This window comes from Lipophrys pholis (genome assembly GCF_963383615.2).
Source record: "Lipophrys pholis genome assembly, chromosome: 2".
NCBI classification, from domain to species: Eukaryota; Metazoa; Chordata; class Actinopteri; order Blenniiformes; family Blenniidae; genus Lipophrys; species Lipophrys pholis.
Window position 1 is genome coordinate 7,889,673 of NC_137636.1, and position 286,202 is coordinate 8,175,874.

General features: G+C 40.3%; 20 protein-coding genes across 26 annotated transcripts in view; 13 read left to right on the top strand and 7 right to left on the bottom strand.

Moving 5' to 3' along the window:
* nhsb (Nance-Horan syndrome b (congenital cataracts and dental anomalies)) overlaps positions 1–16,356 on the bottom strand; it is a gene marked incomplete at its 5' end in the record, with an annotated part of 48,032 nt that extends 31,676 nt beyond the window's left edge. Inside the window, one exon of the mRNA XM_080491101.1 lies at positions 16,077–16,356. Coding sequence (XP_080347227.1) covers positions 16,077–16,356 — 280 coding nt within the window. The remainder of the gene's footprint in view (positions 1–16,076) is intronic.
* Positions 16,357–22,068: 5,712 nt separating this feature from the next.
* Positions 22,069–32,462, top strand: ace2 (angiotensin I converting enzyme 2). Its single transcript, XM_080458839.1, has 18 exons — positions 22,069–22,384; positions 22,470–22,628; positions 22,787–22,880; positions 24,368–24,511; positions 24,817–24,932; positions 25,048–25,150; positions 25,443–25,540; positions 26,180–26,352; positions 26,737–26,963; positions 27,977–28,121; positions 28,440–28,538; positions 29,110–29,232; positions 29,429–29,607; positions 30,711–30,769; positions 30,918–31,015; positions 31,114–31,230; positions 31,353–31,547; positions 31,758–32,462. Exons 1-18 carry the CDS (start codon positions 22,175–22,177, stop codon positions 31,861–31,863), a joined length of 2,445 nt encoding a protein of 814 aa, XP_080314965.1. The 5' UTR covers positions 22,069–22,174; the 3' UTR covers positions 31,864–32,462.
* A 226-nt stretch (positions 32,463–32,688) lies between these two features.
* Positions 32,689–37,223, bottom strand: LOC308126102 (uncharacterized protein). 2 transcript variants are annotated; one of them, XM_080490228.1, is made up of 7 exons: positions 37,103–37,223; positions 36,895–37,013; positions 35,534–35,630; positions 35,011–35,359; positions 34,301–34,426; positions 34,002–34,141; positions 32,689–33,434 (listed from the first exon to the last, which is right to left on the bottom strand). In XM_080490228.1, exons 1-7 carry the CDS (start codon positions 37,112–37,114, stop codon positions 33,207–33,209), a joined length of 1,071 nt encoding a protein of 356 aa, XP_080346354.1. In that variant the 5' UTR covers positions 37,115–37,223; the 3' UTR covers positions 32,689–33,206. The 2 variants fall into 2 exon arrangements, with proteins under 2 accessions (XP_080346354.1, XP_080346355.1); XM_080490229.1 differs by having other exon boundaries at positions 32,735–33,434; positions 34,107–34,141; positions 37,103–37,174.
* A 2,549-nt stretch (positions 37,224–39,772) lies between these two features.
* Positions 39,773–45,500, top strand: LOC308106770 (uncharacterized protein). Of its 2 annotated transcripts, none has more exons than XM_080458684.1 (10): positions 39,773–39,861; positions 40,288–40,486; positions 40,757–40,950; positions 41,060–41,275; positions 42,265–42,685; positions 42,830–42,963; positions 43,050–43,289; positions 44,387–44,548; positions 44,647–44,736; positions 44,831–45,500. In XM_080458684.1, exons 2-10 carry the CDS (start codon positions 40,288–40,290, stop codon positions 44,999–45,001), a joined length of 1,827 nt encoding a protein of 608 aa, XP_080314810.1. In that variant the 5' UTR covers positions 39,773–39,861; the 3' UTR covers positions 45,002–45,500. The 2 variants fall into 2 exon arrangements, with proteins under 2 accessions (XP_080314810.1, XP_080314811.1); XM_080458685.1 differs by having other exon boundaries at positions 40,766–40,950.
* Positions 45,501–45,612: 112 nt separating this feature from the next.
* pir (pirin) lies at positions 45,613–64,543 on the top strand. Its single transcript, XM_080458273.1, has 10 exons — positions 45,613–45,719; positions 47,764–47,863; positions 47,958–48,050; positions 50,871–50,951; positions 54,289–54,495; positions 57,656–57,740; positions 58,697–58,741; positions 61,158–61,240; positions 61,943–62,009; positions 62,126–64,543. The coding sequence occupies exons 2-10, from the start codon at positions 47,771–47,773 to the stop codon at positions 62,242–62,244; spliced, it is 873 nt and encodes a 290-aa protein (XP_080314399.1). The 5' UTR covers positions 45,613–45,719; positions 47,764–47,770; the 3' UTR covers positions 62,245–64,543.
* Positions 64,544–64,858: 315 nt separating this feature from the next.
* Positions 64,859–71,539, top strand: vegfd (vascular endothelial growth factor D). 2 transcript variants are annotated; one of them, XM_080458282.1, is made up of 8 exons: positions 64,859–65,586; positions 66,958–67,171; positions 67,281–67,401; positions 68,886–68,955; positions 69,046–69,173; positions 69,280–69,395; positions 70,176–70,341; positions 71,112–71,539. In XM_080458282.1, exons 1-8 carry the CDS (start codon positions 65,479–65,481, stop codon positions 71,128–71,130), a joined length of 942 nt encoding a protein of 313 aa, XP_080314408.1. In that variant the 5' UTR covers positions 64,859–65,478; the 3' UTR covers positions 71,131–71,539. The 2 variants fall into 2 exon arrangements, with proteins under 2 accessions (XP_080314408.1, XP_080314407.1); XM_080458281.1 differs by having other exon boundaries at positions 65,353–65,586; positions 66,955–67,171; positions 71,112–71,399.
* Positions 71,540–77,203: 5,664 nt separating this feature from the next.
* LOC308125357 (gastrin-releasing peptide receptor-like) lies at positions 77,204–86,054 on the bottom strand. The gene is made up of 4 exons (XM_080489038.1): positions 85,732–86,054; positions 80,288–80,639; positions 79,260–79,373; positions 77,204–78,482 (listed from the first exon to the last, which is right to left on the bottom strand). Exons 1-4 carry the CDS (start codon positions 86,037–86,039, stop codon positions 78,219–78,221), a joined length of 1,038 nt encoding a protein of 345 aa, XP_080345164.1. The 5' UTR covers positions 86,040–86,054; the 3' UTR covers positions 77,204–78,218.
* A 5,100-nt stretch (positions 86,055–91,154) lies between these two features.
* gpa33a (glycoprotein A33 (transmembrane), paralog a) lies at positions 91,155–97,588 on the top strand. The gene is made up of 7 exons (XM_080490747.1): positions 91,155–91,340; positions 92,767–92,933; positions 93,017–93,233; positions 94,253–94,417; positions 95,035–95,151; positions 95,275–95,401; positions 96,111–97,588. The coding sequence occupies exons 1-7, from the start codon at positions 91,298–91,300 to the stop codon at positions 96,490–96,492; spliced, it is 1,218 nt and encodes a 405-aa protein (XP_080346873.1). The 5' UTR covers positions 91,155–91,297; the 3' UTR covers positions 96,493–97,588.
* Positions 97,589–101,252: 3,664 nt separating this feature from the next.
* On the top strand, positions 101,253–115,503 carry LOC308106683 (immunoglobulin-like domain-containing receptor 2). The gene is made up of 10 exons (XM_080458566.1): positions 101,253–101,353; positions 104,448–104,828; positions 107,124–107,243; positions 110,162–110,218; positions 112,079–112,225; positions 112,326–112,493; positions 112,840–112,968; positions 113,310–113,655; positions 113,739–114,453; positions 115,283–115,503. The coding sequence occupies exons 1-10, from the start codon at positions 101,299–101,301 to the stop codon at positions 115,316–115,318; spliced, it is 2,154 nt and encodes a 717-aa protein (XP_080314692.1). The 5' UTR covers positions 101,253–101,298; the 3' UTR covers positions 115,319–115,503.
* A 4,026-nt stretch (positions 115,504–119,529) lies between these two features.
* Positions 119,530–127,600, top strand: ildr1a (immunoglobulin-like domain containing receptor 1a). The gene is made up of 9 exons (XM_080458172.1): positions 119,530–119,783; positions 120,460–120,630; positions 121,492–121,641; positions 123,013–123,132; positions 123,257–123,403; positions 123,968–124,084; positions 124,197–124,378; positions 125,770–126,360; positions 126,506–127,600. The coding sequence occupies exons 1-9, from the start codon at positions 119,738–119,740 to the stop codon at positions 126,542–126,544; spliced, it is 1,563 nt and encodes a 520-aa protein (XP_080314298.1). The 5' UTR covers positions 119,530–119,737; the 3' UTR covers positions 126,545–127,600.
* A 2,519-nt stretch (positions 127,601–130,119) lies between these two features.
* Positions 130,120–141,205, top strand: tmem39a (transmembrane protein 39A). The gene is made up of 9 exons (XM_080493465.1): positions 130,120–130,396; positions 133,841–134,057; positions 134,994–135,216; positions 135,939–136,022; positions 136,126–136,280; positions 136,985–137,342; positions 137,463–137,650; positions 137,745–137,865; positions 139,735–141,205. Exons 2-9 carry the CDS (start codon positions 133,945–133,947, stop codon positions 139,972–139,974), a joined length of 1,482 nt encoding a protein of 493 aa, XP_080349591.1. The 5' UTR covers positions 130,120–130,396; positions 133,841–133,944; the 3' UTR covers positions 139,975–141,205.
* Positions 141,206–142,846: 1,641 nt separating this feature from the next.
* Positions 142,847–146,804, bottom strand: LOC308128493 (serine protease 23-like). The gene is made up of 2 exons (XM_080493466.1): positions 146,460–146,804; positions 142,847–145,596 (listed from the first exon to the last, which is right to left on the bottom strand). The coding sequence occupies exons 1-2, from the start codon at positions 146,483–146,485 to the stop codon at positions 144,417–144,419; spliced, it is 1,206 nt and encodes a 401-aa protein (XP_080349592.1). The 5' UTR covers positions 146,486–146,804; the 3' UTR covers positions 142,847–144,416.
* A 19,968-nt stretch (positions 146,805–166,772) lies between these two features.
* On the bottom strand, positions 166,773–180,082 carry LOC308106352 (coiled-coil domain-containing protein 81-like; the record flags this gene model as incomplete). Its single annotated transcript, XM_080458050.1, has 15 exons — positions 166,773–168,302; positions 170,569–170,694; positions 170,779–170,888; positions 171,616–171,726; positions 173,118–173,196; positions 173,279–173,448; positions 174,578–174,676; positions 175,972–176,118; positions 176,402–176,492; positions 177,416–177,530; positions 178,325–178,490; positions 178,571–178,923; positions 179,596–179,749; positions 179,845–179,906; positions 180,007–180,082. The coding sequence occupies 15 exons, from the start codon at positions 180,080–180,082 to the stop codon at positions 168,164–168,166; spliced, it is 1,998 nt and encodes a 665-aa protein (XP_080314176.1). The 3' UTR covers positions 166,773–168,163.
* A 756-nt stretch (positions 180,083–180,838) lies between these two features.
* On the top strand, positions 180,839–195,390 carry LOC308106353 (interleukin-1 receptor-like 1; the record flags this gene model as incomplete). Its single annotated transcript, XM_080458051.1, has 18 exons — positions 180,839–180,893; positions 182,931–183,174; positions 183,349–183,535; positions 183,630–183,774; positions 183,862–183,924; positions 184,065–184,188; positions 184,315–184,460; positions 185,300–185,443; positions 185,624–185,773; positions 186,283–186,633; positions 192,260–192,312; positions 192,481–192,631; positions 192,709–192,771; positions 192,869–192,983; positions 193,108–193,247; positions 193,447–193,590; positions 193,691–193,843; positions 193,929–195,390. 18 exons carry the CDS (start codon positions 180,839–180,841, stop codon positions 194,297–194,299), a joined length of 2,799 nt encoding a protein of 932 aa, XP_080314177.1. The 3' UTR covers positions 194,300–195,390.
* A 1,484-nt stretch (positions 195,391–196,874) lies between these two features.
* Positions 196,875–203,366, top strand: LOC308106640 (interleukin-18 receptor accessory protein-like). Its single transcript, XM_080458497.1, has 12 exons — positions 196,875–197,171; positions 197,278–197,488; positions 197,692–197,845; positions 197,933–198,101; positions 198,865–198,930; positions 199,641–199,776; positions 199,895–200,037; positions 200,662–200,799; positions 200,935–201,045; positions 201,138–201,263; positions 201,339–201,454; positions 202,805–203,366. Exons 1-12 carry the CDS (start codon positions 196,940–196,942, stop codon positions 203,066–203,068), a joined length of 1,866 nt encoding a protein of 621 aa, XP_080314623.1. The 5' UTR covers positions 196,875–196,939; the 3' UTR covers positions 203,069–203,366.
* pcnp (PEST proteolytic signal containing nuclear protein) lies at positions 203,209–207,330 on the bottom strand. 2 transcript variants are annotated; one of them, XM_080458501.1, is made up of 5 exons: positions 207,219–207,330; positions 205,551–205,777; positions 204,594–204,668; positions 204,445–204,500; positions 203,209–204,349 (listed from the first exon to the last, which is right to left on the bottom strand). In XM_080458501.1, exons 1-5 carry the CDS (start codon positions 207,265–207,267, stop codon positions 204,238–204,240), a joined length of 519 nt encoding a protein of 172 aa, XP_080314627.1. In that variant the 5' UTR covers positions 207,268–207,330; the 3' UTR covers positions 203,209–204,237. The 2 variants fall into 2 exon arrangements, with proteins under 2 accessions (XP_080314627.1, XP_080314626.1); XM_080458500.1 differs by having other exon boundaries at positions 203,358–204,349; positions 205,551–205,780; positions 207,219–207,277.
* A 21-nt stretch (positions 207,331–207,351) lies between these two features.
* Positions 207,352–214,456, top strand: stk16 (serine/threonine kinase 16). 2 transcript variants are annotated; one of them, XM_080458455.1, is made up of 8 exons: positions 207,352–207,430; positions 209,312–209,436; positions 209,517–209,736; positions 209,817–209,950; positions 211,010–211,097; positions 211,700–211,828; positions 211,950–212,071; positions 212,576–214,454. In XM_080458455.1, the coding sequence occupies exons 2-8, from the start codon at positions 209,351–209,353 to the stop codon at positions 212,712–212,714; spliced, it is 918 nt and encodes a 305-aa protein (XP_080314581.1). In that variant the 5' UTR covers positions 207,352–207,430; positions 209,312–209,350; the 3' UTR covers positions 212,715–214,454. The 2 variants fall into 2 exon arrangements, with proteins under 2 accessions (XP_080314581.1, XP_080314582.1); XM_080458456.1 differs by having other exon boundaries at positions 207,371–207,414; positions 212,576–214,456.
* A 21,552-nt stretch (positions 214,457–236,008) lies between these two features.
* Positions 236,009–239,607, top strand: mnx2b (motor neuron and pancreas homeobox 2b; the record flags this gene model as incomplete). Its single annotated transcript, XM_080458485.1, has 3 exons — positions 236,009–236,444; positions 237,590–237,750; positions 238,423–239,607. 3 exons carry the CDS (start codon positions 236,009–236,011, stop codon positions 238,843–238,845), a joined length of 1,020 nt encoding a protein of 339 aa, XP_080314611.1. The 3' UTR covers positions 238,846–239,607.
* Positions 239,608–243,680: 4,073 nt separating this feature from the next.
* Positions 243,681–251,964, top strand: atic (5-aminoimidazole-4-carboxamide ribonucleotide formyltransferase/IMP cyclohydrolase). The gene is made up of 15 exons (XM_080490443.1): positions 243,681–243,877; positions 244,056–244,182; positions 244,279–244,422; positions 245,948–246,036; positions 246,158–246,309; positions 247,354–247,510; positions 248,462–248,587; positions 248,673–248,780; positions 248,864–248,949; positions 249,026–249,115; positions 249,730–249,855; positions 249,935–250,027; positions 250,108–250,290; positions 251,212–251,367; positions 251,512–251,964. Exons 1-15 carry the CDS (start codon positions 243,859–243,861, stop codon positions 251,629–251,631), a joined length of 1,776 nt encoding a protein of 591 aa, XP_080346569.1. The 5' UTR covers positions 243,681–243,858; the 3' UTR covers positions 251,632–251,964.
* A 416-nt stretch (positions 251,965–252,380) lies between these two features.
* Positions 252,381–273,863, bottom strand: fn1b (fibronectin 1b). 2 transcript variants are annotated; one of them, XM_080458522.1, is made up of 45 exons: positions 273,565–273,863; positions 273,161–273,286; positions 272,742–272,879; positions 272,327–272,458; positions 271,789–271,926; positions 271,552–271,698; positions 271,271–271,453; positions 270,337–270,519; positions 270,015–270,191; positions 268,989–269,144; positions 268,753–268,881; positions 268,508–268,651; positions 267,048–267,169; positions 266,163–266,331; positions 265,894–266,070; positions 265,529–265,657; positions 265,335–265,424; positions 265,059–265,253; positions 263,661–263,939; positions 263,309–263,572; positions 263,127–263,221; positions 262,283–262,451; positions 261,994–262,080; positions 261,599–261,790; positions 259,911–260,102; positions 259,702–259,791; positions 259,165–259,431; positions 258,926–259,042; positions 258,675–258,836; positions 258,433–258,588; positions 258,219–258,335; positions 257,613–257,882; positions 257,342–257,529; positions 257,167–257,254; positions 256,904–257,083; positions 256,722–256,811; positions 256,144–256,332; positions 255,942–256,031; positions 255,078–255,532; positions 254,849–254,987; positions 254,212–254,373; positions 254,003–254,128; positions 253,804–253,910; positions 253,615–253,707; positions 252,381–253,119 (listed from the first exon to the last, which is right to left on the bottom strand). In XM_080458522.1, the coding sequence occupies exons 1-45, from the start codon at positions 273,698–273,700 to the stop codon at positions 253,042–253,044; spliced, it is 7,113 nt and encodes a 2,370-aa protein (XP_080314648.1). In that variant the 5' UTR covers positions 273,701–273,863; the 3' UTR covers positions 252,381–253,041. The 2 variants fall into 2 exon arrangements, with proteins under 2 accessions (XP_080314648.1, XP_080314649.1); XM_080458523.1 differs by lacking the exon at positions 273,161–273,286.
* Positions 273,864–286,202: the final 12,339 nt, after the last annotated feature.

Here is a 286,202-nt window from a genome sequence, read left to right on the forward strand (position 1 = left end):
GTGGCTATGGCTGGAATTTACTTTTCGAGCTACTTTGCCAGCTCTGTGAATGAAATATTTATTTCCTGCACCACCATCTTTGAATTGATATGTTCTGCACTTATGTTTTAGGTCTTTATGTGGAGTTTTTTTTACAGAGACATTTCTTCCCCTTTTCTCTGAAGCGTTTACAAAATGCATCGTGCGCTAAACTGTTCTTATGAGTTGTTGTACGTTGTGGAATCTGTTGGCAAAATATCAATGAGGCATTGAGTATTGGTTCAGTTCCTGTTCAGCTTAGGTTGCTGGCATTTTCTTTCGCCATGTCTGACAATATTTAACATGTTCATGCTCAGACTCTGTGTCTGTGTAGTCGGGGGAAACACAACTTTTCTGAAACACTGCAACTGCGCATGCACACCACGACCATAGTAAATACTTCTTCTGTACATGCGTGAGTAGATCAACAATAGGAACAACAATGGCGGCCTTAATATTCTCCTGTGCATTTTATTACTGGAGGCCCCCGCAACAGCAATCCAACTTTGTCGTCTGTCCATACGAATGTCTGTGTACTCGCCATTGTTAACGTTTATAGGGTATTGTATGTATTGTAAACTGACAATTATTTTTTCAAAATGTTTCTGCGTAAACACGAAACCTTTCTGAAACAAAAGTGCAAAAACGATGTCTTCACTTGAAATGTTGTTGTGTAAACAGGGCCTAAGCCAAGTTGGTGTGAAAACATTTTTATTCTTGTAGTTAAAGCATCTAGATTGAATTCAGTCATATATATATATATATAAATATAAACACATATAAATAACTCCCTACAGCAACCTGTCATGCAACATTAACAGGTTCTGAACTCAATCCTGTTCTCATCCTGCTTCTTCAACAAAAGGACACTACATAACAAGATCAGTGTCAGTCGTATCCAATCTATCTGTTTACTGTGGAGTTAAGCAAGGTATTTAATGTCTAAATCTGTTTAAAGGCTTGGAAACCTCGGCCATGCTTACACATCACTGTAGCTTTGAGAACAGATAGTCATGAACTTCAAAGTGGCCTTGTCTCTTTGAAAATGTATTTATGTACAGCTTAACTGTTTCCCCAGCTCCATCATGAGGCAGCATGATTGCTGGCAGAACCGTATGCAGGGAAAACTTATAGTTTTTGTTTTTGAATGGATGAAGTGAAATTGAGCTGCAGATACTGGGAGGAGGTCGGGGTGGATGACAAGTGCATGAAATGTAGGAAGGTTGACAGTGGTTAGGAAACCATTGCTTTGCATCCATACAGTCAAAGTCAAAATCCACATTGATTTCCTAACTTTCACTCAGTGCTTTCAGGGGATAAACACTTTATAACCCTCCATTGATTACACGTGTGTATTCTACAATATTTGGACATTTTTGCTGGAACAATTTACACTTTACGTGTGTTTAGTTGCTACTTTACAAGTATGCAAAATGCAATCCAGTGATGATTGCTATTCTTCAAAAATATTTAATCGGTGGCAGTTTAGTCATGGGAGGCATTCATTCTGCTGGAGTACTGCAAAAAAAGGGCCGCATAGCGGATCACACACATTTACGTGCATGAATATGAAATATGAGACACATGTACCTGGCCATGCAAAACACTGGGAGGAGTTTGTGCTGATAGATTTATTTACAAATGGCATTATGATTTACATTGTGTCTATAGTCAATGTCTTTGAAAAGGAAGTGCAAATACGAATCAGGCTTTTGTCGAGAAGCCGCTATGGTGCTGTTATGGTGTTTTCCTCCGCTGGCTCCCACAACTTTTATTCGTGTCAAAGTATCCCAAGATACTTTCTATGTTGTACTCCTTCTTGGGTCTTTTATGTAAGATCTCCATTGTTGCACTGACTTTTCTCACAGCCTTGAGTTTGTTACAGATCATTTCCCCCTCCCCAGTGTATATAAGCTTACTTCCTTCATGTTTCTGTTGCCAGATCATCTTAATTCCGTCGTGTCTTGACATCAGTCCTTCTCCTTACGTTATGTTTTTTTTATATTGTGTTTGTGGACTCTCTGTTGGACTTGCCTCTCGGATTACCCTTTTTGGATACCTTAATTTGGTTTATTTGAAACCTGACTTTTGAAAATAAACTTTGACTCCTTGTGTATGAGCCTTCCAGTGATTTGTGACACATACTTCATGGTGTCGTGTTTTATTTCATTTCGTGCATGTAGTGTCTCATCGATCCATCCAATCACTCCTTAGTGCAAGCAATACAAGCAGCGATCCATTCCACACCATTATTTAAATACGGCTGTTTACATGCGATGCCCCTCATGGTCTTATCCTTGATTGATTACCAGTAAAAATGCATGCAAATGGAAAGGGCAATATAGTTGCATGATCATACAGTTTAGCAAACTCAGAAGTACTCAGAAGAACTCACAAGAAATCTGTACTGAGGACGTCAACAAGTTCAGAATTTCAACAGAGGTTTATACCTCCATTTAAGTTCAAGATATAGTAGTGTCGTTTTCATATACTTCATTCTTTGAATGTGAATCCATTTGAATGCATGTACTGAAAAACATGTACTTTGTACTTTCACTTGTAACTCCACTTTTTCTATCTCTGGTTAAAAAATGATGAATACATTAATCAAGGCATCATTCGATAGAGTGAGAAGGTTTTATAAGGACACCCTCTTTGATGGCACAAATTTACACTAAAGGGGATTTTCTGAGTTACTTTTTGGTACACTTGATTCGACTTCTGATGGTCCCTTCAGGTCTTAATGTGCAGATGGTGCACATAGACTTGACTTACTTTTCAGAAAGACGCACATAAAATTCACTCAGAACTTTTAAAACTGTAAAACATGAGTAAGTTGCAGGGGGAACTAAATAATATATCCCTCATGCTGAACAGGAGCTTTTTTTTTTTTTTTTTTTTACATCATCTACAAAATTAATAATCCTTCTCTAATTCATCAACTCCTCTTTATTTTGCATCTGTAATGGATAAAGCCTGATTGTAATAAATCAGGGAGAATTAATTCCTCTTACCTAGACTCACCTCATCAGTGCATATCATGGAATGAGAAGGCAATACTGACAGCCTATAGACTGAACTGTAATGTGGTATAAATAATGAGCAGACTGTTCGGCTGCAGTTATGAATATTAATCTGGAGTTACAGAGGAAAAATGAAGCTAAAGAAAAAAAGATGCTCTGAAACAAATGAAATAAACCTTTTGGTCATTGTGAGTGAACATCAGCGGGATGGGACAAGCCCTGCACATGAGTGAAAAACACTGGGGTTATGTAGCAAGCGCCATCTCATTAGGAGCGACCTGTTTTAAGACATAGGCTGACTGTACTATAATGAGCAGTTAAAGAGTGGAGAATATGTATAATATATTATCCCCTTTTATCCTGAGGATGAGAGGAGGGCCAGTTTCTGTGGGACTTCCAAGTGTTGGTCATGGGTTTGTGCATCTGTGTTTGTCTGATGTTCTGATGTGCTTTATGAGTATGCGTGTGTGCGCGTGTGTGTGTGTGTGTGTGTGTGTGTGTGGGTGTGTATGTGTGCGTACTTGCATTAAATCTTTTATACATCTGTATACAGAGAAGCAACTATCAGGCCTGTTCTTGTAATCTCACCTCGTGAAGCAGGAGACTCCAGCCAGCAGAAAGGAACACAGCCGAACTATACAGTGAAACTAGTAAATAAATAAGCAGACAATCCCCCCGCCTAGACATTGCGGCTATTTTTTTTATGAAATTTTCTCAAATGTCTTCTCCGTAGTGTTGCACAGTACAGGCACCAAAATGCCAGCGCTGCATTAACATGCATAAGCTGTTTATCATATGTGATAATGACTGATGTGATTGTGTGAGATCAGTGCTATCAGGGCTGCGACCGCGCTGCAACGATAAACATCAGATGGTGTAAATGCGCTGCACAAAGGTTCAGCTGGGGCGGTTTCATCCTCAGGATCACTGCTTCTGATCCACTGCAAACCATATGGCTCTGCTTCACTTTAACAGGCGTGGATTAAATGTCTGTTTTGGATGTCCACTGACACTTAGTTGAAATTTGTCAGTTATATCCTATGTGCAGCTCAGTAAATTTCTTTCTTTTCTTTTTTTTCTTTTTTTTTTTTACAAATAAACACACACTTTTGTGCTTTTCTATATCGAAACAAAACACATATCAGTCAGTAAAAGTCATTATTGCCTTTGGTGTTTAAAAAGGAATTTCACTTAAGAGCTCATAGAAATGATTGATTGGTTTCATATTAGTTTAGACAAACCCTAAACCCAACTTTATATATAAAGGTAGATGAGAGCCGTTTCAGGGTATTGTAACTGTAAAAATGATTTGCATCTGTAATCCCCTGAAGTTATATTTATGTTTCACCAGTATGTTTTTTTAACAGTCTCATCTATCGGATGTTGGTGAAGTTGAGGGGTTTGCTCACTCGATTAAAAGGTAAAAATAAAACAATTTCCCATCATGCTGAAGTTGTCACAGAAAAGCTCTGACTGGTGAGGCAATATCCATCTGTTAGATATTAAGTGATTCACCGACGATAAAAGAGGAACTAATAAGGATTGTTCCTGTAATATGTTCAACTATTAATCTGCTATCACATTTCATCTGTGGAGACTTGGCCTCAGTGGAGTAATCTGCTGGGTAGGGCTCTCTCTCACACACACACACACACACACACACACACACACACACACACACACACACACACACACACACACACACACACACACACACTCACACACACACTAGTCTGCAGTAAGTCACACGATTGGTTAATTGTAATTTCTTCCTCCTGTAATTATTCGACTGTGTGGTGATAATTACTAGATCATAGAACAGGAGCAGAATCTGTCAGGATACTCTAATTATTTTTCACACGTTGTATCTGGAGTGTTATTACTCTATCGCGTAGAATAAACAACTAAAAATTTTCAACTCTTCTCCATTCTTCCTATTTTTTGTCTTTTTTTTTTTTTTGCTTTATTTAATTCAGCATTAGGATTGATATATCTAAAAAAGCTTCTTTTTTTTTTTTATCTTTTTTGTTAGTGAATTCTCGTCTATTCATTAAATCGCATCAAATAATTGCAAATAAAACATTTCAATTGTGTGTTTTCTGCTAATTTGCCATGTTGCTAATGCATGCTAACTATATAGCCGTACAGTAGTTTGTAAAATGATTATTTTTCTTCTCTCTTCTCCTCTCCTTTGTAACAGCTGTGGTTGCCTGCAGCGTTTTGCTAACGCATCTCTGGCCTGTCATGCAGAGGTACATTAGCACACTCATGGAGCAGGACACACCACATACAACATGCATGCAAAGTGTACAAATAGTGCACACTCACACCATCATGCCTATAGTGTCGCTTCACACCGTCATCTTTATGTGCCCGGTGAGGTAAATTGGGCATCCTCATATCGTGGTCGCGTAAAACAAAGTAACAGTGAAAATAGGTTGCAGCCATACGAAGTGCATGTGTGCTTATGTGGATATGTACAAGTGTATGTGTTTGTGGCGGCTGCAGAAGAAAATGGTAGGCTTTGGTAAGCTCTCTGATACAATCAATAGTGACAGATATATGGCTAATTAGTGCAGCTCTGGCTCGGCTGTCCTCACCTCTCACCAACCCGCTGTGAAATTGGATTAATTTACCTCACCTTAATGCACCACATCGACTGTGGGATTCAACCAACATCAAGTTTCCATCACAAGCACAGAAGTGCTGCAAGTTTTGCAAAGAAAAACTAAAACCAAACGTTGAATCTTTAATGCCTGTTTGCTTGTTGTTTTTGCCGCTCAGACGCCTGCACGGGACAGCCAGCGCGCCGGCTTCTTCAAGGCAGGGGTTGCTTGTAGTCCAATTAGGCTGGCTGGTCTTTAAGGCGTGCTAAGGTTCTTACAAAGACAATCTGTTTCTGAGGAACTCCTTAAGAGCAGCTCAGTCCTTAAAACAAGCAGCAGACAACCTCGCCTAAGCTTTTTTCTGGCTCCATCTGTTTCCATCTTCTAGCTGATAGTTTACCAAGTTCATCCAGAAGCTCTTACGTTGAAAATGATCTCGGTCATTTGTACTTTGCCCCCCTAAATCCCCAGCTGATACTCATAATCTCTGGTGTTCATATTCTAAACCCAGCTCAGGCACCTGTTACAGCATTATTGATATAATTGACTTCCGACTTCCGATTATATTTTTGTCATCTGCTAATCCTAAACTCGAATATCTGATGGCTACATGGTAGTCCTAACACACCTAACATGTTAACAAAAACCCATTCATCTTCCAAAAAAAAAAAAAAGGAAATCATGATATAGTTTGAGGAGTGGTTAAAAATAGCGTTCTTAATAACTAGCAGCTTTGTTGTGTTTTTCTTTTTAGTCTTCACTTATTGATAACAAGCTTCTCCGCGTATTCCAGTATTCTTCAAGTCTCGTCTCAGTTTCTCTTTTTATCTCTATGTTGTAACATGACTTCTCTGCCAACAGCACCCCCACGAAGTACAACAACAGCCGTCTGCGAGAGCCTCGGCATGGGATTTTCTTGTGAGGCTGTGAGGAAACCACTGAGGGAGTGAGAGGCAGAGAGACACGGAAAGAAAACAAAACAATGAAAATTTAACCCTGTGTATCAATCTGCCTCTCCAAAATCTGACTTCAGGAATGAGGTACTTTATTACTACTATTCAACATCCATAAATCCTGTAGATGCCTTTCTATCAGAGTGACAGTAACATAAGTGAGTATAGTTGTTTATTAAAAGAACTAATAAAAGAAAACAGACACCAGTTGGGATGAAAAAAGTTAGAATTAACAAATCTGAGAAGCTAAAAACAGATAATAGGTGTGGATTTTCCTTGCTTTAACAACTCTTTTCAAATAGTCACCAATGCACTAATCAGGTAACTGTTTCAGCTCGACGAACAACAATAACTAACAAATTACTTTTTCAAGTGTGGGGTTGGTGTATAACTTGCCAAGCAAATGTTAGTAACTTTAGAACTCGAGTCTTCGTTTTACTTGTTTTGTTCACAGTGAAGTAAAACTAAATAATTTACAAGACAACCAAGTTAGAACGGCTACAACTAATGATGGTCTGTCCCTCTTTCAAAAAAACAATCCACTGAAATTATCAACTGTAGAAAAATACATTTAATACTGCTTATGACACCCAGCTCACTGTGATGCTCACTCCACACACACACACACACACACACACACACACACACACACACACACACACACACACACACACACACACACACTGTCACAGTGATTGCTGACTATGTGAAAAAAAAATTTTTTTGGGGGGGGGTCCCTTGCCACCTGTCAAACATTTTGTGTGAATAGTGATGATGATGGCGTCTCCAGGCAGCAATGACAGCAGCTCGGTTCACTTGAGCAGGTCACACGACACATGCACACATCGGGGAGACGTTTATGCATGAGCAAAACTACTGGACACACACAAGCATAGTACCGAGGAGTTCCCAGCCAGTTGTATTCAATTGTAATTTCTCACTACTGTGGTTATTTGATAGTGTAACGATAATTACTATAAACACCACATAGTTCAAATGAGAGCAGAATTTGTGAGTATGCTGTCAGTAACGCTTTGAATACCACAGACTGTTATCTGGCGATGTTTCAATGTTTTAAAGTGTAAGAAAAGATCCATGACTTACTAAAAGCATATGGCATGTTTACACTCACTTGATGTTGACAATGCTTTGTCAAAGCACATTTTTCTATTAGTAGAGCCGAAATTAATGAAATTCTTCAGTAATTTTAACAAAGGAAACTCTTGCAGAGGAGTGTTAGGTCTGCCTTCGTAGTAAATCATGTGCTCGCCCGGTGCATCTCCGTATATCTTTGTGAGCAACGATAAAGCTGATACTTGACACTTTGGGCAAAGTACTTATTCAAGAATTAGATAAGAAGAAATCGATACCACTCTCGTATCTGCCTGTTAAATATAAAGCCGCAGCCAGGAGATGATTAGCTTAGCCAAGAAACAGCAGCAGACACGGTCGGCCATTACACTGAGGTGGTGCAAATCGCAATGGTAAATTTCTCAAAATGCCTTCATAATTATCACTGAATTTTAACAAAGTGTGTAGAAATCACAAAATATTTGAAAAACACAACTTCTTGGCAGAAGTTTGGGGGGAAAATGGAAATTCTATTAATTTCCCCTATATTATATTTTTAGATTTACTGTAGATCTTGATTATTATGAACCTATGTTAAAAAAAAATTCCAATACTGATAAAATATTGTCAAAAAACATGCAAGCAAAAGAATTTATAAGCAAGTCACTACACGCAATCGCTCTTTTGGTGGTTGGAAATGAAGCTGTCTTAACAGAACTTCCTCTGATTTAGATCAAATATAATCATGTAGAATCATTAGTCGAGTCTCATTCAGCAGCATTCTGCTAGAAATATTGGCATGTCGTCAGTAAATTTGTGAAACATATTGTTTGTTGTCAGCTGGATCTAGAAAGCAGTTTCACCTGCCCGTTTACTCCCGAGAGTTAAAATTCTTCATATATTTTTATGCAGGTGTCAGGAGTTTAAAAAGTGTTCTCCTTTGTCTGAGACCAACAATAGCATGAAGAGGCAGAAATCAGTGTGCTCAGACGAGGAAAATCACCTCGAGAGAGCCAGCCTCCAGTCGGAGATCCAGGTGGCTGGCTGTTGTGCTGCACAGACCAAGCAGCTCTGCATACATGTTTTATTGCTCGCTGCAACAGCAACAGAGACACGGGCACTTAAAGCAGAATTTCAAATGATAACTTGAGAGAAAGCGAAAGATGAGGCTTGCAGAGTTCAGCGGGTTGCCGTGCCTCTGTGTGTGTGTGTGTGTGTGTGTGTGTGTGTGTGTGTGTGTGTGTGTGTGTGTGTGTGTGTGTGTGTGTGTGTGTGTGTGTGTGTGTGTGTGTGTGTGTGTGTGTGTGTGTGTGTGTGTGTGTGTGTGTGTGTGTGTGTGTGCATGTGTTGGTGTTACTGTATATGAGACAGTGGGATCACTTTAGCCAGAATTAGCATCGAGGTAATTGGTCCATGAGAACAGGAAATGTGCAGTGATGAGTTTACACTACATGACATAAGAGACTGAGGAGCTGAATAAAATGCATTGTGTGTGTGTTTGTGTGTGTGTGCGTGTGTGCGTGCATGTGCGTGCGTAGCAGTGACAACACACAATGTCGTCACATCCGTTCCTCGTATCTTCCACATGTCATGCCCACATGTTTCCGTGCCAAATTAAGTGGACATATGCCAGCCATATGCTTTAATTACGCTTGTATTACCCCATATATCATATATATTTCAGGAGAGGCTCTTGCTAATCTTGTATTCTTGATCAAAATGTAATTAAAAACATTTCTAAGTAGCATCTCATCAAACCCTTTGTTTATGTTGACCTATCTTCAGTGATACTTAAATATTTTAGACTACAAATTGTCTCCTGCACACGACATGGTCTAAACTTAAGTATTGTGTTGATGCAGTTCCCATTAAATGAGCAGCACCCATTTTCCCGCTGTATGCTCAAGAGCATTTATTTCCTGTGAATGAGGAAGCCTGCTTGTTTCTGTGGAAGCTGTGTTTTTCCCTCAGTGCACACAGGGATCTCTGTCTTTTAGAAACACTGGCTGACTGCCCAGAGCGGCTTCTTTTTAAATGAATATTTGGCCTATTGGTTGTCATAACTTCTGGGTTTTTGAATGTGTACATCAGTGGATCCTTCAGTGTAATGAAACATTAAAGTACTACAAGACACAAGCTGTTATTTTCTGGTCAAATAGTCTTGGTTTGTAAATCTGCATTTCTGCCCCTTGTTTGCAACTTATACAAAGTGCATTGGTAAATAAATACATATTCATATATCTATCAATCTAAGACAGCTTAATATGATGACATTAATGAGAGAAAACACATTTTAACAATAAGGTTTAGATGTGAGAAAGTACTCAAATAAAGTCCTAAAAACAAATACATTCAATATTAAAGATTACTTTCTTCTTTTAATTTGACAGTTTTAATTGAGAACAAGAAATTAGACAGCGAATGCCCCAACCTGGTTGTTTAAGTTGCCAACAGGTAGATCTGATGACATTATCACATCGAACAAAATCTCATCACAGTTAAACTCAGACACTCCAACTTGTTGTCCGGTCAAGTTTTTAATATAAAAATGAGAAGCTTGTGTGGAAAAGTTTTTTTTTTCTTTTTTTTTAATGAATTGGATGCGACTGAATATATAGTCGTGTGACTGAAGTTTATCTCAGTCTTAGCTATACACTTCTGATGAAAAGGTATGTTGTATTTATCTTAAAAAAAACAAAACTACTGTTATTGAAGTTTAATAACAAATCAGGTTGATAAAACCTGTTCTTTCCATCTCGGTTCTTGTTGCCTCTCAAATGGAACCAGAGTAATGAGGGGTTAGCCTCCTAAGATATTTGCTGAGTTATACTATCTTGGATGCAAACAGAGAATTAAAATGTAATATGGGTAAGCAAATAATTATTTCAGCATTACGATTTCATAGTATGTTCCTGCCTCCGCCCCTTGTAGAGAAACACTTTGTCTCTTCATTTCACGCTCCTCTCATTCTCCCAATTCTGAATCCAGAATCTCGAAGGTTTCACTGTATTTTAGCTTGTGTGTCTAGTAATGATCTCAAAGCGCAGCGCGGCCCCGCTGAGCTGCTAAACAGAGATGTGGATGTTTGTGCTGTTGCAACGTGTGCAGTGAACATGTGGGGAGCTGATTTGGAGTCCAAATTTCAGATACGGCTCTTATTGACGTTAGTGAGCATTTTTCGTGATTTCTTTTCTTCCCTGCCAGTTCACATCAAAAGCCCGGCCCCATAATACCATAGCCTTCCCTTATCTTTATTTCTCCATTTCACTCAGTTATCAAACTCTCCTCTCCCCTTCTCCTCTCTTCTCCTCTCCCTTCTCCCAGGCTTGTAAGTGTCTGGGTGGAAATCAAAGTGCATTAAACATTAAATATGCTGTCAAGAAGCAGAAGTCTCTCCATGCTGCTGCTGATGGGGAAAGTAGGGCAGTGAGGGAAGAGGTATAGACGGAGAGGAGAAAGACGAGGAGAATGGACACAGATATGCAAAGATGGAGGACGAGAGAGAGAGAGCGAGAGACAGATGGAGACAGAGACAGGGAGACGATGCAAAAGCTGCACTGAGACGCAAGAGCGCATTAATCATTGCACATATTGTGTTCTGAAAACATCTGGATTGACGCACTCGGTGTTTCTTGTGTGTGTGGTTGGGTGTGAGACAGACAAGATGTGCTTGGACACAACACACAACCTGCCTGATGTGGTTAAAGCCAGAGCCCTGCGCCACTAACACAACCTCATACTGGACAGATTAAGTCTGCCGGCCAGTATCACAGCAAGGGCTTGGGAGAAATATTTGTGTTTTATTTCTGAATTCTTGTGTTTATTTGCAGATCACAGACAGTCACACACGCTGTACTGCTGCCTCAATTCCCTTCTTCTCATTTCTGCCTTTAAGAAAGTGTTTCATTGAGACTGTGTTGTGGCGCTCCTGAGGTGGAGCGAGTTGTACAGTGGGAAGTAGTGAGTAAAAATGTATGAGAGAGAGATAGAGGGGGATTGACTCAGCTGAAAGGTTAAAGCAGGCCTCCCTCGCTGTCCTGTTACTATGCAGACTAGAGCGATAGAGCAGTCCCCCGCTGCCACAGGCCATACTCTCGCAAATTCAAATTCAAAGTCAAATTTGCTTTAATGGCACACTGGGAAGAAACCAGTGTTGCCAGAGCAGTACAATATATTTGCTACAGACCAATATGTTCACACTGAAATCCCCTCCAATGTGTGTGTGTGTGTGTGTGTGTGTGTGTGTGTGTGTGTGTGTGTGTGTGTGTGTGTGTGTGTGTGTGTGTGTGTGTGTGTGTGTGTGTGTGTGTGTGTGTGTGTGTGCTCTCGCAGCAGACATAAGGGAAATTACGAAATTATGTAAAAAAGAACAACAACTTCATTTGGCAGAACTTAATGTATGAGTGTGATTGTCAGAATTTGTTTGAATATATTTACTTACACTTTTTTGACCTGGTTACTTCTACTTCTATACCATTATCAGAATAACTAATATAGCTTTGAAGAGTGAGGAACCGACAATTTGGCCTCTGTTAGTTGACCACTTCCTCCATGTGTAACCTGAAGCTATGTTGGTTATGACTGTGTGATGGAGAGAGGTCATATCACATTTTGAATCAAAGCCTTTAAAATCATCACTGATGCTTTGATATTATAATATGCATACAACATTTCATTCACAAGGTAAACGCACATATAGGGACTCTGGGTACTTTTGATGCCTCTTACATAGGTTCTGTTATCTTTCTGTGTTTCTTTTGTAAAATGAATGCCATATATGTTTGAGGTACAGTTGTATGTAATCCAAGCAGTGACCAAATATCAGCTTCATGCGCCTCACCTTTGGGAAATAAGCTTCTAACTCTAAAGACCTTTAAATAGTCACTTTGCATTGCACCAGTGTAGGTAGTACATTGTGATAGCAGTTATCATGCAGGTTCCCAACCCATATTTCCTGGATTTTTCCCAACTCTCTTTAGAAAAGGCTGTGGAACGCCAAAGTCTGGAAACACACCAACTCTCAAGAACATGCAGCAGCAGGAGCCCGCCACCTGAAAGCAACAGTTTTCCTGGTGTGTAGATTCTTTGACATGTGAAAACCTCATTTTGGCCACCTCAGTGCATGTCAAACCTTAGGGCCTCGCTGTGAACCCAGACCTAATGTTTGTTGGAAACCACTGCGGTGGACTACAAAAGGAAGCGCGAGCTAAACAATCCAACAAGTCAAACCACTTACAATGAATGGCGAACGCTTTGTATCTTAAGCCACCAGCTATAAATAGCGAATCTCTTATCTCTGGGCCGTTGATGGCTGGTCAGACGTGACACTCGCAGACAAAAAAAAATAAAAAATTTACAACAAGTAAATCTCACTGACCTCTGACATCTAGACACTCAGAGAAAATAACCACATGGTCACATGTTTCATTTGATTTAGTTTTGCGATGCAGATTCCCCAGCTTCATTGGGCTACCGCTCACACCATATCTACAGTTTCAGTCCTCTGTCTGTTCGGGAATGCCACTCAGTCGTGTGTCACCTGCTTTTTTGTTTTGTTTTTGGCAGTGCTGAAGGTCTAACACACTCAAGTTAAAGAAGTGAAAAAGCGGAAAATGTGAGTTGGGTGTGTCGTTCAAGAGGCTGTGTATAAAATGACAAGTTGGAAGTGCATCTTTAAACAAATCGCCAAACAATATGATTTTAGATCTTTCTCTTAAACAGAAAATATCCTATAAATCGCCACTGTTACTAACAGATGACTATTACAGGCTACTGTGGCATGTTTTGCCCACACAAGCTTATTGTTTTCCACCGCCTGCTGCCACGCTCAGGATCAATCCAAGTTACCACTATAATATTGACTGCCTTGAATCTTGATACACTCCACAATTAGATGGGGAAACCCTGTTGCCGCTGAAAGCGAATCTCCGTCTGTGCGCAAACACAATTATTCACATTCCCAGGGTTATCAGTGTCATCTGAGAGCAAGAGTGAAGAGACTCGCCCCTTCAGAGAGTTGAATGAAAATAGCAAAAACTTTTTAGTGGACATCCGTCCGTTTGTTCAGCTGAAAACACAGACTCTGCAACTGAGTTGACGTCAGACACACACACCATCAACGAGTGATCACAGTAGTCAGTTTTCCCTTAGAATATGTTGAACAACTAATGAGCAGAATAAAGATAAAATGAATGGAGATCCAAGAGCGGGATTATGCTGGCCACTGGACTGACCACGATTGTTAACATTGAAAACAGCACATTCAGGATGGAAACAGTGATAACAAGCCTATTAAAAAACAAAGAAGAAGAGAAAAACCTAAGGACCATTAACGTCACAAAATGTATTGGACTGATCGTTTTTCAGAGGACATAAGGTTGCGTGACGCTTTGTTGACTCATTCTGTCCGAGTATTGCATCATTCAGACGCCTTGCCAATGTCTAGGTCTAATGGCTACAAAGGGAACAACATAGAATCAAAGCAGAAGGAAAAGGAGATGATGAAGCTGCTCCCAGCAAGAGAAGAGGCAGCAGGTCGACGTAGGATCTGTATTTTGTCACATATGTGGTCAATAGCCGCTTTCGTCATGTGTCACTGTGTGTTTGGAGCTGCCTGACTTTTGTCTGCACATGAAAGGTAAAATAACATATTTGAAAAATAAAAAGGGTGTCGTCAAAGTTTGAAAGGTATTCTTTCACCCAAATGTTACTAAACAGTGACAAAGCAGCAACATTTCTGCCTGATAGGTATTTTGAATATCTTGACCGGCTGAAGTGATGCAGAAGCAAAACAAAATCCATTTAACAAATCAATATTATAAGGTTTTTGGGTCAACAAGTGCACGAGACATTCATGTTTCTGGGTGTAGTGTTGCTGTCAGTTTCACAGACTTTGCATTGGCGCGAGGTGAGGCTGCTGTCATCTGTTTGGGTGCAGATGACTTCTGGACTGTTGAATTGTTAAAGAAGTCGAGCAGAAAATTCAGAGCTCTGTCACACAATGTTAGTGTATGGGTTCAGAGATCCGTTCAGCCAGATCTAAAGCAAACTGGAGTAAATAGAGCAATACAGTATGACTGTTTTATGTAATAGAAACATGGCTCCCACACTGACACATATGCTCAGACTTGTGTGTGTGTATGGGGGGGGGGGGGGGGGGGGGGGGGGGGGGCTTGCATCTAAATAGATGAATGTTTTTGAGCTTATAGCTTCAAGGCCCCCCTAAAATACTCTTTGAATGTGCCAGATTTTAATAACCCACAGCAGTGTTGAATCCCATTTCTCAGATGTGGACTAAAATTAGAGAACTGATCGTCTCAAATCTGAAGACTTACACTGAGGGGACTGCAGAGAACATAAATAATATGTAGCTGCTGTACAGAACGCTCTGTTACAATGAATTGCAGAGTCTCTCATTGGTGCCAATCAGGCTTTTTCTTTTTCTTTTTTCCTCATGTGATCCGTCCACAGACGCGTACACTTGCCGCTTACTGCGACGGCTGAATATGTAGTCATGATCAGTTCATATTTACTCTGCAACATTGGATATCTGGATTCATTATTGATGCTGTGTTGGTGCCGCTGCATGTGGAAAGGGTGGGTTTGGCGCACGGGGAGTCGCCTGTGAAAACCCCATCGCACAAACACACGCGCGCGCGCACACACACAGACACACACACACACACACACACACACACACACACAGACACACACATCAAACCCGTTTTAACAAATCGGAGCCTGAACTTGATGCGCTTCCACCTTGTATGAAGGAGGCGGACTGGAGAGCAACGCCTGAACATGCTTCAGGTGTGCGCTACCCGCAGTAACGAGGCTGCGATGCTGAGCCAATGCAGCGGCACACACACACACACACACACACACACACACACACACACACACACACACACACACACACACACACACACACACACACACACGTCGAAAGACGCACACTCTCATCCGAGTCTGGAGCTACAAAGGAATGAGCAGTCCGCACGCTTTGACGCTCTGCACCGTGGAAAACGCATCTCGATGTTACTGAATGGCCAAATGTGCAAACGCACTCGTGTGACACATTTCAATGGGTGGGTGGGTGGGTGGGTGGTGGTGGGAGGGGGGGGTGACAGCGCGCGCGGATGCGTCTACGACGGGGCGTGCGTGCTGCTGGGTAAAAATCATTTTGAGGGAGCATGAAGGCACACACACACACACACACACACACACACACACACACACACACACACACACACACACACACACACACACACACACACACACACACACACACACAAGATGTGAATGAATAAAATCTCACTCAGGCGTCAATCATGAGGTGGATTACTGTTATTATTGTTATTTGTATATGTATATATGGGTGCACACACTTGTGGTGGTCTACTTACGCACTGCCTCCTTTTTGGGGTCTAGGGCACTGGCAGTCTGCTGTATCTGGCCTATTTTGTTCTGGAGGACCCAGACTCGCTGGTTGGTATTAATGATGTCGTTTTCCAGCTCCTGAAATAAGGAGCAGGCGTGCCGGGCCAGGTCGGAGAGCTGTCGCAAGGTCCGGGAAAGAACCACATTGCTGATGGCACACAGGTCCTCGAAAAGCAGACCCTCATCGTTGGGGATCGGGTGCCTGCAAAGAAGCTGCGGCTCCACAATCCTTTTGGCGAATGGCATTTTGCACGCCAAAAAGAACCGGGACTGTAAGCCAAATGTAAATTCCCACCGCCTAGAAGAAAAGGGTAAAAAGGGAAAACAGACAACATCCAAATGTATAAATCCACCCGATGATGTTCAGGCCGACCGCGCGTTATCCCCGGGCGTCAATCCAAAGTTCCCAGATTCTCCTTGAGATCCTCCATCCCGCGGCTGGTTTCTGGGGATCACTCACACTCCCGCTCACACACGCACACACATGCACACACATGCAGGACACGGCTAAGCCCAGGTCAGTGGTGTGAGGATGCGTGTTGCCTCCGTGCGGCGTCAAACCAGCCCGAGCGAAGAGGAGACGCCGCGCGTGCGTTTCACAATAAGAATCTGGGTCAGGTGGAATTTAAAGATATTGCGTAACGCTTGTGCGCAACAGTGAGGATAAATGCACGCGATACACGCGTGCATAAATGATAAGACAGCAACATAAATGATATGTGGAAATGTTTTGCTGTTAAATGTTTTTTGCATAATCTCCTCGCGCGCCTCGAGCTTTTATCTTTTAGATCTGTGCGCTCTTTTCCGGCTTTGCTGTAGTTATTCTGTTTATGATTGATGCAGACTGGCTCTGTGGCCTGAAGAATGTGCAGCACAGAGGATGAGAGAGATGGCCGAAGTAAAACCCGGAGATATGGATGCGTTTCGACAGGGAATGGTCATCATATGCTCCGTTTGTACACACGTCCGGAGCAGCGCTTTAGAACGTTTCATTTTGCAAATTGAGTGTGATGTGAAAGAGTATATAGCATAGAGAGAGAAACGCAATAGTTGTTGTTTATTTACAGTTTAAATTTATGACAACATCTCCTATAGATCAGTTTATTACTGCGTCTGAATCATTTCCTAACATAACAGGTGTCCACTATTTAAAGGAAATCTTCCTTAATGGGTCTTGCTTTGATATGTCCATCCAAGTTGCAGTCTGCTGTCGGTAATCGCAGAGGTGAAGAGAGGTTTCCAGTGCAGACAACTATGCTCATTTAGTTCACACCTTTGGGAAACTTTGGAGTCACCAACTAATCTCAAACACGTTTTTCGACTGTGACATTTTTTTATTGAATAAATTGAGGATGTTCTTTCTGCAAAAAAAACCATTTACCACTAAACTGTCCTACACCCCTTCATGCATCAGACTTAATGTTAAGAAATCACTGCATATGCCTGCTCAATGTACTTTCACTCAGTAGTAGATAGTTGGCTCTCAGGGGAAGAAATGTATTTAGACATATGAAGATGTCTGAATGAAACTGCACAGTGGAGTGGTGGGTTGTTTTGTGCAAGGTACGGTCCTCCTTTCTGAGGTTGTTCTCAAATGTGAAAGTGTGTGACTGCCTGTCTTTCTGTGTTTGTTCCATGTGATGGACTGGCAGCCCAACACACATTGTTGTGTTGGACAAGGAGATGGGTGCATTTGGCAGAACTTGACACATTTCAGAGGGATGAAGTTGCATCTTAAGATTTTCTGATTCTGTTTCAAAGATTAGATCGGAATAAAAGTTTCTAATGGTATTTCTAGTGTATTACATGAAGTCAGTCAGGCTACCAGTTTTCTTTTTTTGAGAAAACAACTTACTTTTCTGCAGAAAACAATGGAAGAAGGTGAATTATGATCCTTGCAGGTGTCTCCATATATAGTAACAACAGTTATAAAATGTGTATGTGCATATGACACTCACCCTCACCACCAACCAAAATAAGGTCAGGATACCTTAAAAAAGCCATGGTGTCTCAATATTTCTTTTTCTATCTGAAAAAGTACTGTTATCTCAGTCTTTTTTACACAAGTATCTGCAGTTCTAAGTATATATGATTGTTTTAAAACTAAAGCACTTGTTTCTCCCATTACTTTATTGTAATTTCTGTATTTTATCACCTTCATAAAATGTTCCAGAGAGTTTTGTGCATTGCCTATTGAACGGTGCTACCAAATTGCCTCATTTGCATAAGTGGTGAAACAGGTGATTACATAAAAAGTCCACAGAGTCATGCTGTTGTAGGTATATTTTAGAATATAGATTATTTTTTTCATTTAAATGGCATAGTTGCTATTTTGCCATAATTCATTGAACAGATGTAATATACGTTTACAGTTGTTTATCTATGTATGTGCAGCATGTACACAATTTTATCATTAATATTTTTTTTTATAAAAGCAAAAAGAAGACAAGTATTTTTGTGTCAAGTGAAACCTAATGTGAAACATGTTTTGAACCAGTAGGATAATTTATCGTATAATTCACTAGATCGATATGTATTGACATGTTCACCCACGGCTGGACCCTCTACTGTAGATAAACAACGTCCAGTGACCACATTTTTTTTTCTTTTGCTGAACGTGAGTTTCCAGGATACTAAGCCCGGCTGTTGTCTCTTTCATTCACAGTGATTAGCCTATAGCCTCTAGGCTCAGTCTGCATATAGACATGTCTGCAGTAAACTTGCTGTTGCAGCAAATCTGAGGCAGAGCAGATTGACAGCGACCTGTCATGGGCCTCACTCTGAGCTGCCAAGAAGACAAGCATGCAAAAAATGTCCCATACATACAGCCCAGCAAACAACTGACCGTGCGGTCATCATTTATAGTGAGCCACGCCTTTTATCTAAGATACTTCCTCTTTGAGTGCAAGGCGTGGCCACCAGGTTGACAAGTGAGGTTGAGTGTAGATTAAGTATTAAGCGCCTCAGAGCTGTATTGAATTTAAGCCATTTAGTGCAGCGGTTTGTGCTCTCACCTCATAGTGAGAACGCCGCGGGCAGTTTTTCCTCCTTGTGCCGATGTGTCTTTGAGCAAAGAGTTCAACTCTAAGTAGCTCCTGGTGGAGAGTGGGTGCTTTGCATGGTGGCACCCACTCTCCACCAGGAGCTACTTAGAGTTGCTCCTGGTGGAGAGTGGGTGCTTTGCACTGGTGGCACTGTTGCCAGTGTTGTGTTCAATGTGGGGAAAGAGAGGCTGACAATGTAAAATGAGACTGTTCTTGAAAAAGCAGTGGTTCCAAATGTTGGGTCTGAGACCCCCTTAAAGGACAATCAGACATTATAAGAGGTCTCAAAGCTGCCAAATTAGACTAACACACCTAAAAAAAACAAATTTTCGAGCTCTAATTTTCTAGAGAAGGCCCCTCCCTTCTGAAGACACGAGGTCAAGTGACTTTGCTCTTCACTTTGCTCTTCACTTTCCATAGAGTTTCTTGCAGATATTGGCAGACGTTCTGCTGTTCGGGGAAAATTCAAGGATATAGGATTTTTTTTTTCTTTTTATTGAGAAATGCCACAACCAAAGTGGACAAAAAAATTCTATTAAAAGAAAAAAGAAATCTCACCAATTCAGATTACTTTGGATCGTTCATGTTGTTTGTTTTTTTTTTTATCTCGCATGTGGAGAAATTTGTAGTGGTACAGCAGGATAGTACAGAGAAAGAAGCACACATAGCAGGAACTAAAAAAAGCAGATAAAGATACAATATAATAGAAAAATATGCACACGGTGCCTATAAGTGTGGACATGTACAGAATATGGGGGTGGATGTATTTTACACAGTAAATACATTCTTACAGATTATTATTGTTATTGCACCACTTCTTGTCCAGCTGGAGTGGAGTGATATTGTCCGGTTGTGGTGTGCAGTGGTCTACTGGGAGCAGGCTTGGTTGAAGAGTCTGACTGCTGTTTATTTGGTATATAAGGTACTTGTTACAGGCATCTTAACTTGGTTTTGTAAATATTACATCTGTTTTATGTTCAATAAATATTCAATCTTGGTTTTACAAAGTCTCTTTTGTGGTTATTGGGGTTTGTTATAATTTTTAAAAAAAATTATTCAATTTTAAAAATTATTTTAATCTAATTATCTGTATTTTGTATTCATTTTATCCAGAATTTGGTTGTTTTCAGAGGCCAAAACAAGATCTGGGAGGTACACTAACCAAATTACAGCGCTCCACTCTTATAGCCTGCAGAATCCAATTATTACAACATTATTACACCTTTATATTTATTAAATCCCCATGTTTAATGGAAAATGAATAAGGCTTTACTTTATAAATAAATCTAAACAGGTGGATTCCTAATTAAGTAATGAAATATACAATGGCTTACTATTGCTACTAAAGGATTAGCTTCCAACAATGCTTTTACTGAACAAATCTGTATTAAGAAGACAGACTTTGGAAGGTGTGACTCCCCTGTAATGAGAACTGTGATGCCAACTTTATCCACATGAAGGTGCTATTGTTTTAACTTTCTTTCGGGGATGTGGAAACAGGTGCATGGCTGCTGCACTGATAGAAACATCATCTTTTATGACCTAAGATGATATCAGAGGATCCAGTTGGGTGATTTCATCCAGTCAAAGTCTGACAAAGTCCAAAGAGCTGTGAATTTATTAATATTCATTTTGTTTTGTGTTCTGTGTGCATTGACACCTGGTTCGAATCCGTCCCGCTCGCTTTTCCCTGTGAGGTATCCGTGGGGCGAACAAGCCAAGTTCACACCAACTAATGTGAAATGAAAACTTTTACTGAAGCAAAATTCATGTTTCATTAGATAAGCTGAAACAGAGTGAGGAGTTAATCATATCTTGTTTTTATTACAGTGTGTGAAATTAATACACTTTGCCCCCATTGCTGATTTCTTATCAGCTTTTAAGGTCTAACAGTGCATGACTTACAATATCTTGTACTGGAAGCTCTAACAACAACTGATAAGGAGGTTGGAGACTCATCTAGAGACGTTTCCTATTAACTGACTTATTCTCCCTGAATTAGTCACATTGACCAGAGAAATGCCAGAGAAACGTCGAGAATTTAACTAAAAGTACAGATGAACTGTTTTTATCGTCCGTATTGAGATTAAATTTGCCCGCCAAACACCTCCTTTTCTAAAACCTCAAATTAAATTAAGCAGTTCGTGCTCAATTTAATTTTGTTTTCTTGTTTTATTTTCCTTCTTTTTTTTAAGATTTGTATAATGTTTTATATTTTCTAACTAAACTGCTAAAAATCTTCAACTAAAAAAGTGTGTGACTATGGTTTTTATTTGGCCTCGTACAGCACAGTTGAGGATTCATGCATTGTTTGATTATTGACATGTCCAATAGTATTTAATAATACATATGAAACTTGTATGACGTGTTGCGAGCGATCCGTTGTTGGTTGTGCTATCAAAATAATTTACTCATGTTCATTCTATCCTGTGTATGATTGCTGAAAACTATTCATGAGGATATCTGATGAATTGATCCCATCAAATATGAAAATAACTTTATTTCAACAGAGAATTAAACCAAGATTAAAGAGTGGATCCATTGTTATTGAGGAAAAACTCCAAAAAGAGACAGTGAAAACATTTTCTTCCGAGTTCTTTTCATTATTTATTGTCTTGTGTGTAATGAGTTTTCACTACCTTTTTTTTTTTTTTTTTTTGCTCATATAAACAGACTTTTCACTAATATAAAGAGGCTTTTCTACACGCAAATAACCTTTGTGTCAATGTTCTAAAAACAGATGACTTGTTATTTTGCGAGTGATGATAACTCAAAGTGTAACGCCCCGCCCCAGCCACCCTTCATGTGAAGACAGCCCAGTGACGTTTGCTGTTTGTATGAGGAATCCTATCTGTAAATGAAAACTCAGCAACACCCTCAGTTATGACACTTTCCGTCCAAAGGCCAAGGCGGCACAGAAGGTTATTGAAACGCTATAACAGCGTACAGTGTGTTTCTTGCTCACACTGAGGTTGTGTGTTTGTAGGTGTGTGTGTGTGTGTGTGTATGCGTGCGCGTAAATGGAGCTGAAGCAGCCAAAGATGTCTGCTAGAACTCTTGTAACTCTGCTGGCCATGTGCTGTGCCGTGTCTGCCCAGTCAGACCTGGAGAACAGAACGGGAGAGTTCCTGAAGAGGTTCGACATTAATGCCAGTGATCTCATGTACCAGTACTCACTGGCGTCATGGGCCTACAACACCGACATCAGCCAGGAGAACTCAGACAAAGTGGTGAGTACTTTGCTAAACAGTAACTCCAATGAGCCGTTTGGTGCTGATTCATGTAACCTGAGTGGTTTGTTGTGGCGCTTCGCAGACAGAACAGGGGAACATCTGGGGGGCTTTCTACGCCGAGAGATCAAAAGAGGCCCAGAGTTTCCCCATCGACCAGATCGATGACCCAGAAATGAAGTTACAGCTCATCTCCCTACAAGACAAAGGCTCTGGTGCTTTAACTCCAGACAAGGCTTCTCATGTGAGACTCTATTCATTTCACTCTGTTGCAGTGTTTTAGAAACGTGTTTCTTTTATAATTGCTACAACTGCAAAGCCGCTTGTCTCCTTTTCTGGATTCCTGGTGCTATTCAGGACCCCACTTTAAGTAAATGTGCCACCCTTGTGTTTCCTTCGTAGCTGAGTAAGGTCATGAGTCAGATGAGTACGATCTACAGCACAGCCACCGTGTGTCTGATTGACGACCCCCTGAACTGCCAGACTTTGGAGCCAGGTACGCTCTGTTAGTAATAACAACTGCTTAGGGTAACCTGCTGCTGTCAGCTGAAGTCAGATAAAGTAGTTTATTATTAACACCTTCTCAGAGGAGAAGTTTTTAAACAATTTTTCTATTCCACTTTTGTGGAAAAGTGACAGTCAAAATGACAGTTCTGTCATTTTGATTTTGATTATCTTAATAGGTTCAGAGGCATTGATTGTTCCATTTTACTACTTCTTATACCTCTACTTTTCTACATTTGAGAGCTAAATATTAACACACACCCCCCCCCCCCCCCCCACACACACACACACACACAAAAATGTGGCAGGATTTTACTTCAGGGATCTGCAAACTTTACAAAAGACCTATTTTGGCCCCAACACACCAAATAAAGTTTTGTGAAGCTTTAAAATGCTACTCAACCTTTATTGATCACTCGTGGAACTACTTGGAAAATTTAACATTTGAATCCTGGAATACCAAGATTGTATAAATATGTAAACAGACCATTTTATAATTTTAATTTAAATTTAAATTTAAATTTAAATTTAAATTTAAATTTAAATTTAAATTTAAATTTTAATTTTAATTTTAATTTTAATTTTAATTGTTGTTGTTTACATTTTTTTTTATTTTAGCCATATGAATTCAAATCAAAAGCATCAAACAATTGATGAGATGGGATAGATGCAAGCAAAGTGCAAAACATACCAGTTGCCCCGCTGTAAGTTTTTAGCGCGATTACACAGTCATGTATTTCTCATTATCAATGAACCAGGAAGCTTATCGAGTGACTCCAGTAAAAAAAGAGACCGGACGCAACTCATATTTTAGTTAATGGAATATTGAAACAATCTTTTATAATACCTTCATTAAAAAGTCTGCCGCGCAACAACATTACTTCTTTTTTTTTAAAGCACAAATAAAAACAGAAAAAACTGTTAAATTCTTCAAACGCTTGATGTCTTATGATCTTGCCACGGAGCTTTTCCTCAATTAAACTGTTCCTTTTCTTTATTTTAATGCATTTCTGAGATCAAATGAAGCAAAACGGAAAAGATGCAGGCATTGTTTTTTGTTGGAATCATCACTGGACACTGCCCACATTTGTATTTAGAAACCAATCAGGAATTCCTTTTTTTTTTTTTCCAAGTTTTCTTCTTGCACATTGACTTTTGAAGGACTTTAGTTGACATTCACATGTAAAGTGTGAAACAAGTTTGTGATGAAACGCATGTTTAAGCCAAAACTTTCTCTGCTTCGTGAAATGAAAAACAACTACTAATAGAGTATAAGACTGAGATAAATGTACCTTCACTACTGAAAACATACTATCTTCAGCGCTCAGATCCAAAAGCACGACATGTGTCCATCTTCTGGGTGTTGTTGGGACGTCTCAAGTCCATGAGCCTCAGGAAATTTACCAGGTTGATAAGTGACAAATAAAGTCATCCGTATGATTTAGCTGGCTGCTGATTTGTGTCTTTCTCTGCTCGCAGGCTTGGAGCACGTCATGTCCACCAGCCGAGACTACTCAGAGCGTCTGCATGTGTGGGAGGGCTGGAGGAGAGAGGTGGGTAAGAGGATGAGGCCTCTGTACGAAGACTACGTGGATCTGAAGAACGAAGCTGCCAAACTAAACGGTAATGAACAAGAAAATATCACACCATCACATGTGTGCTATTTTACCTGTAGTCTTGTTGTAAAAGTTTAGCAAGTCACTGTACAAATATAAAATGAACGTTCCAGACTGTAATGAAGTAGATAAAACCCTGATAAGAGCGCACAGAGCTGATACGTAAACGCTCTCTGATCACGTGCGACGACGGTGTCTGCAGAGAATCACTGATAGTTAGGTGGTCGGCACTGAGACCTGACGTGATAATAAACAACAGAAAATAACAGCTTTGTCTCTTGATCAGTTCTCTCATCTGCATTCGTAATTCAGGATTCGAAGACTATGGTGCTTACTGGAGATACAATTATGAGACCATTGAGGAAGAACCTTTGTATAAATACACCAGAGATCAGCTGATGGGCGACGTACGCACAGTATACAAACAGGTACGGCCGTGATGGCAGGATTCTGGTCAGTGTGCCGGCATAATAACAGTGAGAAAGTGTACCGTTTCCTGATTGTGTGAAGTGATGAGTAAAGATTTTGTTCCTCTGTTTTCAGATCCTCCCCTTATACAAAGAGCTGCATGCATACGTGAGAACCCGGCTCATGGCTGTGTACCCACACATTGATTCAGAGGGACCCCTGCCTGCCCACCTGCTGGGTATGTTGTAGATATTGCTTCAGGAAGTTCACACAGCAAAAACTACATAAACTACTAGAGCTTGATCTACTACCAGATCTGAGCTGAACTATGTCTCCCTCTGTCGGTCATCCTTTATCACTGTCACTTTGTCAACTGAAAACAAAATGCTGTCGACACAATACATGCTGAATTTTTAAAACTCTCAGTGTGCACTTACATTCTTGTGCTGTTTACTCTCCTAGGATAACCTCAGTGTTTCCTTTGATAGAAATATGATGGGGTTTTTTTTTTTGTTTGTTTGTTTCTTCAGGTGATATGTGGGGCAGATTCTGGACCAACTTGTACCCGTTGACAGTCCCTTTCCCAGACAAACCAGACATTGATGTCAGCCAAACTATGGTGAAGCAGGTACAGTAAAATAAAGCAAATCAGTTCTAAATGGAATCTGACGCTAAGAGAAAAGGTAGTTGATATCATAACATCTCCAGTGAGTTATTTCCTGGCAAGTAGCTGCAATGTTTTATATGTATTATATAAGGTTCTTGTTCATTGTTCAAATTATTATGACCTCAAATAACAAGAGGAATGAAACACAGCAATGGTCCCGATGACATCTCATATTGTATTGATCCAAAATAAAACAATTGTATTTTTTGGGTCGGGGGTCGGGTCTGAAAAAACGAGGTTGCCTTCTATTTTCTAATATTCGGACTGATACAATATTTATTTATTTATTTATTTATTTATCTATTAAATCACATTGTGCAAGTTGAAAGTAAATTATTTTCTTGTAAATCTTTTTGTATCTTATTCATGTTTTGTTGTATGTCCTCATGCTTTCTCATGTTTGAGAAGAGATTCTCTTTAACCTTCTTTGATTTGTGTTCACTCAACATGTGCTTATGGTCCCTTTTATTATATGTATGTTTCGATCACTTTACTGCTCTGTTACAGTAAAATGTCAAATTTGCTGGTGCATTAAGTTTTCTTATCTTACTTTTATCTTATCCTAAATCCAACAATCATGTCTTGTCACTTGAATTTCAGGGTTGGACCGAGAAGCGACTGTTCAAAGAAGCAGAGAAGTTCTTTGAGTCCGTGGGCCTGTTCAAGATGTTTGACAACTTTTGGACTAACTCCATGTTGACGAAGCCCACCGACGGACGCAAGGTGGTGTGCCACCCCACAGCCTGGGACATGGGAAACAGAAAGGACTTCAGGTAGGACAAATGAATGTGGCTTTCACAGACTGATTGACGGGAGGTGTGTCAAGAAGAGCAAATTAACTTTGTAGATCATTCCTTAGTTATGACGGCAGTAAATATGAACCTCCTGTATCAGTGACATTGACTAATCTCTGACTCATTCTTTCCCGCTGGTAGAGATAATGAAAAGGTTTAGCTGGTAAATATTTCTCAACAATCATGGTCAGTTTTGCCTTGAGTGAAAAAGGGAGAAAGAAAAAATCTCAATAAAGTGGTAGAACGTCTGATGTTGTTGATGTTTGTTTACTACATGAGATGCACCGTTGATAGGGTCTCCTTTAATGTCTGAGTTACACAATATAGCTGCTGACATGAAGACTCCTCTTCTGATATTCGCAGGATTAAAATGTGCACCAAGGTCAACATGGATGATTTCCTCACAGTGCACCATGAAATGGGTCACAACCAGTACCAGATGGCTTATCGTAATCTGTCCTACCTTCTGAGGGACGGAGCCAACGAGGGTTTCCACGAGGCAGTCGGAGAAATCATGTCCCTCTCTGCCGCAACGCCCAAACATCTGCAGGGCCTCGGGCTCCTGCCCGCTGACTTCGATTATGATAACGGTACTTCTGATGCAGACACGCACTCTCATATTGGTGCTCCAAAACATTACATTCACCATAAACAAGACTTTTTACTTTACTAATAGATGCGTAAGACCCCATGCGAGGAATAACTAAGTTTCTTTTTTGGACAGACTTTTTGAAATTCAGTCTTCTTCTATTGTCATTCATATGGAAAACATGAAATATGTACACTTGACAAGCTGTCTACCATGTTGACATTACTTCACTAAAATCAGTTTAATAGAATGCCTTGATAATTAATAACAATACATTCCAGGCCTAATAAATGAAGCTCAGTCGAAGCTGTGATTTATCCTTGTTGTTCAGGGCTTAGTGCTCTGTAGTGAAACCAATGGCCTAACACCAAATGAAAACACTCACCTGGTAAAGTTTGATATCCTGTATTTCCTTTAATTGTTAGTGGAGATCAACATTAAGTTAAGATTGTACTGATAAATCAGCGCCCCTCAGAGAGAGTAATGTAGAAGATGGAATTGTTTGACACTCTGTTTGAGATGGTCCCTTGTACTTTTCTCATGTCAGAATCTCCAAGTAAGTTTAATTTAATCGCAACTACGTTTATCTGAGATACGATTTTACGATGCTACAGTATTGCTGGGTTTATATAGAATGCCTTTAAGTGTCCACAAAATCTCAATCCAAAATGTCTTCAGTATCACAAGGACATCAGTTAATGTGACCTCGGTTCCACTTCCAACTGTTTTGTTATCCCTCATTTAAATATACGGCCACACACACACACACACACACACACACACACACACACACACACACACACACACACACACACACACACACACACACACACACACACACACACACACACACACGTGTCATCGATAGCCCATAACATACAAAGTCGTGAATCTTTTTGATTTCTGCTGCAACCTTGCTGGAAACAAAAGGAGTTTTGATGACCCTGCATGTGTCCAGAGCCTAAATTTTTAAAGAACGTATTCATTCAATCTATCGTCTTGTTTTTCTCACAGAGACGGAGATCAACTTCCTGATGAAGCAGGCGCTCACCATTGTGGCCACAATGCCGTTCACATACATGCTGGAAGAGTGGAGGTGGCAGGTGTTTGCGGGCAACATCCACAAAGACGAATGGATGCAACGCTGGTGGGAGATGAAGTAAGCAGTAACATGCAGTCGTAATAAAAATTAGTTGACTTCTTGGAGCAAAACTGGACAAATCAAGAAAAACCTCATCGAACATAACATGTGCTAATAATGGCAATTTAATTGCACGCACACAACAACAGACAGTCACATGCTGGTGACGGTTCAGACATCTTGAATAAGAGACAATTATCAGCAGTCAGAAATTACATTTCCACATAACTTGTGATTTATTAAGTAATTAAAATTTTTATTGAGGTACTGATTTCGAGTGAAATTTAGTCAGTACCATCAGCTTGTATAAAGATTAATCTTTTCTTGTCTTGTTAGGAGGGAGCTGGTTGGGGTGGTGGAACCAGTGCCGAGAGATGAGACTTACTGTGACCCCCCCGCTCTCTTCCACGTGTCTGGAGACTATTCTTTCATCAGGTAACGGTCTGCACCTCGAATCAACCAAAGCCTAACCTGAGAATCTTTTTCACAATCAGTTCTGGCTATTTAGTTTCAGTTAAGTTTCTGTGAGGATTAGATGGAAGCTCGGCCTCAGGCTCTGAACATTGCCATATTAGTTTCTTTGTTGACTTGGTGACAAAAAACCTACGAGGTGTTGATAAAGGTAATGAAAGGGAAATCGCGCGGCTATATGGTGCAGTGCTTAGAAGTCGAGGCCCACAGGAACAATACCCATTATCACTTTGGTGCTCTGTGTGGTTTGCATGTAGTGACTGTGGCTTTATGACACAACATAATATTAGCTGGGAGACGTTCATTCCCAGAACCTAACATGGCTAAAAATGGATAAAAACATTTGATGGTTAAACAAACTAATTTCATCCATCCACTTCGTCTGATTTGATTATGATTGTTGACTTGCATTGCTGAGGTTTTTGCACAGGTAACCAGTGTAACACACCGGTGAGCTCGCACCAGAAGGAAGATGAAAAGCAGCTGCCCAAGCTCAGCATATTTGTGTGTTCTCTGTTCCCGGTTTCAATCGCAGGTACTTCACAAGAACTGTCTACCAGTTTCAGTTCCAGAAAGCTCTGTGTGATGCCGCAGGGCACACTGGCGCCCTGTCCACCTGTGATATCACTAATTCAACTGTAGCTGGAGACAAACTGAGGTAGGAATCACACCATGTTCCTGGTTAAGAGCTGGGCTTTGGGCTTTGGCATCACTGACATCCATAGATATTTATTATTAGAAAATGTTCTTCATATTGTTGTATCTTCAAGGCATTCCCATATCTTGCTTGAGTTTCACGTGTAACATCAGATTGTGACACGAAGTAGTTTAACAATACGATTGCTTTCGTTCAGGAACATGCTGGAGCTGGGAAGATCCCAATCCTGGACTCGAGCTTTAAAGGAAATTTCTGGTGACGTTAAGATGGACGCGCGTCCCATGCTGGACTATTTCCAAAAACTATATGACTGGTTGTTGGCGGAGAATAAAAAACACAACAGGCATGTGGGCTGGAGGACAACAGTAGATCCATGTGAGTATAAAAACGATGTCCACAGTGAAAATCCTGTAAAGAGCTGAAACCTCTCAGCAGACCTCTTCATGAGATCAGCGCATCGTTTTACCTAAACCCCTGATGATTAGAGTTTCTGTAGAAAATACACAAAGGAGATATAACAATACAACACAATATTTAGTGAGACAATTCCTGTCCCACTCCTGCCTGTCACTGTCATGCTTATCATCTCCTGATACTCTGTTAGAGGCCGTGTTCACACGCTCCAGTTTAGTTTGTTTTACACTCACACTGTGAGTGTTGAAGAGTGAATCAAAAGAGGTAAAAACTCCACAGGGGGCAGCCCTTGATACTCGTCTTTTAAAACCTGATGTAACTTTTATTACGATGCTTTGTGCTGTGGCTTACAAGAGTCTTAACAGAGTGAAAACAGCTGGTGGATCATTTGGTTGTTTTCTGTATGTGCAGTCTCATTTTCATTTACACAAACAGTTTGCATTCACCAATTAGCCTCAAACGTACCCACAGAAAGCTCCACATTGACCCTAAGCCAAGCATGCACAAGGAAAACATTGCAAATTCCACACAGAAAGACCACCAAGCCAGAAACCTGACTGGATGTGACCGGGCTCGTCCATGTCAGTCAGGTTCTGTTTACATGTACAGTATCTATTATAAAAGGTTTCAATTTATAAATGGGACGAACAGCTGTGAATCCTCTGCATAGCAATGACGAGTGATGTTATGTTTGTTCAGGGGCAGCACGTATCTAGACAGAGGATAATTATGGGCCCCAAATTTGACTGGCTATCTGTTATCTGTCCTTTACTCACCTGTACATCTGTCTCGTTTCTGAATCCTGTCGGGATGACTCGCATCCATTTAGCCTATTTCTCGTTTCAGGATTTCCTCACAGTGTAAATCTATGGTGTGTTTCTGTAATCTGTTTCCCTATAATTCCATTTTAGGTCCCTACAAAGATTTCTAACTACGGTCATTGTGGGCGTAAACTTGACTTTCTTTCGGCTTTACTAAAATGCTGAAGAAATAAAGCTTTGGGATCAGATCGAACATATTTGCAGCTGATTAGACTAAATGTGTTTTTTCTTTCTTTTGCACAGATTCAAAAGATGCTATTAAAGTGAGACTGAGTTTGAAGACCGCCTTGGGTAGTAATGCTGTGAGTATTATCAATCAAATTCGCAAAGATTTTTTTTACTGTGAAATTGTAGGACTTTTGTTGCTGCTTTTGAAATCCATCCATCAATCTAACATATTACATGATCTTTGGATGATGTGTTCTAAATGTGATATAATGTGTGCTTCAGTATCCCTGGAATGCCAATGAGCTGTACCTGTTCCGAGCCAGCGTGGCTTACGCTTTGAGGCAGTACTACAGCCAAAAGAATGAGATACTCGAATTCACGTCAGTAAATTGCATCTCCCTTGGACTCGGACTATGAACTTGAGCTTCTTAAAGTTGTCTGACTGTTTTGTTCACTGTTTTTCTGTTTGTATCTTCAGTGCAGACGACGTCAAAGCCTATGACCAGACTCCCAGAATCTCTTTCTTCATTGTTGCCACCAGACCAGGAAATTCATCTCAATACGTCCCAAAGGGTGATCTGGAGGCAGCCATTAGGTGATTCACACTGCAGAGTGTCATTTTGTGCAAATTACGGATATAAATCTGCTCATCTGATTCTAATCTGCAGCAATTTTGTCTGAACGAACAATAACAGACATTTCACTCTTCCTCCTAAGGTTATCTCGAGGTCGGATCAACGATGCCTTCCAGCTGGATGACTCCACCCTGGAGTTCGCGGGTATCATACCCACACTAGCAGCTCCCTACGAGCAGCCGGTGGAGGTTTGGCTGGTGGTGTTTGGTGTGGTGATGGGAATCGTGGTGCTGGCAGGCGTCTACCTCATCGTCTCAGGTGTTCGAGAGCGAAAGAAGTAAGTTTGTCCTCGTGCCAGCCATCATGTTAGACCATACACATCATTGGAGATGAGAAGCCTTTAAATGTGTCTTTTAAATATGTTATTAAAACACACACATGATGTACACCCAATGGAGTGTTGCGGTTACACGTTAGCAGGGCCGTCAGCCTGCCTAATACTTCCTATTTTGTTTTACGATGACACATGTTTTCATTGTGTTTGTAGGAAATTGCCTGATGTCAGCACTGTGGGGAATCCTTACGACATGAACATTGAAGGACAAAGTAACAAAGGTTATGATGACAGTGACAATGAACAAACGGGATTGTGAGTCCGTGGCTGTCGCGCTGAAAGACAGAAGGAAATGAAGTGATCGGTTGGCTACAGCTCTATCAAATTCACTGCCCACTAGTGGGAACCTGAAGATTCAGCATATAAAAGATGTATGTTTGCTTTTCACCAAACCTTTACATTTTATCATCATGATTATTCAAACTGTCCCGTGTGAACATGTGAAAACGTTTTCTGAGAATCACAGCTATTGTATAGCAGATATTGACATTAAAATAAAAGACATTTAATAGCCTCATACACACGGCATTGTCATTGAAATATAGTAAAAATAAAAAAAAAGGGCTATTTTAATATTATAACTTGTACTACAGCAGCAGCTACTGCAGGAACTTGTACTTTGTTGTATATTTCTGAGACATTTAGTGCAATCAAATGTGTTTGTGATAATAACTGATGCTTTAAATACGTGTTTTATTTTACTTTTATTTTCAAAAATAGGACAGAGATGAAAAATATTGTGTCCAATTGAAGTGTATTTTACTTAACTGTGGAATATTTTAGTAACAGGAAATGACCATGTGATTTAATTTATATAGTTTTGTGCTTTAATAAATAAAAAAGCTTTTTCAATCTGGATATCTAGGAATGGAATTGATTAAACTATCCATTCTTTTGTCGCATTAAAATGAAAAGTGGATTACGAAGAGGCTTTTATTTTTTAAGATTTGTTTGATACTTAAAAATTTTCATGTCATCCATCCATCCATCCAGCCATCCATCCATCCATCCATCCATCCATCCATCCATCGCTTTGTATATATAAAGTGATTATATAGTGATTAAGTTGGATTAGTTTATGTTTGTGTCATTTAATATTTATGCTTTATTGAAGGAGGAACACTCAGTTTACCAAAGCCAACAGTTTTTATTTTTACATTGTAACATTTTGCATTTATGCACAAAACATTTTTTCTGTATCTACAGACGATATGACTGAAAACCTGAAAATTAATTTTTAGCCTGTGAGACGAATGCAAGTAAAAATCATTTCATACTACGTATGGGATGAATCATCCAAAACGTTTGGTTGAAGTAATACATCTACATTTATAGAACTTGTCATTTTGCTTATGTTTATTATGTACATCATATATTTATTTTATTGAACTCTCAACACATCCAATGTCGTATGATTTTTAAAAAAAATGACAGTCAACCCGAAAAGTAAAAAAGAAAAAACATTGTCGTAAGATGCACGTCCATACACATCTGCAATAGCAGAATCTTTTTTGAAACATGCACGTTGGTTTTCCTTCTCTTTGTCCGAAGATTAAAACAAAAACGACTTTAAACCTGACTTGACCGAGAACGTAAGATTGACTACAGTTTTTCACTTCTGAAGATGAAGAGGAACGTTTGCTCCTCAGTCGGTGGGTCCATCGCTTTCATTTCCACCTGGTCTGTGTTGACAATGTGGATGAACCAGCCTTTGTGCAGTGCGGACTGAAAGGTTCTCTGACCCGACCGGTCGCCCTTCATGTAGAAGACATAGGCGAGGGTGCTCTCGTCGCTCTCGGAAATCTGTTTCAGGTTCTGCTTCTCACATATCTACAGAGACAAAAAATATGACACGTGATTTGCCTCACAAGAAGAAGTAATTGTGTGTTGCCAGACATCCTAATGTATTTCATATTACAACACAATATTTGATAAGAGTTGTTGGGATGGATTTTTCATTTAACGTCATCTCATGGAATTCTTTAAATGGGAAATATAACTGAAGTCTGCAATTGTCGGAGCTCTTCTAGTTTAAATTACTTTAGGTACAACACATCAACACTACATAGGGTTTTAACAAGGTACGTAACAGTTTTGACCCTCACTTATTTGTTTCTACCATGGTTTTGTCTTAAAAGGTAAAAAGCCAGGCACATATGTACAGCACAATAAAAACAATACAGTAACAAGGGAGAAAGGTGATTGACAATCAGGAAAACAAAAACATAAAGGCTATACTACAGGTTACTTGTATAAAGGATAGAAGACAGGATATACCTGCTTCTCGATCAGGCAATTAAAGGTTATTTAATTTTTAAACGGATGTCATTTTTTAAATGCAAAAAGACGTCTGGTTCTACATTTTGGTAACTGTCCTTGGATCTGTGTTGTTATTACCTCCACTTGTAGGAGCACCCTGCAGTCCACCTTGCAGCACATGAGGAAGCAGCTGGACCCGGTGAGGTTCAGCACCACCGGCACGCCAACATAACTGTCACTCACCTTATCTGACCGGTAGGAATAGATGGTGATCTTCTCTGAACATAAAGTTGGAGGAATAAACAGGGAGAAAAAAAAAAAAAAAGATGATTACTCAGGTGATAGAAAGTAGATATTCACATCTGTTAATGGTGACGGATTGATTGAAGGGATCAGATTTGTGTCACGCCGACGTGGATCGATCAGGAGTCACAAACCTGGATTTGGTGAAGCGTAGACTGCTTTCTGTGAGCAGACGCCTCGGAGGTAGCGTCGAGAGGGAACATGCTCCAGTAAACCGTTTAAGAGCTTATGCTGTTTGAACCAGGTATCTCCTCGAGGGACTGAACGCGACACACAAAAGAGAGGAAACAGACGAACAGAGGACAAATGTGTAGCACATCGTCTGTCACTCAGGAAACAAAGGAAGTGCAGAACAACGGGCGATATTGAGTTAACTCATTGTCAGTACCTGAATACCGTTACAACAAAAGCAGTTTGCAGTTTCTTAAGGTGAATTTCATCTTTCATCCACCCACGCTGTCGCTCAGGTGGATAGGTGGTTTTCCACGTGTGAATGAATGGATGAATGTAAGGGATCATGTAGACACTACTCGACCAGTAAAATGTGTTAAATGAGTAAAACCTTATTACTGCCTTATCCAGTCCACACCTGACAATTACAGAACAACAATCCCAAAGAACGTATCCTAAAGTGTTCAGGAGCTTTATGAAATGACGCACGTAAGATAGGAAATGGTCATTTTTCTTTTTTAAAAAAACAGCTCAAGTTTGTTGTGTTGCAGATGGGAATGTAGAACAGACAATGAAGTGAACCTCAAACACTTCAAGTGTAACAGACTAACTCCATATCTATCGTTTGGAGCATTTGTTCTGGTCAAAAGAAGGATGATCGTTAATCACTCACCCAGCGTCACCTTGCTGCTTTCAGAAACCACCACAATGTCATTGTAAGCGCAGCCAATCCCATTACAGCCACGACAAGGACTCTCAGGATGGCAGCTCCTGCCACTCACTAGAGAGATGCTGGTTTTTGTCATCTCGATGATGAGCAGATCTTTTCCTTCCTCGCACTCCTCCGTCACATCCTCCCCCTGGTTGTCTTCTGCCTCCAGTCGGGCTTCGTCGTCCTCCGAGGCCTCCTCTCGGGTCATCTCCCAGCTAAAACCCATGATGGTGGTCTCCTTGGCGACGGGGCGTAAGACGTCTTCACCCTGGGGGGGCTGCTCCTCTTTCTTTCCTGGCTTATGAACTGTCTTCAAGGTAAAAGCACAGAGAGAAAAAAAAGAAGGAGAGAGAGAGTTTTACAATCTACAAAAACATATATTTTTTTAAATTCATGTGTTTTGAACAAGGGTTACAAGTAGAAAGACAGGGATGCTCAAATGTAGTTATTTATATTATTGGACTGTGGCTGCTGGTAAACTGACCAGCATTGGATTTCCTTCAGTTAACATGTGAGCCAGCTCCTTAGGCGTGAGATCCTCCAAGTCCCTGCCGTTAATCTGCATTAGCTTGTCTCCTTTTCTGAAAATGAAAAACAGCAGAATTCATATTAAGCAAAATCTTTTTTCTATGGAATCCATTTGAAGCTTTGATATGCAGACCAGATATTTAGGAAATACAGCATGATCAGGGGCCTGAGGTTAGATAAAAGCATCAATTGCTTCGGGCCCTGAGCTGTAATTGGGCCCCCAGAGTGCTGACAGAGCGTATTTTGAAACACGAAGCGCACCAATTCAAATAAAAATATCAAGCTCACTTATTATGTTCACACTGTTTTGATGTTTTGCTTTAACATGCATTGCACTTGTTACATGTGTGCATCTGAATATAAAGTCTAATTAATGAATTATTTTTGTCTGCTTAAACTCAATAGAAAATTTTCAACAGAATAAAATTACGATGTTTTATAATTCTGAAAAGTAAAACAAAAACGACAGTAAATGAATGAGAAAGACCTTCTGATTCCAGCATCATATTGTTATGAATAACCACTGTCCGTTCTCTGCACCCAGACTCACACACTCACATTCACATCTGCAGATTTTTTTTTTTTCAACCCCAAACTCAGACCTGGAGAAAACCCAGGCAAGTAAAGGAAACCATGCAAACTCCACCCAGAACCCCAAGCACTGCTCAGTCCAGTTAAAAAACCTTTGACTAACGCCAAATGTGTGCCTTTCTTACAGCAAGTACGTTCTTAAAAAGTCAACATTCATTCAAATGTCAACAATAAAAAAACATATTGGAAGAAATATGAGCAGTTTTAACTGGATTGATAATTACAAACTGACAATGTCTTTTAAAGACGGTCGGCGGGGAGCAGATTAGATTTCCATCTGATATCAACTTCTTTGTTTTTTGACAATCTTTTATTAATGTAATAACATTTTGTCAATAATCTCGTAAGTTATTACATTAGAGTGCCGTTTAAAAAATCTTTTTAAAATGAGATAATGCGGCCGACATTATAATAATACATAAGACTGCATTTCTTGGAAATAAAAGCTTTTTTTCAGGTTTTTATAAATAGGCTCAGTTAGCTCAGATACATATGACGCAAAACTCTTTAACTGGCTCTATTTCATAGGAAAAAAGCCACAATTATTCCATTACTCACAGTTATTGCGTCATTGGGTTTAGTACACTATGCATACTGTTTTAGAAAACGCTGAATGACTGAACATAATTTTTCTCCCTGAAACTTCCTGAAACAATAAATCTGTAGACTATCTATTTCTTTACTGTTACAATTGATTAAAACAACATTTCGTGACAGTGGGTGTACCTGACAAACATCTTTTTCCAGGTCCCTTTTTGTCTCTTTACCACATTTTCCACTTTATACTGATGCTTTCCTTCATTCATGTGATGTTCAATCAGAATTCCTCCGTTTACCAGACAGTCCTGAAAGTCAAGAACAAACAAATTGTAACTTGTACAGCGCGAGTCAGGTTCTTTTAAAATGTTTATCCCACAATGTTTTTGTCACTCACATTCAGGTCCATGGTGCTGGTGGGCTCTGCTGTGGTGATTGGTCAAAGGCTGAAGTCGATGCCGGTAGTCACGTATGGACTTTTAAAGCCTTCAGCGTGTTCGTGCTTCTGCTTTGCAGGAGCAGAAAAAAGGAAGTCAAAACAAGGAATCAGAGCCAGGGTGAGTGATGGGGAACTGCAGCAGAAAGAGGAAGCAAGTGAAGGTAAGTTAATCTGATGAAAATGGGACAGGGAGTGTAATTCTTAGAAAACAGAACTTGTGAAACAAATGAATGATAAATAAAAACAACAAAAAAACATTGAACTGACCGTTATGAGTGGTTAAAGTTGGCAGAGTCCCACGGCTCCCTGTACAACAGTAATACTAAACATTTCATACTGAACACGTGTTTTTTATTGTACTCGATGTTCCCCCAACACATTCAAGACCAATAATATAACGGCGGTGTCACAGTCGAAAATGAGACAAATGAACTGAAAAGAGAGGGGGAAATGACAATAAGCAGATTTACAGTATGACACAGAGTATATGGGAACTGCTGAAATAATATTACTTCCTTTGTGACAGTAAAACAGCTCTGTTGAGGAATAAACTTTTTGTTTTTAATGTTTCATGATTATTTTTATCCATCCAGAAACAGAAGTGATAAACGGTTTTACAAAACCTTTTAAGCTCTTTTTTTTTATTAAACTTAGTCTTTACATTTTGTACAGCTTGTGTGTCTTTTATGAGTGACTTTGGTCTTTTAGTATTTAGGTTCAAAAGTGAGTTAAAAATAAACTAAGTTAAGTCGAATAGGTTCTGCGTTACTTTCTTAAATCCATGAGAAATTATACTGCTGATGTTATTTTAAACACGTTCATGAGGGCCTCATGTATGAAAACCGCAGGACACACAGAGGAAGTGACACTGAAGAAAAAGAACCGAGTGCAGCAACTGATTCAAAATATATTGCAGGTATTGCAGTTCGCCTCTGTACCTCATAACTGTGACGTGTTTGAAGGTAACAACATCTACATACAAGCACAGTTTAAGATCACTAACTAACTAACTAACATCCATCCATCCATCCATCAATCCGTCCATCCATCCATCCATCCATCCATCCATCCATCCATCCGTCCGTCCAAACAACTAGAGGATGAGAAGCAAATGAGAGATGTTAACAATGCGTGTAACTGTACTTTTAGTATCATAATAAAATATTAGATTTTGTACTTTCCCTTTTAATCCTAATCCTTCATCAAAGTAACATTGCTGAAAGAAAATGTTGTTCTCGCTCCTCCACTTTATATAGTTTACTTCACATGCTGAGATTTTCTAATGAAAAACACTACCCATGGCTTGCAAAACAAGATCTTCGGGGTAAACTACACAATTACAAAATATTAACAGTTTTGCAATACTCTTCATTCAAATCTGCCTGAAACATGTTATGCCCTTGTTTTACTTGCACAATAGGTAGTCCTCAGATTAATAACAAAGATATGCTGAAAGCTCCAAATTAAAATAAACACTGTGAAATACAAACTTTTACTCCACACATCACACTTGAACATAGTGTTGTTGTTGTTATTGTTGTTTACACCATGGGAAGCCCACTGACTAACATGTTGAATTAAACACTGTAAGCAATTGCAGTAAATTTACGGCCAATTTCCAGCAGTAATATACTGTATTAATTTAATACAGTTTTGTACTGTAGTTTGCAAGGCATTGTGGGCTGTTCATTACGAAACAGCGCACAGGCCTTCAACAGAATGTTAATGTGATACATTACAGTAAACTACAGTATTTCCTAAATATGGTGCATGAGTTCAAGTTCTTCTCTGTAGCCCACATGACACTGTTAATTTTGAATGTTGGGATTTTAAATATAGGTGAGTCACTGTAGTATGCCAGTCTACAGCAAAATCACTGTATATTGGTGGCGTCTCTGCTGCCAGCACTTTACTGTAAATAGAAAAAAATACAGAAATATACTGGATTACACTAATACAGTAACAAGCCGTGAAGTCACTTTACAGAGAAATTCTTCACAGTGAAGAACTAAAAATACAATGATGCATGTGCGGCAGTCATGTGATGAATGCATTATGACTCAAACGTAAAAATAAATTAATAAATCCTCCCCTCCATACAGATATATCGTCTGTTATTGTCTTTGTTGTTGTTTTTGTGCAACTTTCAGGTCTTTTGAAACCTTTGGGCCTTGACTGTATGTCTGTTGCCACGGATGAATCTTGGTGGTTGATACTCTGCTCCTGATTAATATTTAGTAGAACCTAACATTTCTTGGATTAAACCAGATAGTTTATAGATGAAGTTACTAAAATAACCTCTCTTGACTGCTTTAAATTTAGCTTTCAGGATTTGTTGTTTGAGAGTTAGTTTTTGTAGCAATCCTATCCATCTGTCTATTCATTAAAAAAAAAGGTACATTCAAGCCAATTTCTTTTCGGGTATTCACTCCATCGACTGTAAATGTATGTACTTTATCCTCCACCCTTGATATTTAAAAACTGAGATGAGTTGTGTTACTAAACCTATACAAGCCCTCACATGAATAAACAGACACGTGCTCCCTGAAGCTATTTCAAGCTTTCCTCTTGCAGCCTGTAAAGTCCAGCTAAATCTGTAGAGCGATGTATTGAGTTACATGAGAGGCCACTGTCGCAAAATCACAGGTCAGGAGAGTTGAGGCACGGACCACGCTTCCACAAGCTCACAAACGGGCACAAACGGACTCTTCAGCCAGGTAACGCTCAAACACTCCACATGAATATACAGTGAGTGTCCAGGCTATTAACTCTGCAGCCATTTAAACTCTGTTGCCAGTCTGGAAGAGGTTTTACATTATGTGAAATGTTAACCTGTGAAAATTACGAGGAGCACATGATAAAACTACATTTGACGTTTTGGGGTATAAATAGAAATTCAGTCATGTTAATGAGTGTTTGCATGTTTTTTTAATTGACTATTGCACAAAACTCCTAAAGTTCCCCTTCATTCATGTTGTGAGCGTCATCTGATCGATCACAATAAACCACCACAGAGCGAGGGGCATGTTTCAGTTTAATAAACTGACTCTGAAATATCTCCTACACTTGCTCATAAAAAACATGGGAAGCTGTAAATCAGGGGCCTGTTATTGTGTTAAATCCCACCGTTTGTTGTGTTTCAGATGGTGATTCTCGATGTGGTGATAATCGGAGGTGGCCCTCATGCCTTGACCCTTGCAAGTTTGCTCTCCAGCCATGACTCTGACCCTGGACGTGACCCGCCCACCTCCCCCTCCCCCTCACACCCTCTGCAGTCTCACCCCAAACCTGAAACTTCCAACAAGAAGCGCTGCAATGGCAAGAAGAAGAGAGCGACCACAGGCACAGTTTTACTTTATTAAATTCAAAACACAGCATACTGACATTTTATTGTCGTCAGTGAATTCACAGCTGTTTTAGGTTAGGAATGTTGGCAGATTATCAGCTCCTAGAGAAAACTCACGCAGGCAGAGGTGGAATATGTGTCTTAAAAAGCTTCAGTGCAGATCTGAACCAGCCGCTAGACTGTGAGGCTTCAGCACTAACCCCTACAGCAGATATACTGTATCTTCAAATTTGACATCTACGTTTTAACATGTGCTTTGTGATAAGTCTCTGCAGGTCACAAGCCAGAGGGGCAACTCGTAGAGTCGACCATATCAGAGCGGGCTGTCCCCCCCCCGCTGAGTCTCTGTGTGGTGGATACCTACGGGGAATGGGCCGCTCTGTGGGAGAGTCAGTTCACCGCTTTGAACATCCCTCACCTTCGCTCACACACGCTGGTGCACACAGACCCTTTCAACAAGGTACAGGCATAAACAACCTCCCCTGAAGCAGATGGGTTGTTTTTTTCTTCTTCTTCTTCTTCTTATTTTTACTGTGAATGTAAATAAATGTGAATATTTCACCCGACAGAAAGCACTTCAGGAGTTTGTTCTGAAGCAGCAACGCTCAGCAGAGCTTCACAGTCTTCCAGACCAGGTTCACATTCTGGATGAAAACGCTTTCTTCAATGACATGCGGCTCGGCAAGAAGGAGAAGAGACGTCTGAACGTCACCTCAACACTCAAGAAGAGTCCATCCTTCAGTCTGCCAGGAACCCAACTCAGCGTGGACTTTTTCAGAGACCAGGTATGTGTGTGTGTGTGTGTGTGTGGTGTGTGTGTGTGTGTGTGTGTGTGTGTGTGTGTGTGTGTGTGTGTGTGTGTGTGTGTGTGTGTGTGTGTGTGTGTGTGTGTGTGTGTGTGTGTGTGTGTGTGTGTGTGTTTGTTTTGTGACTCCGACGTCACTGAAAACCAATAAATAATTTAACAAGTGTGTGTTGGCTTGTTTGTTTGAAAGCAGTTTGGATTTGGCACTACTACTACCTTGGACTGTGAGGTTTTTTGTTTTTTTTAGTCCGTTCATATCTAACGCATGACTGCTATCTGATATTAAAAATGTAATTAATAGTACTAATGATTCATGCATGACAATATCATTTTAGTTACTCTTATTTAGATAATTAACATCTTTGAGCCAAATATCACTAAAATGCCACTGCAAAGTCAAATGACCAGTCCAGGACTCTCTTGGAGTAATGTTAGTAATCACAGGAGGGGCCTCTGGCTTTGCCCGTTCAGAAGTTGTTGAAATTACATTTTACTTCTAGGGAATACCAGCAGACACTCTCCAGAATCTGGACATGATCTGGAAAACTGCTCATTGCTTTTACTTCAGAGGCTCCTGCTTCTGTATGATGGATATTAGGTGGGTGTGTCCACCAGTGTATGGCTTCACTGTTATGTTTTAGCAACACAGATATCAAAAGGGAGTTTTTTTTTTTTTTTTCCTGGAGGATGTCTGCAGGGACAAAGGTTGGGAATCACAATCGACATATAAACTGACCAACAGAAGTGTCAGACCTTCTCATCATCAGTGACCCACTGCATGAAAGAATTGTGCTGGTGTCTTGTGAGAATCCTGAGAACGCAGTGCTGCAGCACACACAGACACATTTGATGGTTCCTACACAAAGAAAGACATGGACTAACGTCGGTGTTGTCCTTCATGGAGTATGAGCATGAAAGTCTGAGCGCTGCTATCCTGAGTTGTTTGACTCGACCAATCCGAACACGCAGGTGGAGAGATACAAGTTGGATAAGGTGCTTGTGAAGGGAACAGTGGAGCGCATCACCCCTGTGATGGAAGATACTGACGAGATGGAGGTGGAAGAGAAAGGCTGGTTAAAAGGACACGGTTCAAATGGAGACAACAAAGTGATGAATGGAGGAATGGAAGCTGGGGCAAGAAAGAGAGTAAGTTACTTTCAAGTCCGACTTCAAGAAGGCAACATCCTAAAAGCCCACCAAGTGGTTGTCGCAACCGGTCCAACTCGTGCCCAGATGGCCAACATCCCCATGTGGGTGAAAAATATTGGCGAGAACTTTCCAGAGGGGCGTTTGCAACACACAGTTCATCTCATGCACCATCTACCAAACTCTAAGCAAAGATGGAGAGAAACCAACCGTGAGAGACAAAGAGAAACATCTCCCACAGCAGGTAAGTTACATTTCTCCTGATTATGCACCAGACAAACAGAAACGTTCAGAATCGTTGAGCCACCGTAACACCCAATGTCTTAAATATTCACATGCATATGCTCACACCTGCTCGTCCCTTTACAGTCTGCTTATGTGTGTCCAGGACTGTGTGTAGTGTGTGAGGCAGGGCAGAGAGTAATGGTAGTTGGTGGAGGTCTGACCAGTGCTCATGTCGTCTCAATTGCCCTGCAGCAAGGTGCCAGCCATGTGACATGGGTCATGAGGAAGCACCTCCAGGTCTCGTGACAGTCTACAACATGAAGACTGGAATCATACCGATGTGTCTCCGCCACACATGCTAGTCATTGTTGTCTCTTTTACAGCTGAAACAGTTTGATGTGGGAGACGTGGAGAGCTTGGTGGGTCGCTACTCCCACGTGGAGCATGGCATCAAGATGGACGGTCGAGCTTACCTGCGGCAGTTCTATAATGAGCGGAGCCTCCATAAACGACTGGCCATGATCCGCCAGGCAAGGAAAGGTGGTGCCGTCACCCCTGAGGCGTACATGCACCTGCAGCCATTCATAGTGAACGGACAGGTGGAGGTGAAGACGTACTGTCAGGTAAAGGTGCACGAGATGCTTTATCCAACCTGTCGTCATGGCACGCAGAAACCAGTCCCAGCTGACGATGGGCGACGGCAGGTTATTCCCTGGATGCTTCACCAGTGCATTACACGGCAAACACAAAGAGACAGACATAGTAATTTAAGATCCTAATTTAACTATCAATGCGTGTTTTTGAACTGTGGAACACGACTGGCTGGAGTACACAGAGAGAACTTGTGCAGCAGAACACGCAAACTCCACACAAAAGGCAAGAACAGGGAATATGAATCAATATATCAATATGAATAAACACTTTTCTCGCTCTTCACATTCATGGTTAACAATGACAACGGGTGATGATTAGAGTAACTCTGACGTCCAGTTAGACCTTACCAGTGGGGAAGAAGCAATATCCGAAACAAAAACAGACAGAACTCACTGCTCTCACCTAAAACTCAAAGAGCAAGACTGACTTCCCAAACTGCAGAAGTGCCATTACTCAATTAATTTTTTTTAAACATCTGAAATAAAAATATAAAAAGCAATGAACTGATTTGTCATTCTGCCAGTTCCTCCCCTTGCACATTTCTCACGTGACGTCAGTCTACTTTCAACAACACTAACCAGGTTTTCTCTAAATTAAATTTGAGCTCAACCAAGTCCCAGGTCCTGTGGTTTGGTGAGAAGGGTTCCGTGCCCATTTCGTTCTCTACAACTAATGGGACGGCACTAAAGCCAGTTTTATAATTGCATTCTCTCCTTCTTTTAAGTAGGATGCAGATTAATGTCAAATCTAAAAGTGGCTTTCTGTACAGAATGTGCTCCTCCTGAATTCACTTTAGTCAACAGTCCGTCCCATGTTTGATTACAGTGACACTAATTAGGAATCAGCCTCTAAGACAACTCTTCACCAGCTCGATGCTCTTCATCACTCTGTTCTCCATTTTGCCACAAATGCCCCTCTGAGTACACATCACAGTACACATTGTGAAGCTCCCGGTTCATGCTCATCTAAACCCTGACTCTGTTTTGTACTGTATATGTGTCGTCTGCCATGAGCCTGCATGTAATGTAATGCAAAAAGGTAACCTGAACGTTGTTCACCTGTCCAGGTGAGCGAAGCCAGCTGGTGCTACAGGAGCCAGGGGTGGAGCCTTTGTCTCAGCACTGGGGACTGCTGGAGTGGAGACATGATCTGGCTCGCCACTGGCTGCAAACTCGATGTCAAACAGGATCCGTTGCTTTCTGAGGTGATGGAAGAGTTTCCCATTCAGGTGGGTGAGGCAGGAAAAAAAAAAATGCTTAAAACCATGCTGCAACCATGTGGAATGCTGCACCGACTATAATGACAGGATGAAATGTGATCCTTAAGGTAATAGATGGATGGCCGTGCATATCAGAAAGCTTACAGTGGACAGAAGGCTGCCCGCTGTACCTGATGGGACAGTACACTGCTCTTCAGGTATGTCTCACATTCAGTGTGTACAGGTCCAAGCAAGACTTTTCAAAATTACATTGTACATGTATTATGTGTTTTCTTCCACTTTACTGCCCAGGTTGGACCTCATGCGGTAAACCTCGCTGGCGGACAGGCTGCCAGCATGCGAATTGCCAAAGACGTCATGCAGCATCACAAGCATGACAGCGGTCAGATGTTTAAAAAGAGCGGAGAGAAATCAAAAACTGAGGAATTTGTTCAACTGATGCACGGCCTGATGTGGCTTTGATGCAGTTCATTTATTGAAGGACTGAATGGATCTGTTTATGAACAGTCACCAGCTCTTGATCACATCAATCCATCCATCCATCCATCCATCCATCCATCCATCCATCCATCCATCCATCCATCCATCCATGCATCCATGCATCCAGCCCTAAACAGGATAAAGCAGTATAGAAAATGTACGAATAATGGGATGATATCAGTTTGTTTCAGCCTCTGTTTAGCTATTTGATGCACTGCGGTCCCTGTTTCCTCTATCTCGATGTAAAATTCATTGAGTGACTAAAACACATTTTACAATAGAATCCATGGTTATGAATAAGAGGGAAATTACCTTCAAAATATGCTCATATCTGTGGGCTTTTATGTATGAACCTGAATAGTCATGGCACACTGATGGTCTTTCTGGGTTGTGTCTCTTTTGGACAGTCTGTCTCTTTTGTGGGGTTTTTTTTTTTGTACATTTTGTGAATTGAGCATTAAAAAAAACCTTTCATATAGTCTCTCTTTGCTCTTTTTTTCTCAATTAATTTGACATTTTGTACCTTATATTGGTCTGTGAACGGTTGTTATGTATCTTTAGGCGCTGTGACGTAACTTTAGCCCCGCCCCCTCGATGACTTCCGGTTTGTAATGCACCTGCGAAAGGAGTTGAACTTGTGTACTACAGTCAGTTTTTAGTCCCATTATCGGTGTCGGAGTTGGTTTTCTTGTACTCTCAGGTAGGTGGGAGGCGCTTCTAAAACAACGTGCGGGTTTTGGTTCGACAGAGCGGTCAGCTTCGTAAGCTTCGGTGCACTTTAGTGGAATTAAACCTCGGGAATGTCAACATTACTTTGCACATAGAGGGAGATTTGGACGCAGCTCTGCAAATGAGTCTAACTTCAATTGAAGTGATATTTGTGCGAAACGGCCGAGAATAAAGAGTCCATGCAGTAACATGTTGAGGGGGTCGCTGTAACGATCAGCTGATGATCAGCTGGTGATCAGCTGCAGTGAAGTTTAAGGGGCTGAAACTCTGCAGTGTAACTTGTCATTGCTTACCTTATTTTATGTTTCCCTTATCCGCTTTAAAGCCTGTGTGATTAGCATTGCTTAGATTACAGACATATTTCGTGAATTCGCTTTTATTAGATTGCTCTCTTTGAATGAAATACACCTATAGCAATAGACTGACTGTGTTCTAATGTGCTTCCGTGCCATATGCAATCACACACATATTTTGAATACAAAAGAAATGTTTAACTGAACGTGGCTGAAGAATCGTGCAAATAACAATGTTCCCCCATGGTTTGACAAGCCTAATTATTTCATACCTGGAAAAATGACCTCACGTAACAGAATCAAAAAACTGCTGGTGGGAACTACAGATGTGCACGTGATGGAAAAAGACAAAACAATTGGTGTAAATTAGGAGCACGAGAAGGAGCACTGGTATTAAGAACAGATTCTCAAGCACAAAAGCATTGACATCTACTTCACAGTTTGTATTTACAGCATATCATATTGCATGATACAGGTTCAGTGAAGACCATGCAGTCTTAAGTTGCACTGTCAGCATTAATGTGAGGTAGGACACGTCATCATGGTTGTTGTAGTGTTCTCCTCAACATCTGGTCCTGCAGTGCAGTTCCAAAAGATTTGCACAAGCAAGGCCTTGTATTTCGCCTTCATTGTTGCTCTCGTGTTGTACAGTGAGCCAAGTTCACCGATCACCGTTCGTACAGTCAACCTGAGGGTGAATAAAACCACGGCTGCAATCAAAACAGAAAATAAAAAATGAGAAGACAATCAAGAAACGCCAGCACACTGCACACACAGCGGTTTTCTAAAAAGGAAAAATCTTCAACCACATCCACATTTTCCATCTACGTTATTCATTCCCCGGCGGAGTATTTCAATGACACACAGGATGTTGTTGTCATTTGTACTTTATTGAGGTTTGTCACAGCTTTGTAACATTGTGTGTCAAACTTGTTGCACCAAACTTTCTAAAACCCACCTCGTATGAGCATGAGACAGCGAAAATCCAAGTTTATATGAGCCACACTACTTTAACATGCTCAATCATCACACGAATACCGAACATTTAAATCTTTCATGTAAAATTGTGTTTCCTCATCGTGAAGAGTTGACAGGGGTTTTCTTAAAGTGAAATCAAGGACATAGAATCAAGTCCTTCACTTCTTTAGATTAATAAAACCTTCTCGCGTGGAACACACATGCAGTTCCAATTAACCGCCCCTCAGAAATAACAGAGGCATCTTAAAAGCCAAAGCCCAACAACAATACACACTCCATAGCAGAGCTGAAGTGAAACTTCTCGTTGTGTTTTTTCTTTCCTGTTCAGGGAGTTTCCCTGTCATTCATTGTAGGCTGGGAAATTCTTTCATCACATGAAAGAGTATGAGTAACAGAGTACTCGTGTGAGTAACAAAGTCGGGTGTATAAACAGAAGTTTGTAAGATTAAAAACAGCTGAAACAGAAATATGTTTAAAGTGATTTGAAGCCCACCGAAGATCACACAAAGTCACCTCAAGGTGGATGTGAGAAAATGTATGTGGAAGCAATATTAAAAGGTGCGACACAACTTTTTAAGTCACCGATTTCAATATTTACTCGACAAATGATTTGCATTTAATAAAGCGATCTTGTAGATAAAATTGCACGGATTTCATAGCAACAATGTGCGGTTTATAAAGGTTAACTCCGTCTCATCCTCTATTGAGTAATGCTGGGTTGTCTTATTTGTGTTCAATTGGCAGAAGAACAATGAACGTGAGAAAAGTGGAGACGACCGTTTTGAGTGTGGAGCAGGCAGAGGGAGTCGGTGCGAAGGTGCGCCGGAGCATCGGGAGAAAAGAGGTGAATTTCTCAAGGTTTTCGATGTCGACGTGTTTCTCCATCCGCCTCACAGTGATATCACCCTCCACCATCAATCCACATATTCTATTTTCAGCTGAGGAATTTGGATCCTTTTCTGATGTTGGACGAGTTCAGAGTCAGGAAACCTGCAGGTTTTCCAGACCATCCGCACCGAGGATTTGAGACGGTGAGTTATAATGCATGAGAGCCACGCTGTTATCGCGAGACAGTGAAAACCAAAAACACTTTTACCCTTTATTGGGTATGTAAATACTTAAGAGATTAAAAAGTTTAGCTTTTATAAAAATTAATGTCATTATGCACTTGGTGTACGCAATGAAAACTGGTATTTGACACATTTCATATTTTCTAGCTTTAATAATAATTGAATTAACTTCTCAGTGAATATCTGTAAAGTCTTAGTTAATTGGGCTTAATAAACACATTGAACATATACTTCAAATTAGACTTACTATATAGATACTAGATGTAGGTTTACAGTTTTTATCAACAAGTACATATTAAGTGTATTGACTGGGATCAGTAGACGGTTAAGCATATAAACACAACCTGAAACATTGTAAAGTAAATTAGTTTGGAGTGAAAAAGTAACGTGGTAATACACTTTTTTAAATATAAAAAAATAGCCCGATAAACATTTAAATGGGAAACATAATACTGAACAGCAAGTGAAAAAGAGAAGTATAAATTACCACCACTGAAACTGAAACTTTCACTAAACCTTTTAAAGCGATGTTTTAAAGTGTAATTTCTATTGTTGCCACCAGAGGGCGACAAAGGTCTAGTGTCAACGCAGTAACAGCGACACTTTGACTTTTCATGTAAAAAATACCAATAAAGATACAGATGAGATTTATTACATTTCCTAAAATGGAATATTTCAAGGCATATTTTTTTTTTTTGTGTTTTTTTTTTTTTTTGTAATTTTATCTTGTATGTCATTAAAATCCAAAATATAGTATCTTAAAATATTACTTTTATATTTAATGAGTTTGATTTTTTTTTCAACTGAGGGGCATAATGATCTCGGTGAAAATAAATATTTTTTGATATATTTTAAAGAATTTTGATCTTTACATTTAGTAAATTAAAAACACTAAATTGTTTACTTGTAGTTCCTATAAATACAGCAATTGGCTGCATTTTCACAGTGGCTCATTTGGATTGGTTGGGTTTCTCTCTGAATTGAGCCTTTCGTTCAGTGTTTTCAGAATTAGCACTCACGTTATAATCCGAACAACTATCAGAGAAGGTGACGACCACTAAACATTAGAAATTGACATAATTAACCACTAAAACCACCAGTGGAATTACAGTGTCAGGTTGTACCTTGAAAAAACCAAAACAATCCCCAGACGTTGTCCTTAGATTGCCAGACATCCTCCCACGTGTATTTGATTTGGCAGAGGCAACTCAAATCTCCCGGTGTGGGAGGACAGCATCGAGCTGCACTCCCAGCATGCCTTTCAGCAGGTGTGTTTGCTCACACTCGCATGACTTTTGAAATGGGACAGCTGTGGAGACAGATCACACGCAGCTCACTGCAGGGGCCTGAGCTTTCCTCCTTTACACAGATGTTCACCTTTGAACCGGTGACCCGCCTTCAGCACTTCTCTTCCCGTCCAGTCTGACCACTGCAGCGGCCAGATCACTGCACAAGTGTCTGCCGGCGTTAACAAAGCACTTTATTTGGAAGTTTGAATTTATGAAAACAAAGAATGTTTTAAAAATGCAAATGTTGTTGTTTATCACTGTCATATTTCTGTTATTCAGAAGGCTGTACAGTGTTATAGCGGTTTGCACTTTTGCCCCATAGAATAAATCTCTAGGTTGGACTAAGGGAGCATCTGTGACCACAGAGATGAATGGATGGATATGTTAGTTAGCCCAATACAATATGCATATAATTGCAAAAAAAAAAAAAAATCATATCACAAAATGAATGTTTAAAATAGTTTAGAAATCTTTGTAGACATCCATCCATGTTTCATGTGTCATTTATCCAGGTGAGGGTCACAGTGAGTTTTAGCCAATATCATCTGACAATAGGTGAAATGCAGTGGGACTCACAGGTAATTTATTCACTAAGGCTTCGTTCACACTGCAGGCCTTGATGCTCAATTTCATGTGATCATTCACATTACATTTTAAACGCGACCTCTATCAGACTGCCGTGTGAACGTGATCGAACCCGACCGGTTTGGGCTCAAGAGTGCATGAGCAGAAGACGCTGCTGAGACGCAGGTCAGCACCAGGGTTGCCAGATGTGACTCACTGCTTTCAGCCCAAACAACGTAAAACCCGCTGGCCTCAATTAAAAAACTGTCCAAATTTCAGCCTGTGTAGAAATCATGTTACAACCATAAAACTCTTCTATGCATAATAACGAACATGGCATAAACACACAAATGCACAAAATAAACAAAGTTAAAAGGTAAGAGAATTCGGCTCTCCATCTGGGGGATACCCACCATATCTGGCAACGCTGGTCAGCGTGTGCAGATCCATTTTCAAGTGGTTGTTAAATACAAGCCGACGAAATCTTGACAACATGAGGAGGAAAAGAAGAAGGAGGATTACAAAAAAAGAGAGCACAGCTTTTAGCATTTTGCCGCTTCCTCCGGCGCTTCTCAGTGACGTCAGTCTCACGTCAACGACGAAAAAGTCGCATGTAGAAAAATATCCGAATCGGTTCCACAGTATGCTTTTCACACCGTCACAGAACAGGTCGGACATGGGTCACTTGTGAGCAAAAAAAAAATCTGTATTGTGTCGCATTTCCCTGCAGTGTGAACAAGGCCTCATTAACCCAACATATGTGATTGAATTGTGGAAGCTGAAGTAAAACCCTTGCAGGCAGCAGGAAGAACATGCAAACCCCTCGACAGGAAGAAGAATCATACCAGGGTCGTCCTGCTGTGAGACAAGCGTGCTTACCACTATGAAGCCATGTCACCCAGCTGTTTTCTGTGTGTGTGTCTTCCAGGTGTCGTACCTTCTTGAGGGAATCCTAGCCCATGAGGACTTCTGTGGACATGCAGGACGCCTGAAACCTGGAGATCTGCAAGTACTGCCTTGACTGAGAAGCAGAGTTTGACATTTGAGCAGTGGCGTTTGTTAAAGTGTTTACAAGTGAGATGAAACGATTAGCAAGTTCTCAGTAACGAGCAACAAAACCTGCCTTACAGCACCTTTGGAGCTCCATAATTAAATAATTACCGGTAAATCTCTTTTTTATATGGGACACTTAATGAGCTGAACAATTTACCTGTTGGCCGAAGCTTCACGTGCCTGAAAACACTGCAGATTTCCCTGCAACAGCAGGATGCTGACAAAGGTTACTGTGCCCAGCCAAGAAGAAGTCTGCCTCGTAAAACCCAGTGAAACAAAAAACAGATTGTCTTTACGATTTGGTGTCAAGTACAGAAAGAAATGAGGTAATAAGTTTGACAAGAGGGGCTGATATGTGATCGCTATTGTTACATCTGAATATAAGAAAGGAGAATCATGTGAACTTATGATGAGTGGTCCTGTTCAAAAAAAAAAAAAAAAGAATAAAGAAAGGTTATGAACATATTTGTTCAATCTGTTGCTAAATAATAGGCTATAATCCCTTAACTGTTAAACCGTAATGCTGAAACACTTTTAATATTGCAATATGTTAATCTAATAGAGAAGCTGTAAACCTCTGCGGAATAAATGTGAATGAAGCCGTAACGCCACAGCAAGACTGCCATAAAGATTCCTTTAAACTCATTACATATATGTACATTATAATGTTGTGGACTCGTTCTAATTGGATATTACGCCCCGTGGTTTGTTTCCTGTTTTTTAAAGTTGTAAAATCACACACACACACACACACACACACACACACACACACACACACACACACACACACACACACACACACACACACACACACACACACACACACACACACACACACACACACACACACACACACACACACGCTGCTGACTCAGCTTCAATCTGCAGCAGTGGTTCAGTCGGTTCAGCTGGATTTGCTCTCACCCACCACTCGCAGCCTCTGTGGGCTCAGACATCCTGTGGGAGCTGCAGATGCTCAAACAGACACACACTTGTCCTTTAGCGAAGAGTCAAATCAGTCTTCGGCTTCATGAAAGGGACGAGTGGAAGCATCACCCCGGTCATGAAAAATGTTGAAAGAGCTTTTTGATTAACGTATGAATCAGTTGCACGCCCATCTAATGAAGAATCTGTAATTTCAAAACAGCGTAGAAGAGCTGATATAATCCTTTTAATCAAGTTGTGAGACTTAGTTCAGTTCAATGCGTGAATCAGCAGGTGTGTGTTGGGCCCACGCTTTGCCCTGGAAGCGGCATCAGTTAATCCTAGCACACTGGTTTTTTTTCATTTTTTTCTGATCCTTCTGTTTCCACGTGAAAAGACAGACTGTATGATGTCGAGATCAGGTCTCCGCGAGGCCCACGTCATCACACCAGGGACCTCTTGTTCTTCTTTACACTGAAAGTAGTCCTTGATAAACAGTGGCTGTACGTTATGCGGCTGTTCCCCTCAGACGCCTTCCTGGTTACATAATATACTGTATATATATATATATATATATATATAGCATTATATTACATCATACTAGAACTTTTGCACAGTACTGTGTGTATGAAAGTTGTGAATAAAAAAAACAAACTAACAGTTTTCATACATTCATACACAAATTGCATCTTTATCAGGACATCATGTTCCTTTATCGTCGTGTAATTTCAAACCCAGATCTGGGCGTCTCGTGTTCTCTGGGTTTCTACTTATTTTCTGCTGCGTTATTCATGTTTTATTATCCACCCGAAGCCTGAGAGGAAACAACTAACTCACAGCAATAAAAAAGAAAACCAAACAGCATGATGAACAGTCCCAGTTATCCGTGGAAGTTTCCAGCTGGCCCTAAAGTTCACCCCGTTGAATCACCACCGATTCATCTGAAACACTACCTGAAAGCAGCTCCACATGCTTCTCTTGGGTCTGGGTGGAGATACGCTGTGTAGAATAATGTTTTTGCTCAGTAGTAGCTTTGCAAACCTTATATTTCAGTAAATCACTGCTACAACTAAATGTGATTGATTGTGTGTGCGTGCATGTGCGTGCGTGTGCGTGTGCGTGTGCGTGTGTGTGTGGCACAATTTATTGTGACTTATTTTATACAGCGTCCCGGGTGTTGTTTGGTCATCCCCTTAATAATGAAGGGTTAATACACACACAGTTGTATGTCATGAAACAGTGTCAGTTTCTGTAAATTCCAAACTAATGTTGAGTTATTGGCAATCAGAGAATTCAGGAATAAGTATTTGTGCTTAACAACAGAATTTGTTCAACACTTAAGCACTTTTTGTCTTTCCAGTTCGACACTGTATTTCATCATATGCAGCGTAATCATTCTTAAAACATGCACCCAAGTCACATCATACACCACTTCTTTTGCAAATAACACCTTAATTAATTATATAATTTTACAGAAAGCCAGTGGGACATTTATCCCATTTAAACATATTTTAAGCTTCATATTTTAGAAATGTGCATATTTCTACTTACTTTGTTCCAGCCATTGAAAATATTCATCCTCCCACACTTTGAAAACCACTTTAAAGGAATTTTGAATAAATGTTTAAGATGAGTTTTCTTTTTTCATTTCATATATTTGTCACAGTGTGTCGCTTGCGATGCATCTGTGTGATACTGAGCTTAAAAAATTACACTGTTTTATGATGCGTTGCCATTGAAGCAACTCTTAGTGAAGCAGCTTGGCAAAGTCAAAGAGCTGAAAGTTACACAGAATGAGACGAGTTACATCTTGAATAATTTGCAGTTTTTAACATAAAGGCACGCAGACGCATTGTGATATTTTACAGCTGCCAACTAACAAGCATGTCTTTGGACTGCTGAGGAAAGGTGATGCGCACAGAGATCCATTTGAAATGTACCTATATGAAAAGGCCCTAGGCTGGAATTGACTCTGCAGTGCTTTTATGACAAAGTAATGGGTTTATGCATTTGAAATGTATTCTCCATGAGTGTGCAGCTTAGAAATTGTGTGCAACATGACATCATCCTTTCCTTTGTATTTTTTGCAGAGCGCAATTCATTTTATTAGCCTAAAGTTTGTTCACGAACATCCACAACTGTCAAAATGATATGCTTCATGAAGCTGTAGGGTTATGTTCTGTGAATGACGGCGCATCAGCCACTGTACAACATCATCACTAACAAGCATGAGTCCTGCGTGCTTTGTGTTACACTAATATCAACAGAAACGTCAGTGACAAAGCATCGGTGTCTCTTCAAATGTATACATGGAACTCAGTATTCTACCTGTAGTGTCTGCTTGACAAGCCCGTCTCCTCGTTCACCAGTGGATGACTGCCGGTCGGGGAGTGGTGCATGCTGAGATGCCCGTTTCCGAGGAGCCGGTGGCCGGCTTACAGCTGTGGGTGAACCTGCCAAGCCGAGACAAGATGGTGGAGCCAGTGTACCAGGAGCTGAGAGGCTCGGAGATCCCCAAACCCAGCCAGGGAGGAGTTACAGTCGCTGTCATATCTGGAGAAGCTCTAGGTGCAAAGGTGTGTGGGTGCAAAGGTGTGTGTGTGCCTGCGTGCGTGTGTTTGGGATTATGGGCGGGTTTGCATGAAACCTCAATCTGAGGAGAGCTGAAACTAATGATTATGTTGAGTCTCCTGCTCGCTGTAGATCTCATGATGACTGCGGGCTGCTTCAGGCAAACTGGGAAAAAAACAGCAACTATGACGCAAAAGTGCTGTGAGAGAGAGTCGTGTGTGTGTGTGTGTGTGTGTGTGTGTGTGTGTGTGTGTGTGTGTGTGTGTGTGTGTGTGTGTGTGTGTGTGTGTGTGTGTGTGTGTGTGTGTGTGTGTGTGTGTGTGTGTGTGTGTGTGTGTGTGTGTGTGTGTGTGTGTGTGTGTGTGTGTGTGTGTGTGTGTGTGTGTGTGTGTGTGTGTGTGTGTGTGTGTGTGTGTGTGTGTGTGTGTAAGAGAAAGGGATCGCCTGTTAACTGCTCCATCTGAGTCACGTCTGTCTAAAAAGAGGAAGCAGTGAAAATCAGGAGCAGATTTTTATTTTTTTTTTGTCGACAAAGAACGACTTGGTTTTTTTTTTTGTGGTGTGAGATTGTGAACATTAGCGGAACTCACTGGGGAACATTGTGAAAATCGAGGACAGATTTAAAAAACCATAGATGAAACTTTAAGCCGAGAGGTGATGTATATTATGGAGGGGAAATATTTGGATGTTAGATCAGAGCTGAGAAGAAGTTTAGATCATGTTTGGTTAGTTTGACTTTCAGCATTCCTTCATGTCAACAGACAGGAACAGTGCTAAACAGAGAATAATACAGGCAACGTGAAATTAAAATTAAAACACAAAAATAGATTGAAACTTGAAGGCCTTATTAAATACATTAAAACATAAAAAAATGAAGTATTAAAGTTACAGTGCAGCATAGAATGATTCATTGGTTCAATGAAAGGCCGCAGCAGCAGCAACTTTTACTTTTTTTCCCACTTTTGCTTGTACTGTAATGTCGTCTCCTGGTTAAAGAAGAATGTTTGTCATCGGCATAGTTCTAACGCATAAAGGAAAATGATTTTATGCAGCTCAGAATTGAAGTTACCTGCTGACACAAGGAGGCCTCTTATATTCAAAATACTTGAGTTCAGTCTCAGGTTTAGGTGAAATTTAACGCTAATGATGGGAAAAGTGTGGGTGAGGCAGAAGACAATAGATTCATTTTGAAGCCCAGTAATAAAGCCTGAAGCTTGAATGTCCATTTTTATGGTAGTTCCCTGTCCTAAGCTCATCATTTGTGGGTTTTACTAAAAGAAAGTCTTCGGTTTGTGAAACTTAAAAGCCTATTTTAACCTTAAATGTGCAGTTTCAACACATTTTCTTTTCAAAATAGTAAAAGACACAATGTGAAACTTCACTGTATTTCTACCAAAATGAGAAATTACTTCTCCCAAGCTGCCACATAAGCTCTCAGTCTTTTGCTGGTGCTTTGGCAGCAACATAAAACTGTGAGTTTGTGCTTGTAACTGGAGACCTCAGCGTGGCGTTGTTCACATTGTCCGTGCAATGATGCCGTTTGGCAGGCGCAATGTTTACCTCAGTGAGACCCGAGTGTTTGCAGCATCTGCCTGAGACATGATTTCACCCCTTTCTCGGCTGAATGTCTGCAGATAAGAAGGGATTTAATTGGTCATAGTTCCCCCCCCCCCCCCCCCCCCCAAAAAAAATAATGGCTTCATACAAAATCATTTTGAGGAATGACCTGGAAGTTTAAGACTCATTTTTGGTTTGAACACTTCTTCAAAGAGATCTTGTCAGACTCGGGTTTGGATTTCGGTTAATGCGAAGTTCAAATTTGACATTTATTTCTGAAGAGTGAGGATCGAGTACGGGGCATTATGTGAGCAAGAACTTTTCTAAAGTTAAAAGTGCAATCATGTGCTTATATGTGCCGTGAACAAGGTTACTGCAGGGCAAGACACGGGCCAACTCTGGATTGAAACATCTGTTTCCCTTTATTGATTGTGTTACTGCACATAAGACACGGCACTTGCTGTTTTTGTAGATGGGAAACTGTTTTCTCCGTGAAAACAAGTTGTTGGAATTCAATTTACTCCCATTTATATGCTCTTTTGGTTTGAAATGTTTCGGGTTTCTGTGGTAGGAGTTGACACAGGAAATGGGTTTGAGACAAGAACATTTTGCAACATGAAAAGATGAACAAAATGGAAGAAAGGAGAGAAAATTGCAGTTACAGGATTGAAAATATAAAGTCAATGTTTTGCAGGTTGCAATTTCCTTAGTAGTGGGGGTGGGGGGGGATATGTTCCCTTCTAGTCGATGCTTCTCATATTCTGATGAGTTATTTAACTACAATGAAGGATAAAACCAATTTCCTCTGCATAGTAAGTAATTATATACTTCACCAGCAGGAACAGAAAATGGTTTAAAGAGAGTATTTAAAATCAGAGTTAAACAGAACTGTCACTTTCACTGATTGGGAGTGAAACTCGATACAGTTAACTGTAAACTCACACCAAATTCTTTGTTGTGTTTCTGGCTCACCGACCAATATTTATCACTTTTCACTCTTTACATCAGTCTGTCCTGCTCGGCACTGTAGATTCTATTGTTAATCCTGAAATAAATTCACATGAAAATCCCCAAAAGTGCAAATAAAAAAAAATAAAATAAAAAATTGCTCTGGTGTGACAAAAGCTGTTTTGATTAGTTTTATTTCCGTTCATTCACTTTGCATTTTCCTATTGAAACAAAGTGTCAACACTTCCTTGCTGAGAGCAGCATATTTTCACACAGCCCTCAAAGTTTGCACAGCAGAGTTCGTATTTATTGCCTTGTTAAAAACCACTAAGTTGTTAAATGAAACGGCTCCACGAGGATGAAGGTGTCATTACTATTTCAGTAAGTCATATTTAATAACTAACTGACTTTTTTAAGTAACTCCCCACATCCCGTATGTTTTTAGTAATGATCCCACCTCTGTAAATAAAATAAAAAAAAGGGATTTTATGTTATTGATTCCACTCTACAGCCATATAAGAGGATTATATAACATTGATAGTCACAACCTCACCCACTGTAGTATTTCCAAAGATGCACCAAATATGCAGATATCACTAAACAGTGCGGGCAAGCGAGTGTTTTCTGAACATGCATTATTTTTATGTTGTTGTTGTCTAGTCTAAGGTTTTCACAAGGACACCAACCTTATACCTGGATTTCAAACTGCAGGAAGGAGCCCTTCATGTGCAGCCCGTCCCTCCAGGTAGGAAAATAACTGTGAGGAAATACGCCATTGACGAGCAACAATTTGTGGCTGTATGTTCGATGAAAGCAAGCACACGCAAACATTTGATCGTTACTGGCTGTGTCTCTCCCTTGTTTTTCTCCCATGTAGGAACCTTGTTTAGTACTGGCTTAGTTGTTGCTGGCCTTGTTGCTCTAAATGAAACGCACAGCGATACTGGGGGAACATAACACGACAATAAAGAAGTTGTTGTGCTCCGTTTAGATACAAAAAGATGCAGTTTCATATTAAAAAATGATGAAGAACAATGACCTTTTCATTCATTCATCAAACACGTTCTTGCTCGCTGCAGCACAAACTGTATAGCGTCTCTGAGAATATCTACAAAAACCTTCTACTGACGTTTCATCCACATGCCAACAGGCCATGTTGGAGCCGACAGTCTCCATCTTTAACCATTGTTGAGGGGACATCATGATAAAAAAGCAATGAATACTGAATAAAGACCTGATTCAATTAGAAATCAACACACTGAACAGTTTGTACATCCGTTGCTCCATTTTGAACATTGAATGCGTGGCAGATATTGGTACATGACAGATGAGATAATAAAAAAAAAAGACGCGAGCTTGAAGGGAAGTAGTCTTTTCTATGTGATTTAGCTGAATGTGACCCAGATAACGCTGACACTCGCCACACTCCAGGCAGCAGCATCCATTCATGTGCATTAGCTGATTATTATCTGTCCGTGAACATTTTTTATTATTATTTTTCACACAGGCAGAAAAATTGGAAGGCTGTCCGTCATTTTGACAGGTTAGATTACGGAAGGCAGCTGCTTCGCTGTGAGTCTGTCAGTCCAAATGACGGACGAAAAGAAAGTCGAGCTCGATCCAACTTGCTCAGAGAACTGTTAGTCAATCAAGCCCCCTTTATGGTTTTAAACATCTACATGACATTTCTGTGCTCAACAGGTTGGACGACGTTCATCTATACACTCTCTGGATCAGTTCACGTTGGTGAGTTTTCTTATTAGTACAAGACCTTTTCGGTTACAGAGTTGTTGTTTTTATGCAGCTGAAGGTTTCTGTGTGTTTTTTTTTTTTGTTTTGTTTTGTTTCCTCAATGCTTGCAATTAAGGAGAGTAAAACTGGACTAGATGTGCGTGCACTCCCTGCCTCGTTGCCTTGCCCACATTTCTCCCTTATCTGCGTTACAACAATGTGTGTGTTCTCAGTCCAACAGGCCCATGTGTTGTCCATCTTCATGCGTTTCCACTCATCCATCATATATTTAGCTTTTTCTCCTGTCTGGCTTTAGCTGAAATTTACACAAAATCACGGGAATTTATACAGAAAGATTGTCCCCCGTTGTGTCAGTGTTGCTGTATTTTCCATGAAAACAGTGTTTCAGGCTCAATGGACAACGTGCTGTGATCAGGGAATTCCCTGTTCATGAGAACAAACTGTTTTAGAGAGGAAACTCATTTTCAGAGGCTCTGTTGGTCTGCTCAGACCTCTTGTTTTCAGCCAGAATTCCCCCTTTTTAATACTCCTTCATAAAGTGTCATTATGCTTCGATTGCTTTCCATTGTAACGCTGCACGATCTGTCAGACGGTTTGGATTTGCCAGCAGATGTTTTGATGACACAAGAGGATCAAATTGGCTGCTGAGATTAAAGCAGTGATGTGAATTCACATGTTGTCTGGCCTAATAAGGACCAGCTGGATTAGATAAATGGTGCCAACACAAGCAGAACTGTTTTTGTTTTCTCACATTTGACGTTAACAACATGCAAACTTTTGACTGGTAATAACAGTAGAGCCACCAAGACCAGTCAAAAGTATGGATATACTGTACCTTCTCATGCAATGTTTTTTCTTTATTTTCTCTCTGAACTGAAGCCATCAAAACTATGAATACATACATATGGAATTATGTAGTGTGTACTAGCACCGCTGTGTACAAATTTGATGATCCCAAGCTAATTAAGAAGGCAAAGAAATCCAACATATGAACATATGAACCCTGCTGTTATCGTTTCCTCTGACACACACACACATTTTCCACTATATTGTTTTAAGGAGGCTTTATAGGAATTGAAAAAACACAATATGTTCAAGACAGAAGAAATAGTACAGGGTCCATGAACAGTACGCAAGAGAACACCATAGGAATAATTGAGTAGAGATGTTTGTTTGCTACCAATGAAGGAGAAGTACAAGGCACACAGACCATAAAATAAACTGGTCCTTGGATTTCAATGGTCCTTATGATAGAAAGTCGTCCAGTAGATGAAAGTGATTGTTGTGTAAAGGCTGTTTGCTTCAGCCAAGTAAGAGAAAAAATAAATGTGGTTTTTTGTTTGTTTTTTTAAAATACTGAAGTCCCGTCCAACAGAATTAAGTTAAAAGCTGAAAGATTGGAGGGAATTTTGATCAACGTCATGCCAACTGCTAAAAGGTTGGGGTTTTATCCCATTCACATTGATTTTATTATATCCACAAGTTTGCATGTTTTTATGTTCTGAGTTGTGAGTGCTGATACTATAAACTAAAAAACAAAGTACTGACAACAAGATTTCTTCCTGCTGAGATTGCACAACAACAGGAATGTAATCTAATTTTCCCTCAATGTGTCTTTTCGGAATATGTCCAAAAGTTATGCAGCTTTCACGAGTCACTTTAAATGACACCTTTACTCGGTTTGACTTTGATGTTTTTATTAGAACTTAAGGTGACGGATTGTTTTCACACTGTTATTGAAATCAAAATGGATAATGGGTTTAAAAGGGAAAATAATAAAGAAACGTATTCAGTTAAGGTTCTGTTGCACGTCTGTGTCATATTGGTAAGGAACGTTGTTTCTAAACTAAATACATAGTTTTACAATGATACGTTGTTGCATACTAAGAGTTTAACCCAGTGTAGAGTCTCTGGAGGATCATTGTGAGGCGCGGTAGAAATGTAATACAGTACTCACTACAAAAGATCCAAATGATGGAATTACTGCTAATGAAATAACAAAAAGAACAAATTATATGTCTTCATTTTAGTTTTGTTGAATCCACATGGATGCATTTGATATGTTTCTCTTTTCAGGATTCATACAATGGCTACAAAGTATGACCTTTAAAATCATTAAAACAGGGTTAAAATGACCTTTCTCCCCGTAGCTGTGACACCAAGTTTTTGTTATTTGGGATTTGAATTAGGCCACAAACAATGGGGAAGAGGACCACCAGTCGGTTTTACACTGTTAGATTTCATTGTTTTATCCCCCAAGTCAAATCTTTATGCGTTTATAAATTATAAACTAGAAGAGGAGTATTGTTTCCATTGAGAAACAGAAGGTCACCTCGGTCAAGTAAAATCATAATGAAGTTTGTGCAGACATCAAGTTAGGCTAAATAACTGTTTATATGTTGTTTTTAAGGCCCGGATGAGGAGAAGCGGCACATAAAGCCACATCACACTGTGGTGTTTGGAGACGGAGACTGTGTCAAGGTAGAAAATAAGGTGAGACTCTTAAATTGTGTCCTTTATATGTAACATACATTGATTTGGAGGACGAAATATATTATATAATGGAATCGTATATCCCAATAAATTCATTTAATTATGTACTTCCTGATTTGGTTCTCTTTGTATACTGTGAGAGTTGATTTCATTTAGAAATAAAGAAAAGAATATACTGGATACCAGTATACCAGAAAAAAAGATGTGCAACAAAGTAAACAGTAAGAGGGGATGAGCTTGATTCGCTGCTTTGACAGTTGATTTTTTTTTAATGATAAATTAAGTTAGATTATTTAAGATATCACTTGATCCTCTCTCAGTTTGACCTGTTTTACTTTCATACGAGGTAATTTGATGATTGTAATTGATATAATCAGGTTGAAATTTCATCTGGAAATTGAAAGTTCTATCTTCCTCTGGTCTACATGTCCTCCACTCTGATGAATTATTTCCAAAAAATTCATCTCCCAGGCATAGTGATTTATTACGTTTTCATTATATATTTTTTTTCTACCAAAAAAATCTACACTGTGGCAAAATGTTAACAATTTATATGTGTATGTTATATAGATGTGAGAGTGTTTTGATCTATATTTACTGACCTGTGCTGCACGCACTGATATAAATCATAGATTAAAGATGGTAGTTTGAGCCCTTGCCCGAGGGCACAGATGACAGTCCTGCTTGTGGCTTCCTCCGCAGGGCCCTGAGCTTTCCCATTTTGTGCTCATTGCTGGACAGCCGATCAGAGAGCCTGTGGTACAACACGGTAAACCATTTATGATTTGTCTTTCCATGTGGACAACATGTCAGTAAGCAGATGGAATGGCTGATGTGTTTAACCAGCTCTTAATCAATACCTTTAATGCTGTGTTTGCTTTTCAGGTCCGTTTGTAATGAACACACAGGAAGAGATCAACGAGGCCATCATGGACTACCAGAATGGCAGAAATGGCTTTGAAAGGGCTAAAACCTGGAGATCAACAATCAGAGATTCTGTTTGAACGTGGTACAAGGTTTTATTACAACAAAATGACAATGACGGAGATTATTTTTTGTCTATGTTGCTTGAAAACATGGGCATTTATTGGTTGGGGTATGTGCAGTATGTTGGCAGAGGTTATTTATGATTCTTCTTTTTTTTTTTTTTACTTGTCATGTGACGGTTTAATGAGTAAGTAAGTAAATTTTATTTGTATAGCGCTTTTCACAGACATGGAGTCACAAAGTGCTTCTCAGTAAAAACAGAGTAAGTGGAGGACATGCCTGCTTGAAATGTTTCCCTCTTTTAGACCCTCAAGCTTTTGTCTCCTGTGATCTGACAACCAAGCGTGAGCTTTAAAACCATGTCAGATTTATTTTAAAAAATCCTTTGTTTTTTTATGGCCTCTAACGAAATGATCAGGTTTGCAATAAGGAGAAACTCCAATTCTGGTTTTTAACAGCAAAAAGAAAAGCAGTTTTCTGTGGATCCGTTGTCAGGGCGTTGGTATGTGTCTTCACATGTCAGTCCATGTTTTGAAGGGCTTGTTGCTTAACCCCTGGTTGTTGCTCGCTAAGGTGTGTGGGAGCCTTATACATGGTAGCTGTTTCCAGTCATGTGTGTCTGTGTGTGTCAGTGCATGAAGGATTATGTAAATTGAGTTAAGACTCTTCAAGTGGTAAATTGCACAATTAAAGTCAGGGATTCTCAGGGTTGCTTCTTAGAGGTTTTTGAATATTTCGTAATATATAGTCTGTTACTGTTACACTCATGTTTTTTTAATGCTTATTTCATGCTTTTCATTCATCTTCATTCATTAATGTTAATTACAACTGAAAACAAATCATGACATTAAAGCGTGTTTTAATAAAATTTGTTATAAAAATACAAATAATATTTTTAGTTCACCTCCTCACTTTAACAACCAGCACTAAGTAAAGTATATTTACCATCACTTCACCAAATAGAAAAAAGAAAAAAATCATATTTAATTGATCCCTTAGATAATTTACTTCAATCCATCCTATTTATTATTAACCTTAACTAACCAGTCAACATAAACTTCCGATATCGAATCCACTTCCCTTACTTCTAGACAACCATTGCTATCAATGCTTTGGTGTGTTATTTTAATGGGAGGATGGTTCCTATATCGCGCAAGAAACATTTGAATGCAATTTGCACTGCAACACAAAGGTTTTCTTAATTTGGCTCTGGTGTCGCGTTGACGTGGTTGAAGGAATCAAATGAGATTCCTGCTTTGCTCATTTGTTCCAAATATGTATTTTTCTTGCTGAAATCACAAGTGGAAGCAGAGTGACAACATTGAACTGTACTGCCCTGTTTACACGACAACGTTTCACGTGACAACACCTAATCCGCTAAATAAAAGGAGTGTGTTCACACTGCAGCAGCGGACACAGAGACAACGATGTAGTTAGTATGCCGGGCCACTGGAGGGCGCTGTTGCTTGATTTGGTAAAGAAACTACACAGACGTGTGTGCAGAGAACAATACACTATAGACGTGAAGAAAATGGAGAGCACCCGACATCCGCATAGACTGAGGACACATCGGATGCTATCGGGGTGAGTCTCAACTATTAAACTATTGATATGGATAATAAAACTAGAATATGGACGCGAGTCGTACCACTACGCGGCCGCCATGTTTGTTTACAACTAAATGAGCAGGAGGGAGGGGGAGAGATGTGCATGCGCAGTAACAGGCTCTGTAGCCTCCGGGCAGTCTCTGCAGGAGGGATTTGCGCCGTGAAAGAATCTTTCCACTTTGGGAGCGGGATTAAAAACTTTGCGGATACAGTGCTTCCGCTAACTGGTGCCGTGTAAACGGACCCCCCAAAAGTGAAGAAAGTTTTGCGGATACACTCGAATTTGTTGTCATGTAAACGGGGCCTGCTGCCTTTTTCTCAAAACTCTTAAGACAGCAGCCTCATACTCATTTCAGTTCAGGGGCTAAACACAAACCAAGTCAATCTCAATCGGGCTGTTTAAGTAAAATGACTTAGAAATAACAACTCCAAACTTGTCTCTCATTTTCTGTGCAAACATGAACATCCTATAAATCTCTTGTTTCCTCCTTGTGTTAAGCACAGTATCCCTCTTGATTCTCTGTTGCATACAAATAATCAGCTGGAAAAGTAATTTACACAAAAGTTTCTCCATAATGTTTTTGCCAGAAATAATGTCCAAGCTTCCTATTCTTGCCTCCCCTCTGTGGGAATGATTTATCAGGTTTTTTACTAAATATGAAGGTTTTCAAAGTGTCATGTTATGTAATAATAAATGGAGTCAATGATCAAAAATACCACAGAGACCACGTGGAATGTTTGCTGGAAGTGTTTTTATAATGCTTTCTATGCAGTGAACAGAATAAAGTCTCTTTAGAATGATGGATGATATTCACATTTCCTACGCTACTTTTACATGAAATGCGTTTGAAGGAGAAAGTGGGTGGGGTATCCCCGGGACAGGGGTGGTGCTGGCATCTCAGTTCGCCTCACACGTTAGAGAGGTCTGGATCACATTTAAAACACATGTTACAGCTCTTTGGCTTTGTGCTCCAGGAGGAAGGACACCGGTTGGGGATTTAACAGGCAGGGGACTTGACCACTTGACAGATCAACATTTAAAAGACAAAAAACAAAAATGGGAACATAAGCTCGAGGTTCTGTTAAACTGAAACAGGAGAAGGGAAGACCGGCTTTGGGAAATTAGCCTTACAAATATTGTAACAACTGAAATTAGAAATCCATAGAGGAGTTTCTTCAGATCATCCGGCTACAGTCCAATAAACATCTCATGGGGCTTTAATCCATCTGGACAAAAGAAATCACACAGATATTTTCAGAAAAAAAACTTGAGCTCTTTATTTTCCGTGGTAATTTCAAGCTTCTGACTTTTAGTTGCCTCATTATTCAACTGGACACCTCTACTGGTTCTGCATCAAAGCTTGAGGGGGAAGAGGTGTGTGTGTTTTAAAGACGCCTCTCCATTTGGTTCGCGGGTGTCTGGGTTGCCGTGACAGGTTACGTCTGGCTCAGACACACACACTTTTCTGTGCAGCTGAAAGAGCAAGAGTTTGTGTTGCACATACCTGCTCTGGGAGGACTGAACTGAGTGTGTGTGGTCTGGAGGACTCAGCTGTTCTGACTGCTCTCGAGCTGCAGTGAAGAAAGAAGAAGAAGAAAGACAAGTTTATCCCACTTCCCAGAGCGAGTGAGCCGAGCGAGAGGATGAAGATGAAAGGGACCCTGTGCAGACTTTCTTGCTTGATGACTCTGGTGGTGGAGCTCAGCTGGATAAATGTGGGCCACGGCGTGCACAGGGAGGAAGGAAGTAAGGTAAGGTTGGCATGCAGCCTCACATGTGTAAATGTGGCTCCTGGTTATTGCATTAAAATATACAACGAATCTACTGACTAAACTTTTCACTGCCATCTATGACATCTATACTGCACATTTTATGTAATTTAATACTAAAGCTGGAGGGTATTTAAGAGCTTCTGGAGCTTCTTCTTTTCTTCATCACCTCTTAAAACTCACACTTGACCAGATGCTTCTCTCGCAGCACACACGTGTTGGCTGGATCTTGCTCTCCAAACCAACTCTGACAGTACTCATATGTGCACTTACATGTGAGTCGAGGGGGGAATTATGTCAGCCGGCTATCGTCATGAGAGTGGCAATTAAACCATTTCACCCCCTTCTGTCCCATTACTCCAATTATATTGGTTATATTTTCACCTATTTCAGCTCCAGATTTAATTTTTTATTTTTATTGATTGAACCTTCCTTTGAGCTCCTGGCAACCTTTGCTTGGGCATGTCTGCACTCTGTTTCTCATTAGACGGTCTATCTAGTGGAAACCTCCCTATTTTCTGTTGTTTGTACTCAGATTTAAGTGGAAGCAGTAGTCAGAAAAGCTGCCCCACCCACCCTTTAATAAAGTTGTCTAGAAGAAATGAAGCAAACCCTGTGCAGTCCATGAGCTCATATAGCTCATATCCTCAGGTAACTAATGCCAATTTTCTTCAATGAAGGAGAAAGGTGGCTGCATTTCCCTAACAAAGTCCGATCCAATTCATACAGCTTTAATTTATCCTGCTTGCGTTTTGCTCTCGTTTCATGTCACTCTGAGAACTACGCCCTTCTTAGTTAGCGTGATATTTAGTTTTATGGCTTAATACAACCCTTGAGTCACATCTCTTCCGTGTGGAGAGAAGCCAAGGACAATCTGGTATTATAGCTCACTCTGAGAGTTAATAGGAATCAGCATGTGTACAATCAGCATGTGTTTTCACACGAATAAAGCTGTTGCCGCTCTCCATAGAGTTGGCACTTAGGTGACCAAAACCCCCTACGGCCTGTCAATGTCATTGTTTAGGTGCACTGACACCCCATCGTACTCCAGAAGGACTCCTGTGCTGCATGTGTTTTGATGTGTACCTGCTCAAACACGCCAGATTAAAATAAATAGCAGGTTATCGGCTTTCTGAAACATTTAGGTAATGTAATTCATTTCAATAAAGTTGGGGTGGCAGATATCTTAAATGTTACAAGAAGCAGTTCCCTTCTTATCCAATATACTTTCAATAAATGGGTCTAGTATATTAGATGAACATGTAATTTGAAGTTGATGCTGAATTTGGAACCCACAAATACCAAGACCTCTTTAGTGAGACCGTATGATTTGAGCGACTGTAATCCCAGCAGGTGATGAAGCAGTGGGAGAGGAAGGTGCGGTCCTCGTCCAGCCTTGATGAGCTGCTGAGACTGGCAGACTTTCCTGACTGGAAGCTGTGGAAGTGTCGCTTGAGATTTCAGCAGCCGGAGACCCAAACGGAAACCTTCTCATCAGCACCGTTGATGGGGTCTCACCGCTCTACACGCTACGCTGCTGAATCCTACAGCCTGGAGATACTCAAAGGTTGGATGACTCACATACACTCTGGATGCTTTGTGTGAACGTGTAATTTTATGAATTGCCTTTTGAATACTGTTTTTTTGTTCCTCTCTCTCTCTCGCTCTCTGTGCAGCCATAGATGAAGAGTGGCAGCGGACTCAGTGCATGCCCAGGGAAACGTGTGTGGATGTGGCCAAAGAGCTGGGAACCGAGCCCTCCATGTTCTTCAAACCGCCCTGCGTGTCTGTGCACAGGTTCGTTCTTGATTAAAAACCCTCATTCAGAACGGATGCAAAGCTGCGTTTCTTCATTACTTCATGATGTTTTCAGATTTGGTACTCTTAAAGTCAGAAAACACTACTATATACCATTCTCAGAAAATTGTAGTGTGAGTGGATGTTACAGAGTTTGTCCTTCCTAATCTTGCTTCAACGGCGTCTCCCTCTGGTGCATTTCGTGATGGAAGTTGTTCTCTCTCTCTGGACCTGCGGGTCAGTGGTGCTTCTGGTTGCTGGTTTGTTTCACGGCACATAGCACCTTGAGTGGGCCTGTGGATGGGTTAGTCTGTTCGGTGTCGCCCTGGGCCTCAGTTTATGGTTCCCGTGCATGTCTAATGATTGTTCACATGCTTGAGGCACTTTGTCTCATGGACTGACCTCAAAGCGCTGACTGTTCACATTGCTGATGCCGACGGATTACATAATTTTGATAACTTTCTTCTATCAGACCACCTTGTATCTGCAGGTTCCCAACAGCTCATATATTACGTAAATAACCATGGAGGGTTAGGGTGAACAAAGCAACCTCCTCCATCGGTTAATGATCATCACTTGTTGCGCCGAAACCCAATATTGCTAAGATGTGGAACTCAGATTAGGAGTGAATTAAATAGTAGTTTTCACTACTTTTGTGCATTTGATCAAATGTATATTTATATAGTTTGATGCAATAAGAAGCACACTGGTACCATCGAGTGAAAGTAAGACAATCTTAGCTAAAGTAAGAAGGGTGAAAAGTGTAAAACAGTGTTTATGCGATTCGAAGAGGTGTATATTGTCATGAGTTATCGTATCCACGAATATTACAAACCCCACGTAAGCAACATTAACTCAATACATAGCACAACTATTTAGTCCTGCACTCTGTAAATGTCATTAATTTTCTATTGTTTGAAAGAAATGTCAGAAAATGTTGACGTCATCACATCACTTCCCTGATTTAGGCTGTGCTTCTCTTGCGTCATCACTAAAGACCTAAAGTATGACTCTAAGACCAATACAAAAGGAAAGAAAAATTAATTAGATTGATCTGATAGTCAAGCCTCAGATTCAACAGTGACCACGGGTCCACAATGTATCAGCTCTGTGATAAACTGTTCAATCTAACACTTCAACTGGATAAAAAAAAAAAAAAAAAGGCTTTCTTGCTGCACTTGTTGATTTATGCCAGTAAAATCATTCACTATGATAGCAAACACCTTATTCTTCTGCCGAATCTTTCACACATGCCACAAAGAGGCCTCATACTTTAGGATGTAGTTGTTTTTTGCACATACATTTAACTTTTCCAGTGTGATCACTCTGACATCATGATCTGACATAAAGCATGAAAACCATCACTTTCTCAAATGAAACTGCATTAGCTTCACGAATGTTTTATTAATAATATAATTTAAACAGCCTCGTTTAGGTGATGTACGACACTTTGCCCTGATGTGACGATGTTTTCCTCATGACAGGTGCAGTGGCTGCTGCAACCAAGAAAGCGTCACCTGCCGAAACACAACTACTGTATTTGTTAATAAAACTGTGAGCGAACACACCTCAGATGACAAACTCTCCATCTCTTTCTTTTCTATCGAACACTAAAATGCTGGCATGTGTGTGTGTGTGATGTAGGTCCTCAGTGTGATCCCATTCAAGTTTGTGCCAGAACCTGTGCTGGTAAAAGTAGCAAACCACACGGAGTGCAAGTGCATGGAGCCAGCAATAATCCGGCGTAATGCTCAGCCGCACAGGAGCAGCGGGTGAGTTCAAATTCAAAATTCTTGTTTCTCTAAAATTGGTAGAATTGTATTTATTTTTTGTCACTGCTTTAATCCTACTGCTTTAATCCTACTGCTTTCATGGCAGCTGCTCTCTGATGGATATGCTGTCTGAGGCGAAGGACTCCAGGAGACTTTGTGCAAGAGGGTTGATTTGGGATTGCTCAACAGACAGATGCATACCTTACCCCTCCAGTTCACCAGGTGTGTCTGTCTGTCTGTCTGTCTGTCTGTCTGTCTGTCTGTCTGTCTGTCTGTCTGTCTGTCTGTCTGTCTGTCTGTCTGTCTGTCTGTCTGTCTGTCTGTCTGTCTGTCTGCCTGCCTGCCTGCCTGTCTGTCTGTCTGTCTGTCTGTCTGTCTGTCTGTGTGCAAGCAACACTGTGACAGACCATCAGATGCAGAAGGGCTATAAGCAGGGTGCAATATGGGCCAAACATACTGAGTGTATCACGTGGGGATCACAACAACAAAGGACTAAGTGGAGGTTGAAACAAATATTTTATAAAAACACACTTTCAGAAATTATTGTATTATAAATGTTTTGATAATATATGACTAACAGTTACAACGGTTCCAGGCTTACTTTTCAAAGTGAAAACCTCATACGCATATCAACAATTGCAAGTGCTTGGTTTTCACATTTTATTAAAATAAATTTGTAATACAAGTTTCTATCTTATTCCAACTTTAAATTTTACAACTCCATTATGTTTTCTTATTGGTGCTTCAACAGTTTTGTACTCTATCGACACATTTCACGTAAAATAAAAGCAAATTTCATTTGCATCCTTTATGTTTGACACGTCTATCAATCATCTTACTGCTTTATACAACGTAAGGTAGCGGAGGGATTGACCGTGCCACTGCTTAGAACTATATAAACGTGTGTTGATGGTTTAAAATGTTTAAATTGTTCATACTGTGAGGTGATTGCTGAAGTTCGTCTCTTTAATGTCAAAATCTGGCATTACCTTGTCCTCTCAGAGCTTCCCCTCAGCACATGGATGCCGGACTGTGAGATAGATGCGGAGCGCTGTGACTGTCTTCCCAGACCTGAGCCCACTCTCCAGCAAAGAGCGATCCATCGCTGTCACCTCAACTCGTCCATCTGTGGCCACCGGCATCAACATTTCGACCAAACCTCGTGCAGGTAGACCACAAGGGAACATTTCTGTTTAGGTGTTAGCCAAAGATCAATGTTTGACTTGTGAAAGCTTCTCCCGTCTCTAAACCTGCACCTGGAAATCTACAAGTTCAGTAGCCTTGAATGACTCTTCTCACCCACCTCACTCTCAAACAACCTTTAAAATTTCTGTCCTTTTCACAAAAGACCAAAAAGCACTGAGACTCTCTTGTATTAGGCCTGTGAATGTAGCACAGTGGGCCGCTCAGCTGCTTTAAATAGTTGTGTTGTAGGGCCAATCTTTTTAGTTCATTTAATGCTCTTTATCTGGAAGTTTCTTGATGATTCTGTTTTCTCTCCTACATGAATTCATTTTTTTTCTTTTCTTCATTCCGTTTGTTAAATTATACTTCATTTTGATAGTTTGCTTTGTCCTTTTCTCATACTACCTCTTTCTTTCCTTTCTTTCCCTCTATAAGTGAGTGGTTTATACACTGGAAACCTTCCAGCCAATCACGGCGATTCCCGATCTTCACTTCATATGCCTTCAAACTCCTAAAAGAAAAGAAAAAAAATTAAATGTCAACAGGAATATGTTATGGAGAATTTATACTCTGTGAAACTCCCCTGGAACTTCTTTGGATAACCTAAATAGAGTGAGCTTGTTCTCAGACTCCTGCAGAGTTCAGTTCCATCCAGGGTGAAGGCTGGATGAGGACAAGAATCTGTCTGCAGAAGTATATCTAAATTCACACGTAACTTGTTTTTTTTGTCAATAATCCCACTTTAATTCACAGATGCAGATGGCTCAAGTAGAAGAAATTAACTACGACAACCTGCACGCCAAGGATGTTTGGAGGCAGAAAAAAGAAAGGCTCATAATTTATTTACCGTTCTATTTATGCTGATCACTTTAACTAATGGTGCGACTATGATGGTATTAACTCACATGACCATGGTAATTTCTTTTTTTTTCTTACATGCCTAGCTATTTTTCAATCAATGTTAAAAGTGTATAATTTGTACATTTCTGTTCTTTGTGCACTGAATATGTAGTTTATAATAAAAGATTATTTTTATAATTGAAATTTCTACAGAATTGTTTTATATTTTTGGTTTTGCTCAATTTTTTTGTGAACATTTTGTCAGTTATCCAAAGTTATAGCTTTACAGATTTATTTTCTCTGAATAGAAATAAAGCAAAATAGCTGATAACAGACCCCATATACATGCAAGTATTTATTCATTCACTCATTCATTTTCTTCCGCTTATCCGTTTCCGGGTCGCGGGGGTGACAGTCTGAGCACTGTCACCCAGATCACATCGCACCATTTAAGAACCTTCCTGCAGGTGGTGAGCCCACAGGAAGTGCCGGCGTGGGACACGAACCCACTACCCTGAGATTGTGAGTCTCATGCTCTACCAACTGAGCTAGCCAGGGGACCCTACATGCAAGTAATTGAGCCTAAATGCAAGTATTGAAATAAAGCAGATTCTCTCAACAATGAATACTTAATTCTGCAATATAAATCACTTTATGAACTGAAGGCATGTTATTCCCACAAGTAAAAGCATTCCCGATCTTTAACAGCAACTTAAATAAAAAATATTCACATGTCTCAAACTGTAGTCAACACCCACTAATAGGGAACACCAACTGGGATGAGGCGGTCTTGAGACAGGTTAGTTTTACCCTACTGATGATATGTTCATGCAATAGTAATCCTTCTCTGCTACGTACTACGTACTGCTACAATATATAAGAATCTTGATGCAATCTGCCAAAAAGTCTTTAACCTGGACAAAAGAGGAATTTTACAACAAGACGAAGAACCTCAGCGAGAAGTGACTGCTACACAGAGTCATGATTTCGAAGCTGTGGCCATAATAAACGCCAAGCTCGACACAGAGTCGTCAAAAGTGATTTGAATTCTTGAGCCGGTGTTATTAGAGAGTAAAATAATATAAGCTTTTTCCAATTGTAATAAATGGGCTGCACTGCTGTGTTTTCAGTGTCAGAGTACAGTCATATATTTAAATGCAGCCGAGAAAATGTAAAGCAGCTTCCTCAGAGTCAAGAAGCAGGCTTTAATGGCTGTGCGTGTGCGCTATTTTTCTGTTAGCCCAAAAGGTGTTCGCTCTGGACAGGATGTATACTGCCATTTACCTGATGTTGGCTTGAACATTTTATGTCGCTTGGCAACCATAAACCAGGTGTATTATAATCAAGGATCAACTCTATTGATCCATCCATCTTCCAGTCTGCTTCATCCCTCTGAGGCTTGCGGTGAGCTACTGAAGCCAGAACAAAAGGAAAGGCACAGGTCACCAGTCCATCACAGGGTAAACACAAATAGAGAAGAAGTCAAAGTGTAAAGACAATAATGCTGAAATAAATCCACCAAACACAACATCTGGGAAAGGGATTTTGTTCACAAATGTGTGTTGTTACTATGTTCTTGAATTAATGTATTGATTTTTTTTTTTGTGTCCATCTGAATTCCCTTCCTCAGAAGAGCTTATCTATGAAGGGCAAACTAGAAAGCGTATTATATATGACCTTTTTCCTTTTGTTAACACAAGAATTGATTTGAAACTTGTAACATATGAGTCAGAGTTCTTGGGTGAATAAATGAAGGGTGCCGTGACTGAGCCCTGCTGTGGGAGGCTTGTTTCCTTCAGCTGAAACATTGGATGTGAAAAAGCGCTACTGTAACTAAGTCATTAAAAAACTAAACAAAAATTGGTTTTGCTTAGCGCACATTAAAAGCTCAAAATGATGTGGCTGACCGTGTTGAAGTTCCAAAGTGTTTTGTCTCCCTCTTGCTGCAGTTTGTGTAGCCAGTGCTTCACACAGCAGAGATCATCCGTCTTCTGTACCGACCGCTTTATACTTACTTAGATATAATCTGGTGAGGGCGCAGAGCCCATCCCAGCTGACTGTTGATGAATAGTCTCATCACATCATCGTTAGACCCTGGAGCCGAGGTGCCATGAAAAAAATATGTTTTGCCAACAATCGTTGGGAAAAGGTCAAATTCATGTGTTCTTTGTTTTCTAAATGTCGCATTGAATCCTTTAAAGTGTCACTCATTGGGCCTGTACGTATTCATTTTTGCAAAAGCATAATAAGCTCCAGTAATGTAATCATTTGACCATTCTACATGAAATAACATACTAACTTGCGAGAGATGCAATACAAAAGTAAAAGATTTTTACAATCACAATGAATGTGCGGCATTGTATGTACCCTCGATGAATGAGTATGACGACGTACCATCCACTATATCTACTTTTATGAGTAAACTGCACAAAAAAAAAGGTTTCATTTCCAAGAAATGCAGTCCTATTTATGTATTATTGAGACTGTCCTCCTCTGGAAAACGACCAGAAAGGTCGTTTTTACATGCCTCAAATTACGACGAGGAGTTAGGTTTTAAACGCGACCCCCTAGCAGGAGCCTGCCCACCACAGGGTCAGGTGGGATCGGAGCTGGTGCACACCTGCCACCCTCAAGGGAATAAAGTGCTTTAAAAGATGAATGGATGACTTTTTCACACCAGGACTCCCTTGAAGCCACATCATCAGTGCAGAGAAAAGCATGTGGATAATATGGAGCAGACACTGAATGCATCCACCTCTGTCACAAACTGTGGTCAGGTTCTCTGTACGTCTCCAAGGTAATCGGGGGGGGGGGGGGGGGGGAGCAACGACATTCTTTTGTATATGTGGTAACATCACATTGGATGAAATGCTTGTGCCATTTTACTCCAATGCAGCACAACGGTTGAAGGGGGACTGATTGATCCTTTTTCAACCTGACATAAAAAACAAGAGGTTTTACATCCATTACTTTTCAACAGGATCCCGCCGCCCCACAAAAAAACCCTTACTATTGCTGTGTGCTTCAAAGAAAAATGTATCTTTCAGATGTTCCTAATCCATAGTCCAGAGCTGATTCAATTAACATTTTCATGAAATGAAACAATTTCTTGCATATACTTTACATTTCAGTCACTGACTGGGAAAAGACCCTCATGCCCTGGAAAAAAAACAACATAATATTGAAGATGGATAAAACACGAGATAAAAGCAGGGTTGCAAAAAAATGCCCACAGTGGATCTCCTCTATTCCAACAACACCTGCAAAACACCCCCATCATCACCATTAACAATGTCTATCTGAAATGACACATGTCCTATGAAGCAAAAGCAAAAGCCATCATGACATTTTGAGACCATTGATGTCATTGAGCGGTTTTCACTTGTGGTTCCAACCAAACAGAGATCTATACTTCCTTATTGAACTGTCACGACACCTTCACAGACCCTGACCTTCAGAGTGTGAGTACAGGACGACCGGAGGTGTTTTCACTTTAGTTTGAAGAGAAGGCCGACAAGATACAAGATGAACTTGGAACAAATGTCTCAGCGAGAGTGACAGTTGACTGACGAAGCACAGGGAAGACACAAAGGATGAGGCCACATGAGACCTGGAACAAGAGGAGCGTTAGTGACAAGGTTGAGTCACTATATGGGAGAAGCAGACGAAACCAGAGCATTAACACTCCGCTCCATGAATATAAACATGAATATGAACACTAAAGCTCGATGTGACAATATAAAAAAAACAGACCTAACTTGACTGGAGCATAAAAATACAAGAATATATTGAGTGTCACTTGTTTGTCCTGATCTAAACCGTCGTAGATGGTGGATGGTGTAATATCCATTTAGGTAGTTTGTATTTGGGACACGTGAAATTGAGGGTCAAAAGAAGAAAATAAATAAAGAAGAAAGAAAATAGAAAATCATTAACAAAACATCTGTAGAAATGGAAAAATGTAATCAATAGAATAATAGGGTCACAAATAAACTGTTCTAACAAATATTTTGTGGGCAAATTAATGGCAATGCTGCTCTATCATCTGCACCTTGTGAGGGTGTGTGCGTAAACAACGTCATTTCACTGCACGTCTCATATGTTTCCTTGGTGCATACAGTTGTATCTAGTATTCAATCTCCAGGACCCTCAGTCTATTCCTCGAAATTGCTTTCTGCTCCAGCCACCCTTGTGTTCCTGCTCTGGTTTCACCTGCTCCTCCAATATAGTGAATCAACCTTGTTAGTCATTAAAGCAGATATTGAAGAATTTTAAGCCCTGTGACTTGACAACAACGTCCAGCACCTATAGTTCACTTGTAATCCCAATGGTATGATCACCAAGTGACCATTCGTCTCCTGCATCTTTGAGTGCGGCTCAGTTCTGAGCCTGTGGATTAAATTCAGTGTGTACTTGTTGTTTCTGAGGCAGCTGGATGATAAACCCAACTTGCCTCTCGACAGTGTTGGTTTTTAAACATTGTTTTGAAGGAACAATCTGCCAGTATCAGAAAGCAGCAAGTTTGAAACTTTAATATTAAATTTAATCCAAACCATCTGAAATAGACTCTATAAAGCCCTCATGGTGTTGTCCCTTTTGCAATGAAAGTAGTATTGCATATTTTTTGCGACAACAGTCTTAAATCATTTACAAAAGGCCACCTGGCCTGTCTGGCAGCACGCGTCGCTGATAAGTCATCAATGATTATTAACATAAACGTCTCAATGAGAACAAAAAGAAAAAGGAGTAAAAACCAAAATGTAAGTAAACTGCAAACCTTTTGCTTATACACACATGAATCCATGGGCTCACTATTTAGACACTTACAAAGAAGCAAATGGTGAATTCAGAGAGAGAGAAGACTTTTCCTAACAACAAAAATCTACTTTGGGACTCATAAACACTGTGTTCACATGTTTTACAGAAACAATGAATGAGCTTTTAAGAAAAAAGGCGTGCTATATTTCTGAATATCTGAATAAGTAGTTTGGCCTTGTCAACATCAGATTTGTGTTTTGTTCCACTTGCCAAAAACCAGATTGAAGACTAAAAGCAGAGGTACCGTACAGCAACTGCAGTAAAGCATTGGCTGATGATAAAGTGAATATGTGTTCATGTCGAGATACTAACATCTCCTCAATGTGTTAAAGCGTTTAAAATATAGAAACGATATGAAATGGGTGAGTTCAATATTTTATTTCTGGGAAGCCATGAATGTCTGTATTTGTGAATCACTTTTCAAATGGATCACGATATTACAGGATAATATAATAACGATGCACTTTAATCACACACTAACGTGCTTAAAGGAATTAACACGTCACTGCACCATGGGGCTTCTCACTCCTTGCCTCATGCCTGAAACCGTCTGAGCCTCTTGCAATAAAAGGCAAGTAGACATCTATTTATAACCTTCCTTTCCGCGTCACCTTCACATTGTTCACACTACTACAGGATTTCAGTTCCTTTTTTTTTTTTTCTTGAAGACCTTAAAAAAAAAAAAAACATTTTTTTCCTGTGAACTACCACCTTACTTCTCATCTGAATGTACAATTTTCAGTTGTGATTTGTGTTTGTTTTATCCCTCGAGATACGATAACTAATCCTTGTTTATGCTGCAGTCTTTTCCCCACAAATGGACTGTGACATTTTAAGTGAGCAGACGAGACTATGCAAGACACAAATTTGGCCGGGCGCTCCACACAATAATCAAACAAACTCTACCGAGACTGACTTATTACGCACACACAAAACAACCTTCTGGAATATTCTCAACATGTGTCCCACTCCAAATTAGGACATCGCTTCATGCTATGTAAAGTGGTGCTCGTAAATAAGGTGTTTGAAGTGCAGGATAATAATGACCAGACACGGTGTAGCAGAAACACAGTCAATAAGACTTGGACTTGTGAAATAACTTTAAATCTGAAGATGTGCTCATCAATTCAGCCACCATTTTTATGCATCTTTAATTATACTTGTTGAACGGAGACACGAAACTGAGTAGGTTTTAAAACGGCTTGACACGGGTAATTTAATTAGGCAATGCAAATAAATTATCACAAACAATGAAAAAAGTATAAACATACATGACATAATTAAGTGCTAATTTTACAAAAAGGATTTAAAATACACTCATTATTCCCAACTGAGATAAATAAAACATCTTTGAAGGTACACGTCCAGTTTCACACTTCACACAGTAGCTTTTTAGATATATTGCTCACATATAGTGACAAAGTGCAGACAGATAAAAAACACAACCCAACAACAAATACAACAGTTTTTCGGTGGATATCCAACAACATAGAAACACCACAATTTAAAGGTCATTCGGCAAAACATCAGCAAAGTGTATAGGGGTTTACCACCAAAATGTTTTGTAAGTGTTATGGAAATAAATTCAACAGTGAAATAGGTTTCGGTAAACAAGTGTGAAGGTTGCAGCCATTTTAAACTATAAGGATCAGATATTTCAAATTACAAGCAATACACTAGTAGAACAGTTGTGCTCGTTAGGATTTCATTTGTTGGATTTCTCTCTGTTAAAAGCACCTAGAAATGTTGTGTTTGGTGCTGTATAGGAGTTGAATTGAATAGTGCCAGGCAGCAGAAATGCCTTTAGGGTCAGGGGTGAGGCAGGTTGGAGATGCAATGTGGTTCACTGAGGAAGAATCACCCTCTCACACTTTAAAACCCCCGATTTATAACCTTAGAGGCATTTAAACAACAAATATCCTGCGAGGCAATCGTACAATATGAGACATTATGCAAGAATCTTGTGATCAAATAGATTAGCAAATACACCGATTTGAAATGCATGCGCAATAAAGCCTTGACAAAAACTCGTTTTTCACTAGAGACTTTAACACCGTTTCAAAACTACAAATCAATTCAGTCATCAGGGGATCAATGCAATGAAAGGCTATGGTTTCTCCAGACATTGAGCTGTTTTCTTGTGTAAAAACCTGAATAACATGTACAGAGTGCTGCTCTCCTCTCTCACACTGAGCGCTCCTGTTAGATCTGTCTGCCATTGATCATGGAATGACTTGCCACGGAGTGATGAGTGCTGCGCACAGACGTCACCCGTGTGTTGTAATGAATCGGACTTGACAGGGAGCGCTCGGTGATCATATACCTGCAGCAACACAGCTGCTGGTTGAACTGCTTCTTGAAGCTGTTGCTGAGGAGGTAAAGGGCAAAAGGGTTGAGGCAGGAGTTGGTGAAGGCCAGGATACGAGCCGCGACGCTGCACACCAAGTGAGGAAGTGAGGTGTCCACCTGCAGGGAGAGACAGAGGAAGGAAAACTGTTTCAATAGAAAAATAAATAAATTCCTGCCTGGTGAAGGCAATGGGGAAAAATAATTATTGTGGTATTTCTCATCCAGACACTTTGCTTCATAACTTTTTGCTTTAGTCATTAAGGGCTTTATTGTGTCCCAGTGCAACTTTAAATGTATGAAGACCTCCATGTTTTAAAGGGACATCATCAACTAATACTTAAATAATTGATTTTCTAGGTTGTATATCAGTGATCTAAGAAATAATGAGGCTAAAAACTGCTTCTTCTCTGAAGCTATGAATTCCCGGATGTCCTCTGCAGGTTGTACTACTGCGACTGCATGCAGCGACTTCATTTAAAGTATGTGTTAAGTTTGGGATTGTTTTTCAGGTTCTTATCATTAATATTATTGTTAATAAAATTATCAGATATTAGGACAAATTTATTTAAATTAACAAACTTAATTAACAGCGTTAACGTTAGAAAGAAGTCAGACTGAGAGCGAGTTAGAATAGAATAGAATAGAATAGAATAGAATAGAATAGTTTATTGTCATTGTAGAAGTACAACAATATAAAAAGACAAAAACAATGACTTCTCAAATATGAAGACTGAAACCACTCAAAAATCACCGGTTGTGTGTTTTTGAAGATATTGTCTTATCAAATTGAACACATCCATTCCTGTATCATGTTTTCCCCTCTGGTAAGCCGCACAAAATCAACACAGAAATCAATAAATGAAGAGCCATACTGTTAGGAAGATGAACAAGTACCTGGGAGTAGTGATAGGAGCGGTATAAGTAGATGACGTGATTGGGTAACCAACACATTGCAAAGAGAGCAACAAACACCAGCACAGTCTTGGCCAGTCGCTTTCTGGACTCGACCTGTTGGTGAAAGAAAAGAAAATTTACAAATAAAAAGCAATGTTTTGAAAATGTACAAGCTGAGGCTGAAGTCAAGCCTTTCGTTCTGGGAATAAGAGGTTTATGATGGAGGGAAATTACAGCTCACATGCCATTCATGTTTTTCAGTGTGACTGTCAAAGTTTCCATGAGTTGTAAGTTACTTCTCGCCTTGTATATGTTATTTTTGGTTTCATGGTTTGTCCTGCTTTATTCTTGCATGTTTCGAATGTGCTTGTGTTTCGTGTTGTTCTGGTTTATGTTTCTAGTTATACTGCCCATCGGGTTTCAAGTTTCCTGCCTGTGGTCATGTAACCCCTCCCTCCTCTTCCACGTCTAGTGTCTCATTACTCTGCCCTCATATCCTCCTCTGTCCTCCATCGTTTCTCCCGATTCACCTTTGTTGTAGTTTTGACATTGGGTTTTTTTTCCACCTCTGCAAAGTTAATTTATTCTGGAGTTTTACAATGAAGATGGACAATAAGTTAATCTTTCACTTAATAGATGATTAATTTGAACAACTTTTTGTCCTAATGAGACAATAATTTAATTCATCAGTTTAAAAAAATGGATGGAAAAATGTCCTTGGATGTGTTTTGGGGGTTTTGCCTTTTTTTGTTCTCTAAGCATAATCATGGGAACATATTCCAGTTGGTTGGCGCTATAACTTTCACCTATATAAGATTGGTTGGAAATGTGATATATATATATATATAACACGATTTAATATGGAGCCACTTGTTTTTCTCTCACGGCGAGAAATCTCCAGTTCGAATTGATGGTTTCGTGACGTCTCCGTGTCATGTTTGGTCTGTGGATGTACTTATCGATTAGTCTTCCAGGTGTTTTCTCCATCATGTCGTGACCTCAGTATTCCACACAAGTTCACCACTCGCCTGTCGTTGGGCGTGCACGTTTCCCTCCACAGGCAGGTCAGAGGCGCTCTTCAGGAGACTGCGAGCAATGAACGTGTAATACATGGATATGACCAGCAGGGGAATGATGTAAAATATGAGGAAAAAAGCCATGGAGTGAATCTGAGGGTGCAGCTCTCCTGCATGGGGGTAAGGAGCGCAGGTGACGAAGCTCTCATTGGTGGAGGTGATGTTGAAGGTGTGAAGGTCTGAGAAGATAGCCTCGGGAATCGCCAGGATCAGAGACACGAGCCAAATCAGTGCTGCACGCAGGATGATGCTGGTAGTGGTCATCGAAGTTTGAATGTCCAGGGGTTTCACGATGGCTCTGTACCTGATAGATAGATAGATAGATAGATAGATAGATAGATAGATAGATAGATAGATAGATAGATAGATAGATAGATAGATAGATAGATAGATAGAGACAATTGTTTGTTTTGAGCTTGTTTCCTGTTTCATTTGTACGCAGATATTATGCTCATTGTCCTGTGCTTCACTTCCTGTTTTCTCACTCACTCACTCACTCACTCACTCACTCACTCACTCACTCACTCACTCACTCACTCACTCACTCACTCACATCAATATTTATGAAACCTGATGGTACCCTGAATATCAATTCACGAAAACAATAATGATTAAGACTCTTAACAAGTTGAACTGTAGAAACACAAACAAAACCGTCTTCATTACAGTCTAGCTGCACTTTTTCTCTTTCCATGCCATAGACCGTCGTGGCTTCTGCCTCTACCCAGAGCACTAATATGACTAGTTTCTTTTATTTTAAGCCTTTATAGGATATCAATTGAAATATCTTAAACTGAGACAAAATGTTGATTTTTTTTTTTGTTGTTTTTTGGTAATTAAAATCAGGTTGAATAAATGCAGATGAATGCTTTCATATAATTAAATAAATCTTTAGAAAAATGCAAAATTTACAAAAATTATGTAATATTTCACAATTTAGAATTAAAACACTTTATTTGCATGTATAGAAAAAGGTCTCACGAGCTGTAGTCCTATTCTATTTCCTACATGGTGCTAATGCTTTGCAGTTTACTGAAATGTTTGCTCTCTATTTGTTTTTTGTTGTCTTGTGATGTTGCCATTAAGAGTTCAAGAATGCACACATTTTATTGAAGTGAAACATTTTCTCTACTGTTATGTTATTCTTTCATGTTTTGTGGCAGCTTGATGGCGTTACTAGTTTTCGATATTTAACGAAGAAAGCAGATTTTGTAAAAAAAAAAAGAACTAAAGTAAAGAAAAATATTGTAGATTATCGTTATAAATCATTCATTGTAGGTCAAAAGCAGTGTAAGTAGTATGCTAACATACACAAAAACAATACATCACAGACCTCTGACATTAAAAAAAATATCTTCAAACACCTAACGCAGAGGAAAAACACATTTAATGAATACAGAAGCAAATGAAAAGTTGATATTAGAAACCAAATATAGTCCAATCATTCTGTCCTTTTCAGCCTTAGAAGGGTTTTACAGGAGTATTCAATCAAAGCGGCACCAGGAGCCTCTTTTCTTCTCATTCTGCTGTCCTGCATTATGAGTAGATGGGTCTGGATCAATTTCTTGTCCAATAGATGCAGGAAGCATACATTTATAATTAGTAGAATATATTATGTGACATACAATGCATTTTAGAAAAAAAATAAAAATCAACAATCACCAGCCTCCAGATGGCCATCTTTCCATCGTCCCACCATGACTGCGACAGCACAGATGGAGATCAAATTCTCAAAAGAAATGTTAGAATGCTCAAAAACTAAGTTTCAATTTAACAATTACACAAAATCTCTGCATTAGACCGGTACTACTGTTCAAGCCATGGACAACACTGAGTGATTTTGTTTTGTCTCCTCAGGCCGAAATAAAGAACAAACCCATCGAAAAGTGTGCACACGCATTTTTTCTCCCCATTACTAGGAAAATGAATTCCCCCATGTGTCATTTCTAACTGTACTAAACTATGACACATTTCCATATCCGGAGCCTAAACTTGAAAATACTACAAATAATGTGTGAATCCATTCAATTGTGGTTCTGCTTCATCCAACTTAGAGTTGAGAAGAGTTGGAGCTGATCCCAGCTGACGACGGGGAGAGACAAGGTACACATGGTACAATGCGATCTCTCTAGCACAGAGCAAACATTGAGAAACAGTCATTCACACACAATTTAGAGTTACTAACTATCTTTGGACTGGGCAACACGAAAACATGCAAACTCTACACAGAAAGGCCCAACCCAGGCTCAATCCAGGGACAATCTTGAATCAAACAAACTGCTAAAATTATGTCATGATGCCAAATAAATGGATGCAAAATTGATTTTTTTTTTCTTCACATTCATATAGCATTCTACAGCTTGAGCAGTCTCAAATTTACATGATCCTTCCCAGCAAAGGCTGCCATACAAGGTACATGCACACCAGAGCAGCATGAGGCTCAGTGTCTTGAAAAAGAACTGCTAGTCTTTGTGAATGCAAGTTGACTCACTCGACTAACTGCTAAATGGCTGACCCAGTTGGCATGAATATATTTATATTCAAGGTTGAAAAGATATCGCATCACACTCTTTGCTCATTTTCTCTGAATACAACTTGAGATGAAAACAATTTAATACCTGTTGGATGGATTCTTTTCATTCGTTTTTCTCGTCTTGGGTATCAGTTAGTCGATCACCACCACTCCCTATATGCAGAACACAAGCTGTATGTGGATCGTCACGATATGTGCAGGCCTAATTTTATTAACAAATGCAATGCAATTCCACGCTCCTGCTGACCATCCTGCACGTCGCACAGCCCTGAGTGTGAGAAAGGACGTTGTCTTTTACAGACTCTGTTGCGATAATGTCTGTCAGTCAACACGTGACCAATCAGCGTCCAGATTGGACATCCAAGCAGGTAAGGACATGTCAACAACAAAGAGGATTTGCGTGTCTGAAGAAGACAGTAACAGATGGCTAATGAAAACCGAAGAAGTAATGTTAATCACCCAAGCAACAAAATGTCTAGATCACATTTTATTTAGGAAATGGCACACAAAATCAATGTCTGCGATGGCAGTGAAGATGAGGCTTATAAATGATTGTCTCTGCTCACTGACATAATCCTCTTCAAAGACTCTCGTAAGGACATTGGGCACTGTTACAATCAGTGACTCTAGATGATAAAACACCAATGATTGTGATAAAGCTCATCAAGGACATTGTCAAATTTGTGTCTGAGGACTTGCTCAATAACAGTGAGAAAGATACTTGGTAGCCTGTGTGAGGAGGTTGTACAGTACAGCCTGGGCGACCTTTTCTGAGGTGCTGTAAACTAACGAGACCGCAGAACCCTGAGCGCTGAACTAATTTAATTGGAGCAGATGCCATAGAAATTATGAATGCTGCACTCTCAAGTGCAGTAGTGTAAAGAAACATGTCATTCCATTTCATTTCATCAATGGAAAAAGGTCCAGCAGATCATCCAAGGGAAGGTGGAAGAGGAAGCCCCTTTAGAAGGCCTGCCAGAGAGAGACTTGGTCTTGGTCTAACGGCTACCAAAACAGCCAAACTCACCTCCGTCAGAGAAGTAAGGTAAAAGAGTCTTTTGTGCAGAGAGTGCAGTGAAGTCTTGTTCTCAACCGTGTCTCGGGGAGAGAACAAATTCTACCTACAAGCCTCCAATGAAAGCAAGGAATCAGTTCAGTCGCCCTTCACCAGTAATGACTCTAAGCTTCACGATAACAAAACAAAAAGGTTGAAAAGCAGATTTGTGATAGTAAGATTTTCAAGGACAATTCCATTGATTAAGTTTTTGTGTTTACCAATACAACATGATCTGCTACACAACTACGTCACAGAAATGACGAGGCCACCGGTGACTAGTGTTGGCAGGGGAACAGGTATCAGGGTCAGTTTTTCTCTGAAAAACCGTACAAGTACGGCAGCACACAGGCTTGGTGTGACATTTCATCGAACTCATGAACTCGTGGCTGAATTGCCAAGCGGAATGCAGGATGCGGTCCATGATGAACATTATTTTAACTCACCCATGATGATTACATGAGGTCAGTGACGATAAGACTGTTCTGTTGAAGCACAAAGGAGAGACTGAAGAAAAATGCCCAGCCATACACAAGGACTTGGAGAAGGAATGAAGTATGCAGACAGGTTGCAGGTTGGGGGGGAATCCCAGCAGTTTATTAATACATTCCAGGCAACAAAACAATCTGATTCTGCTGGTTCTTCGGTTGTGTGGATAAAACTCTGCATTACCATTACAGTTAGAAGCTAAAGAGGGATGAGCTTGCCTCTTCTTTCATCTGTATCTGTATCTCAACAACAGGGGCCAGTGGAGGAAGGAGCAACAACCTCGTTTAAAGAACGTTTCCGCTTTTTGCACCAATATGATCTTTTATAAACAAAATTATTATTAACTTATTGATTTTATATTTTTTAATCAGGGAAAAGACATCAGAGACACATATTCAAATGTAAAGAAAATACTTTGAAAGGATGAGATCCTATAGGGGCAGCATGTGGGTGTAGTGGTTAAATGCTCACTTCATAGCAGGTAGCAAGAAGGTACTCAGTTTTGCATCCAAGGTATGTTTGGGGGGCTTTTTGAGGGCGGTTTGGTTGTGTGTGTGTGTGTGTGTGTGTGTGTGTGTGTGTGTGTGTGTGTGTGTGTGTGTGTGTGTGTGTGTGTGTCAGTTCAGAAGATGAATGGATTGATGGCTGGATGCACATATTGACACAATGTTGAGTCAGTTCCTCCCACCAATGCAGCCAGCAGCATCAACCCTGAATTCTGTGCTTATGCCCATTTATGCTTGTTCCTTTAATGCAGATTTAATGCACTGAAACAATACACTTATTGCAAATACTACTCGTCCTATTCCAAATAAAGAAAATAAATTTTTGTTTTTTAATGTTTCATATATTAAACGTATTTATTATTATCATAAACTCAATGCAACACAAGTTAAAAACGCACAAATATTATAGGATTATCCTAATTTTATAAACAAATGAGGCTTTAAGATGTTTGTATTTAATGCATTGTATATTCTGACGACTGCAAACATTATTTGAACCTAGTTAAGCAAACCAACGTTTTATTGTATTATGACAGATAATTTCTGATAATTTTTATGGCTCAGGAGTTCATTTATTGTTTCACACCAGCTGACAGCCCTGCACAGAATTGGCTCTGCCGCGCGTAAAATTCCACTGATCAATACGCAAGTTAATATATTTGCTCACACATCGCATTCGTGCATAAGACCAAACTTAATGAAAACCCAATCTTCAAATGCAGGAAGAGATTAATGCAGGAGCCAATAAACAAAGCATCCCTGACTTTATTACGTTCAAGTTTTTTTTTTAAACGAAAATTAAGTAGTATCCTACCTGTCAGCAGAGAGGGCTGTGAGCGTGAATACAGACACACCAACAGATGTGAGCTGGATGAACGGGATGATTTTACAGCCGATCCTCCCAAACAGCCACTCCTCTGTCAGGTAGCGGCTGGCATCCACCGGAGCGCAGGTCACCAGCAGTAAAACATCTCCGAGCGCAAGGCTGGACATGAACAGATTTGGCACATTGCGGATGGATTTGGCAGAACAAAACGTCCTGATGAGCGTGATGTTGCCAATAAGCCCCAAAACTATGATGATACAGTAAACAGAAGCGATGGCCAGCCCGGTGTACCACATGGTCCGCGCGCACTCAGAAGTGAGGCGCCCCTGCGCGACGCGCTTGGTTACATATACGCCACTTCTCTCCCACCGTCTACTCGAGGGATATTTTGAAAGCTCCTCGGAGAAGCATTACACGAAATGTGCGGATAAAGGGCTGAGTGAGGAGTCCCAGCGGTGGACGCTGCTCTGAATGACACTATGAGTCCCAATAAAAAAAACGATCAATTGTCCAATGTGTGTTTATTATGTTGGCTTAAGGATTATAGGTGATGAGGGGCGCAGAGCAAACTCTGCTGGAAAGTATGGACGATTGTTTTTTAGTGAAACGCCTGAAAAGAAAATAAGCTAAAATATAAATGCATGGCTTTGTTTTTTCCTGACTTACATTTGATGAATGCTGCAAGGTGGAGTACTGGAGTGCAGGTTGTGTGTCCAAGTTCACTGGGTCTTTCTGTTTAAATGCATGTTCTCCCAATGTGTGTGTGACTGTTTGATGGAAATGGCTCCAACATGGGTAGACTGGTAAATCATAAACACCATCTACACGTGTTCTAATTATAGACCTAAAACACAACAATTGTTTCTTTAAGAAAAAAAAATCTATAAAATAAAGATGTTTCAATGTATGCCATTGCCTTTGTAACCAGACTACATTTCCCCCTCTATTACATCACAGTCTTTGTGAAGACTGTGACATGTGAAGACCAGAGCAATCTAAAAAAGCCGAGCCATTGGCTTTTAGATCAGTGTCATTATCAAGTAGTTTGGTTGAGAAAAAAATAGAAGGCTATTATACTTTTTTAGGCAGGGATGGCTGTCTTTTTGCCAAATGAATGCAATGTATACTCAGTGAACTTACAGCTTTGAATAGTACCAGCAGTCTCTACATTGTGATATAATGGTCGTTATTTGTTGGAGTAGCAGGCATTAACTTCACTCGCTTCTTCTGTGTCTTTTTTTTAATTTAAAATTGTTTTACATCTCACCTTGCCCCTTTTAGTGAACTAAAAATCAACTGTCTTTGTGAATGTGCGTTTAATCTCTGTGTTTTTGTATTGGTATCGGACATTTCAAATGTATTGGAAGAAGGTATGCTGATTTTGATGTTGATATCCTGGACCCCCTGGAGGATTTATTGAACCTTCTGGATAATCCGAGAACGCATTCATTGTCTTTAGTCCTCAGGCAGCAACAATGCTTCCCAGGTTTGTTTCGAGTTTTTATTGCCTGGTAGAAAGAAGTGGATTGTGGTTTTCAGTATTTAAGGTATAGCCTCAATGATGTGCAATGGGACTGAAGGAATAATATTGAGAGTAAGATCAATGAAAAAGTGTCTGACAATAAATAATTTAGATATGAAAAGGGAAAAGTACTGTGTTCTATTATGTATTCTAGTATTTCTGCTGTGCCAGAGCAGCTGCCTCAAATTTTCACTTTGATGGAATAACAAATAAAGTCATGCAAAACATGCAAACTTCACATACAAAGACATGAACCAGACAGTGAACCAGGGTCTTTTGGTTGTGAGGCACGATAGCAGTATTTTACTGTGTGACCCTATAATTACAGATATTATTTCATGAACTATGGGTAATATTATCAGTAATCAGCAACTGCAGGTTTCATTATGTATCATGGCCGCTGGCAGGTACAAATTGTGTGCTCAGGCCTTTTTCAATCTGATGAAAACCTGTTTACTTCACAGCTAGATGCATGTGGTGCAAAAGCGGTTTAGATTATTTCATCGGGGACTGCATCATGTTCACCTCCTGTGAGGTGCATGAGATACTGTGTTGGTTGGATGAATATACCTGATCTCCTCTTGGCTCCACATCTGGCACACCGCAGGTTTCTGTACAAATGAGTATCTGTAAGGACTCTTGATTTCCTCAAGATAATGGGACTTTTCATGATGACAGCGAAATACCAGGCTGGCCGCAGACACTGAACTGCTGAAAACGGTTTGCGAAAGACCCCTCACAGTGATGCACTGAATCGTATGTTCTTCACAGCTATCTCAGGCACAAACACAAAGAAACAGATAATCCAATAGGGTCTACTATGCCAGAGAAAAAGAAGTCCTCTAATCACTGTCAGTCTCTGTGGTTAGTCCTAAACTGTCACTCAGCGTTACATGAAACAGCAAATGGGGTCCTTTGTGAGTTCTGAAGCATCACATGGAGGTAAGGATGAAAACGGAAACACAGAAGATTGAAGTGGTCACAGCAAAGGTAAGTGGGAATACTCTGCCATTGTACACATACATACACAACATTACATTGATGGAAATAACAAGAGCAAAAACTCAGATGATTTCGACCAAAATCAGTCAAGAAGGGTGATTATTTTGCAGAGAAAAACATCACACATGACGTCCAAAATGTCACGTAAATATCAAGCAGCAGCTTTGTGATTCTTCCACTACAATCAGCCACTAAGGGCCTGATTGCACAACGAATATACATAGCACAATTATCTTTCGTTGTAATCTCCTGTCTCCTGCCTGTTAAGTGGAGGGTCACGTAATGCCATATTGGACTTCTTGCACACCCGCGGACGGTTGCACAGAATTCTGTGACGTATGCAATGATTGCACTGAGGGTTGTAATTTCATTGGAGAAACTGGGGAAATAGATAGTCAACTAAAATGTTGGCTGATGAGATTAATCATTCACAGGCAGCAGCTCTGACTGAGTAATGCATGATGAGTGTTTCATCCAAGCCACCAGTGAGTGAAGACACATAAAGCTGCTACTTTCAGTGCCAGATTAAGATTCTCATTGCTTGTTTGAGTCTTTAAAGAATAGGTATTTACAATCAGCATACCCAAAGGATCATTGAAGGTGGTGAAAGTGCACATCACTTTATGATGATAATTGTGTCAATAACATCACTTTTTGCCCACATCAAAGTTAAATATATTTTGTATTGCAGTACATTATGAATGGGACTGAGCCAAGAACAGTGGAAATATTAAATATACGCCCATTACTTGTCATCAGACTAAACTTCTGTAGCTTGAACATATTTCATTGAACAATTTGTGATCACAATCTGTATTTTGATTGGTATTTGTAGTTTTGGGAGTGCTCATTCAGGTATGGCGTTGAAGTGACAGTGGATACTCAGAACACACATCATCTGCATTGGTAGAACCCATAAGTTTCTCCCTCTTGTTAACACTGCAGACTAATTTTCAGTTCGGATGGATATGAAGAAAAAAATATTCTCTTTGTTTATTCTGTTTGTAACTCCCTGGGTAGCAGTTAAATAGAATTACCACAAAATTTATCAGAATATGATAGGAGAATGGATAATGTTACATGTGGCCTATTTTCCCATTACCCGCCATGACACAAAACACAAAGTGCAGAATATAACATTCTGACCAGTAGATCAAACAAAATTAACAGAAAACAGCCTTGAATAAAATGAATTACTCTTCTAATAACAGCACCAACGGTATTTAGAAAATGAACTTCAGCGGATGTCGTGTTTTATTGCTGTTCATGTTAAAGCGTGAAAGCGTGAAAGCGTGCCCACACAACAGCAAGAACAACAGCCTGGCCAGTATTCCAAAGAATATTCAAAAGACACGCCTCAACGTGTTGCTGCGCAATCAAAAAGGTTAGCTGATGCTGGGGGACATTCAAGGAGCTGACGTCACTCAGGCACAATGAACTACACCAAATATATACAGTCCGGGGATATTCATTGCCGTTAAATGCTTGGAAGTGGTTTCGACCCCTCACATCCCGCAAAGAACAATTTTCAATACACTCCACACAAAGACACTCTACACAAGCGACAGGCATAAGAATACTGCATTACGCTTGCTTGTCATATTTAATTAACTGGGTCATGCACCTTTCAGAACCGATGTTGTGTTTCGGTTTGTTGTTTCACAAATTGCAGTCACTTGTCTTGCTGCATTATATATTTAATGAAAAGACTCGCAGGTGCAAAATCAGATTTGATTCATTGAAAGGAAAAGTAATACTCAGGAGTAAAAATAAAAGCCTTTCACTAGAACAAGTGATCGCAAACAAAACAGTTTCAGGGAGGAACTTGTTCCATCGCACAAATTTAAACAAAATTTCTGTCTTTTGACAAACAGCTGAGTTTACAGTAAGTAGACTGAGCCCAGCAGTAAATACACATATATATAGTGAAAATTGTTGAGCTGGACGAGAGGTCACCATCACATTTCACAAAACATCAACAATCACAGCAGGGATTGATTCCACCTCTGACTCCCAGTCTGGCCACATCACGCAGGTAAGTGTCCACAAGAAAGGCCAAACAAAGCGTGGAGGTGTGGCCTCATCCTTGTGGTTACATGAGCTCGGGTGCAGAGAGGAAATCCACCTCTGACTCCTCAAGTGTCAGAAACCCACTGTTTATTAAGATTTAAAACATCTCATGTTGCAGATGATTCTCATAATACTCGATTTTAAAGCACTGCAGTCATTTTCACATTGGTTTGGAAACCATCATCAGGCAGAAGAATACAGATCCTCTGAAGTTAAGGGGGGGCTCAAACATGTATTAGGTTAATTTGTGGTTTATCTGTAAAAAAAAAAAAAAAGAAAAAGAAAGAGTAGTTGATATTTGAAAAGGATGTGTGTGTGTGTGTGTGTGTGTGTGTGTGTGTGTGTGTGTGTGTGTGTGTGTGTGTGTGTGTGTGTGTGTGTGTGTGTGTGTGTGTGTGTGTGTGTGGGCGCGCGCCTCGAGGCCACATCCGCAGTCAAACCAGTCTGACTGGAATCTACTTGCTTTTCTTTTAACTGTGTTTCCTCCGCTCCTACCTTAAGCCTGTCAAATGTTTGTTTCTCTCTTACAAATAAACATGAAGAAATTATGCCAAATTAATATTGCGTCTGCTGTGTGTTTTAGACAATCACAAAAGACAAAGCTCAAGCCAAAATGTCTGTTTTAAAGGAATAGATTTACATTGCGCCTAAAGTCCACAAGAATAGATCCAATGAGTTGTTCTTCCTGGAAAAAAAAAAAAAAGCAGGTGAGACCGCAGGTTGAGACAAGTCCGTTGGGCGGGACAAAAACGTTACCTCCCAGCAGGAGCTGCGGGGATTGGCGGAGAGAGCTGTCAATCACCGCGTGGCGGCGGACACACCCGGCAGGCTCATCACCGGGTTTCGACGCAAATGTTCACCGGGCGGCTCGACCTCACCTTCTCTTAATACTCGGACAGTAAACAGCCGGAGCCAAAAGAGTTTCTGAGTTTCTTAAAAGAAAAGAAAAGAATCTTTGCGATGGAGAGGTGGAAGCCAGTTACCCTGACTGTACTGTGTGCGGGTGAGTAGTTGAATTCTCTTTGAATTCCCTTCTTGTGTTTGGGTCTCCGCGCCCCGCAGAGCTGCCACACCTGTTTACGCAGCTTCAGGTTCACCTTCTCATAAAGAGCAGGCCGAAAGAAAAGCCTCCTCTGGCTGCTGATCCGACTTGTCAGCTCACCTTCGAGTTGCTAATCGTCCAAATTCACACTGAAATAATGTATTTCAAAGTCAAACATTGTTTTATATCTGGACTGTGCTTCGTCACTGACGCAGTTTAACATGAAAAGCGGCTGTGGTTTATTTTAAAATGTGCGTTTCTCTTGGTTGTTACCCACCCAATTCATTTTAGCAAGAAACTACTTAAATGTTTTTGTGATCAGACTGTGTGATTGTGGGGGTGGGCTGTTACTCCTGATGTCTCACTTTTTACTATTTAGATCAACTTGTATATCTTTTTTTTGTTTCATTAATTGCTTAAGTTCTACTCTGGCTAAAGAGGCTGCAGGACTAGTATATTTTTACAAACCTCGTCAATAATTGCAACGTGCATTCATTTAATTTCTTTTACAGTGAAAAACGCACAAAAATATCGTCCTGTTTAAATGAATTTCATTACACCCTTTCCTTTTTCCAATACAGTGACTTGCACCTTGACACAATGGTTTACACTTTTGCAAAGTGAATTATCTCGTGTGTAGTTTGCATGTTCTCCCTGTTTGTGCTTGGGTTTCCTCCCACAGTCCAAAAACATACATGTGAGCATAATTGCTGACCCCAAATTCACACCCCCGGGTGTGAGTGTGTGTGGTTGTCTGTCAGCAGTGTAGAGATGGGGCACACATTGTGTGGCCAAACAGATTATCCATGTGTGCACATGAATGGATCATGAATCACATTCTCACGACCAAGATCTACAAGGGTGGTCACAGTGGTGATGAAAGAAACACCGTAGTCACAATGTCAAGTCATTTATTTGTCACAATCATACATAGTATAATGTGCAGTGAAATGTTTTAAGCACTTGTTACACACCCAAAGATACCCCCCCCCAAACAAAACAAAACTGCTTTTATTGGGTGGAAAAATTTAAATAAAAATCTAGAACGCACATAAAGAAAATAACACATAAATAGCACACTATATGACATTAATAATAATTAATACAAAAATAAGAAAATTAAGGCACACGACAGATAAAAGCTTAGTCGATTATTAAATATGGGTAGACCAGTGTTGAATAGTGCAAAGAAGCTGTAGATACAAGGCAACTGGCATTTCAGCAGGTGGACAGCCTGAGGGAAGAAGCTCTTCCTCGTCCTCTCTGTGTTTGTCTTCAGGCAGCGGTACGGACGCCCCGATAGCAGCAGAGAGAACAGTCTTATGTATCTACAGTATCTCCTGAATGAATGATGGTCATGATTGTTTTATTCTTCTTAAATGTCCAGTGTTGACAGGGGTTGGTGCCCTCGTGGTGGATATCCCTCAACCAGAATATGAGTTTGCCAGGGGCGACAACATCACACTGCCCTGTACCTTCAGACCCAGAGTCAACCCAGCATCCTTTGTCATTATCACATGGTCTGTAGAGGGGACACAAGCTGGTGCTAAAGAGGTTAGTTTCTCTTCACTTTCTAATAAGATACGGAGCATATTTTCATCGTTCAGTATTCCTCTAATGCTGCCATTTTCCAACAGACCTTGATCCTCACCCACTACTATCCTCAAAAAAAAACTGATATCAAAGCGGTGTATGAAGGTCGCGTTTCATTGGACGTCGACGTCCCAAAGGGAAGAGCCAACCTGAACCTGCAATCCATCACACTGGCAGATAACAAGAGGTTTGAGTGCCGAGTCCTGATCCCAGGGGATGATGAAGGAACGCTGTACGACACTGCACGTTTGGTCGTTCTTGGTAATAAGTGGTTCAACCTTTTTAAAGAAATCTGCTGCTTTCCGATGTTTAGAAAGACCCGGATGACGTTTAAGTCTTCACATGAACTCGGCATCAAGTTTCACAGTAAAAGTTCGAGAGAAATTAGTGATCATTTTAGTACACAAGTGTTCTTCAGTTACTGATTTATCTTTAAAGCTCTCTCAAAATATATGTATTTAAAATTTTTACTTTCACGTTCTCAGTATTATTGCATTTTTTTTTAACCTAAAGTCTTGCAAGCAAATGTAAGCACAAACATTACAACTCACTATTAAGTTGTATTTGTATGATCTCAATTTCAACACTGTCATCTCTCCGCACTTCACATTAAAATATCTCGAAGAACAAGCGCAGGTAAAGGGTGAACATTTGTACATTATTTTAGCTAATGAGTTGTATTTCCTCTCGCAGCCCAAATATTCAAGTAAAAACTTTACTTGGAAGTTAACCATGCCAAGGATGGTTTTATCCGTGGTATGAACAGCCGCACGCCTCACAATACGTCTTCTTGTTAACGTGTAGAGACAGTGCTCAGTATTGAACGGTATAGTCTAAGGTCCCGCTTACACAAAGTGAAAAAGACAAACTTTCATTGTGTTTGGAGTCCTCACTCAGAGTCTCTGAAAATGGAACTTTTTGAAAAACCGCTTCCAAAGTGCAACTTTTTTTTTTTTTAATGCATTGTAAGCAGGGAAAACCACTTTTTCTAAATGCTGAGTACTGCACATGCACACCACCGTCATATTGTCGTTTTTTTTTAAGCACGTGCTTATAGATGGACAATAACGATTGACAAATTCATAGTGCTGCTCACTCTTTTCAGTTTAACAGTACACCTCGGACAATTTGTACATTTATTCCATGGTCATCTGAATCACAGGGAAAGGTGTTTACATCGTACAGTTCTCTTCAGCATTTTCCATGTGTCTGTGGCGATTGCATTTAAAATGTTGCCCACCGAGAAATCCATCATGAGTTGTCTTATTTACTCTTCGTAGTGGCGCCATCAAAACCCATCTGTAAGATTCAGGGAAAAGCGGAGTACGGCCAGAACATCAACTTGACCTGTCACTCGGAGGAAGGTTCCCCGGCTCCGGAATATTCCTGGCAAACGTTTGACGTGCGAAACCAGCCCCTTCGTCAAACCCCCGGTGTCTCGCCCAGTAAGTACCAGTGACATTTTATTTAATCGTTAAAATAAAAAATAAAAAAACCGTATTCACCAAGCGTGGTTCTTATCTGGGTCAGAAATTGATCATTTCTTTACTCATGTTCTCAAAAGTGCTTGATATGGGAATTCTTTTTTCACCAGCTCTATTCTTTTCACTATTGCAACGTTCACCAGAGTGAAAATGATGATTTTGAGACTTAACTTTAAATACTGGTGATATTTTGAAAAAGTCGAGTTTCTGAGTTTAGAGGAAAATTGAAAAGTTGAGGACACGGTTGGGTTCGGGCATAAGACAAGATTTAGTCTTCGACTTTTGATCTAGATTTTTATGTTATTTTTTTAATTCTCTTTTACATTTATTGGGGTTTAACCATTTACATTTGGATTTTACAAAATTATAGCCACTAAGTGCACCAAGTAGGACCTTTTTACTGAAATAAAATGGCTTTGTGTGTAAACTATCTTTATATATTTATATTTCTGCAAGAGGCCTGTTTAAATTCCTACTTGATTATTTTCAGTGTACTTTAGGACTTGCAGAAAATGAAATGACTAATCCCTGCAATAATACATGTGGACAATTCATGTGGATTCCTGACTGTCTTTCAGAGGGATCCATTAAGCCTCTATTAAATATCTCCAGAGAAACATCCGGATTCTACGTATGCACCTCAAAGAACAAGATCCGGGCTGCCGCCTGCAACATCACCCTCTCAGTTATGCCACGTAAATAAAAACACAGAAACCATTTTTCGACTTAAAAAAAACCCCCCCAAAAAAAAGCATTGCAGAAACTTATATGGATCCTTCTTTAGTTCTCTCTCTCCTCGTGTTTCTCCAATCCTGCAGCGTCCATCAACGTTGGCCCCACTGCAGGAATCATAGCTGGAGTTGTCGCCTTTCTAATCATACTCGTCGTCGTCATTTACTGTTGCTGCTGTCGAAAGAAGAAGGAAGACAAGGAATATGCCATGGGGTGATTATCTCGCAACCACACGCATACTGTAAGGTTGACTGAGCAGGTCTTGTCATCGCATGCACATTGTAGGAAGAAGAACTGTGTGCGGTCCACTACTACCCTGACAGAAGCGGTTTCTTTTTTTCATACAGTTCATTGTATTTAAAATGTGAAAAAGCAGAATTAATTAGGGATGCTAAAATTGGGTGAATGGAACCTTTCATAGCCACAAGTGTTGTGTGTAATTTTTAACAGGAGTTCACATTAGAACTTCTTGAAAGACAAAAAACTCTTAGAGTTTGATTAAAGTATATTATATAAGGACACCCAGTTCCACCTAATATTATGACTCATCAAAGATCCTGGAGGTGATGATACTTCATTTTAATCAAAAGGATTTTTTTAATAATAATAAATAAATAATAATGACAGCCAAGTACAAAGCTCAAAATTGAAGTTGAAAATGAAAGAAAGTTCATTTTTTTCCACACACTTGACATTCAAATGTGTATTCAGCATTTTGATGCAACTGAAATACACTCAAACACATTAGTTGACGAGGTTTTCTCATTTGACGGCGTGCGGGGCCCGGAACTGCGTCCAAAAGTTTCTCGGTCCACCACATCTACCTATAAATCATGTCTGCGGTCGCCTATTTGGCAGAATGAATGCAGAGTGATTCTCAAAGTCCTTTGCTTCATCTGTCTGTCGTGTGTTGGCTTTTCAGAGTTCGCCAGGGTGACTACCACGACAAAGAAGCGGATGTCAGCGGCGAGAACCGCCACCCTGAGAGGGAGGAGAGCGTACAGAACAACGAGCAACCCGAGGCGAGGAGCGCCAGTGATCGACGTGACCAGTACGAGGACAAGAGTGAGCGCGACTACGACCGCGCCCGTGACTACGACGACCGCCGCAGCGACTACGACGACCGCCGCAGCGACTACACCGACCGCCGCGGCGAGAACTCCGACCGCCGCAGCGATTACGACGATCGTGCCAGTGACTACGACAACCGCCGCGACCAGTACAGCGACCGCCGTGAGCGCTACGATGATGACCGCCGCTATGAAGATGAGCGACGCTACAATGACCGCAGAGATCAGGATTAGGCGCGACTGATAACTGAAGCCTGAAAACTTGATCACACGTCCATTTTGTCGATGTTGACTCAAACACCAACCTTCGGCTTCACACTCCAGACTTGAGCGAATTGCCTACATTTTACCAAAGTCTGTGTTGTTGCAATATATTTTCCATAAACTAAAATGTCTCTTCGATTAGGATTTTAAAAAGATGCTTAATGGACTTTGTTTCTTTTACAGGTAAATAGTTTAATACGGCAGGAAACCCAGAGAGTAGCCGTTAAAATGAAAGTGAAAAGTAACGTACCAGTATCCAAGCAATTTGCTATAAGTCTTCTCGGTGGTACCGATTAAGAACAATGTCGAGAATCCGTTTTTTATACTTTTTAATCAATTGGCGATTGCTATCAAATGTTAAATGTAAAAAAAAATATATATATATATATATTTACTGTCTGGCCAATTCTCCTTTCTACATAAAAACAGGAAGTTGTGTGACCACATTTGTGTCTGTGAATATAATTTGACTGTAATCTGGTTCTGTCACATTCTCCTGTGACTCACTTTCAAACACAAACTCGGTCAAAACAATGCAGCTGTTTTGATCTCTGACGTTTGGAAATGAGCTGAATAGCTCACAGGTTGTTTCAGCTTCAAACTCGTCTCAATTTATACTTTGTTGGTTTCTGATACAAAGTTTTCTCCACTTTTTTTCACTTAGAGATAATTTTGCATACAGAGTTACATCGTGTCTACTATTGTATATAGATGAAACTGGACCAGCCTCGATGTTTTTAATTGCAACATGCCATATTGAAATTAAAACTTCAAATTTTTTAATCTTCACGATGTTGACACTGATGTCCAGCTTGTGGTTTTTGTGTTTCTGTTGTAATTTTAAAAGAATGTATAATCTTTGTCTTAACGTTTGATATTTTAAATGTCATTTTACCTTTTGACTTTCAAAAATACTTTCTTGTTTTCCATTATTACAGAAGTGGGATGTATGTGGACTGTTATTTTGACACTTTTGTGGGCTTGGTTTGGGATTCATCAGAACTGTTTGTGCTTGTGAAACATGCTGAAATCTGCTCTAAAACAAAAATAAAAACTTTGAGGAACACGGGTTTGATTCCTTTGAGTCGTCACACGAACGGACATAAAGGGAACACAGATCTGTAGCTCGTGAACACTAGATGGCGATAGAGGGATGGAAACCAGTTGGCTGAATCCCCTACTACTGCACTGAACTTGGTGCCAGTCTGCCTCCCCGGTAAAATTCTGAATTAAAGATGCATTTTCATATAATTTTAAGCACTTCAAGTGTGTATTCTTTATATTTGGAATAGTTACATGTTCTTATTATTTTACATTCACATTCTGCATAATGATTCTCCACTAACAACCAGAGAAGGATTCAGTTGAGGAAGCTTGAAGTCTATATAAGTTACTCAATTACATTTACACATATACGGAGATCTGGGGAAACAAATGAAAGGACCGAAAAAAATATGATTGCTCTGACATTATTTATTTTCGTGTTTGAGTAATATGTATTTTTATTATTATTTTTAGCTTTGGTGGATATTGACCTCTACATAATTCACCCTCCCCGCTAGATCAGCCAATTATTCAGAAAAATCAAGGAGTAAAAACCTCCACTATCTTTTTATTCTTTAACACAATATTTGAAATGATCTTTGAGCTGAAATAAGCCCGAATATACAGGAAACCAACGAGAAAACTCAATTGAAGGCAGGAACAAGAATAGAATAGAATAGCCATGCCAGTTTCCATTAAATGAAGGTATTCCAAATTGGCCTTTGACACCCTGTGAGCTGTTGACTTTTCTGTTTTATACAGTTTTTACTCATCTTTTAATATCTTTTATCTTACCTATGTTTGTATCCCTCTTGATTGAATATCTCGCCAAGGCGGTTAAAAAAATTACCGGTGTTAGTTTGTCTGTGTGCCTGTCTGTTAACAAGATATGTCAAAAAACTAACGAGCTGACCTTCATGGAAATTGGTGCAAAGTTGCATTTTGATCAAGGGAAGAACCCATTAAATGTTGGTGGTGATCCAGATCAAAAATAACTGTCACAAATTTTCATTTTGCTATATATTGTTAGGTTGCCTGTCACTAAATGACAAGTGAATTGTGGTAAATGAAGTTGTAGCATGTTTTGGTTTTGAGAAGTGTAGTTTGTTGTCCTGTTGCACTCCAGGTGTGACAGTAAAGAAAATCGGTTTAACACATTCAAACAAAACAATACAAAAGAAAACAGTCTTTGCCTCGTCCAAAACACTGAAAACTAATATTAGATTTACATCTAGTCCAGTCTAAAACGGGTATAAACTACACAATGTCAATCGAAATTTAGTCCAAATGACAGGAAACCAGGGTTATGGTGGTTTAAACTGCAGAAAACCAATGGAAAAGGAAAAAACAACCGTTTAAACCAATTTAAAATACCATAACGCACATGTCAACTCCACCTAAACTACATATATCCAGTGTAAACCCAGATTAATTTGCAGAAGATCAAATTCAATCCCGTATCATCCACAGAGAACGTGTGTGTGACGTCATGACGCAGCGTTCCGTTCCACTGAGGCGCTGTCTTCATTTTCCTGCCTTTTTCCTGCACATGGCGTACTACAGGTCATAGACGTATGTATATGTCTATGTGTATATGTCTATGCTACAGGTGACGTTTACGCATATTTTTGAATACAAACAAATTCAAGGCTATTCACGTGGTTTTATTTTTATAAACGCACGTGTCCAGCCCGTGTACACACGCGCGTGTCGCTATTGCTTAAACAATTCAAAATGTCAGTATCAGTAACTGATCTCCAGCAGATAGCAGCAGAGCTCTCTTTCAGAGGAAGCAAACGCGGTGATTTTACCTCTGGGGTTTTATTATTACTATTATTGTGGAGAGGTCAGGGTCACAACTCAGAACCACTCGCTGTGTACGTGCTGCCACCTAGTGGACGTGGCTGGTCATGGCGCTCCCTCATGTGGACTGAGGAAAAAATGTCACCAACTTTAAAGTGATGATTGATATATGAGTAATTTCGTTGTGACGTGAAAGCAACAAAAGTTTGCTTTTAAGCTTTGGCTTTTCAAGCTTTGAGATTAATATTATTAATGTTGCACTTGCTGATGTTAGTGGAGATTAAAACAGGACACCAGAGTATTGGGTGTTAAATGTTTAAATGTTGAGTTTTTAGTTCAATTAAGTTTATCATTGTGCTTTTTTGTGTTAGAAAAGTTTTTTTTTTTCTTTTTTTTTGGGGGGGGGGGGGGGGTATTGAAACGGCTGCTTCACAGCGAGAAGTTTGCTAGTTCAAATACCAGCTTGGGGCCTTTCTGTGTGGAGCTTGCATGTTCTCCCCGTCCAGTGTGGCTGCCGACCGATGGGTCAATTCGGAAAAGAAATGTCCTCCTCTGGGGACTAATAGGGGACGAATAATTAAATCTCAGGTGCTCAGTTCAATCTATCTCAAGTGCAAACTTTTTTTAATTTAGAAATTACATTTATAGCACATGTCGTCATACACATATTATCATTTTAGTTCATAATTTGTTTCTTATGATTCTCGGGCTGGCAGAGGCTCGCCTGCTTCCTTTGCCCTGGTCTCAGACTTTATTTGGCCTCTGGCCTCCCTTCCCTACATCTCCACCACCGCTCCATTGTCTGTGGATGCAGAGCACTGCGCGTCAGTCTGCAGCATCAAGTCACCTCACCAGTACCGGATACGAGGCCTTCAGCGTGTCAAAATAAGACCATTCACAAAAATCTGCAGGCAATCTCCTATTTGCAGTGGACGCAACGGGACAATGTCTGGCTGTATTATGTTTTGTAGTCACCAGACAGCCACTGATTTGTTGACCAAAAGGTGAAAGACTGATGATGAACGATTTTATTTGTTCAAGATTGAAACACACAAACCAGATTTCATTGAAATTTTCTCTACTGTTTGGTCTGTTTTCAATCAGCAAAGATACTTAAAGAATGTCCGGAAAAACAACGACGTTTAGTATTAATGCTCCATAAAAAGGAAAGACAAGTATCAGAAAAGTGAATATCTGGGTGTAAGTTTCAATTCAAAAGTCACAATTTTCTAAAAATATATTCTTACAGGGAGTAGTTGTTAAAATCCCTTGATGAATGAGATTTTAACAACTAGTCCTAGTAGGAATACATAAAAGGGGGCAAACTTTACTGAAAAGCTGAATCCTTCCAAATTGTGTCCCACAAAATTACCCTTGAAAATGCTGTTCAAACCATTTATTTGAGTAAATTTTGCTTTTGTCGTTTCTATTATACAGTTTGAAAGATTTATGTTCTTTGGTTAAAATAATTCATGCTTATATATGTATGTACATAGAAAGATTAAAAAAAATAGATTACAATTGTGGATTAGTTTATATTTAGTTTGTTTATTCAGACTCTTTGTTTTTTGAGAATCAAAATTAGAACATGTTGTAAATAAATAAAACCATGTGATTGTGTTTTTCCCCTCATTATTCAACTTTGTTTTAAAAAAAACATCATGACTATTAATCAATTACATTAATTAGTGATTATTGATTAACCTTTCCAACGTAATCCACAAGGCGCTGCAGCTACGCTTGAGCTGTTATTTTTGAAAGGTCGTGTCCGGATGCAGTTGGTTTTTTACTCCGTTGAACTTGACGCGGGTTCAGGCGTCCCGGCGCCTCCGTCCCGTTATGTGTCCGTTAAACCGTCCGACGGAGATGAAGCGAAAGAGAAAAGCAGACGACGTTCATCAGAAAACACCTTTAAAACTCGCCCGCAGCATGTGGACGGTGTTTTGGAGCCAGAAATGGTGGATTTTCACGGTTTGCGTAGCAGGTAGGTGGAACAGGTTGTTGACTTCAGGTTCGAGTTTGGAATAACGGAAATGTTCCTGCTGATCTGCTCCACCTCATTTATAAAGTTCTAACTTGTTCCTTCACACATGGTGGTTAATCTCTTTTTATGGTTTTTTTTAATGTGCGAGCTGATGTTTAACTTGTGTTTTTTCTGCTTTGTTGCCCCTTTGGGCTGACTGGATCTAGTCATGTGTGAATAATCCCACCAGAGGCTTTGGGGGAGTTTGGGATTAGGAAGTGTAATTTCGGACAAATTTAACTGGATCTCAGAGTAAAAGGAGAGTTTACCTCCTGATTTAGTTTTTCAGAGACAAAATACACACGACTAGTTTGAGTAACTTATTCTTTTTAATCAAATTTGAGTCCAAATGAAGGTGTGTGTAGGCTATAGTATAATTTAGTATAATTCTACAATATTCCACATTAGTTTATACAATATGATCAACTAAATATTAACAATTATCTTTATGATTTATTAATCACATCAATTTTCATATCACAGAATGATTTACTGTCTCATACCTCTATAAAAGTTTGGACACTGCAAACAAGTACAAATAATATAGGATTACAATGATTTGTAAACCTGCCATTAAAGACAGGAGAGAAAAGTCACTGTTTACGATATTAAAACTACTAAATCCACCCTCCACAGGTTGTTTTTTTTCATTTATTTGAAACTTTCCTGCAGTGACAACATTCGATGTGTTGTTCTTGTATAATTCTCAACGAAATATGTTGCCAATCTAAATTAGAATTGAGAATTAATACATTTCTCCAACATTTCAAGCACTTTTGTGAGCATTTATATCTGAAAGCAATACGCATGCTTGTGGGTCGGCTTAGTTACATCCAATATATTCTAATAGACTCTGCAGGTGTGCTGAGAAATCAGTTAAACTGCAATCAAACTAATTTGCTTTTGTCTGATGTATGATTTCCTCACACGCTTCCTTCCCATCCCTCCACAACCTAAACAATCCAAAACAAGGATCTGTCCTTCGCTCCCTCCTCCACTTTAATTTTCTCCTGCAAAAACTAATAAACCCAGAATCACTGCACACAGCCTGTGATCCCAGAAAGACCAACCCTGAGGGTTTTTTTTTTTTTTTAGCTCCACTTCTTGGAAGTCTTGAGTAATGTTAACCATGAGGGATTTCTGTTTTAGTGGGCTTGGTTTGAAACAATACTGCGAAAATCAAAGACTTTCATAGTGAACTGATGGACTAAGATAATAACAATGCAATAAAAACATTCAAGTAAAGTAAAAGCATAAAACGGATTTTCAACCATGCGTATGGTCAAACATATATAAAATGCAGGTGCATTAACATTTAAACACACCTGAATCAGCAAACACCTCCTAAAATGAGTTTACTAAAACTGCTATGAGAATGTGAGGATTACACCATGAATCATAGACGTTAGTTCATAAAATGCTTAATCTCTCTAATCCAACTACTTGTTAGACAGTTCAAATGGAAAATGATGGAAAATGATCACAAAAAACATACAAATATTTCGAAGCAAATAGTATTCCTCAAGGTTGCTTTTCTCTAATAAAAAAAATAAAGATATTTAATTCATACTAAAATAATATCAGGTAATGTAGCGAGAAGCTCAAACATTTCTAAATAGTTCTTGACTTCACTGAGAAGTCTGCTGTCGGTTCATTTATTGTCAATTAGATACTAAGATGATTAAAAAAAACAAAAAAACGATTTAATTGTGTGTCTATAAATAGAGCAAATGTAAACACGACTCTCCTCACCTCACCCCGGAGGCCAGGAGAGACAGTTCAGTCACGCCTTGCATTGCTTGGCCGGACCGCAGCGGCACACAGATGTTGGTGGGTGTGTTCACACTTTTTTTTCAACACAGTCATTCCTTTCGAGTGTGTTGCTCCTGAGCTCCCGGTCGTCATGTGACCCCAGAGTCCCGCAGCCTCAGGAGCTCCAAAACAAGTTGAGGTCAAACGAGCTTCGCAGTCAGACTTCAGCATGCGGCTCAAAGAGTCTGAGCTTATTGGTCTTCTCAAATGGAATAATGTTCATTTTCATAGCTGCTCGGAGAAAAATGAATAAATATGTTCTGGGAGTCTTGACTTGTTGGACGTTCTATGAATTTTTGAGACCTTTGAGTAAACCTGATTTGTGCCGAACAAAATTACAGAAACAGTTTCGATGCGACATGGTGGGAACATGTTGGTTATTCACAACATGAATTAATCCAGACGACACATGTGGGTCTTTACAGCCCAGAATTCATTTTTCTTTTTTTCTTTTTTTTCCCCCTTGAGCATTCTTTTCGCAGTACAATGGCTTAAGACCAAGTAAGTTCACTTCTGGCCATGGAGGTACTCATTAGAGGGTTTCAGATCAGTCGGGCAGTTTTCCAAATGTTCTCAACCCAAATACCCACTGATACATGTACAATTACTCAAAGTGTTGAGTTTTTTCATAGTATGTTCACTTTAATGTCACCAGACGTGGATCTACATGTATTGGACGGTTATGTTTGTGAGGCTTTCAGTGGTATTTGTTTCTTCCTCAGTCAGATCTCCTGCCTCGCTGGTGTAGCTGTAGTTATTGTAACTCACTGCCATTAAAAAAGTATTTCAGATGCAGTATTTTAAAGCCTATAAACGGCTTGATGGCAATGACCTATAGCTGGTTGGTTATCAGCCCAGTGTTATCAATAGTCGCTGTTCCTTGTGTGCTCCTGATCTTTGAAACACTCAGTCAGACGTCCGTGAATCACATCCAACATCTCCTTTATTGTTTCTGGCGCCTTGGTGTTGTTATGCAGCGTCCAGCAAGACGCTGGGAGCTTGAGACAAGACTCTGGCTCAAATATCCAAAGAACCCACTTTTCCAGTCTGTTCCAGGAAAAAAGCCCAGCTCATATTCAGACCCATGGAGACATGAATATCTTTAAAGTTACCCTCAGTCTGACATATTGCCTCGGTATTATTGTCTCAAGTCATCGAGTGTGTTCTTGACACCAAATCGCCACACTTCAATCACTTTAACGTCTAAAAATGCTCGTCCTTCTTCTTTGTGTCCCCCACGCAGGCGTCTTCCCTCAGTCTTGCTCTGCTGTCCACGTGTTTGTGAGAGACGAGAAGAGGTTTGCCGTGCTGTTTCAGTCGGTGGTCCTGCCGTGTCAGTACAACAGCGTGTCCACACAGACCGCCGTGGTGCAGTGGGTGTACAAGTCCTACTGCCGGGACCGCACGCGGGACTCGTTCAGCTTCACCGACAGCGGAGGGCTGGGCGGAGGTGGGATGACCAGCACAGGCGGGGGACCCGGCGGAAGCTACGAGACGGGAATGACTGCGAGTTACCTCGACTGCTCCGACAGCAGCAGGACGGTCCGAACTGTGGCCGCCATCTCCGGTTCCTCAGTCACGCTGTCGGAGTACTACAAGACCAGAGACATCTCCATCATCAACAGTAAGACCCCCCCCCCCCCCCCCCCCCTCCCCGATTCTTTATCAGATCAGGCCAACGCATACTTTCAGGGTTACAGGTTGACTCGGAGCTCCCTGGCTTCAAGCAGAACTCAGGTTCACCTGCTTCCAGTTAGTAGCTGGACAAACATAAAAGCACAGTGTTGGAGGTATGTGAGGTCTGAAGCAGTTTATTTTTCTGTATCAAACCGAGTCCAACCAGTTCGCAATGGTCAATGTGAAAATACATTTTCATATCTCCATAACTCACTGATCCACATTTTCATTTCTGCTTCCAATGCTTCCAGATTCTTTATTGAACGTTGAAATAGTCAGGTGTGGATACACAGAATGAAGACCGACTAGTAGCTTATGACTGTAATTTAACTAACTTTTATATCAGTTAGAGTTTACAAAACAAGTATACAGTCGAGTATCCACACCAAAAGCTTATTTTTGCTCTAAAACTCCATCTCCGTGCGTGCGTGCGTGCGTGCGTGCGTGCGTGTGTGTGCGTGTGTGCGTGCATGTTTAAATAGAAAGAGGTAGTCTTGTTTGCTGGCTTCAGATTTATGGAGCTCTAACTCTTTGCCAAAGAATCAACGTTCTCTTCACACGCCAGCACCACAGACAAAAGCCACGGTTTTCATGCTGTCCTCTCATTCATCCTGACCTCTCACTCCTTCCCTCTGATGTTCCTCAGTGTCCCACTTTTGGTTTCCCCCTCTCCATCTCTGCACATCCCACCATCCAACCACTCATTCTTCCACCATAAGACTGTCTTTGAATTGTGTTTTTTTTTTTTTCTTCTTCTTCTTCTTTTTACTTCATCTGGACTTCAAACAGGTCAATGTGGTGTTGCAAGTGTACACAAAGATGAAAGTTTTGACCGTGTTGCCTTTGGAGACGCCCAGTCATCCAGACTCATGTAATCCCATTCAGGATCATGTGGAGTTTTGAGTCGGTCCCAGCATGCACTGGTCAGAGGTTGTTCTGCTCGTCACGTGGCTGAACAACAATTAAACCAAACACGGTACAAAACGCAATCTGCGGAAACAGACGCAAATGAAAAAACGAGCAGATGAAAGTTTAATCTAGAAAACAGAAAACTAGTGTGCGCTGCATGAATGGAGGTGTCACGTCGGTGAACGTGAGCCGTTTAGCCTGGATCTCCTCCTCCTTGAGCGAACAGGAAAAGGAAGAGAATTATACAAACCCACTTCCTGTCTGCTGTAGTTCTATGTATGACCCTCCTGCATTGTCGTGTGTGTTTTACTCTGACTCTCCAAGCTACTTTTAAACTATAGTACTTCAGTCACATGAAATACAACCCGTCAGGAACTTTCTAGCTTATAGCCCAGAAACAAGAAAATAAGTAATGAAATGTATTTTTTTTTTTGGAAAAGACTGACAAAGTAGAATCAACTGGTTATAGTGAGCGGCTTTCACTTTATCTGACTGCACAATTACCAAAAGTCATTGTGGAGAAAACTGTTTGAAACCAGTGGATTAAGTTCAGAAATGTCTTTATCAGTGTGCTCTTATAAAAAGTCATGTTTAAGAACGTGGGTACTCTACACTGATGATTTATCTTCGCTCTGTCGTACAACTTTGGGAGGTAGTTTGACTTTCTGGGAGGCAGGATTTAAATTGAGGGTTACTTTACTCCCAGAATGAAAGCAGATCTATACAGCGGGGCTCTGGGTTTTCTCATTAACCACCTTAGCAGAAGTCTATTTTCTAAACCTGCCTCTGAAAAATATTCAAATACTTCTAAATTGTGTTTTTCACAGCTGTAAAAATAAATAAATCACTCCCTTCTCACCACGAGACGGTTCCCGGTTGGATTCGCAGTTGGACTAAGTCGTTCTCTGCAGAGTTTGCACAATTAGCGATTCACTGTAACTTTCTCAATTATTCTACCAATAGTGTCACCAGGAGGCCTTTTCAATGGGCATGCCATTCTTGGCAAACTTACAAAAAACTGTCACTTGTTTTGTTTTGTCCCTGGTCCATAGATCTTCAGGATGGAGTCCCTGTGCTTGTAGAATAGGACATTTTGAGATCCTTCAACCCGTAAATGCCTTTGTTTGCAACATAAAGTGTGTAAAAGTATTTAAAATCTATACAGCCTGGATATAGATATAAACATAATAATGTGTAAATGCGCCATTTATATGTTTTGAAAGATGTTCCACAGATATTAATCAAACATTTGTCGTCTTCTTTCTTTAACAGCATCGTGAAGCATGTAAGCTTTTGCCTCTCATATGAAAGTTCTTCTGTTTGTGTCACACAGAGGCAGACCTGCGTATAGGAGAGGTGCAGTGGGGAGACAGCGGCGTGTACATCTGCAAAGTGGTTATATCTGATGATCTGGAGGGACAGAGTGAAGCCTCGGTGGAGCTCCTGGTTCTTGGTAAGCCGTCACAATTTCCCCAATGTTCGATTGTAAAGATACTCAGCAATGAGGGCTCAGCCAGCCTTGCACCATTCATTTATTTGGGTGTTTTTCTGTAATTTGTTCGATTAACCTGATACAAACAGCAGTGCGGCTGTCACGGATATCCCACCAAACACAGAGTTAAAGACTGAAAGCAGGTCTGACTAATGCTTTGTGTTTACTTAATCTAAAACACAAAGACACACATCATTGACTGTAAGTAACATTTCCTTACAAGCTGTCATTATGTAAGCAGGTCATTAATCATGGCCAACATCACAATACAGTCTCATTAAGAGCTGATTTATAATGAGCAGTGGTACATTGTGGACACTTTTGCCTAATCGGTGTCCATGGCGACTTCCAGAAGCCCAGGCTGTATGTTACGCTACCCGAACAAGGTTTTGACACACCGTCACTGCTGGATAACTTGTCTGAGGTTTGTTTGTATGTGTTTCATTTAAATGCATCAGTAAAGCCTCGGAGGGACGGTCTGCTTACCTTCGGCTCCAAATGTTATTGCAGAAACTGCTGAGAGGCTATGTGGCGCTTTGTGGCTGAACTTTTGTCTGGCTGGCAGTTGGAGACCTATGTGTGCGCGCACACACACACACACACACACACACACACACACACACACACACACACACACACACACACACACACACACACACACTGAGGTACTCAGCAATTAGCTTTTACAGTGTGAGTAGAGTGGATTCCATTGCTCTGTTGGATGGTATTATGCTCCAGACAGTTCTGCTGCATTGTTTTTTGTTTTTCTTTCTTTACTGTATTGAACTTTAAACGAGAAACCCTAACGCTCCATGTATTTCCTGGTCTGAGTGTAGCTAATATGGCATGTGAGGCACTTGTCGTGTTTCCATAACAACAGTTGGGGCCATGGCAAATGGCTCTGGGGGTCTTTTGTCTTTTTAGCAAACGGTTTCGCAAGCAAAGAGGACAGGGAAGATTTAATGGTGTGGAGGGGGGACGACCAGGCACAGTGATACAATAGATGGAGGGTGATGCTGTGTGAGGCACTCGACTCGAGGAACTTTGGGAAAGAATCCTGCATTTTTACAGTGTCATACATTACTCAGGAGCTCTGCGTTGAATTGCAAAAAACCTGAAGAATGACTAAAATGTACACAAGAAGAGCAATCTGTCAAGCAGCGTACTTTTAATTCTGAGTGTTCATATACAATCTATTGCCATCCACGGTTAGATTCTCTGGGAATTTTCTTGAAACACTTCTGGAAAAGTTTGGGTTTTGCATGTTTCTGCAAACAGTTTCTGGTTTACCATGACCGGAACATTGTCGATGTTTCGAGATGATCCAAATGATAACGTTAGAAACTGATGTTAAAAGAACCTTTTATGGAGAATAGTCTTTGTTGCCATATTAAAACCAGAGACAGCCAAGACCGTGTGAGAACGTAACATTTCTGGACTGGAGATTTTGCTTTCGTGTGTGTGTGTGTGTGTGTGTGTGTGTGTGTGTGTGTGTGTGTGTGTGTGTGTGTGTGTGTGTGTGTGTGTGTGTGTGTGTGTGTGTGTGTGTGTGTGTGTGTGTGTGTGGGAGTAGTTCACATGGTGTATGTGGCAGAGTGCAAACATCCGTCACACGTATCCCCATGCTGTGTCAGCATATTTGACAGTAAATCTCTGTGAATCACCAGGTAGATAAAATCTCACAAGTGAGCTCCCGACAGCTGCTTGAGCTGCAGATAGACAAAGCCACAGACAAGCAAAAAAATTAAAGCTGCTGTCTGAAATGACCATAAAACATCTACTGGAGCATCCAGTGGAGTTAATAGAGGGATAGAGCCACAAAAGGTTAAACAGGTTTCTTTCTGTTCCCAAATGCAGCAAAGTTTAGCCTCCCAGACAGACACTGAGGTATGTGCTTTGTCAGCCACAGTCAGGGCAACACCGTCTAGCTTGTGCACTGTTTGTCCAGCCCTCTTTTCTCCAGCACCGTCTTTCTCTTTTCAGCAATCACAGAATTGGTAAAACAGCCATATCTGATCTGTCACATCTTCTTCTGGCCCTTTTCAACTTTTCACCGCGCTTCACAAAGCTTGTTCATATGGACAAATGCACCCAAATCAAACACAGCCCTTATCTATCCACTCTGTTTATCTTTCTTTCAGTGTGTTCACCTCCCTACAGCTGGGTTAAAAGACAAATTCAAGAGACAAAGACAAAACAAAAAAACATCTGTTCTTCATTCATTCTATTTCTGATGATTGTGAGAGTTTATTTGTTATGCTCGTGGCTGTGTTTCCCGTCATTTATTTTTCTGTAGATATATTTGATGTAGTCCTAAAATAAATTTAAATTTTAAAAAAATGCATGAACTCAGATTTAAAAAGTAGATCAAGTATCTGGTAGTTGACATATAAAGCAGCTTTAACAAAAGTAAATTGTAATTATTCAGCAAAACAATGCAAATAACATTTTAAAAACACTTATACTCGTCACTTTTGTCATCAATAAAATTTGCTCAAAGAAATGTAGCTGATGGATTCATGCAGGATCACTGAACAGGAATCAGAGGAAGAGGTTGAAGCAGGTTTTGTTGGACCTGAAAGATCTTCTCGCCTGTAATATTTGCTGGTGAGATGGTGAATCTGCTGCTCTGATATGGAGACTCTCTGGAAGGAGACCAGAATGTCCCATTGTGCATGCTTCTCTTGACCTCCTTATCTTTTTATCTGTCTTTCTCTGTTATTTGCTCTGCGAGTGTCTTAATTCTCTCTCAATGCATGCCGCAGCAACAATAACGCCCTTTCAATCAGTCATTTCATCTTATATCGACTCCATTCCCTCTCCTCTCCTCTCCTCTCCTCTCCTCTCCTCTCCTCTCCTCTCTTCTCTTCTCTCTGCAGGTTTCTCAGGTGTGCCAGAAGATCTCCTACCAGACTTTGATTTGAAGATTATGCCAGGTAGGGGCATAGTGTACTTTCACTTTCACCTGCTTGCCTGTTTTCTTCCATTCATACTAACCTTACTTACTCACTTCTCCTGTCCTGGCTGTATAAAGCAGTTTGGATGCTGCTAGAGTCGTACAGTCTTACAGTAGATTCTTACAGTAGGTGAGGCTTTGTAGCACTTATATTAGCAGGTGATTGAGCTTAGGAGACGCTTTAACAGAGCTGGGTTCTTTTCTTTTTTTTACCCGACATACTGGCACACACCCATCAAATAAGGAGCTGGTCGTTTCTCCCACTAGAAACAGTCATTATGGTCATTATAGTTATTTATGGTTGTGGTCAACGTGTCATATCACACCATTTCAACACTACCCATGAAAAAGACAGCTTCAACAGGGAGGGAGCTTTATTTATGTCACATCAAATTCCTTTTAAGTGATTTTTGCAACGTGTGGATTTGTGGAAGTAACTTGCATGACTCGGGATGATTCACTCCTAAATGATTGAGTTTATCTCTGGTGTTCCTGCTGCAATAGTAATAGTTGTTATTCACAACGCCCATAATAATCTGTGTGTGTGTGTGTGTGTGTGTGTGTGTGTGTGTGTGTGTGTGTGTGTGTGTGTGTGTGTGTGTGTGTGTGTGTGTGTGTGTGTGTGTGTGTGTGTGTGTGTGTGTGTGTGTGTGTGTGTGTGTGTGTGTGTGTGAATGTGTGTGTCGAAGTTCTTGGTTGCAAACAGGATCACATTACAGGCTATTTTGTTGTCACAGCCAGATCTACAGTGTCTCCTACGCTGTGTAATCTGTCCTTTTCCTTCCTGTACAAGAACAGATATCCTGCATGTGTGTGTCTCTGTATGTGTGTGTTTTATCTGTGTGTATTTGAGGGTAAGTTTTGCCCTTGCTTTTTCATTGTTAAAGATTTCCTTATCTGCCCTCTCCTTCCCTTTCCTTTGTTTTGTCCCCATAGACAGATGCATTATCTCTTTCACTACGTTGTTGGAGGCAATGTGTGTTACAAATCTTATCTCATTATTTGTCATATTCTATTCAAGGTTTCTTTTTTATTCTGATATGAAGAAAATGACATTGAGACTATATGTGAAGGCGTGGTTCACTTAACCAGCTTTTTTCAACACATCCAGTGTTGGATGTTTGCAATTTGTCTTTGTGTTTAGTTCATCCCAAAATCCCGTTTCTGTAGAATATATGTCCCATTAGAATTTAAATCTCTTTATAACTCGCATTTATTCATAAAAAGTTACCTCTTATTTCCTGTGACGGTATAATGGCAGTTTATAGAGGCAAATCACACAGTCATGGAGAGACTGCTTGTATTTGCTCTGCTAAGCAGTGAAACAGAATAGTCATGAAAACTGATTAAATTGCAAGAAAAAACTAATTTAGTTTTTCTTGCTTATTTTTTCATATTTTCTTGTTGACACAATTTTATATATTAAATAACTATCATTGTATAACATAAGACTTAACATTATGTGGGATTTAAGCTATAATGAACCTTTAAAACACTAAGTGTTCTGATCTTTTTGGTTCACACCTTACATTGTATATTTAAACTTTTTTCTTTCAATTTTGTGTATATTGTAATCAGCTGTGTTACTTAAGGGTAATTTAAAGTCACCAATTAACTTGAACTGCATGGGAGGACACCGGCAGAAAAGCCATGCCGATACGTGGAAACATGCAGACTCTACAAAGAAAGGTTCCCTGTGAAGTGAGAATGCAAACTGCTACCCCACTAAATGAGTGAAATTCCAGTTTAACTACATGGAGATCAAATCAAACTGTAATTGTGATGAAAGGTGTGAGTTTCAGTTTACATGTCGGACTTTTTTTGCTGTGTGTTTTTGCAGAGTGGGTGTTTGTCGTGGCGGTGGTGCTCGGCAGTGCTTTATTCCTGCTGCTGGTCGGAGTTTGTTGGTGTCAGTGTTGTCCTCACTCCTGCTGCTGCTATGTTAGCTGCTGGTGCTGCCCCGACACATGCTGCTGCCCCCGACACTGTAAGTTTACACATGATGTCAGAGGCACAAAAGGTTGAGCTCCAACAGAGTGTTACAGTTTTTTTCTAAAGTAGAAATGAAACTGTTCCTTTTTTTGAAGTGTATGAAGCTGGAAAGGGAATAAAGACGGGAACCTCCACCCCTCAAACGCCTGCCTACCCGCCCTACTTTGTCACTGGTGTCCCCAGCATGGTCCCTATTGCCCCTCCCTCTCTGGTGGATAAGCTGTCCTCTGTCCCGCCCTCCGATGGCAGCCTTCTAACTGCAGGTGGGTTTTTTTTGCTGTCAATTGTTTTACCATTATTTACAGATCAGATCTGTTGATTATCCTTTGGAAATGTCAATGAATATCTCATCTAAATGAGATTGAGCATGAGCATTCTGATTTGCAAATGTTATCATACGTCCTTAATTTTATATATTGACTTGATAAGACCTCTTTATTGTGTTTACAGTTTTGTCTCCAAAAAGCAGAATAGTACAATGGGCCTGTTGGAGATCAATGAATGTATTTAATGTTTAAGTACTATTGTTATATTCGCAAAAACGCCTGTACGACAAAGCCAATAAACACAGAAGTTGTCTTTGGTGATGAGTCAAGTGTGTATCTCCAGTGCCAATGCAAGCTGTAGGGCTTCCGTACCGCGTGCCCTCACCTCAGGATCAGGACTCTCTCAGGGTGCTACAGTATGTAGAGAAACAACTGGCTCACTTCAACCCCACCAGGTCCACCAGCCACCAGTGTAAGATTCCTCACCTCACTCTGTGGCTTTCCTCTACTGCCTGAAGCATGCTGGTGATCTCCACTTTGGTAGTGGTTTCTTGGCTTTTTATCTTCTTGTCTTGGCATGTCACTCTCAAACTATCTGCCTTCTGAATCTGAATATTTCTATAGTTTGGACATTATAATGTAGTAGCAGGTAATTATATCTAAACAAAAGACAGATCATGTTTTAGTCCGACGCTTTGTGTGGTTTCTTCTTTTCTTTTTTTCTTCAGGATTTTGATTGGAAAGGATTCATTTCTTGTCATCTAGTTTTAAGCACTGAATCACGTTACTGATCACTTCTTTGGACTTTTTCAGCTTGTAGCCTGTCTGAGCTGAGTTCCCTCCACGAGGGAGAAACTGGCTTCCGTCAGATATATCGAAACGTCCAGAAGAAAGCTCTGCCGGCCATCCCTGACCAGCCCAGTCAGCCTGAACCACAGCAACACCGTGAAAACCGCAGTCCCGAGCCGCAGCGTTACCACGGCAGTCCGCCATCACCACGCCATCATCGTGAGGAGCCTGACTCGGATCCTCGCCGCTGCCAGGACGAACCTCTTCCTCCACGCCGATACAGTGACGACCCTCCACCTTCTTCACAGCCGCGCAGGCCCGGCCGGAATCAGAGGCAGCAGAACCACAGTGACGAGGAAACCCACAGCAGGTACCTACATTTCTAGATATGCAAACACGTCACATTTACCGACACAAAGTCAACACTCTCTATACTCATGTGTTGTGTTGCAGGTGGAACCCTCGATCAGAACATCTGCACAGGAAGACGTATCGCAACGCAGAACGAACGGGCTCCCTGGACGAGCTGGAGGAGTTTGCTGCATATTACAAGCAGAGGAAGGGAAGAGGAGCAGAGAGGAGAGAGGAAGATAGGGGAGACTATGAGATGGAGCTTCAGGATTTCAGCCGATATCCTTCCTACCGCAACGGTCCTCCGCAGCATTACCACAGTCATGAAAATGACAGCAGTGACCATGAAGATCAATCCAGACGGAGCAAGAACAAAGCACATAACATAAGCCCAATTCCCTCTCCCACAAAGAGGAGGGGCACCTGGGACAATGATCGTAATCCCCCTCCTCCTCCTACCGTTGGTCCACCATCAACCTCTTCACAAGAAAAAGACTATGATGCCACGTTCCTGAACAGTCTGCTGGATCGTAAGGCTAAGTTGCGAGGGGTCAGCCAAGGAAAGAGCGGAGGCCGAGGTGAGGAAGACTCGGACACGCCCTCCAAAGGCAGCTCCAAAAAGAGCAGCGGGGAGTCCAGTCGACATTGCAGCCGCTCTCCGAGTAACAGACCGGAGGTAGACTCATTGCCTCATCACTCAGATACAGAGCGAAACAGAACTGACAGGCCTTCTCCTCGGCCGCTCACAGCCAACACCCGACCTGCTCATTCCCTCAGCAGTCGCACGGACGAACCCAGAGACAAGTCCCGGAAAGTGGTGAGTATCACTAGAACCTGAACCTTATGAGAGGCGTTTCTGATTTTCAGATAAAGCACAGTGAATAAATCCGTTTCTGAATATCTTTGTGTCCCTCAAAACTTGTTGGTTTTTACATTAAATGCAAACGTGTGTTCAAAAAGGTAAACATTAGGCTAACTACAGAACAGTGAACACTTCATAGACTATTTAGAGTGCCTATTGATTTGTTATAACTAAATCAATTTTCCTTTATACCTTTCGAGGAGGCATTAATATTCACAAATTGAGCCTAAATGGTCTCGTTTCTATAGCAACTTTTCGTGGAACATTTTGAACAAAGAACTTGTGCTCACTGGAAAACAGTTGAACCATAAATGTAAAAACTTATTTTGGATAAAAAAAATGATTTTGTATAAACTACAAACTTTAATGTGGTCTTTATGATGTGTGATGGTTTGGAAAAAAGGCTTTTATAGGTCAACAGTAAGTCTTGTTGTTGTACTTTTAACAGGTCAGGTTCAGAAGCTACCACAATGAAAACTAGGTAGAATACACTGTTTTGTATCCTACTACCTCCTATAACAATCATAATGTATTGTCTCCCCACTGACAACCCTGGGCCAAAATGAGCTTCAACGTTAAAAACCTTCTGTAAAAAGTAAATAATTAACTGAATCTGCATTTCATTTAAACATTAAAAGGTTGAAATATAGTTTTGTCCCAGGTTCCACTTCACCATGATAACCCTGTTTGGCTAATGTCTGCTGTCTCCCGACAGTCTCACTCTGCTGAGCAAGTTAAGTTCTGTTTTTTTTTTTTTTAACATTCTCTCCTTTTTCCTTCGCAGGGAACTCTTCTCAGCCGAGATTCACTCATCGTCTGATGGACTTGGAGTAACAGAGACTAAAATCTTTGAGTGGCCTGCTCTGACACAGAAACTGTAAAAAAGATGCTTTTCGATCAAATGTACAGAAGGAGCCGGACAACTGTGAGAAACACGAGAGCGAAACGAGTTCAGAAGACGGCAACAGACAAGCCTGTCCTGTCATTCCTCCTTTCTGCTGTGACTTTACCCCCTGTGGTGTCACTGACAGATGAAGTCACCGGCTGTGTCACACAGTCCGTATCTCAGCTGGACTGACACTCCACTAATGTGGGCAGGCTGTGGGACCTGGACTGTCCCTCCCAGCAGGATGCTCTTAGTGTCCCCCTTGTCCCTTTAGAAAAGGCTCTGGAGCGTTACTCTCCTGCCTCCCGCCTCCAGAACAATGATCCCATTCTTTTCTATTTAGACGAGATATGCGACTTAAAGACGCACGGTTGTAGAATAGACGGTAGACGACAGTACCGGCACAGTAAGAGTCATACTGTGGCCACGGTTCTGAAACGACACACACACACACTGCGTCAGTGACTAACGTACGAGCTCTGAATGGTTTTAGAAGCAGGAACCAAAATGATCAAATGTTAATTTCTGTATTTTAAAGGGACAATTCTGGATCACATTGTGAAGTTTGACTTCTATATGGGTTTTTTTTAAGCGACATAAGATGGAGACAGAGCTCTAAAATAATCTGCGCTTATTGGTCGAAAAATAGAAATTTGCTTATTTAGCGTAAAGTGTTTTCAAGTCATTTCTGCGGACACTTAAAAATATAGCCACAAAGTGGTGTGTGTGTGTGTGTGTGTGTGGGGGGGGGGGGGGGGGGTTCTCAAGGTACTCTGGTACTCCAACATGTTCAAATTCCTTCAGGTTTGACTGAGTGCTTGCTCTGTGATGAACTGGTGTCCTGGCCAGCGTGCATAGAAAATGCAAGCAAGGATTAACTTTAAATAAAGTTTGAACTTTAAACAACTAAACTTTTATTTTATGAACTAACTCTACCATTTCACCTCTGACCGTTGCGTTAGCATTATTTTCTCACTCTGTATTGACGTATAGCTTTTTATCTTTCCACAAAATAACTGCGTTCTCAAAGAGATGAAACATGAGATTATATATATTTTCTGGTGTCTAATAAGATTTTGACGTGCCACTTGCCTTTAAAAGATTTTTTTTTGTACGACGGTGTGAATACATTTGTTTTTTACCTGTAAACTCATATTTATGTGTCGCGTGTAATGTGATTGCGATTTGTAAATGATGTTGTTTGTCTAAGCTTTTCAAGTGCAACTGTGCACACAAGATAAAGTGTCTTTGATTCAGTGAAGTGGAGTCAGCATGTGTGTGTTGCTGCTGCCGCTGCTGCTGAGTCAACAGCTGAACAGCTACTGAGTGTGTTAACAACAGCAACATAAACACACACCACCAACCTGCTACTTATCACATCAGTCCTCTGTTATTTACTTTGTCCTAACGACACACTGTATGAAATAATTCCCGATTCAATGTTAAATCCATTTTAATTATAATCTCTGCTTTGTTCTCTTCTGTTTTTTGATGTTTGTCACTGAAAAGTGTGTGTGAGAGAGAGAGAGAGAGAGAGAGAGAGAGAGAGGACTCTCAACTTTTCAGTCAAGGAGACAATGTGTGATTGAGAATGACTCACGTCTCTGTTCATTGTTGTAATCACAGACTGCCTGTCTTGACTCCACAGCTGCGTCACAACTCATATATCAGTTCTCGTCCACGTAGAGAATCTGTAACAATAACTTGGCGTCCAGAAGGTTTTGAAAATATGGATTCAGTGTGTGGGTGAGGAGGCGCCAAGGTGGCAAATATAATACAAACACCACCATCAGTGGTGTTTTTCTTTCTCGCAGCCAGTAAAGCCAACAGAAGGACACGAAGGGTTTCGTTTTCATGCTACTTTTAAATACATTTTGAAGGGATTTGTTTGTTTGTCAGCCACAGAGGTATAGTGGTTAGCCCTGTTCCCTCACAGTGATTAACCCCTGGTTTAATTCTGGGCTCGGGACCTTTCTGAGTTTGCATGTGTGAGTTTTCTCTAGCTACTTCAGCTTAGTCCCATACAAAACAGATAGGATATGTAAATTGGTAACCCTTAAATGCCTATAGTGTGTGTGTAAGCTGTGTGATGATACTCTCTATCTATCCTTAACGATTTGAAACTTCTTACATTTTAATTTACAATCAATGGTTATTCAATAATACATTACAAGATACTGTATTTTGCAGGGGGGGAGTATTTTTATAATTCTTTTTCCATTGAGAAACATCTTGAATGCAAGACTTGTTAGTTTTAACTGAGATTTGAACGCCTCCTCCGCCAATGAACATGACAGGGAGGAAATCGCTCCCCCTGTGGGTCTCGTTTTATTGGTTGCATGTTTTTGTTGGGAGCGTTCTGTTAAAAGAGTGGCTGCTTGCAGTTTGAAAGTAAGTGAGGAATGTTGTTGAGCAGCTCTCATCTTTACGGGAGCATCAGCAGCGGGGGAAATGACATCAGCATACAACAGAGAATAACACGTTCAATGCTTGCCTGTTTGTTTTGATCAACTTTGATTAATGAGATGGATGGGACAAACATTTTGGTGTTCCACTCAAATTCAACTTATTTAATAAAATGTTTTTTAACTAGATATGAAATTTGATAAAACGGCAAATCAATTTATCATCTTAGCAATACATTCTTAAAAATAACACCAAGCTTTAGTGATCAATATTTCAAATTTACAGAAATAGTGATGCATTGGGAATTCACAAAAAATATTCTTTATGAATCAGAAATATGTTGTCATAATTAGAAATGTGCTTTCACAAGTTACAGTGTATGAATGAATGAATGAATGAATGAATGAATGAATGAATGGACTTTATTCATTCTGAATTTAAAATAAACTATACAACAAAACAATTGTATATAAAGGAGTGGAAGGAAGTACAAATCTATTAAATAACTTTATCTCTCCATCAGTTGTTGAAACATAATTTCCTTTGCTTCCATGTTATACTAAAAGAAAAATAAAGATGTTTAATACAATGTATAGGGACCCTCTGTGAAATATTCTAGCACCCCAATCCCATAATGTCTGCTTCGCCATGTCATTAGAAAATTGTTTCATTGAGTTTTGCTTGAACTTTTTTCTATTTATTCTATTATTTAACATAAACAACTGAAAGACAACAGTTTTCTATTGTTATGCAGACACTGAACTTTAAAGTTACAATATTCCCCCAGATTAAAGCCCCTATCTAGATCACTTTGAACATTTGAATAGGATTTGGGATGATTTGATTGTGGCCTTACTCATTGTGCTGAGTCGTTCCTCAATGTCAATAAACTTCAATAACTTTGACTTTATTTGTGCTCGGTCTCTTCAATGTCACAAAGTCTCTACACTGTACTCTTTTCTTTTTGCAAATGTTTTGTCATTCTTGTGAGAAGTAAGGTAGTTCAGAATTGTACATTTTTCTTCTGTGCGGCATTATAGGACAATGTCATTAAAACGATTTGTCTCCTACAAATTAAAACTAATACTTTTCTTTCACTTTTGTTCTGTTCGTTTCTTCTATTCTTAACATGTGTTGTGCTTTAAGGACTCAGCAGAATAAGAAGCTCGGAGTGGATTGCAGCAGATGTTTCCAGTGAAGCCCTGTGAGTGGCCGCAGGTGCGGGGTGGCGTTCATGAGAACAAAACATCTTTCAGGAGTTGACGGACTTGGAAAGATACTCTGAACTATAAAGTAGCTTAGGCTGACATCTAGTGGCCGTAGGTCAGACTTGCATACGCAAGTTATCCGTCTATCTATCTATCTATCTATCTATCTATCTATCTATCTATCTATCTATCTATCTATCCATCCATCCATCTATCTATCTATTTAATTGTTTGTTTGTTCTTTTTTGCTAAGAGCTGAGGCAATTTGTCCTGATAGGGGTAAATACAATCTAAGCTTGAGTCTACACCTGTAGTGAAAGTTATTCAGTGACATAAATAAAATATGTACATGTTGTATAGACGAGGCAGATGATTTGCTATAGACCGTCATGGTATAATGGGGGAAAACCAACCAGGAGACCAGAACCTCGTCCATCTGCATAATTTGTCGGCCTGACGTCTGTACACCTGCTGACGTCGCACGTCCGGATCCTCGCCTGTTTACGCGGTGCGCGAGGACGAGCGCACCTGTTTCGGGGCGTGGCCGCTGATGAGCTCTCGGGAAGCTCAGGAGGTCCCAGGCGTCAACCGCAGAGATGAGACGCTCCTCCTGAAGCAACAGAGCGAAACCATGAGTAGTCCAGTCTAGTTTCCCATTACAACACAGCTTCCTCGCACTGTGTGTCTTTCTGTCGTGTGACTTGGGGTTTCTGTGTCGTTCTGGGAGCGTCCGGTCATCATGTGGAGACTCCATGGGCCACTGCTCCTGCTGTCGTTTCTGGAAGGTAATTTGTTTTTCTTTTACATACCGGCCTCGTGATGTCTTAAAACTTCTGGATGTTGTTATTCTTTCAGAAAAGTTGGGTTTGTTATTTAATATTGTCAGAGAAATCAGCTGAAGTGAAAGTATCGATCACGTGATTTTTTTTTTTTTTTTTTTTTTTTTTTTTACAGAAATAAACATTAAAAACATTTTATATCACTTACACCTATTAGATATAAGGGATTTTATTTAGATTTTTCAAATGTAATAAATTCATATTTCTTTTAAACAATGTTAAACTTTCCTGATGTCTTTGGTAAATTGTTTATATAGTTAGAATTTCTTTATCCAGGGAATTGAAGAACATTTTCCAATTGTTTTACATGAACTGAGCGAGTTTCATTCCACCTTTTCAAACTGTGGTTGGTAGTTTCACAGTAGGCCATCTCATGTGTCTTTGTCTGTATCTCCTGTTTTTCTTGTTCAACCACTTTGCTGTGAGTTAAAGGAAGTCCTTACAAACAAACACACACGCACACACTCGCACACATTGTGTCAATCATACCACTCTTTTTTTTCTGGGTCATTGATAATAAATGTTTCCTATAAATTCCTGACATATTTCTTGAATCTGTAAGAATTTAATAACCTCCTACATACACATACCTCACCTTATCGCTGTTGTTATTTCTCCACAGTGTCGGTGTGTATTCAGGTGAATGTTCCTCAGCAGGAGCGCAGTACAGCGCTGTTCGCCTCAGTGATCCTCCGCTGTGATTTCTCCACCTCTGCAAACCTCCAGGATGTCATTGTCACCTGGAGGTTCAAGTCCTTCTGCAGGGATCCGGTGCTGGAGTACTACTCCACAGGTCTGGAGTCTTATTGATGCCACTTCTCATTGATGCTTTACAAGCTGTAATGTTGACATGATAACTTGCAGGTTAAGACTGTCTTCTGATAAGTGAGAAATATGTGAATGCTGACGATAAACAAGTCATTTTGAATTTGAAGATTAAAACCAAATGTGAGCTAAACTGGAGCGTTTGCACCCAGTCATCTCTATGGTGATTTTCTTACCGCTGTATGTACTCAGCTTTGCTTAGATTAGTGTATATTCAGCATAGATTGGTGAATATGTGCATATTTCTCTTTTATGGTTTTTCCAGAATTCTAATAATTATAATTTTTGTTCAGTGATTTTCATTGGATGCAAAATGCATTACAGAGGGAGTACATATTTCTCACTTTTGTTTATTTGTAGATTTGTATTTGTAAATAATGTTTCATTACTGGACTTACTGGAACAGCACTGGATGGACTTACTCACACATTGAAGGTGTTTTCCTTTGAGGTCTTATTACATAATCACAGTTATACGATTAGTTTCACCATTTGTTACGATCATTGTCATGCACCTCATAAAAGCCATAAGAAATATAGATACAACAGAAATGCCACATGTCAGTATTTTCCAATAATACTTCAATACTTGACAATTTTTTCAAGAGATTTGATGTGATACTTGGATGACAAGGCTTTTTTTTTTTTATACAGGTATTGATAATGATCTGTTGATATTGTTATTATGGGTAGTTACAAAGCCAAACAACACAGATGCAGTGTGAGCAGTTTTTGCACAGGCAGGTCTTGATGTTTTGACAACTGTAAACAACCACACTGGAACCTCCTACAATAATACATAATAATAATATTATAATAATGTTTTGCAGCATACCAGTCTGCCCTGCAGTTGGGACAAGACCCAGCAAACGACTGTCCAGATCGTCAGCGGACACTTCGCACCGTGATTCAAAAAAGGGGGAGCAATGAGCCCACACTGGGACCGGAGTACCGGGAACGCAAGATCACCATCCAAAACAGTGAGGTTTTTTTTTGTTTGTTTTTTTTTTAAATCACACTTTTATGTTTCTAACTTTTCTGCTGCACTGGTTTGAGTTAGGGGATGGTCAGTTTGAAAAGGATACGACCGAGACAGAGAAGAACAAACAAGTTGACATCAGACAGAAAACTAATCCACCTGACGTCGACTTGATGAGGGTTGGAGGCTCAGATTGGGACCTCATAGTTCTACTACCAGAGATCCTGCTGGAAAGTACAGAAAGCAAAGGAACAAAGTGAAAAGAGGGTGCAGACTACAGGAGAAAGACATAATATTATTGACATACAATGGTGACATATGAATGTCACCAAATGGCAAGAAGATAAACATAGTACTGTTGAGGTCTCCCGGCAGTCTAAACCTATGGCAGCTGAACTAGAAAATGGTTCAGAGACACCTTTCAGAGCTTTATGGAAAACAAAGAAAAGTCTTAAGCCTGTGCTTAAAAGCTGAGACTGTGTCGGCCTCCCTAACTGAAACTGGGTGCTGGTTCCACATGAGAGGAGCCTGATATCTGAACGCTCTGCCTCCCATTCTACTTGAAGTAAACCTCGAAACCTCCACAATGTCAGCACCAGGATGGTATGAGACGAACAACTCTTTAAGGTGAGGTCTGGTTGTTAGGAGCTAAAAATTAAAAGAAGAGTTTAAAATCTTTTCAAAATTTCACAGGAAACCGATGAAGACAAACCGATATGGTAAAGATGTGAACGTCCTATTTTAATGACGGAAGGTTAAAGAACGCAGTCCTGGAGACTTGCTTAATCTGATAGTCAAAGAATAGGTGGGGAAAAAAACAAAACAAACTGGAGGTCACAATATTATAATCCCATTTGACGTTATATTCAGATAATTTGTCTGGCGGAACTCCATGATTAACTTCATTCTGAGTTGAAGAGTCATTATTATCATGAGCAATGATGAATATGATTGAAACCAGTGTAGGGCTGTACTTTCAATCCCTATGATATACTCCATTCTCTGCAGTAGGATGTTATGTTCTGCTGTATCAAATAATGCAGCACTGAGTTCTATGAGAGCCTGAACAGAGATGAGTGCTGTGTCTGACGCCATGAAAAGATTGTTAGTAACTTTGACTAGTAAGTCAGAGCTGTTTCTGTGCTTTGAGCTCCAAATCTGGGCTGAAAACCCCCAAATCAATCATTTGCATGCAATTGGTCACTTTTATTATTGTATTTGAAAATGACAAATGTAAAGAACACGGTCAGGCCCTTGATACATTCCTGTTTACATTATGGGATGTGCACCAGAGCATCAGTCCGGTTGGATTGTTTGAAATAAAGGCAATCTGAGCAGTGTCGGCGCGGGCTGTTTTTGTGTGTTTGTACAGGTGCGGACCTGGTGCTCAATGAGGTGATGTGGTGGGACAACGGGGTGTATTTTTGCGACGTTGACGCTGCAGGAGACACCAGCGGAGACTCCGACAAAGAAATTAAGCTCATCGTCTATCGTAAGAAACACAAGCAAAACGCGGGATTGACCCTATGCAGCCTCCGCTGTGAATCTTATTCACTGATGTGTTATACTGTAGGTTTTTCCATTACCAAGCTCTGTCACTCTCTCTCTCTTTACAGACTGGTTAACAGTGTTGGGCATCATCCTGGGCGCGCTGCTTCTCATTCTCCTGTTGTGTGTCTGCTGCTGCCAGTGCTGCCCTCAGATATGCTGCTGCTATGTTCGCTGTCCCTGCTGTCCGCAGACGTGCTGCTGCCCTGAAAAACGTATGTGTCACAGACGGCGCTTTCAGGTCCTGCTCAGATCCTCCGACAACCAAATCAGTATCATTTGGAGGACTGGCGTTCCTATTTAATCACTTCCCTGCATGTACAGTTTGAGGTGTTTCACACCCTCCAAACAAGAAGAAGAAAAAAATCCTGCACAAAGCTCCCGTGCTACTCATGTTGGTTCCTTTTGTTAATTTGTTCATTAGATTTCGCCACAGTGGTTGGTAGCTTTGCACGATATAAAGTTAAGTAAAATACAGTAAACCAAATGATAAAAAGAAAGAAATTAGGAGACACTTCATCAAACAAATCCTGATAGTTTAAAAACATCTGTTCATTTAGTCATATATTACAAGGATAATACAACTGATATTGACTAATTCTTCAAATGCTCACGGTTGTTTATTCCAGTCGAATGATCGCTATTAGTTTGTTAGTAGTGTACGTGTTTCACTGTCGCTAATTTAGGGCCCTAACCATCAGTTTTTAACAACCTACATATAAAGAGCCTGTATGCCGTTAGAAGGCTGTTTTATATTAAGAAGTGTTGTCATTTTTCAGTGGTGATGCAGCATCGTATGATGAAGGATGCTCAGAGGGCCATGAACCCCTGGGCAGGAGGACAACCACTATATGCACCAATGACGGCCTCCTCCCAGAACCCGCTGCTCTATGCAGGTACTCAAACACAAAAGCGGCACACACACATTACAGACCTGAAAGATTGAGCTCATGCAGACTTATCAGCTTTATACTTGTTATCAAAATTAAATCTTTTTCCTGTGTTTAGGGTCTGTTTCAGGGAAAAGCTTGCCTTTAAAGGCAATGCCCCTCCCACCACCTCATTCTTCAGCTTACAGCATGCCCGCTCCCAGTGTCAACGGCTACCACCCTCCATCACACAATGCTCAGATGCTTGACTACCTGGAGAATCAAATGAAAGGGATGGACATGGCCAGCCCTGTGCTGCAGGTAGGTTTTCAGATCTTTCTATTATTTGAAATGGTGGCTGGATTACTGAAGCAGTTCATAAATTCCAAAGCACTTTATATTCATAATTTAGTTCACCCATTCAAACACACTTGCACATTCTCACCGATGGCGGCAGCTGCCATTCAAGGCACTCCATTGGGAGTATTTTTAGTGTTTTGCTCCAGGGAATCAACCTGGAACCTTGCGGTTGAAAGCTGCTGTACCAACTGAATAACAACCGGCTCTATGTAGACAGAGGATGACGCATAATACACATATAAACCCTTGCTGCAGGCATTTCTGTTTAGTTCAGTATCCTAGCATTTGCTTGGAGGCATGATATGTGTCTTTCCCAGTGCTGTTGCTTTGGTTCAGGGATGGGTCCCATTATTACCAGCTTAGCCTGAAAATCCACTTGAAGTGTGCTTGGAGTTATTTATTTATTTTTGGCCATAGGTGGAAAGTAACAAAGTACTTTAGTGGAGTGCAAATAAGTATTTTGTGACATTTTGAGTTTTTAATTGGAATACATAATGTAGTTTTGTCTGGTTTTTTTTGTTTATTTTTGGTAAAGGCCAGTCAATTTGTTATATTACATGTCTTTTTTTATATTTAGAAACTGAGTTTCTGAATGAAAAAGTTGATTCAGTTTAAATCATGACTTGTGACATTGCTGGTGTGTATCCATGCTGAAAGACGGTATTTTAATAACAGTAGTCATAATGTGTGTGTAGCTGTGTGCATACATTTGCATATGCATAAAAGGCATAGTGTGTCAGTAAAGATAAAATGGGTATTCAGAAGGTGTATTTTATTACTTTTACATGGGTGCAGACGATTAAGTTTACCAAAGACTTTTTTTGGGGGGGGGCATCTGTAATTGTTCTTAGGTACAGGATGTGAGTACTTTTGCCAACTATGGTTTATGCCCAATCAGAACTGCTTTGTAAAAATATAGTAACTTTCGTTTGTTATGGATTTTAAAATGCTGACCTTTTTCACAAATTTTTAACAATCATTTACACACCATGATATAATGGTATCACTGTTGAAAAATACCTGGAAATGAAAATCTGACAAATTGATGTTGAAGGTAAATGCGAGTCATCTTGATCCCAAAGTTTTATGCCATAAGCATAAATTATGTTATAAAATGTAAGGAGGAAAACAGGTTATTTATTGGTTAGTTTTTATTATATTCCTGAGCCTGGCATTTATAGTTATTTTTGAATAGTGAACTGCAGCATCTCTTAGGCCACAAGTGCGACAACTATTAGTTTTTCTTCACTGAACTGAAGTACTTTAAGATATTTGTCCCTCTCTGAAGTATTTTAGAAGCGGTTTTCAATTGTTTATGAATGCATCTCCTGTTTTCTTCCGATCAATCCCAGCCACCTCCACCTCCACACATGCAGCAATTCCCCCCTCCTGCCCAGCACATGCCAGTCAATGTGGCATTTTCTCCTGGCCCTCCCAGCATGATCTCTGCCCTTGATGATGGCCCAATGGAGCGCCGCATCATTACACTTCCACCGATACGGGAGCAACAGGGAAGCAGATTTCAACCTCCTCCCCCCAAGACACGCCCCCCAAGCTCCAGTGAGAGCGGCCGTAGTGGGTACAGCCGAACTGACCCGCGACGATCTAAGGGGAGACGTCGTCCCTCTCCAACCAGATCTCAAGGTTTTCCCCGCAGCCACAGCCAAGACTCGTTGGACGGGCGGAGTTACAACGGGCCAAGAGGAGGCATGGACCACTCTCGCTCCCATTCCAGGGATGACTTGTTTGACAGTAGATCGAGAGGAAACTACTCTCCACCGGCATCACGACATTCAAGGAGAGGTTCGTGGAGTTCAGATGAGGATGTCAGCAGTAGGAGAGGAGGAGGAAGGAGAGGAGGTGGAGGAGGTGAAAAGCCTCCCAGCTACACCGAATATGAGCCTGGACAGAAACCAGGACCACGGAGGAATGAACGCTACTCTGTAAGACAATCCCTGCTTTAGCTTATCAACATACACAACTACACCTTTACACATGTACATCACACCCAATCCAAAACCTCACTCATTTAAGTAAAAACTCTTGATTTCCACTGAAGTGAATCTAAAGTTAGTGTGTCTCTCTCAGGACAAGAGTTCTCGCGGTGGCACCAGCGTCGTCATCTGAACCCTCCAGTTGTGAAACTTCCGGTGACATCTGTTACAGAAAACATGCACACCTCACTGGCCTTGTTATTGGGCTACTGGTAAACCTATTCTAAAAAGCCACAATTTCTACCTGATGACATGATTATTGCACAACACCTTTGGTATCTTTTAAAAGCTAAGAGAAAGATTCAACAAATGTGAGAGTGGAGGATCGAGACATGTGGAAGAATCCTCTGTTGCAAAGTGTGCAGGTGGTTGTGGAAATACTTAATGTCAATAAGGGAACTAATGAGGTACCTTTACAGCAATACAATTCAAGAGTGCCTATGACTGCGGAACAGATTTTAGGGTAATAGTCCCCTCTGGTGGTGTGTCGGTGTCAAGAAAATATCCCAAATGTATTTATACTTAAAGTGACTTGCATCTGTTAACAGGCCTGAAGTGTTTTTCCACTTGAAACTTCATTAAGTTGGGATGCAGTGAAGCTTTTTTACCATAAAATCATAATAATGAAGTGCATATGAAATGACTCTCGGGGCCTTTAAATGAAATTAAGTTCTTATTAATAGCCTCAAGCTTATGAACGTACAGAGATATCTGAAATTGGACTAATTCTATGTGAATGTATTTGTAGATTTTTTTTAATCTCTTATGAAAATATTTTGGTTGTTGTTTTTTTTAATAATATAACCTGAATGCTTTGAAGGGGCTATAATGGATTTGTTGTGCCTATGTTTTAAAGTAGAAGTTACTAGTACACACTTTTTATCAGATACCCTTTATCATATTTTAACAGCAATGTTTTAACAAGTGCTTATTAATAACTGTAAATACATTTTCCATAACCTTGATGAAATAAATTAAGTAATTTCAAAGTTGTTACAGACCGCATGTTTGTACAGTTGGCAAAATAGACTATACGTTCTGTGTCGCTTTTTTTTGGGGTACTTTTCATGAAACTACAATCATGTGTTTTTAAAAGAAGACTTTTATCACAAAGATGTTGGATTGTTTATAAGCTGTACGGTCAGTTTGTGTTTATTGAAATTATTGTGAATAAACTTGATCTTTTGGGTATCATGTCAGTGTTGTACTTATCCCTGTTTGAGTCACTGAATGAAGCTGTTTGACACAGTCTCGTGTGGTCTGATTGAGCACGAGGATCATCCATCCATCCACAATATCGCTGAAAACAAAATCATACAAATTGACCATGGATGACAAAAGGGTTACAGAATGTTTGTAAAAGGAAGAATACACCCTACAGATAATTCATCAAACAACGAACTGAAGAAGCAGAACATAAATATAAAAACTATAACAATAAGTTAACTAGAATTATAAGGGTAGGCAGAAAGGAATATTACAGTAAAATATCTAAGAATAAAAATAATATGAAAGGAATATGAGACATATCAATTAGTCCTATTAAAAAGTATTCTTGATGACAAAGTCATCCTCAATACTTCATTGAAAATTAAACAAGAAAAAAGGGCAAGATGGAAGAAGTTGCTAAAAGTTTTAACATCTCCTTCATAAATGTTGGCCGAAATCCATGAGGACTGGAGCGATGATATGACAGGAATCCCAGCTCCACGTTTCTCACAGCAGTGGAGGAAAAATAAATTGTTGATATTGTAAATACATTTAAATGCAAAACATCTACTGATTATAATGAAATAAACATGACAATTGTTAAAATGATCAAGAGTATTTCAGAGCCACTAACATACATCTGTAATTTATCTGTTAAAAGTAAAATGAAAATAGCCAAAGTTGTGCCACTGTATAGACACCGCTTCTCCAATTACAGGCCTGTTTCTTTGCTTCCAAATTTCTAAAAATATTAATGAACAGATTAGATATATTGTTAGACAAACATAAAATACGTTGACAGTCAATATGGATTTAGGCCAAACAGTTCAATGGAATTGCACAAGGTGAAAAGTTACTTAATGGGCAGGAAACAATTTTCTGAAGCTGAGACAGTATTCATCATCGTGCTTGGACATTGCTCGTGGTGTCCCCCAGGGGCCAGTATTGGATCCAAAACTGTTTTTGCTATACTGTATATAAATGACGTTAACAATATATTAAAGGTATTAAAAAAATATATATATAATTTTGCAGATGACACGAATATTTAATTTTTTAGTGGGGATTTAGTGAAATGGATGGAGTGCATGAGAGAGTTCATGAAAGTAAGTTTCTTGGTGTTATAACTGATGATAAAATAAACTGGAAATCTCACATAAAACACACAATTAAGTAAAACACATTCTGGACCACAAATCCTTACACACTTTTAGACTGTTTACTGGTGTTACCATATCTAAATTACTGTGCAGAGGTTTGGGGCAATACATATAAATGTTCACTATAGCCACTATCAATTTGACAAAAAAGAGCAATAAGGATGATTAATAAAACTGCTTGTAGAGATGAGACAAATTCACTCTTCTTAAAATAGAAAAACTCACAAAAAGTCACTGAGTAATAAATAAACAACTTCCTAGAAATACTCAGAACTTGTTTTTAAACAGAGATGGGGGGTTATAACCGGAGAGTGGATATAAAGTTAAAACATGGAAGATTTTGCGCAACAGTGAAGTAAGTTTGTCTTTCAATATGTGGAGTGAGATTGTAGAATAGATTGGAAGGGCAGCTCATACAGTGTCCAAGCATTACCCCGTTCAAAAAGCTGTACAAAAATAAATGTTTTTTACAAAATACAGGGAGAAAGATGGACTTTGACACAAGGATTAGAATGATTTATTTACAGTTTTTCTTTTTAATTTTAACGGGTTTTTTTTTTTTTAAATATATACAAAAATAACTACATGGATGTTGAGTGACTGATGTTTAAGAAAGAGAAGGGATAGGAGTAAACAAGCTTAGGTTTCATCCTTCTCCTTTCCGGATATGTTAGGTCACTCTGGACTGGTGACCTGTCCAGAGTGCACCCTGCCCTCTCCCAGATAGCTGGAATCCAGCACCCTGCAATCCGGCACAGGATAAAGTGGTATAGAAGATGGATTGATGTATTGATGGATGGATGGATGGGTGGAACACATGTACACACAAACTATGCACAGACATGCACCCAACACCATCTTTAAACCTTATTTCAGTGAGGTAAGAGTGCTACCCACTAAACCACCGCTAAAATGATGGAGTGAAAATTATGTAATGAAAATTCACATAATATGCTCATAAGATTGGGATACCACAAGTTTATTAACACTAATGTCTGAGATGATTTTGGTTGTGGTATTATAATGAGCTTATTTTATTAATCCGTTTATTTAGTTTAGTTGAGTTTAGTTTTATTCATTGACAAAAAAACAAACAAACCAAAAATCAAAAAATAAATAAAACAATTCAATACAATACAAAACTTTCCAAGTTATGAATGAAAACGAGCAGAAGGAAGATAAACATCAAGTTTGTACTGAACTTCGAAACAAACTGTGTAACGAGCTGCAGTGGTCCAGCAGATGATTTATTAAGTTTATCTTCAATAAATATAAAGTTTGTTGAACCTCAGACCAAACTGCGACTGTGCGATACGCTCTGTTCAGGTCGCGCACCGATGACGTCACGGAGAGGAGGTGCGGATCTGCCACGTCGGTCTCTGTGCAGCGAATTTACACTGTTGCTCCTCCAGCCCCGGGGCTAAGTTTTGGGGTTGTTTTATGGTCTCAGTCGGAAGGAAAGCGACCCCGCAGGATCGTAGCTCGTCGCCACATCGGTGCGGTCCGGGATATCGAAGCTGAAAGGCGGAGAAAATGCTGGCTGCTGTTGGGACTCGTCACACAACTGACTGATGCATCCTCGTCCAGTTCAGCCCCCCGCATGTTGTCGATGTTGTGTGAGTAACGACGGCTTTAAATAGCTTTTTAAACTCTCTGGGATTTGTTCTAACATCGTCGTGGGTGCCCAAGCCCTTCTCCTTCCACCCGCTTGAAGTGAGCTTCTAAGTTTCCGCAGTGTAGAAATGACAGCGCTGCCAGATGTCATGATTCAGACATGCAGCTTTCGGTGCATGTCTTAGCAAGTCTCTGCCCCTTAAAAAAAAAAAAAAAAAACACCTCGGAACTAAAAGATCCTCAGGGATGGCAACAGCAGAGCTCAAAAAACACACAAAACATCAACTCTGCTCGTTTAAAACGGAGAAACGTGTTGCACCTTCATAAATTGACACCATCCCGCAGTCCCACCAATTGCAGAGCGTTGCTCCATCCCGCAGTTCCTGTTTTCACTTTCTGCTGTAGTCTGGTGTGTTTGTGTTGCATGTGGCTTAATAACCTCTCTTCCCTTTTCTCTCTCTCTCTCTTTTTTTTTTTTTTTTTTTTTTTTAAAAAGACACTGCTGAAAATGGTTAGAAACTGCTGTTACACACTATCTGAGAATGCTGCAATATCAATGTTTTTATCTTTACAAGGCTGAATGTTATCTGACTGTGACTTTGAATAAACTGACTTTCTGAGAAAGGTTAATTTTAAAGCTACTGAGCAGATAAGGGAGAGGACCATAATGATGGTAATTTAATATCGGGTGCTGTTTACATTCATTGATGTACTTAGAAGACATCAGTTTTACCCAAGTCATGTTCTGCATGTATAATGATCATAAACTTTTATTTTGTAGCATTTTCTGATATGAAGTGCTTAACAAATTGAAATATTTAAAGAAAATTGGCTAATTAAATAAATGTGTATGTTTTAAGAAGACAAAATGTCAATAGGTGCATAAATGCCAATAGAAATAAGTGGAGTATGTGTTCTAATAAAGTTAATCTCATAATTTATTAAAAACAACTGTTTTTTTTTTTTTTTTACCTGCTTCACCAGGTGCAGGACCAGGAGAGAGAATAGGTCTTTGATGCACTGTAATGCTCATCCGAGAAAAGTTACATGCATGAGCAACTTTGTGAACATGTTTATTATAACGGAAGCAGGTAACAACATAAACATGCACATTCTCCCAGTTTGGTTTATGTCTTCCTTGTTCTTCACACCTGATGGCAATGAATGGCTCTTTATTGGGATTCTGTGGAGCGGACACATCCATGAGATGCAGTTGTGTTGTCGCAGGTACACATCTAAGCAATGAGGCTCGTCAACCAGGATACATTTTACCATTGTTTTGCTGCAAGACTGATATTGTCTTCAGCTCATAGACACCTCTAAGTTGAATGTAAGATGGTATAATAGATGGATGGATGAGTGGGTTTTTCAGTAAAGTCTTTGCTCGTCACGCTGGTTCAGACAGAGTCCTGAAGCTTATTGTTGTAATGTGTCATATAACAGCAACAAAAAAATCAAACTACAATGTCTTTAACTTGAACCTAAACATGTGACAACTTAAATTTTGATTAAATCATTTCCCTAATCTCCTGCATCTGTTCAAGAACACAAGGATGAATTCTGTTTGAAACTGAGAGTTAAGACCATAAAGAGCTTTGGATGTTTGATATAAATTTAGTATAAGCTCTGTGTTCTTATTCAAATCATTAGTTTATCAATTTATTTAAATCATGTGGGCCTGAGTACTTTGATATCTGTAACATTCAGAGTAGGGGTTTTCCATGTAGGAAAGTTTTTTGTTTTTTTTCCCTTGGTGGAGTGAAAGTGTCCTCACTTGAAACTGCAAAACAAAACACTTCTTTGGTGTGATAAACTGGGTTTTTGTTCCCTTTTAACCAAAACTAACCATTGATAAGCTGAATATATTTTGACTGTCATTGTAATTGCGGTAAATTGGAGTTTTGAAACTTTTCAGGTCCCTGTATAACTAGAGTTTTTTTTTTTTTTACCAATTCACACATTTTTCGTTGAATGTTTTTGATATTATTAAACAGAAGACAGGAGGAAAAAAACAAGTTTTGCCACGTTCAGAAAGTGTTCTACTCACTAAAATGATCTTCATTTTGTGCAAACACTAAACTTTTAGTCAAATGCTGCAAAACAGCCTGTTTTGTAAGACTACACAATGGTTTGACCTAAAATGCATCACAAGCAGAAAGAAAGAGCAACTCTCCCAGGTTTGAAAACAAAGATCCTACCCATTACCAAGCATGTCATCATCTTTGCGTTAGCTGCTACCGTTCAGATGTCTTTGTTAAGCGGGAGTTTCGTGTTAATGCCATTGTCAGAACGTTTTTTTCTGCTGATTCACGAACATGAAAGGGAGGAGACATTGTTAATACAGCTGTTTACACGTGCCTTTTTTTGCTTTGACAATGTAATGAGTGCTAAAACTAAAAAAAAACAACATTTATCAACATTGTAAAAATGACACCAGTACACAAACAATATGCTTGTTGATGATGAGGATGTTTTTTTTCCAATGATTGCTGCTCTATTTTGACTCTCTTTGAATATGTTTGTGTTTAATATGAGGCTTACGCTTCATTTATTTGCTCTTTATGACACTTCTGAATTGTGTTACAAACTCCTTCAGGCCATTGGTTTTCTACAGGAAGTGCAAGCAAACAGCCTGTTGAGTTGGTGCACAATGACTGATATTCACATCATGTCGTTTGACAGTAGCCAGGAGTTTTGCCAGCAGGAAGGTTTAGGTATGATTCTCTGATGTGAAATCAAGTCAGTCGGTCTGCACTTCTTGTTATTTTTCTTTTTTTTTTTTTTTTTACTCTGGAGTTGAACTCTTCATAATTTAACTTCCCCCCCCCAAAAAAAGTTCTAGTGTCAATGAGGTGTTATAATTTGAGAGGCTGTATGCAGTTCCAAGTATTTGAGAACTTCTTTCCTGAGAAGCAAAGACTGCCTCTACTTCTCTATTCTGGTTTGCTTCATGTAAAACTAGTTCATGCCTGCCTGCACTTGTGTCTGTTCATCTTCATCTTCTTTTATCCAACTTAAAGTCACGGGGGGCCTGAGGTGATCCAACTGACTGGGCCAAGGCGGGGTGCACCCAGCGTATCACTGAGAAAACACCCTGTCGCACACTCACTTTCACATCTACAGGAAATCTGAAGTGAACTAAGTTTTTCAGGTCTTAAAGTTAGTTCAGGAATATAAAACTGAGGACTCATTAAAACATGATGCATCTGTGGAGTGTTGGAATAATCCTCTCCTAATTACCTCCTCCACTGTTTACTTAATTCATGCACGGTTTAAATACCACAGGACAGAATTATGCTAATTGCACATCACTTTGTGGCACGGTGCCGCTGATTAGTCCTCAGGTTTGTCGATTCTCTGCTCCACTTGAATATTTTCCTCACGTGTCTGTTATCTGTTTAAATTGCCATATGAACACTTCTCTCCCGTGTTGGTTTGTTCCACAGTGGTCCGGCTGTACATGGTGGCTTATTGAGAAGAAGGGGAGGAATCCCAGTGGCTTTTGCTCGGTGGGCGCCGTCCGTGGTAACCACCACGGTAACCGGCGACCATGCCAGGGGGTCGCAGGGGTCCCAGCAGACAGCAGATAAGTCGTTCCGCTCTGCCGTCCCTGCAGACTCTGGTTGGAGGGAACCTTGGTAATGGTACAGGCCTCAGAAGCAGGTACACAAACAAACAAACAAACAAAAAAGTCCTACAATGAAATCTTCCTACCCCTTTTCAAACATGTAAAGCTTGTGCCATATATGATAAAATGGAGTGTGCTATTGCTAAAAAAAAATGATTTGTGCTTGTTTTCATGTTTTTATTTCTTACTTGTTTGTTTCTTCTTTTTTTTACATGTTCAAACTAATTATCCATTCATTCATGCAATATTACATGTGTACATATTTGTATTTATTATCCTCCATGTGTCTGCACCATCCAGTGGTTCATTCGATGTTGCTTCACTTTAAAATTCAACCTAATTGTTCACCATAAAGTTGTAATGTTGATCGCACAAAAACCTTGTTAAGAGCGACTATGAGCATGCTAGAGCTGTAGCGGCAGTGTAACGAGAAGCATGAAGCCACGCGAGCCAATCAGAATCCTTGACAAAACACAACAATGGCACATATGACTTTCTGTTCCTTCAGTGATGATGGGGCTAGAGTCGTTTGTTTGGACCGATAGAGAGGCGTAGTTCCTCCTAAATGTGTGGTTAGAGTACAAAACATGTATAAAAGAGTTCACACGCTTGTTAAAAACAAGTCCGCCCCTAACAGTATCCATTGTCATCGCAGTAGCCAAACTAAACACAGGTTGCACACAACACTTCTGTTGCGTACTGTGACATTAAACCCTGCATCCCCCTGAGTGTCTACATGCAAATGCAATGACGGATACAATCGTTTTCGGTGACTTGTAGCTTTATTTACATGTCAGTTTTTGCTACATGTAAAGACCCTAAATCTTTCATAAACACGATGGCTTGATAAAGACTTTTGATATTGAACCTTATGGGCGCTACTGTGTCTCCACAACTTTCTTGTTGATTAAGATTTGTTAGTATTTTACACGAAACTAAAATACTGTCTGTCTTTGTGTGTTTTCTTCCAGGAGCAGTAACTCGGTGGGTCTGTCCGCCCCGCCCATCTCCGCCCTCATAACTCCAGAGCCGGTCCGTCACTCCCGGATCCCCGAGCTGCCGTTGGACAGCAGCCTGCTGTTTGAGTTCCTGCTCTTTCTCTACCTGCTGGTGGCCTTGTTTGTCCAGTACATCAACATCTACAGGACAGTGTGGTGGTACCCATACAGCCACCCTGCGGCCTCTACCTCGCTTGTAAGAGCATATAAGGACACAAGCCATTTTGACTGGTTTTCAGCGGTATCCTTGTTGCGGGGGCAGTGTGAATGTGTTTCATGGGCATGGGGAGCACAGTCAGCAGACTTTATGACTTTCCGGGATTGATTTTAGTTTTTTCTTCGACCAGTTGGTTCTGGCTCAGTCAGATTGTCAAAAAAAAACTTTCCTGAACAACTGTTAGTAGTATATTGCGATAAATACTATTGTAGTACTCGGCCACAACCAAGAAGTGAGTCGATTTTATGGAACTTTCAGCAAAAACAGCACTGGGAAGAGATTTATCAGCATGTAGGAGGACATCAGGAGTTTTATTTCTCCTTCCTAATTTCAAAAGGCTTTTGTTTTGTTTTGTTGGGCTTGTATTTTGAATATCAGAGAAGCAGTAACAAATAAGCCTTCTTTTTTAATAGTTAATTAGTTTTGCTTTGTTTGTATATAATTATTTTTCTCTCAAATGTTGTTACTACCGCTTTATTTTTATTTTTCTCATTTTGTTCTTTCCCTCCTGAGTAGTTTCAGACTGAAGCCTTGTCAAAATATATCAAGTTTTTGTTGATGAATCAATTGGAACTTTAACCATTTGTTTTGCCGCTGCAGACTCAAATAACAATTTATGTTTCAAGCTTCTAATGCCACTCATTTCTGATGAATATGTAAAGCTATAAAAGGTCCCCCCCCCCCACTTCTTTTCACTGCAGAACTTCCATCTAATGGACTACCACGTTGCTACATTCATCACAGTTATGTTGGCCAGAAGGCTTGTTTGGACAATTGTATCAGAGGTAAATGCTCTCATCTGTATATAAAGAACAGACCGTTCATGGTGGTGGTGGTGGTGATCAGTCTGCGGTAACTGTGAGTGATTCTTCTGTCCGTCTCCTGCAGGTGTCTCAGAGCAGCGGTGGATCATTGTTCCGCTACGTGGTTTTAATTGCAGCTCGGCTCAGCCTGCTGACCCTGTGTGGCTGGGTGCTCTGCTGGACGCTCGTCAACCTCTGCAAGAACCACTCTGTGCTCAACCTCCTCTTTCTGGGATACCCGTGAGTATTTGCTGTCGCTCGCCTTCTGAAGGCTCGGTTAAAGCAAAAGTATTGAGAACAATTGTGACTGGCTACTCGCAGGGTAGAACTGGCCTTCAAAACTGCTCTTTTGTCCCTGCATGGTGAAGAAAGTGTCTTGGTCACATAAAAACAACAACAAAAATATTTTTTAACTTTTTTGAGTTTTCTACCTCATCAAACCTAAAGTGTAAACAGCCCTGTAACTCAGTGTTGTAAAGCTGTGGCTGCTTGGTCATCCAGTCTGATGTGCAGCAATGCTTTAATTTACACATATATCAGGGGTGTGACCAGACATGTGACTTGCTCAAATGTTTTATTTCCTCCAAATGTGTTACAGAATTTAGTTTTTACTAACAAACAGGTGTTACTATGACAGATGTGCGAGGCCTCGTCTTGTGGTTGTTTCTTTTTAAGTTACACGTGCATATTTTTACTTGGGGTCTGTGGCATCAGACTGATGGAGATAACTCCAGTTCATTTCAGTTTGTTTTGTCATAAATGAGCTGGAGCATGCAGCAGTATTGTTTGTGACATTATTATTATTATAGACCCACCCTCCATGAATAGCTCACAACTTGAAACATGCATGATATTTATTTATTATTTTCCCACATCTTTTAAACCTAGAACACTTTGCTGTTATTTATTTGCTCTTCTTGTTCACTCACCGTCCTCCACGCCAGGTTTGGTGTGTATGTCCCGCTCTGCTGCTTCCATCAGGAAGGCGGGAAAGGCCAAACGGCAGCAGCCGAATGCGATTACCCAGCTGACCACCAGCAGACTGACCTAGCAGAGAGTCCCTTCTTCCGGCCGCGTGATTTCCTTTACCTGTTGCGAGAGAACCTCAGAGAACAGTTTTCCAGCCCTCCGCACATGCCCACACACACCTGCCCGCCACACACACACTCGCACACACCAGAGCTGATTCGAGCGGAGGTGGAGGAGCTGAAGAGTGACTTCAACCGGCGAATCAAGGAGGTGCTCTTCAACTCGCTTTTTAGCGCCTACTACGTTGCCTTCCTGCCTCTCTGCTTTGTTAAGGTTGGTATCTGCAGCCCTCCGTGCCTCATTTTGTGCCTTAATGTTGAGTTATTCCATTTTCAAGGTGCCCAGCCTCTCCAGCCTCTTCTTGCTAATTTTCTACTTTCTTTATGTCACCAGAGCACCCAGTACTATGACATGCGCTGGTCCTGCGAGCACCTGATCATGGTGTGGATCAATGCGTTTGTGATGCTGATGAGCCAGATCCTTCCCCCGAGCTACTGCGACCTGCTTCACCGCTCGGCGGCTCACCTGGGCCGCTGGCAGAAACTGGAGCACGGCTCGTACAGTAACGCTCCTCAGCATGTGTGAGTGGCCTTCAGCACTCTCGTCACCTCAGATTCAGACATTTAGATTGGTTTTAATTGGTTTCTGTATAACTTGCGTGTTTACACTTTGCAGGTGGTCAGAAAGCACCATTTGGCCTCAAGGGGTGTTGGTACGACACAGTCGAAGCCTGTATAAAGCAGTCGGACCCTATAACGTTGCTCTTCCCTCTGATGTTTCCCATGCCAGATTTTATGTGAGTATTTTTATTTTTTTTTTACTTAAGTGGACAAAACTCATACAAGATTTACACTGAAATTGGGAAGAAAAAAAACACACCTTCGCAATGTAATACTATAAATTAGTGAATTTTTTCACTACAGTTCCTTTAATGTGGAAATTCCACTTCCTCACCTAAAATAGAAATGACTGCTACTGAGCTTTCCATTGGTTTAATTGGTTTTCATAAGAATGCTAATGATCAGAGGGACGGCTAAGGTTGAGATGGTTTTGGACATGTGCAGAGGATAATTACTACATGATGTTGGACATGGCCATGCCAGGCAGGAGGAAAAGAGGAAGATCTCTGAAAAGGTTGATGGATTTAGTGAAGCAGGACAGAGAAATGTTTTGTTCTAACAGTAGAGGGAGCAGCAGAATACAGTGAGAGAGGCACTCCCTGAAGGAAACAACTCTTGCTTACAGACAAATATTAAGTTTTCACCCCAGAGCTGCACTTTTATTAAGTCGCAGTGCATTTGTATTTTTGTTTTGAGGGCTTATGCTGAACCTGGTGTTACCACACCGGCTACTTTTCCGATTTACAGATATAACCACACATTGGTGCTGTCGAGATTATCACATGTAAAGTGCAGTAGGTTGTGGTAGGTCATCTTGGCTTTTACATAATTATGATGCTGAAAAGACTGGCTGCAATCAAACTGAAGTAATTCATTGACCACATCTTGACCTTGTTGTAAATTTCACGAGGTCAAAGACACTTCTCGAGAAATCATGAAGACGGGGCTTGTGGTGGAAATTGTTGATTTGATTAAGCCATGATGACATTGACTGTTTAGAAGAAGTTATTGCACTCTGCATTCTTGACTTTCATGAGGGCGGCAAAATTGTATTAGGCCTCTTTAGGTTTTACAATTGTTGAAATTAAAGTTTATATACTTTGAAGAGAAACTAATAGGTTAAAGTGAAATGATACTTCCTGCACTGTTCACTTATTATGAACACTTTAAAAAAAAAAAAAGAACAAGTTATGAATTAGATTGAACGTACACAACACACATGGTGATGCATTTCTTCTAGTGCTTCGTTGATTTACAGTACAATTTCTGTATTCTGTACTTCTGTATTTGACACAGCTTTCTTGCCAGTTCCAATATTCTTTCCAATGTATGATCATTGTTTTCCTTTTATTTTGTTTATGGGGGTTGATTGGTGAAAACTCCATCAGAATACATTTCTATAAATGTTAGGAAGGTAGCATATTCTGTTGTTGGGAAGGATGGTCTGTTTTTATTCGAATGTAAAAGGAAACGGGAGACAAAGATTGAAGCTCCTTTGCATTTGGAGTATTTTCTCTAATTAGTTAATCACGATTAGGTTCCTTCAATATTAAAAAAACTAAATATGTATGAATATACAGATGAAATCAGCACTTTTCCTCTGTATATGAAAAGGACACCAATATCTCCATGTTATGGAATGAAGCTTAAAGAAGCTGTAATCAGAGTAGGCTAAAGCCTCAACACTCTTTTCAGATGCTGAGCTGAATGGGTGGGAACATCAGCATTACCTAACGTTTAATTGGCACTGCATCATCTTAAAAGTGAGGTCCATCCATCGGTTATCCGGGCCGCCTGCAGCGATCTCGGCTGATTATGGCTGAAATCATGATCCTCCTGTACAGGGAGAACATGTAAATGCTTCAGAGTTCCCTACTCTTTGAACACATTTTTGACTGCACCCACAGTGTGTTAGGTTGCTTCAGGGCTTGTATCATGTTGTGCAGGTGTGATTTTCCTTCCACCTTTTTTGCGCTCTCACCTATGACCCAATTGGTGCCGCTTAACTTCAACTTCTTTTTTTTTTTTTTGTGTGTGTGTTCCAGTTCCTGTTCCACAAACCATTGCGGATCCTCAACCTGCTAATCTGGATCGAGTCCAGTGTTGTTTTGTACCAGTTATACTCTCTGTTGCGCTCTGAGCGCTGGAACCACACGTTGTCCCTGGGCCTTATTCTTTTCTGCAACTATTATGTTCTCTTTAAACTACTCCGAGACCGCATCGTGCTGGGAAAAGCCTATTCCTATCCTTTGCCCTCCAACAGTTTGGGGCTGAAGCCGCAGTGAAGGCTCTGCTCAGCGAGACCTCGCCTACGGACTCTGGATGTGGAAGGCAGATTGTGGGAGTAAAGTGGAAGACGCTCGGAGGTTAAGGGACAGACTGTGAACTCATAATTGTTTTGATACGGTTCTATTTTTAATGCAATGTTTATATATACCTATTTAAAAGAAATTTTTTTATTTTGTATACTATTTCAAGTTACACCGGGCATTACCACGTTGACGACATTCGCATGATGTTGTGTTATGTTGTTGCTTGGCAACAGGGAGGACGAGGAGTGCCAGGGAGTGACTTTCACCAAAGATAGTTTAGGTGCAGGTGGCCAATCACAGCGTGGACCTGCCCTCTTGGCGGCAGTAAAACCAGACGAGCAGTTCAGAGGAAGCAAAGGAGGAGTGCCTGAGACCCTGATTGTCCCAATTTTCTGTTTAAACCTTGAGTCTTGAACTAGTTGCTGTTGGGCTGGCAGGATTATATCATTGCTTCAGCAGTAATTTAGTACATAACACCAACCTTTTGTCACTTAAAATGGTTTGTCAGAATAAGTTTGTTCTTGTTTGAGCGGCTCATCCTTTCATAGGAACACAGGTGGAAGCGGTTTGTCTGCCAAGTTGTGTTTCATTGAAACAAAAACAAAAAGGGTATTAAAAAAAAAAAAAAAACTGTTATAATGAGCTATTGTAGCTTCATTTGGTTGCCTTTTGATTTAATAAATTTGATCGTGCCACACCAGAAAACAAAAAGTTGAAGGATTTTCTTCAAATGAATTTGGGGAAACACTTGATGCATTTCAATCCACTGACTTTACAGAGAATGTTGCATGATGCTTATTCGCCGCATTAATGTCTCCAAGAACATAATCTGCTTGTTTCACATCCTTCTGTGTTTAATCTGCTATTCACTGCATTGGTCTGTACAAAAACCCATTTCAAGAAGCAGAAGGGTTAACACACCATTGACACCTCGATGTGCAAATTCAGAATTACAGCCGTGTCTGGCCTGTTTGTCATCAACTTCAAGATGGTTTCATATCAGTTTTTTTTACTATGGAACCAAAGCAAGTTACTGATATGGAGAAAGTCCTCGATGAGACAAATTATAGCCATCTAAAAGCTTGAAATCTAAATATAAAAAAGCCCAATTAGTAATAATTTAAAAAAATAAAATAGTTTGAGCTTTTCACTGGGAACCTGTGAAATTCTCTTATTCGTTTCACAGCCCTGAGACTCCCATGACAAGAAAAAAATAAAACAACATTCCATAATCAGAAGCTGCAAGAGACCACTTGTGTTTTGTCAAGTAAAATTCGCTGCTGCTGAAAGAGTCTGGCTTTTAAAGATGAGTGGTTTGAAAGCTCGAATTCTTGTTGGTATGTCCTTTCAAAAAGCACAATATCATGGTGGGAATACTAAACGATCTGTGTAATTGCTGTTTAAAAAATTTACATTCTCCCTCCTCTGTTATTAGTGTATTTTGTCATCGACAGTGTCCACAGCTTTATAGTAACTGTTTTTGTCAATCAAACTAGATTCCTGTCGACAGGCTTGTATTTCAACAGGGTGAAGTACTGAGAATGAGCAAACTCTCATAGTAAGTTGTGACATTAATAGACACATCAGAGTCTTCTTGATATTGGACAGAAAGTGTTGTTTTTCCAGGGCCACCCTCCAGTCTCCACTTGCAAAAAACATGAATGTACTTGTCAATGGAGTTTCAGGCAGGCCCACCACAGATTTGAAATGAGTTGTGTCACAAGTCATGCATATCTAATCAAAATGACCCGTCAAGGCTGCTCTAGAGTCTCATTCACTCTGTGTGGTGAAATAGAGGGTTTTCTGGTGGCTTCAGACAGCAACGTAATGCTGCAATCCCCTAATCATAAGCCATATTAGATACTGAAATGATTCTAGCTGATGGTGTAATTATATTTACACCTTCGGTGGTTAGATGACTAAATCCGCAGTATTGCATCGCAAACATTTTTAGTAAACTACCTGCTGCTGCAGCGTCATCACCGTCTACTGACCAGGATGCATTCGTGATTAAGTATCTCGTACAAGCTCGCTTCAAATATTTGATCTGTGTGTTTAAAGTCAAACAATTACAGGTCAAGTTGATCGCTTGATTTTTTTGTTTTTGCAGGATTGTTGTTAAGCTTTGCTGCAAAAGGTCATCCAGGCCCTTTAAACTGTAATGGCACAACGGGTTATATCAAGTCGTGCAATTTTCTCTGAATTGAAAGCATATCACAAAAACAATGTCACAAATATACTTTTCTTTTGATATCCTCCTTTAGCAATCACATCATCACATTTTCATCAGGATTTAATATAAAAGAGGATGTTTCATCTTGACATTTCCACAGGTCGGGAATGGAAAGACCATTGAGTGACGAAAGCTTGGGGAATGTGTGTCAACTCATCGCCAGTTCATGTATTCTCAGTTACCAAAAAAATGTGTTGCAAACAAGCTCCGTTGCATGTTGTTGCCTTTTTGTTTGCGTTGCTCTTCAAAAGCATATCTTTGGTCTCAGGTGCTCCAGTTCCACCAGAGGCTCAAGTCTGCAGTCGGTGCATAACTTCGGGCAGTATTAAGGATAAATGTCATGACTGTCAAGTATTCACAGATTTACAACATGAACACAAGCAATTGTTTGAGAATATTTCCTGAGCATTTGTGGTTTTCATTGACTACTTCTGTTTTCAAATGGAGTATTACCGGATTAAACAACTTTGAATTAAACCAGTGTGTGCATCTGGATCACACAAGTGGAGGAATTCAACTTAAAAATGCCACAAATGTGCCGGTTTGTACTTGGACCGAGAGTGAGCAGTTTGTTGCTTATGTTCCGTTTGGGGTTTTTTTTTTTTTCCCATTGAATGTAGCAGATACTGCAACAGAACTGTTTTGTTCACTTGAATTGTTGTAGTTGTCAAAACATGTCTCTGATTGATTTCTATGCATGTTCTCATGTGCTCAGGTTGGAGGCGTCTCAAAGCAGTTGACTCGGTTAACCTGAAGGTGGTTATATGTCTCCTGAAAGATGTTCATTCACTTATCCAAGTGGCTTCAGACTAGGTTCACCTGGTTCAATTGCTTTGACAAGCCTTTGATTGGAGCTCATCCTTGAAATATCCGTTTGGAAAGGTTGAACTTATCTCATCGCAAAAATAAGACATTTCAAGGTTTCCATAAGTCTTTCTCTTAATGAGCTCTCACTCGTCTTTGCTTGAAATAAACTTACCCTCTGCTTTCTTTGGTTTGGTTGAACCAGTTGAATAAAACATGAAGGCGAAAGAAAGAAAAAAGAAAACAATTTTGTAATATTTTTAAATTGATCACTTGACGCCAATGCTAAGAAGTGTACCTTAATGCCCTCTAAGCCAAGACAAATTGATAATAGAGGGGGCAAAACTAGTTATTTTGGCCTCGTTGTGGGCTTGAAACCTGTTGCCCCGTGTGTTGTTGCTGGAGAAGTCATAGGAGCTGGTCCTCATATATCGGCTTTATACAGTGTTCATCCGCCCCCGACCACCCAGCATTTCTTACTATTCTTTTAGACATCTGAAATAAATGTTTAAACCAATATTGTGTATGTTTTATGCATGAGCGGACTGAGAAGAAATATTGGACACAGTTGCTTATTTCAAAGAATATATTTCATTGAGTTCGCCACAATATTCAATCCCAGGAATGTCACAAATAAGAGAAAGTAAAAGTGCTTACGTAAGCCTAAACTAAATTGGCTTAACGCGCCATGTGGACACCTGCAGTGTTTCCTGTGGCCCGCCAGGTGGCGCCAAGCAATAAAGAACAACGTTGAAGAATGAGTTCACGAACAAGCTGCAACTTTTCGATCGTCAATCTGTATTGCAAGTTGATTAATCCTCCAAAACTAACTTTCAATGTTACTTTTAGTCATGATACTTGTTGATAACTTGCGGTGTCCACTGAGCAGAGATACATGGAAGTTTGCATAGAAACATTTGGCATCTTTGGTAGCTGGTGTGTACATTCATCTACAAACATAATTCTCAGTAGAAACTCTTTTGACAGTGCAATCTTTAGTATGAGCTCAGAAAAAGGGTATGATGTTTAGAGAAAGTCTTCTCACAGTCCTTCACATTTCTGTTCCAAACTGCTCAAAGACAACTTGTTTATTGGGATAGATGCTTCCAGAAGACAAACTTTCCAGATTTTCAGAACTGGACTGTAAATGTATAATGGGAACTAAAGTGTCATTGCTGGATTGGCATCTGCTTCACTTCATTGAACTGATAGTGGTGTATGTGAACAGGGACAACAAAAACAATGTTGATATTTATATAAATGTCAGTGCTGGGGTGAAAAGTGTGGGTTTGTTTGGACCCAGTACTCCGGGGGGGTGGGGGTTGATTTTTGTATTTTTTTGTTGCCCCACCCCATTTGGTCCTTGTCTCATTTTCCTTCAGCCCTCCCTGCAGTCCACAAAGTTTCCTTTAATCCAATAGCAGATCTGAGCATATTTAAGAGGCGTGATTCTCACCGCGACGTTGAATTCATGAGACGCCCCTTGTCGCTCTACCCACTGGTGCCCAGAAAACACGCCTATCACCTTGCGCTCCCAGCGCCGCCGCCGTCCATCCCACATCCGGGCGTAGACTCCTGAGCCGCTGGCCCCGGGCTGAGCGTCGCAGTGCTGGTACAACAGGTCTGAAGTTTCCTCGCCAGCCAGACAAAATCGATACACCAACTGCCCTGGACGATCATTATCATATCCCGAGAAGTGGACCCGTCGACCAGGCAGTCTCTGAGCAGGAGGGCTGACTCCCAACTTCATATGGCGGCGTTTGTGGGGTTTCTTGAGTTCCAGCAAAGCATAGTCATAGTCCATTCCAATCTCATTGGCATTACCTTTAATCCACCCTTTAGGAACATGGGTGCGTTTGGCTCTGATCCACTGGAACTTCATTTTGTCGTTGGTTGGTGGTGCGTAGAGGCCGGGGCCTCCTTCAACGTGGTTAGTGAAGTTGGACCGAAGGAACTGGGAAGACTGGGCATCTCGTTGCTTTGGCTTCAAAAAGCCAACCCGGAGCCTCTGCGCTCCTTTCACATAGTTTTTACCGTCATGAACACAATGAGCTGCTGTGAGAACATGGCGGTCTCCCACCAGCGTACCAGAACACCCTGTGGACAGTTTGACTGCCACCGAAAACGGATATTTGAGCAGGAAATTCTGCCCAGCAATGCTGAAACGCCCGTCATGGCCAAAGATCTGTCGCTTTCTTCTGACATGAGATTGCTGAGGTTTACCAGTAGACCCAGCAGGGGAATAGGCTAAACTGGTGTCAGAGCCGGGGTTGTAGCCATAGATCCCAATCGCGGTCTCAGTGAGTTGACCATCAGAGTGAAGAGTCTCGTAGGCCAGATGCTGGCGGAGGTCCCAGTAGCTCGGACGAGGAGCTTTCTTGTGGCATTCTGGGTCACAGGGAGAGCTGACGTCCAGACGGGCCGGAGACGAGAAGTGAGGGGCTGGCCGGGCCTCCGTCTGCTGGGGGAGCACCACTGGGACCCGCTGGGGCATCCATTGAGGTCGGGAAGAGCAGAAAACAGGTGGAAGGAAAAGAAGAAAGACGAGGGAGGTAAACCTGGAGAAGGGAGGACAGCAAGTAAATGAATTTGCTAACACACAGTGATTACCTGTATCGGATTCAATACATCTTCAAAACATGTGATTACATGTGACCGGATGTCTGCAGCCCTTGTCAAATATCCTCATTCCTAACGGGAGCATCATGCACTTATAATTACATGCATGGGAGCGGAGGGAGAGTTTTTCAATGGGAGAGTTTTTTATTTATCTGAGCTGGAATTTGGCAGCGACACAATTTTACAGTTTTCAATGTGCAGATATGACAAACAGGGCAAAGATCAGGCTTTACTAGACGATGGAAAATTCCTCAAGTGACCCTTAGGGATTTGGTTCAAGCCTGCAAGAATGGCTGAATAACAACGTTGCTGCAGTGTGAGGATAGACTTTCCTGGCAAATAGAGTGAAACAAGACACTACCTTGTATCTTTAAAAACACACCCTCCTCACACTGTTTTCTTCTTGATCTATAAATACAATACAATACAATACTGTCAAGGAGAGGCAGTGTTAAAGTGCCCAAACATTTCTAATTCTGAGGAAATTATAATTATCACTTCCATAAAGTTCATCATGAGCAATGAGGTTGGTCTTGGTACTTCTGTGTGGAGTTTGCACGTTCTTCCTGTGTGTGCTTGCGTTTCCTTCAGTCCACAAACTGGGATTTAAGACAGGTGACCCTGAACTGGATTAAGAGGTAGAAAAGATGGACGGGTGGATGGATTCCACATTCAGTCACAACTGTTTCACTAGAGCTTTTTCAGCACAGTCCATGTTTTTTTTTTTTTTTTAAAGTTTGGCTGCTCAATGCGCAACTGTGGCGCTTTTACGCACAGACAATGTGACACTGAGGAGACTTACCAGGGAAGCGCAGCCCGGGAGCGCATGATCCGAAGTCTGCAGGTGACCCGTCCGCTGATGGAAATTGAGGGAAACCCCCCCAAAAGAGGACGTGAGTCCCGATCAAAGTCAAACTTGTGTGGAAAAACTCCTGCTGCTAAATCACAGCGGTCGTCTTTTCGGATCTCCCCTCACGAACTGTCTACTTTATTTGATCCGTGACTGTTTGGAGTCGTCCAACAAAAGCAGCGGAGCAGGGAGACTCGGGGCATTGTGCGCTGCTGGAGGAAGAGGAGGAGGCGCTCCTGTCTGCCGGAGCTCACACACTCACATCCGCAGAGGAGGACACTGTACACACACAACGCTGCTGCTGCTGTGTCCCACCGCCAGCCTGGTCATGTGATCGATCACTTCATTGCTTCAGGTCACCAAGGTCTGGCGATTCAGTATCACATTGAACTTCACCCAGCTGCAACAAAACCTGGATGACTTTTTTTTTTTTTTTTAATAGGTATTTCTTTTAAAAGGATCCCTTTTGCTTCATCTATGAATGTGTAAGAAACGATATTCACAAACATGCTTTTTGTTTTGTCAGAAAAATATGCAATTTCACATAAATAAAGCTCAAGATGAGGTGTTGTTTATTCCCTTAAAAAAGTGTGCAAATGTTTTTTTTTAAACACTTTCATATTGCACGTTTAGAAATAAGCTTAACTTCATTACTGTATATTGTTGTGCCCATATAATGTTGATCCTATTCTGGATTTCCAGGTGGAGTCCCAAACAATTCTACTTGAGGGTTTGTGTGCTGCAGGATAAAACTCCAGTGATTTATTTTATTCTTGTTTTTCCACAACCTGGCAACCCAAACTTTGTCCTATAAAATATAAACACGTGGTTATAAGAACTACAACATAGTTTTCTGTAATTACAACATCAAGACTTCCCACCTCCTCCAGTTCGCCACAGCTGCTCCACCACGCTTACAGCCACTTGGTGTTTTCTTATCAACAGGACAGATTGAACAGCTGGAAGAATCTGTGTGCTGCTGGTCCTAAACTGATGTTGTGAGGAGAGGAAATGCAGAAAGTGCAGAGACTGAAAAGGGGACCAATGGAAGTGTAGTTGTATTTACGTTTGTTGGCGTTTGAGAGAAAGCACGTACTGTGTGACCTCAACACAATTACTGGCCCACATTAATTCTTCGGATGGCTCAACACAATTAGATTCCTTTCCTCTTCTCTCTGTCCATGCACAGATCCTTGAAGCTACTCATTAAATAACTATGCAGTGCTCATAAATCTGTGTTTTGGCCAAACAAACATTTGCACTGTTAATGACCTGCGCTCACGACTCTGCATGATTCACTTGGGGGGGGGGGGGGAATAAATAAATAAATAAATAAATCTTTGCTACAAAATGATTTGCAACTAAAGTGTCACTCCTATCACGTCCTTCAGTTGTGGTTTTTCTCTCTCAAACTTGACATTTACTGTCAAAGGCCGCCTCGTTTCAACTGTGAACTGCTGGCTCTCAGGAATTGGTTCAGTGGGCAGAGAATGGCGCTTGATGCCAAAGTTGGAAGTTTTCTTTCCACATGAGCCACCCATGCAGAAAATGTGCAAGCTGTGAGCAGATATTGGGGCTAGGCTATGACTTCATTAAGAACCACTGCAACTAGAAAGACACGGAAAAAGAAAAAGAAATAAAAAAGGAACAGTGTGGGTGGTATGTCGAGGAGCAGGCAGTCAATCTCCACCCATCCCAGCTATGCTCAAGAAATGTGTTTATACAAGGGTTTTGTAATCAAATAATTATCAGCACATTCCTGCAAAGTACATGCAACACAGAGAATTTATATGCAGAACATGCAGCCTGTACCATTAACTGCATAACAGAAACACTAGTTTGTTTTGCAACATAAGGTTACCTATTGAGGAGAGTTGTAAGGAATGGTTGACTTAAAGTTCATTTGTTGCAGAAGATGGGGGAGAAAAGCTGGCTGCAATCTGAGCAAAGGTTATAACCCATCACTTTTCAAATGCCGTGTTTCTATTTACTTCAAATGTTTGAACTCGTTTCAGTCAAATACAGGTCACACAACCGTTGGGTGGTGTTTTGAATGACCTTAGAAATGAGTGCATGTCTGACCACACAGAAGGTGAAAACAGGGTGAGGCGGTTAAATACATATTTTGTTCTTCGGCTAAATGGTGAATGATCCACTTATATTGCACGTTTTTACTGCTTCTGCAGTCTCAAGGTGCTTTACACTGTTAGTCACATTCACACTAATGATCTCTGCTGTAATCTTAGTGGCTCAACCTGCATGGAATTCAGAGCAGAACATTGGGAAGACGACCTGCTCTGCCAATACAGCCACAAACAGTGTAAGGATGTGTTTAACCATCATGCATCAATGTGGATCTCTGTATCCATTTGGGTTCATTTCTGCAGTTCAACTGTTCAGCATTTTGGCTGTGTGAGTGCACATGGTACTTTTGTTGAGGGGTAAGAAATTAGGTCTAGACAAACTTTGGATATGTATGTAATGGATCAATAAGACACTATGAACAAATGTACAATCCCCTTAAGTCATGAAGGACCAATGTGTCCTCTTCCCATAAAATCATTTTGAAAATATTCAAGGTTAAAATGTAAAGCCTTTTTTTTCCTGCATCAAACTAAAATAACTTTATTCCTGCAAAAACATTCAGTTATTTTCAGAAACGTAACCCTTTAAATCCAGGTTGAATACTTGATGTCACAGTTAGTTGACTTATTTTCCACGTCACAAGGTTTTGGACATGTGAAAGATTTGCCAAATTCTTAACTCTGACCCTGTTGGACGTGTCCATGCATCAACACACTTGAATCTGATCGCAAACAGAAAGTCCAGTAACAGATCCTCGTTGCAATCGGGTATTTGCATCAGGGTGAGAACACTTACAAGATTGTGTGCAGCTGTGCACACTCATGGTTTGAAGAATATCAAAAATACTTTTTCATCTCAGTTTGTCAAAGGCATGGGCTGTGATATGCGAATAGCGTTCTCACTTTTTACAAGAAATAAATTGATAGCTACACAAAATGATCTTCTTGTCTTTATTATTGTTTCATTGATAAGTTCTGCAAAATTAATAACATCAAAACTGGCTTGTTTTGAGAAAAATTTAGATTTTTATGAGAATTTAATTATAAACAGCAGAATAGTACAGACATTTGTGTCAAATGTAGAGAGTAAAAGGAATGGTAACCAGAATTAAGTTTTTCCACTGAAAGTTACTCTGTTGATTACCTTTATAATATCAAGTTGTTTGGTCTTTAAGCTGTTAGGAAATAGTGAACTTCACCTGTGTTATCCTCTCTTTTCGCTCAACTCATGCTAAAGTAATCAGGTCTATTTTCCCCGTGTAACTGTAACACTGGTAATATTTCCAAACGAGTCTTTGTGAGTGCAAATAAAACTCTTCAACGTCTCCTGTAACTGATTATAAATCAGCACCTTTGCCAGGATGCAGGGTGGACCTGCTGGCTCATCAAACACTGCTCTGAATAATGAAAACCCCACCCATCCCACAACACAAGTCCACACTCAGACACATTCTTCTCCCTCTCTCGTTGTGGAGTTAGAATCTGGGGCAGGACGGTCAGGGTATCATCCTCCCCTCAACGCAGCCTTTGATCCCTTCCACAGCTTTGCCAAATTACCAGAGATGAAACCCTGCAAATATGTTCCCACACTTTCCCCCCAGATCTTTTTGCTTTTGCATGACAAGCACGTTTATCTGTGCAACTCTATTTCGAAATCGAGGAGCAGTGGAATCAAGTAGATATAAAGGAGATTTTCTTTTTCTCTTTTAGACATGATGACATATGAATATCTTCTGAAGGATGACAGGAAGCGAAGCATCTTCTTTTCCACCAGTGAAAAGGGTGCTAATAAAGGACACATCTCTGTTTGTTTTGAGTTGTTATGAAAGGACCTGTTTGTTTGGCTATGCCCTCTGTTGTCATGGAAACAGACATTCCCCCCCCCGAGTACTGTTCATGTTAATTGTTTTATTCGTCCCACTCTCCTCCTCTCATTTCTGGCTGCAGACACAATCAAGCAAGTGTGGACGGGCTCACATGTTTGAGTCTTCTCCCTTCATGTCCTTCAGACTCTTTCCACCCAGTCTGATACTCCTTTGTATTTCCCAGTGTCTCTTCGTCTCGTGTTGGAATAATATCTCCCATCCTGCACTTCTCCCCTCGCTCATCCCTCGTGGCCGCGAACAGCTGTTTGGCAGAATGAGAGAACCACAGAGGCCTTTAGAGAAATTACTTACTGTGAAATCCTGACGGTCAATATTGCGCCAAGTTTGAAGCTCAGTGCAAAGCCAAAGGGAAGATGACACAACTGTTGGCAGGCATATACAATATACAAGTCTGAATACAGCTCATAAAAGATGGTAAACAGTGCATTTAAATAAACTGTCAGCTCTTTGTGCTGAGAGCATTCCTGGAATAATTATGAGATGAAGTCTTCTAATTCTAAGTCTTCATTTCCCCTGGACTGACTGTATGGCCCAGTGGTATTTACTGCATAACAACTGGAAGATAGTTTTTTTTTTTCTTCAGAAACACCATTCATGGTGAATAGTGAATGCAAATCACAATCATTGACATTATGCAGTCAACTCATATAGTGACAATGAGGTTTACGAGGCCTTGTTTTTCTTACACTGTGTTTTTAACTGTTCAGAAGGGAACATGTAAGTTATTTCTCCTGAAAGAAATGTATGCAGTAATGATGTAAAAGCTACTTCTGGCATGTTTATTTTAAAGTTTTTTCTTACTCATCGTCCAGCGTGTACACCTGAATCAATCCTACGGATACAGTAGTATCGTGCCTTTTTAGCTGCAACACGAGTGTTTTAAAAACCGTGGCAGACAGCTTGCTATATCTTTAATGTACTTACAACAGCTGCACTTGCACTAACTTTTTTGTTCACACACATACTATGCATTGCCGTCTCAAGAACTTCAAGTTTGGCTCGGTTAACAGTGAAGTTTGATATCCACTATCATTGTTCGCTTCCATCTGCTGTGGCTTTTTTCTGGGTTTCCCAGCTGCCACTAATTGCTGTTAAGTGGAGTAACAAATTGTGTGACTGGCACACTGTGTAACGATAAATGGTGTAACCAAGGCAAATGTAGAGTATGGCGAGAAGGTGAGAAACGGATGGAGTTTGCACAAATATTTGGAGACCCTCAATTCTTTCAGAATCTTTATTTATTGAATTTAGTGGCACAAACACACACACACACACACACACACACACACACACACACACACACACACACACACACACACACACACACACACAAACATTAAACTAAAGTAACAAGTATGTGATTTTGGGAAAATTGAAACACTTGGAAAAACCTTAACCTTAAAAGAAAAAAGACAACTTTTTAACAAAGCAAGAAAGTATATTGGATGCATCACCAAAAATGTATAGGAGAAAAGGAAATACTACCGTTAAGAAGCAAAATCTACATGTCACAATGTAGTTTTTAGTAGTCCGGAATGCATTCGAATGCACAATCTAAGGTCTATCCTTATCTTGTTTTTTTTTTTTTTTTTCCAAATAGGACACCGCTCCACCATTCCAAAACATTTTGGACACCCTGATTTTATGGATGGACACCCAAAGATCCGATTTCTGCCTAAAACCATGTCGCTTTTTGTCTTTTCACACATATAGAAATCCATTTTCAATCCCAGTGGGAAATTTTTGATAGCTGCAGGTTAATGTGTGTTTAAGCCAGATAATCGCTGGTAGATAGATGATTTCATACATGCATGAGATGCATTGCTAATAGCCTGCTGTAATTTCCTGTCGTCAATCAATCTGACGGTAAATTCACTTGGCTGAGTACAGCTGGAGGTACCAGCAGCATCCCTTCTTTGGTGAGATGCTGGCAAAGCAACTTTGCCTTTTTTCAAGGGTGTAGTCGCTTTTCAAAGACTCTGTTCATGCCATAATTAAAAGGGGTTTGAATGGCATTCAGTGGTTGAAAGTTTAAAAAAGAAATAATCTTTTGCTGGCACGTATGGCACGGGTGTTTCAGAAGTCTGCTTGCACCTGTAACCACACCTCGCAGTGATGTGGTTCAGCCAATTTCTGCCTCACAAGAACCAGGGAGGAGGTAAACCGGACGTGTGTAGTCTTGAAAAGCTGCTGGAACATTATGACAATATGCTTTATGAGTCAAATATAAGCGTCAACATTATTAAAAGCAATATGACTAAAGTATAAAAATGCATTGTTTCTTTTAGGTATTTCTTGGACCGGTTTTGATGATTCCAAAAAAAAAAAGAAAAGAAAAGAAATCATCTAAAGGTTTTTTGAGAATAAGCTGAAGAAGGTACACTCAGATAATAATAATTCCAAGAGAACCAAGAGAACTGAGAAATATGGGTCAGGCTCACCTCCTCTGAGGGTGGAGGTTATTCTTCCTACATTTTGAAAGCTCCTTTGTAATATTAGGAGCAGTTCATGGGAATGTCTTACAGTCCACCGAAACCTTCAAACCTGCTAAGGTTGCACTTCAATCACAGAGAGTCACACCAACAGAGGGCAGTGATCATCTTCTTGGTGGTAATTTCTTTTATTGGGGCCACTTCTCCTAGAGTCAATCACACAATGCGCTTTCAGGCCACATCAAATAACGAAGCAAAATAAATGAGGAATCATTGAAACGACACACAAGCCGTTCTGTTTTTCCCAGGCACAACATTTCTTCTATTCCTCTCTGATCTCACAGAGGCTTCTGATGACTGAGCTCTTATACAGGAAAGTTTTTTTTTTGTTTAGTTTTTTTTTTGCACGGTGGCTATGGGTAAACCTTCTGGCCTGGAAAGACATGTGATATTCCAGCTTATTGGAAAATGACTCATGCCCGTGTGAATGATATGACAAAACAGTCATGATATCCTGCAGGAGTTGAGGGTTTTCCTCCTGCTCCTTTTGTGTTTTGAGAGTCATCTAATATGACCTAATTATATTCACTCAGTGGGTGTGTTTTTTTTTTTTTTTTAAAGAGCTCTCCTCTGGAATCATTTTTGACTCACAGGGATAATGTGTACGGTCAGATCAAAGTCTAATTCAGTCAAAACATTTAACATAAAGCAAAAGTTGTGAGATCTTTCCGATCGGCAATGAGCTTGTTGCACAGATATTGAGTGGCTGACGAGAAGCAGCTTGATGTCACAAGGAGGCTTGGGTTGATAAAATCTGGCTGTGTGAAGTCAGGCTACACCTGAGACACGTTACCAGACAATTACAGGGGCAATTCGGAGAGACAGGCAAACAAACAAACAAACAAACACACACACACACACACACACACACACACACACACACACACACACACACACACACACACACACACACACACAAACTCACCAATTAGCCTCAAATTATACGTTTTTGTGGGAGGAAACCAGAGTACCGAGAGAAAACCAATGCAAACACAGGAAGAACATGCAAACTCCCAGAGTCAAACAGGAGATTGCTGACAGTAAGGTAGGAACACTATCCAATACAACACTGTGCAAAATGAGTTGTTGTTTTTACTTGGGATTCGTCACCCCAAAGGCTCCTGCGATTACAACGATTGTGTTTCTCTGATCAGATTGTGTTGGTGTTTCCTCTTCTAAGTTTGGATGAATGGTGACTTTCTGAAGTGTGTTGAAGCACTTCATGTCGAGTGAGGTAATACAAAGGTGAAATTACGGCTGTAATATATTTTTCCGATGGTCCACATCGTAATTCATGAAACATGTTTGGGTTGTTCCAAAGTACTCATGTTTTATGGGACTGCAGGGTTCCTGACCCAAACGTATTCCTGCTAAATCATGAGTGACGCAGAGTGAGGGGCGAGGAGGGCGGCTGGGCAGCGGAGAAGCAGCTGACTTCAATAACTGTAATGTGGGTGCAGCTTGTATCTCAAGTTAACACATCAAAACTGACACTTGGTTGACTGACCACACACTAAAGAGTACTAAAGCCTAAGATTTATAGGTTTATGGCATTTACTGACATCATTCACTAACTGGTCAAATTATTTGGTGTGTTTTTTCATGTTTAAGCATCATAAAACACATTTCAAGACTTAAGAATAGGGTGGGGCAAAAAACTACCAGACAAAAAATGTGAAGTTTACTTTGCATTGAGTTAGATGGACGAAATCTGTGGAGAAGATATTAGTACACTGTGCTTAAATAAATGCAACATATCAAATTGAATATATTGAAATAGTTTTTTTTAAAGTGAAACTTGATCGTAAACATGCAAATATAGTTATTCAAATTAGCTTTATGTATTAAAGCTAATGACTACTAAGTATTTTAATCTCACAACTCAAGTTTTATTCAATGGATGCATTAATGCAAGTGTTTTGGTTACCTTTCACTCCTTCAAGTTACAATGATAAGTTTGGGGTCGCCAGCCAACCACATTATCAGTGAATTGATTAATTCTTAGCTACAAGAGTACAAAGGAATTTCCTTTATTCCTTGTTTTGTTGACATACTTTTCATTCTTTTACGTTTTTTATGATATTTTCCACAATTTAATCTCACTTTTATTTATTTCAAGAAAGTTGTGTGTTGTAGTGATATTTTCATTGATTTTGCAGTGTGTCTATGCATATTCTCATGCCTCATACCTGAGCCCCCCCACCATTTAGTTAGACTCGCCAGCCTAAACAAGCAAGAAGAGATGAAGCCACTTGGATACGAAGTGAAACATCTTTTCAGACCAAATCCAGAGGACCTGATTGAAATTGTTTAGAGACGACTTTGAACTGTGATGTTCTGGAATCTCAGCTGACTTGAAAGTTTCCCTCTGAAGGTGTAAAACTGTAATGAAAAACCTCCTGAAACACAAAAAGCCATTTTAACCATTTAGTTTGGGCCCTGATTATACACACAATACACTTTCCTACAATTTAAACACATGTATTGTGATAAATTAGTATCTTTGAATTGACTGCATGTGTGATTGTGAGTGTTAGTGATTGTCTGTCTCTCTCTACCTCTTTGCCCTGTGATTGATTTCTCCACTGTGAGCCGTGATTGGCTCCAGACTCCTACATCCCTAAGTTGGACAGAACAATATAGAAGATGGATAATTAACTGTCAGAGCTTTCCAGCCAACATGCAGTAGAAACATTCAGATAAAACCTTGATCCCAATTATGCTTGACTGCAGTAAATGTGCTTTTTGAATAGGTCTTATTTATTATCATACCATTCACATGAATGTTCACTAAATTCCAGCAGCATGATTTTATTCTTCACGTGTGCAGCCTGCCAAAGGCCACTGTGACTCAGACACGTACCTTATGTGCTTAAAATTGCTTCCAATCTGATCCAAGTTGAGTCAGAGTGCATCCACCCATCCCCAAGAGAGTAACCACACACTGAGAAAGTGGCAGCCTGTCAGGCACAGATAGACACCAGATTTCAAGAATGTCTGTGAATCGAATCCATCTTCAGATTTGTATAAAAAATAAAATAAAAAGAAATGTTTGGGGCTTTTATCCGGGGATTGTTTCACTCTCCTCATCAATTATGGGGTGATTATTGGAAACTGGTCTCACAGCCAGAGCACATCTTCATCCAATGTTTTGCCCTGCAGCTATTCAGATGTGCAAGGGACTTTTCAAGGAGCCACACATGGTTCAGTGTGTGGTACAATGTGAGGGGACAGAGGAGCATGTGCTGCCCAGGAGACATTGGAGATCTCTTCAGAGCGGCGGGGGACAGTGTATGTTCATCTTCAGTAGCCTTCTCTGTGTGACTCAGATAAACCAAAACACCGAAAGTACAATGGCTGTTATTCAGCCACAGGTTTCCTGTTATGCCGACACCTCAGGCGTATCAGCAGCTTCTACATTTAACCGTCTCAGTCGGCCTCTGGATATCTGATGATATCACAGCTTAAATGTCAGGGGTTAAACTTCTTCAAGCTCTGCAGAGATGGTCTGACAGCACAGCCCAAGCTCCAATATGGAGTCTGTCAACATTCCAGTAAAATCAGCCCCGACCATAATTAACACCCAGTGGACCACAGTCGACCCCCTCTGCACTTTTGATGATGAAATGATCTACGTTTCTCTGGTCCAGGCCCAATTATCCCCACCGTCCCGCAGGGAGGTTTTTTGTGTGTGTTTGTGGGAGGTGAGTGGGATGTTAATGATGGGGTTTGGTATCTGGGACTTGAGAGTCACTTCCAGGTCACTGAGCTGCTTAGACTGCTCAGCTCCTGCCTTCCCCTCCAACGCATTACATCGCACTTATTTCAGTTTTTCCCAATCTATTGTTGTAAGGTTATTTTAATCCTCCTCCATGGCCCGATGTTGGGGGTTCAGCACCCTATCTTTCCTCCTTCATGTGTTGAAGTGTCTTTTGGAAGGATGGTGCACCTTGCAATTGATCTTTTCTATAGTTTCATGGAAAAAGATGTGACTTGTGTACAAAATGAATGGACCTTCAGTCAGCCCAGTAAGTCACTCCAGTCTGAGATCCTGATTAATTTGGTGAGTGACGCCCCTCAAACCTGATTGGTAATAAACTCTTATAGCTTGGCAGGCCCACTGTAAAGAACTGTCTTAACAATACCAAAATATATGCAAAAATGTTTTGAAAAGTTTCCCCCCCAAAAAATTGTCAAGGCTATAAAGTCACAAAATAAAAAAGGTTGGGGCAGAAAGTAAAATGCAAATGGGAACAGAATGTCGTGACCTACAATTCTTAGTTATCTAGGTTTTTTTTGCAATCGAACATTAAAACAAATGAGATGCTGAAGATGGGAAATCTTTCATGAAAAAGTATGTCTAATTTTTTTCTATATAGAATAGCTGCATCACTTGTCAAAACAATGAGATTGTTGCTTTTTCCTTTCAATCCACACTCTAGGATTTAAAGAGGTTTTCTTTGTAAGAGATTTGTTATCAGTGAAAGTTCTGCAGTCTTAAAAGAGGTGGCCAGAGGGGAGCAAAAGTTATTATTAAAACTCCTTAAATTCTTTAGCATTATTGACACCTTTCCGATGTTTAAGATGCTATTATGTGTGAATGCAGGGGTGTCCAGGCGTGGCTCGACTAGTCCTTTCTTCTGTTAGATATCTCCACAGTTTAACCAGCCTGAATCTAAATAGTTCCATCACCTTGTTTCCAAAAAAGCCCAACATGTCCCTCATTGCAATCAGGTGTCTGGAGTTCGGAGAGAAACAAACCAGTTAAACCCTTTTCTCATCGTTCTTCAGGATGCCATGTTTGTGGTTTTCAGCAGATCCTGCAATTTTAATGCCCTGTTTGTGATTTCTCCTGCACATTTTATACATTTTTGTTTTGTTCTGAATAACTTTTTTTTTTTTTAACATTTTACATGTGCTGTAAGCCAAATACAGTACAAGTTTTTTCAGTGTCACATTATACAGTGGTATTTAATGGTCGCAGATGTGCTACTATTCATGTATTTCTTGATATAAGTAAAGCCCAATAACTAAAAAAAATAAAAATGTGTGACTTATTATCTTTAAAATAACGTATTTGAATCGCTCTATCTGATTAAAGAGCTATTGTGTGCAGTCCTTTACTAAAAAAAAAAAAAAAAAAAGACAGTATTTCTGAATTTTGTTTACATATTGCTTTTCCTTTGCTTAATCAATAATCTAAGACAACTATAGGTATTTGCTATGATGATTTGCAGTGTGAGGAAGGCTTTGCTCCATCTGGGCCTGTATTTTCATTGAATCTACCTGTATGAGTCAGAGAACCCAGAGACTGATTTATACATTAAGTGTTGTTCAGCTACAGTTTCCTGTTATGCTCCAGTGTTTTACACGAGGGGGGGGGGGGTGTGAGAGAGGAGAGTTGAATGTCTGTCAAGTGATGAGTCACACGATTATACACAGTACCGTCAAGTCCAAAGGTGTTTTTCTATATTTAAGTTGCATTTCTTGTATATAGCCCACCATGAATGAGTTAGAAACAATACATCTCACAGCACGTTCTGCCTCTGTGAGCTTCCTGGACATTCTTCCCTCGGCAGCCATCGTCTGACCTTTGACCCTTGATTCCATAAAACAGTGGTCGCCATAGAAACCTCTTAACCAGGACACGATCAGTGACACATGAGGAAGAACGGTGCTTTTTTGGGGGGGGTTAATGAGAGCTTCCGGGTGGTGTCCACAGCAGGAGGGGGACCTCGGCGTCATTCTGACAAAGGGGGTTTTCCATGTTTTTTATGAAGTTGGGCGTATTGTTCCAGTGTTACTCTGCTGATTTGTACAGTATCACTCCGGCTACATGCTGCTGAGCTCACTGTATTTATTTTTTCCTGTCAGAGGCCATGAGTAGCTTATTCCGTCTATTGTGTGTGAGAGATCTGGAAAATATTTCCAAACACCAAAATGTGTCTTAGTGAGGTATTAAGTCAAAACCTCCCACAACACATGGAGGTGAGCATTATTGTGGTCAGATTTCACTGAGTTCATTTCATTTCAGTGTGATGTTGCCTAATTAGAGTCTATATATTTTTGTCCTGCTGAATAAAGACCAAACATGTCTCACATTTATTTATTTCAAATCCATTCTAATCAGAGAATTCTAAGTTTCTCTAAAACTATTGAATGTTTGTACATTTTCAACTGCTGTGCTCTTTTATCAAAACAATTAAGACTTTTTATTTTAAAACGGTATCCTCACTTATTAAAGCTAAAAATCTTAAGTAAAAACAAGGAGCCTCTAGATTACTTGTATGTGTGAATATGTGTTTGTGATATTTTCAAATATATGCAAATGCATACATAGTCATATTTAGTCAACGATTTTTTAATAACACAATATATTGTGGGACATAAGTGCTCAGTAGTATATTAAATGTTATAATGGACATATATTCATGTTGAGTTATTCTAATTTTTTTTAAGGTGGATTTTTGTTCTGTCTTAATATAAACTACAGGGTTAAATGATTCATTTTCCAAGTATTTCACAGGCCAGCCGATTGAAAGTTATAGTTAGTGTTAGGTTAGGGTCGGGCCTTAGAACCCGTTTCAATAGTAAAGGCTAGTGAGAACACAGAGTAATCACCCTGTTAACAGTCCGGCGGCTCAACCATGAGATCAGTATGTAACAGAGCATACTAGCTAACTTGAAGTCAAGCCAAATTGGGAAAAAAAGCCATTTCCTGCTGCGGGCCTCCAGACCGAGCTGTATGCATCCAATATTATGACACTTCAACCTCAACTTGACAGATTATGGTGCAAAACATAAGCAAAGTGCAATCATTATTCTTTCAGAAACATTTCAGCCATGACTCCCCTGATGGAAATGTTGAATTACATCTGTGTCCTGAGAGAGAAACTGTAATATGAACATCCATCTTGGTCAAAAAGTAGTTGAAAATTCTGACCCTTAATGTTAGTTATTCTGCAGGTGGGAAATGTGACGGATAAAACACACATTTGGCCAATAGGTTCTGGGGGTGTTGAGGCATTAAAATGCTTGATTTATTCAAACTGCTTGAATAATAACTGAGTGTAGTTGTGTTGCTCTTCCGCCATAATGATTTCTATTTCCAAGGAGCGTGAAGATAATGGATTATGACAACTTGAACAGTAAGTTTGAATGTGTGGGAAAGGGAAGTTGTTCAAATGATTTGAAATGAGTGTGGGCAAATATGAATCAGATTATACAACACTGCTTGATAAGTTGTTGTTAATCCTAATAGTTGTGTGCAACTGTACATTTTCTCCAGATGTCACAGTTTCCTCCCTTAATGCAAAGATTGGATTTGATTGTGTGGTCATTTGGTAACTCTACAGTGTGTGTGTGTGTGTGTGTTTCCGTTAACTGTATTTCAATACAGTTATCATGCTCTGCTTGCTGCTGGATTGTAATGAAAACTCCAGAGGCTTTTTCTTGATCTGCCAAACAGTCCCCTTTTAAAAAACACAACAAAAAAAACCCCCGCTGACCTTTCCACTATGCCACAGTTCCTCGAGGCCATATCCTTCATGATATCAGTGAGTTGTTAAGGGATGCAGAAAATAATGTGGAGTGATTGGAGAACATGCACTGCAGCAGATTGCCAGGTGATGACATGGGGAGCGGTGTACTTGCAGTGTGATGACTCACACAGTGTTTGAGCAAGGGACTGTGCAGGAGGAGGGGGTGGGTGCCACATAATATTAGTGAGCAGTTCCAGTAGTCACGGCTGTAGGAAACTATTAGCTTTAATTTTTATCATTGGACAACATCAATATACTCAACCCAATAACGGAGAACTGCTGTGACATATTGGTTGCACATTTCAATGTGGGTGATTTTAGTTTGGTTCTGTGAATGATGTACAGTAGTTATTTTAGTCTGCATGAGATGAATTTACTTAGTATTTCACCATCAAGACAACCTCAAATAATAATACTTAAAAGTTACAGACCTCAGAAAAGTACCTGCCATCGCATAATTTTACTCGACAAGCTACCACAGTAAAATATAATAATGTAAATATATATTGTCATGCAGTATGAAGTTTACTGATGATTGTTGAGCTCTTGACTTCATGCTTGAAGGTCATTTAGAAAAGCTTTGCTTTGTGAGATAAGATCCGTTGTGGAAGGCATATTGTGACAAATGACTTTAAAGTATTTTGTATGTTTTGAGTCGATAATCCAATGAATAATTGCAAAGTTGTTGTTTTTTTTCTTTTTTCAGGGTAATACTCTACTGAGATGAATTGGTGCCGTGCAGGGAAATTATTATGAAATACATTTGTTACGTTGGCAGGTTTATGCGTTGTGTGACATCTTAACACATATCTTTGGTGAAAGAAGATAAATCTGCCTTTAAGGCATGCTATGTTTTCTTTTTCTCTCTCCCTCTTCCCTTTGTCCCCATCACTCAGTCATTGCTTTGCTTTCTTCTCGTGCCCTCTCACTGCCCACTGGGAGACCCCGTCGGCATATTTTGACCATAAACAGACATAAGATCTTGACAAATTCCGGCCAACTGACAAACGCAAAATATGTGCAGATGCAAACGTATTTTATCGGATTAGTTTAAACACAATCTCCACTTCTTTTCGCCTCTAGAATGTCTGTCGTTCTTCTCTTTAGTCCAAAACTCTGAGTGCTGCACAGTGTATCTTTAAAGCTGATTTATTCTTTTCTCAATATCGGCGTCGATAAACTCAGCGCAAATTGCTTTTCACTGTCTTGACTTGAAGTATTATGAAGTAATTGTCGTTATGAGAAGTCGTTTTTAAAGACCCACCGGGCTGTGCTAGCCAGTTTAACTGTACTGAAACAGCATGTTTTGGCACATCAGTGCTGCTCTCGCTCTATTCCTGTCATGACAGACTCCCTGCAGCAGCTGTGTCTTTATGCTCATAACTGAAGACATGTGTGTTGTGGTGATGCGAGCACACCAGGGACATGCAAACGCATAGGAGGGGATGGGAGAAAAAAAATCCTGTGAACAAGGAGAGGTGGTGGATGATGAAAGGAAGCCAAAAACATTAATCAAAGTCAGAAAATATTTTTTAAAAATAAAAGGGGAGGACAAAAAAGAGTACCAGGATCCAATGAAAACATCAAACCTGATCTTCGAGCTGGTCAGGAAAATGACCAATTGCAGATGAAAAGGAAAAAGATCAAAGTTCAAAGGGAAGGGAGGGGAGGAAGGGAGGATGAGGAGAGGGGATCAAGTCAAGGCTTTGTGAAATGTTGTGTCCAAAAATAATTACAACTACAGCTACTCTCAGGCAACGATGCTACCATTTGTCCGTGGGCATCTGCATGTAAAAGGCTCCAGGTTGTTTGAGTTTGACCCGTTAGGATGTACCTATGATGAGAAGAGGAACAGGAAAGGAGGAGACTATAATGTATCAGCTAAACTCTAATTATTGTCAGGAAATGAAATGAGCATGCAACGCCCTGTGGATTTGTGTGCAAAGTTTGTTTGAAACTCTTTGTGCACTCACATGTTCATATGTAAGACACGCTGTTCAGGGGCCGAGGGAGCAGGCGGGGTTGTTTCTGAGATCTTGGCCGAACAGCCTCTGGTTCTCAGCTGTGCTGAACAAGACCGTAATTTTTAACAGACCTCACTTTTGAAGATGAACATGATCTTCTTGGATCATCATTGTCATAATCATCACCATTGGGATTTTTCCATATATTACATGCAACACTGTGCAGCAAGGATCTCATTAACGTTGATATGACATGAGGTTTGAGACCGCCGTTGAATCTGAGGTGATGATCACTAGTGTGCTTAACAATATCCTAAACGCCACCAGAAAGAAACAAAGTTAATGAAGAACAGAACCACAATAAAATATATCGCCACTTTTATTGTTCTTTAACTTCACACTCATCAAAAGTGCACTGACCTTCAGAGCGATCAGAATCTTTTGGTCACTGATTAATGACCTCAAACGTTCAATTAGAGCTTCCCCTTCAGGATTTCTACCTCACAAACAGCCGTTTCTGCACAACCAACTGCAGAGCATCCTGATGCTTTTACAGCTTGTGTGAATGAAAGTGGGGAGATTTCTCAAAATTATCTCAAATAAATGCTCCTCAAAATATAATGAGACACTATATTTTTGTGTTTTGGCTGCTTCCATCCCAGGTCACCACCACAGTGGATCATGTAAGATATATTAAAAAAGACTGTTGGATGAACTACTGTACGTAGTCATGGATACTCCTCCAACAGACCAAAAAAAAAATGCATGTGAGGTTAATTAGAGACGATAAATGTCCTGTAAATGTAAATGTGTTTTGTTGTCCATCTCCCTGTGTTTGCCCAGTTATACACCGGTGAGCTGTTCAGGGTGTAAACTGCCTTCATCTTTGGTTACATGGGATCAGCACCAACCAGCCATGACCCTAAACATGATAAAGAAGTATCCCAGATGGATTTTATTAATAGTGACTATACAATTTATTCAAATTGACACGGTTTTGGCAGACCTGCTTGTGGGTTTACTGTTAAAATAATCATCACCTGAGTGACGAAAGCAAGGCTGCCATGATCCAGTGAACCCTGTGATTCAGCCAAATTCCTCTCAGAGCACCATTCACTATTGTCATGGAAATTAGAACTGCTTGAATGCCCCATGCATGTCTGTATAATATTCACTTATTGTGAAAAGCATACCTTTTCTTTGTCATGGGTGAAAATGGTGAATTAAAAACAAGATACTGATTGCTTTGCGCTGCAAACAGTAATTTTATGACCCATTGTGCAAAAGTAGCCATGGGGGGAAGTCTTTGAAAGAATGAAAATATTAAGAAAAAAATGAGTGGGTTCCTCCTCAAATCATCCCGTTAACATTGAAATCAAAGTTCAATATTTTGCAAGAATCGCCTTTTTTCTACCCACTAAGTCGGTCGAAATCGAAAGTAATCAAAGTCTATCACTGCTGAGGAACGCTAGAGAGTAAAAAAACAAGTAAACATCAGATCTGTTTCACAAAGTTACTTTCTGAGGCCTTCATATCAATAATAATGTCTGCACAACATCATGTTTCACAAGTAATTACCTGTAGCATTGTAATTTTCTTTACTTATTCAAACCATACTCCACAAATTATAGCTTGTCTTACATCATACAAAGAGACATTTTCTTGATTTGTTTCTCAGAGTGAAATCTATTGATCCCGTTTTGGCCGTCATTCAGCGACACAGCCCGCCTGCTGTCATGATGTGTTTGGTTTATGGAGGTTGTGCTTTGGTCATCGAGCGATGGCGTGTGGGCAGGGTGGGAACATCTGGATCTGAAATGAAGTTTGGACACTGTCAGAGAGCCAACCACCATCTGACTGCCAGTAAAATAAGGATGAATATCCATTAGAGCTACTCCAGCCTGGGGTTATGGGAACAGTGGAGGACACACACACACACACACTAAAGGCTGAGGGAATAGTGAGCTAGAGAAAATCGAGGGTGTGCACGGTAATTCTCATGTATTTTTCAATTTAACATTTCTGAGATTTTAGCCAGAGAAATTAAACTCACATTTTTATTCAATGTGTTGTGACTTCCTTTGTACTCTTCGCCAAACAAAATTCATCCTTACGTGACCTCTTTCAATTGTTCCCGGTCATCATGAGCATGACGAACATTAAGTCTGCTGTCATTGGTCCCCTGCTGCTTCTCACAGGGAGGCAAGGAGGCAAGGAGGCCTTAAGAGGGGTCACCCTCCACCCCTCTGATTACTCCAAAAACAATAGAAACTCCATAATTTTTTTAGGTCAGTCACCAAAGCTTGATTCCAAGACCCGAATACCCATGTTTCATTCAACACTGATTTCCAAGAAAACCACTTAAGGATTAAATCCGGGCAGGAAACAGGACTGATAATAGAGATAATACACACACACACACACACACACACACACACACACACACACACACACACACACACACACACACACACACACACACACACACACACACACACACACACAATGTGCCAAAACTCAATTCAAAAGAGTTGAACCGAGAACAAACTGGGTGATACACTGACTCACTATTATGACCTTGTGTAAAAACTACATACATTGTAAAAATTGCAATTTCAGTGATTATTTCTTAACTGTTGTTGTAGATATTAATTTCTTCCCCATTATGTTCAGGGAAAACTGAAAAACTCACCATACAGGTGTAAAATGAAACAAATCGCTCACTTATGTACTTCATTACTGTACTTAAGACGTTTTTAGAATTTGATTCAAATTCATGTGTTTTGTGTCTCAGTCTTGAAACAATCATGTTCCTCTTTTCACTCTTTACGCAATCATAACCAGTGGTTACTTCAGTTTCAGCGTTTTCCAAGTATTTCTCAATCTTGCGACGACTGTGTCGCGGTTGGGAGAGCGGTCGCCTTCCAATGAGAAGGTTGCAGGTTTGTTTGGAGGTTGCAGGCTGCATTCTTGCAGTGAACAATATCATTACTGGTAAAACTTTCAGTTACATTTTTCTTTCTTTTTTTCAAAACTATAAATGTCTTTCCCACTCGGTGAGGAATGCACTTTGCCCACCTCAGCCAGGAAGCATGGATCATTTGAACATCCTGTGTGTGTTTCCTCACTTCCTTTTTGAGGTCGTTCTCTACGTGAGATTTCAGAGGGATTTGTTTATTCACTTGTAGACCTCACCACAATACTTTGCAGGGGATGGGCGGCTCAAAAAACAGACGGCACCGACGGCCTCAAACAAGCACTCAAAGCAGAGTTCGACATAATGAATAACTTTGGTTTTTGACTTTGGTATTCATTTCTGGAATTTACTTATTTGACTTGTGCATCTTTGAAACTAAGTAAAATGAACAAAGAACAAAGCAACTAGAGCTTTCAAGCCAATCTTGCATCCTATGGGATGTTTGAAGCAACTATAAATTTCTTGTGCCACTTCGTGAAAACGTCGTTATGTTTGCAGGGTGCATTCTGGGAATGGATTCCTCTTCGTGGCTCTATCCTGTGATGCGTTGCATGGGAGTTTGTTTCCATACAACCACACAGTACACAACAACACACACACACATCTCTTTGTGCTGTTGCTAAATTAATCAGCCAGATTGTGAGCGGATATTTGATGTGCGTCTGTTTCACCACAAAGGCCTCCGAAATGCCTCTATGAGCTCATTAAGTGAGTTCTGGCTTCGCAGGGAACTGGGACCACAGCCAGAACAATATTCTCATTTTCCTGCAATCCGACATTTATCATCTTATAAACACTCCCCATTGTACGAACCCACCCTCCCATTTCAATGACCCATATTTTCTGTCATCTCTCGCTCTTTCTTTTTTCTTAAACTTTGATCTTTGCTCCACTTTACTTTAACCACGTAGTGATTTATGGAGAAACTTGTTAATAACGACTCGTGTTTTCTCCCATCCTCACCAACTTGAGGCCCTGTGGAGGCCCTCTATAGCTTTTCATCTCTTTGTAAGTGATGTACTTCTCTTGTGTGTATTGTATTGTGTAACAGACAACTTTCCTCATCACTTCCTGAGTTCAGATGCAGGACAGACACCCCTCATAGTATTTAGTGTCCAAGGACAGGGTCAGTCAGCACAAGCAGGCTCTTTTACTCCTTTTGCTACTGAGCACTGATAAAAGACTGTCGCTGTTGTGTGACTGTAGCCTGGATTAGATTGGCAGAATCCCAAAAATTCACATATAGTAGTACACACATACGTTTTCTTCCCAGATTTTGTTGTTTTTTACGAGAATAAACTCACTTTGATTATTTGTAATTGCGTTTATTAGTCTGATTTCTATTGGTCAACAAACCTACACATCTTTAATCAAATAGCCTTTTTCAGAGAGAATATGTAACTCAAAGTGCTTTACAAAAAAATAAAATGAATATTTTTCTTGCATGATTGTATACATATTTGTTTGCATGCCAGCCAACTATTGATTAGCCTTTAAGATATACAACCTTTTATAAAGCCAATCTATAAAGTAATTGATATCCACAAAATACAAACATGTTTATGCATTTTAGCAATACAGATTAAAAAAAAAAAAAGAGCAACACACCATTAAGTTCAAACAAAAAGGGAAAACTTCCAAAGTACATAAATAAAAGCATATAAGTACGATTGCAGGTGAAACCATAACAATATCATGAAACTTTACTCTTTGTCTAAAGGTTAACTTTTTAGGAGAATATCTTTGAATTGCTTTGGTTATACCTGAGATGAAACCAGCAGTTCTTTCATTAAACCCACCGATTTGTCTTTGTCAGCACTTCACAAGTAGGAGTGATAGATATGTACTGTGCAGTATGTTTGAATAGATTTAAATAGATTGTTATGCAATAAGAAAAACACAAGGGGGTTCACACACACATTATTCTAATGTTTACCTTGTTATTGTCACTATAAAAGACAACATTAAGACCCAAGGGTTATCAAATGTCTGTGATGTGATTTAGCTTCTTGGAAACACAAACTAGTTCCTTGATAGCATACACCACTTTTATTGCAACGGCAACCGTTTTCAGTGTTTTCAACTGAGATTTCAAAAAAATACTGAAAAAAAAACAAAAAAAAACAGGATGTGAAATTCAATAAGTAGGTGCTGAGCTGTCAACCTCATACACAGCGGTGACAAAATGCCGCTGATACAACCGATGTCTCATGTCTCATTTGACCTCAGAGAGAGAAAGAGAGAGAGCGAGCGAGAGACAGAGAGATGCTCAGTAGTAAATTGTATTATATTATTATTATATTGTAAATCTAGTGACCCAAATGTTGGGATCAAAACACTGGACTGCCTCATAAAGCATTATGTCTTTCTCAAGGTTAAGCCTTCCATTTAGGGTCTGAAGTTACATTTCAGTTAAGGTTTAGACATGATGAGTCCGATCAGGCAATTAGTTCAGGAATCAAGTAGGTCACTGAGCGAATGTGCCATGTGGAACCAGCAAACAGAACATAGGAAACACACATGCAGTACACACACACACTACAATAACTACCTGCTGAATCAGAAATTCTAGCATACTATAGGAAGTAAACAAAAGTATACATCTGATGCACATAAATTTCCATCACGAATTGTAGAGAGGGTCACATTTTGAGTTGAGAGTTTGAGGTCTTCTTCAGGCTTTGAGGTATCAATGCTGAAGTGATTCACTGCTCAGATCATAAACTGTGAGCCAGAGAGATAATTAGACTCTTTCCAGATGTTGGTTTCTCCCAAGTTGGTGGTCTTCCTCTTGCACTGGCAGCAGCGTCGGTACTCTGCAATTTTATCGACCAGGAGTTGACCTGCAGACCTGATCACAGGGACACGAACAAGCTCAGACGTTCTCCAGATGAAACCTAATCTTCGTCAAACAAAGCACAGCTTGTGAATACAAGGAGAAAAACCTAGGCAACATGGGATTTCCTTCATGTTTTCTACTAAATCAACAATGTAGATCGAAGGAAACATTATTGTAAAGTAGTTGTAATAATCATTTAGACAGGTTGTATTTCTCAGAATAACATAGAAAGCTCAGTATGGGACTTCATTGCTTCAGCAAAGGATAAAAGCCAATAAATAAAAAAAAAACATTTAAATGGAAATGTGAGTTATTGTTTTGGATTGAGACTACTTTGAAATTGACTTTAAGATCTTGAAGCAGTTACAGAAATATTCTTTAACATCGTAATATTATATTTTTTAATCTACTCAGATTCTAGTAAGTGGTATAAAAATGGTTCAGGTATTAGTTTCCCTGTATTAGTACAACAAGATGATGTTTAACAAGATTAAAATATGTATTGCATGACGTCTGAGGCATTTAAAGTGGCGTACAATGTGAGGAACTTGGAGTGTCTGGTCAACTACATCAGCACATGTTAAACATTTCTTTGCTCATATATGCATGTGTCTATAACGTAATATGTGAGATGATTCATTTCATGGGTTTCTTTCCATTGTGTTTTGTCTGATGGCATTTAACTCAGCCAACCGTGGGGAAAAGCCCTAAATGAAAATGAAGATTCAGACAGTGAGTTATATATGTTTTCTTTCTTTAACTCCCCTTTTCTCTCTGATGTTTTTCTTCAGTTTAAAGAACAACTTTACAGTTTGTGTTAACCGTCACTGCTTTTAAAATGTTAGAAAGCTGAAATCTTCGTGAAAAGAGTCCTCTCACCTTCACACAGCAGACACATTATTATATTATTGGTTATGTTTCCACTGAATGAGCAGATGCACAACTGCGAGTTAACGCTGTAAAATTAGAATTTTTAAATGTGTCTTTGTTTCTCTATAGATATACAACATTACAACTTCTGTTACATATGAAGACTTTTATGAGTTATAAAGTTGTTGCTCAGTGCTCACAATAGTCTGCACACTTCCTGAATTTTGATTGTGCACAATCAGCAACGTGTTTCTCATCTGAATTTAACCAATAACTGATTGGCTACCTATATCCACATATAGAGAGCTATTCAGAGTGCTACAAAAATATAAATTTCATTTATTAAAATAGGTCCAAGTCATTCAATTGCAGACACTTCATAGCTTTTGAAAGTTGAATGAATGAAAGTTATTGTCTATGGATGAGCTGTTGACAACAGTATTGTTGGGCAGGTTAACAGTTATTGAGTTGACCTGTTTTGTTCCTTTTTGGGATGTGTTGTTATTGCTGTGTTATTGCTGTTATTGCTGTGTTATCGCTGTGTTATCGCTGTGCTATCGCTGTTATTACTGCGTTATGTTGTGTTATTGCTGTGCTATCGCTGTGCTATCGCTGTGCTATCGCTGTGTTATGCTGTTATTGTTGTGTTTTTGCTGTTATTACTGCGTTATGTTGTGTTATCGCTGTGTTATTGTTGTGTTATTGCTGCGTTATTGTTGTGTTATTGTTGCTTTACTGCTGTGTTATCGCTGTGTTATTGTTGTTATTGCTGTGTTATTGTTGTGTTATTGTTGCTTTACTGCTGTGTTATCGCTGTGTTATCGCTGTGTTATTGTTGTTATTGCTGCGTTATTGTTGTGTTATTGTTGTTTTACTGCTGTGTTATCGCTGTGTTATTGTTGTTATTGCTGCCTTATTGTTGTGTTATTGTTGCTTTACTGCTGTGTTATCGCTGTGTTATCGCTGTGTTATTGTTGTGTTATTGCTGCGTTATTGTTGTGTTATTGCTGCGTTATTGTTGTGTTATTGTTGCTTTACTGCTGTGTTATGCTGTGTTATCGTTCAGTGCATGTTGCACACACACGAGCAGTGTAATAAGAAGTTAGTTGACGTCACTCAAACAGTTGAAATTTGATATTTAACGGCACGTACACCCAGAGTTTAACTCTGCAAAAGGCCAAAGAACAACAATATCTTTTATTTTGAAATAATAAGACATCCATATTTTAGCCGGAACGTGCTTCTTTCTGTGAGGTAAACGTATGGTGAGTGTGACATAAGAAATTATCATGTGAGTCTCATCTGTAAATGTAAGAGGTGACATTTATTTGACTGCAGTGTTCATCAAGCAAATCACATCCTGACTATAACTAAAAAAAAGGTCTTGTCATGGTCATCCTCCACACACCTCAGAAAGCGCCGATCCTCTTCATCTCGCATGTGTTTGAGCTTCACACTGCGACACCACTCATTCTTCAGAGACTTATTGATGTCCTGCCTCTTCTCAAAACGATTGATGCGGTCCAATATTAGTCTGAACAGGAGAAAAAAGAAAATGTTACTCCCTTCACCACATGACAATTATAAAATTCTATAATTTAGAATTTTAGCGACTCACTCCATTTTGCTGTGTCTGAGCATTTCACTTTCTTTCTCTAGCTGAAGCTGGCGGCTGTGCAGCTCATCCTTCTTCCTCTGAGTCGCTGTATTGAAATTTACCTGGAAAACCTGTCAGCATATGGAATACATAGCATCCAATTAAATATGTAGAAAATTAGATTAGAAATGATACGGTTGGAGAGACGACAGTTTCAAAGTTTCAAGGCAAATAGATGAGAAATGAAGAATAACACCACGAGTGAAAGAAATACAAACATGGTGCTGCATGTGTTTTTGAAAGAAGTTTCCCAATGTATTCAAATACATATTGGACTGTTGGAGCAAATGCATCTGAAATTGGTGAAAGACAGAAAGACAGAAAGCACAAGTCATGCATGATTCCTCACGCTGAATTAAAACCATGGCAGTTTTTTGTGGGTGTGTCCGAAATGTCAGTTTGACAAGCACAAAGATAAAATTCAATTAAAATCATTGTTGCTTTTTTTTGTTGGCTGTGTGACAAAATTTGAGGCAAAGATTGCCACAAGGGGTACAACACAAAAAATAACTGATAATAAAGTTGACAGACATAAGTCGTGGTGGGCCTGTATAAGAAATTAATCTCACCATGGTCATAGCAGCATCTCTGCTGAAGTCTGACAAGACAAGCCAGATATTTCATGTTCATGGAGGCAAAAGTGGTTTTTCTCAGATTAAATCCTCATTGCATCCTGTTCCACACATTTGTGCACACAAATTGTGTGTGCCAGTTTTACACAACGATTGGTTTGGTTTGCTGCACGCATGAGATCACTGCTGAAATGTCAACGTGGGAGACATACAATACAAAGGTGACCTTTTGTGCTCGATCCCGGCTCTCTGCATTGTCGGCTGCTGTCTCACGCCGGCTGAGCCTGGATCCATCAGGCTGGCACTCTGCAGGCTTCCAGCACTTCTTCACCCCAACCTGAGGAAATCAAAATCAAACATGCTCATTTCAGATCTAGGATTGTTGGTGATACTGTGGGTGACAAGAAAGAAAAAGTTTAGTAAGTTTATGCTGGACAGCCTGTCTGTAATTAATCCCTTGGAATGGTATCTCTGTCTTCCTCTGACCTCTAATCTTCCTCAGTCGAAACAAAACAGTACATTTCAAGCTGATAATTTTTCATGAATCCGCAGAATAAATTTGCGATAGAAGTATGGACTTAGTAAGGAGAAATTAATTAACTTATAATTATGAAGTCCTGAATAACAATTTATAATTAAATTCATTTAAAAATGTCACTAAGAAGACATTTAAAGAATCATTCCTTAAAAGAACTAGATAGTTAAGAGCTCAAGGGAGTAAAATGTTTTTATTTTTTGAGTTTATCCAGTCCACTTCTTTCTTTTTCTGCTTATCTGCGTCCAATCAAAGCATTGCTCACTTGTCATGCCTACACTTTCTCCATTTATAGAGAATTTTCTGTTTATAGAGATTAACATAGACGAATAACAGTGGTTATTGCCGTAAACATCACATCAGTGGTGGACAATGAAAGGGGGCCGCGTGAAAGACTATAATTACTGTGGAAGGCAGATCCGTGAGTCCTGACTTACCTAACTCAGGATAGGGGTGGGGATTTGATAACTCATATCAAAAAGCAGCTTGTTACATGGTGCTCGGCATATAATGTTCCTGCTCTGCATCAGTCACATTCTTTGTATGTTTTGTCCGATAGTGGTGACACGAATGGTAATCTTCTGCCAAAGCAAAGATGAATAAAAGCACCGACACAAGCACAAACTACGTACATTCAAACAATAAACACAAAACCATCACCATAAAAGCAAAGTATTGGATGTTTATGATTGATTCTCAATGTGTCTTTGACCTCATAGTTAGTTTTTTTTGTAGCAATTTTACAATTGACAGTTAAAGCTCATCAAAGACGCAGTTATATTTACATTTTTAACAACATATTTCGATTGAACCATTCACCAATATACAGCATTTAAGCTTCTTTCCAGTCTGTGCTGTAAGAATTCTGCACTGTGTTTTATGTGATTATCATTTTGGACTTATTCAAGAATAATTATGTTGATTTGTAGTTTGATCTGCAGTGTAACAAAATATTATTAAAGTACTTTTTGTATGCTTAATCTCTCAGTGCACTTAAATTCTTAAAATTGTTAGTAGGTTGTTTCTTACATTGGAGATAATTGACTTACAAAATTTATATTTTTACTCATTCATCCCAAAACTGACATAGATGGCTGTCGCTGGTGTCATTTCCCTGTATAATACAAGGACTAGCAAGCGTTTTTGAAATGGTATCACTTAAGAAAGTAAACTATCGTGTTGTACTTTCTTGCCTGAGCATCCAAAGCCTTCTTGTAGTGGTGTGTTTTCTCCTGTTTCTGCTGAAGTTGCTGAGCCTTCTGCGAAGCAATCCTATAACACACACACACACACACACGATTTTCAGCAACGGAGCACCACTTCACACTACTGGCGGTTTACCACTGTCACTCACTCCTGGATGAGCTGGACCTGGTCCAGTCGCTCCACAAGAAGACGGTTCTGTTGGTCTTCAGCCTCGTGTTTGCGGCGCTCTCCGATCTGTCTCTCCAGATCGTTCATGTAGTGGTGTTGCTGGATCCTTCGGGGAGGCGTGAGCGGCCGAGTCGGGAAGATGAATGAATTCTGAACGCCACCCGGAAAAGAAGTTAATGAGCCGCTACTAAAAGGATGCAGGGATTAATCAGACAGTGTTTGTTTCTAACTAAAGGAGGAAAGACTGAGGAAGAAGTGCACGTGTAATTACTTTTTTACTTTTTATTAGTTTAAATTGTACTCAAATGTAAGTGGCAGTACTGGTTTTTGAAAATACACAAGTAAAAGTCATTTCTCAAAGACGTTTTTTTTTTTTAAACATTTTTGTAATATTATAAATAGCAGGAATTCAATTTAACTGTAAAATATCTACATTCAAAAGACGTTTGTTTAACAATGTATATAAAAATTACATTCTAGCATTTTGTTTTTGCTAATAAATAAGAATTAAATTCAGGATTACAAAGTCTAAATACAACAAATATTGAGATTAAAATGTGTGAACTTTAATCCAACAGAAATTCATATCATAAATGTAAGAAGGTAGATTGTATAATGTAAATCACAATAATTAGAATGAATGAAACCATGGGACAATGTTTAGCAGCTCTAGCTAGTAGTTCCCAAATGAATAAAGCCAAACATACAGGGATAAATAAATGGTACAACACAGGCTGAAAGTATTGGAGGATCATGGGAATCATCCCTTGTGTAGAGCGAGTGTGTAAAATGAGTGTATGAGTGTCAGTAAATCTCCTAATATAATTGCGTTTTTAAGTCTTTAATGCTTTCATTCTTCTGCATTTACATTCAGCAGCTGCCATCCAGTGTGGCGTTTTTCATTGTTTGCACTGGAGTTTGATATTCTTGTGTCAGAGAATGAAGTGTACACACAAAGAATTCAGACAAGGTTCACAGGGAAGGCACGCTGCTCACGCTGCTGTTTCACATTAACATCCTCCAACTTGTTGTGAGGAAGTCATGGGAAACGCAACCTCGGACAGTGTTACCAAGTTCAGCAGAGACCACAGTTAGTCAGCAATGAGCTCGACTTGCTGTTAAATCATGGGTTTATCTGATCTCGGGTTAATGAGTAACTGCGCATTTCAAGAGAACCTGGCGAAGACAGGGGAACTTACTAGAATTGGAGTAATTAGGTCAGTTAAAGGAAACGGCATTACAAAGGTTATACAGTAGCTTTCACATTCATTTTACTCACCAGGCACAAAGGATAGGGAGCCTCCTCTTTCTTCTCTGACATCTGAAGGTTGAAAGTTGCGACCTGCTTTGCATGCTCACGTTGTTCATTCAACTTTGCCTGCCAGAAAAATAAAAATACACTGTGTGACAGGACAATTAAAAAAAAATAAAAAAATCAAAGCATGGATGATTATAGTAATTTTAGAGCAGTTCCACTGCTATTGTGTTGTTTCTGACTTGTTTTTTCATTGATTTTTCGTGGTGTATTTTAATGAACATGAAAACATTTGAGCAAGAATGTTGCACAGGTCATTTTGAGTTTGTCCATTTTCAAGTACAATATTGCAAATGTCCCATGGTGGAGCACATAAAATAGAATAAGACTGTTTCTCAACTCTCTGGCACCAAACAGTCTGGGAACACCCTTTAGTTTTTTTGGAGGGGTATTTTATAAGTTTTATTGCCCTATTACTTTGTCATGTCCATTGTTTTACTAGGCTCTCACTTGTTTACAGTAACAAGAACAGGGTTGTAATGTTTTATAATTTTTATTCTTGAAAGACCACTGGAAACAATTGCCCTCTGTATCCCGAAGCAGATATAATCAATGAAAAGTGGAATTTTCATGACTAAAAGATAAACAATGATGTGTTGTAGTAGTTTGCACCGTTTCATCATTGTGAGAATCTTCCTGATTCTATTCACATGTTCTCGCTGTACATGATTTCTGTGCGCACCCTGGTTTGCTCCCACAGTCTAAAAACTTGCATTTGAGGTTAAATTGTTGACTGTAAACGTTCCCATAGGTGTGATTGTGAGTGTGTGATCCTGAGTTGGGGAATGTGGTGTAAAAGATAGATGGCGGGAAGGAGTATGGGATCTCATTCCAAGCTACAGTTTCACATTATATATTGGTTATTGCTTGTAATGAATTAATTTTACTGTAATTGAAGCCTTTTCACTTTAGAGTTGTAAGTGATCCCCGCAGCACCATCAGGAGATGACAGTCGTCATTAAGATTGTCTGCTAATCCTAAACATCTCAACAATTGTTCAGTTTGATTTCCATGAAATCACAACCATTCGCTCATAGTTTCCCGAATGAAGATTCCTGATGACTTTTTAGTCACGCAGAGCTGTAATTTAGTGCCACCCGCATCATAATGCTATTTTTAGTGAGACGTGTTGGTCATCGGTCATGCTTGTTGAGTTTCAAATTATGTTTCTCGCGAAAAATTTAAATAAAATTTAAAAAAGAAATCATGTTTCTCATAGAGACTACTTTTAGACCTGTGAGCACTGTGATGGACACTAAAGCAATGGTTGGATGGCTCTTTCTTTTAGTTCATACTCTTTCATTCAGAGTAAAATGGTGCTATAAGTGCCATGCATGGGTTCACACGCACACACACACCTGTTGCTCCTCCATGTACTGCTTGTCTTTCTGTTGCTCCTTGAGCAGCAGGAGTTTCTCCTGAGCTTTCTCTGAGGCCTGCTGCTGCTCCCTCAGGTACACCGGCACATTTCTTTGGGCTCGCTGCATACAAAGATAACACAGCTCCTACAGGGAGCAACGCAGCAGGAAGATGGTACAAATTCAGGGTTCAGTTTATATTTGATGAAACAAACAATTTCTCAACTGAATGTTAAAAGGAATGTGTTTTAATCAATGTAACGAGGACAAATTAAAAGCTATAAATTATAGTCGAGTTAGTATGGATGTTGACACAGTAAGTGTTTAACGTTGTCTCAGTCAGAGGTGAGAGCAGAAGTGAGCGGGATATCAATAAGACCTACAAAATCTCATTTGATGTCCGTATCCTCCTTGAACTGTGCAGTCTCACCTGTCCAGCACGGGTGTGACCAGAGCAGGTCGCGTTCCCATCGTGGTTCTCCAGCTTCGGAGTGTGTTGCCGTGACTTGGCCGTGGTGCCGCTGAGAGGGAAAGCAGATTCATTACCTTTAGGTCCATAGTGAACTCTTTATACAAGTTTTATGATGATGTTTCACAGTGACCTGTGTTATGATTTAGTAAGATATTATAGTCAACAGATAAATTGTGGATATAGTATCTCCACTTTGATTTCTCTCACAGAATCTTTTGATGAAGCTGATGTGTTTACAGGTGCTCCAGGCATGTTTTTATTTGATATAAGGAGTTGCCTTATTTCTTTAAAGTCTCAATTGAGCATTTTAAGGTTTTCTTTTTGTTTTATTTTGTTAATATCTGTTCGAGACTATTGTGAGATGTTGGTTATTTCTAGTAAGTTATGTTTGTAAATGGGCGTCTTTTGTGATGGAACTCATTATTTAGTATTGTGTTTTTATGTTTTAGGCCACCTGGTTTGAATAGGATATTTCATTGTAGTCATACCTGGAGTTTTCAACTGTGCAATATGTTTTGATTGTTTATAAAGCTCACTTGAAACAAAAATACATTTTTTACAAGTTTCAAAAAAACAGATTTCTTTTTTTTTTTATCATAAAAACAAAAAAGTTAGGATCATAGCAAGTGGCTGAGTTTAGAGTAGGTCTCCAATCCATGACTGTAAGCCAATCCAATTTACCCAGAAGCAACAGGTACATTGATTCTGGGTGTGTGTATGTGCGTGCGTGTCTAAGCTGACAGTACATGGAGGTATTGAGAGAAGAGAGAATCTGTCCCATGGTGAGTTTTGCATCATTAATGGGGCTGGAAGCCGCCTCGGGGGCAGGGGACAATATGAGACCACCGCTGAGCTCTCGGCTCTCACTGACTCACCTTCCTGCAAACAAACACTGAATGGACTGCAAGCTGAACCACTTCACAGTGTGTGTTTGTGCTCGTCTGTCTGTGTGTTTTTGTGTGTGTGGAGTACTTGTCTGTGGCCTCCATAGGGGGGGTCGGATTAGATTGTTCCGACAGGCTGTCAGCTTTCATCCTGGCAGGCTGCAGAGGCTGGTGGGATTTAGATCCACTCTGTTGGGGAACGTCTGTCGACACACAAAACACTCTACGTAATTTCACAGCTCATAAACATGATTGTACCAGCAAATTCAAATCAATTATTATTGGTTCTTTCAATCTTTAATCTATAGTCTGTCGTCAATCTGAGCCTGTTTTATCTACTTATTCTTGACAGAGCTGGGACCAAAAAAAGAGTTTGTTGCTTTTTATTACATAGCCCATTAAAGAGTAACAAATAAGCCAACTTGTACTTTTCTCTTCAGTATTTTGCAGTGAATTGAATGAAGCCGTCAAGTAATGTTGTATAGTATGATAATAAGAACTCCACCTCAAACTGTTGGTACAACCATGTAATCCTCAAAGGTAGCAACAAAACAACAGCGTTCTGGAAACAATGCTGACAAAGCCTCTCTCATGTCTGTCTGCTGAAAATGAAGCTACAGGAAGGAGATCAATTATTTTGCTTTGGATAATCATTGGAAACAATCGAAAGCAGTTGGCATTCTCACAGAATCACTCCTGTCATGTTTATGCACAACAGGGCATAAATGAAGTTATATGTGATATTCTTGATGCCGAGCGGTGAGTGTTATAGTACCTTTTGAAACTGTTTAACACTCTGTCTTTTAGAAAAAATTATCTTTTTGGCAAAACATATAATAGCAATAATAATAACAAACAACAAAAATACGCCCGTTACATAAGTAAAATTAACATATGTATGTTTCGAAAGTTTGTACAACTCCCTGTAATTTAGATTCATTAAAATACTGTCAGACCCTCGCCCCGACTGTCAGTCAGCTGTGAAAGGGTCTTTCACCTCTTGCGTTCCTCTGGTCTGGACCCGGTGAAAAGCGATGTCCGTCTTTGTCCCCAGCTTTGTTGCATGGAGGGCACACGGTTGGCAGAGTGATGGGGTTGGCAGTCTGTGGCCTCTGAAGTCTGGAGAGTCCACCAGACATTAAAGAAGCACTGCTCCCAGGTCTCTGGTGGGACACAAATACACATAACTCATGCACACTGCAATAAACACTGTACAAATAAAACAAATCACTTGTTTACTCACCTTGTTAAAGGCTAACAGCAGCTTACCACTTCCATCCATGGCTTTGATAAAGTCTTTGTTGAATTTCATCTGAACCTTTGAAGCACAGAGAATCAAATTGCATCGAATTGACAAGCAGCCCATATAAACCCCAGCGTGAATCACAGAATCAGACCGCAACGAGCTGACCTTGTTGTTCTTAAATGAAAGCACTCCTATTCCCTCGAAAGGGAGGAGCACATATTTTTCAGAGGCCAGAGTTCTGAACAGCACCAGGAGAGTCTCCCTGACGCAGCCCTCCACCGCGTCTCGACTGAAAGGCGACTCCTGTGACACCGCTGTGAAGTTTAGTTGCACCACTGGTACGTATGTTGCTACAACAGAAAACCAAAACACAGTATGAAATTTTAAAAAAATGTGATTTCATCTGCATCTAAGTTGAAGATACGGACAAATGCAAAATAATTCAAGTGACGCCGCACAAAAGGCCACACAAAATAGGGATCATATGGAGTGTTGTGATCTGTTTGTAAACTTGTTTCCACCTATTTGCACTGGATAGTATTGATGTGGAATAATGAATACTGGATATGAAGTCTTAATTAAGGCTCATGGTTTATAGTTGATAAAATGAATAATCAGAGCATCGCTTTCACTGAAGCCACAAATGTCTTTTCTCACATTTCCAGAGTTTGTCACAAGACGATGCAGCTTACCACACAATATTCTAACACTATCAATTCTAAATCTCTTTCTATTTGAAAGTTAGTGATGACACGATAATATACAGTAAAACTGATTGTAGATCAATTTTCCTCCAGATGCTTCCAAAGTGGACAATCCCTCCTTCAGGGCAATATAGACTTGAAGAGGATTTTTCCATCTTTGGGAGTTGTTTTGGGCTGAACATGATTAAATTATGTATTCTAGCTGAATGAATGAATGAATTGAATACAGCTTATAAAACATTTAGAGCTGGCACCTAAACAAAAAGTGTTACCTAATTGTTGTCGACAGACATCACAGCCTGTCTTGTCCGGGCTCACCTGCAGCCAGTGGCCGGGCCTGCTTCAGTCCCTGAGACTGCATCAGTTTTCCAGCCAGGATGAAGACGGGCCGTTGGACCAGTGTGAACTTGTGTCCTATGTCCAGCTTCTGCTGGGAGAAGGTGAAGGTCCCCAGTCCTGCCAGGTGGACCCCCTGTTACCACACACCAAACCATGAGACAGATGGATAGATAGATAGATAGATAGATAGATAGATAGATAGATAGATAGATAGATAGATAGACGCACCTTATTTAAGGTCATTTGACGCTCAATGAACGCTGATACATCAGCCCAAATACAGTAAATATCTGGAAAACAACCATACATGTGTTACCAGGGGATGATTTAAACACTTTACCAACACAGTGTGTGAGAAATAAAAAAAAAAAAAAAAAGGTTTATCCCCACCGTCTTTAGAGAGCTGTGACAGACCAGGTGAAGTCCGTCTGTCCTTCTCTGACACCAGCCGCAGTATGTCCGTCATCTCTGCTCAACAGTCCCAAACAAAACAAAACAAAACGTGGAGGTTGAAAGATTTGATAACGTCTCTCCAAATCCATTCCTTACCAGTTGTCACCTAGCGTGGCTGCAGCAACTTTCAGAGATCAGGACGGAGCCAGTGGTTGCCCGTAGCAATGCCTGCCCCCCCCCCCCCCCCCCCCCCCCCCCCCCCCCCCCCGCAGGGCGCACAGAGAGCCGGGTAACCAAAGCACACTGCCATGCGTCCTGCACAACCAAAAAAAAACCCTCATGATTTTATTTTATTTTTCTGTGAATAATGTGAATGATAATTACTGTGAACAGTAAAACTGTCATCTCACAAAAGCAATTGTTTACCAAAACAATCTAGACCCCCAATGCTTTTCCTTCTTTGTTGTTGTTGTAGTGATTCTGATCTGGTTTCTCTGGAAAAGTATAGGACCTGACGCTGAACATGCCCTGGCAAAGGAATAAAAGGGGGAAAAAAAAGAAAGCGCAGAGTCAGTAATTGTAACCTCTGTTATATTTAAATATAGGCAGTCGTCTTCCTGATTGATTTACGAATCAGCAATATTGTTGTTCCAGGTTTTAATGTCGAGAGATTAATTTAAGTGGACTGCTTGCGCAGTGTGTTTCTATTTTACTTCTGCTTTCAGTTTCAGTTGTGACACGCTGTCAGCTTCTGCTGCTGTTATATATAAAGGTGATCCCTAGAGAAGACCACGTTCATTCATAACTCTTGATTTAAGAAGACATCAGGATGACGATGACAATCCTCCTGGCCCTTCTGACTGTCCTCCTTACGTCATTGGCAGGTAAGACAAATACACAATCATCTTGATATTTAATATTCACATTCTAACTCACTTGACTCTATACATAAGTTCAGAATTCCAGTCCAGTCAATGTTTTCAAAAACTGCCTGATGCGATCACGGCAACTTTTAGTGCGACCAGAGCTAAAGTTCATACTTTTCTGTGTTTACTTCAATTTTACAAAAAAAATGTATTCAACATACTTTAAATCAGACAAACCGGTTGATACCATACTTTTTGTTTCCCTATATACCATTTTCAAATAGATAAGATAATGATTTGTTTTTCATTCTTACATTTTGAAGGTACGTATATGTGGTCCTTTGTATCAGCCTCTGGCTTGAGGTTTATATTACGTTATTATCATATAACATACTTCCTTCACTGATGTCATTGCATTACATTTTTTTCTTACTACACCTAAGCCACCTTACACGTGAGAGTTTAAAAAGCCTTTTGGTTTTTCACTTTGTCACCTTCGTAGCAAACATTTCACAGTAAATAATAGATATTTATGTAGTAAACAAAAATAACATTTTGAATATGTCTTCTCTTAATCTCTTAATCCCTCTCAAATCAAATCTATTAAAAGTTGAAGCTTTACGTTAACATATGAAGATGAACCTCAGCTTTCTGACTTTGTACTAAGCCCAAATGTGAATTAGAATCTTCTTGCGAAACTCCTGTGGAAATGTGTTGAAACTAAATGTCATTGACCGGTGGCGTTATAGCATTCCTATCCTAATGTTATATGAGTCATTTCATATTTAAATGTCACACAGAGCAATGTCATCGATCCTGTCATGAGGAGCAGCCTGCACGTTGGGACAAGTAACAAACAAGTTGTACTATTGTGGCATTCAAAACTACTTTTTAAATGTATCTCTTTGGGGAAAGTATTCCTTTACACTTCCTCATTTGGCTCTAACTACACATTGGGGCAGTGGGTGACTGCATTGCAGTGCCCCTCTGAGCTTTGGGAGGTCAATGGCATTGCTCAGGGACCCACAATGGTGACCTGTCAGCACTGGGATCCTGTGAGCTTCTGGTTGATGTTCTTATAACACCTTCCTAAAGTAATGGCCTGAGCCTTTTTCCCATCAAAATGATTCTATCCGCTCTTGATGATCCAGGCCATCTCTTTATCAACTGAACCAACAAGAGAGCGAAACCACAATGTTATTTTTAAATAGCAAATATTCAGTTAAATTTTATGTCAGTTTTTTTGTGTTTTTTTTCAAATCTATGTGAAGAAAAAAGAAAGTGATGCTTTTTGTAAATGAATCGTTTTATTAATTAAATGAGGTCAGAAGTCAGAATTTGTATCTCCATGATTGTCATTGTATAATAATAATAATAATAATAATAATAATAATGATAATTATAAATTAATTGAATTTCATAATATTCCCTTGAAGGGCTTGTTGTGATTAAACATGCACATGAATAGCACAATGTATGTACTGAGTGTCAATGGAGGCCACAAACTGTCATAACTTGCAGACTTTTGGAAGTTTTCAAGCTGTTTAGTTCGTCACTCATCACAGGTGTGTCATCGTCTTGTGACTGGAAGGTCATGAGGAGGCACAGTTAGGATGCATCAGGCAAAAAAAAAAAACCTGACACATTTTTTGTAAAAATGGATTATAAATATCTCTCCAGGATATTGTAATAGTGCTTCTTTTTTTTTATTCTAATAGGCGTATCTGTTAATTGTACCACTGAGTTGTTGGAAAAAAAATGTCTGCATTTATTGTCAGCCAGATAGATGCTGTATCTCATGCAGTGTTGCCACAGTTACTAATCCGATTAGTGATTACTAGTTACTCCTTTAAAAAGTAAAAACTTAATTTATAGATAACTTGTTTTCAGTTTAGTAGTAGACACATGGTTTTTCAATGACAAAATCAATATGTGATGTTTCATTTATCCTGTCTGATAAAGATACCAGCATTTTCTTTGCACTACCCGTCAACGTGTTCAGTTCAAAGTCATTTACACGATAAGTTGAACTGAACATGTGTCCTTCATTTGCAGGTCCACTGACTCCCCAGGTTTTATATGTCAGGACAGGAGAGATGGTGGCGCTGCAGTGCCCTCGGCTGAACCAGCATAGCGGCAATGGTGCCGAACCGTTCTGGACCAGCCAGGCCATGAACCAGACAAATAACCGTTCATCATCAGCAGAGCTGAGGCGGATGGGTGTGCTGCTTTCTGGGACGAGTCTCATTATTCTCAGAGCTTCTGAAAACCACGAGGGCGATTATTCTTGCTCTCTTGGGTGAGATTTTCCAAATCCTTATTAAAAAAACATCATTCCCGGTTCACAAGGAAGTTATTTCACTTGAGCACATGTGAATTTGTACTTTGGAAGCTTCCGTGTCTTTTGTGTTCATTTTCATGATTGAGCTTTACAGTGAAACTTTCTTAAAAACATTTTTGATTGGTTTTACAGGAGCGGCAGCTGCCAGTCCTGGTTCAGGCTGACTGTGTACCCAGCGAAGTCCAAAGAGTTTGAGGAAAGGACTCAGTACCCTTTAACATGTTTCACTCATGAATCCTGCAAACTGACCTGTCCTGACGTGAATATTCCCTCAGTTGATACCCCAAACATGAGCGTCTCCACCATCATCTGGCACAAGGTCATTAAACAAAGCTGACTTTGGAGTTTGAATAAGATTATTTTAATAAGTATATTTTTAATGCTTTGATTCCGCTGGATTTTCTATCTTTTAGGATGGCGATGCATCGCAGAGAGTCAGTTACTTCTCCAGTGTGGATGAAAAAGACGGCGGAGTCTACACCTGCACCAGGTCATACCTGTATCACGGTCAGAAATATAATATCACCTTCAGGGTGGCACTTCAGGTCACATCGAAGAGTAAGATAAACACTACTTGAGCACTTTTACTGTCACGGATGTTAAGGTCATCAACTGAAAAATTTTAAATGTCTTCTTGATGCACAGAAAATGTTCAAGAATCAAGAATCACTCATCCACAGAAAAACCAGGTGTTTTATGTCGATTTAGGTGAGTTATTCTCTTTTTTTTCTTTTTTTGTTCTTAATCAGTACGTTTACTTTTGTTGTACCAATGTAATGTTTATCGCAGAAAGAATGTATGGCACCAGTTTTCAGTTGTGATATTTGTGTGAACTTTGCCTCTTCCAGACACACCGAAAGTCATCGATTGCACGGCCGTTCTGTATTCAGAGTTTGATGACGTGTTTTGGTTGAGCAGTCAGTCGTTTGTGGAGAACAACGACAGCCTGCCAGTTTTCTCCAACTACACACGGTAAATATTTCAGACACGTCTTAACTCACACCATCATGTTTGGAAACACTGATGCGTTCAATGTCGTCGTCGTAGTTGTCGTCATTGTCATCATCATCTTTCCCATGATTTTCTCCCTCCACACAGAGATCGTGGTTCAGAGGAAACGCGGATGACGGCGTCTCTTATCTTCAGAAAAGTTTCAGAGGAGGATCTGTCGAAGCATTACACCTGCAAACTGGAATCTGACCACCAGTCCTCAGCATTCGTCACCATCATCCTGAGTCCAAATGGTACGGTCCTTTAGGTTTACCGTAGTTCTGTGGTTTGCATTCGGTCTGCGGTGGCTTGTGTAGATTTGCAACTTTAATCCTTGTCAGGGCCACAGAAATGTACTTCTCACTACCAGAAGGCAACGATTTGACAGATTTCCTCCACAAGAACAAATCAGAATCATTCAGAATGACTTAATTATAGAGCATTTTCCATTGGAATGAAGTTCAAATACATTTTGAAATGATTTTCCTCTTTTCATAAGCTGTTAAATAATGTATTAATTTTGTATTGCCAAGCTAGGATTTAGACTGTTTTCTGCTTATTAATCTTTTACTTTATGGCAGAGTATTATTTTGTATTATCGTGTCTTATTTGTATATTTTGTATGATACTGACTATTTTATTTTACTTTATTATAAAATAAAATAAAATAAAAGTCGATTTAAATATTTACCATACTTGTGTTTCTTATCTAGTCAACTTGTTTTTTTAATTAATAAATTTGAAAATTGAATGTGTTCATTTTGTTAAGTTTTTATTGACTTGCTTCATACAATTTTTCAACTGCACACGTTGGAAATTCAACTTAATATATTAATATAATTGCACGGATCTGTGTACCGGTATGCATTTTGATCATTCAAACTTTATTTACATGCCAGATGATTACTATTCAAAATGCAGACGATAAGCACTTAAACACATTTACTGTTCTAGGAAAGCACTTTAAAATATTTTTGAACAGGCTTGAGAGATGCTTTATGAATAAAGACAGATGACTACTTACACGGAATTCAGTTTATACATTTATTCATGATTCTTTTGAAGAATTGATTGCATGTTTCTTTTCCTACAGGTGGTACTTCCTCCGTCCACCTGGCTCTCTGCATCATTTGCTTCCTGGCAGTGATCATTGTAACAGCAGCTCTTTACCTAAAATTCAAAATCAATATTGCCCTTTTCCTTCGAGACACTCTTGGTTGCTATCGCAGCACTGCAGGTATGATTGTTTCTATCAAACTCTGTTGTTTTATGTTTTATGTATTGATGTATTCACTTTTTTCACCTCATTTGTAAAGAGGTTCTCATTTCTGTTTTCTCTATGATCAAGTGGATCTGTAAACTGCGGTACGCCAAACAATGTTAAGAGGTTGTGTTTGTTTGTTGTTTGTTTTATCAGAAGGAAAAATCTACGACGCTTACTTGATGTGTTACAAGACAGACCCCGATTCAGTACTCATGGAAGAAGACAGGAAGTGGTTGGTGAATGTTTTGGAAGAGCAATTCGGTTACAGCCTCTGTCTCTTCAACCAAAACATTGTACCAGAAGGTAAAGTTTCACACTTTGACAGAGCTCCTAATATGACTTGTATTTTAAATCAATTTATTTTAAATACAATTATATCGCCAATGCAATGATGTATACCTTTGACAAAAAAACAAACATATTTTATCATAACTAACACAGACAACATATGAAAGTAAATGCTCATAATACTAATACTCATTAGTCTGTCAACTGAGATAACTGCAAACAGCTCAATAATAGTTGTTTGTGATGTTCACTAAACTCAGGTGTTATTGTAGTGAGAACAGGCCTGATTCTGTAGCGCTTGACTGCATGGGCTCAGGCACGCATCAGAAATCATTGCCTGTCAACACAGTCCACTGGACAATCCAAAAATGCAAGTTTAAGCCGTATCAAGCTAAAATGTTGTACGAAGATAAGAAATTATGTCATCGAGTTTTCACTTACATTTCACTTCCCCCAACTTTTTGGAATTTGTGTTTTATGGCTGATAAATTAAAGTTTAACGTGAGTCTCTGTTTGTCTTGCAGCGGCAGCAGAGGCAGTGTTGGACGGCGTCGAGCAGAGCCGGTCGGTGATTTTGGTTCCCACCTCAGCGGAATCTGAAACGGACACTGACGTGCTGACTGACATCCATGCGGCCCTTATAAAGCGGGGGACACGCTTCATCCTGATCAACACTGAGACCACGGACACGTTGAGAGAGAGCTCAGTACCAGAGACTGTGACACTCCTCACAAAACCCGGAGACTGTGTCACCTGGAAGGGCAACAGCTCAAAGCGGCCCTCTTCTTCTTTCTGCAAGCAGCTCCGCTATCGTCTACCTGCCCCACAATATGCGCCGAGGCTTCGCCCTCAGAGAAACACCCACGATGCCAACTGTTGAAATACGACGTTCAGCACGTAGATAAAGTACCACAATTCACTCTCTTCAGACAAGGGCAAAACACCGATCTTTATAATTTTTAGAAAGAAGAATATGTGTCTATTTATTGTTTTTTATTGGAATCAGTTAGTCACTGAATTGTTTGAACTTTTGCTACTATATATTTATATTATTATACATTATCTGTATTTATAATTTATCTGCAGAATAATTTAAAGATCATTGCTGGAGCTGTTGTTTTTACTCTGATACTGTCCTTCTTTTCATACTTCCAACATATCCATCTCAATTATCATGAAGTGCAATGCACTGAGAAACCTGAAAGTGAGTGGAGAAGCCTGGATCGAAAACTAAATATGAAGTCCGTGTGTTTCTCAAAAAAGGATGTGACTTAAACAAGTTTCATCATTTACGCTGTAACCTTCCAGCTCTGTTGAGAGTCTTTGCTCAAGTTTGGATGATACAGGCAACATTTAAGACATACTCAGGTTCTTCAGGCAAACATTACACGTCCAGAGGGCAAAATGCTACTGAACTGATGGCGATGCACTTTTCTGTCATTTCCGCTGTGTCACTATACATGTTTATTGTTTATGAATGGAACTACTATCTGTAGTCATTTTAACTGCAACACCTGAGAATATCTACAGGGTCTCAGCTAATTATTTTCTATTTATTCTTACAGGAATGTCTGTCTTCTTGACTTGATAGGTCTTGTAGTGTTTCTTGTTCTAATTTTGTGTTTTTCTCATAACAAAATAGAAATAGGTTAATTATTCAGTATTCCTCTGAATAACCTTCCTATATCTTTGCCAACCCTTCTCTTCCCTCCTTAATCTGTTTTGTTTTGTTTTGTTTTGAATAAATACATACATACGTTGAAATAGGTGTTATGGTATCATTACACAATAACATTTTTCACAACTCAGTTGTTGAACAAAAATGTTCGTTTCTTTCAAAACAAAAATGTTTGATTTCTTATCACTTAAACTTGAGAACTCCTTCGTGTTCACAAGTTTGAATGTTTCGCTCATTAAAACAAAAGCACAAAAACAAAATTGTTTGTAATTTTTGCAGTAAATAGATAAAGGATCTTTGCTTGATGGTCAAATATTATGATTATTATATTATTGTATTTATTGCAGATGCAGTTTTCACCAATTCTTTCTCGCTTTTGCTGCCATCTACTGGACATTAATTGGTAAGTGCATCTTCCAGCCTTTTACTGCCACAGGAGTTACTTTACTTGTTAACTACTTCATAGAGTTTTGTTTACAAAGGCAATCGGTAACATGGAAGGCTGAAAACCCTGAAATAAGATCTGCTTGAGTTTTGGGACTGAAGACACGCATGATTATCTGAAACTGCAATAAATATGCACCATGTGAACTTTGATATGCACCATGAGGTATAAATACCAGGCACTGTTTTAAATGTACACGTCAAAAAGGTTGTGGATAAAATGCCATTTTATGCCACCCTGTATTTACATACATCTTATTTTTGCTCTGTTATACATTCAAAGTTAGGTGTTTGAAATCTAAAGATAAAATCCCAGTATTGAATGGAAACATGAGCTGTAATGTTTTTTTCTCAAAGGGAAATTACTGTTACTTTCCCTTAAGCGTAAAGGTCAGGATGTTTTGGAGAGAACCTCTCTGTACAAACAGTTGCACAGTGGTTGCTGTGGCTCTGAGGAGCTTAGAGTAATGAAAGTGAAGTACACAAAGCAAGAATGTTTTGACATCTTGAATATTTAATACTGGGTAACAGGATTACTCACTGGATAGGAACATGAGGTTGTTGGTTTTTTTTTTAGTTGGTTTTATAAGCCTGAAGAAGTAACAACCTTACCCCTGTAAAAGGGAACAAGTGGACAGATTATCATCAAATGTTTGATACACTCTTTCACACTGCCAGAAACGTTAGAAGTAGCACTAAACCTCAACTGTTTGCTGTTGGACTGCGGAAGAAAACCAGGCACCAAACTCCATACCTCTTGTGATGAGGCGAGTGTGAAAACCACAACAGAGCAATGTGTTTGTTTTCCAATAAATAAGCCTGCTTGAATTTTCTCTTGTTTCCAACCACAATTTGAAAATATGTTTGTGGAATAGGAGATTTAAGGACAGGCGCAAGCTCCCTGTGACCTTACTGTGGATGCAATGATACACATCATGGACTCATGAGACTTTCCTTTTTACTTTACTTATATTCAAATGTTGTGTTATTAACTTATCCATCCTTATATCTTCTTTATCCAGTTCAGGGTGGCAGGAGGCTGGAGCCAATCCTACATTAGCATTTGCAAAGGCAGAGTACAACTGGGAGAGATCACCAGCCCATCACAGTAACCAGAGAGAGACAAATCACACATCTATGGGACATTTAGGGTCAACTTTGGACTCCACATGCATGTTTTTGGACTCTGGGAATAAGGCAGAGTACCAGGAAACCCATGCAGAGGAAATGTAAAACCCACACAGACAGACCAGGCCTGAAAGAGCAACCCACTACACCCATTGATACTTTTTTGCTTACAAACATGGTTTATCGATTTTTATTTTTCTGATATTGGAAGGAGTGCTGAAATAGGGTAGGCAAGGTTGGCCAATGCCTCAAGCTTGAACACAGACACTGGTTCACATCAATATGGTGGAACTGCTTCAGCACACTGTCTGCAACAATAGCAATATGTCAGGATTCTCCCTCACTGGGTCATCCCTGTGTAGTGGGAAGAAGGGGGCTTCCCTCAGAATGCTGTCATTTGGTCCTTCATCAATAAAATTCCCATCAGATATGAACGTGTGATTGTTTGTCTCACTGTATTTGACCTGTGGAGGACTGGCAACCTCACTCATTCATATTCAGCAGACTGTGACCCCATGCTGGATAAAATAGTAAAATATTGATGGGTGTTAAATAGAGCCTTACAGCTCATACAGGAAGAGTATAATAATGCACTATCCAGTAAACCTTTCCTGCTCGACTTATATTCTGGTGCCGCTTCTCACTTTTATTCATCCCTCATGACGTGTTCGCCTGCAGCCTGTTTCCTGTGTGAAGTTGAGGCGCCTCAGCCGGGGCAGGTGGATTCCCATAGAGCCCTTAACCCCCATCCTGCCCACCGCAGGGCATATAATCTGCTCAATGTACTGATGTTTCCTGAAACTGTCTTGAAAACCACACTTGAGGCAGCGTCACTTGTGTAAACGTATTAGTTGAAATATGCTCATTACATTTCATTTCATGTGTGTTGTAACAATAATAAAGAAGAATCAGGGCCAGGCTCTGTTTTACATAGAAAGGTCACATTATTATTAATAATAATTATATTTCATATAACACATAATATATGACTACTTTACTACACAGTGGTGAACTATTTGGTCATTCGTATTATAATTGAGTTTTCTTTAAGAACATTTAGCCCTTGTAGGACATTTTGGTCCAGATTTGAGAAGTCTAGGTAGTGGTTTCTGACCTGGACGTGGTTCAAATGGGTCTCAGTATGAGAAAATAATCTATGCTATCTCCCCTTAAGCATTCTCAGAAATAGAATAGAGGTTTTACAGATTCAGTATGTAGGTTGTTGTTAGAAGAGTCCCCGCCTCAAGCGGTGAAATGTACTTGACTCCTTCCTCTTCTGCTCTCATCCTGCTTGGCTCGGGTTGTCGCGTGTTTCAGGTGTGACTGAAAAGAAACTAACTTCTTTGCCCCTTTGTTTTCGTGTGCATAACATAACATTACCAACAAAAGGAGACTCTCTTAACTTACATTTTTTCAACATCTGAGAAGAGGACACGGCTTTTATCCCTCATAATCTGATTAGATACTGTGTGTCAATCTGCAGATTATCATGAAGGTGTTTTTGCTCTTCCTCCTCACAGGTAAGAAAACATGATGATCTTACTGGGGGGCAGTGGGGGGGGGGGGGGGGGGGGGGGGTTCTTCAGGGGTATATTAGAGCTGCTTTAACATACTGAGTAGAACACGATCGTACCCATTTTATTAAAAAATTTAATAATCAGCAAAGGAGTGAGAGGATGTTTTTTCCAGATTGCCACTGGCACAATGCAAATGTTTATTATCAGTGAACAAATGATCAGTTACAAATTTTACAAATTTAGTCTCTGTTGTCTCACCCTTGTTTATCAATCCTGAGCTGAAATTAAAGAGATTTGTGTGGAACATCTAAAGTATATTTGGAAGCTGTGTGGCACATATCTCACATGACCTATGCATATCAATATCTTATGAATTGTTTACGTTTGTGTGTGAAATGTGCATATTGAAGAACGTGGCTGTCAAACACTGACATTTACAAATGCTCACAATATTCATATTTGCACAATTCCAATATGCACATTTTTACTGAACAGAAAATGAGAAATCTCTTGTGGGAGTTTAGTAAAGCTGACTGATTCATACTAAACATAAAAAAAAAATACTAAGTGGGGAATTGTTTCTCTTATGCTCCAGTTTAGTCAAATTGAATTGTCCTTTTCATCGTTTAGACAGAAGTCAGTGGTCAAAAACCAGTTTTGTAATAGTTCACACATTTTTATAGCTAGTAAGTAAAATGGATTATAGTGTTACAGCCAAACGTTTAATGTTTCATCTGTTGGACAAAGATGTTACAAACAAGCATGTCTTGGACATGAATTTCATCTATCTATCTATCTATCTATCTATCTATCTATCTATCTATCTATCTATCTATCTATCTATCTATCTATCTATCTATCTATCTATCTATCTATCTATCTATCTATCTATCTATCTATCTATCTATCTATCTATCTATCTGTCTTGACTTTAAACATATTTCACTGATTAGAAAGAAAGAAAGAAAGAAAGAAAGAAAGACTTTGATTGGATTAACAGTTTGTGTTTGTGTTTTCTCATATGTCATCCCGCTGACCTGTACGTCTTACACTCTTCTGCAGGAGTGTGTTCTTTGAGAATGGAGGATGTTTCTGTCATGGAAGGTGAGATAGTGGTTCTTCATTGTAAACACAGTAGTAGCGAAACTGTCTGGAAAAGTGAAGCCAGCCAGATTTACCTGCACAACATGACAGCGGCTGAGCAGAGGCGGAGGGATCTGCTCCTTCATGGGAACCATCTTGTGATTCTCCGCGCATCTCAAAGTCATCAGGGAAAGTACTCGTGCTCTAGCAGGTAAAGTCCAAACATTTTTAAATGAAGAAACTGAACGGTTACTCCCATAATGATCCAGATTTAACTGACGTAAGAATGATGCACGCTCTCATATTTCATATCGACGACGCGTGGAGGTTTTCTTGTACAGACTTCTCTTTAATGAACATAAGCATAATCCCACATAAAGGATTTTGGATGCTGCGTGAAGATGTGTAAACGATTTAAATTGCATTAAAAAACATTAGATTTCAATGTTTTGAAATTTTGAAGGAAAAATTATAAAGAATAAAACAAGATTGGCTACGTGATTTCTTCTTATCTTTTTTTTATTTTTATTTCATATGACAGAGGAACCCTCAACCAGTCCTGGTTCATGCTGAACGTGTCCAGAGAGAATAAAAAGAACTATTCTAAGACATGCTACCAACAACAGTCCTGCCGTTTGAGTTGTCCTGCAGTGAATCTCCTTCCTGAAAATGCACTGAATTCCACCAGCATTATCTGGCAAAAGGTATTTCCTTGAGTGTGAATGAGCTCTACAAATATAAATGATCCTGTACGGATTGGGTTTAGTGATCTTCTCCAGTGCGCAAGTGGAGTCACTTCAAACTTACATACCGTACCCTTAAGGTTGACTTTCATGGACAGTAATGCTTACAAACTGTATTTCATTCTCCAGCCAGATGGTGGGCATGAGCATTCACTTACAATTTACATCTCCAGTGCGAAGGAGACAGACCGTGGCATCTACACTTGCTCCAGGTCATACCGTTATCATCATCAGATGTATAATATGACCTTTAGAATGGAGGTTAAAGTTGATCCTAACAGTAAGCAAAGCAATTTCTTACAATATCCGTCTATCTCTGCAGAAAATCAGCATTTGTTTTTTGTTTGTCATGCACAGTAATTATGAAGCATGTACAGATCATTGAGCCAAAGGACAAGGAGGTGTTTTATGTAGATATAGGTGAGTTATTGTCTACTTTTATATGTACGTGCACGCTAAGCTGAAAATATAAAATGTTATTGTGATCAAATTTGTGGCAATTCTCTACTCCTTCTAGATGCACCAAAGGTGATTGATTGCAAAATTGTTGACTATTCAAAGTTTGATGATGAAGTGTTCTGGATGGACGTGGAGCCGAATGGCAGCCTACCGGTTTTCTACAATGTCACATGGTACACATTTCAGATGCGTGTTAAATCTTAAAATTACATTTGAAAACACAAGTATCAGCAAGAACAAGGGCTAGTACTCGTGAAATCCACACAAGCAACATTTGCTCCTTTACCTTCTTTTCAGGGACGAAGAAGAAAAAAAGATGACAGCATCTTTAGTCTTCAGAAAGGTCTCAGAGCAGGACCTGACAAAGACTTACACCTGTAAACTTGAATCTACCCGCCAGTTTTCAAGCACCGTCAACATCATATTGAGCCGAAAAGGTTTGTTGTTGTCCATCCATTGTTAAGGTTAGAGAGAGGATGTTTCTTTAAAATTATAGGGTATTTTTTAATTGTTTCAATTATTCTTGTTTAAGTCAGAATTGATGTTGTTTTGGTCCTCTTTCTATTGGACTGAATGACATTCAAGTGACTGCCATCTTGTCAAATTCCCATACCTGTTTCCTTTTCCCTCCTGCAGCTTGCCAGTCATACTTTTCCCTGGCTGTATGCAGTGTTTGTAGCGTGTGTGTGATGGCTGTAACAGTAGTGGTCTACGCAAAGTTTAAAGTTGATATCACACTTTTTCTGAGAGACACTCTTGGCTGCCACCGCAGTGCCTCAGGTGGGAGGGTTTTCTTCTCTCTCTCTTTGATTTATCTTGTTGATCTTTAAGATGTACTCGTTTGCATATTTCATTGCTAATGGTTGTCGTTTTTGCTCAGATGGAAAGAGCTATGATGTATTTTTGATGAGCTACAAAAGTGAAACAGAAGGAGAACTGAACAGTCTGGACAGGAAAATGCTGGAGAGTGTTCTCGAGGAGAGGTTTGGTTACAGCATGTGTCTTTTTGATCGTGACGTCTTACCAGGAGAAAGTAAGTGTTCAAAATGACACATAAAGAACATCTAACCGAACCAAGTATCAATATGTTTTCTAATCTGAGCCCTATTGATCTGCAGGCATAGCAGAAGCCGTGTTAGAATGTGTTGAGCAGAGCCGCACTGTGGTCCTGGTTCCCACTTCTCCAGATCCGGGTTTAGCATCAGGACTGCTGAGTGCGCTGCATGCAGCCTTTGTGGAGCGGCAGACTCATTTGGTTTTCGTCACCACTGAGAAAACACCGGTGTTGAGCACAGGCTCAATACCAGAGGCCTTACAACTTCTAAGTGCGGCTGGAGATCATGTCATTTGGAAGGGCCGCAGCTCTGTAGTTCCCTCGTCCGCCTTCTGGAAACAGTTACGTTATTACCTACCTGCCGCCCATCGCCCTCCAAAATCAAAGCTTCTGCCTCAGATGAACCAGGACGTCAATTCATGGGGAGATGTTTAGTCAAGTTGGAAGTATTAGCTCAAATATTTATCATCAGCATCACTCTGTAGGTTTTGTGACACATATTTAAACCCCACACAGTATGTGTAATACATCATGCGGTTGTGGTGAATCGGCTGCTACAGAAGCCAGGTTGTGACTGGAAGGTCAGGGTTATAATTCTACTGATGCCCACTAATCCCACTGAGGGTCAGGGTTGCCAGGTCTGAGTGACAAAGCCAGTCAATGTGCCACTCAAAACCAACCCATGACCAGAAGTCAGAGTATGCCCACACAAAACCAACAGTGTTCCTTTCACCACAGAGAGTATCACAATAGTTACTAAATGACACTATGAGTATTCAATGTGCTAGAATAAAAAACATTTTACCTTAAAACTGAGCTCCACAGAAGTCCTTCTATAATCACAAACTGTATTTAAATCTTTGGCATATAATTTTGTCAGTTGAATCAGACGGCTGTTCAAGTTGAATATTTGACAGTTGTTTCCCTGATTCATATTTATAGACTATCAACCTAAAGTACAGGACATTTGAATTGGCTTTGGCGAAGCGTTCAGGTTGACGTTACTGTTCTTGTTCCTGTACATTATTCATTTGATTCGTTTGATTACATCGACACTCCAGACACAACAAATATTGCCAACGGCAAACAACTCCAAAGAAGCCCAAATATGAGAGAAACTCAGAAGATGATCCTTGAATGTAAGAAGTAGGTCAAGAGACAGGCATGTACAAACTGTAACTTAAAACTGAGAAAACTTTTTTTTTAATTTGTCTTGAGTTTTTCTGTGAAATGTTTTCTTGAATTGTGCAAGCATGTTTTTGTTGTGGATAAATTAAAAAAAAAACTGTAATTTATACATGAATCTAATTTAAGACTGTGAAATAGCCTGTTACATAAGTATTCACATTGGTGCTACTGACATTTCCAGAACTGTTCATTTAGAGTAATGTCAATACAGTGGTGGTGAATAAATTCACATTTTTGTTTCTACTGATGATTCCATCATTATGACTTCTGTACTTTTTATTTAATGCCAAAACAGTGTTTTTTCCTGTCTTCATTTCATTAAAGATACTACACCACAACATGTGACAGGTTGTCATGTAATGGGGATTTTTTGTCATCTCTACAAAACATTGTAAAATACTACATAAATAAATCAACTGGATAAAGTAATGAGTACTGTAATAAAACAAAAAAACAACAAAACAAAAAACTAAACGGTCTCCTCGACTATACACACACCTTCACGTTCTTCCTGTTGGACAATTCAGTCACCAAATAATGGACAGGTAGAACATGCAAACGCTGCCCAAAGAAAACCCAAGTCCAGTCTGAGACTGGATTCTGTCTAGGGTAAGGTAGGACTGCTAAACACTGCATCACTGAACACGCTATTTGAAGGCTCTGGGTCTTTCTGACACAAAGAAAGCAGTAGTATTTTTACATGTTCAGATAAATGTCCTCTCAGTTTCTAGCAGCTATTGTTTATTATCTGCTCAGTCGCAGTCAGGCTGGAACTCAGTTTCGAGAAGAAATTTTTTTTGTTTATTTCCGTTAGTTTGTGGGTTAACCATACTTACCACAGTTTAAAGCAGTGAGCATACACACCTTGGTTTCAGTTTTATCCTGACAGAATAGTGTTTTACAGGCCAAAACACACACAGCCTTTCAATCCTACCTTGGTTTTTTTTGTTTGATCTACCTCATCTGTCCATGCCAATAGGACCTCACTATTTGTCAAATGATTAATATATGCATTTGTTGATAAACATCCATCCAACCATTCATTCATCCATTCATCTTCTATACTCACTCTGTCCTTCTGGGGCTTGCTGAAGCCCACAAACTACTGGAGTTCAGTACACTGACACAATATTAAAGCAAAAACATTTTTGCTTGTTGGGAAAAATACATGCGGATTCTACCAGCATTAAATCGATATATAATCAGCCACAATTCAAGCTACAATGTATGTATGCAGCAAAACAACCCAAACATTCGGGAGTAACTACCTAGCAGATTTTAAAAGTGCTGCGTTTCCAATCAACCACTATTGTAATAAGTAAGGCTCATGACACACGAGTTATCCGAAACCTGAGCCAGTGAATACAGAAAATCTGTCAATTGCAACGTAAATGGGCTTTGTTGAATAAATACGTGGTGAACCAACGATGAAGACCCAAGAAAAGAATCCATTGAAGGTGGGGGTGACGCAGAAAAACTACGGCTTATGAGAGATGCCACCGCATAGCAGTGACCCTGTATATCATGTTTTCAGTCACTTTTTCTGACACACACACACACACACACACACACAGACACACTGATGCAATGTACAAACGGCACATATTATTGAACTTTTGTTTTGTTGTTGCTGCTGCTGCTGTTGGTGATGATGATGATGATGATGATGATGATGATGATGATGATAATGATGATGATGTCCTTATTTTAATGTTATTTTTCACAGCTTGGTATGAAAGATCAATCATAGTGTTCAGTGCACAGAGGAAGTGGAACCCTAACAAAAAACCATGTTCCACTTAAACCGAGTTTGAGCAAAGCCACACAGGAAACTGTAGAAATACCAGGAACTCGTTTTGCCCTCGGTGAATACTTACGAGAGTTAGCATGTGGATGAAGCGGCACACACACCAACAACAGCTAGGCACAAATACCAAGAACTGCAGAGGTTGTTCAGAGGTTGGGGTGGTCGGCAAAAGCAATGATGCAATTGTCTCCATCAGCCAGTTTTTACAGATTGACAGCTGCAGAATGCAAACCAGATACCTTCTGTCTTTTTTACTCCTTCCCATATTTTTGGAGGGATGCTGTGTGAAGAATTGTGAAAAGAGAAGTACAGGTATATTTCATTTTCTTACCAATCATATTTGAACATTGTTTACATTCACTTGTGCTTTTTGTCATTTATGTTTGCTTCCGACTGATGATCTCGTGTACATGTCAAGAGCTTCAGCAGGACACTACACATCAGTATTACAGAGCTGTAAAGGGGGAAATGTTTGCCATGCCGTGTGTTCAACCTTCAAGCCATCATACGGAGACTCTGTGGAACATGACGGAAGAAGGGAGCGAACCAAATCAGAGCTCAGCCATTAACTGTATGACAACATTTCTCGCCGAAACAAAACACTCTGGCAACTACACAAGCCCCAAAAGGTAAACGCCTCTAAATGTTATATTTCTTTTGAGACAAAACCTGTGTAACCGGAGATTTTATTACAACGCCAGCGAGAGTTTTACTTCTTTTGATCTGACCTGAAAATTCACCCACACACTTTACCGAACAGAAGCCATTTCCTTTTAGTAGTAAACATTAAATACTTGTATAAAAGGTTGAATCTTCTGCTCTGCTCTTGCAGCAGAAAGGTCCTGCATCTCCAGGTGGTGGAAGAAATCCACGCTGGATGCTTTGAGCCCAACAGGAACAGTGTGTATCTGATTGTGGCTGCTGGTGGGACAATCCCCTGCCCTCGTTTCCTCTGTGGTAGCAACACAGATGTCATTTGGTACAAGGTGAAGCAAATAACGAGCACGACTCACCATTTTGTCATGAGAACGTCTAAATCTGAGAAGTCACAGAAAACATCTTCCCCCCTGCAGGGAAACAAAATCGTGTCTGAAATGCCGAGGGATTCCTGGGAAAGTGAGGGGCTGCTGAATCTCTGCACAGTCAGCGAGTATGACACCGGAGTATATTTCTGTGACAGGCTCATAACTGAGCAAGGAGTCCCATGGACCCTTAGGAGGGCTGTCAATGTTACAGCTATTTGTAAGTGCCATGTTCACTTGTGTGTTAGTTGAGGCTAAGTTTGTAATAGCACACATCTGAGTGTAATAACACAAAAACAACATTTATTGCATTTGTTGCACTCATCCCATGTCCACGAGATGTAAACAAGGGTCTTGTGCGCCTGCCTTACTTTTGTTTTTCAGTAACGCTATGACAATACACCTGAAATCGGAGATATTCTGAACAATCTGGAAATTCCCCCGAGGTTGAAGTTTTCATTTATCCAGTGAATCATCTTGGCATCGGCCGCCATGCTTGTCAGGGAATTTGTTTGGTTTTGACAGAAAGTAATATAGAAAGTAGTTCAACTTGTTTTTTTCCACAACAAGAGGTTTTTTTCTCTTTTTTGTTCTCACATCTCTGACAGGTTGTTCCCAATGTATTCACTATTATTACTTATGAGTCGACTTTTTGTTTGTGAAACGACACATGATTATTACAGATTTGAACAGGCTTAATTAAAAAAAAAAAAAATCAGTTGAAATGTTTCTGTTCTAAACAAGCTTATTCTGCACATTTCTTTCTTTCTTTCTTTCTTTCTTTCTTTCTTTCTAATCAGTGAAATATTTTTTTAAAGTCATGATAGATAGATAGATAGATAGATAGATAGATAGATAGATAGATAGATAGATAGATAGATAGATAGATAGATAGATAGATAGATAGATAGATAGATAGATAGATAGATAGATAGATAGATAGATAGATGATCTAAAGTGAATATGTGATATTATTTTACCAGCATCCAAAACAGCAAGGGATCGTCCAAGGATTCCTGAAGGCAATAAGACAGAGGAGGTGGAGCTTGGTAAGTGTGTTTAAATGTGCTGTGATGTAACTCTACTCCAACTATTAGGGTTGAGGATTTCCTTTATCGCCAGATTCATGTTTTTATGAACGGATGAGACACTCACACTCGGTACATCCGACTGACGCGACACCATCCGAAAGTGAAAAGTAAAGGCAACGATTAATTCTGAATTTCTTTGATAAACAATGCCTACAGGGCATTCTGGGAGTTTTCTGGTGATGAGGATATGCGCGTGTGCTATTAGAAGTATGTTTGTCAGCATCCGTACCCCAGCATTATTAGAAATGACAAAGTAACGACAAACACCACAAAAATTATTTTATGACCAAAAAATAACAAATTTATTTTATTGACTTACTTTGCCTTCTCGACTGAAACTACACTTCAGCATTCAATATTATTTGACTTTTTTATTTTGTGAAAGGGTAGAAAATACAGTACAGAACAAAAGAAAAATAAATTAAAATCAGGTAAAGGAAAGATACTTGGAAATCTACTAAGTAGTAGAAATAGCATCAGTCCAAACAGACATTATCTGTAGAAGAACGTGTCACTCCAAAGCAATACGAAGCTGAGTCCTCTAGAATTTTGTTTTATTTTTTCTTACTTTTCACACCGACTCACATGTTTGTTTTCTTTTTAAAGATGTGACATGTTGTGACATTCCCCCGGACCTGTTTATAATTGTGTTTTTTTACCTGTTTCAGGTCAGCCTCATAATCTGACATGCGAGGTATATTTTGACTTTGAACTGGAGTTTTTACCAAAGGTGGCGTGGTACATGGGTTATGGTGGCGACATGAAGAATATGACTGAAGAAGAATATGAGTCATCACCATTCCTGTGTGAAAGTTTGATATTTCTGTAGCAAAAATAAAACTGTGTAAAGCGATGGCAGTGTTTCCTCGCTTTAGGATGCCAGGGTGCTAAATTATTTTTATGTCTGCTTCAAACAAAACAGTGTGAAAAATGAGTACAAAGTCATACGGACAGCTGTCATTAAAGAGGTGACACTACAACACCTGAACCACACCTACACCTGCGTCGCCAGCAACACAGTGGGGAACACCAGCGTCACTGTCAAGCTCAAGAGGAAAATCAAAGGTATTATTGTTTCTATTGCTTTGTATGTCTTTACATTGTATATTGTGCTATCATTGCCCTCAGAACTGCTTGATGCGCAAACCTGCAGCCATATCCAGTGTGAACCAACAACAGTGGCTGTATGGAGGGCAGTGTGGCAAATTCACTTCACTTATAAAGTTCATTATCACCCCGTCAGCAGTGCCCGCCATCTCCTCACACAGACACACAAACATAATGATAATTGTATTTAATAATCATATCACACATTGACTGTTTCACTTGTCTAAAAGCCATTTACACCGTTAGTCACATTCACATTAATGGTGATGGCTGCATTGTGAGGTGTTTGTTCATTAGGAGCTATTTGGGGTTCAATGTCCTACTAAGGACACTTTGTCATGTGAATATAGTGAGATGGGACATCAAACCTAAACCTTCAGATTGGAAGATGGCTCTGCTGTATCTATTGAGTGACCACTGCGCCAAAACAAAATCTGATTTAACTAACAATGTTGTGACAATTTAACTTTATCATTACAGGCCAAATCAATCCGGGTGCCAAGCTGTGACTTCTAATTCTATGACTCCTTGTTAATCTACGTCCATATCTTGTATAATTGTATTTATAAATTCTACTTTCAGTGACATGGCCCTCACTGATCGGCTATCCCATCATCTCTGTCCTGCTGGTTGCTGTGCTGGGCGTCACATTGCATGTAAAATGGTTGGAAATACAGCTTATCTACAAATCCCACTTCAAACACGGAAAACAATACGAAGGTCAGAGGAACACAATGATATATCTTAGAAACACAGTGGTGGAAAACTAATGGCCATGTTTGAAAAAGACAAGAATATATGTAACAGTCACTTTGAAACCTGGTGTGAATAATTAATGCCATGCTCTCCTTCCAGATGAAAAGGAGTTTGACGTATTTCTGTCATATGTGTCGAGCGCTCCCGCCACAGAGGTGTCAGAAAGTTCAACTTTTTCGTCCAGATCAGGACTTTCCAGCGATGATGAACGTAGGCCCACGGTTTTTTTGTTTGTTTGGGTTTTTGTTCCAATTTTATTTCAGTGTTCCATAGCCAAATTCAAACTTTCTTTACATTGGCAGAACTTTTCCCCATCACGGTGGATAAAACCTCCAAGATACCACTGGAAGCCCTTCTGCCCCACGTGCTGGAGGATCAGTGGGGTTATCGCCTCTGTCTGCTGGAGAGAGACGTGGTTCCTGGAGGAGGTCAGATGCAAAACAGTGTGTCTGCACGAGTGCTTCCAGTAACAATTCATGATGGTTTCCATTTTTCTTCTGCAGCATATATCAATGATGTGGTGCTCGCCATAAAGAGAAGTCGAATGCTTATCTGTGTCCTGTCGGCTGAGTATCTCACCAACAGCAATGCCGTGTTTGTGCTCGAGTCTGGAGTCCAGGTACACAAAAACTCCCGGGTTTGGTTTGTGTTCAAAATATCTTATCACCTAAGAAAAATAGGTTTCAGTGAGAGGGACTTCTTTAATAGACAATGAAGTTTATAAATCGAAGCCATTTATGGACTTTTCTTGGGTTATTAAGGCAATTCTGAGCATCTCAGTCACTGTAAATTTATAGATTATTAGAATTAACTCATCCGGACATCAACTTTAAAGTCAATTTGATGTGGTTTATAAAACAACTCATACTGTCTCAAACTCAATCAAATATAAACACGTGATAGAGAAACAGCAGAAACAATGTCACTTGAAAAAATGTTATTATATTAGCACATTTCCTTTTAGTTCTTCGGGGACAGGCAACCTTAATCATGTTGAGGACGCTATTCCGTCAGATGGCTTTGGAGACATTATTAAAATTATAGCAACTAATTAATATAATCTACGACCAAAAATAATGATTGTATGTCTGCTCTTTAAGTAAACATTCTTATCAACATGATTGAAAAATAAACTCAGAGGATATGTCCATTGATAACTCTTTCAAATGTGGTCAATTTAACAGTGAAATAAATAATTCATTGATTTTTAGAAACAGGAAACCGAATGAGGGACACCAGTTCCCCATGTCTGACCTATATAATGATTTGCTCTGATAAAGACCCATAAAGGTTTTTTATAAGAGATGGACTGATGTAGTGAAGACCATTGAACTTTGGGCTAACTTTGAGCAGTGACGTTTGATGATCTTTACTGGGTATCCATACAACCAATCAGCCTTGGAGATTGCCCTACAGTCACATTACAGATATATTTTATATGTGACAACTTTCAGACGGACCTCCGATATGGCTATTTGCAGGTTATATAACACAAACAAGAGGATTTTCTCGAACCTATTTTGAATATCATGCACATTCTTTACTGTCACAGTCCTCATCCATGGTTGTCCTCCAAAATTTCTCCTATTTTCTTGGTATTTTGAGAAAAGTATGAATTTTCTAAATTCTTTGACAATGTAAAAAAAAAAAAAAAAAAAAGCTTTTCTACTTGTTACAGTTCCCAGCAACGAATATATAGGTCAGTGCAGAACATGAAAAAATCTGTGGTTACAATTTTGCACCGGCATTGCTGCACTGACACAAATCTCAACTAGTAGCTGTGGTTTGGTAGGAAAATCCTTCCATGTTCAGCACTGGTGATCTGCAAGGCTTAAAGCAGCTTGATTTCTTCTCTGTGATTTTTGTTTCCAGTGATGAACCAGATTGTACATGTTGATGCTTTCAAAACAGATTTGTTTTATTAATTCATATTCATTTTCGTATACTTGCTACTTCCTCCAACATTTAGGCTTTGCTGCAAACATCTGCCTTTAAACTCTTGTTCATTTGGACCAGTGGAGCCTCAACATCACACATCCAGCCAGACCCCCCACTGCCCAGACTTGTCCAAACAGCCTTGAGGGTGCTACCCAGTCTGGACTGGAGTTCGGGAAAACCTGCGAGAGGCACCAGCAACTTCTGGAGATCTTTGAGGAAGACTCTGCCCGTTCACGGAGATAGTGCGGCTCTTCTCGGTGACGTCACTGCGAAGGTTAGATTGAGTAGAATGTGACATTTCTCAAAGACAATGCTCATTTATTGACTTTCTAAAGCCGAGTTATGCTACTACTGAAACTGTTGGCTGAAGGAAACATCCACGGTGGTTCTGTAAGGATGAATGAGGGTCCGAAAGAAATACAATACTCCAAAAATCCATGGAAGAAACAAAAAAACATTCAATGCTCAAGTATCCTTTATAAAGTTCAACATAGAATGTTACATCTGCTTTGTCAGCTATAAAAATGTTTCTTTTATTATGTGTCTACACTAGTATTGTTTAATAAGAATAAAAAAAAGACATTGAAGCTGTGAATGTTTTAGGTTTTATTTCATTTAAGGACGTCCATACAACAGATAGGTAACTGAAAAGGCGATGGATGAAAATAGGTTTTAAAAGTTACCACTCGCATTCGGCTCACAGTAGTGGACTTAGGTTTTTTCTTTTCAATTCCCATGTCAACTCATTAAAAAAAACAAAAAAAAAACACATGTTCAGTTGATACAAAAATCAATACAACCACTGTGTCCACCATGTGTCCGCCAGATGCAGCAAAGCACAAAACAAACTAGAAATACTGGCACAATGCTAGAACAAACAAGAACCAAACAGGAGTCGGCCTCTGAGGAGGCACAGCCGGTGTGAACAACAGGATTGCACGCTGACGCTGACAAACTAAAACATAAAAAGAACAAGTCATAGATCTATTGAACTCACTCTCACGTCAAATGGACACTCAAACTGACAATCCAATTTTGGGATTTAAATGTAACACCTGCGTCACTTCAAGTGTGTTTTAGGAACGCACCGAACCAACTTAGGAGGGGAAAAACAGAAACACCACAAAAGGTTTCATGAGCGCTGTGTGAAGCTAGATTTCCTCGTTCGCCCACAGATTTAAATTGTAGTAAATCTTATACAGTTTGGAATCAATGCTCTGGATAATGTTTGTATCCCATCTGTCTATCAATGGACTGCACCTTCTCCTCTAAGTTACAATCAACCAGTAGTGGTCAGGAACACAAACCAGTCACAATCACAGGAGGCTTAAAATATTTCACACTGCAGGTCCTTAAAGCTCAGTTGTACAAATCAACAGTGAGGAATAATTTAAGTTTTTGTAGATATTTGACTTGGTTAACCTGTACAAAATTACTAATAGCGACAAAATCTCTAACAGTTATTTACAGTTTGTCTGCTTGGGCCTTCAGCTTCCTCTCCCAAAGTTTCTTATGATCAGAGAAGCCTTGCTTGCCCTTGTTGAAAGAATTGGGTCCAGCAGACGTTGGTGTCTCTCTGAAAAGAACGCACAAACGTTGTCAACGCAGTAACTTAAGTGAGACCTTTAACGGATTTTCATAAAAGCCGAAGCTGAGGAAACACCTCAGTACCTGCCAATGTTCTTCATCCTCATTTTTGCCTCCGGGGGCATCTCCTCTGGTTCACTCTGAAAATCAGAATAAAACGAAGGTCAGACTCTACAGAACTCTTGTTTGTGCATCCGTACGACCGTCCCACTGCTGCGTGCACGTGCACTTACGTCATCATCCTCGTTGAACACAGATGCCAGGCCGGCCTTTTTTGGAGGAACTGATGGAACAGGCTCTTTAGGTTTCTGCAACAAGTCGAGCAAATAAGATGAAAATGTCACCCATCTCTGCTGTTTTCAGAAAAAACATTTAATTCAACCATCAAATCAAGGATCCTGTGCCAACCAGGGCTCAACATTAGAGTCTTCGCACAAGAGGAACTTTTTTTCTATACGAGCTCATTGACCGCCTCCAGTGTATTCATTTCTATTGAAGAAGGAACTCTTTACACAATTAAAATAATCATAACCCATTGAATTTACAACACATTTTCTCATGATTTGATTAAAGACAGCAGTGGGGGCAAAATCGCTGGCAAAATCCATGAGCGCAATGAGATCCAGGCTCATAGATGTAAACACTAATTGTGTTTCGAACACAACTGACATTGTGCTTTTCGGTTAAAGTTTATAAAACTCTCATATAAACAATTAAGGGTTAGTGAACTCTCTCAAAACTTGTTTGTCATGGATGGTGGATTAAGAAAGGACAGAAGGTGGTGCAGGAAAGCTACAAGAGGCAATAGAACCAGAAATGAATTCTTAAATTATGTAAACAAATAAAATCTTTAACAGAATAGTAAAATATCAACTTTCATCATGAACATCTAAAAGGGTTGTAATTTGTTTCGTTGCTTAATGATAACACAGTAAACAACTTCAGTCAGATTGCAGAATTACCCAACAAAAAAGGTTGCGGTTAGTTAAAACCTTGAGTGGTGACGAAGTTTTCGAGCAAAAAAAAGTTAGTGTTGAGCCCAGGTGAGAACACACTTTACACTGTGTTGACAATCATATACTCATTCTTTAACATTCCCGCCTGTGTGCAGTAAGTTACAACACAAGTTTAAAGAAATATCGACTTTTTCATGTAAACACACTATGTCATAGACACTGCCACACACTCACGGTTGCGCCAAGCTTGATAGATATGGGGTTTGATTTCTTCGCCATCTGACTGCCCATGCTAAAGCCTAACTTGGAGACTTTGCAAGGAGCCGCCGGGTCTGCCGTGGCGTCTTCGTCATCTTCAGGAGTGAGATGCTGGGATGTGCGTTTGACTGCTGTCCCTTCTCCTCCCACATTGCTACAAGAGACAGGCTTAGTTTTCACTCTGCCTCCCTCCTCCTGCGGCCCTGCTTGAGGCAAGACAACTCACCAAGGTGAAAAACTGGGTTTTGGGAACAGGGAGTAATGAATGTTATCATCTTTACCTGTGTGGCTATGTTTCAAGCCATTAATGTAACAAAATAAATTAATAAATGAGGCTCCGGTCTACAAATTAGCTTTCTGTGTTAACATGTACAGCACTGACAGTGACCTCTCATTAAAAGCCTTCTGATTTCACAATAAAAGGAAAAGCTGAGGCAAAAAACAAAAAAATCATTTTACAGCATAATTCCAGACATTTCAAGCTTTTTGTTAATGCAAGAGTGAGCATGCAAGTTCCATCAGAAAGAAAGACTGGCAAAGTATCTTTCACAAAATAAAATCACAAATATCTTGTGACGACAGCAGGGTTTTGACTTAAATCGTCTTTTGGACCACTTGACCAAGGGTTCACAAGAGTATAATATATTATAGAAGCATATTAGTCAATGTTGCTCTCCAGAGAGACCTCAGAACTCTCTGACATGTATTTTCAAGTGTGTGAAATTTCAAAAGTTCTATTCCAAATTTAGACCATGCAGTCCATGTTGAAATATAACCGGGTTTGATCTGCTTCACTGTAGTTCACGTGTGGAAAAAGAAACAACAAAATGACAGTCTTTTTAAGCTGATAGATGTGTTGCTTGTGATTTAGATCAATCTGAAGCCTCTGTGAAATATTTTTAGCCAGCTCTGATCAGTGCAGCTAAACTGGTTTTTCCTCTGCACTTGGTTTAGTATGATGTACATTTGGAAAACAACACAGCAGAGTTGCTGTTTTTAAATTGTCATACATGATTCATCCATCAAAGACTGATTTAACCTTCTGGGACAACCTGGGTGAGTTTGTACTGGTATGAATCACTGAAATGAGGAGGGGGCGGGGGCATCTAACCAGCCAGGAAAAATGTATTTAACCCTTTGCAGTAAGTAAATTCAATTTTTCCTGAAACTGCAGAATCAGAGGATTAGCTTAAAATTGTGGGCGTTATCGGGTCTTGGGGAATTAATACATCGTAAACAACATTATAATACAGTTAGTAGTAGTGTATGCATGAGGTGCTGGGAGCAGTGAACTAGTAGCGACCTTTACAACTAAACTAGATAGCTTTGCTTAGTAGCCACTGGTAAACTACCCTGGCTAACGCTAGGCTAGCAGGCTCTCAGGCAGTAATAGAGACGTCACGGATAGCCTTTACTGCACCAGCCTGAGATGCCTTGCTGTATATGTTCTCATTATAAGCAATAACGCACCTTAATTTGTAATGTTATTAACAGCTAGCTGGCTAAGAGTAAACAGCTAACATGAAGTCATTTTCACGGCAGCGTCGTAGGGAACACATGTATTATAAATGCGGGAAATCGTTCTAAAATCTAACACATGTTATCTTTCAACAATTACAACGGGTAAAAGGGCATGAATATCACCTCCGTCGTCGGAGCTCCCTCTCCTCTTATGCTCGTAATCCGCCATCATTTATTTGATCAAACCGTGCCTCGCTACGTCGCTCGTGTTATTGTGGCACTGTGGGTCAAGCGCACAGTTTGGTGCTGCCGCATTAGGTGGACACGAAGAAGAAGAGGGCGACAGTGGGCGGAGCGACATGTCAGCGAGCTAACTTGGGTAAACAGAAAAACTGGTGAGAGAAAATATCCCAAATTGCAGGTTTTGTATTGTGTTTGAAGCTGTTTTCTAGCCCAGCTTGTAAATTTAAACTCACACGGCCACGGGGAGTAAAGAAATATAGTTAAATGTTGTGTTTTGTTTTCCCCTGTTGTTTTTAAATGGCTTGGCAGAGCTAACTGTGTTAGCTTTTGTAACTCACTGTGGACTTGCAGTTTTAGCTCTTTTATTTACGTGTGTTTTTCTACATCGGGTTTGACTTTAACCATTGAAGGTACGTGTTTTAGGCTATGCGAGGAATTAACATAATAGATAGTTTAGAACGATATGTTGAGCTCTTCTGGTCGATGTCTTACCGATGTGAGGATACATTCTCACTTTCTGTCTGCTGGTGTGAAAATGACCCCCTATGCCTACAGTTTGTGATCTTCACTCTGCGATATGAACATATAAAATACAATATTTGTCAAACGCAGGCGTTTAACTGGGTCGAACCCAAGCAGGCGTTTTCTTGTAAGGTCAAATATAGTGCTGCAGCTAATTATTTCCCAAACAGGATTAAGCTGCCTATTACTAAACAAGCTGTTTGAGTTTTAACATTTCAGGAAATTGTTAACCCTTATGTGTGTTTCCGTCAAATGTGAACTATTTTAATGTATTATCTCGGAGAATGTAGTTAGTCTGATCAGACTGACTTAAGATTTCATGACTTTGTCCACAAAGATGATTTTAACCCAGACATCGAACTTAAATAACTTGCATACAATTTTTGTGTTTTATTTAACTTTTTACAAACTCTTGATGTTCTGGCCAAAAGTGACAGGTCATTAGACTGAATAGTGGATACAACAATTAGGGTAAAAACTCAGCTCAGGTAAAGTCCTATTTCAAGGACACACATACACTTAAGAGAGAGAGTTATGCATTGTCAAAAATATTTGTGTAAAAGTTTCAATAAAAGGTAATTTTGCAGCTAGATTACAGAGACACACACACCCAATCAGACCTATGGCCAATTAACCTCACATGCATGTTTTTAGTTGGAGGAAAACTTCCTCCCAGAAAGTCTTGGCCAATATTTGAACCAATGACGTTCTTGCGTTAACCACTGCGCCACTGTGTGGCTGAGATAACTTACTTTTGACCGGAAATGCAACAGATCATTCATCATGTGACCGTATAAATTTTTTTTAGTGGTTTCAAAACCAACACCCTTGGTAACCCTGACCCAATGCGTACCGTGATCAACAAATCTTAGAACAATGAGGTAAAAAGGTCAAAAACTGAAAAGGAAAGTTCAAAACTTGTGAGTTAAATAAGAACAAAAAAATATAAGTTCAAAAATGATAACTTAATAAGAACATATAACAAGTACTGAAAATCTATGCATTAACTCAGTTCCACAGACAAATGTGGCCTTGGCGAAGGTATGCGCTATACCGAGTGTAGTTCTAGTTTAACATTAAAACAACACAAGAGAATTGAATAATGTTGCTGTATGTTCAGTTTACTGCCATCGCATTTAAAGGGACAGCATGCATTGAAAACTTTTTTTTTCAGAATGAATAATCAAATAAAGTTGATTTTCTTTTTTTCGTCTGCTCAACTTGTCGAATAATAGTTGCAGCTTTAATCAAACGTTAAACATGATATATTCAATTTTTGTACAGATTTTCATTTTTATCCAATATATAAAATGTATCCAACGACCTAATTAAGCTCATATATTGTTGACAATGCTGGAATGTTCATTGTATATTATTGCTGAAATGTTGGAACGATTGTATAACACCAATAATGTGATAATATTATGCATCAATGGACCATAAGATCTCATTACACTCAGTGAGTCCAGTTCTCTCCCATTTCAAATAATTTCAGTGGTTCTCTCTCCTAGCCTCCTGAAAGCTTGCTGCTAAACAATGTACCAGTCAAGATGGGGCAGGCCCTGTGCATATGTTCCCGTGGCTCGATCACCATTGATAACAAGAAGTATTACTTTGTCCAGAAATTAGATGAAGGGTGAGTAAACAAGTTCACTGGCATGTGTCTATGAACTACTATTGCAGCACTAATTTCAGTATTATGTGATCTCTCCCCAGTGGGTTCAGTTATGTTGATCTGGTTGAGGGAGTGAAGGATGGGCGCTTCTACGCCTTGAAGAGGATCCTCTGTCATGACCGGGAAGGTCGCCAGGAGGCTCAGACCGAGGTGGAGATGCATCAGCTGTTTAATCACCCAAACATCCTGAGCCTGGTTGCACATACCTTTGTGGACCACGGAGGAAAGACTGAAGCCTGGTTACTCCTGCCTTATATCAGAGTGAGTCGTTTCAGCAGTGAGCATGACTGAAATCTTCTGTTTGGAGAAGATCTGACCCTGGTTTCTGTGTGTCTGAACAGAAAGGAAGCCTGTGGTCTGTGCTTGAAAAGCTCAGAGATAAGGAAAGTGCAATGCCTGAAAAGCAGATTTTACAAATCTTGCGTGGAATCTGCTCTGGACTCAAGGCTGTTCATGAGAAAGGCTATGCACACAGGTAATACTCTTATACTAGCTTAAGGTAACATATTTTAAATGAAGAGCTGTTACTTTTTTATTCTGTAATTTAACTTTTTCTAAATCTGAAAGTCACCTAACATATGTAAAGAATGTATAGCCAATTTTATACATGTGTAAAGATTTATTTTGCATAAATAGATAACCAATAAGTTATTCCAATGATAATCTATTGACTACTTTGCAGCCTGTCGCCACCTAACAATAATTTTAAAGTGACAACGTGCACACAAACATTAACGGTAATGCTGAATGACTAAACATCAAATTTCTGGTTTGAGGTAAAACTATGTGGAGTATGCAGATAATCAAGTCCAGTCCAGTGATTGTTACAGTCAGAACTAAACACACCTTTGCTCAGGATCAATGTTATAGCTTCTATCAAAGTATTCAACATTTTTGAACAAGTACACAGCAGAAAAGATAATGATAAATAAATGAAGCTAGATTACGTTCTTAAAAAATACACCTTTTTAGCTCTTTACTATTACAATCACAATTAGTTATATCTATAAATCACTATGTAACCCATTGCAATTATACATAGTTATATGTGCATACTGTACACATGTTTATACATATAAATATATAGACACACGTATATATCCAGATAAGTTGGATATGAATTCATGTATACCTTTAATTTTATTAAACATCTCACATCATACCCACTGATTAACCTCCTCTTCCACGTTCCTCTTCTCCCCTCAGATTGTAGCCATCTTCTATTTCTGTGAACATTTAATGGTTATTTCTGGAATTAAACATAATCTGGCACATCTTAAATTTATTCCAATCTATAGATTACATGGAGTTTGATTTGAAAAACAATCTATTTGTTTGTTCTGTATGACACGTGTGAAAATGTGGCAGTGTTGTATATTATTAGTGTTTACCTCAACAGTGGAGGCGGTTAGGATTGTAAAGTTTGACCTCATCAAATGTATTATTTGTCAAGATTATACCATTGACCTGTTTTTTTCTTTATATATAACTTAAATTGCTCCATCTAAACCAATGTTATTTACGCCTTTCCCAGAGACCTGAAGCCCACTAACGTACTCTTGGATGAGGACAACCGGCCGGTTCTGATGGACTTCGGCTCAATGAACCGGGCCCGGATTGAGGTATGAGGAAGTTTGTAAGTGGGTTGGATAATCAAGTAGTAAGCATTGATATTAATGGTCAAATAGACAATTTTCACCACCACTAAGGTTGCATCACCACCAAACAGTAGAGTAATGCTACCAAGTGTAACATGGACATAGTGTTACATCATGACTGCTCAATAGTTGGAGAGATTGTGTCGCTATGGAGATCTATAATTCCACCACTGGATGGCAGAGTTGCATATTTAATGCTGGTGAACTTCATATTCAAATTCTTATGCTTCCTTAAAAGATTGTTGGGTGTTTGTCTGATTGCAGCTTCTCAGTTTCAGGATGATATTTGATTGTGACCATCCATTTATAGAGGGAAAGTAGTATAGGGTCCTCGTTTACATTTCATTTGGAAAAAGAAAAACACACTTAAGTGTACATGTCATTGCAACAAATTATTATTATTGCTATTATTTTTATCACGTGTGTTGCTTGAGCTTCCCACATTAATTGAACTGCTTGAAAAATCTGTATTTTTCACTTTTCTTTATGCTTATTGTCATGTTCAGGCCTCTGAATGATCCTAAACAGTTTGACTGATTTAAAAAAAATACCTGAATTGATGACAGGTGAGAGGATCCAGAGAGGCCATGACCATCCAGGACTGGGCGGCGCAGCGGTGCACCATTTCCTACAGGGCTCCGGAGCTCTTCAATGTGGAGAGCCACTGCATCATAGACGAGCGGACTGATATCTGGGTAAATCGCTTCTTCCTTTCCTGCTGTTCATGTTTCCTCTGTAAAATCTGTAACGCTGCACCGATCAGTCACTGACCTGAGTGCTGTTTGTTGGGAATGCGGTCCTCTGGCACGCCTCCAGTCACTCGGCTGCGTGCTGTACTGCATGATGATGTTGGAGGGGCCGTATGATCTGGTCTTCCAGAAGGGGGACAGTGTTGCTCTGGCTGTCCAGAATCCCGTGGTCATCCCACAGTCCTGCAGGTCAGTCCTCCGATTGTAACTGTAGTTTGATTCTCTTACTGTTGTTTTAGATTATGTTGCATATTTACCCTGATGCTCTTGTCTCCTTGTTCACAAAGCAATTTTTTCATGTTTTACCTAAAAAAAAAGTGAGCATGCACTTGAACTTGACTCACAAAAGTAAATCAATACAAACACCTAATTTCAATGCAATAATTTGTGACACAATGACATGAAGCTTCACGATAAAGATTCAAAACACCCTTATATAAATTCCGATTTAAATACATTAGGTTACAAAGAAAAATGTTTTTCCTATTGAAAATACTTTGAATTTACTATATTTTGTAAGCATGGAGCTGAAAACATCTGACTTCTCAAATACAAAACATTTTTTAAAATAATAACAGTGTTATTGTGTTGATCAGTTGTATTTTCTGTAGCGTGCACGTAACGACAGTTAACCATTTCTTTAAATACGACTGAAACGTAAGTTGTAATTCAGCGTCCATATCTTGTACTCAGGTACTCAGAGGGCCTGAAGATGCTGCTGAGCTCCATCATGGTGTCTAACCCCCAGGAGAGGCCAAACATCAGCTGGGTTCTTGACCAGGTTCAGGATCTGCAGAGTCGCAGCCCGAACACCCAAACCAACATGGTCTGATCTTGCACGGCACACTTGACGAGATCCTGGAGACCTCTTGCACACTGATGACCTTCTCTTATTTCCAGCTTGACTTAATTTCTCTTATTTATTGACTGTTGTGTTAACGCCTCGGTACTGATCATCACTCATCATGGGGAGCTTGGCAAAAGTTTTTATGGTACAGTTAAAGGCTGTGTGTCACAAAACATATAGTAGATTTTGTATTCTTTCCAAATAATCAGAAGAATTGAAAAGCCTTCAATGTAATTGGATACTGGTTCTCATTGTTGTTTGAGCTGGAGCTGGCGTTCTGTTGGCTTACATTAGTGTTGGGGTTGGAAACCAGCTTCAAAATGTTTTCTATTGTTGGTGATAATATCGAGTTGAATTAAACTTCGCCGATCATGTTAATGCCTGAGCTTCAGAGATGCTCTGAAAAGGATCAGACGGGCTGTTTCTGCCTCATACGCTAATAATGGCATCAGTATAAACTCCACATCTCTAGTGTTGCTTCAGAACAATAACTAAAATTGTCGTTTGAATTTGAGACAGAGAAGCTTTGCCAAACTTTCCAATGGATGAAAGCTGCCTGAGTTCAATACATATCAAATGACGTATGTTACAATTCCCTTTAGTTTTAACCGGATTCCTTAAGTTTCCTCTGTGTGTGTGTGTGTGTGTGTGTGTGTGTGTGTGTGTGTGTGTGTGTGTGTGTGTGTGTGTGTGTGTGTGTGTGTGTGTGTGTGTGTGTGTGTGTGTGTGTGTGTGTGTGTGTGTGTGTGTGTGTGTGTGTGTGTGTGTGTGTGTGTGTGTGTGTGTGTGTGTGTGTGTGCGCGCGCGCGCGCGTTACACTTAATGTTCTGTCATCATCAGTACACGGTTTTTCTCCACAGCGCCACTCACACCGTTTAGGCCTGAACTGTAGATTAAAATGAAAAGACTGCGTAATCTTTGGATGCAATACTGCGACTGAAGGTGCTCCATTATTACGGTTCTCTTCTCTGCTGCTTCACACGATGGTTTGTCATTGTAACTGTGCGATTTGGCACTTAGTAAAATGTAGAAATGAGTATCCACTCACACAAAAAGAGGGAAATCTTAAGAAGAAAGTGGTCACATTTTAAGACACAAACCACAGAGGATTACTTTTATATTCACTGAAAAAGGTTATTTGGACTTGTTTATATTACCTGTGTGTCACTCTCATACTTGGCATTGTAATTTAATTCCTTTGACTTCAATTTACTCTGTATTTCTTTTCATTCCACTTGTATTTAACTGAATGTCGTCTCACACTTTTGTTCACTCAGGGTACACACACGTCTCAAATGATCTGACGGTCTTTATTCGCAGACCGAAGTGGTACCTTTTAAAGTTAAGAAATATTTTGGGGCATTTTAAGTTAAAGCTTTCGGGAATGTAATTCGGTGATATAGGACGATGTTAGAGCTCAAAAATGTCCTTGCACACTTGAGTTTTTTTTTTGGGGGGGGGGGGAATGTGATGGAATAGCAACTGACACATTGTTTAAATACACGTTTCTTTTTGAAGTATGTTAAATAACCTTGAAGATTTGTGTAGTTTTTCATTGCTAACTAATACCGGGTTGATGCCACAGGTCAGTAACTTTATAACGGTATTGATTGAAGATCCCAGAGTTAATAATGTGCTCTTTGAGTAATTATGTTGGAATAATGTGTCATCTCTTATTCACTGCACAGTAAAGGATAAATAAACATTAAGATATGGCATACTGTCTTTAGTTTTTCTTGTGATTTGTGACCGTTTTAACTTAAGATTTCATGCCCAGACAAACTTAAAGTGAAATGAGTCGTACTGAAGTGCTCTCACACATTTCATTATGTGTGACATTCATCAGAACTCACGACTCTGCTTCTGTGATGAAGCCTTTGTTTTACATAGATAAGGGTATTTCTAGCGCGATTTCAACTGTGGACCTTTTAAAATCTTATTGTTTGATTTAAAAAGTTGAGTTTCCTTTATTAGTGTTGGGAAAGTTCAGTTTCTACATGAACTAGTTCAAAGGTCAGTTCACAAATTTTTAAATGAACTCGTTGAGTTCATAGTTCATAATGGGAAGAAAAAGACAAAGGAGGAACGCATCACCCACGTATCAGCGGCATGTTACAAGATGAATAATTGAAATCGCTCCTTTTCTTTGTGACCCAAAAAACTATTTCCAAAAATAATAATTGTTTTTACAGGTTTCATCAATAGTAATTACAATGTAATGACTAATACTTCTAAATCATTGTCATGCAGAACTGCTAGTTTAGGGCTTATTCCTGTGCATGTATGGGTTTAATCGGTTTTCCTCACACAGTCCAAAAACATGTTTGTGGTTAATTGGTGACTCGAAATTACCTCTAGGTGTGAATGTGAATGTGTGTATATATATATATATATATATATTGGTCTTCTGGCACAGTTTTGAGTTGGATAAAGTGGTGTCAAAGATGCACAAAGAGAAATGTGTGTAAAGAGACATTAAACCAAATGGCGGAAATAAAGTATAAACCATTTATTTATTTATTTATTTGATAAGAAAAGCTCACTTTTTGATGAATGTCCTATTAGCACAACCTTCATGTCACTGAGCAGCGGTGGCCATTGTCCGCCGCCCTTCTCTGTGTCTGTGCTCATCAGTGTGCACGAGCTCTGAAACAAAATATCAAACTGCTCGTGCAAAAGGATTTACAACTCTTACATCCACTCAGATCAGTGCGATGTCACTCTGCTGCCACCCCAATTACTTTCAAAGGTAATGTCTACCTTACCAGGCACAAACACACCAATGTGACGAGCCGTGAAGCGAAAGAACGGAATGAACACGGCACATACCTCCAGTGCATGTGGCCTTTTTCCTACGCAAACATCTAAAAGAGTGATTGCACTTGAATTAATAACATCCCGTCTGATTTTGTCTTCAGGCCCACTGACGAACCCCAGACTCCCCTGGGACTGGGTCCAGGATGGAGTTGTGTTTATGGGCGCAGCAGGGGACACACACACACACACACACACACACACACACACACACACACACACACACACACACACACACACACACACACACACACACGCGCGCGCGCGCGGGCGCATTTCTTTTCTCCATAGTCTGTCTGCGAGGGGCTGAATGACGTCATACCACACAAGTGCAAGGTCAACTCATTGTTTGCCCGAGTCTCAGCACCAATTCCACTGGCCTTCCCTTGTTCGGTCTGGAGAGGACTGCACTGTGGTGGCTGCTTGGATCCAGTGTGTGTGTGTGTGTAGAGGTGTGTTTCATTCGTAGCCCAACTTCAGGCATCAAACATATAAACACACTTTAGCTCTCACACCATAAACCATCTGCAGGCTTTATTGATTTGGCGATGAATCAATTAGTGAATTATTTAATTAGCAAAGCATTATGGGTCAGTGCGGAGCGGCTCTCACCCTGCAGTGTTTCCAGGTCTCTCTAAATCATTGTGGACACACTGTATGCTTTTGGACCCATGAGGGCGCGCGCATGTCTTCCCATCTGTGCCCAGTGACCCCGCCAAAGTTTTTAAAATACAGTAAATTCTGATGCGATCCCAGGGAGACCTTGTAAAGTCGTCCGGCTAAGTTTCAGCCGTTAGTCCAAGATGGATCCTACTTCTCCAAATCTTTATGTGCACGGACTCAGAACTTTTGCTGTCACTCAAGTCGAAATTAGTCTTGGCTGCGGCAGAAAGCGGGAGAAATATGGACATTACGTCTCCCCCGTTGAGTGGATGAGTTATGTCTCGTGCTTGTGATCAGGGCGTTGTTTCCATCCAGGAGCTTTCTCTGTGCTCATTAATTCATGGGAGTGTTTGGGTTAAAATGCATAATGAGTTCATTAAGGGGGATTGGCGTAATCAAGAAAGGTATTGGCTTAATTACTGGCACATCGCCAGAACTCTCCGGTCTGCGTGAGATCTGCAACCCAGCCTGTCCTCGGAGCTCACTAATTTAATTAAGTGTACAAAATGCTACACCCTAACGTCGCCCTTGGGGGCAATTATGGCACTGGAGATTGAAAGATCTCCGCCGGGGGTATTTTACTTACTGGCAGGAGATTGCCTGTGTCAGTTAGCTGATTGCATTGATTATATTGATTTGTAACAGCTTTTCGGGTAATTTCATCTGCAAAGGTGAGAGCAACACGTTGGCCCGGGGACTTTTTTATTTATTCTTTCTTTATTTAGACGCCGGACTCTTTTGCCAAGTGATTAGATGAAATGGAGCTCCACAATAAGTCTTTTAAAGTGGGAGTTGGGGAAGGAAGGGGGATCGATAGTTTTTATTTGTGGTAGAAGGTCGGTACAGGTTGGACATTATGAATTCTTTCAAAGGGCATCGCGGCTCCTTTACCTGCAGTGTTGCTCTGTGGTGCTGAAACTGCAGCAAAAGTGGGCAAGATGTGAGGAACTAGAAAATGTTCATGGGAATAGGAAGTGTTAGACTTGGTTCCTCTTTAATAACTAGACTATGTGGCGGGGATATACTTTATCATCGTTCAGTTTGTGTGTTTGTTTCTTTGTCTTACTTTCTTTTGGTCAAGTTATTTTTTCTCTGTGTGACGGAGGTGACACGGGACTCATGAAATGTTCCCTGGGTTACATTATCCTACATCTGGCTCCTCGGTTTGTTTCATAAGGCCGAGGTCTGGAACTCAAATGAGACGGGGGCTGTTTGATTTATTTCTCAATTTTTTATTAATTTTTTTGGTGGGGGTCATATATTGTATTTGCAGTTCATTCTCCTGATTCTCAAAATCCGAATTTAAGTCTTTCAGTAAACATAGAAATAAACAGATATGTAGTTTGTTTTCTAGCAAAACATACAGTATGGGACAAGGGGTGAGAGTAAATAAGTTTTACTTCTTCTCACTCCTTTTCGAATACTCATCTGACGATGTTTTTCTTGATTTTTTTTTATATTATTATTACTGTTATTCATCTATTTATTTATTTGAGAGGAAAACTTTGTTGTTAATTTTCTTTTTTTTTCCTTATTTGTAATCGTACCTTATTCAAAATAAACATTTCAATCAATATAACATAAAAATGCAGACATAAGTAAAAAGATTTCATTAATTGTGAGTCCAAAAAACATTTTAATGACCTTTTCCTTTTCTTTTTTTACTGGACTTATATGAAAGAGTCACTCAACGTGTTTGTGCTTTCTGCTCATGATTATTACTCCAACAAAAACATTAAAAAAACAACAACACAGTAACGTGTCGTTTCGCACTATTTTCAAAAGAGCTAATGTTCGGTTTAATCCTAAGCTATTCATTTAACCTTGAAATGACCTAAGGCATAGGTTGTTTCTCAGTAGATATCTGAGTGGGCCAAAGCTCACATCGCTCATCATTACTGCTGATTGGACGACTTCCACACAAGTCAACAAAAAATACTGCTGAATCAATTTTTCTTGAAATGTATGTGTTCTTCATCAACTTTTCTTTAAGGTATTTAAAGCAATGTCCTCTGCTGTTGTGTTTCATCACTCCCCAGGTTGGAAATTAATAAGGAAACCAACATTACATTATATTTCACACAGCAAAGTGATTTTTGATCATAAAAAAAAAAAACCAGGATGGAAGAACAGGGCAGGAGTTCAAGAATGTAAGTGCTGCAAAATAAGAGTAATCACGATTTGAGTATGTCCAAACAGCATTTAATCAAATGAAAACTAGATATCCATCCATCTATCTTGTATTCTATTTTATTGATCCCAGCCGACTTGCGGGGGCGAAGACGCAGTACAAAGTGGATGGTTCACCGCTCCTTCACACAAGAGGAGCCAAGAGGATTCTAAAAAACCTCCTCTGAGTGGAGTTGAGGATCTAATATGTTTAATCCTGCACTTCCTGCTCAAACTTTCTGCCTCCGTTTTTGTTTCAGACACTTTCAACCAAAGTTCATGCAGATTTTGAATGAATACCGAGCCAGTATGTTCAGATAAACATGATGTATGATAGAGCTTTTAGTAAATATACAGTTTAAGTCTACTAAACTATAATCTAAACCATGTGGTTTTCTGTCTCTGTGCTAGTGACCTGGTATCTCCTGCCTTTTACCCTGTGTTGGTTCAGAGACACCAGGCTCCTGTAACCCTCATCGTGATGAAGATATAGAAGATTGACTGTTGGATCCTTCAGGTATCGTTTGTCTCTTAGTATTTCCATATGAGAGAAAAACTAACTCGTCAGTGACAACCTATTATCAAAAACACAAGTTGTCCTTTTTCATTGAGCTGTTTGTTTATATTGCCTTGTTTTCCTTCTTAAATTAAATTTTAGTTTTCTGTCGACTCAAGTGGAAAAACTGTTTGGATTTCATCAAAGGTTGATAAAAATAACACATATAAAAAAAACATTTCCCTGATTGTGATAGCATCTGGGCAATGTTTGGCAGAAAAAATGCAAATAAGCCAAATGAAGAAAGTATAATATATTATATCACATCTGTGACAAGATTTTTTTCAGTGGCTTCTCCTGAGAGTTGAGTTCTCCTGACCACCTCCAAGATGTCATTAAAAAAAAGAAAATAGATGGTGACCAATAAACAAATGCTCATGACGCGACTCCTGTTCCACCCAATTAAGGAGAGAAATGTGCCCCAGCAGATCAGCTTTAATTACAGGCCTGTAACCTTTGCTAACTGTGGGCAAAGGTAAAACGGGGCTAATAGTTTGATGAGCAGTTCATCAGCGCTGATTAAGAGGATGGGATGACAAGATAATCCAAAGGTGGCACGGCCATTAAAGGTGGCCAAAGAAGAGCAAATTAGCTGATTAAACAAGTTCCCGTTGCAGCCGGTGCCAAGGAGGCAGGAGGGAGGGTCTCCGTGAGTGATGGATGAGGAGGCGTGGAGGAAGCGTTTATGTCGCCTGCCGGTGGAGTTGTCACTGAATGAGTGAAGTGTCTTCATCAATTTGGAGCCATTATCATGTCAAAAGGAGAGGATAGTGCTCGAAGGAGGGGAACAGGTTGGGGGAGGAGAGAAGCAGAAAGCAATCTGCATACTACAAGCTCATTCATTTTCCCACACACACACACACACACACACACACACACACACACACACACACACACACAGACCCACACACTCCTCACCCCTCCTCCCAGGCAGGCCAGTTTACCGTAAGGCTGTTTAATTTTCCTGAAATAGGGCTGTGACAGCTGTGTCATGCTGATGAGAAGGCGCTGAAAAGAGTGGCAGCCTGTCACATCCCATCTATCTCAGCTACTGCAGAACCTCCTCCTCCTCCTCCTCCTCCTCCCCCTCCTCCTCCCTCTCTTCTTCTGCTGCCTTCACCTCCTCATGTCTTTTCCACTGCCTCCCTGCCTGAACTTTTTCCTCAAATAAACACAGAAGTCCCAGTCTGTTAAACTGCTGCGTGTCGGGGAGGAGCAGTGACTGGCACAGGAAAAGGACAAAAGTAATAACTGGGAGCTGTTTTTTATTTCACCTGCATTGATTGTTATAGGTCTCTTTATCATCTGACCCAGCTCAATTATGCCGATTGGATATCACAGTGTCACTGTGAGGTTGTGGCGACAGTAAAGCGAGACACGGAGCAGAGAGAAGGGGGGGGGGGGGGGGGGTCGCCGGAGAAAGATGGAGTGAAAGCATTGAAGATGGGTGCAGAAAGTAGCTTGTTGGTAGAAAATGCATCACTTAGCATGTATTACTTTGAGAAGAGAAGGACAGCAATTTAAATGTTCGTGATGTCATTTCCACCCGTCAGTCATGTCAGGGTGCGATAAACGTGGAGCCATTACATAAATGAGATGGTGACATGACCCCCCCCCCCCCCCCAATATGCATGCATGCAGACACACACTGGTATCTCTTTGGGTTTATGTAAATAGAATACAAATCCAGCAAATAACCCGAGGGCTTTTGTCAGCAATAACCACCAGGTCATCAGTGGAGCACACACAGCTTTAGAAAAGATTTTTCAAAGACATCCAAATTAATTTGCCCACAGTGGTCTGAAAGGTAAGTGGCTGGGGTTGTTAGTGCATGTTGGATTGTTATTCTCATGATATCAGCGCTCGCAAGTGCAAATTATATGAGCACCTGAAATAATGTGGACCAAAGAACAGGATATTCACCTTCAAAGTACTTTTGTGTTTAGAGAAAGGGTTTTAATGAAGAGAAGCTAATACAACTATATGTGCATCTTATGTACAGAGATGCACTTTAAGCCTTTAATCAGGGAAGTGACCATATTTCATAACTTCCTTATTTCTTTCAAACCACCAATTATGATTAAAGACAATCACAGAAGACATGTAAAATATTTGTGGAACACAATTAAGTGATGTTTTTTAGCCTTTTGTTGAATGTTTATAAATAACCAGAAAGCACAACATTTCTGCTTTTGACTTCACTTTTTTTTTTTTTAATGTTGTATTTTGCCCCGTTGCTTTGGAAAAGTACCTCCTACCCTGAGTTAGTGCACAACGTCACCAGATTGATACTTTTATTTAGGAAAAATATAAGATGAGTTGGAGAACTGTGACACCGTAGTTCCTATAAAACATATAATTTTAGACAAATTGTGGGAATGTTCCTTCAACCCGGGTCCTGAACAGTGAATGAGATGTATCAACAAGACTTTTTTTTTTAAATAAATCCCCTTTTGTTAAAAGTTTACGGTAGGAATCATGGATTTTAGTTTAGTTTTACATGTAACCCTCAAAGTTTTATTATAGATAAATGGTTTTATTTCCATGACTTTAGAAATGGAAACAGCTGACACTGAAGGGGTTTACATGATGTGTTGTAAAACGTAGGTTATAAAGAAATTGTGTGTGTGTGTGTGTGTGGGTGTGTGTGTGTGTGTGTGTGGGTGTGTGTGTGTGTGTGTGTGTGTGTGTGTGTGTGTGTGTGTGTGTGTGTGTGTGTGTGTGTGTGTGTGTGTGTGTGTGTGTGTGTGTGTGTGTGTGTGTGTGTGTTGTTTCAGCTCAGTGATTGAGCTGTGAGTGATTCACTCATAGGATTTCCTTTAATAAATCGGTTGAAATGATTGAAGCCCCGATGGAAAAGAAAAAAAAAAAAAAAAAACTAACAAAAAGAAAAATGAGTGGAGTGGCTGCCTGGGAGTGTGTTGCTGCCAGGGGTCGCATTAAAGAGAAAAGTTTACTGAATGAATTGTTTTGACAGTGATGTAAAAACAGGAAGGCTGTCCGTCATGTTGGCAGATCAGATTACTCAGGGCAAATCGTTTCAGTGCTGCACAGAAAGTCACCTCCAACCTGGTGGTCTACCAAGGGAGTGCAAAGGTAGAGAACATGTGATGTATTCCAGAATAAAAGGTCAGGATTACATTATGGCTTTAAAATATTATAGAATTTTCTTATGACATTGTCACAAATGTCAGCATTGTAAACAATATTCAAAGTGATCCTTTGGTATGAACGTCTGAAGTAAAGATATGAAATTAAAAATAGTCAGAGATTTTTCACTTTGGAGTAGAGAAGTGAGTTTCTCATTCGACCAGCGCCGATTCGAATTTTACTGCCAACGAGTCGCCATTGTGAATCTTTGCGCGACGCAGTAATCTACCAACTGCTCAGGTTTCATCAGGAAGGACTTCCACAACTTGTGCCAAATCAAACACGTCCATCATAGGATCCATTAGCAACCCTAGAAGGGAGCAGCCCAAATGCACCTTCACCATTGTGATGAAGTTTACTAATGTAACAAGGACCTTTTCACGTTGTAGCACATTATATAGTGGCAATGTGAATTACGTTTCTGCTCAGGGAGTTTCACACTTCCATAAGCTGTCCTTTTGTGTAAGGACTGGTAGAAAGATATCATAATACAGTTCACAGAGAATGATGAGTACGTCTTGCTGGGTCGCTCCCAGCAATGACTGGTGTAGTTCTTGGGTTCTGAACACACAATGTCCAGCGGCAGACCTGACATCTGCATGAGCCACAGCTTTCTTCACTAATCTGTGAATGCCAAGTGGACTTCACTTATGCGGCACGTATTAACCATTCAACGGAACACTCGCGCTCACTGCAACGGCGCTTGTTCTCCCCTGGAAACAACATGGACGTCTTTGAAGTGATTTGGCTTTTAATCTCTGTATCGATTCATTTTTATAAACTGAACTCCTCTCAAGTAAGATATCGAAATCCGAATGAACTTTTTTTTCTCTTCAGAAGATTCAAGATAGTGCTTTCATAATATTCAAACACTTTGTTTTTTCAATGGAACATTTGTATTTGCCGAGCATCAGTCAGGTGTCTACAGAAACAACAATGAACTGGTTTTGAGTGTGACGAATCACACTCTGAAGAGTCCAACATCAACATCAAAATCGATTTAAAAGAGTTTTTCTTTTTTTCTCTCATTTGTTAATTTTTTTTTTTTCTTCATGCCCACACAAACACAGGTACCAGCGCCTGCAGGTGGACATGCAAAATCGTGCGTAACGTTCACAAACAGTGGATGAAGCCGCTGCGCCTCCGCCTCCATCCGGGACGGCCAGTATTAATGATGCCAGCCGCTTTGATGCTGTCAAGCAGACAGATTGCCCTCGCTCTTAACCCTATTTTGAACCCGACCTGCCACACACACACACACACACACACACACACACACACACACACACACACACACACACACACACACACACACACACACACACACACACACACACACACACATACACACACACACACACACACACACACACACACACACACACACACACACACACACACACAAAGCCAGCGGTACACCTTCATACCAGTGCAAACACTTATTCACATTAATGCCACTATATTCACTGGAGGTGGATGAATGCATCTATCCTGAGTCAGCATTAAGATCACATGTTGAAGACTGGTTGGATTAGAAAAAGTCAACAGCTTTGTAAAAAATATACAAAGTTGAAGTTGGACAATCGTTGTAATCATTTGCCGATTAGCTGAACACTCCTGGGAAAGCAAATATAGTCGTTACGACGAAGCACTCGGTCACACGCAGATCAATGCGGATTGAGCCTTTCACTGGAGGAACTTCTAACATTCAGCTTTTTTCAGAGTTAGTTTCAGCTTTTCCTGCAAAGCCACAGTTCTCCTCTCATCTGTCCTCTTTAATTTACGCCCACCCCGGTGCTGGATTTGTCCCGGCAGGGAACATCTACGGTTTTACCAAAACAAACAAGCTAATCTCAATTTCTAGACTTGAACTGTCCCACTAATGTTTCTGAAAAACTTAACGCTTAAACCATTTGATCCTCCGTCGGAGGAGTGACAAACACTTGACATAAATTAAAAAGTTATCATCGAAACGGTTCAAGCGATGTTGAAGGTTGGGGTGTAAAACTCTCATTGGAAATGAAAACTGCCTCCATGTGTCTTTTTACGGTCTGCAACAGCCGAGGTTGGAGATGCAGTCAGCAGAGGGGAAAGCAGGGTTGGAAGGTCAGTATCACTCCTGACGGAGGAGGGATGGCAGCCACTGTAGGGATTGGGTAGTGGGGGGGGAGGGGGGCGTGGAGGGGGATTTAATTAGAGCGAGTGCCTGCATCCCCCTCTGGTGTCCTGCTCCGAATTACTACTTGCTGCCAAGGGTTAACTGGCCTGATAAATGGGATCAGTCACACTTGTACACAGGGACACACAACACACTCACACAAACACACGTGTTGTGTAGAGGGAGGAAGGCCTGCGTGACACAAACAGAAAAGGGTGAAGTTACAGATGTTGAAGCAGCGGTGTACGCTATGCAGTGATCTCATACTCTGCTCTTCAACACATCACAGCAGTAACATAAAGGTTTTCTGAAAATCCTGCTCCAGTTTAATCTAGCTAATAGTTTGTTGTGTATTAAGATGACATTTGAAGGATATCTTGCTTTGGATTTTAAATAATGTATTCACTTCCTCCTAAAGAGGGAATTCCAGCACAGTTGTCAGAAAATGTGTTTGCATTATAACCTTCCATAATCACTGGGTTTCCTTTGCTTGATGCCCCCAAATGTTCTTTCATATTTACAAACCAAGAACCAGAAAAATAAATGTTACTGAAGTTAGTTTGGAGTTTGTTCAGGTGTGCGGAACAAAATGACTAAATTAGGTTGCGAAATGGACCCGACATAAAACTATGTGGAATTACTTCCAGATAAATTATTGAGCTTCCTGACGCTAAACTCCATGTGACTTTCAGTTTTATCTGCCAGGTTGAGATTTACTTTTGTGATGCTGCAGAAACGGACTAGAATAAAATTAAGATATATATTGATCGTCATGCCTATACTGTACAATTTGTGAGGTTCGAATCTCTTTCTGTCACCACCGAGACGGCCTTTTAACTGTTCTCCTACAGGGATTTAACAAGAGATAATTGCAATTTGGGGCAATGGAATGAAATCCAACTTTCCTATCACAACCTCACTTCTCTCATCTCCAGTCCACCGCTGCCCTGCCACTGGCGTGTCAAATTATCTGTACCTGCAGATGCCATGTATGCTTTGGCTCCAGTATTTAACTTTTTAAGTTTGCACATCGCAGTCAAGAAAACAAATCCATCCCGTTCCATCATTTTTAGTATGTTATGTGTTTTTGTTTGGTGTGTAGCTATTACCCTTGAATTACATTCTCACAGAGCCGCTAGTTTGGCTGTAGCTTTGGCTTTATTTATGAGGCCTTATAGATGTTTGTATTAAATTCTGCCAGCTGTAGACATTTTTTTTTTTCACGTTTTGATGGTAAAGCCCATGCACCAAGCAAATCTGTGTAATTTGTGGCCACTTAAGTTGTCCAAGTTGTATATTTCTCTTGGAATTTTCTTTTTAACTTTACTTTAACTGATTAAAATGAGCTTTTGTTGATTAAAGGTTTTAATTTTAATTACTAGCTTTGGTTCTTTTGCTTGAGACTTTATGTTTTCTTTTTCAGCTTGAAACACTATAACTTCAATCAATATGTTGCTGAGCTTGCATGTCGCAACACCAAAGTAAACCTGATACAAATACAATGACACTGTCAATATCAATACATGTTAAAAACATCGGCTTCAGAGAGAAATTGAACAGAGATATTGAGATTGTTTGTGGTAGTTCACCACTCTATGCACTATAGACATTTGTAAAATGTGTCTTTTGGTGACGTTCATGAGCTCACCTCCTGCTGGAGTGTCTCTGTGCAAACACACCTCAGTGAGAGAAGGTGACTGTGTTGGGCGAAACGCCACCCTCGGGTGTTTTTTCATAAATCTTTGGTCGTAATCAAAGCGCAGGCCGTGTCTGTTAATAACTCAGTGTGGTTGGCCTGATGGCAGAACACAATGCACCTAATGGAACAATTTATTTCCATAATGCCGCATTGTCAAGGCAAGCACACAGGCATGAGAGAGAGAGAGAGAGAGAGAGAGAGAGAGAGAGAGAGAGAGAGAGAGAGAGAGAGAGAGAGAGAGAGAGAGAGAAGATTGATTCTGCAAGAAAACAGAAAGGACAATGATGAAGGACATTAACTGTGCAGACAGTTTTCAACACATTGGAGTCAATCAGTTTTGTTTTTGATTAAAGTTCTTATACATTCACACACAAAAATCCACAGATTGATTTAATCCTAAATCCAAGGTCGCTGTGGCCTGAACTCTAGTGCAGGAAGTGAACTGAGTGTCACATGATATTATGTCACAATTCTGCACATTAGGATACCATACATTAAGCTCCGTCACTTCACTTCTCGTCGCTTCACGTCACATTACAATATTGTAGTCTATGTAATCTTTTGTTCTGAAATGTTCCATTCAGCTACGACACTTTAAAACTGCGTCACATCCCTAGGTCACGTTACATCATGTTACATATAAAGGTATTTTATGATATGTTAGGATACATGCAGTCACGTCATGCTACACCCAGTCACGTCATGTTACATTACATTATGATATTTTACAGTATGTTAATTTTGGTTAATTTAGCGTTGTCAGTTTGATAGATAAAATCCACACTTTCTGGATTGTTTATCTTCTTGCATCTTGATTTAGAATAATTGTATCATATGGTGCACACACATCACTGCTTTCTCTTTTTCATTTAACACTTTTTCACATAGCACAGTGGGAACCGACAAACAGGTGATGATAGCAGAGGTTATTCAGCTTGTCTGCCTGGGTTTAAACTGAGTTTACATTCCTTATGTAAACCTTCTGGAATCACAGCTTGACGGAGAATGACCTGAGCCACAGGACGCGGCGGGTCCTCTGACTGCAGGCTAAAGTTTTGTGCTGGATGCAGTCTGAGGGAGAACAAGAGACAAATCACCCGGTGGCAGTTTCATCATCTCCACCTGTCACAACCTCTGACAGAACGGCCAATTATGGAATTGATAATTCCTCACTTAGTTCACGCTGAGCCAGTCAGGCCTTGGCATATCTGCAGCACTTCCTGAAACTCAACACGCCAGTCCACCAAAGGTTACACCATGTCACCAACCGTGCTAATCTCATAAGAATATCTAAACAACACCACATATCAACAAAAATGGAATATATAGCGATCCCCATAAGTAGAAGTGGAAAACATTTGTTTCACTGAGTAGAATCAAATATTATATTCACAAACAACTCAATTTAATATTCAGCAATTGTTACTCAGCTCAGTAGTATAAAAAAAAGGAGCACATTATACTTTATCATATTTGAGTGAGTTTTAATTTGTGGAACTCAATTAATGTTTTAATGCCTACCATCTCAGGAGGAGGTTCCAAGTCTCGTCCTGCTGCAAGAGCAAAAACTGTTCTGACACCGGAAGGCTCTCAATCACATAATATTGTTTGCTCAAGCTGCCAGACAGGACAAAGGGAAAAAAACAAAAACAAAAAACATTCAGACAACCAGTACATGGAGGAATAAACCCACCACAAATAAACAATCCTGTCAACAAGAACTTCTGTTTGTGCATTCAGAAACTGGAGAAAATGGCTATACACTAACCCCAAGGGGCCACTTTTTATATGTTTTTATTCGCTTGTTTTCTTTTTTAATATTTATTATGTTGTTGTTTTTAAACTACAAGACAAGACAAATGTTAAAGTTGATTGCAAAAACCTAAAATACACAAAAAACAGACACATTCGGATGCAAACATGAGTGTGTATGTGCGTCTCTCATTATATTGGAGTTAAAACTGTTGGTCAAAGCCACAATGTAGAATCGGGTGGGTTTAGTTCAGGCTATTATGATATAAAAGCTTCAAATGAAACTTTAGCACTTTTGTTCTGAAAAGGACAAATTATGTTCAAATGTTGTTCATTTTACATCTTGAGGTTACTTTTTTTGGAGACAAGGTGGAGAATTTGTCCTTCTCCGGTTATTTGTGACAGGCTGACTAAAAATGATTTAGGCAACACTAAAGATCGAGCATGTGTAATTTATTGAGAGGAGGGGCTGCCTATTCAAACCAATTAGCACACTGACAGAGAGAGATGACTTCCCTGACCTCTGCACCCTCGTAGCCGTAAATACAACAAATATAATGTGCAAAGAGCGAGGAATAGATGAGTGAATGAGTCCGAGACAGAAGCATTTGAGTTTAAACCGGTTTGAGCGGAAAACTTTGTTCAGACACGCAGATGTGGTGAATTTTACTGTGTGAAAAAGACTTTAATAAAGTTACCTCCCTGTAGTTTGAATGACAAATTGTAGGTCTGTGTGATTTACCTTGATATACAGAAAGTTTTTAAAGGTAAATAAAAAACATGAAATCTTTTCATATTATTCTACGATCTTATTGTAATATCTGTTCAATGTGCTCAGAAGGAAGGTAAATGAATCCAGATCTTTTGCGGTTGTGTTTTGACTATTTTGCCACTTCATCAGATCTGTGCATGAGCCGGCCTGACCACACGTTGTCACACCTCTGATGGTATTTTGATCAATTTAAACTCATTAAAATACACCACAATGCAATGATTTACCTCTGCCTCTATTTCATGGAATGACAAATTTTAACAGGACTCCATTAGCCTATTGACAACGTTGAGTGGCTGGTCAATTCATTTCATTTTTATTTATTCTTTTAATATTGACTAGTCTTAACGCGACTACAAAAAGATCAATTTGGTAAGAAGAATAGCCCCATGAAGGATTTTGGGACAGACGGGGGTTGTTGGAAGCAGGAGTTTAATCTCCATCTGAGATGTAGCTTTTCTGTTTTAACCAGGTCCCGTAAAACTTTATGTTGCTGCTTCCATGGTTACATATTAAAATATTTCCTTTGATGATTGACTCTGATACTAGGATGAAATATGATTTGCATATACCCGAAAGGTTTACTGGTTAAAGCATCGGTTATGAAGACTGACTCTGGTACTGGAGGGATTGATGGTAGCATCCAAATCGTGTTTAAAGATACTTCAAGGAAACAGGAAACACTTATTCAAAGTGGGTTCAATGTAGCTCCATGTCTCCTCTGTGGTTGGTCTTTTCACAAAATTGTTTTTTAAATAGACATTTGTTTCTCATTTGCATTTTGTCGCAGAGCAGCTATCTTTCAAAGGGACTTATCTTGCAATTTGAGGTGACAAATCTATCCATCCATTTACTTTCTAGGCTGCTTTATCCAACCCAGGCTACAGTAGGCCACAGAAACGGACAGCAGATCGCAAAATTCAAGTGCAAGGTGCTGAAAGTCTGAAAGGCACCATCCCTAACTTGGATGTGAAAACTAGACCAAGAGTCTAATATATCATGAATCAGTTGAATAGTAAAACGTTATCACAAAACCATAAAATAAAACACAAAAAGGAGCCAAACTACTGCAGAACTTCTATTGATGCAGAATCCTGTCAGTTTTTTCTCTGCAAAATGCCTCTCAAAAGACCAAGTTGCATGTGTCTTGTAATCACTGTATCTCACCGTTTGTCTGCCCTTCTCCCCTCAGTAACCTTTGGTTGGTCTTAACGGGTAAATAGGGCAATAAGAAGGCATTACCTGAGAGCTAATGGCTGCAGAGAGTTAGAAGCGTGACACGAGTCCAAAAAGCTGCAAACACTGTTGGTTTTAGCTTTAAATGCCGTTTTCCACCTCGGCGTATGGCTCACGCCGTGGGAACAACGCTAAGTTTATAACATGCGTGGCAGTTAAAGCTGAGTTAATCTGTTGAAAGAAGAAAGAGCAAAAAGCCAACTGGCGGATGTCTTCAAAGCACTTGATTGCTGTGAATATCCTCATAAGTGGCTAGATAATGTTGGTGGTGAGGCACAGCGAGATAGCAGGGTGAAAGTAATGATGTCTTGTTGTGACTGATAAGGTACATATATCTACTATCTCCCATGTCTGTGCACAATGGGTCCCTTGTATGCGTGATAATAAAACACAGTTCTGTTAGATGGAAGGACCCATTAAGTGGTCATAAAAGTCGCACTGTGCTGGATAATGTTGAAAGGAAGCTTTTGTTTCCAGTGTGAAAAGAATAAACTGGTCAGCTGGGAAGAAGATTGAAAAGTCGCAAGGTTGGAATTCCCCAATTTGGACTTTAATCAGCCTCTGAATCTAAGATGTTTTGTTTGTTCTATTGTGGTTTATCAGATATGACCACTTCATTCAGTTTACGTTCATGAGATTAAACTTGGAAGGTGTAGCAGACCTGTTCAGTCTGTAATTACATTAATACAATATTTATCATTTCAGTCCTCCTCTGCATTTTGAATTGTGGATCATTTTATCCAGACACATTGTGTTTACAGATGTATAAGTTGACCAAGTGTCACCAAATCCAGAAAGATACAAGTTCCTACAATGAAATGATGCTGTTTTTACGTTGACTTGTGGCTTATGGATGGTTCCTGAATAAAAAAAAAAAGCCTGTGAATTCTACCTCATAATACAAACACAGGAATTATTCAGCTGAATTTGAATTCATTTTCAAATTTGCCACATATAGTTTTAAACAGACTTCTGAACAATTGTGAAAACATGAGGCATCACATATAACCTGGTCATCAATATGTTGCTGATCTATACTGTCTCATGCAAACATCTTTCAGTTTGCAAATCGAACATTTCCATCTCTTACACACATACTTTCTTTACACACACGTGCACATAACAGCCACACCTACAGACAATTTTACAGCCCCCGGTTAACCTCACATGCACCTGCTTGCATGTCCTTAATGCAAACTTCACTTCGAAACTCAGGCAATGCAGAACCATCAGAATTGTGTCACTGCACTACAAGTAAATGTTTTCTAATACTTTTTAAAATGAGGAATGTTTTTAATGTTTCCTTTGTGGATCATTTTGATTGGTCTGTATATGTACTATCTCCCCTCAATATCAATACAATAAGGACGAAATGTCCCAATATTGAAAAAATCAGAAGACAGTTATGTCCACTGCTTGGACTGGAAGTCACTTCTGTTGTTAAACATACTTGGAGTAGTTTGTTTGATGACTGAAATACCATCCAAATAAACAGTGGCTGCTTTGACACGCACAAAAAATAATGTAGCAGTGAACAATACTATATATTTAAAGGGATGGAGTTACTTGAAATGTATGTTGCTGTAGTAGTTGGCTTCCTTTTTGTGGACCTCTAACAGGCAAGGTAACTTTACAGAACAACTTGTCCAATTTACACAACATCCAGGCTCAGAGGGAAGCTGCATTATCTCCTCAACATCAGCTTATGAAAGGGCTGGTACACACCTGATGAGAGAAAGAGATTGGGAGAGGGAGAGGGGGAGGGAGAGGGAGAGGGAGATTGAGGTGGGGTAACTAAGACAGACAAAAGGAGATTCACATCCAGCGGGCTAAAAGTCATGCGGCGAAGCTAAATATTAGTTAATAAATGATGGGTACAGGGAACAGAAACTGAGAGGACAAGTAAAAGTTTAATAAATTACCTTTATCTCCTTAATGAGACGACATTAATTTTTGGCCTGAAGGTCCGGCGGAAAAAAAAAGAGCTAATTTATCATCTACCTTTAACATTGTGGGAATTAGTCTAATTACCGGGAGTACGGCGAGCTGCTCTTCACTTCACAGAAAGCCCATTGTGCACCTGAATCATTTATCACACCTGAGCTCCAAGCATTGAACTCTTGGCCTGCTGGGAAGGCCGGCGCGTTTTGACGGCGTCCCTGAAAATGTGGTCACAGCACTGAGACAGTCAAATACACACTATCATAGCGTGTTGAATCTTCTTGTAAGTACCAGTACCAGAGATTATTAATTCATGGACATATTTTCATGACAATCCAGAGCAGCATCTGAATTTTTTCATTCCAGCTCCTGAACTTTCTTTGATCTCATTTATCAGCAGAGCGAAGGATCTTATCAACAGGTTAAACAAACCAATGAGAATGCCGGGTGTCAGGAAAGTACTTATATGACTCAGCACAGAGAGCGTATGGGAGCTCACCTGGATTAGTTTAAGGACAGGGCAAACTGTCTCAGAGCTGTGGTAATGATTGAAAAATATGCCTGTAATTGCTGATAAGCTCTTTAATGTTTCAGTAAACCCCTGTTGGCCGCAGGTTTTACTGACGCACAACTCCTCGATAAACTCTGGCTTTGTAGTTGAGGGCCGGCGGCCGCTTTGAACCTCTTTGTCCTCTCTGTCTGAAGGGTGTGCGCTGCATTTTGAGAGCTCTGCAGAGGGTTCAAGAGGGCATGTGCATGTTAGAACGGGTGTAACAGACGAATGAAAGGGGGCTAATGAGAGTCAGATTCGGTATCAACAGGACTTCCACCGAGATAAAGAACGGGGGAAAAAAAAAAAATCCCTTTCAGTTGCGTTTGCAGCCAGATAACTCATCTGATGACACAGCCTGGCCGTACTGTTGTTCCAGACTCAAGTGTTGTGAGTCGTAAATTCTGACTGAGTCTCATCGTGCTGCACGGCGCTCGGCCCTGACCCCTCACAGGTTTGTCTCCTAATTGATCGCCAGGTCACATCACTGTCTCTGCTGGTTATACCATTTGTAAAACAAAAGGAAAAAAATACTTCTAGACAGAGCAACCAGTTGTGTCAGATCAATTTAATGTTTTTAAATATAATTTGAACTTTTATCACTTACGACTCGTCACCTCAGTAGGAAATAGATGCAAAGTACAGCTGAGAATATCAGCAGCTTGGCAGTTATTTGCTCTTAAACCATCTGTCTTCCTCAACAATAATAACTTGAGCCTGTCCCTATAACCAATCGATCGTTAGGCAAACACAAAGAGAAGACAATCAAACACAACGTAGAGTCAATTAAAGGCCACAAATGAATTTATTTGGACTCAGCACACAAAATCGGGAATACAATTTTAAAGCTTTTGTAACAAACTTGCATGGATAAGCAAATCTTGCAAACATAATATGTTTACTTCTAATAGCTGCATGTCAGTTAGATGAATCATTTGAGGAATTCACTATTTGTAATCATTTTAATACTCCAGGACTCTTTTTTTTTTTTCTTTTGTTTTTCTTTCTGTTTGGTCCAACATTTTATAGTTGCCACAAATAAATCAAACTGGTTTGTATAATAACTTGGGTGACTTTTAATCACATCTCAACTTTGGCTGCTTTGTTTTTAACAATCAGGGTAGATTTGATTGTCATCTGATGTAAAGTTGTTTCCTTTATAAGTATTCAGTCAGATTCTCCAAAGCGGCTGACACCGGTCACAGTTTCAGGCGTCCATTCAATTTCATTTGTGCTCCTCTGCAGGCCGTTCTGACAGATTCACACATGGCTATTTAAATTACTTTCAAACCATAAAAGCATGGGAAGAAGCTGTGGAGGGGGAACAGGCAGAGCGCTACACTGATTTCCATGGCGCAGATTACCTCTATATCAGCGCGGAGACAGGCGGTAATCTGCCAGATAGAGAGCAGAGAGGGAGAGGTGGGCGGATCTGCAAATCTGCTGCAATTTCCTGGAGGTCAACCACAGGCACACGCACGCTGCACTTGTAGAGGCCAATTACAAGTCCAAGGTATAAAGAGGACTCTGCTGCTGATGTAGTGCTTATTTATACCAGCAGAATTAAATTCATTGATAATTTATTCTAGCAAGGGGTGCTCAAGCTTTTTTCTTTTTTACAAAATAATATACATAAAGCGCTTTACTTATAGTGTGTTAAGACTAAATAAAGTGCTTTGCAGTTGCTGGGGATCCATTAAAATGGATTATGGGCCATAGTTGGCCCACTGCCGAAGTGTGGACACACTTGAAGCACCACTGGCCCGTGTAATGTTTTTGGGAGGAGGCCTGAACGACATTTTGTATTCAACTCAAACATGGAGGCCAAATTAAAACCCTGATAGATCGACTGTTTGTCATTAAAAGTGAAAAGCAGCCAATTCACAAGTGACCAAGAAGGAGAACATCAGCAAATCTGGTGAAATGATTCTCCCAGCCTTTTAGATTCTGACATTCAATGACTGCAACTGATCTTTAAGTGTTGCCACAACCCTATTTGGCCCAAAAAAAAAAAAAAAAAAAGAGAGAGAGAGCTGCATTGTTATAGTGATGGGTGGAGCAATGCTTCAACTTGCTGAGGAAAAATGTCAGTTAAGTGGTCTGACAAACAAATTTCACTTGTAATTCATACGGTTATTATCATTACATATTATGAAAACCAGATCTAATGTCAGATGTTTGCTCTTTTCAATCACTTTTTGTGAGAAAACAGGGGGCTCAATTTACCTTAATGTGCTGTGGTAAATAATGCAAACTAATGCATTCATCTGATGTATAAATTATTCTTATTTTGGAGGCTGCAAAGGACCTGTTCGTGCTGCCTGATCTCCAAGGTAATGTCCTCCTACAAACGTTTTTATAACTGAAAAGTCATGTTTACATTTTTGAGATTGTTTTATGGACTAGTTATTCCTGATTAACTTGTATTTTTTTGTAAAGAACTGAACGAAAAGCCAAAAGCTTCAGGATTATAATTCTGCGTCATTCAGCATACATAAAACATTGCCAATATGTTATAGAGAGGAGTTTTCTTATTTAAAGGACGTTTAGTTGTTAAGCAAAAAAAAAAAAAATCCCTTTCGGTCAGGAGTTGCATGACTGAAATATTGCATTATTAAAAATAAAACGATAAGAGGTATGGAAGCTTATTCTTGTTAAGTATTCAAGGATATCACAATTCTGGGCCTGAAAAGTGTAATAAATCCTCGATAAGAGGTAAGAGGTTTTTTATATCTTTCACAAATTCCATCTGCAGAGCAATTAAGCTTTGTTTATTATAAAGCGTCCTAATATTATAATATTTTTAATACTTGTCAGACTTGTCTTGCCATTTATAAAGAGAAAGTGAGATTTCTGCTGATGCACCTTATCTTTTCCAGGTGTAAAAATGGCATTAATCCACTTTAACAGAAGGACAATTAACTTCCGGCCTCTTCCGCCAAGTCATTACGCTTTTATACGTTTTGTGTGCAATTCTTAATAGTAAACTTTAATGGCATTGGTGTGGCCTTGGTATGAGAACGACGCCAATCGTTAATAACGATGATTTAAATTCTGGACACATTGTTTTTGTTAACATCACCCATTTGGAGGCTATACCCATTAACAGTATTGTTGAAAAACAGCCAATATTCGGATGCTGAAGTGTGGATGATGTTCACAGCACTAATAATTAGTTTGGACAATCAAATCAGCGAATATAATTCTTTGTTTATGGCAGGTATAGCTGCGATCTGACGGGCTGGCAGTAAGATAGATACTGAAAATACAATTGCCCAATCTTCTAATGTACCTCGGCGCTTTGATGCAGTTGAAGGTGTTTGCAGGCGGGACAGGGGTTGGACATTACCTCACTCTGAATGCTTTCTGGGGGGAGAAACGAGCGAGTAATTAGCTGATTAGAGGCCCGTCAGAGCAGCTCAGCTTCCAGCCAATCCAGGAGGAGCACAGCGGCCCAACAGGGTGGAGGAGGACGGCTGCTGCTTGAGAAACAAGACATACATCTGGAGTTAGTGAGGGGCGTCATGTTGCAGAGTGACACGTGCGGCGCAATTGAAACCGCAAACGAAGGACGGGCGCAACATGCAACATAGAACAATTTAGAGACTGTGAAACCTCCTCATTTGTGGGGCTGTTAGTTCTTGATATATGTGTGCGTTTTAATGTATGTTTGCGAACCAGAAAGTCTTTTTTCCAGAGTGAACTTCACAAGACGAGCGCACGAGTTTGTCTGCGCGCTGACGCACGGCACAGGTGCGCACCCGTCAACTTTCACAAGATTGTATTGTAAAAGGCTGAAGTTTCACTCCAGCGAGAAGCATGGAGAAATCTAAAAATTTCAGAATTGACGCCCTGCTGGCCGACGAGACCAACCGTGGCGGCCGGGACCTCTCCCCGGGTCTGAGCAGCGACAGCCCCGCGGGCAGCCCGGTGTCCTGCCGCCGAGCGGACACCCCGTCACCCCGGGCCGTACACCTCCAAACCGGACTTATCCCCAAACCCAATCACATCCTGAACCTCGCGCACCCCGGACTCGCTTCACTGACTCAGGGGGCGATCCACGGCATGTATCCCGCACCCATGTACCCGCTGTCTGCGCTCGGCGGGCAGCACCCCGCCTTCGCCTACGGTGGCTTCACGCAGCTGGGCCAGCCGTACCCGGAGCACCTGAAGGCGGCCGCCATGGCGGGATCTCTGCCCCTGGAGCACTGGATTCGCGCCGGAATCATGATGCCGCGACTGCCGGACTACAGCTGTAAGTATTTCCTGCAAAGATTCGATAGAATAGAAAAAAAAAAAAGAAAACACAAGCAAAAATGTATTCCACATAAATTCTTAGTCACCAGTTATCAACACAGGAAGTGGAAGGATTTTAATTCTTGTAACAAACATTATTATTATTATTATTATTATTATTATTGTTATTATTATTATTATTAATAATAATAATAATAATAATAATAATACTCGTTTTTCTCCCATCGATATCATTGTTAATAAGTTATTATTAAGCTGTCACTTAACACAGCCTTAATGTTTCATGCTTAATGTTAATTAAATGCATTTCTTATCAGCAAATACATGAGTTATTATATATTATATATTATATATATTTAAATAAATCAGAAAAGTAATACACCAATACACCTTCCCTTTTTTCCATCCTAAATTAATCACACAGCAAGCAGCATGTCTATTAATTACGACAGCATTTTTCAAGGTGCTCTGTGTAATTTATTCGAGGTAATGTCTAAATCTTCATACACAGTGTGATGCATTATTCGCAGCCATGCGTCGTCCCACGCGGAGCAGTGGCCTCTTGCAGCTTATCTCTGTGTCATATTTTAATTTTGGCCCATTCATTTCTCTATAAATGCCAACCGGATGGAGATTGTCTTTGTGTGACGAAGAAACTATAAACAAACACCTAAAACGTTCTGTAGTTCATCAATAAAATCCCAAAAGCCTTCATTGAATTTTCATTAAGTTAATGGCATGCCTGTGTTTTTATGGCCTCTGCGCCCGCTTCTGCCGTGTCCCCCGTCAACAATAAACTGGAGTAAAGCTATTATAGTTAATGATGGCCGCAGAGTGCTGGCATATGTGCGCATGTTGCCACCCACAACATTGCATTGAACTTCTCATGTCCTTGGTATTTTATAAATAAAACCAGTGTCTTACTGCCTCAGATCTTCATAATGTTTGAAAATACATTGATTAGAATGGTGCACAATTTATTTTAAATAATTAAACCACATATGTTTAGTTTATGTGTTGCATAAAATGTTTTCTTTAAATCAAATGGTTTTGAGGTTCTCCAACAAAAAGAAACCAGTAGTGATGGATACATGTGATTCACAAGGAGCCACGGGCTGATAACTCCGCTCTTCTTTCTTCCAGCAGGCCCACAGTCTGGCCTGTTGGGGAAATGCAGGAGGCCCCGCACTGCCTTCACCAGCCAGCAGCTGCTGGAGCTGGAGAACCAGTTCAAACTGAACAAATACCTGTCCAGACCCAAACGCTTTGAAGTGGCGACATCCCTCATGCTGACTGAAACACAGGTGAGACACAGCAGCTCAGAAGAATTACAAACCATCATGATGCACGCACCAAAATCCAGTTTGCACAGTTTTCTGTGCTGTTTTTCTCTCAAACCTTTCACCGCAACAGAGCAATGTTGCTGTCATTTAATAAACTTCAGACATTAAGCACATTATGTGGATATGATGAATGAAAAACCGATGCTGCCTAGAAAAACACTAATGGCACCAAGTTACAAACATCACAAAGACAAAAAGATGAATAACACAATCTGAGTCACAAAATCGGAGCGAAACAGTTGGCATAATAAATGTGTCATAATTAAGTCACAAGACAATCAATTTACTTATTAAAAAAACCATTTTATTGTAAATTGTAAATAGTTCTGTTTTTTGTAATGAAATTTAGTTCACTTTTAATATAATTTCTTACAAACGCCTCAACACAAAACCTAATCTTTTTAAAAAAAAAAGAAATAAGTAATTGCTTTATTTACTTCATTTTATAACTTATTGATGTTGTACGTTCTTTGTGTTTAACCAATGCTGGTTTGATAAATAAAAACAAGCATGAAATTATTCTACAAATCAAAAGAAGTTGTAAGTTTTACAGTCTCCAGCCACAAATGACTCTTCTTTACCATATTTCTTGAATTGAGTATTCATGTTCTTGTTCTTTTTTTCTATCGGAAGGTGAAGATCTGGTTTCAGAATCGGAGGATGAAGTGGAAGAGAAGCCGTAAGGCGAAGGAGCAGGCGTCCGCCTCCACCCAGCCCGACGCCGAGCGACTTCGCAGCGGAGGAAAGACCGGCAGTGACAAATCTGACGAGAGCAGGCGGGCTGTGACTCCAGACGACACGGGGATAGACCTCAGCCTGGAGGACGGAGAAGAGGAGGACGAGGAGGAGGACGAGGAGGATGAGGAGGAAGAGGAAGAGGAAACCCAGCAAGGGTTTCCCGTTGCTATGGGCAACAGAGTTGGGATGCCACGATCCACAGACTTCCTGCAGCGCAGCACCGACGTCGGCTACGATCCTCACAGCTCTTTCTCTGACGACGAGCTGGACGGGGTACAAGTGGGCGGAGGAGACCGGAAGATCGGGGCAGGACTGTGAGGAGACTGATTCACTGGGTGTTACAAAGACTTCACGTCGGGAGATATTTGTGTCTGCGTTCTCTCCAGGGGACTTGAAGACACTGCGTGGTTTGCTTTGTGGATGTTTTTTTTTTTCCAATCAGGACTTTTGTTGGAATCACTGATCATCCACACAGCGACCGGACACAAAACAGCCTCATGACTCTAATCTGTGAATAAAATCATCTTAAAGTACTGTACATTTTTGTGGCATGCATTTAAACAGAAACAGGTTTATCTCCCCTCTAGATTTCCACTGTTGTCATGAGTATCTGCCCATCACCTTGTGGTGACCTTGTTGTTTGACAGCCTGAGCTCCACCCAGTCAACACACACTTTTTTTTTTTTCTTTTCCTTGAATGAAGGATGTGAAGTAAAGACAAGTGACCTGTCATGTGTGCAGACAGATTGAGGATGCCTCTGCAGCCTCCAACACACCGCGGAGTCAAACCTTGAATGAGCCGTGTGCAGCGGCGAGTGAAGAGACGATGAAATCTCTCGGGCATCTGCCATTTATGGATGTTTTTAATCCGATATTCCAGGGAACACCCTGTGTTCACTCTTGTGCATTTCATGTGAAAATCGACGTTTCACTCTGCTCCTGATAATTTATGAATTTGTTGTCGTCTCTCTATTGTAAATAAAGTATCTTAATTTATTTGAATGATTACAAAGATGAATCTGACATGTATTTATCCCAAACTTGTTTGTGGTGTAATTGTGAAAATAAAACAACAGTGACAAAATAAGCTGATTAATATTCCTGACTGATGCGTCAAACCAAAAGCAGCCATTAGAAATCATAAATGATAATGAAAACATTGAAATCTTATTTAGAAATTTTGATGATGGCGATGATTTGAAGTGTAGTCAGATGGTAGTATCAGGTTCACTGAGTAAAGAGAGCATAACAATGTTCACCTCTTTCAGATTACAGTTCCCACTGTTCAAAATGACATTTATTATAAGCATCTGCATGGCAATATGAAAATGTAGATACAATCTGAAAAAAAGGCCTCATTGTATTTAGGTGGAGTTTTAACCCCAAACTAGTCAACATATACTGCAGGTGTGAATCTATGTGAATTCTTTTTTCTTTCAATCTGGGAAAAGTTCCAATCTTCAATGGCCGTCATTGTCCAGTGACCTGAGCGTTTATGAAAATCTTTTCATAGATCCTGGCCCACCAGCTGCCTGCGTCCCATCGCAGTATCGCAAGAAGATCCCTAGAAATGAATAGGCGACACGATTGGTTTCACAGTTGAAAGTTTATAACAAATAAAGTTTTCTTTTGTTTTGAAGTTTTTGTTGGACTCACCCTCAAGTTACCCATTTATGTCCTCCAGGCATATTGAGCTCACACAACAGTCACAATATGACATAATACACAATTCCCAATCAAATAAGATGCTTTGTTGAGAGAAAAAAAAATTAAAGAGTAATACACTGGTTAGGAAAAGACGTTTTGACAGTGAAGATGCACAGATGTCAGGATTTTAGACCACATTCATTACTTTACTTTAACTTTTTACGAAACAAACACCTCAAAGGTACTGGGAAGAGGTGAAGAATTAGACTGTGAATACTTTATTGATGCAATGTAATTATACACTTTGGGGTGGGAAGGCGAGGATAATTGTATGCGAACTGTAAATATATGTACAATATTTAAATGATTTACAGTCACAGAAGAGTGAACGAGGGATAAGATGCAATGCAAATACGATATTTACAAACGGTGCAATCTTAAACTGAAGCAAATCGGGACATGTTCCCCCTTTTTTAGTGCAAGCAGTTTAAAAGCTGTTGAGATTATTCAGTTTGGGTAATAGTGTTGGATTACTCAGCCTCATAATATGTAGTTAAAAAAAAATAAACGGCTGGTACCACATGATGTAACTGGAGCTAGAATACTGGAGTTCATTAAGGGACTGGGGACTATTTTGTGACTCCACCTTCAAATCCAGCCTGTTTGTTCACAACCAGCAGTTTTCCTCCGGTGGTGAAGCAAAGTGGAAGTAATTGCCAGTTTACAGGTTTAATTTATTACATAGGCTCTCAGATATTAATTACTGGATAGGGTTTACTGATAGTCAAATAATTAAGTTAATGTAGGGCCATCAAAAGCCTGATGGCGTGCGGTCACACGGGCACGTCTTAATCTCCAGGAGCAACAGCGTGACGAGTGTGTGCGACTCGAGGGGCGTTTTATAGGGCCCCTGTGTAAGGGATCTCGTGAAGGAGCGGCCTGGAGGACCTGCAGTGTGGTGTCACTTCGCCCCTCTCCCAGACCACAGGCACATATTTATATAGTGACTAAATGCTTTCTCAACTGGCTGCAGGGACTCCAGCTCTCCTGGTGAAAGGAAGCAGAGCTGAGCAGCGACTGGGAGTGCTTTTAAACACTTCCACAGTGTTTGTTATTAATACAACCATTGACATTGAGAAAAGGCTTGATGCCCCTACACTTCTGATTAAATTAATATAAATCTTTTTATAACTTCAAAATTTCATCAGATTTCTTCTAGTAATATAACAGTGAAGTCATTATTCAATTTCCTTCAGTCAAGATGTCTTCTCGACATTCTCTAGCAGGGGAAATAAAAACCACTTTTATGGAAATTCTGTGATAATTTAGGAGCAAAATTTGTTAATTCATCAGGAGGAGACTGTAGACATAATAATGTATGTGATCAGATAAATAAGCAGTTGTGTGTGTGACAACAAAGTTTTAACCAGCGAGCTGAAAATAAACTCCTGTTTAACTTTGCCAGCAAGGTTTCCATTGAACTTTTGAGACTTGATTTAATGGGAGTGAACAGAATACATAACAAGCTTGCAGACGGAACCTCTGTGAAACTGCAGCTTTTAATTTGGCTGATGAAAATCATGCGAATCAATAGGAGCTCATTTAGTTGTGTGACTTGTCAGCTGTTTGACAAATGCCATTTGGCCCATTTTATGACAAAGGCCCCTTTGACACTGTACAAAAATCACAGCTAATTGATAAGGCAGTGGAGCAATATATGGAGGTCATTGATTCTGTTTCCCTTCTAATTTAATCTGAATACACCAGTCATGTTGATTAAAAATTCCCTGCGTAAATTACAGTTATTGCTGATAATGCTGTCAGTTTTCCCAGCGGCCGCCTGGACGAAAGTGCTGACGTACCTTCCACCTCTTTCTTTCTTTAACCAATAACGTATAGTGAGTCTGTGTCTTTCTATAAAAAAATGTTTCACAGTCTATTGAATCACTCAAGTCATCCCTGAGATGTCAGAGCAGCCCTCCAACACCGGAGCAGTTACCAGAAACCCCCATTTTCATAGTTAGACAAATAAATCGGCCTCTTTTTGCTTTGTTGGATTATAAATCAGGGGGCCCCCTTAAAATATTTACACCCTGTAGTTTAATCAATCAGCGAAATGTCGTGCTCATTACGTAAATATGAACAGATTGTGTGATCTTTTAACGTAATCACACGTATTGCTCCTGGTTCTCCAAGGCCCCGTCCTGTCACTTAACTAATGGACAAGTGAGGCCGTGAGCGACGGGGCCCAATAAATTCACATCTGTCCGACTTAAAACGCTGTTCTAAAGCATGAAAAAGGGCCCCGTTTTTTGCCAGTAAAGTTTATTGATAAAGGCGAGCTCAAAGTGAGCGTATTCATGAGAGTCATTTATTGTTGCAGGAAGTGTATGTTACAGGTGTTTTGCCAGCCGAGGCACCTGATGATGTCAGTGTAACCTTCAGTCATCACCAGAGAATATTTGACCTGCAACAAACACAAGAAAGAACTGAAAACCACATCTGTCAACACATCTTATGGCCAAAATAAAAATGCTTTTAAGAGGATTTTAGAAAGAACTAAATCACAGTAACTGATTCAGAGCAATTGCAGATGAACTTACAATTTTTTTTTTTTGGTAAATAGTACTTCTTTTTTTTTTAATAACTACTAATTAGAAGTGAAATGTTCCTCGGTCACAGAATAAATCACAGCATTTACTGAAAGTCCAGTTTGTTCACAGATAACTGGTGGATTTTGTCACTGAATCTTTCAATTGCTAAAATGTAGATTGTTTTTTTGTCACAATCAAGTCCTTGTAATGTCATAGACAAAATATTATATATGTCTTTTATTTCTCATTATTATATCATATCATATATCTATCATGTGAAATTTGTTCATGTTTACGAAACACAACATAATGAATGAACTTATTGCTAAGGCCTGTGTATGAACAAGGTCCGTGTGCGCCATCTAGTGGCAAAGTGAGAGAAGACACTGAGAAAAAGAAAGTCGCTTATGGATACTTAAAATGTGAAGCATGAAGGTGATGTATAAAAAGTAACAAGTTGGAAAACTTAAAGCTGGAAAGCATTAGCAATAACGAGTGTGTGTGTACATATGCATAGTTAGATTAGATTAGATTAGATTAGATTAGATTAGATTAGATTGTGTGCTATGATTAAAAAATATTCACATCAATAGCCACTTTGAGATTCAGAGAGCAAATGATCTGATATTTATATGTATACACTGGGATGATCTGATCTCACTCAAAGTGCAAAAAGTTCAAAAACCGGTATCATGTGCACGTGATGATCAGATGTCACATGCACATGGCGAGAATAAAGACTCAACATGCAGAGAATAGTATCTGTATTTGTAGTGGTAGTGTGGCATTACTTTACTTGATTTTCTTGATTGTCTTGCGCATGTTTATGATGAAAATGCGCATTTTGTGCGCCTGGTGAATCTTTTGGGTGCGCTTGTTTTTTGTTTTTTTTTATTACGGGGCGGGCCGCTGGAGTCAGAAGGGCGGGTCTTTCCACATTAGAAGCACATGATAGAATCGATGAAGAGCTCTTAGATTTGTGTCGCCTCCCCTTCATCTCTCTGCAGAAACAGTGAAGCGCCTCAGAGGATCACAAGTCCCGCTGACATCCGCACAAACTTGCACACCGACCCTGTGAGTGGAGAACATCATGGCGTCCTCGGAGCTTGGTGAGTGTTTCCTGCACTTTGAATCAACTCTGTGTGAGTTTGTTGGAGTTTCGATCTGCCACATGCAGGCTGTTAGCTCTCCGGCTAACACTAGCCAGCGTGGTGACTGCGCGTGCGTCTCCGTTGCGCCTCTGTTAAAAACTTTGGATTCTGTTTTCTCCTGCGTCTTTACGCGCAGCACTTCTGAGCGTGTCGGACAAAAGTGGCCTGCAGGACTTCGCCAAGCGGCTGGTGGCTGCGGGGCTGTCCCTGGTGGCCTCGGGTGGGACGGCTAAAGCCCTGCGTGATGCTGGACTGGCGGTCAGGTGTGTCATCCTCGCGCGTGTTGTTTGAACCACGTGGACTGCGCACAGTCGTCTAAAAACTCTGTCTGTCTGTGTGTGCGTGTGTGGTGCGTTCAGGGACGTGTCCGAGCTGACCGGACATCCAGAGATGCTGGGCGGCAGGGTGAAGACCCTCCATCCCGCCGTGCACGGGGGCATCCTGGCCAGGAGGAGCCCCTCCGACACCGCGGACATGGAGAAGCTGGGCTACAGCCTGGTCAGGTAAAGACTGCAGACACGTCGTGTGCTCTGAGGTGGCGGGGAGAAAACCTTTCTATTGGGGGACCTGAATGTGAGGCAGGAAGAACACCAAGCTTCAGAAATGATCAAATCTATTCTAAAATTAGCCGCACCAAGTCACTGAGGCATGCACCCCACCTATTCCTACCTGTGAATATTTTATTCATTTAACAATTATTTAAAAATTACACTGGCTTGTCTGAATTGAGCCTGCAGTCTGAATTTTCATCGTAACATTTGCAGACTGCAGCACTAAGTTGGTCACAGCTGCACTGTTTTACACTGTTTTCCTGTTTTCCAGTTGATTCATGGCAAATATTTCTGCTATTACAAAATTTTCAGAGGAAAAAAATTAAATAAAAGCACAATATGAATTAAAGAAAGTAACAACTTTCCAGTAGTAGCAGTAACCCTTACAAAATGGAGCTTCTCAGAGAACCTGTGTGATCTTTTGCTGTGGTGCAGACCACAGGCTGATTTGGTTAGAGAACAGCTTTGTGTGGAGAAGCACGTGTAGTTTAGCAGACTGGTAATTAGAAAACTGCTGCTCCTGCATGCTCCTCTTGTGACTCTCATTTGTCTGGGAATAGAAGATATTGACTCACCCAGATAGTTGACAGTGATTTCATCGCAAATATCTGGGTGAGAGATACGGTTCCAATCACAGCATTGATTAGTTTATGATTGACGACGGTAAGATTGGGAAAAGTCAGGAGATTGAGAAGAGACACTAAAATGAGTGAGATCGTGATTTCAGTGGATCAGAGAAGATGGTCTCTAACAAAGTTAGCTGTACTTGAGTGTAAATTGGACCACGGGGATCCACAAAGGACTCGTGTTCATCTTTTTCTCCTCTAGAATCTTTATTGCTTGAATTCTGTAACAGATTAGTAGACATACGGCCTGATTCATAGATATTTTGACATGAACAACATTTTCAAGATGTGCTGCCGTGGAGGCCTGGCAGGGCATCACCAGGGATAAAACTCATGTCTGCTTATATCCATCTGTTCCTAACTCTCGTCAGTCATCGACTGCAAAGGACTGACAACCAACTAATGCTAGTCACAATTTGAGTCATGATTAGATGAGTTGGTACAATGACTATGACTGCACAAATACAATGTGTTGTAATTCCAACAGTTTTCCAGATTGAAGTGTTAAGATACATTATTCTTTTCATTGTAGTGGTTCTGTTAAAAAACGTAAAGTAGTGTGAAATATGCCGTTATGTCTTTCAGTTCTCTTTACGCTCGACATGCTAAATTCTTTTATGACAGAGATAAAGTGCTCTAACTCAAAACTATAGCTTACTGCTTGATGGGAGTTAAAACGTCCTCTGTTCCTCCGTACTGCTGGGGCCCAGCTGACCGAGAGGGAAGGCAGGGTTCACCCTCCACAGGTCACCGGTCCGTCATGAGGCGAATGCACCGAGCCAGACAAACACTCACATTCACGCTTTGCTTTTGCAGGATGCGTTTATCTTTTATTTATGTTTCTTTTTCAGAGTCGTGGTGTGCAACCTGTACCCGTTTGTGAAGACCGTCTCCAACCCCAGTGTGACGGTGGAGGACGCTGTTGAGCAGATCGACATCGGTAAGTGGAACTGATGCTTGTACGTTGGCTTGAGTGATCTAGAAAATCCCTGAAGGTTGTTTTTGGACGTGGGGAAGGGGGGGAAAAAAGGGTTTTCTGAAAAGTGTTCTTTTTCTTTCAGGCGGTGTAACTCTGCTGAGGGCTGCAGCTAAAAACCACGCTCGGGTCACCATCGTCTGCGATCCTGCCGACTACCTGCTGGTCGCCAAGGAGATGGAGAGCTCGGTGGACAAAGACACAAACCTGGAGACGCGCAAGACTCTGGCTCTGAAAGTATGCCGTTTAATTAATCCTTTATATACAAGTCAAGTGTGTGCACCTTAAGCCTGGTTACATTCAAAGTCCTCTTCTATAAGCGCCTCTGTCTCATTTATCTATGTATTATTTTCTTGTATTATTACACTGTCTACATTTAGTTGTCTAGAAATGCAAGCAATGAATTCCAGGCTGTTTTTAGTTTTTAATAAATCTTAATATCTAAATGTCTTGACAGCGTCAGCGACAGAGTTTTTTGTCATTCATCCTTAAATTAAAGCCCAGCAGAGCTCCTTTGAAATCAATTGATCGGTATTAAAGCTCGGATCATTTTTCCATGCTTGATCGATCATGAGCTCCAGCCTCACAATGACGAAAACACCAGTGACTCATGTGTGGTTCCGTAATGATCCCAAACAGAAGACTCGCATGGTTGTAGTTTTTTTTTTTTTGTTTTTTTTTGAGTACTTGTTGATGTGACTAACCCTTCACCTCTTCACTGTTCAGACTTGTTTCACTTTAATCTCAGTTCAGAGGAAACTGTTCCAGTTTGCAATCAGAGCCTTGAGCTAGTTCACTTCGTGAGCAGAATGAAACAATCACTTAATTTCCATTCCACATGGGTGGATAGATGGATTAAACATGTGTAAGCTGTATTTACTTTTAACATTTTATTCAACGTATCGTAGATTCCTCCTCTGTGTGGAGCAATGCTATTCAGAACTTCCCCATGGGATTCTATTGTGTTTGGTGCAACTGCAAAACATCCTTCAGTTTGTCTTGCGGTGACGTTTATCTAGAAGTAAACATGACAAAATCAGAGCAAAGTCCAGTGTTGAGGTTAAGAGCTGAAATTGGGGTTAAGGTTACAGAGGTTAAAGATGTATTTATCAACAATGTGTGAAATGTTTAACACCTAATCTGTTGCCGAAATGCATTTGTGACGTACAGCTGTAAAAAGTCTTAATTTATTAATCACATAGCAAGTCGCACCTGGTTGGAAATTTGTCAAAGGTTCCGTGAAGATTCTATTTCCGTGTTTTGTTTTGTTTTGTTTTTAAGGCCTTCACACACACGGCCCAGTATGACGAGGCCATATCCGACTACTTCCGCGGGCAGTACAGCCGCGGTGTGTCCCTGTTGCCTCTACGTTACGGCATGAACCCTCACCAAGCACCCGCCCAGCTCTACACCCTGCGTCCAGCTCTGCCACTCAAAGGTACATCACATGACCACACAAACGTGGAGTGGCTTTTTGTTTTTCTTAGAAATTGTTGGACATTTTGATTTATAGAAAAATACACAGGTTATTTTGTTATATTTGTCTTAATAGTTTAGAGTCTTTGTTAAAGAGCCGCTGGCTGTATAGAAAACAAATGGTTCAGGTTCATTTGAATGAGCTCATCGAAATCCTCTCAAAGCCCAAATATACTTACTGTACACACTGAAGTTGCTACATGTGCCACTGCCCTCATACTCCTGTGCATCCCTTATGTTTATGTTAAACAATACATCCAGCAGAGGGCAGTGCATGTTGTTGGGTTTATGTGGGACAACGTTTCGAATCCAAACATCGATTAAACGGGTTCAAAACTGCTAAGATGAGTATTTGTTATTCGTAGTATTTAACATTTCATTGTCTTATGTTTTCTGTTTGCTGGTGAAGACATTTATAAAGTGTTCACAAGTCTTCTAAACCTTCTTTATGGTGGTGTCATAAATCTGTTTTTATCCATTGACACATTCTCAGTCTTTCCTTGACATGAAGGGCCTGTTATTTCTGTTTTCCGAATTACATCTTGGTTCCTTCCACTCATGAGCTATACTGCACAACACTGCCCCCACAGGTGAGCAGTGGTATTATTCCAGTTGTGGTCTCTTGGGAATAAACCAAACATAAGCATTACACTGTCAGTGAATGCAGAATATGAACAAAAGACTCCCTCCGTAATAGTTTAGGCCATTTTGATTGGTCAATATCCAAATATGCTTAAACATTTAAAAGATAACTGCTGTTAATATTGACAGAATTTATTGAGAACTAATTGCATTTTTATTAAGCACAAGAGAAAAATTCTTCAGTGAAGTCCGTGGAAGAATTTCCATACAAATAAATGAGGACAATCTCTCCTCTAATTGAAATGTTTTGAATTTCTTTTCTTTCTCCTAGTGGTCAACGGTTCTCCTGGTTTCATCAACCTGTGCGACGCTCTGAACGCTTGGCAGCTGGTCCGAGAGCTGAAGAGCGCTCTGGGCTTGGCTGCGGCCGCCTCCTTCAAACATGTCAGCCCCGCAGGTAACTTCAAGAAAAGCACTATCCACAGCGTAGATGTGGAAATTGGAAGTCGTCGGTCCGAAAACTGCTGGTTTTCCACCTGCAGGAGCTGCTGTTGGGGTTCCTCTGACTGAGGAGGAGGCCAAAGTTTGCATGGTCCATGACATGCTGAAGGATCTCACGCCACTCGCTACCGCCTATGCCCGCGCGAGAGGTGGGAAACCATGCGCTAGAGTAATACTTAACATATTTATTCTTATATGGGAAAAGTATTAACCCTTTGTGTTCAATCTCTAGGTTCAGACAGAATGTCGTCGTTTGGAGATTTCATTGCAGTGTCGGATATCTGTGACGTTCCCACCGCCAGGATTATATCGAGAGAGGTGAAGGACAAATACAAATTCAAAAATGTCCGTTTCATTTGTCTTGCTTACAGTGTTTTATTCTGATCAATCTCAGGTGTCGGATGGGATCATTGCTCCTGGTTATGATGAGGAGGCGCTCAAAATCCTCTCCAAAAAGAAGAATGGCAACTACTGTGTGCTTCAGGTGTGTCGGTTTAAAGGAAATCCAGCTTCCTGACACCAACAATTGGGCTACTAGAGATGAATATTCTTGTTTCCGTAATGTCAGAATCCACATGATATTGGGGGGGGGGGGTCTTCTTGTAACATTTTTCCTCATGCGTCTTAATGCAGCTCCACTCTTGATTCCACGTCTTTCATCTGAGATGCCCAAAATCAGATAGTGATATCTTCATCACTTAAAATCTGTGGCCTTATGTCCTCGAGTGGGAAGAGATTCAGTCTGAGATAAACCTTAATCTTACCTATTTCGTATGTGGCTGCTTCTGTTTGCTACTGATGACCAAAGGAAGTGAAGCGGAACACAGTACTTGCAGGACACAGTAATTCTCAATATGAAAGTATCATCTCTGCTTCCAAAGTTATTATTCTAGGTTTTTTTTTAACATGTTTTGTACTCGGGATTGTCCCCCTCAATTTGCTTCACTGTAAAAATCACACATATATCTATTTTGTAGTGACACGCGTAAGCCAAATATAATGACCTTTTCCAGTTCCGACTAAATTATTTGGAAAGTTTTAATCAACTCCTTGTGCTTTTCGATGACGATAGTTTATGTTGTTGCCTCTTCATCCCAGATGGATCCAGACTACGAGCCTAATGATGCAGAGGTGAGAGTGTTGTTTGGACTCTATCTCAAACAAAAGAGAAACGGAGCGCTGGTCAACAAGGAGTTCTTCACCAACGTCGTTTCCAAAGGCTCGGTGAGTTGCCGTCGTTTAGCTTTTTCTGTTTCTCCCTCATTATGATTTAGCAATAAATACATTTCTTTGTGTCCACAAGCTGTCTGAGGAAGCGGTGCGTGACCTCACCGTGGCCACCATCGCCGTCAAGTACACCCAGTCCAACTCTGTCTGCTACGCCAAGGACGGCCAGGTGAGGGCAGGCAGGTCACCGGAGGAAGAGGAAACCTGATGGAGCTGCAAGTTTTCTCAAATGTTTTCTGTGCTTTACAGGTCATTGGCATTGGCGCTGGTCAGCAGTCCCGTATCCACTGCACACGTCTGGCAGGTGATAAAGCTGATAACTGGTGGCTAAGACACCACCCTCGTGTCCTCAGCATGAAGTTTCGCGGCGGTGTGAAGCGAGCAGAGATGGCCAACGCCATCGATCAGTATGTGAGCGACACCATTGGAGAGGTGAGGGGGGGGAAGGGGCAACACGAAGCAATGTGCTTTTTATATTATGTGTAGATGGGAAATGATATCATGCAATCCATCTGTGTGTCAGCAGTGCAAAACACAAATGACAAAAAATAAATAGGTTTTCACACTTAATTACAATTAGCAGGTCGAATTAGACAAAACATGCAAAATACCTTAATAAAAATGTGGGTACACAATTGTAGAATGCCTGAATGTTTTGCAGATGGGTGAAGAATTATTGGTATGTTTAAACTATAGTTTGTAGTAGGAACAAAAATTACTTTATTTCACATTACCAAAAAGGTTTTTGTCCATATTTCAGCAAACTGACTTGTTAGGAGTCCCTTCACAAGCAAAATGGAGCACAAAGGTTCGAAAAAACAAATGCTTATTGTTTTTCTGTGGACGTCGCACTTCTCGACCAGTAAAGTGGAAAATAAGTTGATAGAAGCAGCAGCAATAATTTTTTTATTATTTATTTATTTTTTGCTTCCTCAATGGAAAAAATGCCCAGAGGGCTCTCATTTATCCTTTGTTTTAGAGCCTCGACACATATTCCAGGCAGAGGAGGGCTTCTTGTTTCTCGGTACCTTCTAAAATAAATAAAAACTATTAAATGTAAACAAACCCCCTTTTTTAATTGAGGAGCCACAGGACCATCACTGAATGGTGTTGAATCCTCATTTCTTCTTGGAAATTAAATGTGAATTTTTCAGTCCAATAGAAGTTTAGTTGCAGTCTACAGTTTTAAACTTGGATTTAGTTTTTCCTCTTTGCTGAATGAGTTGAACGCTGCCCACAGCAATACAGTCAGCTGCTCCTGTGTGTGACGCTCGGTTCGATCCCATCACAGAGCACAAAGTTTGAGACATTGGCCTTGAATAACCCCGTGTTATGTGGATTTTGTGTTCGCAGGGCCCAGATCTGGTGGTTTGGAAGTCCATGTATGAGGAGGTGCCTGAGGCTCTGTCCCAGGCTGAAAAAAAGAACTGGATCAGCTCCCTGCAGGCTGTGGCCGTCAGCTCCGACGCCTTCTTCCCTTTCAGAGATAACATAGATCGTGCCAAACGGGTAAATACTGTTTGGATGTCTAAATTCAAAGTTTGTCTGCAGAAATGGCTAAAAAAACACCATAATCCTTTGCATGCATAAATGTTATTGCACTTGGATCAGCTTTCTAATAATTTTTCGCCCACATTTCTTCCTTCTGTGCAGAGTGGCGTTGAATACATTGCAGCTCCAGCCGGCTCTGCCGCTGACGAGGTTGTGATCAATGCCTGTAATGAGCAAGGCATCACCCTGGTGCACACCAACCGGCGGCTCTTCCACCACTGAGGAAAGCCTCTCCGGGCGTCTTCCCAGTAGTTCTTCACTGGAGCTGAAAACTGCATTTCTAACACTGCTGTTACTCTAGCATTCCTACCTTAATAATGCATAGATGTTAAGGTCACAGATGCACTGTTTTGTACCGCATTAATTCCTTTCCTGAATTGAGATCTCACCCATAGTGTTCAGAGTAACTGGCATTCTTCATTGTCTATCAGTCGCTTGTCATTTTGGAATAAACTGATAATAACAGTTGTGTGATTGGTATTATTATTTAGTCGAGGCAGAAGTATTTGTAACTTTTCAGCAATTCAAACTTCATTAAATTATGAAAACTTGCTCAAACATTTGCAATATATCGCAGGCTTTGTTCCCCCCCCTGAGCTTCAATTGACAGTTTTTCAGCAAAGTAAAACCTGTGTGGCTTTGTGCCTAAAATCAGCATGATTACCTTCCTGATCTATCACTCTGGTTCCCTTGAAGAGATGCCAGATAGCTCGGCGCATGTAGGAGGGTCAATTAACCACAAGATACTTTTGAAGGCTTATGTGTGGATGTGTTCACTAATGTGTTACTTCATTGTGATAGTTTGACAAATCGGATTGGAAAGAGTCTTTTCTTAGAAACAATATGAAGGAGGTCCAGCGAAACATTGGAAGAACAGACTGGGCTCTAAATGTCTTGTGCTTTCGGCCAAACCTCGTAGTGAACCTCAGGATACATGAGGCAAAACCAGGAAAGAAACAAGGCTCTGGAGGTGGTATCAGGATCTTTCCAGCTTTATTAAAACAAGGGACTTCTTGTCAAAGGTAGAAACATCTTTGGCACTGACAGAGTACAAAAATAGAAACGTTCACAATCTCGCATCCAAGTTCACACTTTCAGACACTGAAATTAAAGGGATAAATTAGTAGAAAGACATGAAAAATTCAAAGTGTGTCAGTCACACAGTGTGAGCCCTCTGCAATGAACAGAGGGCTCCCGAAAAGAAAAAGACATGGACAATTTAAATGGCATTAATAAGTACATTGACATTCTTTAACACAGTGCTTTCTTTCAGTTTTGCATTTTGATTAAAAATATGCACCGCAACATTTGAACGGAAAACAAATGCCAGTTTGACAAGTTTGACTGTCACAAGTCCTAAAGAGTTCTAGGATCGCACTCAAGTCTGTAGAAGAAAATGGCTGGAAAATTGATTGGAAAAGCCAATTCAGAGAACTTTTAAGTAAACAGTGAAAAGACCGTTTTAAGAAAACAATACTGATTGTTCAGGCAGCAGTGAAACAACAAAACATGTCAGAAGAGTGACAAGACAGTTAGTTCTGTTCAGTCACAGACGGCGTGGCTTCAACGAGAGGAAACAGTGCAGCAACTGGATGGTGACGGAGCAAAGCAGATATCGGACTGGACCATCCATTATTCATGAGCGTTTTGAGGAACGTGTACGTCTGCTAGCAGGTCTGGTCGGAGGCACTCGATTGGGCAGTGGATGTTCTGGAGAAAGAGGTGTGGTAATATTTGTTAAGGGTTATGATATGACCACAAACAGAATTTGATTACCAAAAAATGTGCTTGTTTTAGAATGAACCATTTAACATTAACCCAGTTTTAAAATTGCGAGTGAAAAACATTTAAAGGGGTCATATTATGCAAAATTTGCTTTCTAGTGGTTTTCCAACAGTAATAATCGTCCCCATACCTAAGAAATGATGCCCCAGAAGTGAAAGTCTGTAATCTCTCTCCCAGGCTTGTCTAAATTTTTTAAAAAGTGAGTTGCTCCAATGAGCGAATCAGAAATCAAACCCTATATAGTGTCTTCAAGACCCTCCCACAATTCGGCAGCCAAATCAACCAAATCCAAAAAAAATAACAACTTTGAAAACAAAGTTTTTGGACCAATGAGACCCATGTGAAAGTGTTGAAAAGCTGGATAATATGACCCCTTTAAAGTATACTGGCTGATATTTGAACTCTTATACTTCCACTCACTTTGCGCAGTAGGTTGTCTCCAAATCTGACGGGGTTCAGCACGCTGGCGTCGACGTCGCTGCCTGGTCGGCGGCAGTTCTCACAGCGCCAGCCCTGATCAGACAAGCAGGCGTCAACTCGTACTACATTAATCTCTGAGCGATAATTTATACACATTAGAAATCACACAGAAAGGCTGTATTGTCTTACCTGTTGTCCTCCGAAGCATGTGCAGGTACAGATGGCACCGAGGTACTCCTTCTGCCACTGGTTGCCCACCTGGTAGGTTTTGCCATCATCGTAGCACGTGGAATCGTCTGTGTGAAGTCGTAGAAAAAAAATAGTTCATATGTCACTCAGTAAGTCAGAGAAACACTAATGAGATATTTTTGTATTGAAGGGCTCTTACGTGGTTCACACTTGAACTCTCCTTTGCCATTTCCCAAGCAAGTGCAGCTCATTAAGTGGCCGTTCTCAGCCCGGCGGTCCCACTTCTCCCCAATGCGGTGGTTGATGCCATTGTCGTGGCACCACTCTGAATGTTTGAAAAACCCAAATCAATGAGAAATTCTGGGAAAGCTTCATGTTTTCAAGTGAGAGGCTCATCCTAAGACTTACTGGAAGAATCGCATCTGAAGTGACCACTGCCCAGTCCCAGGCACCTGCACCACAGCTTGAAGCCTGTTTCAGACATCCGCTCCCATTCAGCACCGACGTCGTGGTAGGTCCCAGTGAAGGCATCATAGCAAGAGTCCTTACTGGCAGGAACTCCATTTTCAACTGAATGGAGGTGATAAGTAAAAATTACATGTTAAACAACCTCTTAAAAGTTCTGGTTTTCACTATCGTGTTCAATTTGATTACTCGTTTACAACAATCTCTCAAATCTGAAATCTATTGAAAGTCAAAAGCAGCAATAAAGTAACTTTATTGTACTTCTCAATTCTTTTCAGAGTCCTTATTGCGCAAAAATAGGATTTTCAATTGATGTATTTTTTAGTGAGAACAATCTAAATAAAAAGAAAAACTGCATTTTCTTTCCAAACCATTCAAGAAAACATGGAGGACAAATGTTATAAGTACAAATTAACAGTGAAATAGATGAAGATAACTGTTAACTAACTATTTGACAAATGCCTGTATTTAGCTCAGGCAAATATGGAGCTATCAAAAAAAGATCGGCGATCAAGTGTTCTGTCCCAAATACCAGCCTCCATTTATTACTTGGAGCGAGGCCTTGATGTAGGATTCTTACTTGTGTTTCCTGCAGTGACGACCTGCTCCAGAACCTTGTGTTTGAGCGCCCCCAACATAGCCTCCACAAGTACATTGTAGTTTGCTCCCGGAGTGAGGCCTATCAGGGTCGCAGTTGTGGCGGAGCCAGGCAGTTGGACCTAAACAGAGAAAGACGTAACTGTGAAATTAATACAGTTCAGATGCTTGATAGACAGACCCGGGAAACAAGAGGCCCTGCAATTGCTTACCTGGAACATCTTCTCATTTACTTCAGTGACAGGATTGCAGGACACCAGGTAGTTGTCGCTCTGCTTGTACGGCTTCCAGGAGATTGTGGTCCGAGTTTGGGCCTCCTGCGGTGTTCCTGTCTCGTTACCAAATGGTAATCCGATGGGCACCATCTTAATAATGGGCTTCCTGCGACCCTCTGCATCAGGAAGGGGCAAAAACACCAGGGGCTCACGCACTTGCTCGTAGGGAGACTGCGGATTGCCACCGTTCCCATTGAACCTGTTGTTGCCTCCATTGTTGTTGTACTCTGTGTACTCCACACGTTGGTTCTGATCACCAAACCCGTCCTGGCTATTGGTGCCAACTACTTGGACTCGATTGTCAAAGTCAGTTTCAGGCACATCCAGCTTGTCATCAAGGCCTCCGGGGCGATGCGGCTGTGGCAAAGGCAAGGGGAGGTGGGAGTCTGGTTCTGCGCAGGAGAAATGGGGTTAGGGAAGCGAGCAGGTTAGAAGGGGGGGGGGGGGGGGGGGGGCAGAGCTGCGCTAACATATCTCAGCCAACAGGAGGCGACAGATATGCAGCGTTTCTAAAACAGGGCAAAGTGTGTCTTCAAGCAGTTTTGCAAACACACATGATATATTTTGAATGATATTTGTCGAGGCATTCAAAATAACGAGGGCGTATTAGGGTTTAGGAGCCTAATGCTGATTGACTACTTTTCCTCTAAAGGTCCCTGCGCTGTTGCAGCTTGATACTTAATGCAGCTGAGCAGAATAAACATGCTGTTCCGGCCCTCACATTTTACATTAACTTTAATTTTGGTACTTGAAGGCATCAACTCGTCATCAGATTTGTCGGAACACTCTCAAAATACTCACGAGTCCTGATCCTGCCCACCAGAGGTGTGCTCCTCTGTGTGTTCTGGATAGCGACGATCTTAATGACATACTCCGTGGCTGGTTTCAGGCCTTGAAAAAGGAAAAACATTATGTTATATCATATCACCTTTTTTGTAAACCTAAATATTCTGTCAATCAAATGGGGGAAAAAGTGTAAACAGATTGATTGAGAAGCACATACGATATATGGTGGCGTAGTTCCGGCCTGCATGGGGCCGTGGGATGAGCTCTTGAGGGGCACGCCCTGACTCCTCATAGGTGACGTAGTATCCTGTGATTTGAGAGGCAGGTGCCTGCCAGGTGAACGAGATGGACGAGGGAGTCAAAGAAGTAAACTGGAGGTTTGTAGGAGCCTGGACCACTGCTGAGGCTGTAAAACAACGAGGATCATTTCACAATTTAATATAGCACTTGTTCCATCTGTTTGGTGATGTAAAACGATATGTGGTGAAATAAATTTGGACTTTTATACTATTATTAATCCCAAAATTTCAATCTTTGCAGCTAAATAAGAGATTTGATCCTTTATAAGAACTAAATCATGTTCTTCAAACTCGATCCCTGCATCCACAATGCGAAAACAAATTCACCAATGCGACCTACAGTCTTTTGTGTAAATTAAAGATCAGCAGACTCGGTAGACTGACTCCAAGCAGTACTATCTTCAAAGTACTTTTAAATATAAGATGTGGTTATAAGGGTAACCTGGGATTATGCAGGTTGTAACTTCCCTAGATAAACTACGGAATTGGGTCGTACCTGTTTGAATGGTGAGAGTGACTGGGGCGCTCTTTGTGTTTCCATTCAGGGTGTAGAGGTGAACAGAGTACATGGTGCTGGGCTGCAGACCTTCGAAATAACAAGCACACAATGTAGATTAAAATGAGAACACTGAAAATCACAGTTTGCAGGCATGTTTTAGGCAGGAAGGTGTAATGTACCCGTGAGGGTGTAGGTGTACGCGTCTCCTGGGATGGTCCTCCTGATGGTGGGCTGTGAGCCGCTGAGGGGCGTGGTTTCAATGAGGAACCCAGTCATGGTTTCTCCCTTTGAGCGCCAGGTCAGCGTGAAAGAAGTGTCCTTCACATCAGAAATACGCAGACGGCGAGGAGGACTCACATCTGTATGGAAGAGGAAATAAATCTAGATCGGTAAACGGTTGGTGGAAATTGAAAGTATAAACATTTATACTTCAGCTTGTAACCTTGCAGGGTGGTTGTTTCTCCCTGTAGAGGTCTGCTGGTGAGAGAGTTCTTCAGGGCATAAACCTGTACCTCGTATGTAGTTGCAACCTACAACACACAAATATGCAGCTGATATCCACAAACCACCTGATTATGACTCTTTTTTGTAAATTTAATGAGAATAACTCTATTTACCATCAGACCAGGTACAACAACACGAGTCGTGTCAGGAGCAACATTCATTTCTTTGCGGGGACTGTTGACATTCTTGGGACTGACGACCACGCGGTAGCCTGTGAGTCGTGCATTTTGAGCACGCCATGACACAGTAAAGAAGGAAGGACCGACCTCTGAGATCAGCAGGTCAGTGGGCGCAGGGATCACTGAGACACAAAGGAGACAACAACATTAAAACTCGACCAGTCCAACAGCCTGGAATGTGTCGTTGTTTTTTGTGTAAATCTACCTGTGGCCTGGGTTCCCACTAATGGTGTGCTGGGTGTTAGACCATGGAGGGCGATGACTTTGATCGTGTACTCAGTACCGGGACGGAGGCCTTGCAGCACCACGGTGTCCTGGTCACCTCTGGGTGCTGGTCGCAGTTCCCTGGTGCCCTCCTCTGGGCTGGAGTACAAAATGCGATAGGATGTGACCGTGCCGTCAGGATGGTCCCACGTGATGCGCATTGAGGTGGAGTCAATGTCAGAGAAGGCCAATTCCTTGGGACGGTCCATTGCTGCAAAGTGAAGAAACAGAAATATAATTTCTGCTCTGTCATTCAATGACAGAAACACAATAGAGACATTTTACAACATCTGCTCTAATTTAGTTTGTCTCAAGTGCAGCCAGTTATTGTGACAGCCACACTTGAAGATGAATATTCACGGACAGTTTCTTTATATGTACAGCCATTGGAAGGCTTCCCTTTAACCAGTGAAATCAAATGAACCTGAATCCACATGTTGTTTTGTGTATTAAGATGTTTTATTATAAGCTGGTTAGTGGCTGCTAAATAATTTGTGGTCACAGGTCAAATAATATAAAAAAATGTACTTGAATAAGTGAAACTCACCAGTGACAGCATTCTCCACAGCAGGAGAGGAAGGTGCTCCATCACTGCCCAGGGCGTAAACACTGACAACGTATTCCACAGTGGGCATCAGACCTGTGAATGTCATCTGTGTCTGGTCTGTAACACAAGACAAGCACACGAGAAGATGACCAATATATTGCGACAACATGACATTTTGCATCCAAAACAAAAGTGGACAATCTGATTCTCTGACCTGGGGGCACCACCTCAGAGTAGGAAGGTCCCAGTCCATTTCGGGGGACACCTGTGACTCTGTAGCCCCTGACTGGACCTTGAGCAGGTGACCAGCGGACTGTGATGGCGTTGTCACTGACATCAGTGAGTCTCATGTCAGGAGGCGGCTCCATATCTGATGAAAAATGATGTCAGGACAAACTTTAGATACAATGTAATCCCTCAACAACACTTTTTGTTCACAGGAATGATTTGCTGTACCGGTCCTCTGTGTGATGTAGACAGGGGTGTTGGAGGCGGGGCTATCTCCTCGTCCGGTGACTGCATAGACTGTAATGGTGTAGTCAGTACCGGGCTTCAGTCCGTTGATGACGGCACTTGTCTGAGTGCCTGGGATGGTAAACTCTTGTGGAGTCTCACCACCTTCAGTGAAAGTAGAGAAAGACCAGGCGTTAAACACTTATCATTTGTGAGGTAGAGGTGAAACTCTGATGCAAGAAATGTTCACTGACTTGTCCCTCCATAGGTGATCCTGTAGTTCCTCACTGCGACAGAGGGGGCGTCCCATCGAATGGTGATGCTGGTGGGGGAGGATGACGTAACCTCAAGATCAGTGGGCGCATCAGAGACTGTAACACAGGAAAGTGAAAGTGGTACAAAAACAAACATTTAGAATGACTGCCGAGCTCAGGATTGTCAGTGGGAGCAGGAAGGAAAAGGTGACTGTGAGGTGGCCAGTACAGAGACTCACTCGTTGCCTGGGTGCCGGTAAGAGGCTGACTCTCCTGGTTGTTACTGACAGCATACACGTACACCAGGTACTCTGTCTCAGGTGTGAGACCAGTCAACGTGAAGTGGTTTCTGGTTGGGGGAAGCCGCTCATCCATAGCCCGTCCACCACTTGTCTTCTGGTAGCGAATTCGGTAGCCAGTGATAACAGCAGTGGGGGCCAGCCAGTGAACAGTGAAAGAGTTGGTCCGGATGTCAGAGAAGTCCAGACCAGTCGGGGCGTCCAAGGCTACAAGAAAACATATAGATAGGAGGAATGAGGTTTAGGATGTACCGGTGAAAAGATAAAGACGAATATTGTTGAAAGATGTCGCTTCACAAACAATACCAATATAAATCATGTAAAGCAGGTGCATGGAATTATTGCCATTGTAATCAGTCATCTTTAGGCATGTGGCTAAACAGAGCATAAACAAAGAAGTCATTTTTAACTATCTATTATATTAAGTAGCTAAGATAAAAACATTCTGATTATTTTCTTTTTTCAAATCACACTCACTTGTCCTCTGATTTCCAGTGGCAGGTTCACTTTCTCGTTCACCGTACACACACACAACACTGATACGGTATTCGGTGTTGGGCAGCAGGTCTTTAGGAGAACAGCAGAATGTATGGTGAGAGTAGTTTGACATGGAGCAGCGTCAAACAAAACAAATCAGTCCAAAGCCCGGTCAGGCACAAACAGACTCGTCCTTCACGTCGTCTTACTCTGCAGCAGGAAGGTGTTGGTGGCTCCGCCAACATTGACCTCTTTGATGTCGTCATCTGTGGCTACAGGGTGGTACCGGATGACGAACCGAGAAATGTCGCTCGGTGTGGCAACATGTGGGATTGTCCACGTGACCCTAATGTGGTCAGGGCCCACTCCTCCGAATTGCAGGTGAGTGGGAGTGGGAATGGCTGGAAAATTAGGAGTTACAAGTTAGAACCTGTGCTGTAGAACCAGGGGGTTTACCAAAACAACTGTGGTGTTCAAGAGAAATTTAAGTAATGTAACTGCTGTAATGAAACTTGTGAAATAGATAATGTATCTAATATAAATATGCTTTTAGTGGTTCTTCAATCAACACCCAAACCCTTCCCACTGATTGAGTGAAATAATAAATCACCAGCATGCGTTTGCTTTGTGTGAGTGGTCGGTTCGCTCTCGCCCTCCTCTGTTAAAGTGAAGATACTGATGTCATAGTCCACGCCCGGCTCCAAACCACGAATCGTGTAATAACCAGCAGAATCCTCCACCATGTCTTGGAAAATTGGCAAGTTTTCGCCTGTCGTCACCACCGTTATTCGGTAACCAGTAATGGTAGTATGATTCAGTGGGATCCAGCGCAGGCCAATGGTGGTGTCAGTAATGTCGACAAACTCAATATGACTCGGAGCGGGGAAGTCTGAAAGGGTTAGGCCAGTTGCAAAGCGCAAGCAGAATTAAACAGTCAGAATAATTATTATTTCACACCAACAACATTCATTTCATTCCTCATTAAATTCATTCAATGCATTCAGGAACCCAGAGTGCATGCTTGACAAACACATATTACACAATTACAATTAAAATGAAGAACATATATCAAGCAATGATTAACATCAATTAATACTGTTGAGCATGCTGAAAAAAATACACATCATCATGTAATTCCCCTGATCTCCATGCAAATTTGAGGTTAGCCTATGTTCATGTTAGTAGTAAATAATGTTAATTAAAGTTCCATTAGAAACAGTTTTATTGTTTTATTTCAAACTAAATGGTAAATGGCAATTTTTATTTCTTTTTTATAAACACCACAGAGAATTAGCTCCCAGCTGTGCAGGTGCACTAAGCTTTCAAACCATTAATGTTTGAATGAACCTTAAGGTTCGATGTTTGCTTGTTGCTTTTAGTCTCTGTCCCATCCTTTTCTCTCCTCCTATGTTTTCACCCCAACCAAAACACCAGAAAGCGGCACCGTTTCCTTAAAGTGAGTTTTTACTTTCCATGCTTGCTCATGTGGAGTGGATTCAGACTGATAAAAAAAAAAAACACATCTCCAGTGAGAGTAAAGGTCTGTTTCATAAAATACTTAAAATGACTTTTTTTTAATTAAGCTGCAATTTCAGCTTAACATCTCTGGAAAACAACTTTTTCTGTCTGTTAGATAATTAAGATTTATTCCTCTTTGTTTTTGCCAAAAATTAAGTTTTAGTTTCCTTAAAAAGTCAGGAAATCCTTGTGAGAATGTAAATTTAATTAAGAATAATATTGACAGGAAGTAATGATATTGAAGTTGGCTGCTGTCTGACATTACTTTCTTGACTCATTCACCCCTCCTGCGCAGACACACTCGTCTTCCCTCCCTGTTGACGCAGTTGTGTGTTTGATGCCTCCTAACAGGCGTAAATGCCTTCAGGATGGCTCCTACCTGATGTGACAATCGTGGACACAGGCACACTTTCAACATGGCCCTTAGTGGTGAACACACTGACGTTGTACTCCACACCCAGATTCAGATTCTCGAGCATGATCGAGGTCTGACCGGCCGGCACAAACTCTTCCAGAATGTTTCCTCTCTGCCCATTGGTCGGCGTGCTTGTCACTTTGTAGCCGGTAATGCCTGTGATGAGGGGGATGGAGTGACACATAGGGAGGAGAGGGAACAAAATGTCAGGAGGTTTATGATTCACTGTGAGAAATGAGAATAAAATCCATGTTAGAGTCGTTTGTCGTGGTGAAAAGAGAAAAAAGAAAAATCACATTTTTAAGGCCAAGGTTGATCAAATGAGCTGGCAGTGCGTGGGGAGTACAGTCAATATTTACCTGGTGTTTTGGATTCTACCCAGTGGACTACGAGATCTCCTGTGGTGGGGTTGGACTTTACTTTCAGGTCAGTGGGAGGAGACAGAGCTGTGAGTACAGAGAAGTAGACCGTTGAACATGAAAAAGTGGATTTGTTGCAGCAGTACCATCTTTCACAATCTCCTGCCAGATGGTTTGTCCAGCACTGTGTCAGCTCGCATCCTAATAAATCAATATCAGTTATACAACTGGTTCTTTTGTGCCTTTTGTTAAGTTTTAAGTCTTTTCGTCTGTCAGAGTGAATACACACAGGTGACAGCAGTGCGGGTGACGGGGTTTCCACGGTTGCGTCCGTTGAAGATGGGCTGAACACTGTAGGTGTACTGAGTTCCTGGAATGAGACCTTCCACAAACAAACGTCCAGTGTCCGACGTGTCTTCTCTGGGAGATTCACCCTCCTGGCTGGGGAGCACAGACAGCTGGAAAGGAGGCAGAAGTGCAGACATTAATAACTTATTTCTATCTATTTAATCAATGATTTTTCCCACGTTGTGGACAGACAACATCAAAACTCATTTAGAAACGTGTCTGCAGGATAGATTCAGCACAGTTGAAATCACCTCTGTCTGAAACAAGCTGCTTTAGAAACAACCTCCAATAAGTCTCTCTGAAAAGTCTGCTTTCTCCTGATTGCTCAACTTTCAGAGCGCTTCAATGCAGCATCAAATGCTTGTAAATTCACACCAGCCCCACCACTTCTACAAAGGCTGCTTCTGTGCATTAAGGAGATGATCATATGAGGAAACACATGGTTGAATCCAATCTTAAAGGTCAATTAAGGTGCAATACAAATCCTGTGTTTCGTCTCAAAGAAATTGCATTTCCACCTGTTTCCTTTAATATTTCTAACCCTGGTCATGTTAATGAAAAGAAATCAAAAACACATGCAAAAGCATGACAAAACAATAGTCCTCTTTAAGTTATTGGCTGTAAAAGAATTGAGAAATTCCTCACATTACGTACGTAAAGACATGGCTTTTTGGACCTATTGCTACCAAACAGGGTGATTTTACTCTTTGATCATTTACAAATTTCAATGAGTACAGCTTTACTGTCATGCATATGAGGAATTGTTGACGAAGGAAGGTCATTACCTTGTAGCTGAATCTGCGGACAGGTATCCAGGAGATGACGATGGAGCTGTCAGTCACCTCTGTGCTGTAGGTGGGAGCATTTCCCATTTGAGGAGCTGCAAAGGTGACAAAATGAGAAAGAAATATGTTAAATTCGCCTCGTTTTTACTATTTGATGATGTTTTGTTTCTCTTTATACTCACCAGTGGTGAAATACTCGGTGATGCCCTCGCTCAGCTCATTGTCCAGCTCAGAGTGCAGGACAGCAGTGTACTGTGTGTCCGGGCGCAGGTTTCTCAGAAAGTACTGGTTGACTCCGCCCGGGATTCTCTTCTCGACGGGGCTGGAGCCCTCGAGGCTCAGGAAGAGACGGTAGCCACTGACGACGGCACGAGGACTCTCCCAGATGACAAGTGCACTCTCTGGGCCGATGTCAGTGAAGCGGACGCTTGTGGGTGAATCAGGTTCTGTAGGGATCAGAAAATATGACCCTCTGTCTTGTTTTATGCTGCAACCACACCGTGTGTATGTGTCACTTTGTCCAATGTCGCTTACTGGTAGACTTTTCTCCCACAAGCGGCTCACTCTCGACTCCACCGCTGATGGCGTAGATGTAGAAGCGGTAGAGCATGCCAGGCTGCAGGTGGGTGACCTCAGCGTACGCGTTGGGAGAGATGGGCAGTGGCAGGTGCCTCATCTCAACGCCGTTGGGGCTCACGGGGGTGAAACTCACTCTGTAGCCACTCACGTCTCTGGGGGGACCGGTCCAGGTGATGGTGATTTTTGAGTCTGTAACTTCATAGAACTGCAGGTCTGTGGGGGCCTGGACCACCTCTGGAGACAGAAAGAGGATGAAGTTAACAGGGAGTTCCAGCTCATGGAGGTTATGACCTCCATAACAGATGTAGAAAAATATACTGAGACGTTAAAGATGCCACATGCAATGTGGCATTTGGAGAAACACTGAAACATGAAATACAACAGACTTGCTCACCTGGTCCTCATTTTATAAACATTTACTGAAAATCAATGCAATAAAAAGAAATTCAACGATTCCAATTCCCCATAAAACATTTAGCTGTTTAAAGATTTTATTTAAAATAAAAAATAAAATACATGCAAACTTTTAAAGTCTAAGAAAAAAAATCAAACCATTCACCAAAACATCTTATTATCTTTTTAAGCTTTACAATTGTTTTGACTTTTAGGGTCATCTGTAGCTTTAGTTCACTGCTGTCGCTTTCATTTTAAATGCGATTCTGAAATGTTATAAATATTTATTGTCTCGCTTTTAGTGTTTTTTCACAAATCTAAAACATTATATTGCTGTTCCTTTAATGATGTGTTATTTCAATGTAATTCCAAGTTCTTGTAATGTATTTTGAACTCGCTTATTGTTTATATAAGTAAATATTCCTCTCCTTTCCATTAGCAAATTATTAATTTAGAACAAAATATGAATCAAAACGAAGAAACACTGGGGGTTTATGAAGTGCCTGTTTCCATATGGGTGTTGGGAGCACAGGCTTGCTTCCCCTGCAAAGGGTTCCGGCTACGTGAGACGAGCTGTTTCTCATCCCACCGTGAATTCAGTAGGTCACTCAGGGGTTACACGCTGAGGCAAACCAGACGAAAGAATATTACCACGGCACTGCTGTAGAACCTTATCTTGACAAGGTAATGTTTTGACAAGCGCAGGATTAACTGAGCAGCAGAGAGCCCTTTCTTAAGCCTTTATGACCCTCTGAGGAATCTCCAGCTGCAAGTATGAACTTGCAGAAAAGGTTCTGCTTTCACAGACGGACTGAAAACAGCTTCAAAGTGGCATCAAAAATATTACTGTGGGGGGAAAAAAATAGCCCGTTTTTAAATGGTAAGTTACACGATATCTGCAGCCGTTTTTATTCACTCTAACTTTGTGTCAAGGATTAAGAAGGAAAAAGAAAAAGGTACCTTGTTGAGGAGATCCAGCTGTGTTGACCTGTACGAAAACAGGCTCGCTCTCCAGGTTCTCCTCCACAGCGTAGATGCTGATGTTGTAGAGCAAACCAGGGAGAAGGTCGACCAGGGTCACCGAGGTCTCTGTGTCAGGCAGGTTGAGCTCGGTGCTGCTGCCCTCCACAGACGGTGTGTACACCACACGGTAACCTGAGGGCACAGGGATACATTGACGCACAATCACAATAAAACTGAATCAATCAGGATGAAACCAGTTGGAATATTTCATACCAGTGATAGGTGCCTGAGGTCTGGACCATCTGATTCGGATGGAGGTCTCTCTGACATCATCTACAACCTGTTTCGTTGGTTTATCAGGGGCTAAGAGGAGAAAAGGAAACGTCACGGAAAAGACATGCACATAAGTATTCCAACTCTTAACAACTATGATTTTGACATTTGAACAAAGACAGATATGTTTCTACCTGTCGTCTGTGAGGTCGTCAAGATGAGGTTTGGCTGTCCACCTTCTGGGATCTCGTAGACACTGACGTTGTATCTGCGTCCTGGCAGCAGGTCGGTGAGGGTGACAGACGTGGATGTACGAGGAATATCTGGAGGAGCACACAACATGTTAGTCTAAATTGACACTTTGCGAAGACTAAATCTAAGGATATATACATTTTGTATATATTATGCATATATTTTGAATATTCTGTAAATATTAAGCATTTTAAGAAAGCGTGCATGTCGTAACAACACAATTTTGACATGAGATAACATGAGATGCATCAGCGAGAACAACAACAAGCACATCATGGAGGTTTCAGTGACGGATACAGACTCTTACCCAGGACTTTAGGCTTGGCCCCGTCCTCACTGAGTTCATACTCCACCCTGAAGCCTGAGATGGTGGAAGAAGCTGATGTCCAGGACACAACAAAACTGTTGGAGGTGATTTCCGTAACGGACTCGGAAGTGTCCAACTCTGCAGGAAGCTGAGACGTTTCTCCCTCTGACGTTTCCACTTGATAGATAAATAGAGATAAAAATGTTTTGATGACAATTTCTTGATGATTGATGGGACTGAGCTCATGATCACCCCTCTGGTTTACTCACGAGAGTGAGGGGTGGTGGTGAAATCGAAGCGTGTAACCTCGCGGCGTCCGTAACGCAGGATGCTGATCAGCTGACCCTCGTAAGTGATGCCTGAACGCAGCCCGCTGATGGTGTAGGAGTTCATGTTGCCAGGGATGGTGACCTCCTTCCAGGGGGAATGGGAGTTTTTCTAAAAGAAGGTGAAGATGCACCATGTTTTCATTACAGCCCTGTGAATTTGTCTAATGGCAAAAACTTCAGTGTGACTGAAAGCAGCGTGAGAAATAATGAATTCCCTCTTTTTTTTTGTCAACTATGAAATAATCCAATATTTCTTTTAGTATTAGTTTTTTTTAAGAAATTTCACTTTTAAAGTTTGTCAAACAAATGAGCAGGAATCGTTCATTTACTCCAGATATTTAAACACTGTGTCCCTGTCTGCACTGTGTCCCTGGCTAAAACCCATCAATAGCCACATCCTGCACAGAAAGTATTTAGACTGGCTTTGTACGGCTGGAAAACTACAGGCAGGAGAACCAAGCGAAAGTTTTAAAATGGCTTTGCTGTCCAAAATATACAGCACAAACTCTTTAAGAGGAAATCTGCTTGAATTCAGCATGATTTAATAGAGGCTGCAACCAGCTGGTCTCTCTTTGAAGTGTCCAAAGTGAAAAAGATGTGTGAGGAATGAGAAAAAAATCTGAGGGAAAGGGATATTTACCCTGGAAAAAAAAACAACAAAAAAACTTGCTTGTGTGCACAGACTGGAAAGGGAGTTTATGTACATTTAGTCACCTTGTTTGTTCCTGCTCAGACTTCAAATAACACCAGAACCAGCCGGCCTCATTCAGATGCTTTCAACAGATTTTGAAAAAGTCCAAGGAAGGAAGCAAAAGTGAGACTCACAACTCTCCATTTGAGGATGTACTGGGTGATGTGCACGGATGATGGGGGGTTCCACTGAATTGGGTGGGAGTCCGGCTGTTTTCCCGCCTCTGTGATGATCACCTGGACAGGTCTGTGGCCACCTGACAAGTGAAAAGATGCACAAAGAGGCTGAGAAGAAGACATCAAAAGAGAAGCCAGCAAAGCCAGAACTGGCAATGACTTGCACTTAACACGATAGTGTTACCTGCAGGGAGTGTGGGTGAAAGTTGGCTACGTTTTGTTTTAAAGATTCATCTTTCTGGGACATAAACCAAACCACCAGACGGTGCTAAACCAGCTCAAACACCCACTGACATCTCACAGTCTGAAGTAACACCTCGGCACCATTTTCATCACACTTTATCTACCTTCTGTCCGTGCATGGACACACATACACAGCTTCTCACTCCCTTCTCTGCGCACACAAACACGCACACTTTCCTCTGGCACTGATGACAGATGTCGCAATTTTATTTATTTTTTTCTGTGAATGTTTGATTCTGGACTCCCACACTGAGCCACGGGACAAAGTGCCACATTAGGCAACTGAAGGAGATATTGGGGACAGAAAGTGATTGCCCCTCACGCTTACCCAGCAATGCATCGCTTTATCTTTAACAGGACAGTTAATTTATCGCTTGACATTAAGCCAGGAATGAAAGTAAAACAGGCCAATTCTTCTCTGACTTCATCGTAAAGCTATAAGCTGAACCCCGGCTTCCCTCCAGAAATCTCAAGACTCAACTTTTCCTTTCAGCATTGTTGGATTGGAGGTCATGAGTAGGTGAGATAAATTAAGCATTACCAACAATGAGTATTGGTGTTAAAGTTGCAGCAAAAGACTTACAAGTGTTAAAATAACTATAAATGATTTTGAACATCTAGCCCAATTTTTCATTACTGGATTTCATGTTTGCTTTACAAGCACTACATATAATCTTGAAGTGTGGAAAGGCCCGAAGCATATCCTACTGGCAGAAGGATGCAGGGGTTCGCACTAAACTTTCAACCTACATCAGTTTTCATTTTAGCAAAATCACACCTGATGCCTGAATAAGAGTACCTTTTCTCATGTCAAATAGATTTGAAGATCAGTAATACTTTATTGTAATTTCTAAATTAATTTAGGTTTATTTTGTCATTAATACCTATTCAAAATGCTAAAATTACATTACATGCTATTTGTGCACATATTTCATTGAACCACAGAAAATGCATTAATAAGATTCTGTTTCGAGACCTCCAGTTACATCTTACATCGTTAGAATTGTTCCTCATTTTCTAAATAAGTCAACAATTTTATTGTGGCATCGGTGATTTTACATCCTCTCTCGCACAGTAAAAGTGAAATCTGTTAAAAAAAAAAAAAAAAGAGAAGACTTCTGACACTACAGTAGAATATCAAAAACTGATTCATGGTGGACAGATTATGTTTTTACCTTGGGAGTTCTGCTGTGGTTCACATCTCATCTCTCCAACCCCATTGCCATAACAGTAACAGCGGTAGAGGATCCCATGGCTGACTTTGTCCCACGTCTCCCCGATCTGATAAAACACTTTGGTTTGTAGCTCCTGGCACTGATCTGTTGTTGAAAACACAAGAAACCCCAGAGTCGAGTTGATGGGACAGACAAAGGGTAGGGTTGTGAACTTTCCAGCTGAGCAAGGTAAGTCATGTGCGCACCAACGGCGTCGCACTTCCAGCGCCCTCGGCCCTGTCCGTAGCAGGTGCAGTTCATCATGTAGCCCTCGGCGTGTCGCTTGGAGAATTCTTGGCTCACTTCATAGGTCAGTCCATCAACAATACACTGGTCTGAATGTGTAGAGGTAAAAAAAAAAGAACAAAACACTTTAGTGCAAATTAGTGCAAGAAAATAGTAAGTAAATAGATTTAATTCTCAATATGGACTTTTTTCTGACCTCGAAGTTGTGAGTGAGCAATGCAACTCCACTCCCCACGGCCATTGCCCTGGCATGTGCACTCCATCGTGTGGCCCAAGACTTCATGGCGTTTGTCCCATTTGTCACCCACGCGATACATCACTCCATCATTAGTGGTGCACACCTCCTCATGAGCTAATTAAAGAGAAAGACCAGAAACAATGAGGACATTTTTCCATTCGCTTCATGAGTGCTTTTTGATTCCTTCCCACGCTGTGTGAGTGTGTGATCAGACACTGAGTGTTTGTCTCAGTGGAGTTGAGGATGTGAATTAACTGTTATGTAACAGCCTTGATAAAGTCATTACTCTCCCATGACTGCAATAAGTGCCAGTCATTCACTCCCCAGTCGTCTGCAAGTGACCCTCGCAAATAAGTGGTCATTAGAAACTGTGAGAACAAGATGAGATCAACACACAAGCTTTGGGTGTAAGTAAACACGTTTGCAAAAGCAAGAGATGCTTGACAAGAGATGCAGTGTTCATGGAGAGTTCACCATCGCCTGACTGCATCTTCATAATCTCAGAAATCAATGTCAGGGTAATACTGACCCTCCTGTCCCATTACGTGTCACTAACATTCTGTCCTCTCTCTGTACCTTCATGTCGATCGACAGTTTAACTGGAAGTCGGTGATCAATGATGCGTTTCATCACAGTGTAACGTCATGGTTTAAGTTAAAACTGAAAACACACACATATGAATGCAGTACTTTATTTTCTATTGAGAGTATTTAAACAGATGGTGAAAAAGCTACTGGTTAGTTGCAAGGGCTAATTCAAACAGCCAAATCAAACTTCACACATGTAATAAGTCACAAAAAGATTTATTGACTATGTTTGGCTCTTTTCTGACTCTTCATAAGGTAAACAAAACACCCCCACATTCAGTCGTCCAAAAATGATTGAAACATAGGCAGGAAAGATGTGAGTTCAGCATTTCGTCTATTCATTTACTCAGACTGGTGCTCACACGTTTATGAAGAAGAAAACCAGAGACACACTCACCGGCCATTGGGCAAAACCCAAAGCGCTGCTCGTTGTCATAGTCGTGAGTGGTACCGCACCACCTCATGGCGTCACGCCGCCCATCAGAGGTGCAGTCGGTGTAGTTGCGACCGCTATAGAGGAAGGGGAAGTGGCAGAGCGAGCCAAAGGAGTTTCCGCCTCGTGTGACCACAATGGCTGCAATTGAGAATGACAGAAGTGTTGCTGCATGGCTCTGACCGGTGATCATAAGGTTGGCACTATATTTTTCGTTGTCAATACCATGAGCGTGTGACACTGCTGTGAGTGTTTTTAATAGGCCCGACAAACGCTAAAGTCTCACCATTCTTCTCAGTACAGAAAGAGTACAGTTGGTCTGTCTCATAGTCGGAGGTTGTGGAGCACCATAGCTGCCCGTCTGAGCGTCCATCCGAGGTGCACGAGTAGTAAGTCTTGTCCATGAAGACAAAGGGAAACGCACACGGCTGACCGTTGGAGTTGCCGCCATACACCTGTTTCTTGGTCTCTGTATGAAGAAAAATGGAAGGACTCAGAAATCTTTAAAATAAAGAACCAAGCAGTGTGCATGTAAAAAATTATGAAAGGCTCTGAAACAAAATCCAATGACAGGAAGAGAACCACATTCAAAACATATCTCTGAATCATGTCGAAATAGATTCGTCTTAAAGGTCCCATATTATACAGTTTTTCAACAATTTCACACCAGTGTAATCAAAGAGTATTGCCCCAAAATCCAGCCTTGGTCCTGAAGTTCAGCCAGTGTAAAAGTCCTTCTAGTGAGCTCGACTGAGAACAGGCTGCTTCTGTAATGAACTGTGTCTGTCCACGCCTACTGCATGCCCCCCTCGGAGAGAGGTGGATTTATCGCTATGGCTCGTAGAATCGCTGTCGTTCAACCACACCAGCGTTTGCCAGGAGAAAAAAATGGCGTCAGTTCGTAATTTTAGAGAGTAGAGATCATTTTTCTTAGGGAGGGTCAAAGGGAGTATCCACTACCAGAGGGAGTGGTTATTTCTCCAGTTGAGGTCATGAAGGGAAAATCTCTGATTTATCTGTTTGAGCACACATTTTTTCAAAGTTGAAGCCAGCAAGTGAGGGAGATGTCACGCTTTCTTCACTTCTGGGGACTCAGGCTATGGGGACACATATTACTCTTTTAAAACCATTAAAAAATTAATTTTGCACAATATGGGACCTTTAAATACTCATACTGTTTTCAGAGAAACTTCATTTCCGTCTGTCCACCCTGTACTTACCCCACTCCTGGCAGCTTACTCCGTTACCCAGGCAGGTACAGAGCATCTGCTTGCTTCCCTGGTTCCTGACCCACCGCTGCCCGTCAAAGTAAGTGGCCCCAGAGTCCGTGCGGCAGGTTCCCTCGGCGGCTGGCTCAGGCTGCAGCCGAGACCGGGTGGGGGTCAACACAACAGCGCCTGTCGCTGAACACAAGAATAACAGAGTCAAAGAGAAGTCATTACCACCACTGTAAAAACAGAGACTATAAAAACATGGACAACATTGACAATCTGAGTCTCACTTCTTCCGGCGTTGTGTCTTTCACACTTCCATTCTCCACGGCCATTTCCTAGACACAGACACTGCACAGCATGTCCACTCGAGTCCGTCTTGCTCCAAGAGTCTCCAATACGGTAGGATTTCGTGGTGTCCTGGTCATTGCAACGGTCTAGTTGGGGACCAAAAAGAGCTCAGCAGCCGTCCCTGCATCACGTATTTAAAAGTCTGTTCATGTGTGAATGTGTGACATCTGTTTTACTTCTTGAGGTGCAAGTAATGCGTCCGTTTCCTTCTCCCAGACAGGTACAGTCAAGCATCATCCAGCCCTGGTAGGGTTTCTCCCACGTTTCCCCCACAATGTACGATGACGCAGCGTTGTTGTCGTAGCAACGCTCGGCTGCAGACAAAACAACAACACTACTTTAATTTTCTGCATTTGAAGTTTTTCCACCGACTGTTGTTCGATACGACTTGAAAACAAATCAGATGTTTCCAGGACACACACAAAAAAAACTAGTGAAAATCAATAGCTGTGGAGGGTCAAATCAGAGAGATGCTCTCTCACTTACTTATCTTGTTTGTCTGAACTGATGTCAAATATTTACAACAGTATAACAGTCATGCTTCTGAGAAATTACCACACTTGTGGGTATAAGCATGCACGCATGTGAATGTGCAATGAACACAAGTTTGAAAGTTTAATTTGAGTTTTTCCACCTTTCAGAGTTCATAGGGAAAATGTTGACACCCCGGTTGCCCTGCAACTTTAGGTTTCCAGGTCCAAAACAACAACTCACCCACAGGTTTGCACGTCCACTCTCCTTTGCCATTTCCAAGACACACACACTCCAGCATGTAGTCAGCAGTGTCATGAAGCCTCTGCCAAGTGTCGCCAATTTTATAAGACTTCCCACCTTCATGGCAACGATCTGTGAATGACGAACAGTGAAAGATCTGCTGGTTAAAGACACATCTGTTACATGCCAAGTCTGTTGTTGACATAATATGCTCTCAAGTCTTTCCTGTGCATGCAAGAAGCAGAGAAATGAACTAAACTTCCATGTTATTACAAACTACAGCATTCAAACATAGAAATCACATATCATTGTTACATGGCGGAGTGTGACAGGACGCACACACTCCCTGAGCTGCACTGACCAACACCCATTTTCCCAAGAGGATTCTGTAAAGGCAGACAGTTTATTGACTCACTTGCAATGGTGCAGCTGATCTTTCCACGACCAGAACCAATGCAGGTGCAGTCCCACATCATCCCTTCTTTTGGTCTCTCGTAGGTTTCGCCGACTCGGTATGTCCGGTCATTGTGCTTGTCATAACAAGACTCCTCCACTGAGAGAAAAACAAAGGAAACACCGAAAAGGTCACCATGCTGGTATTGTCGACTTGCTGTGCATGTTTCTTTTGCTGTGTAAAGACACAAATAGCGTGTCCAGAAAACACTATATCAAGTGGCTCAGGTCTGTGTGATTCACAGTTTTTACTTTATTTTAAGTTTTGTTGTTTTGCTTAGTTTTTTTTTGTTTTTTTTTACTTATGCACAAGCACAAAAGCTCTGGAAGAAGTGTCAGGCTGCTGCACTGCTGAGAGGCACCGGTCGGTGTCTCACTGACCTTCAGGCTTAGTTTTACATTTGATGCCCGCTGCTCCATTGCAGGTGCACATCAGAGTACTACCAAGGTAGGGTTTCTCCCACTGCTCGTTCAGTCTGAATGAGCGACCGTTTTCCTCACAGCCGACTACAGAAATCATAACAACAATGTTGTCACATAAAAGTTATTGAACGCAGTAGAATTACTATTAAAATGGTCTGATTTGGCTGATCTGAGAAGAAAATCCTCCCAAGTTACTGCAAAATGGAATTATTTCACAATTATTCAAATTATTAGGCAAGATTTGGATATATTAAAATGTTTTAGAACACATCAAACTTTACAAATCATTTGTGCTGAACAGCAATACAGATTAATTGATTATTAAAATTTTAAACAGTGGGTTTGGAAGTCCTTGTACCAACCTGTAGCGACTGCGTCAAGAAGTTCAGGATACATGCGATACTGGCCGGTTTGTCTTTTGCTCTTGCTTGGCACGCCGTGGACTGCGCTGCTGACGCACAGCGCAACCAGCAACCCTGTCAATGGGCCACCGGTCATTTTGTGGAGTGGGGGAAAAATAAGGATGTTTATGAAGAAGAAAACACCAACTCAACAAAGCAATGCGAAATAAGAAGATAGTGCAGAAGTAAAGCTTGGAAAGATCTGGTTCCTGTCCCTCGAAACCGCTGCTTTTCCAGCCGCCTTGCAGCCGGTGCGCCAGACTGAGGAGCGGGGAGCGCACCGATTTTATACCCGCACCGAACCGCCGCACTATGGGGTGGGGGGGTGGGGAGGGGACAAGGGAGGAGGGATTAACGGGAGCATGGATGACCCACCCGGGGGTGAGTAATGGTAAAACTCTTCAAATCACTTTTGTGAAGAAAACTCAGCTGTTGACGAAAAAATGCTGCAACCTTCAAGAGTTAAAGAAACGAGCTTAAAAAATATTGATAACGTGTTGTTGTTGTTGTTGTTGTATTTTTTATGTAAATAGAGAGGCCATGTGCAGGAAGGATCAGAAAAATGACAATGAACTTGTGGTATGTAAATGAAAAAATCTTTCAGAATAGCTATACACCAAAAATCTCCAGAATGATCAACTTCAATAACTCATAATGCGTGATAAAAGCTCTCATGACCTGAATTGATATATAGGTTTGTAACTGCTCATGAGATTGATCGTGGGTATATGAAAGGTAAAGTTTTTGCTTGCGTTCTCTATTAAATTTGCATTAGAAAATTAGAATAAAATTAATTCATTTACAGGTTAGGAGTGACAAAGTTTCCTCAAGCCTTAATAAAATGATTTATTAATAGATTCAGATTGTCCCAAAGATATCCATAAACTTTAATTTGTGGCTCAATAGATATACAATATACAATAAAAACACTGCTGAAGTAGATCGGGATTTGTCAAATGATAACTAAAATTCAGTTGAAGAACATAATGATCATTTCATTTCTCGTGCCAAATGTTTGCTGCACTACAGTCTATGGATTTTGCTGCATGACGCAGAAAGTAACATTAGCAGTAGATTTATGCTCTTGTTGATGGATACAGAAAGTGGAACTTTCTAACTTCTCCAGTCTGAATGTCTATTAATGTCCATGTCAAACATCATCATCATCATGTTTCTTTCTTCATTTGAACTGTTGACTCATTGCTGAACAGCCGTCATAAACATTTTAAGAGAAGTGTTTCGATACTTTACAGATAAATGACTTAAACATCTTGGGCAAAAGTCTCAAAGCATAACCCATCAGTGAGCTTCAGCTTTCTCTCTTAGTTTATTGTGTTTTATAATGTGTTTTTTTTCCCATATCCACTGATACTTACTAGTATTCAACATGAATCTTTGATAGAGCATACCATCTAACACTGTCTTTAAATTTATAAAACTATGCTGTGATCATCTCTAACCATCCAGCCACCCCGATTTGATAAAGCTGATTATGTACTGTGCAAATATTCATTGCACATACACTGTGAGCAAAATGCAGCAGGTCATCCCAATGCCTGTTTTGCAATAATATGTGAACTGAAAATACTCATGTTTACCAATTAAAATGTGAATTTTCTTAGCTTCTCACTTTAACAGTGAAAGCTTTGTAGTCACTACGATAAATAGTGTACTCACATTCAAAATAGCATAGTTTCTTACAGGATTAAACAAAGATCATGTCTCTTAACTTAATTTTGTGATCATATTCCCATCACAAGCCAGTGTGGGTGAATTGCGGGAAGTTTATAAATCTGCCAAGAATTGAAATGTTTTCCAAAACTCCATGTGCACAAAGGGGGAAAAGTATTAAACCAGACCACAGTATGCTGTTTTGGTCAGGTCATGTGCAGGAGCGGCTGGTTCCACTAAACTTACTCATAGACACGGGCTGCAAAGCAAACTGTGTGTGAGACTGTGGTCAAACCATCTCTGTCACTGCACTTGATGAGTGAGACAAGCCAGAGGGCAGAGACATGAAACAGTGAGGACACAGTTTTTGGGGGAAAGAGAAGATGAAAACAGGCAAAAATAAATAAATAAGTTGCAGATCTCTCCCATGTGGAAACTGCATTTTCCACCAGTGAATTGTGCAGCATCAAAATGCCAAACGGTTACAAAACCCCAAGTCTTACCTAACTGCGGCTTCCACATTCACTTACTGTATATACAACAGGTTTCCTGAATATGCACTTATGCAGAATAGGGAGGAGTGGAAACTGGCACAAAAGAACAGACAAATATTTGAACAAAAGAAACCTTCACTTTCCATTATACTGGTGTTTTTAGGTATGACTAAATTCCCTGGGTTGTTGGATCTAGATTTATGAGCCTCTCTGTCGAAATCCTTTCTGGAAAGCAGCCTGGCTTACATCAAAGTGTCTTTTCTTCTTTACATTTATGTTTTACATAGATAACCTCCATATTTCAACAAAGATAAACTCCTCTCTGCACCTTTGCATTGATCTTTTGACCACAAGTGATTTGTATTTCGGATCGTTGCTTTGATGAAACCTTTGTGGATCTTATCTCTGAGAACTCAATCTGACATTACAGGGGAGTGTTTCATAGAGCCTGGTGGCTGGTTTCAGATTTAATTTCATCACACTTTGATGTCATTACTTTCCATAATATATAAACAATAGGGAACAGGCCTTGTGTTACATAACTTGTTGCATTGCATTTATAGGAATGTAGCTGTAAGTTGATGAGGATGTGGGATTGTTTGGTATATATTACCAAGCAACAGTGTGTACTTGACAAAAACAGTCTGCAGATTTGGTTTATTAAAACAAACTGCTTCTGCACGATGATTTATATACTATAGAATACGCCTAAGGATGGATCCAGAGATTGTTTTGATTTTTTTTTTAAATAAGTATAGGGAGCAGAAAAGTGATGAAGATTAACACAGGCACTGACATCCATATGTAACACTAAGACTAGTGGTTTGCACTCTTGCCTGAAAGATCCTTCGTCTCTGGAGACTTTTTCTGTATGTGAGCTGCTGAGTTTTCTCCAGTTTCCTTCCAAAGTCTAAAAACATGTGGTGGAGGTTGATGATGGGTGGATGGATGGATGGATGGATGGATGGATGGATGGATGGATGGATGGATGGATGGATGGATGGATGGATGGAAATAGCCTAAGAGTCTTTCTTTTCTTGCTACTGTGATAGATGCCTCGGTGATGTGGAAGTATAGCTCTAATATCTTTAATAAAATCCTGTGGAAAATTTGTTGGCGTCTAAACATTTACTGTTCACGGATATGACTAATACATAAAAACATTAAGTGCTATATGAACACGTCACGGATGTACGGAAGGTCAGTTTATCAGCTCACTAGATATATGCTCAACAAACAGGAGTGGTGAACAAATCTTTCACAATCTCCTTTAAAGACAAATAAATCAACAAACCTGTCATCTTTTTTCAGGGTTTCCTATTAGCACAAGTCACGGTAGGTGCACTGTGAATCATGAGGATGTGCTATAGAGAAAATAAGAATGTTCCAATTAACAAGAAGCTTTTGTAATGTGTGCCAAACTTCAACAAGTCTTTGGATTCTATGTATGTGTGGTTTTCTGCCTAAAATATACCAAACTTTGAATTGCTTATTTGGTGAATGAGACCTAAAAACAACCCAGCTGAATGGAAGAGTTGAGAGAAGAAGAAGGAAATGCTGTGAGTTGTGTGAAGTGATGGAGAGGTGGAAAGTAAGTCCTGTGTACTTTCAAGACAGAGGCCGAAAGTTTGAGGGTATGGTCATTGGTCGCTCGTTTGTGGACTCAGTGGGTGGAGATGAGCAAAACCTGTGACTGTATTTCCCTCACACCCACGATTGACCGATCTGCTTCTGTTAGCTGTGGCAGGATCTCTGGATCCGTAGTGCTGCCACTGAAGTATGAACAGAAAAACGTGTGCCGACCATTAAAACATTGCATATAAAAATATTACTTATGCAGAAGTTCATGAACCAGCCGGCGACTGAGACAGTTGAGGAACAGAATTTGAGGTTGTCAGCAGTCTCACTGGTCCTCGTCATTGCTCAAGCCTGAATCAGTCAAAATTCTATGCACAGGATGTGAAGAGCATCTGCTGCTCCGCTGGCAACAAATGTTGGAGGTCGCTGAAGACGAACGCTCTGACGAAGCACTTACCAAAGATTCCACAACACAGTGCTACATGACAGGGTTGCCCTGGAAACCAGAGTGGGTGTGGTCATTCGTCGAGGGATGCAGAGGATATGAGTTGACACGCGAGGGGTACTAATGGCGGCGCTTCATCAACTGAATTACTGTCTATACTGACTCACAGAGGACACTCGCACGTCCTCGGTGTCCGGAGTCCGCAGGGGCAAAGTGACCAGACAAAAATATTTCACACATAATCTGAGTCAAATCACAAGTTGTAAGCAAGAGGGAAGTTAAAATCTGCATGTGGAAATTAAATCCTCGTTAACTTGTTGAAATTCAGGCTGACAATAATTGTGTTTTTAACAACTGTAAGTTCAGTACAAGCCAAATACATCTCAAGATCTGCAGCCATGTTTTGTTATTACCATGTTGGCTCATCTACTACTCCAGTGTTTCTAATTGATTAATAAATGATGGTTTTAATGCCTTGACTCTTGTGACTAACTTTGTACAGTTGTATTGTAAACTTTAGAATCTGAAAGAAAATTGGTTTTTTTTGGGGGGGTGGACAAATCAGTGCACTTTCAAACATGTAAAAACTGTGAAAGTCAATTATTTTACTGCCAAACATTTATTTATTTATTTATTTTGTTTGTTTATTTATGACATGTACCCCCAAAAAAGAAACAAGATATACAAACAGATTTTATTTTTATTTTTTTTAAAGAGACACACTTGTCCACATGAGTAATCCAGAGATCACTCGACACACACTCCAATTTTACAATATGTGAGTTACATGTACCACACCATAGCAACCCACTTACTCTCAGTATGTGTAGTTAAAGTAATTCCCCCAAGGGGATCGATAAAGTATATCATCTTTCTTTCATCACGTAAAAGTTACAAAGAGGATATTAATGTATGGAATTAATCCAACCTTGAGACATGATCTGAACATTACGTGGGAGTAACGCAACACGAATGAGGCTGAAAGCTGCAGAAATCGAAGTGGACAAGAAACAAAAAGTGTGTTTGCACATGAGTTATTTTGTTATGCTGTCTTTTCACTGCATTGAGCTCAAGTTGATTTAGGCTGTCGACATAAATCACAAATGCTTAATCTTAAGATATGAAGTCTCTAGACCAGGTGTGGGCGTTCCTCGTCCTCCGGTGTCGCAGTCCCACGTGTTTTCAACGTTTCCCTGCTCCAACTTATTTTAATCTAATGACTGTATCATGATGAAGCTCTGCAGAAATTAACTCTGTTTTGGTCTCCACCAGGGTTAAGAAAGAATCTGATAGCTTCATGCTTCACTCTGCTTTGGAGGTGAGTGTTGTTTATTATTTTTTTAATAAAATGCTCTTTTAATGTTTTTATGCAAAGATTTTGTAAATTGGAGTTATTTCATAGTATATTATTTGGGGCATGTAATGTCTGCATTTAACTAGTTAACCGTTTTTTGTTTTGTTTTTCTGTATAAATGAACGGAATCTGCGAGGGACTGAAAGTTAAGGTGAACAAATGGTGACCCTCACCTCAAAAAGCAACTTCTGGAGAATGAGGAACTCCAACCTCCTCCTCCATCTCTTGACTCATTTTCAAAAGATCCAGATCCAAGAGCAGCACTCTGCACTTGGATCTTTGTGAAAGTTGAACTCTGTTGAACTCGGCACAGAGCTCTGTTTCTTCAGGCTGGTCACAGTTTATTCCTCCATCAGTCAAACCTGACGTTAGATGCAATCCTATTTCCAGGACGGCGGTCTTTCGCGACACTTTTCCTCCAGTCAGATTCATGGAAACTTCTGTCTGTGTTTTTAAACCATGACATCAGGTGTAAATAAGAATGACGCTGTGTGTGTATGTGTGTTGCGAGCTGCAGAGAAACGCCAGACTTAATCAAAAGGAAGTGCGGTCTGCAAAGTGTGGGCTGTGTACTTCTTTAACCAGTGCCCTCACACACTCTGTCCCCAGTTCCTGGGTGGTGAATCAACTTATTAAAGAGGATCTGTCCTTTTCCTCTGAGGTTAATCCTCTAGACTGTGCCCAGTTTTTTATGACACGACGGGGCAAAGCAGGAAACATGTCTGCATCTTGTTTACCCACTGAAATGAAAAAATGAAAATAAAAAATAGACACGTTGTTGGTGCAGCAAAATGAGCCTTGCAGACATGCAGGGAATTTCGGACCCGTGTGAAAGAGTCTGTCCCTTTTCCTGTTGTCACACCAACTCAGACAGATTGTTTGATGAAACTGAGGCCACAGTTCATCTTGTTAATGAACGCCTGAATCGGCCGGCGGTGGAAAGGTGCTGATATTCACACAGACAGGGCACATTTCCAGAGGACTCACAGTAAGCTCCAAAGGCAGCGGGGCAGACAATCATTCAGCCCTGACCAGTTAATCACACTGTCGGTGTTTGTCTGTGATGAGTGTTTGTGTGCGTGACCCTCCTGCCACAACCTGCCTGGAGCGTCATCTTCCAGTGAGGAAGAACAGATATTTAGGACCAAATCACAAAGAACAAACAGAAACAGAAACACACAAAACAATGTTGTTGGGGGATAAATATACTTATTTCACTCAGCAGTAAAAGGCGTTTGTGGGCAAACTGCTGAGCAACTTTGGATATTCGCCCGAGCTATTTTATGGTTAAAACATTCCGCCTTAATGAGAGAGCAGTTTTCGTGACTTTCTGCTTCATTATGTGTTTTATTAGTCATACTTTTGTTTCTCCGGATCACCATAGACTAAAATGGCCATAACATATAGCAGGTCTGACCATTCCAGCACTCCCGCAGCCTTGTGAATGCTCCTGACGAAACTGACGATGTAAAGCAGACTTTCACCACCGAGACGCCGCAGGGGAGAAAAACGGCGGTTTGCCAGACCTTAGCAAGCAAAAAGTGTATTTCGGTCTCGTGTTGCTGCTGTGTGTTTTTCCCATTGTCTGTATTCTGCCAATTTCCAATTTTACAGCATAAATGCAGCTATTATCCATCTAGAGCTGAAGTCCTCGGTTGAAGTTCACCTAGTTTGTGTGCCACAAACTGTAACCCACTGTAAAATCGAATCCGAAACACCCTTAGTCCATCCGTCCGTCCATCCCTCCATCCATCCATCCATTCATCCATCCATCCATCCATCCATCCATCCATCCATCCTCTCCCGCTTATCCGTTTCCGGGTCGCGGGAGTGGTAGTCTGAGCACTGTCACTAATATCACATTGCACCGATTAAGAACCTTCTGCGGGTGGTGAGCCCGCGGGAAACACCCATAGTCATTTAAGTTAAAGTGTCGGTGTACTATGACCTTATTTGACTTGACCTCATCTGTGTGTGAAAACGTTTTGTTGCTTGCTTGTCTGACTTTTAGTTTGTGCTGTGTCCTATTTCTACTGAGACATGAATTCAATAAGAAACAGTGAGTGGACGACACAGTACCCCATCACAAACATCACAGGCTGACACAAAGAGATGGACAAAAGCTGACGTTTATGTATACGTACGTATAGACAGAACATTCAAACTCCAAACAGAATCAAATCAGGGTCTTCTTGTGCCCAGAGTAAAACCGAGAAGTTTTATACTGAGAAGTTGGGCTTCAGCTATCTTAGAAATGCTTTGTAGGATGTTAATCCCTGTGTCCATGCTCATAGACATTACATCTCAGCATTGCCATCCATCCAACTTCTGTACTGCTTTATCCAATTTCACCAGTGATCGATTGGAGTGCTTGACTTCCCTTACACTTTTCAGAGGACTTTCGGGGCTTTTTTCTGGCAGGATCCTCATCATAGAAAAACACTTTGCCAACCAGTGAGGGGAAATATCGTTAACTATGTACCCAACAGAAAGAATCACCATTACTCACTCCTGTCTAGACAACGAGGACATGCCAGCTCACCTGAGGCTGCACGGAAATGGAGTGGGCCTACCTGCTCGCTGTCTCATCAAAGATGAAGTCACCTTGTTTTTTAAAAAAACACGTGACTTATATAACATGACATAGAGGGATCGGGGTTGGAATAATCGATTGATAAATAATGAATATTTTGTTATTAATGAGTTCACTGCAGACCCTCATGACAGTGTTGCTGAGTTCTTGGCTGGAAATGATCTGCTTAATTTGAATAAAGGAAGGTGCAATGACAGAGAATCTAAGTACAGACCACCAGACACACACACACACACACACACGCACACACACACACACACACACACACACACACACACACACACACACATACACACACACACACTCAGACGCTTCCACAAATATGCATGCAAATACACAGACACCTCAGCAAATACAGTCGGAGCACATCCCCAGCCTCCCACACATTTGCTTATTTCATGGAGTCACAGATAGTATCTTAGAAATGAAACATGAATTGAAGTGTAAATCCTACAGCTGCGAACTCTGGCTCTGTCTTTTTTTTTTTTAGAAACTGTTGTGTTCTCTTCTGTTCTGGCACCAACAGCTGGAGTATTACACACGTCTTCCCAATCAGAAGGGCCAAACTGAGCAGCGCAGGCCTGAGGGATGTTGAATCAGAGAAACAAGGAGGGTTGAAGGTAAAGAGATGTGGATGAGTGGTCTGCTGGAGGTTTCTAAGTGACGTTTGGTGACAGTTCTGACTCACAGGAGGAATAAACAGGTAATTATTTTATATTCGTAGGAATGGTCTGGAGACAGTTTCACCCTATTGGGTCTGGTTGATATATTAAGACCACAACAGGTGACCATGGCTGTAATACAGTCAATGCAGGAGTAAGACTAACTGATGCACTGATGTTATTTTGTGAAGTTAGTGTGTTTAAATATAACATAGGGTAAAGTTAGAAAAAGAAGGTTTTTACAGTTAATTACTTACTGATTGCAAATGTCAGTCCAGCCAAGAGTGGATCAAACACTCTTATTCCTGGCTACATGAAGGAAACACTTCTTTATGTCCTCCAAAAAAATTATTGAGTAAATATCTTTTAATCATGCCACACATTTCCATCTATTCAGATTAAGTAGATTGAGTCCATTTAAATCACATTATCGGAACAGCTTGTATTCGAATCAGCCATTAAGCAAAGAGATACTCAGTATGCTCATTCAAAATCAAACATATTTCTGATCGGTAAACTGAACTCGGTTTGCCTTGGTTTTTTTTCTTTTTTTCAAATGTGTGCAAGCAATCATTGTTACATTGAATATCATATGTGAGGTGCCAATTTTGCAATTGGAGTACTTTAAAAATGAACAGTGACTTTATCATAGTTGTGTTAAATCTCAAATTACACATATATACCTCGTTCTTCCTTTTCCTTTCAAGTGCAGCCACCACTTTCCAGTAATATCAGTCAATGACTTGACTGTGGAATATTCTAGAGACTAATTTTCCATGTTGGAAGCTCAGATAATTCTGAAGTACTTCAGCTCCTGTAAATAGGGCAGAGGCATATTTGTCTCATTGGGTAATTATGGAATAAGTGAAACAACATGATGTGGGGCGTCTCTACATCCCCAGAGTTTTGTATTCCTTTAAAACTGCAATATCTTTAGTACAACTGATGCAAAAACCAGCTCTGAGGTACTGAATGCAACAGTCAGGACTGCATTTCAGTCATTCACTGTGGTAGTAGTTATACAATAAAGATAACTGTGATGACACAGGATTCAATGCACTCACTTGAACAGGATTCATAGTTTTGATGCATTTTCATGAGAGTTGTTCAAACTTTAACGCCATTTTAGCCTCATATACTGTTTCAAAATGTAGTTCAAAAGGGAATCTCATCATTTATAGTTCGGTTTGAAAATAACTTCCTATTTGTGCACAAAAAAATAATATGAAGTTCTCATTAGCTTGACTTCATAAACAATAGTGCCTTTGAGACTCAAAGGCAATGATTCAGATTGGAAATGGGAAATGGAAAGTTGCATCTTTCAGCTGTATCATCAAAAAGTAATTTCATGTGGGCGAGGACATTATTCCTCCATGTTAAGCTTTATCCATTGTTTCTTTTTTCTCTCTCGGTTCACCATCTCCCCCACACTCCTCCTTCCTCCTCGCTACCTTTTTTGGTCTCAGTCTGAATACCTCGCTCCATTTGGCTGCATGTGAGGCCAACTGCAGCCTCTCTCAGACCATTTGCCACAGCGTTATTTCTGAGGAAAAAGCCAGGATGTTTCACTGACTGGCAGAGAGAGCCAACTACTTCAACCACAGCGTGTTGATTTTACACCATGTTCTCTTTTTCAATGTTTCCATCCTTTTTGATTTCTCGGATTGAAAAGCTAATAAAGCGCACTTACTGTCATAAGTAAGTGTGGGCTCATTTTACTATCACTCTGATACTTCAGGTTGGCAGTGACTCACATATATGGCACTGCAGCGCGACAAAGATCATACCCGAGCGGTGAGAGAATGACTCACAGGCTGCGGACGGGCACACTGACAAACCTTATTACAATATTTCCCAGCAGAAAAGAAAATCTGTGCGTGAAGAAAACATCAAGTTTGTATTGAAAGGAGATTCCCAATGCAATCCCCTGTCAGGAACACCATCAGAACTCACCACTGCAAGAGTTACAAGCCCAGTAAAACAAAATTATCTTGTAATAAAACCAAAGAAATTTGTTGCAGTACTTAGGACTGCATTACTCAGCAGTGCCCGTAACTGAAATTTCAAATCCAAGCTGTGCATGCAAAAAAATTAAACACGGCCCAAGGCTCAAAATTGAGCCAGATCTCTGTGTAAAACATTCTAACCTTGCCTCACATTCACTTTGGCTGACATTGCAATAGTTTATGAGACAAACTGTCAACTCGAGGTGCAATCTCTCTCACTCTGCAGCTTTGAAGACTGTTGATGTGATGATAAACGTCGCATCTGCATGCATTTGCCTGTTTGTGCACGTTTGACGTTTTCGCCTCCTATATGTTTGTACGCTCGCTCTGTCCTCCAGGAATGTAGCACGTGATATCACAGAGATGTCATTTCGTCACTTTCAATAGTCGGAAACAGCATCTTTGTTCACATACTTGAAGCAGTTTATTTGATCTGCTGTGCATCTGACTCACTGGAAACTGTGACACAACGGGAGTTGAGAAATGAAACCCGAACCCTAAAGGTAAAAGAAGTAACATATCAGCTGACCACCTTTTGACACCCGCCTGTACGTAAAACAAACATTTGTTTTCCTGATATTTATGCAGATACAATATAATCAAAGTTGAACTATAGTTGAACTGCGTTTGCAGACGTGCATTCAAAGATTTCCGAATCATATACGGTGCAATCTAAATATGACTTCTGCTGTGATGGTGATATGGTGAAGTGTTGAGAAAGTTTGAGTTTGTTTTGGAGAAACTTTGGTCAGCAATGACCGAAGAGGAAATGAACTGGTTTCTAAAGAAAAGTGACCAGGGAGAAGTCAAGTTCTCTTAAAGATCTTTTTTTTTTTTTATTTAGTTGAAAAGCCAGAAAAATATTTTAGCAGCTTTTATTGATACATTAAAGGCGAAAATTAATTTACAGTCGTTAGATAATTGTCAACCAACCTGTGATCAAATCTTAAAAAATCAAGTTACTAAAAAAATTATATTATCAATAACTATTAACTATTAATAATTCAGGTCTTCCAAAACAATAAATATTGTGTTCCAATTCTCTGCAATAACTTTGTTTTGCAATAATCTACCAATAGTTTAACACAGAAGGTAACTTTTAAAATCTTTACTCAGCAAAACTGAGGAAATAAATCAGAATAAGTAAAGGTATAAACAAGCACCCTGAAAAAAACTGCAGCTGTTATATCACATCGCACTTCTCTTAATCAAACCTCCGACTTTCAAAATGGGAAGCTCCCAGTTTGATGGGTTACAGTTGGATTTTTCCAAACTGTTCATGAATACAACATTGGTTCAATCCATCCTGCAAAGGCCGGCATCACCAGGTGGAGTAGTCGGCTAAAATGTACATTTAAAGGAGGATGTGGTTGATGGATGGAGTAGCACACCTAATGCATAACAGAACAATATTAAATGTAGAGGTGTTGTACGACTAATATTGAAAGTGTAAACTCAGAACCAATGAGCTTTGTTGTTTGTTCTGAAGCTCATTCAACACGTTGTTGCCATGAAACTAATAAATTCTCCAGCCATTGCATATTAGAGTCACTCGACTTTACTCACATTCCTGCATGATATAAATGATGCAGGCTTCCCTGAAAGGATTTAACCTTTCCCAAAGTTAAAACTGAAAACTGTAAAGAACTGCAGCTGAACTGTAGAATAATATACAGATCTTTGTCCCCCTCATACATTGAGGGAGGAAGAGTAAATATACGGGAAGGTCGTGCATGATTTCCAGTGTGTGTGTGCAGGAATACGCCGAGTTCATTATTGACTTAAGTAACACGGAG

Coding starts and splice junctions, on each gene's coding strand:
- pir (XM_080458273.1), top strand. CDS start 47,771: ATGAACGTGAGAAAAGTGGAGACGACCGTTTTGAGTGTGGAGCAGGCA. Junction 47,864..47,957: donor GGAGCATCGGGAGAAAAGAG/GTGAATTTCTCA, acceptor TTCTATTTTCAG/CTGAGGAATTTGGATCCTTT. Junction 48,051..50,870: donor CGCACCGAGGATTTGAGACG/GTGAGTTATAAT, acceptor TGTGTCTTCCAG/GTGTCGTACCTTCTTGAGGG.
- tmem39a (XM_080493465.1), top strand. CDS start 133,945: ATGCCAGGGGGTCGCAGGGGTCCCAGCAGACAGCAGATAAGTCGTTCC. Junction 137,651..137,744: donor AGTAACGCTCCTCAGCATGT/GTGAGTGGCCTT, acceptor TACACTTTGCAG/GTGGTCAGAAAGCACCATTT. Junction 137,866..139,734: donor TTTCCCATGCCAGATTTTAT/GTGAGTATTTTT, acceptor TGTGTGTTCCAG/TTCCTGTTCCACAAACCATT.
- ace2 (XM_080458839.1), top strand. CDS start 22,175: ATGGAGCTGAAGCAGCCAAAGATGTCTGCTAGAACTCTTGTAACTCTG. Junction 29,608..30,710: donor GAGGACAACAGTAGATCCAT/GTGAGTATAAAA, acceptor TCTTTTGCACAG/ATTCAAAAGATGCTATTAAA. Junction 30,770..30,917: donor CCGCCTTGGGTAGTAATGCT/GTGAGTATTATC, acceptor TGTGTGCTTCAG/TATCCCTGGAATGCCAATGA.
- atic (XM_080490443.1), top strand. Junction 250,291..251,211: donor TGAGCGACACCATTGGAGAG/GTGAGGGGGGGG, acceptor TTGTGTTCGCAG/GGCCCAGATCTGGTGGTTTG. Junction 251,368..251,511: donor ACATAGATCGTGCCAAACGG/GTAAATACTGTT, acceptor CCTTCTGTGCAG/AGTGGCGTTGAATACATTGC.
- gpa33a (XM_080490747.1), top strand. CDS start 91,298: ATGGAGAGGTGGAAGCCAGTTACCCTGACTGTACTGTGTGCGG. Junction 93,234..94,252: donor TGCACGTTTGGTCGTTCTTG/GTAATAAGTGGT, acceptor TACTCTTCGTAG/TGGCGCCATCAAAACCCATC. Junction 95,152..95,274: donor CACCCTCTCAGTTATGCCAC/GTAAATAAAAAC, acceptor CCAATCCTGCAG/CGTCCATCAACGTTGGCCCC.
- LOC308128493 (XM_080493466.1), bottom strand. CDS start 146,485: ATGCGCTCCCGGGCTGCGCTTCCCTG. Junction 145,597..146,459: donor TCCCGGGCTGCGCTTCCCTG/GTAAGTCTCCTC, acceptor TCCCTTCTCCAG/GTTTACCTCCCTCGTCTTTC.
- stk16 (XM_080458455.1), top strand. CDS start 209,351: ATGGGGCAGGCCCTGTGCATATGTTCCCGTGGCTCGATCACCATTGAT. Junction 209,737..209,816: donor TACTCCTGCCTTATATCAGA/GTGAGTCGTTTC, acceptor GTGTCTGAACAG/AAAGGAAGCCTGTGGTCTGT. Junction 211,098..211,699: donor TGAACCGGGCCCGGATTGAG/GTATGAGGAAGT, acceptor AATTGATGACAG/GTGAGAGGATCCAGAGAGGC.
- LOC308126102 (XM_080490228.1), bottom strand. Junction 35,360..35,533: donor CTGAAGGAAATCCAATGCTG/GTCAGTTTACCA, acceptor TTTACCTTGAAG/ACAGTTCATAAGCCAGGAAA. Junction 33,435..34,001: donor GGGTGCTCCTACAAGTGGAG/GTAATAACAACA, acceptor TTGTCTCTGTAG/ATATGTGAGAAGCAGAACCT.
- vegfd (XM_080458281.1), top strand. CDS start 65,479: ATGAAGATGAAAGGGACCCTGTGCAGACTTTCTTGCTTGATGACTCTG. Junction 67,172..67,280: donor CAGCCTGGAGATACTCAAAG/GTTGGATGACTC, acceptor CTCTCTGTGCAG/CCATAGATGAAGAGTGGCAG. Junction 69,396..70,175: donor TTACCCCTCCAGTTCACCAG/GTGTGTCTGTCT, acceptor TTGTCCTCTCAG/AGCTTCCCCTCAGCACATGG.
- LOC308106770 (XM_080458684.1), top strand. CDS start 40,288: ATGGTGATTCTCGATGTGGTGATAATCGGAGGTGGCCCTCATGCCTTG. Junction 40,487..40,756: donor GAAGAAGAGAGCGACCACAG/GCACAGTTTTAC, acceptor CTTTGTGATAAG/TCTCTGCAGGTCACAAGCCA. Junction 43,290..44,386: donor AGGTGAAGACGTACTGTCAG/GTAAAGGTGCAC, acceptor TCACCTGTCCAG/GTGAGCGAAGCCAGCTGGTG.
- LOC308106683 (XM_080458566.1), top strand. CDS start 101,299: ATGTGGACGGTGTTTTGGAGCCAGAAATGGTGGATTTTCACGGTTTGC. Junction 104,829..107,123: donor AGACATCTCCATCATCAACA/GTAAGACCCCCC, acceptor TGTGTCACACAG/AGGCAGACCTGCGTATAGGA. Junction 112,969..113,309: donor CAGGTCCACCAGCCACCAGT/GTAAGATTCCTC, acceptor GGACTTTTTCAG/CTTGTAGCCTGTCTGAGCTG.
- ildr1a (XM_080458172.1), top strand. CDS start 119,738: ATGTGGAGACTCCATGGGCCACTGCTCCTGCTGTCGTTTCTGGAAG. Junction 119,784..120,459: donor CCTGCTGTCGTTTCTGGAAG/GTAATTTGTTTT, acceptor ATTTCTCCACAG/TGTCGGTGTGTATTCAGGTG. Junction 124,379..125,769: donor TGGCCAGCCCTGTGCTGCAG/GTAGGTTTTCAG, acceptor GATCAATCCCAG/CCACCTCCACCTCCACACAT.
- LOC308106640 (XM_080458497.1), top strand. CDS start 196,940: ATGTGGATGAAGCGGCACACACACCAACAACAGCTAGGCACAAATACC. Junction 197,172..197,277: donor TTGTGAAAAGAGAAGTACAG/GTATATTTCATT, acceptor GTACATGTCAAG/AGCTTCAGCAGGACACTACA. Junction 201,264..201,338: donor AGACGTGGTTCCTGGAGGAG/GTCAGATGCAAA, acceptor TTTCTTCTGCAG/CATATATCAATGATGTGGTG.
- LOC308125357 (XM_080489038.1), bottom strand. CDS start 86,039: ATGTGGTACACCGGGCTGGCCATCGCTTCTGTTTACTGTATCATCATA. Junction 79,374..80,287: donor ACGTGCACGCCCAACGACAG/GCGAGTGGTGAA, acceptor TTTCACCAACAG/GTCGAGTCCAGAAAGCGACT. Junction 78,483..79,259: donor GCTCCTATCACTACTCCCAG/GTACTTGTTCAT, acceptor CTCTCCCTGCAG/GTGGACACCTCACTTCCTCA.
- fn1b (XM_080458522.1), bottom strand. CDS start 273,700: ATGACCGGTGGCCCATTGACAGGGTTGCTGGTTGCGCTGTGCGTCAGC. Junction 257,530..257,612: donor AGTGGGAACCCAGGCCACAG/GTAGATTTACAC, acceptor TTTGTGTCTCAG/TGATCCCTGCGCCCACTGAC. Junction 256,812..256,903: donor GTACACCTACACCCTCACGG/GTACATTACACC, acceptor GTTATTTCGAAG/GTCTGCAGCCCAGCACCATG.
- pcnp (XM_080458500.1), bottom strand. CDS start 207,267: ATGATGGCGGATTACGAGCATAAGAGGAGAGGGAGCTCCGACGACGGA. Junction 204,669..205,550: donor CTATCAAGCTTGGCGCAACC/GTGAGTGTGTGG, acceptor GACTTGTTGCAG/AAACCTAAAGAGCCTGTTCC. Junction 204,350..204,444: donor AGGATGAAGAACATTGGCAG/GTACTGAGGTGT, acceptor CGTTCTTTTCAG/AGAGACACCAACGTCTGCTG.